The sequence below is a fragment of the Euprymna scolopes genome, chromosome 14, assembly GCF_053919585.1.
Source record: "Euprymna scolopes isolate OS-2025 chromosome 14, ASM5391958v1, whole genome shotgun sequence".
Lineage (NCBI taxonomy): Eukaryota > Metazoa > Mollusca > Cephalopoda > Sepiida > Sepiolidae > Euprymna > Euprymna scolopes.
The window spans coordinates 155,839,941-156,097,440 of NC_136495.1; the positions used below are offsets into that span (position 1 = coordinate 155,839,941).

The 257,500-nt window shown below is 33.7% G+C and overlaps 3 protein-coding genes across 5 annotated transcripts in view; all 3 read right to left on the reverse strand.

Moving 5' to 3' along the window:
- LOC145293299 (heat shock protein HSP 90-alpha-like) overlaps positions 1–1,056 on the reverse strand; it is a 65,611-nt gene extending 64,555 nt beyond the window's left edge. The window contains exon 1 of the mRNA XM_080139930.1: positions 889–1,056. The gene's annotated coding sequence lies outside the window, so the exon portion shown is untranslated. The remainder of the gene's footprint in view (positions 1–888) is intronic.
- A 47,409-nt stretch (positions 1,057–48,465) lies between these two features.
- On the reverse strand, positions 48,466–175,726 carry LOC145293300 (PGAP2-interacting protein-like). The gene is made up of 15 exons (XM_080139931.1): positions 175,259–175,726; positions 100,645–100,957; positions 90,984–91,138; positions 87,606–87,984; positions 85,911–86,047; positions 75,636–75,872; positions 71,945–72,022; positions 66,421–66,497; positions 65,525–65,627; positions 63,883–64,018; positions 60,704–60,768; positions 55,309–55,450; positions 51,702–51,851; positions 49,934–50,089; positions 48,466–49,165 (listed from the first exon to the last, which is right to left on the reverse strand). The coding sequence occupies exons 1-15, from the start codon at positions 175,311–175,313 to the stop codon at positions 49,081–49,083; spliced, it is 2,268 nt and encodes a 755-aa protein (XP_079996057.1). The 5' UTR covers positions 175,314–175,726; the 3' UTR covers positions 48,466–49,080.
- LOC145293301 (torsin-like protein) lies at positions 144,928–157,470 on the reverse strand. Of its 3 annotated transcripts, none has more exons than XM_080139933.1 (2): positions 157,333–157,470; positions 144,928–146,195 (listed from the first exon to the last, which is right to left on the reverse strand). In XM_080139933.1, the coding sequence occupies exon 2, from the start codon at positions 146,082–146,084 to the stop codon at positions 145,140–145,142; it is 945 nt and encodes a 314-aa protein (XP_079996059.1). In that variant the 5' UTR covers positions 146,085–146,195; positions 157,333–157,470; the 3' UTR covers positions 144,928–145,139. The 3 variants fall into 3 exon arrangements, with proteins under 3 accessions (XP_079996059.1, XP_079996058.1, XP_079996060.1); XM_080139932.1 differs by lacking the exon at positions 157,333–157,470 and adding an exon at positions 156,509–157,105; XM_080139934.1 differs by lacking the exon at positions 157,333–157,470 and adding an exon at positions 155,229–155,246.
- Positions 175,727–257,500: the final 81,774 nt, after the last annotated feature.

Below are 257,500 nucleotides of genomic sequence, written 5' to 3' on the forward strand. Positions count from 1 at the left end.
ACTTATTGCTAACGTTTTTTCCTCTGAGGAGAAGAGCTTATCTTTGAAACTCCATGGAATAAGGAACACTTCACATTTATTTCGTATTCCTTGTTTTAAATAAAATATTGTAAATTCAATTCTACAATATCTTGACTCTTTCTACTTATGTATACTCTATTAATATTTTTTTAACAAGAGTTTTTAATATATTAAAATTCGGTAATGTTCATACACCATTAAAATCAAAGTCAAAATTAATTGACTCAATTAATTTTGACTTCATGATTATCAGTTTTTATAATCGAGCATGCAAATAATATTTTCGCAAAAATCAAGACAAAAAATATAAAATAAGAACATCTTCTTGTGTATTTTCTTATGCATTACAATTGTTTCATAATTGTTTAGACAAATAATTTTTACTTTGATTTTATTGGTATTTAAACATTACTGAAATTTTAATAAATTAAACTTTTGGTCAAAAATATTGATAAGGCACATATATATATATATATATATATATATATATATATATATATATATATATATATATATATATATATATTTATATATATATTTATATATACATATTTGTCCATTTTGCGCTAAAAATCACCATTTCTGATCGCTTTCGACTCCCTGGGAACGCAACCAGAATTTCCTCAGAATAAAATATTATGTTTCCAAAGGTATATCCATGTGGTCTTGCTTTCGCGCATGCGCGAGTGTGTGTATAACATACATATATAAATATATATAAATACATACATGTACACACACACACACACACACACATGAAACTAAATGAGATGTATTATTGAATTTGATAATTTCAGACAAATCAAAAGAAATATGGTCGTCAAAAATGAATAAAAAAAAAAAAGAAAGTGAAAATTATTGACTTACCTTAAATTGGATTTTTCCAATAATCAATCAGGAAAACTGAATTTGCTTGTGACAAATTTCCTGATAGATTTTTTTTTTTTCGACAAGGAATGGAGTACAAAGTTCAGTAAAAGGAGAAAAGAAAATTATACCTAAACGACTTCTTGACAACAACGTGAAAGATAAAATAAGAAAGATTCTGGCCATTCGATTTTATATAAACTGAGGGAGTAGGAGGGAGGAGGTGGGAAGAAGAAGAAAAAGAAGAAGAAGAATAGAGGAGAAGTAAGGGGAGGAGAAGAGGAAAAAGAAATAAGCAAGGAGAGAAGCATAAAGCAAAGAAGACGAAAACAGAAAAAGAAAGAATAGAGAAAAGAAGTGAAGAAGAAGAAGGAAAACAATAATGAGAGATCATACTAGAAAAAGCACATTCTCGAAGTAAAGTCTAAAAAATAAATAAATAAAAGCACACACACACACACACACACACACACACACACACACACTAAAAGTGGTACAAATTTATTTTTTCCGAAAAAAAAAAAAAATCTATCATTTAAACACTAAATTTTCCAACCTCACACATTGTTACATAATGCCATCATATCGTTTGCTATTATTCCTTAATATTCAAATTAATAATATTTACATATCGGTTATTTCTTATTTCAATCACTTAAATTATTTAGAGTGAAAGAAAATTTCGGCAATACTCTCACCTAAACAACATATTTTTACTTATCTTTTTAATTTTTATTCAATTTTCACCCCAAACAAGGCACAGTAGTGCCACTTTGAAGCAGGGGGCTACTATCAGGGACTTAATTTGCAGGGGCATTATGAAGGGAGATGAGTAGAAAGATGTTTGTTCACATAAACTTTGTTTTATAAAGACGGCCTCACGTTGACGCACTCCTCTTCGTTAGATCACCGAAGTTAAGCAACGTTGAACGCGGTTAGTACTAGATGGGTGACGATTTGAGAATATCAGGCAATGTATGAAGAAGGATGTCAACACTTCCCTGCAAAACATGACATCGCCCTCTCCCCCTAATCGGGATATACAAGCGAATGAGAGTCATTTATGAATTTGATACTCCCTAGAGACATTTATTATTTTGGGGGAAGCCGGTTCCACTGTAGCCTTTGTAATATATTTACGAAGGCCACGCTTCAACTCACCTCGGGTGAATGTTGCAAGTGTGTGTGTGTGTATATATATATATATATATATATATATATATATATATATATATATATATATATATATATATATACGCGAATGAAAAGAAAAACCTAAAATAAATAAATGGTAATCAATGTTTCGCCCCTTTTTCAGGAGACATCATCAGGATTTTATTAAAAAAATGCTAAGGAAACAGGTTACAGACCACAGTGAAGAGGGAAAGCACTTTAAGTTCCTTTCTACTCTGGAAAAGAATTTTTAAATGTGCGTATAGGGAGGTTGGATTATTCTATGTATATATACATATTTAAAGATTACTTGTATACATATATACATACATATTTACTGAACCGTTAATTTTTTTTGTTTTGTTTAATAGTATTCTTATTTATATTTATTTGTTAGTTAGTTAATACGTTTGTTATGAGGCCGGACTTCCGGAGACAATCGACCCAACAACTAACAAGGTAGACACGAGCAAGCGAGGTTGCAGGCCAGAGGAGCGAGGTTGCAGGCTGGAGGAGCGAGGTGCAGGCGAGGTTGTCAGAAAGCTGCAGGAGGAGCTGGAAGGCACCAAGAGCTGGAAGGCTGCAGGAGTGAGCTGGAGGCGCTGGAGCGAGCTGGAGGCACCAAGGGCTGGAAAGGCTGTGGGAATGAGCAGGAAGCTGCTGGAGACTGGAAGTGAAGTTCGCTGCTGGTGGATCTCAGGAGGCAAGCAGTAGTGAATCATATTAGTTGAAAAACTTATTAGCCCTGATAAGGGCTGGTTTTTTAGCCCTGATAGGGGTTGTTTGAACTGCTGCTGAGACGGCTGGTGTCACTGGGAATCCTTCAGCTGGTGGGTTCGATCGGTGTGACTGGTAATGTCAGTCGTCGCTTCGGGACCCTTCTCCCGCTCCCGGCCCGGACTGGCGCCCGACCAAAACTGCCTGGTTGGGCCAAGGCTGGCTGTATTCATTTGGCCAGTGTGATGTTAGAGGCGTGTCTCCCTATAAGGCAAACAAATGACTCTAATTCCAAAACGAAATTTATGCAATCAAAGATAGCTTGGAAGTTTCTTGACTCCATTTAAATTAATTTCATCTAAAAGTAAAAAGTCAATTGCCTGAATTATTGGCGTTTTGTTTGATATATTTGAATTCCGACATGCGTAGCAAAATTGATGATGAAAAGAAAGGGAAGGTGAATGTGTTCACTGAACCCGGATATTTTTCATACGTTAGTCTATCGTGTCCTTTGTTTAAGTGAAGAGAAACAGCGAAGGTGGAGAGAGAAAGAAAAATGGAGGCGGTGATTTTGAAACTGCGACACGTTTCAATTTTGTTGAAATCATATATATATATTCCTCTCGACACTTTTATAAAAATTATTACACTTATAACTGTCATGACGTATTTCCAATTCAATAACAAAAGCAAAATGTCGGTCTTCCTATGGGTAACCATCTCAGTGGAGTATTAGGCTGCTTTTTCTTAGAATTCCTAGAATCTGGTCCGTTCAAATTTAGATTACCTCCAAACACAGAATATTTTAGATATATTGACATTTTAATTTTACTTCCTGAAAACATGCACATGGATAACATTAAAGACAAATTAGTCGAACCACGGCTACCAAGAGAGCAGGCCAATGAAAATGACAGCGTGACGTCATTACTAGATCAACATGTAGGTAAAGGCACAAAGATTTCTAAAGCTTCCGGTGTTCAACCACGTGGCCATAAAATATATTTTTCGTTGCCTTAGATTGTGGCCGCTAATATTATGTTTTTTATTCTCTTAAAGAGAAAAAACAATTCCCCATTTGGATAATTATATAATTGCAATCATAATAATTGGACATTGAGATAATTTTAATATAACAAAATATAACAGTAAATGGATTGTTTTTTTAATTTTTATATCTATCGAAGGAAATCGAATATTTAATTTTTTTTTTTTTAAACTGCAACAAACAAACGATTTTTATATGAGAATATTTTTCAGTCCGTTCTTTTAATGATAAATAAAACTTTTCATTGAGTATTTCCAAATATTTTTTAGTTAGAAGCATTTTTCAAGACAATTTTTTTGTTTTATTTTTGTTATTGTTTCCTTTTTTTTTTTTTTTTTTTTTTTTTTTAACTAAAACGATCGATGAATTCAATATTTTAGCACCAGGCGTAATTTATTTTTTTGAAATATTTTTAAAACTTAAAGGTATTTGTTTGTTTTATAACATTTTATCTGTAACTAATTAAAAAGTGGTGACTTCTTCGTAAAAACCCCCAAAAAACATGAACCACGTCGACGTAATATGAATTGAGGTACAAAGTCTTTGTTTTACAAAATAGGGAAATAAATTGATACACACACGAACACGAATTCATCTTAAAAATTCATTAACTAATCAGTTTTAATTAAGTTTTGATATGAACTAAAAGTAAAGAGTACATTAAATTTTAGTTAACATATTTTCTTGTGTTTTATCTTATAAATAAATGTTGTGCGCACGGTGTTGAAATAATAATGTTATTTCGAAAACCATTCGTAACAGGAGGTGGTGGCTTTCTAACTATTCTGCACTTTCTCCTAACAATTTAATGAAAAGAAAGATACCATAAAAATTTTATTTAGTTTGAAAATCCTATCTAAAATATAGCACGGTGCATACACTACACAAGCACCATTATTATTATTATTATAACAACAACAACAATAATAATAAAAAAAGAAAAAAAGTACTTCACGGGGGAATGTGGACTCCGCGCAAACGGGTTTTAATTTAATGGTTGCTCCCTAAAAAGCGCATACGCAAAAGGTTTTCATTGGTTTATTTAATCACAAAAACTTTTTTGAAGGTATTATTTGAGGCAAAAAAGGCCAAAAGCATTATTTTAATATGTACGAAAAAATAAATGTAACAACAAATAAAAATATTAGTGTGGGAAATATAATATAATAAAAATAAATTAAAACAAAATGAAAATAAAATAAAAACAAGCACGAAATAAAAGTATGAATCAAATTTAATTAAACAAATAAAAAAAAAATTCCAAAGTAAAATACATGCTCGATTACAAAAAAGTGTATGAGATATATACAAAGGAAGTGAAAGAAAAACTCAGGGAGCAGCCATTAAATTAAAACCCATTTTACGCAGGGTCCAACTAGTTTTGAAAGATCAGGGAGGATGAAAAGTCAGAGGTTGGAGAGTACTAACCAGACCTCCACTGGAAGTGTGCAGTGAAAATCTGATACTTTGGGAAGGCATTTTGTCACCCAAACCCCAGGAAACACCGATGCCAATGAGAAATCAATGGCAAATGGTTGTTCTCATACCATACAATCACCTGCACGAGTGGTCAAGAGGTGGAGGACATTGGAAATCTGGGGAGACTTGTTGTCACATAGTCTCCAGCGAATACCACAGGTTACTGCTAGTGAGCGATCACTGATGATGGCCTGTGAGACAACTCCTAGTGAGTGAAATAATAATAATAATAATGCCCCCTCCCAAAGTCACCACCACCCGTAGATGTTTACTATATTTTCTTAGTTTTTAACCAATGTTAACCATTATGATATGATTGTCTTTTAGTAGTTATGTGAACTTCATTTCCGTATTTATGTATTCTGCACTGATATGAAAATGAAGACTATAGCGGAGTATAGTATTCCTAACCATGTAACCGATGAAAATATGCTACGCATTTTGATGAAAAACATGGGAAAAATGAACATAGAAGACCAGAAAACCAAAACTTTAAATGTAATTCCTGTATTAAAAGTAATAGTTATTCAAATATTTCAATATTCTTGTGGGGAAAATCCAGCTCCCCAATAAGGATCACTCTGGATAGAAACAAAGATAAAAATTGTTTCGGTCATGAAGGATTTCTCCTCCACCGGCCGAGGACAGAAAAGGTGAATTGTAGCATCAGAACAGATACTACACTGTGATCTTGTCCCGAAGGCCAAGAATTGTTTGTGTTTTATGTTTCTTTAATTGTTTGTTCCCTAAATTCATAATTCAGTTTTATCATTATTAGATTGTATATTGCTTTAAAATTACGTAATTTTACATAATATTAATATTTTATATTAATAAAGTTTATTTTCCTTTCTTTTTTAATATATTTTAATGTTCTTTTAAAAAATGCCGTCATATAGTATTGACAGTAACAGTTCGACAAATCTTACCTACATTGCCTACGAACATTTTTTAGTTAACAGGCCTTCTATATCTCTGTGGCCGTGGTCGAACCCTCCATTAAGTTCAAATATGAAACAGAAAACAATCACTCATTACTTTTTCTACACATACTTATAAAATCTAATGATAAACTATCCTTCAAAGTTAACTGCAAAACTACACACAAAAATAATTACATACATTTCTACTCACAGCATCATGACAAAATAAAAACATGTTAATTAGTTTCTACCTACATGCATTCAGAATTTGCAGTCCAGAATATCTGGACGAAGAATTCAAATACCTCACAAATACTTTGAAAACCTTGAAATATCCCATATATTTTATAATAATTGCTAAGAAAAAAGCCACACAAATATTTTCCAGAATAAATAAGCAAAAATCATATACACCAGACAGTTCTCTCATAAATAGAATCTTCTTTTACTGACACACACTAATAATACAATAATTTGCAACACACTAAACAAACTAGAAATTCCAATCATACAAACCACATCACAAACTATTAGAAAAACATTAAAAACAACAAAACATCTTCAAAACAAACCAATTTCTAATGCAGGCATATATATTGTTCCTTGTCAAAATTGCCATCATATATATGTTGGTGAAACCCAACGCTGAGTAGAGAAAAGACACAATAAACATAAAAGAGATATAAGAAATAGCAATTCTCTGAATGCATTATTTTCTCATTCATTGCAGCATAATCAGACTTCAAACAAGCAAAAATAGTTAAATTTATTTAAAATAAACCACAACGGACACTTCTTGAATCACAAATTCAAACACAATTGAACAACGTGGAGGTTTTTATAATAATCACCATTAATAAGTAAAATTCTATTAAAAGAACATAATTTAATTTTAGACACAGGTTAATTCTCTCACACCATAGAAAACATGACCTAAAATAATTAATACATATAATAATTAATACAAATTAATAATTAATTTAATTTCACTTACACATCCATATTCGAAATATATCGGACATATTTGTTCCAAAAGAATATGAATTGCATCATATATTAACGACTATATGACGTTATAACAGATTCTTACTTTCTTTCAATAACGGTATGCCTCCCCACTATTTTGAATTTCCAACGACTTCCCCCCCCCCGTTTACGAAATGGAACATGGTCATACATTTCATTATATCAAAAATATGTTTTCAAATATTTGTATTGATGTTTTGTTTTTCTTAATTTCATTCATCCAGAGGAAGTCTCGAAATAAAGACGAAACGTTGATGAACACATAATTTGGTGTATTCCTTTTTTTATTTATTTCTCTCTATATATATATATAAAATAAAAATTACAATTAAATTTACCAAAATGATCCAAGATGGTAAAATTAAAGTATATTAAAGAATTAATATTTATAAAATTATCTCAGCCAGATGTAAAAGCTCGATAAAACCAAATAGGAAACAGAGCTTATAATACGATATATATATATATATTTATATATATATATATATATATATAAAGTTATGAAAATATACATGGCATCAATATATAATCAAATATCTATAGCAGGGAAGCAGAGTGGCACTAGGGCCCTCAAATGGTTGGATTTTTTTATGGGCTGCCAACATCAATATAATATTACATACTAGCTGTACCGGGCCACACGTTGCTGTGGCTCAGTTTGGTTAATGCAAATGTCAGCTTGATTTGTATCGCTCACACACACACTTTGATAATAGTCAGAAATTGATAGTTTAAAGGCTGTAAAATCACACATAAGGATATTTTGAAGCTGTCAATTTCTGGTTATGATTATAGGTTAGAGTCAAGCATTATAGTTCACTTTGAAATGTTTTGGAAATTTCCTGGAATCGGCTATAGTATCCGTGTAATCTTTTTTTTTTTGTTTCATTTAACATTGTTTCATTATCCCATTGTATTAATATTAGTTATTTAATTAACTTGTTTCCTTTGCATCATATCATATATTAACGACTATATGACGTTATAAAAAAATCTTACTCTTTCACAAATGCCTCCCCACTTTTTTGAATTTCTAACGACTTTTTCCGTTTCTGAAATGGAACAGGGTCATACATTTCATTATATCAAAAATATGTTTTCAAATATTTTTACTCGTGTATTTTTACTTATTTTCATTCATCCAGAGGAAGTCTCGAAATAAAGACAAAACGTTGATGAACACATAACTTGGTTTGTTCCTTTTTAATTTCTCTCTCTCTCCCCCCCTATATATATATATATAAGCGAGATAAGACACTGATAGAATTCAGATGAAAAATCCTGATAGATATTACTTTCAAGGAGATCCTAGCCAAAAAGGAAAAGCTCAATATTTAAGAATAGAGCAATATATAAGTTTCGTGGTTAAATTTTAAATTCTGGAAAAACAGATACATATATTCGATTTAAGAATTTATTGTTTGACAAAAGGAATATATAGAAGCTGAACATTTTGCTAACTGGATTTCATTTCCTCTGATGATATGAGCCATTGTTGAAACTCCATGGATTGGGGAAATTAAAATAACCCCTTCTATAAATTCCTTTTGCATATATTATTCGTGTAATCATTTATTCCATTTAAAAAATAGCATGGTGACCTAAGAACAAAAGAGATTTAATTAATGTATATAAAAAAAAACAGAAGTTTAGTCAATCGTACACGCATACACACACACGAAAACAAAAAACGACTGTAAGATTGTGTAAAAAACGATGCTAAAAAATAGTATGGTACCATAGGTGCATAAGAAAAAAAAAAGTTATTTAGCGTAAAAACAAAAATATGACTGTAAAACTCTGTAAATACGATGCTAAAAACAGCACATTAACAATGAGTGCATCAAAAAAGTATACATCTATGATGTATTTAAATGTGAAATAAAAAAATTTTGACTTAAGAATCAGATTTTTGAATGCGAGGATGTTCAGCGCTCAGCCAATCAGAAAGAAAAGATTTGTCAAGAGAGCTGTTATTATTTTTGAAGAGGAAATCGGGAAGATTATGGTATGTATAAGTTTATCATCCAGTTTTGAAGGGTGAACGCACCATATTTGTATAAGGTGTGTATTTCCTCCCAGCATTGACTGGTGGTGGTGGTAGGACTTGTTATTTAGAGGGAAAAATAGGAACTACTTCCTCTTAAGATGGTTTGATTGTGATGATGTTGCTCATAGAATGCAATGTAGCATTTTATTATAATGACTAAATGTGTTTCGACAGAGGCGATGGATTTTCACGAGAGCAGTATTGTTTTGAAGCTTGACTCTTCGGACGACACATATCGAATAATTCGCTAAAAACATTAATTCCTTCACCCTCAACTGGGCACTTTTCTAGAAGGAGGGGTTGCTTTTTTTTTGCCAACATTTTCGAAAGTCATTCCTCTTTTTCAATTGACTAGCCTTAATTTAAACCTTCCCTATTTTTGGTTTGGTGATGGACGTCACATTTTTTTTTTTTTTTCACTTTCTTTTCCTCCTTCACGGTATGCGTTCGAGCTTGCCTGCCTACTACCACTTCTTTTTGTGCTCAACACACATCTCCAAACACCCGGGCAATGCCGGGCACCTAGGCTAGTTAAATATCAAAGACACTGATATACACCATTAGATGATTGACACAAGAAATACAGGCATGTATATATACAAGACACATACACACACATATATACACCCAACGGCTACATAACATGTTTAGCTAAGTGTCTAGCATTGCTGTGTCGTAAAATATGGTTAAGTATATTTAAATTTATGCAAATTTTATATGAACTGGAAAAAAAAAAAAAAAAAAAAAAAAAAAAAAAAAAAAAAAAAAAGAAAAAGGGTGACATCATCTAGAATCGAAACCAAAACTCCAGCCTTAATTGTTACCATTTAAACTTGTCAGATGGATAAAGTTAAACATTAACCAATTATATGTATATTTGCACATTCATACAAAAGCATTTTAACTCAACTTATTTTTACCGACTAAAATCCCATAAAAGAACGGCCCACAAAAAATACAATCATTTGTCACACCTCGAAAAAAAATAAAAATAAAAAATAAAAATAAATAAATAAATAAATAAATAAAAAATAGATAAATGGAGAAAAAAAAATGGCGACAGACACAAAGTGTTTTATAAATTAGATTTTCAAGTTAAATTTAATTTTTATGGTATCATTTATTTAAATTTGGTGAGAGTAAAAAAAAAAAAAATAGAAAACACCCTCCCCATGTTAAGAACGGATTTCTAAATTTTTTAAAATATCTATTCTGCTTACGTACTAAAATGCTTATTTTAAATTAATCTTTCAAGTAGGTAACTTTGTAAAACGATATAGTTGGCAAGACCAGTTATTTTCTTCTTTTTATAGAAAAGTAATTATGTGATGTTACTAACAGACATAGAATTCTTGTTTTATCGTTATTTCCATGGCAGGTGCTCGTCTGAACTCCAATCTCTGGTCCCTCCCTCGCCAATCTTTCACGAAAAACACCCGTCTAGCTGAATCCACTGTGAAAAATTTCCCCCACTCTTTATCTGTGCCTAAATCAAAACGTGGATTCCATGAACAAAGCTTCTTTCTTAGAACTGCACGCCTGTGGAACTCTGTTCCGTCTGCCTGCTTCCCACCTGACTACAACTTGGATGTCTTCAAGTCCAACATTAACAAATTCTTAATGAACCGCCCCCTTAAGTAAACACTTCATCAAATCTCCACACTAACGTACTGTACTTGCAATAACCCTTATCCCTGAGTGGCTTCCGGGCCACTGACCACTGTAAAAAAAAAAAAAAAAAAAATTGCAACCAACATTTGAGTAAAAATAAAACAAAAAGAAAATTAACTTTATTTTTTTATTATTTATTCAAAAGTAAAAAAAAGTACATTTTCAGAGAAACAAATCTGAACAAAAACAATGAAACCAATTTCATTAAAAACATTTTTAACAGAAAATTCAATTTTTTAAAATCTTTGTTAATAACAATGAAAGAAAAAACATTGCAAAAGAAAAAATATTTACGAAATGGAAACATAAAATTCAGTCCTCAAGAAATAAAAAAAAGAAAAAGAAAAAAGGAACTTGAAATTCGGCAAAGATTAAGATGTTATCAGCAGATTTTCACAAATAATCGAAATAAAAATTAATAAAAAGATATAAACAGTTGAAAGTTTAAGGGGGAAAAAAATGTTGAGAAAATGTTTTTATGAGAATAAATTTTATATATAGAACGACACAACATATTAGGCATATTTGATAGTTAATCTGAAAGCAAATATGCCAAAGCTCCACAATCATTAAATAACTCCAGTTAAAGAAAATAGTTTAATTTTAGGTAAACATAACTGTTGGCGACATGTTAGAGGAAATATAATTTGAAAATTAGTCCTAAACAATTTTACTTTAGCTACTCATGTGTAACGTATTTGCACTAAAAATAATTTTTGACATTTGTGTAATACTGGACACAAATTAGCATTTATATTTTTGCCAAAATTTGTTTGGCTCGGAGTATGATCTTCAGATTCCATAAGGATGTCTGTGAGTAAGAACACATTGGATAATTGACAGAAAAATATGTCATTTGGAAGAAAAAAAAAAAAAGGAGTGAAACGGAAAGAAATAAAAACAAAAGAAAAAAAAATGGATCCGAGAGGGAGAAATAGAGAGGCAAAAAAGAACAAGAAAATGGAGAGGGAAAGTTAGATGTATAGAAAAGTTTGTGCTTACGTCTTTTAATAGATTATCTATTCTAGAAATCTCTAACGTCTGTGTGTGTTTGTATGTCCACTAAAACTTTTGTCATCCATATCATTGCAGCATTGACATGGCACCATAAGAAAGAGTGATCTCTGAGACAAATAATATCGAAAAATTTAAAAAAAATTGTCAATTATTTCATGTAGAAATGTTGTTTTATTTGAAGGGAGGGTCATGTATCTTAAAACACGTACGCGCAAATGCGAGTTTCAAACTTTTTTTTTTTTAAGTAGATAAATTTATAATGTGATAGCATAAATACAGTTTTAGTCCGAAGGATAGGGTGCTCACTTCCAGTCTTATTCTTTGTGAGTTCGCGCCCGGCACGTGTCATTTTTTTGTTCTTTTTTGCTTAGAAAATTTTACTTTTGCTTTCGCGCCCGACTGATGCCACCCCAGTCCTGTTATTTATTTACTACTTCTGCTACACTAGTTAGATGTATAGAAAAGCTTGTGGTTATGTCAATTAATAGAGTATTATACCTAAATGTGTCATTTGCATTCATAAATACAAAATTGACAGTAAATTCTTATGAGTCTTTTCTTGAAGATGTTTTTTTTCTTTCATAAAGCTTCAGTGAGCAATACTATTTAGAATGAATATACTAAATTAAACAATTTTTTACCGAGTTTGCATGTGCCCCCTCTGTCCTGTTTTTGATCCTTTAAAAAATAATCCCCAAAATGTTCGAGAATATGTGCTAGTTATCTCCCTTTGATCGATCCAGTTGATTGAACACTGATGTGGAAGTTTGACAATTTTGGTGCAACTTCAGAGTTCAACATAAGTAAACAAAGAAAAATCTTTATAATGTATTCGTCATGGAACAAAAATGTTATATTCCAAAAATCACGTAAATTGATAGTTATTTTATTTTTACAAAGAAAATCAAATTTTATGAGTAAGCGATACCATTGTGTCTTGATCCACCATATTTGATAAAGGGAGACGATTCGAACTACAGAGATCAAAATCAACCTTGTAATGGCTACAATTTATTATAAAAAAATCACTAAAAATCATAAAATATTCTTTCCTATATATATATATATTGCTGATTATATATATATATATATATATATATCAGCAATTCGTGGTTTTTGCAATATGACATTTTCTTTCTGTGACAAAGATTTTTCTGTATTTTTGTTTTAATTAGGTTGAACTTTGCACTTGCACCATGATTGTATAAATATATCCAAGCATCTGTATACAAAGCTACATCTGTTTACTAGTCTGTAACACCTAAGTTTGAAATAATTATGATGCACTAAAGAAAATGCTATTTATAATTTAAGCATAACAAACAAAATAAAGACTATGCTATCATTGAAATTTTCTAAGCAGATTATGTAAAACACTAGAAAATGGCAATTCTTTTTTTTTTTGTGTACAAACGCTGGCTATTTTTTTTTTATGAAAAATAAAAAATTTCTGTTATAAAAATAATTCAATGAAAAATTAATTGAAAAATGAAAACTATTTTTTTTTGTTAGGAAGAAAATACAATGAATTACTGGAAATTTTTTTACAAAACTAAGAATACAATTTAGATCAAGAAAAAACAAAACAAAAAACACACATAGTAAGTTTCTGAACAAATATTTATTTTTTGAATAACAAAATTTATTTATTTTTTTAAAAATAATTTCTTTTTGGTTCAAATAAAAATAAATATTTAGTATTTCTTTTTTTAAGAATAAACTAATGATAGCAAATAAATGTTTTTCTTAAATGACGGCTGTTGCATTTTCATTGGTTCAGCTTTCCATGATTTTCCAGCGTTTTACGTAAACTGCCCGGAAAATTACAATAAACAGCATGATAAAAAAGGAGAAAGAGAGGGGATAGGAGGGAGAGAAGGAGAAGGGGGGAGGGAAAGAGAAAGTGGGGAGAGATAAAAAAAACAAAACGTGTCATCTGTATTATTTGGATTATTCAGATGACTGTTCGCATCGTGTAGGTTTCGCACAACGTTTCACCCGATGTAACGTTTCATGAAGCTTCGCACTTCCTCGCCAGACCTTACAGAAATGGTTGTTAGTATTAGGAAGAAGTGTTTTAGAAGAAATACGAAAAAAAAGTGGGGGAGGGGTTGGGGTAGGAGATAATAAGTGGGAGGGAGAATTAAAGCTAAATTGTAATTGGTAAACATTAATCAGAAGGGACTTTTCCAGGGCATTCATCGTGAAACAGAACGGTCAGCAGAAACCGGGAATAACAATAAATAAATAAATAAATAAAATACTAGAGTAGCTGCAAAAATGAATAAAAATAATTTACAAAAAAAATAAATAAATAAAAGAATATAATAAAATAAACAATGCAATGATGTAAATATTGCAATAAAAAAACAAACAAAAAATAACGTGAATAAAGAAACCAGATTTTCATTTTGTGTGGTTACTTTTCAACTGTCGTAACTCGTTCCCGGATTTTATAGAAACAACGTGAACGGCCATGGGGATTGAGCTATGCACCAATTTTAGATATTATTGTTGTTGTTTCTTTTGTACTTTCAAAAACAAAACACTTCTTTGTTTGATAAAATGCATGCCCATTGGCTGGTAGGAAAGGGCGCGGTGGATACTAGAAAGCTGATTGGCCGACTAGAAATCCTCAACATATATAAAAACAAGAAGCAACGACAGAATTCGCGCATAAGCCTGACGAATCCTATAGTTTGACCGATATATTTTGTTGACCTTTGAAACCTTTCTGTCGAGCTCAGGTATCTGTATGGAATGCTTTAGCTAATCCACATTCAGTAGCATGCTCTCATTCGGTCAGCCATGATGGGATAGAAATCCAAAGTAATATCACCTGCACAGAGGATTGAACCATCAACTTCCAGAAGAGTAACTTACAATTAATTTTTATCAAATACTTTATCCACTATGCCACAGGTCCTTGCATAATTCTGTATAGATTCCCAAGTTTAACAAAATACACTTGAGGTTACATCAACCAAAACGTTGTACGAATACCACACAAAATGAAAACAGTAGTCCGAATAGACCAAAAAATCCTCATCTAAAAAACTTCTGAACATGATGTCAACTGGTAAGGATGTTTTTGAGAATTCTTAATCATAATCGAGATGAAGGCTAGTCTCCGAAGTGATACCAAATTAAATAGTTGGCAAAAATAGCAAAGGTTTTTTTTTGAAGTTGTTTTTGAGATTTTTTACTTTACTCAGAAAGGGGGGGGGGTCAAAATCAGTTTGTAGAATTTATTTACTTGCCTCCCTACAAAGGTAGAGTTAGATACAAGGTCAGTTTTGAATGTGGGAATAATTGAGTCATTCCCTCCAAAAGGGCATCCTGGATGGAGACAAAAATAAAAATTGCATCAGTCTTGAAAAATTTCTCCTTCACTGACCGAAGACAGAACACATACAACACTTTGAATTATTTATTTGTAAAAAATATAAAATTTTAAATTTAGGACAAATTAGACACAAGGCCATCAAAATTGTGGAGAAAATGGAGATCGTTGGTTGTCCTTGGTCAAAAAGTGAGGTCTAGTCAACTTAATTAAAATCGTCTGTCACCACAATACCAGCTTTACTCTAGGGGGTCATCCTAGTCAAGATATCCCCAAATTTGTTTGAAATATTTTTTTCAGAAATATATTTATATACACGGAAATCCATTGGTGTATAATTGGAAGTGCAAAGACAAAAAAAAAAGAAAAAGATTCTCCCAAATATTTCTACACTGGCTACTGTTTTCGGTTTATCAAGAACTGAACACAAGCAGGCTTAATCCTAACCAAAACATGTTTATAGTCAATCATATTCATTGACAGAGTTAACTCCAAAATCCACCCATAGACTGTGCATGTCAGGCGAAATCAGAAAATCTGAGCTTTCTAAACTGTTTCAACAACAATCTCTAGATCTACAAATTCAAGCTAAATTTGATTTTTTATGAATACTACATTAAAAAAAAAAAAAAAAATAATAATTTACCCAAAAGTAATTTCACTTTTATTAGTGGATAACTGGAGGGGTACATTATAAAAATATATGGGTGCTTGTGTAGAATACTGGATTTTAAACCAAATGCATTTCGGGTAAAAAACACCATTATCGCTGTCATTTCAAAATTGGTATAAATTAAAAAAAAAAAACAGGATCCAGTAAATACATTAGATCTAGGTTTTACAAAAAAAATCATCCACAATAACAGTTCAACATTTTATATTTTGAAATGATAAATTCAAATTGAAAGCAAGATCGATTGCAGTTACACTTTGTTGGATTTTGAGAATTTATTCTTATTTAAAATATAAAATTTTTTATTCTTGTACTTTTCTACTGAATCATTTTTCATAAATATTAGAATTTACACGCAAGTATATGATAATGTTTTCATGTGAAGTGTGATTCTTTCAAAATCCCAATTCTGCACAAGCACCCATTTTAGGTATATTGAAATAATGTAGATATAATATACAGAGTTGCATCTATTTTGTAATTCATAACATTCTTAAAAGTTCAAGCGACATAACTGTATCCCTTGGTACAATATTGGTCATCATGAAGCTATTGACCACTATTTCACAGAGTCTTTACACGAATCTTTAATAGGTAAGACCCACTTCTAAGAAAAAAAAGTGAATATTTCTTACTGCTGTTTGCAGTATCTGGACAATGATGCCGCCAGTTTCTAGAAATACAGTTTTAGTTAAATTAAAATATTTTGCAAAGTTGAGTTTTCAAATCTGCAGTTTTGTGATTTATATAATCAGCTTTAAAGTTCAAGTGACAATTTTTTCCAAGAATTTCTTCAAGAGATTAATATAAAGCTTTGTCGAAATACTTGTTTAAAAAAGAACAAAAATTCAAAGAAAAAATACAAAGAACAAAAATTCAAAGAAAAAATACAAAGAACAAAAATTCAAAGAAAAAATACAAAGAACAAAAATTCAAAGAAAAAATACAAAGAACAAAAATTCAAAGAAAAAATACAAAGAACAAAAATTCAAAGAAAAAATACAAAGAACAAAAATTCAAAGAAAAAATACAAAGAACAAAAATTCAAAGAAAAAATACAAAGAACAAAAATTCAAAGAAAAAATACAAAGAACAAAAATTAAAAAAAAAAAAAATACAAAAAAAAAAGAAAAAAGAAAGCATTATTTTATTATTGGAATTCTTTGAAATGAGTAATTTATATATTTATTTGCAGACTTATCCTCATCTTCATAATTGTTGTTTCACAACGTTTCGGCCAACTATTCCTCAAGCCATCATCAGGTTGTTAATCACAACAAGATAGGAATGCAGAGTCTTGAAACTGCATCCCCAGTAATTACTGCCTTCCATAGTTGTTGTCTCACAACGTTTTGACCAATCCTTTAGCCGACTTTGGGTAGGATTGAAACCGTTATCTTCAGACAATGCTCACATGAAACGATAAAGACTCTACTACACCATCAGTAATTTCTGAGGATACTGTTAAGAGACGCAACATTCCTATCCTGTTGCGGTTGACCACCTGACGAAGGCCAGAAGAATAGTTGACCGAAACGCCATGAAACAACAACTAAGAAAGATGAGGATAACCATCTGCAATTAAATAAATAAAAAGCAAAAGAGTTTTCTTTTTCATCAACAAATCATTTTTTTTTCATTAAGTTTTGTCAACATAAAAAAAACTGAAAAAACAAACAAACTGGGGATTATAAATATAAAAAGTAGAATTGATTCGTAGCAGTTTAAATAGTGTCTATAATATAAGAAAAAAAAAAACAATGTACAAGAGAAAAATTCAAATAAAAAATATATTTCAGGGGAAACAAAACTGTTCCTGCTAGCATTCATAAGAATTGTGGCAAAGCTCACAAATATTTCATTTCATAAAATGTTCACACATTTAATACATTCTATTTAATGGGAAGTTTTTTTTTATTTTTTATTTTTAATCTAATATATAAAGTTATCGGAATTTGGAAGTTAGACTCGGCATTTAAGCTGACAAATCACACTTCGCTTCTGATTAGCCAATTTTCATTTGCTATTGCTGGCAATAATATAATTTGCTACAATTTATTTAAAATTATTTTATTTAAATCACCTGGTTTGCTTCAGATGATTGATAATATGAAACATTTTTAAATAATCACCTAAAAATCGAAACCGGCAAGGGGAATAATTCATATTTAATTGAAAATTAAAATACTTAACCCCCCCCCCCAAAAAAAACTTACAATTAAAATTTTATTTCTTTTTATATAAATTTAACAAATCTGCAAACAAAAACCTGACTTCATTGCATCCCAGGCAATGTCAGAAAGGAACATATATGTGTGTGTATGTATATATATATTATACATACACACACAAGATAATTGTTCAAGGAAGGGTATTAATATTAAAATAAATGTAGTTAGTATCGTTATTTAATCTTCTCAATTTATGTAAAGTACATGTTACAGTTATTATATTTAAATAAAAGGATATAGTTAGTTATGGCAGATCCTGTGTATATAAACTTTCCCATTAAACAGTATATATCTAATTTAAGAACGTTTTATAAAATATGTTGGATTTATTAATTCACAACAATGTTATTTATATAATATATATATACATACATACATAAATACATACATAAATACATACATACAAGATAATTGTTCAAGTAAGGACATTAATATTAAAATAAATGTATTTAGTATTGCTATTTAATACTCTTATTTTATGTAAAGGTTTCTCCTATCCAAGGTTGCTGTAATATGTGTGTGTGAGTATATAATTATTTCATGTATCTACATAAAATGTTATAAGGTGTTTTATGTATCAATATTTTATATTTACTTCAAGAGTGCTCAATACACGAGTAGAACTAGGCAGTAATTTATGAAAATATATGGCAATTCCTCTACACAGAATCTTCCAAACTTATTGGGAAATTTATAATCAAAGGAAATTGAAAACTATCAGACTTTTCTAACTTACAACTACAATTTTATTTCTTTTTCTGTAGAAGTTTAAAAAATTTATAAAGAAATAAAAATGCCTTCACTGCATCCCAAGCAATGCTGGAAAAGCATTATATATATATATATATGTTTAAAGAAAAATAGAAAAAACCGAATGAAATTATTAAAAAATCAACGTTTCGTCCCTGTTTCAGAGGACATCTTCAGGATAATTGAAATAAAAATGTGATAAAAGAAAAAGTCATAGATCGTGTGAAAGAAAACAGTTTTTTCTAGTTTTCTTTAAACATAACGTCAACCACCGCTGGTATATGTTTTCATTCCTTATACATATATATATATATATATATATATATATATATATATATATAAAATTTTAGTCATTTAATGAATTAAAAAAAATTATGATGTGAAATGTTTGAATTTCATATCAAAAGATTTTTTATTATTCTATGTAAGACAAAGAATACATTAGAAATATTTTAACTCCTTATCCTATAGGGTTTCGATGTCTACCATCTTTTCAGAGGAGAAAATATTAGAAAATAGTTATAATGGTATACACTATTTGCTAAAGCCAGTGAAGTTATATATATATATATATATATATATATAGATATATATATATATATATATATAGATAGATAGACAGATGCATAAAAAATAGTAAGTAAATACACTGTGGTCTAAAAAAACAAGCAATATCCCAAAATGTTTTGCTCAATATTTTTCTATTTTTAAACACAGATATATGACCAGTTTCATACATACAAAAATATTAATCAGAAATGCTGACTAGCAAAAGGTGTTAGAGGTTACATTTGAAGGATAAAATAGAATTATATTGGAATCTTTGTGTACAATATAACGATGACTATAAAGATTGCAATCTTGTTGATTTTATTAAATCATTTAATAACATTAAAACGTTCCTGAAACAAACATGCTTTACATGGATTTGCATGTAAAATCAGGCTGATCAAATTGTGCTTAAAAAAAAAAAAGGAAAAAAAGAAAAAAAAAAGGAAAAGAAAAAAAAAAGGAAGCATACACAAAATACATTTCAAAAGAGAAATACTGGAGGTAGGAGGGGGGAAATTGCATTTTTATCATTAGAAAATGCATTGGACAAAGGTACATATTTTTTTTTATTTTAGAGAAAGTTTCCAAATATGACTGTATAAAGGTAAAATTTTATTAAAAAAAATAAAATTACAAATATTCACACTTGGTAATAATAAAACCTCAAATAGAATTTTGATTTTCTTTGCCTCAGTTCGTTTAGTCGTCTGAAAACAAAGTAGGGGCCATTATTTGAATTCTATACCTCCACCCCTCATTTCTATTAGATGTTGTTCTAATGTTTTTGAGAATTTTTCTATCACAATGAAAAAGATTGAATAAAGATCAGAACTCCTACGACATCAAACAAGAAGGAAGATTCAAAAATAAAGTTTTTTTTTTTAAAGAAAGAGACGACGGTCAAGGAAAAGACAGAACTGAAAAAGTGACTATAATCTGCCCCCCAAACTACAAAAAACCCCCCCAAAAAAACACCCAACCCAAAATAACCTTATTTGAAAACCTCATTTAACAAGAAAATATGGGATTAGGAAACATAACATTTATTTTCCTGAACTGAAAGAATGCAAATAGTGTTGAAATATTACACGCATCCCACCCACCTCAAATATATAAACTTCAAGATCTTATGAGACAAAAGAGAAAATATGGATTAAAAATATTTATATTTTTAATCCATATTCTTTGGGATATCAATCCCTGTTTCTAACAGAACACTTGTCCTGAATTAATGTTCAATCACTTAAGTAGATCAAATGAAAAGTTGAGATAAAGATATGAAAATAGAGTAAGAAATAAGAAAATTACACAAGAATTGAATTCTGAAATTTAGATAGCGAATGTTAAATATCTAGACCACATGTATCAAGGAATGATTTTGACAAAGACGTGCACCTGGCGACAAATATAAGAAAAACCATAAAATAATTATTGAATATACATAAATTTGATTTGAATAAACATTATGAACTGGACAAATATGAATAATTGTCAAAAAGAGAATTACAATCTTGAATGTTTGAATGGTTATTTTCAGCAAAAGGTTTACACAGGTGTAATCAAGTTGAGCCAAACTCAGATCAATCCAGTGAAACAACAATGCCAAATAAAACGTCCTTGTAGTGTGGCTACAGTAACAATGCTGTCTCACAGGGGTGTGGTCACAATGGTCAGAAATACAATAGCGAGATTCTATGACAATCAAATAGGAATTAAGAAAACAGTTTTTTATTCAATGGTAGGAATTATTCCTTAAATCAAAATCATCTATATTGGTCAATGTAAAGATATAACTGCTCCAGAATCATGGATTATATACATGGATTAGTGATCAATTCAAGTCCAAGACTTACAGACTGTGGCATGACAATCTGCTTTGTATGGCTTAGAATGTTGACCCTCAACAAAAAAAAGCAGAAGATTATTGATCACGGAAACAAAGATCTTGTATTGGACTTGTGGTCTAATCACTCTCGGCCTTGTTGTTGTTGTTGATATTTATGATCATTACACTGAGCTAATTCAAAATGAGGGGAAAATCATACAGGCATGTCCCATGCTTAACTGACAACATGTGAAAGTAGGATGCAGGATTGAGGCCGTTGGAAAAAGATAGATAGGACAGCTCAAAACAGAAGTGGTTGAATACCCTAAACCAAGATCTCAAGGCAGTTGAACGTTCAGTATTGGACAAGGAAAAGATTTGATGCATCTCAGACAATCGCCCACAACCACACCAAGTCGAGCCAGCTGATCTATCGTTCATCCACCATGCAGCGCCCTATGACTCTGGCAGATTATGGGATCAGTAACATTAACAGTAAATTTTTACCGAGTTTGGCTCTTTAGATGAAACAATTTCAACCATTATGTCACTGGATCATGAATTTCAAAATATTTATCGATTCAAAGTTTACAACCTATTTGGCACTGTCTTCGCAAATAACGTAATGGGCTATGCTGGTTAGCAATAGTATGGAACAGTTTGGTTCAAGTTCTACATTAAAATTGACTAATTTATGTTAAGTGCAGCTGTTGCTTTTGCATATTGGTATCATAAAAAAATAATCCTTTTTAGATTAGTGTGATACTATAACCACCATCCTAAGTGTTATGAATTAAAAAAAGTTTATCAGCAGAACAAAGGTTATAGGAAATAGGGTTGGTGGAAAGACAATGAGGAGGAAGTTGTTCACCAAAGGCACACAAAAGACAGCAGAGATAAGAATGTTAATCAGTGTGTGGCAGCGATAGGAACAAAAGATCGGACAATAGAGGATTAGTTTACATACAATTTTAGGAGTAGAATAAATTTTGGGACAAATTATGGACAGTCTTGAGTTTGTGACAATTGAGGGAATTTTGCAGTTTTGGACAGTTGGTAGCTCAGAGTCCCCCAAGAGAGAGCAGAGAGATTAGAATCAAAGCAGAGCGAGAGTAGATAGAGTCGAGAAAAATCACTAGGGATTGACTCAATGTGACCAGAAAGCTAGTGACGGACAACGTTTGGAGTTCCTTTTTCTATGCTTCGTGACGATAACACACACAGAACTTAACCGATTTACATCAAGTACTTGTGTTGTTTTATCATAGTACGGTCACAAAAGTGATGATCAGGTCACACTAGTAGTTGGGTTAGGTGTAATAGTGGTATCAGAATGCCTACTTTTTGAAAGGGAGTTCCAACCTCGGAGTTCTATTTAAGGTCATCTAATTTCTCTGAAAACCTTTGTTACCCCAAAACACATTTGCCCAAAGAAATAGGAATATACAATTGCAAAGCTAAAAAGAAATGTCGACAAGCAAAATAAAATTCATTTGGATGAATGGCGCTACAAATAAGTCTAATGCATTCTTTTTTTCCTAAATTTATTTAGTGCCATTTTTACAATTGCAGCTCCAATCTCTGCCCCCCCCCCCCTCGCCAATCTTTCATGAAAAACACCTGTTTAGCTGAAACCATTGGCAGCTGTCCCCACTCTTTATCTGTGCCTAAATCAAAGCGTAGATTCCATAATCCAAGCTTCTTTCTTAGAAGTGCACGCCTGTGGAACTCTTCCGTTTGCCTGTTTCCCACCTGACTACAACCTGGATGTCTTCAAGTCCAACATAAACAAATTCCTGATGAATCGCTCCCTTCAGTAAGACACTTTATTAAATCTCCAATACTAACGATTACTACAACACTATCCCATTGATTACTGTACATGCAATAATCCTTATCCTCGAGTGGCTTCTGGGCCTTGATCAGTTGGGACCTCCATGGAAAAAACTTACCTTCTTCAAACAATTCTATCCAAAGCAATTGTTTTAGAGTTACAATTGTCCCCTCCCTTTTTTTTTTTCAAGTAAGCTTGTAGGACTATGAACTACCACAGCTGGTATTTTTTTTTTTTTTTTTTTTTTTTTACACGGTGGTCACCACTTATCAAAGCCCGGAAGCCACTCAGGGATAAGGGTTATTGCAAGTACAGTACGTTTGTGTGGAGATTTGATGAAGTGTTTACTTAAGGGGGCGGTTCATTAGGAATTTGTTAACGTTGGACTTGAAGAAATCCAAGTTGTAGTCAGGTGGGAAACAGGCAAACGGAAGAGAGTTTCACAGGCGTGCAGTTCTAAGAAAGTTTTGTTCATGGAATCTACGTTTTGATTTAGGAACAGATAAAGAGTGGGGAAAAATCTTGTATTCAATCTTTCAGAATCATTTTTCTGATAAACTATACAGCAAGATTGAAAAGTTTGTAACAACATACAAATGTCTAGCTCTCTAATTTGTATCTAATATGACATGTTGTAAGTTTTTTTTTTTTAATATTCAATGAAAACTACTGAAACTTTACAAATTGTTTACCATCTATGAATATGTGGGTAGCACAGTCCAAAGATTTGAAATGATAATTAAACACATTTCCTTTGCAATATGCTACGGTCAACTAAATGATTTAAATTGTTTAGTCAAAACATCCGGATGTAGCTCAGTATTGTATAGACAAATGTGTTTTGGATCATGAGTAGATTGCATTCGTTGTTTTAGTTAAATAGAAATAATTTCTATCACATAAGTAAAGCCATCTTTGGTTTCTGAGGTTAAAAGATCAATTCCTACCCCCCCCTCCCTTATAATCAGTCATTGGACAACATTTTTACATTTTCTGCCTTTTAAGTACAAGGCATTACATTTTTTTTTTTATTCCATGTTATTTATTAAACACCGACACGTGTGGACAGAAATCAATTCACTTATTTTTTTATTTTCACAATTTTTAATTTCAAGACAAAATGTCATCTATGGCCTTATTCTTTGGTGAGATGAAGGAAAAGCTTATCAGTGCCCTGTTCTTCTCCCGAGTTAATAGAAATTGCTGAGCAACAAAACCGAGAACATTTTTGAAAAAAATCAAATGGCCTACAGCTGCTGACTGAAAAATTTTCATTCGGACATTAGCAAGATCCTAACAATGACATTGAAAGGCTCCATTGACAAATGGATGTCAAAAATAATTGTGAGATTTGCAGTTAATAATCAGGAGAGAGTCAGCATTTTGTGTGGGGCACTAACATTAGAAACGTTTAGTGCCTTTGAGTGCGCTAGAATATGGTGGATCAAAAACTAATCATCTGATCATGTCAGCGTGATGAAACCTGAAACTCTAATGATCCATGCAGAGATATAGATATCACTGACGATACCCTCCAGCATCCCACTATTAGTGTTATTGGAATTGTCCATCACACAAATAAACATTGAAAATGCACATCAGTTTCTCATTGAGAAGCTCTATTGAGTGTTTTGGCAAGACCGTAATTAGAGATGTAATATCTATTTAACAAGAGATGCAGAGTTATAGCAAATTCATTATTTTAAAAGCTGGTGAAAATCGGTTAAAAAGAAAAAAAATTTGAAAAATACATGAAAAATAGAAATAAAGTGTATTTTTATTTAAGTAGCAGACTTTTCAAAAGATAATCCCTTGTGTATCATTTCTTTTTTTTTTCAACCACACATTTCCTAGCATGCAGCAATAACATGAAAAACCTACAAAAAAAAAAACATGAAGATGAGATTCTACCCTTGAAAATTAAGAATAAAAAAAAAAAAAAAAATTCACCGTAACAACTAAGCTTCGATATTTTGCAATCCAAGCAATACTTCTAAAATGAAGAAAATATTTTTTAATCTTTTATGTTTATGATAAAGAGTAAACTCTCCCACTTTTTGTATTTTTCGTGAGGGGGGGGGAAGCTCAATAAAAACATTGAATATCACTAGCATAGAAAATCAGTACAGAATGCCTGATACTTGCATTTAGATTGTTCAAGAGCTACAACCAACCATGCATTTTCAACATTAAACACATTTGACAATATGGCAGAAGTTTATGATCTACAAGAACTTTGTTAACAGTAACAAACACATATGGATTGGTAGCACTTCCTGTTTATTTTCACCAATACATATTTTTTTTCACCAATACATATATAATGGCTACCCAGAATTCTTGATAAATGTATTAAATTTAAAATCAACCAATTTAATAAAAATATAACCTATGGCCCTTCAAAGAGTCCTGTATATGTTACGTTGCCATGGGTTGGAGAAAAATGTATCCCTCTCATTAATCAACTTAGAGACTATCAACAATTATTTCTATTTCTGTTCTAACTCAGGTAATTTTCAATACGAAACCTGCATTTTCTTCTTTCAAAAAGGACGGTTTGCCTCACACTAAACTTAGCAATATTGTATATAAATTCCAATGTCAGTGTGATGCTGTCTATGTTGAGCAAGCCAGTGTTCACTTTGAAACAAGAATTGGACATGTTCCTTCAGGTTTTTGTAAAAAAATTCTCAACCCCACCCACAATAATTTAGATTTTGCAATTGGACAACATTTATTGGATAACCCAGAATATGGGCAGACATATAAGGATGACTTCTTATCATTTTTATTTTGAGACCGATCGAGTAGTCATTTGAAAACTCAAATCCATCTTCATTGCACGACTCAAACCCTCTCTCTGCAGGCAGAAGCAGTTTGTTAATACCCTGGACATTTTAGGAGAATTATAGAGGGATACTATAGATATGATTCCCCACCCCCTTTTTCTTTGGCATCAAACTAAAAGAAAGAATCCTCTCAACAGTGCTCTATCAGAAGCTTAATATTAGTGAAATTTTGTATGCCTTCTGCACTTGGCGTCACAAGTGTTTTGTTCATGTACAGCATGCCAACTCCTGCATCAATTCAATAACACGCATGAATAGCGCAGTCATGTGAAAGACTAAGTAAAACCTGGCTTGAGTACATACCAAATAATGTGACTGCTTGTAGCATGTCTGGTATGAACCCTATAGATCAGACCGCATAGAGAGCATGTGTGAGACGTCTTATGTTTGGAGCCGGGGGACATTTGCAGCACTTTAAAAAATACCAAAACCAGATGATTATGCTGATATATAATCTGGTTTTATGAAAACAAAAAGAAATACATTTGCTATAAATAATCCAGAGTTAACTCCCCATATTTTTTTTTTTTGAAAAGACGTTCAGGAAAGAAAATAAATGACAGATGAAGTTGTCATATAAAGAGCAGTTTTCTGTATGTGACTATGTCCAGCTAAAACTCCAAAAAGAAACACCCACAATGTGGGCATTTTGTGATCGGCATTACCATGGATGCATAATATCTAAAATTCAGAAAAAAAATTCTTTCTTTGACCTTGAACAGACGTGGGTTGCATCTGTTTCCAGTCATTAACTAAAGGGGAGTATGTTTTTTTTAAGGAGGATAAAGGCAGGGGAACAAGACTGTTCCAAGAATATTTTACACTTTGCCCCAGGCTATGCTGGATACACCTACTAGTTAGTATTAAACTAGACAATATAAGTATATGTGTGTGTGTGTGTGTGTGTGGTTTAATCTTTACTGTGTTGCAATTGCTGCAACTCTTTTTGAAGTTACAAAAAAAACAAAAAACAAAAAAAAAAATGCCAATCAGAATTTTTGATTGGTGGCCACAATATAAAATTAGAGTTATTCTGATGGTATTGTGGCCATTGGAGAAAGGAGGTTTGAAAATAAACTGTGTGAAGGCCAAATGCATGATTACAGGCAGTACACACAGGTTAATGCATTTAACTACTTAGAATTCTCAAGAAGGTTAACTCCCTCTACCATGCTAGAAAATTACTCACATGTGACAGTATCCTATATCTTTACAAAGCCAACATTTGCCATGCACGGAGTATTGTTCTAAATCTACCACTAGTCTCTCGCTCTTAGAGTTCAAAAAGAATCGTCAAATCTAAAAAGTTTCGCACTATCGACCAAGCTCCAACCTCTGCCCTATCACTGTAATGTTGCATCTCTGCATATTTTACAAGAACTTTAATGGAATGTGCTCTGATGAACTCATAGAACTTGTGCCCCCTCAATGTATATACTCCTAACACAACAAGCATCAAAATCCCAGCCCTTCACTGTTGAAGTCCCTAGATGCCAGAAAGCCTTCTACTCCAATAGTTTCTTCTCTCAGACGGTTGGTTTGGAATTCCCGCTCTGCTTTCTACTTCCCTTACTGTACTAACCTGCAAAAGTTTAACTGTAATGTGACCAGACATCTCACTGCTCAACTCCCCACATTCCCCTGTTAGACATGATCCAAAATAGTAGCCTTTATTCCTAAGTGGCAATTTACTTTGGGGTGAAAAATAAAATGACTTCAATGAAGCCTTGCAACACCATACATTCTTTGGATGGACAGCTTTCAACAAAAACAGGCTAGTTCTCACTTCAAACTGCATATCAAATGAAAGCCGAGATTATCAACAACGCAAGTAGTTTTACACATTGTCTGTACATTCGATGTATTCAACAAAAACAAAATATCAAAATAAAAGCGAGAGATCAATATGTCAAGTGAACTTAATGGATCAGATCATAAGAAGCAACGAAAGTTAAACGGAAAGTGTTAGGACTGTATGGGTGCACAAACAGATCAACAAAGTTGTTCACACAAGCAGCAGCAGCATTGAACAAGTACAAAATTTTGTCGGCACAGATTCTTACCCACTAATGATGGATTAGCAGCTGTTAAACATCAAATAAACCTAGGATGGACGGCCGTGGAGAAAAATACTGACTTTGAGAAAAGTACCATATCACATTAAAGCTTGAATTTACAATATTTATATACTCCCAGTTGTACTTTCATGACCTGGAATGTATAAACTGGACAGTTTTTTAGTTGCTAAAAATAGAAACATTTCAAAATCATAAAATTCATGAATGACAGCAAACTCACAGATCATATTCCAATTCTAACAGCGGCCACTGCAGTAATCAAGAGCAAGGCACTAAAACTCTTGATATCAAAAGATCTGAAACTGAGCATCTAAAATATGCCTAGGAGTGACGATAAAAAGGTGAAAGCGAAAAAGGTCATGCAAATGCTGGCGTAAGAATGTTTAGGTGTGATCACAGTTAAGTTTAAATCAACTTATATATATATATATAACAAAAACTGACAAGTACTTTCTAAGGTCAGTGTGCAATTTGATCCGAGAAAGGATAACTAAACATAAAAAGATATCAGAAGTAATTTATTAAATCATTAGACTTGATCGGAGATATATTTTAATCATTCCCATACTCCTTCCATCTTATTTATACATATATATATATATATATATATATATATATATATATATATATATATATATATATATAAAGGTTATGAGGGTTTTTTGAAGCATGAAAAATGATGTTACTTTTTGTATTTAATATTTTTATTGTTATTTTTTATATTTCAAGCAGACCTCCACTCTTGGTCACAAAAAAGTATCGAAAAGAAAAAGAAAACCGTTGAAAGAACTGGAGATTTGTAGCGTGGGCAGCGTTCATTCCTAGCAGTCATGTTCGAAAAAGTTCACGTGAATCATTTTAGTCGTTTGTGAAAGAAGATTGTGTTTTTTTAAAATATTTTTTTTAATGTTGCAATGTAAAAGCGTTTAATTCAAACGGCAATTAAAATTTTTTTTTAAAGAACATGATTGCTAGGAATGAACGTTGTCCATGCTACAAATCTCGAGTTCTTTCAACGACTTTCTTTTTCATTTCGATACTTTTTTGTGACCAAGAGCGGAGGCCCGCTTGAAATATAAAAAATAACAATAAAAATATTAAATACAAACAGTAACATCGTTTTTCATACTTTAAAAAACCCTCATAACCTTTAAATCACTATCCTAGAAGCATACATGGACTTTTAACATGTATGTATATATATATATATATATATATATATATATTTGAGACCTGTGGTATTGAATAGCACAGAGTGTTCTTGTTTGATTATCTTTTTCTGTAGTTTTTCCATTCGACGAATGGTATTTTTGACATTACAGTCGAACCGAACCTATCGACATAATAATCAACAATATATACAACAATCCATCTCCCACCCCCCTCTGAAAATCCACCCCACAATCCTTAAAAAACTACTGTTAATTTGTACAACAGAAGTCCCATTTCACGATTATAAAAACAACATGTACACGCAGATCGACGGTATATTAATGGGTTCCGTACTTGGACCCACATTTAGCTACTTCTAAATGTCTAACCTCGAAGACAAAACATTCAATAATATAAAAAAAACGTCTATTTACGTGAGATAAGTATATATATCTTCATTCTTGCAGATAATATTAACGAAATCGAAAAACTTAAAAATCATTTTCAAACAAACTCCGTATTAACCTTTACCTATGAACTAAACAAAAATAATAGCATTCCCGACGTTCGCATAGACTCTAGTAAAGATCAATTCATTACCTATCCGTATAGAAAGCCTACTGCAATCGGTTCTTGTGTATTAAACTATATATACCGATATAAAATAGCTATCATAAACAATCTAATTAATCGAGCCTGAATGGTTTCATCAAATAAAAAAATATTTCTTAACGAATTGAAAAACATTAAACAAGTTTTAGTAAATAACCAATTCCCTAATTTCATAGCCGATTAACAAATCAAACGAACAATTAGAAATATGGACCAAATTAAGAATAGCCAACATGACAACTCCAACCCATAAATTTATTTTACCGTAATCAATTACACCATAATTATAAATTAGATGAAAGGGTCTTAAAGGACATTATCCAGATATATATCCCCAATTAATAATCATAAAATAAAATTTATAATATCCTATAAGAAAGTAACTACCGCTAACCCGATAATTAAAAACAATCCTCGGACAATTAAAACGGTTGAAAAAAAAAAAAAACAACAAAAAAAAAAACAATGTCGTTTATCAATTTCAATGCCCCTTGGGAGATTGCGTCTCCAACAATACAACTAGATATATCGGTCATACGTCTAACACATTGTCCAGAAGATTAACCCTTCATCTTTCTGATACCAGCTCCATCAGCCAGCACCCAAGACAACATGGCTGCCCCTATTCACAATATAGAACAATTTTAGTCGACAACACAAAAGTCATCTTTACAGACCACAACATAAAAACATTAAAAATATTAGAGGCTTTGTATATACGAACGAAGCAACCCACAATTAATGATATCAATTTTTATAATAGCAATAACATCCTAAAGTGCCTGGGCACTTAAAATGTATATATGTACAATGGGAGGGAAGGTATAAAAAAAAAACAAAAACAAAAAAAAACAAAAAACAAACTATAAATCATAATTCAAATAGCATTCGTACATTTATTTTAGTATCAATTTTAAAACATAAAAACAACACACCCTTTCACACACGAATCGCATCATTTTTAGAACATAAAACAACGCACACTTTTACGCACGTATCGCATCATTATTTGAATTCACATAAAAACCTGTAAATTACAATTTAAATAACACTCATCCATTTATTTTAATATCATTTAAAACGTACACAAAAACGGACCTTTTTACACACGACTCTTCTTCACCCGAATCCACCAATAAATAAAACGAAGCGTACAACAACATTCTAAATCAAAAACTGCCCGAAGACGACAGATGAAATGTCGAAAGTACTATATATATATATATATATATATATATATATATACACACACACACAAGTTCAATCAATGCGTGATTGTCTTTAATATTTGTCTCTGATGAGTTGTGGAATTGCAACATTATGTGACCAATTTGGGAATTCAGGGCGCTGTATGAAGGAGGATATTGACACCTCCTTGCAAGAGTTGCAAAAATCTAACATCGTCATCTCTCTTAATGGGGGATATACATGCGACTGGTGACCACTTGTGAATTTCATACTCCCATGGAAAAGATACAAACAATACAGTAATGCGTTTGATTTTGTGTCAGTTGAAACAGTAAAGTTAAAAATAACCTGCAAAATAAAATGATTAACACAAATAGAAAGGAAGTTAATTACATTTCAGCTTGACAATAGGGCATTGGCGAGATATAATTACCCAGAAAACTGTATTCGGATAAAGAGACTATATTTAGGGTTTGCTTAGAGGATATTTTGAACACTTCTTTATTAATATCTAACGTATCAAACAAAGTAGTTCATTAAAGATTATTTTGATAAAAGGAAGTGGCATTTGTGCAATCACCATAGGAAATAACTGAAAGTAGTATGCTCTGTTTGGTGTCAAGGCTATTAAATTAATTTTCTTAATGCTCTTTGGGAAAAAGAATAAAACTATTTTTTTTTTCATTTACAAATTACATAATAGGGTAGACTAGATTCAAGTTTTGGAAAGGCATATCATCTAGAAGGATTTTTTTTTTCAACTGAATAAAAAAACATTTAATTTCACCTTCTTTGCTAACTTAAATGATAGATTTGCCTAATAAATGTCTGTCCAGGTTAACCATAAAAACAATAAATTGCAACATTTAATTTTTTTTTTTAATTTGGATACTCGACAAACTCTTGATATTGTTCAAAACATCTTCAATATTTCTTTCTCACAGTTGTTCAAACTTGAATTAATATCAGGGTCTATGGACAAATTTATCTTTAGTTGACCTTTGACAACTAAATATTTTCGTTTACTAACCAAACCTACATGATTTTTGGAATAAGACATCTTCGTTCTGTGACAAGTTTTTTTTTTTTTTTTGTATTTTTTTAATAAGCGTAATTCTAAACATACAAATTTTATGTTGATACTTGAAGGTATAAACATTCTAATTTCTTCAGATATTTTTTTAAACAGCCTTCGTTAAAAAAAAAAAAGATTATATTGTTCTATTAAACTTTTATTGTTTAAATAATTTAACTTTGTTTTATAAAAAATAGTTGAAAAGATATTTTTCATTCAGTAGTGAGCTTTGAAAGATTGTCGGTGAAATACAATCACCGAAAGATAAACGTTTCATTATTTCTAGTCGCCACTTGGAAAAATCACTCGCAAATGCAACTGTTTCACTCGCAATGTAGAGCCATGTATACACATAAAGGGTGGCGCATAAGTCACTTCACATTTTAAAAATTCAATAACTTTTTTTCTATCAATATATTTTAATTTCTCTTTTCAGAATTATAAAATAGAATCTTTGGAAATTTTTGGTATGAATAAGTTTACAACAGAACAACGAGTAAAAATAATTGAATTTTACTTTAAAAATGGACGGTCAATTGTTGCAATGCTATGATCTTATATGCGCCATTACAATGTCGACTTCCTCCTAGTAGGCCTACAATAATGAACTTAGTGACGTGTTTTCAAGAGCAGGGCTTAGTAAAAGATAGATGTAGACGTTGGTGAGGTCGCTCAGTACGTACACCTGAAAAAACTGAAGATGTGAGGCGTAGCATTGAAGAGAACCCAACCACATCCACTCGAAGATGTTACGAAGAACTTGATATCTCACGGAATTCTCTACAGCGTATTTAAAGAGACTTGCACATGTGTCCTTACAAAGTTAAATTAGTGCAATCTTTACAACTACCAGACTTTCTGAAACAACTAAATTATACTTTCAGTTTTAGGAAACCTAAAGAAATGAGTTTATTCCCTAGCTGATCATAGGAGATAAGGCTCATTTCCATGTGAATGGGTTAGGGTTAGGTGAATGGAAATGCCAATAAGCAAAATACCAGATTCTGGAGCACCTAAAATCCATGTCAAGTTTATGCGAGTTCAGTGCACCCAGTTAAAGTCAGTGTGGTATGGAGTAACCCCAGAAAGGCTTATTAAAAATGTGAATGAAAATGCTGTGACTGTAACTGCTGAGAGACGTAGAGATTTTTTTTTTTTTTTTTTTTTTTAAAATTCAATTTTCACTCCAAACAAGGCACAGTGCCACTTTGAAGCAGGGGGCTACTATCAGGGACTTAATTAGCAGGGTCATTATGAAGGGAGATGAGTAGAAAGATGTTTGTTAACATTACACTTGAACTTCTGCATATCAGTGCAGTTGGGAAAGCAGAATCCCGGAAGTGAATTTTGTTCAACCTCAGTTAGCAAACATGCCAGGGTATTCGTGGCAACAATATGGAACAACTGCACATACAGCTAGAGCCACAATGCATTTGTTAACTGTAATGTTTCAAAATCGAAAAAATCTCTTGAAATTCTGATTTTGAATAGCCTTCACATTCACCTGATTTGACAGCAACACACTTGGCTTTTAGGAATATCTTAAAGACAGTGTATGCAAATAAGCTTCAAATCATCCAAAAACCTAAGGCAAACATACAACTGAAAATTCTTTTCCTACAACCGCCGATATTAACTGTCATGGAGAATAGCGTAGAAAGAGCTCGACTTTGCGAAGCCGAGAATGGAGGCTACTTAAGAGACATTATCTTTCGTAATTAAGTCAGAACAAATTTACACTCTAAACTGTGTAATAATAAAAAAGAATTAAAGACAGTCATTTAAGAAAAAGTTTCATTTTCACACTTAAAAGTGACTTATGGGCCACCCTATATATTCTTTATATATAGTTTGGATTTCTGCATTTCACTTAAAAGCCTGAAACATGAAGAGATATACTCTGAATTCAAATTTTGCCATCAATTCTAAGGTTAGGGATCTTAAAATAAAACTAAATGACTGGGCAATGAAATTAAATTTATTACTAAGACATGCAAATTATTTACCATTGGATGTTTTGAATAATATCTAGGGGTTGTCCATTGGTGAGCACCTTATAAATAACTGTTCCTGTCTTCCATCTAATTTCAGCGTTGACTTATTCTCCACAAGTTACACTTGACTTTTCAGCTGAGGATTCTAAATATATTAAGTCTGAGATTTTGTAAGCAAAAAGAAAATCTTCTGGAACTTAATATTGGAACCTGTGACAATATCTGTTAGTGATAAGAAAGTTAGATACATTATATTCAGTCAGGGATATATTTATATTGAATTATATAATTATATATAATTTGCAGGAATTTGAGATTTGAATCCAATGAAGACTAAGACAAGGAGTAATAATTTAGCGATGCAACATGGTTGATTTAGCAGACGGAAATCAAGAATTCTATATAAGTGGAACGGCAGCCAAGAATGTTCATCGGAGTTTACTGTGTCATTTTGATCGCGCTTTCCTGGCAAAACTGAGTGAAATGCTGCAAGTGACAGTGTTTCCCAAACAGGGAATGGGTGATTATGTAAACATACAATGCACAGCATGTTTTGATGGTGCATATGAATAGCAGATGTTGCAAGTGACAGATGATTGGCCAAAGGAAGAGGTGGGGAAGCACAAAGAATTGAAAATATCTCTAGCAGGAGTCCGACCATCCAAGAGATATTTTGTTTGAAAAAATTAATACCTAATTGAATGGGACTGGCATTTGTGAGAAAAACGATATCCAAGATTGTTTGCAGATAAACTCCCATGAATACTGGCTATTATCCTTGGTGGATATCTTGAATGGTCATCTTCTGAGTGGTCGAATAAACCACTAACAAGGACCAGAATTAGTCAGGTATGAAAAAATTCCAGATGGAATAGGGGTCAAAACCTGCCTTCCAGGATGAGGCAAAGATAATTAGCATTTTTTTTTTTTTTTTACTATTAATCAAATATTTATTGAAATAAAAATAAGCAATAGCATGAATTATAATTTGTAAAAAGCCTGTTTAGGGGTTCATTAATATTCATTTTCTTGATTCCTTTGCTAGCTCACTATGCTTACACAATGTAGTTCTGTGCATCAAATAATCATCAGAAGCACTATTGACCTCATGCCAGATTTTGTACATCTGACCCTTGCCTTATCTATATCTTTATAAAGTTAATTATCTTTATAAACATATATGTGGTTCACTCCCTTGCCTTATCTATCTTTTATAAAGTTAGGTATCTTTATATATAAAATACAAAAATAAAATTAAAAAATACAATTCTCCTACAGTCTTTGGTCCCTCCTGTCGACTTAAAAATTCCTTAGATTGAGGGTACCGGTCAGGGTTTGGGTAGACAAATCATTAAATCTGTATCAAATTGCTACCCGTCCGTTGCTCTGCGTTTGTTCTTTGGTGTAAAGTCTGCATTTCTCCTGCTTGTTAAGGATGGTTTACCTTACTTCATAAAAAGTGATGTAGTTTACGAATTCAATTGTCAGTGTGCTGCTGACTATGTGGGTCAAACCTTAAATTTGCAGACTTGAATTAACCAACATATTCCAGCAAAAATAAGATTGGGCAAACCTTGTCGCTCTCACCTCTTCTCTTCCACCTTGGAATCTGTCATTGGCCAACACTTTCATGAAAATCCAGCATGTGCCAATGTGTATAAAATGGAGTGTTTTAGAATTTTACGCCGGGCTTATTCAGAATCACTTATGGATTTGGAGTCAGTCTCCATTCTCTCATGTAGGCCCTCTCTCTGTCGACAGAGAGAATTAGTAAAGTCATTAGACTTATTTGGGGATATATTTTAACTCTCCCATTTGTTCCCACTTGTACATATATTTGACATAATTGTAAATATTTTATTTGGTTCGTATTTCCATCCGTTTCTTTTTTTTTTCTCCTGCCTCGATAAAATTTATACGTACACTCCATTAAGTCTCTGCTCTTATGCGATATTTAAAAAATATTTTTTGCACAGTCCAACGATTGACAATTGAATGCTAATGACTATGGTTGGCCAGAAAAACATGTTTTTTTAAACCAGTCACCAGTAATAGCCATTGTTCAGATACACTTAAGGTTGGAGTTCGCATCGGCTGAAATGTGAAAATAACACTCAAAATAAAACAGTAGTCTGGACATTTAAAAAAATACATATTTTAATCCGCAAATGACAAACTACATCGCATTATGTTTCGAACAGATATTTAATGCTATCCTGCCCTCCTTGTCAGTTTATTTTTTGGTCAAGTCATAATCATGTGTAACTTTCCATTAACCGATATAACACTCTAACCACTCATATATATTATATATATTTACTATAATAACTGATAAATACCTATAGACACTAGTTTTCCATCCTTTTGGGAATTATTAGGGTGTCATGATTAACACCAGTCGATAGATCCGAACCCATCTCTGGCTTCATTAGCAAGGATCAAATCTATTTGGCTACCGTTAACCGCAAGAAATGCTGTTGAATTTAAACATTCATTCTCCAAATGCCTCCCAACGTCTGCCAGAGTGATCTAATCATTAAATTATGATCTGCGCATGAAAGTTAAATTGACCGACTTTAATTCATCTGAAAGCGCTCAATGATAAGAAACGAGATATATATATATATATAATAAAAATTACAATAAGTTTACCAAGGTAATCAAAATGGTAAACTTAAAATATATTATAAATATTAAAGAGTCAATATTTACAAGTAAAATAAACTCAGCCAGATGTAAAAGCTCAATAAAACCGAAAAGGAAATAGAGCTTATAATATGAACAAATGATTAATAAAACATGTTAAAAGACATCTTGAAAAAGAGTTAAAAACATATTTAATTTTAAAAAAGGAAGCACAAGTGGATAGTCCTTAATCCGCGGAATTTCGAAGACATACTCTCCTTCTCATCAGAGGGAAGGAATTAGCAAAATGCAGGATCGGATCGAAACTCCGCGGATTAAGGACTATCTACTTATCTTGTGCTTCCTTTTTTAAAATTAAATATGTTTTTAACTCTTTTTCAAGATGTCTTTTAACATGTTTTATTAATCATTTGTTCATATATATATATATATATATATATATATATATATATATATATATTAAATGGAATTCATCTATACAAACGGTCTAAGTCAGAAAATCAAAACCTTTCTAAGCCTAAAAAAAAAAAAATAAAATAAAAAAATAAATAAAAAAATTTAATACGCTCTGTTAACTCACTGAGCACTTTTTGGTAGACATGTTTCAGTGATTATACTTCTAGCAAACGAAATCAAACTACCACTATATATATATATATATATATATTTTTTTTAAATTGGTATATTTAGGCAGCATTTTTTTCATTCAAGCAAATATTAAATGCAGTGGAGGCACTTTGCTTTATGATTCTTTTTTTAAAAAACACAATTCAATACTGATTTAAAAATTGCTGCCAAAGAACTACGTAACCATCCTAATATAGTCATGAAAAAAGCTGATAAGAATGACAAAGATGTTTGATTTAACAAATCCAATTATGATGAAAAAATTAATATTAATACAAAATTTAAAAAAATTAAAAATATTAATACAAAATTTAAAAAAATTAAAAATATTAATACAAAATTAAAAAAAATTAAAAATATTAATACAAAATTAGTAAAATCTTACAAATACACTTAAAACGAAAGACAACGAACTAATTACAGCTAATAATGCACAAATTGGTAATTATCAAATCCCTAAAATAATTGGACACTACAAACCTGGTTACTTATATGGCACAGTCAAGATACATAAACCTAATTTCTCACTCCGACCTATCATATCCGAAATTCCTACTCCCCAAAACATTAAACGAATATATTAGCCTGTGTATTCCTAGTCCACACACGAACTAATGCAAATATTAAAATCAACGCAACCAGAAAACAAAATAATTGCTTCCCTCGATGTAGAAAGTTTATTCACAAATATACCTGTAGTAGAAGCGCTAGATATAAGTATTAAGAATTAATATAATTATCCGTCACTCACCCCACTTAAAATTAATAAAAGAGTATTAAAAAATTACTATTAATCTGCACTACAGAAGTACCCTCCTATGGTCCCAACAATAACATATATACTCAAATAGACGAAGTAACAATGGGATCAGTACTTGGACCAACCCTAAGTGAATTCTACATGGCCAAACCATATTTATAAATAATATAAAGCCCCCCCCCATATATGTACGCTACGTGGGACGACATTCTTATTTTAGCTGACCATAATGAAAAGATATACCAACTACACCTTTTTCAAAAAAGGTCAATCCTTAAATTTACAATAGAGTTGAATAATAAAATTTCATTTCTTGATGTCCTTATTGACACGTCCAATAATATTTTAATACCTCTGTATATAAAACAGGCATGACCTCCAGCTTCCTGAACTTTAAAAGTGAGTGCCCACAAAGGTACAAAATAGTCATAAAAAATTTATTAAATCGTGATAAAATGATATCCACAAAAAAGCATTAATAATTGAAATAAAAAAAAAAAAACGTTAAACAAAAACTCATCAATAATCATTTTCCTAATTACATTGTTGATGAACTAATAAAACGAACGCTACAATCCCTTGAAAACCCTAATAATTATATTAGCCAACACCGCAATGCAAACTCCATTAATATATTTTAACACCTGAAGATGATTCGTGGACAAATCAAAAGCACTCATGAAAGCAACAATTATGGAACTTTTATTATTTTTGACTTTGATATAAAAAAGATTACACCGAAAATCAAAAAATTAAAAAGGATCATAAAGCAAAGTGTCTCCGTTGCATTTAATAATATTTGCTTGAGGCAGAGTTGTCCTTGGCCTGACGAAGCGATTCCCTTACTGGGTTTTCGCTGAAACATGTATGCTTATGTGTAGCCATTTGTTTGTAAACTAAATTCACTTATTTTGACTCTGTCTAAACATTGAGCACTCTTTTGGGTGACACACTTATATATTTTGTTTTAAACAAACAAATAATTACTACCAATACAATATATATATATAAATATAAACACATGTGACTTATTACTCTTCCTACCTATTTCTGCATGCATCCCCCTGCTGCATGTTTCAATCCTCCACCGTGTGTGCAGCACCTATGCTACTGAGCAAGTGAGTACGACATGCACAAAGACGAAATTAGGAACAAAATGTAGATGGCTGCACGTACGCGTAATACTGTATGTATGCTCAGGAGACTTTTTTAATGTTCAGTTTTGCTCATCAAGACCTTACCCCGCTTTTTCTTCAAATTAATTTCTTGGAAGAAAATATTTACATTTTTTAAGAAATTAATTTAATGAAGAAATATGCAGTATGGGTACAAGAACGAGAGATATTCGTCCAATGTGTTCCCTGTTTGTACCAAGAATAAAGTGGACTTGGGAAGAGATACGAGTCAGTGCCATAGCACAGAAGGATGGTGCACCAGAGCCTGATCAGTTCTGATAGGATTGGCTTCGTGAGAGCAGTATCATGTTGAAAGACTCAAAACTGCCCAAGGACATAAGACACCCTTCAGCGCAAAATTCAAGAGCATATATTTAAAGTGTCCTCAAAAAAATCAGTTTTGCAATAAAATCAATAGGATAGCTTACAAAATGTTGAAATTTAAATCCCATAAAGTTTTTTTTTCTATTAATGATAAAATAGACATGGTAGACATGTATAAATATGTAAATACATTTATTCCACCAAAACTATCAAGCAAAACAATAAAAACATCTTAAACAACATAGCAGTTAAAAAAAAACAAACTTTCAGATCCATATTCCACAAATTACCATCACCTTGAAACTTGATCACTGAGGCAGTCGTTAAAAAAATGATACAAAGAGAAAATTCTGTTGTTTCTAATTAGACACTCATAAGAATTTACTGCTTTATATATATATATATATATATATATATATATATATAGCAGAGAAGAGATTGAACGAGAGTTAAGCTAAAATTTACATATAAAATCGACTCACAAAAAGCATAAAACTGGTTGACGTCTAAAAGGCAAACAACACGTTATCTGAGTATCCACCGCGACGAATGGACTTCATTAAAGTGGTGACCCCTTCTTCAATGAACACATTATCTGCGTACAAAAAAAAAACACAATTCGACCTAACATCAGTTTAAACATTCTACTGGAATTACAAAAGAGCAACTGGTTCAAACAAAAGAAAACAGATTATTCGTTGTTAAGTCTTAACTTAAACTACATTGAATATTTTTGCTTTAATTTTGATAACATTCTTTTTCCTTCAATTAAAAAATTTAATACAAAGTCGTACTACAGACGAACAAAAGAATTTTTGTCCTCTTGTGCTAGGCTGTTGAAACTTTATTACTTTATTCAAAGAAAGTTTTGAAGAACGTCTGAAAATTTCCTTTAATTTTTATACACTCACACACACTAAAAAAGATGATTTTTCCTTTTAGTATTATTCATTGTGACATTTTATATTTTGAAAAGACGTCTGTGTGCAAATTTCTCTTGGACAGCTAGTCCGTAAAATTTTCTTTTGTTCAGTTGGTCCGTTTGTTATTTTTTGCAGTGAAAAAAGTCTTATATCTACTGCCATTTGCAGAAGATGTGAAATAATGGTTTGCACAAGTGAATGACTTTTTTGAAATTCACAATGTCCCCCACATAAGCATAAAACCGGTTGACGTCTAAAAGGAAAACAACACATGCTATCTGAGTATCCACCACCACAACGGACCTCGCTACACACATATATATACACACACACACACACACACATACATACATACATAGTAACCTGGGGCGATTCCATACCCTCTCAGCTGAAAAGCTGTTCAGTTAAAGGAAAGTAATTCAATACTTTAGAACTCAAGGAGACGACTTCCCCTAAAAGTACGGTAGCTGCCTCTGCTGTCTACAGAGAACATTAATTGAGACAGCAACAATCGAGAGCTAAGGTACACACTTTTGCACTTTTCAATCATCGTTATGCTTGCGTTTATGTCCTCTCTATTATTTACTGTGAAACATGAAAGTTAAAAAGAGCCTAGGAGTGCCTTCATCTTGAATTTATGCTTTGTGAGATGAACAGAGGTATAGAATTTCTCAAAGAATTTCAGTACACAAACTAAAAAGGTGTTTTACATGAAACAGGCTTTCCTACTACATATTTACCTTTCTTGCCATTTCCTACCAGTGAATTCGTCATAATTCTATATTTTGTCATCGTTTGGTTTGCCCAGCAGAATCTGGCCATGCCTCTCAATAAAGAACTTTTTCCAAGTCTCCTCAAGTCCTTATGGCAGTCAAACTGCTTCTCAGCAGACAACATCAAAGCAGGGTTCAAAACATGTGGGATAATGCCATGGGATGTCACACAGATGCCATCCTCCATGTATGACTTTGCAGAACTGTTTGATTGACCTGCACCACCATTAGCATCAGACTATCTGGGGCCCACATCCAGCCAGACACCAACTGCAGATGTGCTGTTTACGCTTTCAGCATCAAGTGCAGATGTGCCTTCTTCATTAGAATCTGTGCCTTCCTCATCAACAGATGACTCACCCTTGCTATATCAAATGTCTACAATGAGTCCAACAAAGAAGATTATAAAGGATTTCTCATGAGAAAGTTGACATCTATGCTGGCTAGGCCTGAACGAAAAAATGATGCCAACTAACAAAGGGCCATCAAAAGGTAATATGGAGAGAGTCTGACCTCACACGAATGTCTGCAGCAACTTCAAAAAGATAAAGAAAATGCAGCAGCAATAAAAAGGAGGATAGGGTCTCAAAGGCGAGGTTGTGGAACAGGAAAAAAAACTCAGAATATGGGTACAAGAAGGCCAAAAGTATGTGCTGAACAGCCAGATGTCACCTCAGAGCCAGACACGGACATCAGAGTTATAATAAAAAAAAGGTGATTATTCGGACAGTGACGGCAACCCTGAGAGGGTTACTTTCAAAGCAAGAAGAAACATTTTTGGAAGTTTCTCCTCTGCTATGAACTAAGGTTTGTGGAGTTTGTCAGAAAATTGTCAGTTGAACACCTTTCTCTTTTCTAATCAGACGTATCCGTATGTTGTTAAATAATAAATATAAATGCTCAGTTTATTTGTTGGCTTTATTTCAATCTTAATTTGTTGATGCTTTCCACATTATGTAATTGTCATAATAATAATCATAATTATCAAAATAATAATCATAATTATCAAAATAATAATCATAATAATAATTATGTAATTGTCATGATAATCATAATAATTATCATAATAATAATCATAATTATCAAAATAATAATCATAATAATAATTATGTAATTGTCATAATAATAATCATAATAATTATCAAAATAATAATCATAATAATAATTATGTAATTGTCATAATAATAATCATAATAATTATCAAAATAATAATCATAATAATAATTATGTAATTGTCATAATAATCATAATTATCAAAATAATAATCATAATAATAATTATGTAATTGTCAAGTAGAAGGTATGGAATTTTTTCCATTTTCGTACTCAAGGATTTTTTTTTTAAAAGTCAACTTTTTTACTTTTCTGTTTAATTCTATTTGTTCTTGGTCTGTTGTATGATAAAACTAGATTCAGTTATCTAGATCAGGTGTTGATATGCCTCAGCCAAGAACGAGGATTCAACAAAGCACATTTGGAACAAATTCAATTTGATTTTTAAATGGTAAAAAAAGCAGCTAAAGGGTCAAAATTGAATAAAATTGGAATTTGGTATTAATTGACTGAACATGTTATTTCTATGCGTGCACAAATATACATTTATATCTTTAACATATTTTTAAAGTTTTTATATGCATATGGATTTAGCTTAGATGATTGCAAAAAATGCTTGAGAGCTATAAGTTTTGGTTTCGATTCTAGCTGTTGGTATCAAGTCATATTTAAAAAAAAAACAAAAAAAACTTGAAATCACTACTATATATTGGGTACAATATAATAATAAAAAATTGGTTTTATAATAAATATGATGTTACCTTACATACAGAGTAAATACAGCATAAAATCTACCACTGACTTCATAGATCTAAAATTAAACTCCCTCCACAAATACATAGCCGTCTCCCTGGATGCCGAAAACCTCTTTGCTAACGATCCTAAATAAAAATAATCCTTAAAGTATACAACCACAACACGATACCTCCTCCAGCCATAAAACCCCAAACCCTAGAAAAATTACTACTAAAATACACCACCTAAGTTCCTTTCACCGGCCTTACTGGTATCATCTCTAGGACCCAATTTTTGTAAAATACTAAATGAACAACCTTGAAAACAAAATCCTCTCAGATCCAAACAATAAACCCAACATTTATGCCTGCTATGTAGACTACATTCATAGCAACAGAATCCATTCAAGACGTTAAAAAACTCCAACTAAACCTTGAAAATAACTCTGTCCTCAAATTTACATACGAACGAAGTAAATTTAACAATAAAAATACAAACTTCCCTTTTTTGGGTGATTACAAGTAACTAAACCATTTATTGTTTGATTTTCTTTTAGGGTAACTTTCATAGTCGGCAAACATTAAAAAAACCAAAAAAAAAACCCAATTAAAATATGTAATGGTACGAAGCTTTCCTTTAAAACGAATGCATTTGTGCACAGTCCCAATTCTGCTCGGAGTACAGACTTTAAAAACATTTTACGTCAAACTTTTTAAAAAAGTAAACATGAATATTAGTAAATGAACCAATGTAATGAACCATGGGGAAAAAAAGCGGTCCAAACTATTATAGACTTTCACCTAACAATAAAATATACATTAGTAATACACACGCATTTGTTACTGTGCAATTTTATGTCTACTTTTTTTGGGGGGGGGGGGGGCTTGGAGAAAAATGCAGTTTCTCTTCTGACACTACACTGCATCTTTTCTGTCCTAGGTCAATGGAGGAGAAATCCTTCTAGAACGAGGCAAATTTTGTTCATTTCCTAACAGTAAAAAATGGCCTTGTATCAAACCATTTCTGATTTTATTTTATTTTTTTAATAAATAACAGTACTTGAACAGATGTTAGAATCCCATTCTTAACATGGGAGGAGAGGCTGTTCTCATCAAAGGGAGCTTAGATTGACCTAGGACAGAAAATCTAATAGTAGCCCCCTACATCAAAGTGGCAAAAAAAAAAAAAATTACAGAAATTAAAGTAAAAAAACTAAACGAATGTACAATAGTTTATTCCCAAGAAACACGAAGTGTGCCTTTGATAGGAGTTAAAGAGTATATATTTATCAAAATTTAATCAATTTACTTGCACGCTCTCTCAATGAGCATGTTTTAGAGACCCATTCCAAAAAGTTAATAAAATGAAAAAATTTAAATATGAAAGTGTTAAGAACGCAGAATAAATGTTTTTTCTTTTTTTTTAAATAAATAAATATTATTTAATTACAAATTTTTGTTTTCAAAGAGATCTCATACCATCAGAGATTCGTGGCCATGAAAAACACCAAATGGGACGATGTTGAAGAAAAAGAAAAAATAAAACACTTTAAATATCCCTACTTGATAAAAAGGTTTCTTTGAAAACCGAAAATTTGTAATTATATAAACTATGTTCATTAAAAAAAAAAAAAAAAAAAAAAAAATTGTTCGGATTTATTAAGACTTTCATATGTAAAAAAAAAAAAAGGAAAAAAAAAAAAAGAAAAAAAAAAGAAAAAAAAGAAAAAAAAAGAAAAAAAAGAAAAAAAAAGAGTAATAGATGTTATGGGCTGAGTGCAAGGAGACATAAGGTTCTTCAGTTAATCTTGGCTAATATCATCTTGCTATTCATAAACTTGATGCTAAGCTAAAATCCTACTTTGTGTCGATTCAACATTTGTTGCTACGACCATTATCATTCTGTACCTACCTTCAAAGGAAAGTGGAATATTTCAAATGGCTAATAATGAACATTAAAATAATAAATTGGTGTCACTGCAAAAAACCTAACCATATTCTGATTAGATGAGAAAAACGCATGCCACCCAAGCAAAAAAAAAAAAGTCAGTTATATCATTTCAGTTGTTTCAACCACTTTTTTATATTTCTTAATGTTATCATCTAGAGAAAAAGTGAACATCTTTTTTAAGGATGACCATCTAATTTACATGCACGTGTCTACAGACCACAAACATGTCTATAAATTAGATGACAAAATACTAAGTCTCTTGGCTTCTATATAAAAATAATATTTTTAGACAATAATAATATACAAATATAAAAAAAATTATTATTGGCAATGCAAGAATGCAGAATAAAGCAATTTATATACCATTTTAACTTTGGCATCTTTTATTTAATCTTGTCTAAACATTGGTTCATTTCTATAAGCGACTGTAATTCCATTCTTGGTTCTTAATGTTTAAGTCTGGAATAACATTTTCTTATAAAACGCAAAACAAAAGAATAAGGTAATATAAAGTTATGGGCTGTATGGTAACTTCTTCAGTCTTGACAGACTATTGATAGCCACTGTAAAGATGCCTGCGCAAGGAATTTTTGTGGCAAACGTTGCGCAATCTCCAACCACGCTTCTTCTGAGTCGGCATTGTTAAATACCAGTGGAAAGTGGAGGTTCAGGATGATTGAAAACAAAACGGAGATAAGCGGAGAACACATACAGTGCATAAAATCCACAAATGGTTACCCATCTTGTACTAGCCAAGCTCAACATTGCTTAACTTCGGTGATCTGATGGGAACCAGTGGGTCAACGTGATTATGCCGTATGGGCTGGAAAAGGTTCCTTGTTCAATCTTGAGCAATGACAGGTTTTCTGGTTGGTAATATATATATATATATATATATATATATATATAAAATTTTAGTCATTCAATGAATTTAAAAATTTATGACGTGAAATGTTTGAATTTCAAATCAACAGATTTTTAATTATTCCATGTAAGACAAAGAATACATTTGAAATATTATAACTCCTTATCCTATAGGATTTCGATGTCTACCATGTCTTCAGGAGAAAATATTAGCAAATAGTAATAATGGTCTACACCTTATTTGCTAAAGTCAGTGAGACATGGAAAATAACAATTAAAAGATTTGTTAAGTATTTAAATGTCATAGAGTAAGGGAAGTTAATGAAAAGGATATAAAAATTCACATCCAAATTGCATGATAAAATCCGAAGTCAATGCCTTTGATAGCAGTGTGGTAAATATAATCACAGGTTTCCATACAAGTTGATTGATAATTTTATTCTGAAGTATATATACACATATATATATATATATATATATATATACACACACACACACACACACTAGCTGTACTCGGCTAGTAATATATATATATATATAGTGTAATACAATATAATCATTTGAAATACTGTATACATAGTAGAGCAAATTTATATGTGTAGTTTGCATAACTTAATTGGTTTAAAATAAATTAATGCTTGGTGTTGATCATTTGTAATTTTATTGTCATATATATATATATATATATATATATATATATATATATATATATATACACATACAATAGTTTTGTCAATATGAACAGTCATTTAAACAATTTAATAAAAAAAGGATAAATTACATAAACTATTCTTAAAATAGTTATTTTAATTTCAAGGGAGGTAATTTAAATGAAAACTATTAGTTTTTAGAAATTAGAATAGATTCATATTACATATTAAAGATATACATGTTACAAAGAATACTTAGAGCTATATTAAAAGATGTTGGATGGCGTGTAGGTGTGTCGTGGCTTGTGAAATCCTAAATTTGAGTTTTAATGAAATGTTAAAAAATGCAAGTGAAAAATAAGAAATCTTTAAGATATCTGTAAAATATCAAACAATTTTCAGAGATTAAAGACTAAGTAAATATGTTCTTGAAATATCAATTTTCAAAAATTTTGGATTAAGTAAATGCCTTCTTGAAATATCAAATAATTTTCAGAAATTTAGGATTAAGTAAATGCCTTCTTGAAATATCAAATAATTTTCAGAAATTTAGGATTAAGGAAATGCATTTCTGAAATATTAAATAATTTTAAGAAATTTAGGTTTAAGTAAATGTGTTCTTGAAATTTGTACAGAAAAATGTACTAAAAAAAATATGAGAGAGGGGGGGGGTGAATATTTGTGAATTTTTTCATTTTTCAAGATAATGGACGAGATTAATATCTTTCAAAAATGGCTACTTTTATGTTGTTTTAGATTTTTGGTGCTTGTTTACATTGGTGATTTTTTTAAACCAACGCATTTCAGGTGAAAACATTATGTACTTCTGTGTTATGGAGAAAATTAATATAAATTCCAAAAATTACGAAAAATGATCCAGTATAAAATGTGCTAGATGAATTAAAAAAAAACAAAAACAAAAAAAAAAAACAGTCACAATTACGTTCTGAAATGCATTGGTTTAAAAATGGCAAAGCTTTAATTTGTCAATTCAAGTCAAGGATCATCTTTGTTCATTATACTGAATTGGTCGCATAACTCTTCCACATTAAAACATACTTGATAATTCAATAAATTCTATTTTCACTTGTAATCATTTTTCTACTTCGTAATTTTTGGAATTGATACTAATTATACATAGTATGTAAATACATAATAATGTTTTCACCTGAAATGTGTTGATTAAAAAGATTACCAATTTAAACAAGCACCAGATGTTTAGTAGAAAACAATTTTTTGTAAAATTAGATACAAGAAAGAAAATAGTGGCTTGAAAATAAAATAATTTGTCTATATAAATAATATATCATTCAAATGTTTTCACATTAAGGAGGGATTATATCAGATTCAGCATTTGAATATTTGTTATTTCATTTCATATGAAGTTCACAATGTTTTATGTAATAAAAAAAAAATAGTTATATTTGTTATATTGAGAAATAAATTTTTAAAGGGAAATACAAAATAAAAATCAAATTGAGATGAAATTTTAAATTAAAAAAAAAAAAAAAAAACTTTGGCGCTTGTGCAGTATAAGTCAATTTCAAATAAATGTATTTTAAGTAAAAAAAAAAACAGTAGGTACTTGCATGTCATGTCAAAATTAGTATAAATTTCAAACATTATAAAAGAATGAAGATCTAAATCTTGTTTCAGTGAAAACATTCTATTTTGAAATAGCAGATCTTAATTGAAAGCAAGGGAGATAATTATTTTGTCAAAACCAGACTGCATTTACCTCCCTAGGATTCCAAAAACTCTTCATTACCAATTATGGTAAACTGTATAATTCAAATATTTTTTTTATATTTTTACCTGTAATTATTTTTTTCTACACATTTTTTAATTTTTGGAATTTTTACTAATTTGGACATGACACGTAAGTAAATGTTTTTTACCTAAAATTAATCTATTTGAAATGGAATTATACTGCAAAAATATCAAAACTTTCTAGTAAAAAAAAGCTGCTTTTGTAATGAAAGAGATAAGTTTCTTTCAATATTCATCCTTTTTGAAAAGGTTGATAAATGCTACAAAAAGGTTATTTAAAAAGGTGTTCATATAGAAATTATATTTAACATTTGAACAATATTTTAATACTTTTGTTTCAAATTATTTTTTTTTGTGTTAAAAGAAAAAGATTAAGAAAAAAAAACTTCTGCAACATCAACAAAATAGTTTAAACAATTTTAACTAACAACCATCAATGTGATTGTTAATTATAAATTATCTCCCTTGTTAGAGATAATCTCCCTTTAATTTACCGATAACTATAAATAGTTACCTGTAAGGAGAATAAAGTTTGATACGTCTTATCTTGTTCTTTCTAGTGATAAAAACGCAGCCAGAGTAACAACCAGTTACATTCTTTAACATATTATATAGATATACCCGTTTACTTTTGAAGTTGCTCCAGGTTTGTTTTTTAATACTTTCTTCTCTTCCAAGACTTCTCATACAAAATATTTAGGAGTTGCCATGTGGTATTTGTGTTTCTTCTGTCCAGCCGGTGCACTTCTACTGAAGAAATGACCAAACCTAAAATATAGCAAAAAAAAAAAAAATAAATAAATAAAATATACAATGGAATTCCCTGAGGCTTTTCCAAATATTTTAGAATCTAATACACTAATAATTCTTGTGTAATGGACTTTTAAAACACAAATTTACAAAGTATCCTTTACAAAATGTTCTTTTTAAACAGCCCTTTTTTTTTTTTCAAGAATGACCCTCCACCCCCACCCTCCCTTTTTTTTTAAGGTGAAAATGGTCTTAAGAATTCTTGGAGTTTGTCCAGAATTCCCTGTATATTAAAGAACAAAAATAAAATCTGTATGATGTAACTACCTATAACAGAAAGAAAATATCTTATTCCAAAAATCACGTAAATTAATCAAATAGTTTTATTTTTATAAAGGAAATCATTTTTAAGCAATTACTGAGAATTTATAGACATTGCAACAAAATTATCACAAGTTTGAATTATGTCGAGTTATCTCCCTTGTTTTTTGAGACTTTTCAAATTGATGTTGTGAAACAGCCGCTCTTCGGTTACTCATAACATTTTATTTTCTTATTTACAAATAAAACTACTTGATAAATTTACATGATTTATAGAATATGATATTTTTGTTTTGTCATGGGCACATACATTATACAGATTTTTCTTTATTTTTGTTTCAAATACCGGGTAAATTCTGGACAAGAACCAAATGCTCGGTCTGCATTATTCGGTTGATATTGGATATGGAAAAGAACATTGACAAACAAACAATTCATAAATGTAATAAAAATATAAGCACATACTTTTGCGAGAAGCGTTGGTACTCATCTGCATCTTCGTGTTTTAAAACAATTCTGTAACGATCTTTGTAATTATAAAGATTTGCAGGGATTTCAAATTTGGCCATTTGTATTTCCGTATCACTCAGTTGGCCACGTGATATCCTCGCATAAGCAAGTCTAAAAGAAAAGGGAAGGAAATTTTGAAAATTACTTCTCATGTAGAGCTCAGAAAATTTTGAGCGAGATATTGTGAAAGATAAAAGGAAAAGGTAGTTTTCTTGAAGCATTGCTGTTAAACACATAAGTTTCTAAGAAAATTGTTAACAACATAGAATAATGGGGCATTGCAGAAGGCTGATAGCAATACAGAATACCAGGATGCTGAACTGATGTAATATATGAACAAAAATTAAGACTGTATCTATCTCTATTATTATATACAATTCACTTTGTGTGTGGGAGTTTTTCCTCATAGACTCCTTGCAATATATAATAATCAATAAAGGATTGATTCAATAATAATAATAATACATACGCAATCTGTATAAATTAAAATATCATGTTTAAGCGTATTGTACAACCGGGCAACGCCAGGCTGTCAACTAGTTTAGATGACAAGTCTTTGTATAAGTATTTATATTTCAAATTCTTTCATATATATATATATATATATATATATACGGCAGTTAATACCAACTATTTAATATAACTGGGAGTTGTGTTATCCTCTTCATTGCATTATTTATCCAAGTCAGCATTTTCCCCACATAATGACTGACAAGCATCTCGAGGTCAGCATCCCTGACTGATTTCATCTAATGCAACTCATCAGTGTAAGGTAATGACAAAAAATGTACAGCGTTGCACTGTGCAACACGGGTTGATGAAACAATGCACATCTGCATATATTGTCATATAAAAATAATTGAATCAAAACGTAGATTCCATGAACACAGCTTCTTTCTTAGAACAGCACGCCAGTGGAACTCTGTTCTATATGCCTGTTTCCCACCTGACTACAACTTGGATGTCTTCAAGTCCAACGTAAACAAATTCTTGATGAACCGCCCCCTTAAGTAGACACTTTATGAAATCTCAACACTAACGTACAACGTACTGTACATGCAATAACCCTTATCCATGAGTGGCTTCCGGGCCTTTATAAGTGATGACCTCCTTGTAAAAAAAAAAAAAAATAATAATTTACAATATATTCACAAATCATGTGCTTTGCATTTTTAGTAGGTCGTAGATCATTGTGACGGTCCTGCCATAGGTAGCTCTCGTGCTGTGACGGTCCTGCCATAGGTAGCTCTCGTGCTGTGACGGTCCTGCCATAGGTAGCTCTCGTGCTGTGACGGTCCTGCCATAGGTAGCTCTCGTGCTGTGACGGTCCTGCCATAGGTAGCTCTCGTGCTGTGACGGTCCTGTCATATGTAGCTCTCGTGCTGTGACAGTCCTGCCATAGGTAGCTCTCGTGCTGTGACAGTCGTGTCATAAGTAGCCCTCGTGCTGTGACGGTCCTATCATAAGTAGCTCTCATGCTGTGACAGTCGTGTCATAAGTAGCTCTCGTGCTTCCTTGCAGTAAATCACTTGGTACAATTAACAGTAATTATATTTGCAAGGTATAAATTTTTTTCAGATATGCCCACCCCCTCCAGACTCTCTCCACAACAGAACACAGCAGGGAAAAGTTTAGTTTCTTTACGACATGACATTTTAGATTTAATGTAGAGTAAGTATTTTGAGCTCAACAAGAAAACTCAGAAGATTAAATTTTTGCTTACTTGATGAGTTTCTTATACATAATATATTGGCACCATCGGAATTCATCACCAGGATCAATGTCATCCATTTCACCATTATGAATCAGCTGAAAGTAATCTCGGCTATAAGGAGGGGACGTCACGTAACCAAGGAACACGGTAGACTTTTTACTGAAAATAAAAACAACTTGTTAATGGAGAAAATATAAAAAGCCAACAAGAACAAAAAGAAAAAAGTTAAGTTTTTGATCTGATTTTTTGGGATGAAAAGTTATTTTTGTTATATTTTCTTTTAAACTATTGATCGTTCACTTGCTGTCTTCGTCTGAATTTGGTGTTTGACTCCGGCATTTGTCACAGTGTCAATCATGTAGTGTTGTTTACTGCTGTAAGAGGAATTCTCCTGTCACACAAAACAAAATCTTTGCATTAAAACATCTTTTGAGTCTACAATGATACCTCTCCACTGAACATCAACTCTAAATCTGACTGAATCGAAACATAAGCCCAACTGAGTCCAACAGCTTAGGATACAAAACCCATTTCAGAGATTCACAAAAATCAACTGACCATGTCCACTCTGCTGGAGTATATAAATACAGGTGTCATTCAGATTATACCACACAATCAGTTCACATAAAAATACCTCTTATCTTTGGACTTAAAAATATTTACTGCATAGAACTGAGGCTACCGAAAGACAAGACCTGTTAACTGAAAAATGACGTCACGTTCTCGGTTCACATAGTGGCATGTAAGCAATAGAAGATTGCATTTTTGTTTGCACATATTTTCTTTTCTGAAAGAGAAAGAACAATTCTCCATTTGGATACATGCATTTCGGACAGATAACTTTAATCCAACAAAATATAGCAAAGTAAGTGACAGTGTTTCATATCTAGATGGAGATGAAATTTTTTTTTTTCAGAACTCAATAGGTTCACAATTACAACACGCAACCTCGGGTAAAAAAAATATATATTTCAAAGATGTCAGCTTATTTCTTACATGTTTTTTTTTTTTTTTTTATTTTTTTTTTTTAAATATGTCAGCCATTTCAGGCCTGTCATTAGTTTGAACTGCAATTATGTACATGACGACGCATGCAGCAGCGCACATGTTTACACAACGATACATCAGGTTCCGCGAAAAACCGTCACGAAAGACATGAATGGTAGAGATGTGGTAGTGTTGCGGATTCTTACCATCGTGCGTGAATAAAATTGTAAGCTCACATATCTATATTGTACTATGTTCTACCATTATTTTTATGGCAGACTGAGCTTCAATCTATGGTTACCCACTCCTACAAAACATTCGCAATAAACACTTGTCTAACTACAACAACTATCAATAATTTCCCTTACTCTCTATCTGTGCCTAAAACTAAACGAAAATTCCGTGCACAAAGTTTCTATCATTAATGCTCGTCATGGTGTTGTCTACCTCAGATTCATTAACTCTTATCGTTGAATAGCTTTTTGGGGTTTGATAAGCAGTGACCCCACTTAGTAAAAAAAAAGATTTTGTAAATGCTCACACTGTTGGCTTCCATTCCTTGCTTGTTGATCATGAACCACGAAAAATGTTTATATCGTACGTATCCGTTATGGAATGAAGTTCTCAAAAAAAATAATAAAAAATTTCACTTAATTTCAAATAGTTTTTTTTTTTTTTTTACAGCAAAAAAAAACAAAATTTGTTATGATACCAAGCAAAAGGTTTGATTTTTAAGAAAAGCTAGTATTAAAGATGGGGAGGGAGTGTTGGCACTTTAAACCGAGGTATCTCCCTGTGGCGTGGTCAAAAAATTCCAAGATAGCTATCTTTAACATGCTGTCATAAAAACATGTTTTTCCACTAAAAAAAAAAAAAAAAAAAAAAAACTCGATCAAATTAAGTGAAATTTTTTTTTCGGAAGTCTTCAGTCCAAAACGGATACGTACAATATAAACTTTTTCAATATTTTCATTTTTTAATGTCTTCATTAAACTGTACAAGTACCGTGATTCTAATGAACACTAAAAAGCAAATGGCTCTAATTGCTATTCTTTCTCTGCTTCATTTGGATTCACTTTTTTTTTTTTTTTTTTTTTTTTACACAGTGATCACCACTTATCAAGGCCCAGAAGCCACTCAGGGATAAGGGTTATTGTAAGTACATCACGTTAGTGAGGAGATTTTATGAAGTGTTTAATTAGGGGGGCGGTTCATTAGGAATTTGTTAACATTAGACTTGAAGACATCCAAGTTGTAGTCCGGAGGGAAACAGGCAGACGGAACAGAGTTCCACAGGCGTGCAGTTCTAAGAAAGAAGCTTTGCTCATGAAATCCGCGTTTTGATTTAGGCACAGATATAGAGTGGGGGAAATTTTTCACAGTGGATTCAGCTAGACGGGTGTTTTTCGTGAAAGATTGGCGAGGGGGGACCAGAGATTGGAGTTCAGACGAGCACCTGCCATGAAAATAACGATAAAACAAGGATAGGCTCGCAACGTCTCTTCTGTGGGAGAGGGGTTGCAGGGTAGAGAAAAGGGCATCCCCCACTAAACCACGAAGTCTATTTTGTACTCTGTCAAGGCATGATAGGCTGTTTTTGGCAGCTCCTGCCCAGATATGGCAACAGTATTCCATCCTTGGCCGTACTTGGCTTTTATATAGATAGAGAATTGCATCAGTAGTGAGATATCTTCTGGAGCGGTAGGAGGATCCCACCATCTTTCCTGCGACCTTGGCCACAGACTTGATGTACTTTTCTCTTGACTTCTAAAGACAAGTTTTCACAGGAACGTGTTAACTCCAAAGTATTTTCAATCAATGAAAATCATTTCAAACTCCAAAACTAACACATCTTTGTCAAAATAATAAGTCAACATAAACTTAGCAACTCCTATAAAACAATGGCTTGGTCAACTGAAACCAGAGTTCTTCCGGGTGACATTTTTGACATGCCTCGACTTTCTGCATCAATAACATCTATCCTACAAGGTTTGAATGCTTCCCGCTGAAATTCCTTTAAGCTAATGTTAAGTTGTGTGAAGATGCTAAAATGTTTTTCTGAAAATTTATAAAAATCAATGCTAAAACAACACTATATTTTATGCAATATAATCTACTCAGCATGGTCGGTAGTCATAAGAATAATGAAATATAATATCTTGTTATTGGTACATAATAACCAAAGAGTGCTCCATTTCCTAGATAGAGCAGGTGTGCTTGAATGCAGGATTGCACCGTGAAAAAAAAAAAAAAAACAAAACTTTTTTGTATTATGTTGCATAGCAAACAGAGTACATGGTGTTGTCTTTGAGCCAAAATAGGAATAATACTGTATCATCTATGATAAGTACAAATTAGTTGATCCAAAGTGCTCAATATCCTGGATAGAAGAGGTATTTTTAAAGGCAGCATTGCCCAAGAAAAACAATGCCATTTCTTTTTGTTATACTATTTTATACAAGAAAATTTATTCTGCATTGCCCGGGATAGAAAGTGATAGTCATTAAAAAGTGCTCAATAGCCTAAGACTAGTAGCTCTGTTCAAGCGCAACTTCATTTCTTCTATTTGTTTTATATCACCCTGGGCAACGCCAGGTAGCCCTGATAGTTATTTTTGAAAATCACTCACCAGTTACTCAACTCTTCGGACAAGAAGATCGCTTGCTGTCGCCTGTCTTCACTGTCTCGGTGGTTTCCCATGTGGGTTACAACAAAGTTAACCAAAGAGCCGCTTATATTAATGGTTGCCGTTATTGCAGGAGCCAGTTCACCTACATGTGTAAAAAAATTAAAATACATACAATTATTTGTATTTTTATAAATAAAAACATTTTTCTTTTTTTTCTTTTCTAAGGCTAGCACCCATGGATTTAATACAACCAACAAAATGAGAGAACAAATAGTCTTTTTCTATGATTAATGTGGATGTTACAGAAAGCCTGAGAGAAAAAAAAAATGAAAAAGAAAACATGATTTTTTTCATTGAATAAAATATACAATATTACTAGTTTTAAATTTTCAAATTTAACCTTGCAAAATATCAGGTTGACAAGAAAGTTCATGCGGTTTTAAACTTTTAAATTCAGATAAACATATCTCAGCTCAAACAAAAACTTATTGATCGAAATAAGCACCATCAGAATCAACACACTTTTACCAACACAAAATAAGTGCATTTGACGTAAAAATATTGCGTTCTGGTGGCGATATATTGCTTAGGTTTTTGAAGCATTTCTCATGCAGAAAGTTGATGAGATGCTTGAAAAAATTGTAGTTGGTAGGTGAGAGGACTGGAGAGTATGGTGGATGATGCAGATTTTTGTAGCCCAATTCATTCAACTTCTGCAGGGTCGGTTTAGCAATGTGCAGTCGAGCATTGTTGTGGAGGAGAATTTGGCCTTTTCTGTTGACTAATGCTGGATGTTGTTGTCGAAGTTTCTGATGCATTTCATCTATTTGTTGACAGTACTTTTCCGCTATAATAATTTCACCTGCATTAAAAAAAAAAAAAAAAAAAAACTAATGGATGAGACTGGCGAAGACTACCAAACAGTGAGCATGATCTTCTTTTGGTGCAACTCTGGCTTTGGAAAGTGCTGTGGAGCTTCATCGGCATCTAACCACTGACCCGAGTGTCGCCAGTTGTCATAAAGAACCCACTTTTTATCGCAAGTCACAACCCGGTCAAGAAATGGGTCGTTCTTATTGTGTAAAAGGGAAGATGACACTGCATAACAGCGTTTCTTTTGGCTGTCCTTGAATTCGTGAAACACCCATTTATCAAATTTTTGTCTTTTCAATCTCTATCAAATGGTTGGAAATCGTCTATATGTTCTGTCTAATTCAAAAGTTGTGCATGCATTGGCTTCGACTAAGGCTCTTAATTGATTGTTGTCAACCTCTGATGGCCAACCACTATGCTTATCTTCAAGACTCGTCGCCGCCACAAAATTTCTTAAACCACCAGTGTGCTGTGTGTTCAGTAGTGGTTCCTGAGCCAAATGCTTTGTTGATATCACATGCTGTTTCAGCAGCTTTTTGGCCTAGCTTGACTTGAAATAAGAAAATTGTGATTTGCTTCTTTTCATATTCAACGTTCTGAAAAGACAGTCATCTTAAAACGATTGCAGTTTTAACGATTAGATAGAGTGAAAAACGCTCTTCAAAACAATATATAAATTAAAGGTATTATAACAAAAACTTATTTGAAAATACATCATTTGAGATAAAAATTAAAACTTCTGCAAGAACTTTCTAATCAACGTAATAATGCTTTGAAAAGGTGCGACTAACTTTTGCTAATTATTATCATTTTTTTTGTTTAATGCACTTTCCAGGCTAGCATATGTTAGACGGCATTGAGAAATTGACTTCTAAATTAACCAATCTCTTTTTTTTCTTAAATCTATACTTATTTCCTCTCATGCTTTTTTTTTGCTACCTCAACTGGTCTACATCTACTAAACCAAAAACTTGTCCGTTCTTTCAATAGGACCAATCCAATGAAATTCCCTGTTCTGCGTACATCTCCCAATACTGTCCAGCTTTAATCTTCCTTCGAGTTAATTAGAATTAAGCATATCTTTAAGAATTTTACACATCCATCATATTGTTCATGTATCAGTTTTCTTCAGGCTTTTTTTTTTTTTTAAAATTTCGCTTTAATCCACCCCAGACAAGGCATATTTTATTTTTATTTATTTTTTTATTCAATTTTCACTCCAAACAAGGACAAACGGAGACATAATTTGCGAGGGCATTATAAAGGGAGATGAGTAGAAAGATGTTTGTTCACATTACACTTGAACTTCTGTATATCAGTACAGTTGGGAAAGCAGATTCCCAGAAGGGAGTTCCAAAGACTTGCAGTTCTGGGGAAAAAACTATTGGAGTAAAAGGCTTTCTTACACCTAGGGATCTCTACTGTAAAGGGGTGGGACTTAGTTGCTTGTTAGGTTTGTCGGGGGTAGTCACGTCGAAGAGGTACAAGTGCTTGCAGTTCGTCAGAGCATTCACCATTAAAGTATTTGTAGAACAGGCGGAGGGATGCAACATTTCGTCGATGGGACAGAGTCTGAAGCTTAGATAACAGTTCAGGACCTATCATGGTTGGTGACTCTTTTGAACCCTGTCCAGAAGTGGGAGACAAGCACAGAGATATAAGGGCTGCTGAGAATGACATGGCGCAATTATAGGGAGGCATCCTAAGTAAAGATTTGTGCAGGGAGAGACATTTCTTTTTGCATTACATTTAAATTTCTGCAGGTCAGTTCAGGAAAGCAGAAAGCGAGTTCAAAAAGCTGTTTGAATGCATATCTTTAACCTTCCCTGGTCAGATTTCACTTGTAGATACAATCACACACGTGTCTGCTAGACTTTTCGCTTGGTGGACAGTGCTAACACTTGATTATTCATTGAACTCATCCAATTCTTGCAATCATGACAGCTTCCACCTAAAATCCAACCCTTTCTCACTATGGTAGGGGAGAGCGACAATGTTGCAGTTTCAGAACAGCTGACTTCCAGAAGTTGGTATGCTTTGTATATTTTCATGTATCGCAACATTAATACAGTTTTCAGTAATGCGACATTAATACTATTGAATTGTTCATAATTTTCTATTATAAATAAAATATGTATCATATACGTTTGAAGCCAAAACAACACATTATTACAAAATAAACAGATGTTTGAAACTTATATTGAAATTCATAAATATATTTCGAAGGAAACCTTCATCTTCAGTAGGTCTTTCCGTTTTTTTGCTATATTGTTGTTGGAGCAGAGAATCAGCAAGTATAAGCCCGTTTGTTGTTTTTCTGGTAATTTTCTATTATGCTTCACAAAGATTTATTTACCTGAAAGTTTTGCTTTCATTTTTTAATTATATTTTTTTTTAACTTGGCCGTTTTACTTTATTTTTCTTTCAACAAATTATATATTTTATTAAAATGTTATTTTAAAATTTTGATTATGGTATCGCTTATTCATTAAATTATTAATTGAACTAAATTGTTACAAAATTAATTACTTTTCAGGTAATGTTTTAATCTTTATATATTTATAACATCAGATGTAAATAGTATTTAAAACAAGGACTACATAAGAAATTTGAAGCCAGTTTAAATGCTTCCAAATTAGATTCAATTTTGAGGAGTCACAATTTATTTATTTTCGATTGTTAAAAGATTAAAGTACAAATAAAATAGAAATATATTCCAGAGGAATTAATTTTCTAATATATTTTTTTAAAACTAAGATTTAAATTTTATTTCATTTTATATTGTTGCTGTTTGATTTCAATAAATAACTGACTAATTATAATTTTTTTTTAAAGATTCCACCTGTTATTTGATGAAACTTTTTTAAAAATTTAGATTGTAAAAAGAAGGGGTTGAACAAGTGGGGATATAATTGAGAACACAAATATCACTTAAAAGAAAACATTTAAACCGGCTTAAAAAAAAAAAAAAAGCAAAAGTTGCAGTTTGTGATTAAATTGTTATGTTAAAAACTTATGTTTTTATTTCTTTGATGAGCTTTGACGTTCAGCATACTATCCCTTGCACTGCAGAACTTGCCAACTTGAGAAGTCAGCATTTCTTGAAATATTAGTTCACGTTTTCATCATCACAGAAAGGAATACAATGGCTGTGTTAACTACGAAAATGATTTAAAGATCTAAGTTGTTGGTGGTGGGTGTTAGTAGTTTTTGTGCACAAGTAAAAGTTATGTCGACTTCTATTTTGTGAGTAATGCCAGAATGCAGGGAATTATCAAATCTGATATAAATTGCCAGATTCAATTGTACATAACGTGTTGAAATAGTTATTTGGTTTGAAAGTAGACAGGAAAGTTGAGATTACATTATTATATAGAATATATATTAAATCCTTGAAACAGTGTTTTATGGTAAACAACTGATGATCCCTTTAAGAACACTGGTATTATTGTGTGTTCATGTTAGTAAAATGATTTAGCAATGCAGGAAATTGACTTAATGATGAGATAATTTTCCAATGAAGGACATTTATATATTAGTTTTAAAGAAACTTCCAAGACTAGCACACACACACACACACATATATATATATATATTTGGTAAAACTGGTAATTAGTAAAAACCTGAAGTATTGCAGAGCAAATATGCGTTTTATCTGTTTGGTTACATATGTTTCGGATGTTGGACCGTGTTTACGATCCAACAGCCTCGTCAGAACTTACAGAAATAGTTGTTAGTAATAGGAATACCTAATTAGGAATTCCTAATACTAACAACCATTTCTGTAAGGTCTGGCAAGGCTGTTGGATCGTAAACAGGGTCCAACATCCGAAACATATGTAATCAAACAGATAAAATGGTAATAAAAAATAACACACACAATATATATATATATATATATATACACACACACACACACACACACGAGAGCCCTATCTTAATAGGAAATTGCATCCTTTTAACTTAACCATAAAGTATGAATTGTTTTTTTTTAATATAAAATCAAACGATGTTAACAGCAATCATATTTGTTCTTTTACTGCACACAACATTCACATCATTCGTAGACATTTATGCTGATGACACTACCATCTATGGTAGCACATATAAGACCATAAACGACCAAGTTCTCTCAGATTCTCTCTCCTCTGATCTTGAACACGTGGTACAATGGGGAAAGGAGTGGCTGGTTACTTTTAATGCATCTAAAATCAAACTTCTCTCTTTACATCATCAATGTTCTGATCCCCATCTGGCATCAATTGAAACACGCATATTACAAACACGCATATTACAAACACGCATATTACAAACACGCATATTACAAACACGCATATTACAAACACGCATATTACAAACACACATATTACAAACACGCACGAATCGTTTGAAATAAATAATCTCCACTCATTGTACACGAAAACAAAAAGGTAAAGTTCAGAGTCTTAGTCACAAAGATAAGTCTTAGTTATAAATAGAAAGTTCATGATAATGAAAAATAATGAACACAGAAAAATCTTACCTCGTGGGGAAGGCAGCAGGTGATGCACAGACTTCACTATTGGATGTTTGGAAAGAATTAAATTCCTGAATAAATAAAAGAAATCATTTTTGGTTTACCAAAAGTTTTAAAATTAAACTTACATTTTCAAAAACGTGGCCAAACTTCTATTTAAAATTCACACCAACCATGTATCAATTTTAGACTGGCAACCATCAATAACACCTAATGTATCCATAACTTATGACAGAGGCAACGGATTTTCATGAGATTGGTATCATTTTGAAACTCAATCCTTCGGATGACATATTGAAAAATTGGCCAAAAACATTAATTCCTTCACCCTCAACTGGGCACTTTTCTACAGGGAAAGGTCGATTTTTCCGCCGATATTTTCAAAAGTAATCACCTCTTTTCGATTGACTAGCCTTAATTTAAACATTCGTCACTTCTGGTTTGGCGATGGACGCAACAGCAAAGACGTTACATTTTTTTTTTTTAATGTTCTTTCCCTCCTTTGCAGTACGGGTTCGAGCCTGCCTACCTACTACCACTTTTTTCTTTTTTTGCTAAACACACACCTCCAGGCAACGCTGGGCACCCAGGTTAGTATAAAATAAAGCTAACATTTTCTTTTACTACATAACACTAATTTTTTAGTGCTTGTCCAGAATTCCACGAAAAAACAAAAATACAAATCTGTAATGCATAGACCTGTGATTGGTTGTTTGGTTTTTGTTTTATGGCATATCAACCCTTTTCAGGTTATTTGATGCTGGAGCAAGTGATTTTGAAGAATAATTTTTTTAATAGAATATATTTGTTTTTTTTCAAGTCCGTTTTTTCATCGTTGGGACCCAAACAGGTACTACCACTCTGAGTCAAAGTGGACCTGGGAGCAATGGCAATTAAAGGGTGGCTCCACATTCCCAAAGCCTGCAAGGTGGGGGCTTATCGGATATAGTTTAAGGTCATATTCAGGACCTCTACATGTGATGGAATGAAAATATCGTACACCAAAAATCACGTAAATTGATGAAGTAGTTTTATTTTAAAATAAGAAACTCAAATTTTATGGCTAAAAGATAAGTGACACTCTTGCGACGCCATCTTGAAAACTGTCTGAAGGAACGAAGGAAGGAACTGCAAATAATTCACATTTGTGATATTTTAGAAAGCCATTCTTAACATCGGGTAAAGGGGCATTAGAAAAACTCAACTTTGCTTAAAAATTATTTTATGAAAATAAAAATAATCGATCAATTTATATGACTTTTGGTGTACAATATTTTCTTTCAGTCACAGATTTAAAAAATTTTTTTCATGGGGGGGGGAGGCAGTTCTGGACAAGTACTTGAATTTTCAATCAAATAATAAAGCAGTTTTATTTTTTTTATAAAATAGGTGTACCTATCCAGGTATAAAAGAAAAAAAAAATAGTTCTTGTCCAGAATTACCCCATATTAAAAAAAATACAAAAATAAAGAAAAATATGTATGATGTACGTACTTGCGGTAAAACAAAAATATCATACTCCAAAAATCAAGGAAATTAGTAAAGTCATTTTATTTAAATAAAAATAAAATTTTATGAGTAACAGAAGAGCCTGTTTGATTTATTAGCTACAAATATGCCTACATTAACAAATCGAAACTTAGAGGTTAGGGTTAGGGTTGTTTTATTTACATAGGAGTCACCAGAGGCCACTCGAAGGTAAGGGTAAAAGAGTGTACCGTAGTCAATGGGATAATATCATAGTAATCGTTAGTAGTGAAAATTTGGTAAATTGGATTACTTAAGCGGAACGGCTTATCAAGAACTTGTTTACATTGGACTTGAAGATGACCATATTGTAGTCAGCTGGAAAGCAGGAAAACGGGAGACAGTACCACAGGTGTGCAGTTCTAAGAAACTGTTTATGGAATCTATGTTTAGATTTAGGCACAGATAAAGAGTGGGGGAAATTATTGATAGTGTTTTCAGCTGGACAAGTGTTTCTTGTAAAAGTTTGACGAGGGGGGACAGATTGGAGCTCAGACGAGCACTTGCTATGAAAATAACGATAAAGCAGAGACAGGCTCGCAATGTGAGAAAGAGGTTGCAGGGAAGCGAAAAGGGCACCCCCCACTAAGCTATGAAGTCTATTTTGAAGTCTGTCAAGGCAGGACAAGTCCTTTCTAGCAACTCCTGCCTAGATGTAGCAACAATACTCCATCCTTAGATGTACCTGGCTCTTATATAGGTAGAGAATTGCATCAGCAGCAAGATATCTACTGGATCGATAGAAGGATCCCATAATTTTTCCAGCAACTTTGGCAACAGATTTGATGTACGTGTTCCATTTCAGATGAGGAGTAAAGGTTAAGCCCAGAAGCTTGTCAAAACATGGAGTTTTTAACCTTTAATTATTAGATCTTATTAGAGCAGAGTTAAACCTGGAGATCTTATTCATAAGTATATAAAAACGATGATTCATTTCAGTGATGGAAAAGGATACAGGACAGAGCTTACCACTGCTGAGTAAATTGGCTTCAAAATATTTAATTAAACCACCTTCATCCATGGAGAGTGATAAGCTCTTTAGTACAGATGATAATGTGTATGAACCTACAAAGGAACAGGCTGTGTCCTGAGAATAGAAAAAGTAATGTTTCTAAATTACAACTTGAGAGTATTTATCTTTAAATATTGAAACTATAAGAGCAGAGCAAGAATAGAAATAGAGCAGCAGCTGGTGCAGAACAGAGGTAACCACAGCAGCATGCTCCAGTGGAAGCAAAACTTGAGCTTAAAATTATTCACTTGAAAACTGGAATTTGTATTTTTTTTCATCTAATTGTTTAATTATAATCATTTAAGAATTAAAATTTGTATTTTATCATTTAATAAAGCAAAAAGAAAAAAAAGAAAATAAGACAAAAAAACTATAATAGCAGCTAGATAGTTAAAAAATGTCAAGTTAAATTAGCAGTTACTATGTTAATGTGTCAAAGCTATCTGATGAGTCACTCAGCATTGATGAAATGATTTAAATAGGAAAGAGAAAAGTAATTAATCGACTGATTACCGATCAATTGGTGCATCCCTAGTACTGATTCAATGTCGCTTAACTTTGGTGATCTAACGTCAACACGACGATACCATATACCCTGTACCATCAACATTTAAAAATGACAAAAGCCGCATTAGGAACTACTTACCCCCATGTATGTTTCTTAGTTGCAGGCCCAAAATCAACATACATGCCAAGTCTCTCTCCAAACCACATACCAAGATCATTATTACCAAGGAAAGGTTTGGACGCATCACTTTCCAGTAGAGTAATGAAATCAGCACCTGGACAAAAAAAAAAAAATCCAAGCATTCATGATAAGTCGAAATGTTAATGATCCTCTTAGTGGTCTAATCCAGAATTCCACATGTGAAGAATATCAGAGTTGCCATCTTAAATTGTATAGTTATGGCTAAGATCTGTGTGGGATAATTCTGTGCGTAAGTGACCAAGTATTATGTTTCTGAATTTTTGAGAGGAGAATTGATAATTTGGATTAGGTATAAATCCAATTAAGTTAAAAAAAAAATATATATGAATAAAAGCTTCCAAAATTATACCAGAATTTTCTGCAAAGACCCGTGGGGTAGTGGATAAAGTACTTGGTAAAAATCAGTTGTGAGTTACTTTTGGGGGTTGAAGTTTCAATCCTCAGTGTGGGCGACTCAAAACACAATTGCGAATTAGTTAGGATTTCTACCCAGTCATGGCTGATGGAACGAGAACATGCTACCCAATGGATTAAATAAAAGATTCCATTCAAAATTCTGTGCATATTCCCCCAAGTTTGACAGAAAGATTGCCAGAGTTAGACGGACGTTAAACTGATCGAAATGTGTGACTCAATGTATGTTTGCTTTATTTTACAGCATAACAAATCCTTTTCAGTGCATCCATCGAGAAATGCAATCATTCTGGTAACATTTTTTGTTCAACTTCTTTAAATATTTTGTGTTTAAAAACAATTTTACAACATTTTTATGTTCCTTAGGAAGATCAAAATCAAGATATGATAAATTTATGTCTAGAATCTTTCTTCCAATTTGGATCAAAATACATATGATTTTGCTTCTGTAAAAAATGTCTAATCTTTTTTAAATCAAGGCAATGCAAATCTGAAATATTTGAATTTTCAAGTATTCTAAGGCAGTGTTTCTCATCCTTTTATGACCTGTGGCCCACTTAACGAGCATCACAACATTTTTGACATATGAAATTCTATCTATTAATCGAAATAGAAACATTATTAAATGTCCATTTTTTTTTTTTTTTTTAACTTTTCCTTTACTTGTAACCTCACCAGTGAGGGGAACCAAAATGCATAAAAAAAAAATAACTCATGAGGTTGGCCCTGAAACACTGTATTCTCTCCTGATGAACCACCATTATCTGGAAACCAAACTATAATACTCCAAATTAAAAACAATCTACAACTAATTCATGAATGGAATAACTACAATAAGGTGACAAAACGATCCATATTTCTATCCTGAATATCCGACACTAACTGGAATTTGAAAGGATATTCTTCATATTTAAAAACAATCGCTTGAATAAAATCCACTGAACAGATGAATCGTTGAGCATTTTGTTTCTTCCTTTCCATTTTAAATTCCAAATTATTATATATAAATATATATATATTCAATCCTGGGAAGCAGTAGTTGGACATGATTAAAAAAACTTGATTGGAATCTTTACGTTTAACAATTTCATTAGAGAAAAGAATGAGGGAAAGAGACTTCAAATAACAAAATAAAGATTTTTAAATTGCAAAAAGAGAATCTTACCAGTTTCTCGTAACAATTTTTCAGCCCGTTCCATACTTGGCCAACCATAGTTATCGTAGCCAAAATGAAAAGTCCAAATGGCAGCAGTAAAGATCTTTGTTGGCTGAATGAAAAAAAAAAAAAAAAAAAAAAAATTAAAATGAGAAATTTTGACAGTAAAAGAATCTAGAACAGACTTTTTAAAAATTTAAAAACAAATTTATGATTGTTTTGTAAAAGAAATTGTTTTTGTTTTAGACTCTACAGAACATGATTGAGTTTTGCAAAAGGAAAAAAAAACAAAAGCAATAACATCAATGTTTGATTTATGTTTGATTATTTAAGCCCGAGTGCAAGTGATGCACAGTTTATAAAGGCCAATAAATTTAACGTCATTTTTGGATTCCAATGTATGGGGTTTCTTATTGCCTGGTCGTAAAATACGCTTAAATATGATATTTTAATTTGTCCAGATTTTGTATATATTATTTTAGAGTCGTGATTCAAAAAAAAAAAAAAAAAAATTTTGGGGTGCCATCATTGAGAATCAAAATCTAAAGCAAAACTGTAGCATTCAAAGCTGGTGACGTTACTACTGTAGCAATGTAACACGCATTTGAACTGATTAAAAATAAACTAAGTTGAATGAATAACAACTTTTTCAATTTTGACCTCAAAACTATTTTAATCGGCTAAAGGCCCATAAAAGAATAGTTCATAAAAAATCCAATCATTTGAAACCCCTAGCGCTGCTTTACGACTTATTTTGGGAGATAGTTTGAAAATATGGAAACAGACAGATATAGCGAGTTTTATAAATTAGATTTTCGTTACAGAAGAACATTCAAACAAAAACAAAATTGTATGTTTTATTGGACAGAAGAAAAGGAAGACTATACACAAACATATATACTAACCTTTGGTGGTTCAAATTTTTGAGCTCGATACCTTGAACCAAACCCCAAAAGACCAACACAGGTAATGATGAACAATACTGTATAAAGATAAGATCAAGAAAACTTAGATAGTAAAATAAGTTTTAAAAATTCTAGCCATACTTGAGTAGATAAGAAAAAATACAAATAGAAACGAAAGGATGAAAGTTCATATAGAAACGTTGACGTTATTCTCGTGTTGCCTACGCAGTTCAAACATTTAAAAAAAAAGATACAACGCACGGCTCTTTACAAAGACTTCTTTCTCCAAATTTACAACATGGCAAGGAAGAAAAGGAAAAAAAACAATACACTGAAGATGGAGTATACCTCTGAAATATATTTGTGAAAATTTCAAACAAGTAAAATATTTGTTTATTTTCCTAATATTACGTTGTGATTTGGTTTCAAGCGCACTTGATGCGTATTTTATTTTATACAAATAGAAACAATATTTCTTAAGTAACCAAGTAATAAAAAAAATTACAAACAAAAAAAAAAACAAATAAAAATATATAAAATATTTTTGGTTCTTGCCAAAATTCCCCTATATTAAAAAACAAAAATGCAAAAAAAAAAAAAAAAAACCTGTATGCATGTATAGGTGACGAAACAATCTTATTCCAAAAATCATGTAAATTGATCAAGTAGTTTTATTTGTAAATAAGAAACTAAAATTTAATATGAGTAACATAAGAGCATGTCTTATCTGTCATTTTGAAAACAATCTTAACAAAAGGAGATAACTTCACAATAATTAAAACTTGCTACATTTATGTGGTAATATTTATAAATTCCCATGAATCACTTAATGGTTTTCTTTATAAAAATCATTGATCAATTAACATGGTTTTTGGAATATGATAATTTTTTTGTCATGCGTATGTACATCATACAGATCTTTATTTTTATGCAATTCTGAACAAGGACTATGCTTTCTTGTACATTAGTTTTGGAGATGAACATTTATAAAGATGACTGAAACCTCTCTATCATTGGACCAAGATGCCACATATAGATTAATAATTTTGTTAGACACTAAATTGACTAACATTAATACTTTAGCTGTATGCTATATTGGCTTTAGACAAGCTGTTCACAATATGAACCAACAACAAAAGTATGAGCAAATGAATTACATATGGCTTCATACTCTTATTCAAAGTTTATGAGTGACTGTTCAGTTATAGCCAAAAAAAACATTGATTTTTATTAAAATAAAATATGTATAAAATACATTTAAAAGCCAAATTATGATGCAATATTATGAAATTGTGATATACGTATATCTGTACGTGATGTTGCGAAGCTAATCAAAAACCTTGATTTGAGTAAAGCAACTGGCCCTGATGGTATTCCAATTATAGTACTCAAAAAACTTCAACCTGAACTAGCGCCCATACTTACAAAACTGTTTAAACGTTGTCTTAAGGAGAATAGTTTCCCATCTCCCTGGAAAATCTCATCAGTATGCCCTGTATTTAAGAATTCAGGTGATCGCTCATCCCCCTCTCAGTACAGGCCAATAAGTCTCCTGTGCGTCATGAGTAAGTTGCTAGAATCTGTGTTAAATACAGAAGTAATCAACCATCTCAACAAAAATAACCTTCTTAGTGACACTCAATATGGTTTCCATTCTGCTAGATCTACAGCAGATGTCCTTACAGTTATATCGCATAGGATTAGCAAATCTCTCGACGGTGGCAATCTTTCTAGGGCAATTGCTCTTGACATATCTAAAGCCTTTGATAGGGTATGGCATAAAGGTTTACTTCATAAGATCGCTAGCTATGGTATAGCTGGAAAAGTCTTCTCAATTATTAAATCATTTCTTTCTGATAGGTTCATAAGAGTAGTAGTTGAGGGGCAAAAATCAGAAGCTCACAGTATTAATGCCGGTGTCCCTCAGGGATCCATCCTGGGCCCAACTCTTTTCCTGATCTACATTAATGATCTTCCAAATCATATCCTTACATCATTTGTAGACATTTATGCTGACGACACTACCATTTATGGTACCACATCTAAGACAGTAAACGACCAAGTTCTCTCCAATTCTCTCTCCTCTGATCTTGAGCACATAGTACAATGGGGAAAGGAGTGGCTGGTTACTTTTAATGCATCTAAAACCAAGCTTCTCTCTTTACATCATCAACATTCTAATCCACATTTGTCATCAATTGAAATGAATGGCTCTCGTCTTCAGGAGGCCTCAAGTTTTGACAAGCTTCTGGGCTTGACCATTACTCCTGATCTTAAATGGAACACGTATATCAAATCTGTTGCCAAGGCCGCTGGAAAAATGGTGGGATCTTTCTATCGATCCGGTAGATATCTCACTGCTGATGCTATTCTCTATCTATATAAGAGCCAGGTACGTCCAAGGATGGAATACTGTTGCCACATCTGGGCAGGAGCTGCTAGAAAAGACTTGGCCTGCCTTGTTCAAAATAGACTTCGTAGCCTCGTAGGAAATGTCCTTTTATCCTCCTTGCAACCTCTATCTCACAGAAGAGATGTTGCGAGTTTGTCTCTGATGTATCGTTATTTTCATGGAAAGTGTTCAACTGAGCTTCAATCTATGGTCCCCCCTCGCCAAACTTTCACAAGAAACACTCGTCTAGCTGTAAACACTATCAATAATTTCCCCCACTCTTTATCTGTGCCTAAACCTAAACGTAGATTCCATGAACAAAGCTTCTTTCTTAGAACTGCACGCCTGTGGAATTGTCTTCCGTTTTCCTGCTTTCCAGCTGACTACAATATGGTTGTCTTCAAGTCTAACGTAAATAAGTTCTTGATGAGCCGTTCCATATAAGTTATCAAATTTACCAAATTTTCATTACTAATGATTAGTATATTGACCAATTTCTACTGTACACTCTTTAACCCTTATCCTTGAGTGGCCCCTGGGCCTTGATAATGTGGTGATGCCTTTGTAAAAAAAAAAAAAAAAAAAAAAAAATTAAACAAATATTTATTTAATATTAATATTTCAATGATAGACGCCATCCTCAGAATTTTATACATTTTTCTTTTTTTCATAATGTTAAATTAAAGAAAAAATAGTAGAGAGTCCATGCGAGGAAAAAGATCTATAAAATTCTAAAAATGATGTTTTTCACTGAAATATTAATTTTTAACAAATATTTGTTTAATTTCATATTGCATTGTAAATTTGGCTTATAAACATTTCATGCATAGTTTATTTTAAAAATCAAACAGTGCTTATATCATGGAAAACACAAATTTGACATTGTTTTTTATTGTTTAAGTTTTCTCATTTACTAATAAGTTACTGCTTATGAAAGCTAAAAGCTACTCAAGGATATGGATTAATGAGATGGATATATTGAAAGTTGGATGATAATATTATGAGAGGATTGAAAACGATTTATATGAATCGCATCACTGGACTTTTCCACGTCTATATTGACCACAATCTTATTTTTACAGTCATTTTTGTGCATTGTGAAATTCATTATCATTTTGGTCAGGTGTTTAGAACAAATTTGACACCTTTTGGGAATGAAGAAAAGGTCATACCTTGGCTAATAATTGATATATTGTCAAAATTTAAAGTGCATTTCTTGGATCTTTTAACAAATACAACTCAATAAGCCACCTTGAGCCTCCAACATGGCCTCTAGAACCTTCAGCCTCCAACATGGCCTCTAGAACCTTCAGCCTCCAACATGGCCTCTAGAACCTGAACTTGAAGCATAGTTTTCATGGTGTCCTTTGATGAATGCCTTAGCAATCAGTTCATCATTGGTTTTGCAGACAAAGTTGATATCTTTCTCTACACATAATAATCCATGGGGTGGCCATCCGTTGTGAGGGAGTCAGATATTAGGTCTATTAAAATCGTGGAAGTTCTCAGCCACTTCAGAGTTTACCTGAAGGTGTGACAATGGAGCAGAGTTCTGTTATCTTCCCACATGTACTTTCTTCACCGCCTGACAACAACTCAATATAACCATCTTAATTGTTTGAATCTCTTTTTAAAAGATATGGTTTGCCATAACATGGTTTTCATTGTAAACATGTCTAAAGACCACAGCTTCAGGGAACTTGGTCTTTATGATGCGCAGGATTTTCTGCGAATTGCAGGCTGCTCATATTTTCTGCCTGTTCCGAGTAAAGCCAGTGTATTCTCTGCTCAATTTCGTGCGTTAGTTTCTTGCCTTTCGTAAATTCTTGGTTCACTTGGAGTTGTTGGCCCTCGCAATGTTTGCATGTCTAGTGAAAATTCTTATTCACTGCTTTCTTCGTAGTCGTCACTTCGAGAAACATTCCACTTGCCAAGGTTTGCATTATCTTATCACATTTTTTTTTTTCAATCCTGATGAATTTCTCATGGTCTTCAAGGAACACTTGAGCTTTTTTTAATTTTTGATTCTACTGCGAATCATGATGCAGGTCACTTTTTCAAGATTTCCAACTCTCAAACCCATCAATATGAAAGAACATCAAAAAAAAAAAAATTTACAAATTTATTCCAAACACCTTGGACTGATTCTCCGTTAACATTTTCGATGTTAAATAAAAACTGTGCTACTGTCAATTTCCCGGACAATTTATGTAAAATGCAGAAAGGTGTTGAAACGCTGAGTCAATGAAACTGTAACAGCCAAAGTTATTTTAAGAAAACATTTAAGTGTCATCATTGGTCGATTATATTAGGAAAAAAAAAAAAATAGTATAAAATTTTTTGTTTATTTGCTATCAGTTATTCAAAGGATATTTATTCATGAAACTTTCCTTACAATAAGTTTTTTTTATTTTTTTTTATTTGAATTTTCTTAACGTTAGCAATAATTACTCATTGCATTTTCTTTGTACCAAAAAGAATATCGTCTTCATTTTTTTCAATTTATTTTTCATTGCATTATCTTTGTAATAACTGAAGTAATGGTCAACTAAATAAACACTTTTGTTCGACACCTTCTGGAGTCTTACGTAAAGTGCCCAGAAAATTCTGACAAGTGCATGATTCTTATTCTGATTCTATTCTTATTCTTTTCTATTCCGATTCTGATTCTATCCCCACATTTTGTCAATTCTGTTTCTTGCCAAACTATTTGTAAACAAATTTGATTGCATGTTAAACTTGTTACTTCCATATGTCTCTAAATATTTCTCTATCAATATTATCTATCCATCAATAGTCAACAAAATTATTCATAGAAAATTATCAATTACTGTTATTTAAATAAATATAAAAACTTTTGCTATTAAATTTCTTAAAAATAAAAACGTTACTAAAAACAAAATGTGTTTGTAGATTTTTTTAACATGTTCAATTTTTTAAAATTGCAAACCTTTAAGCTTTGGAATAAAAAAATAAAAAATGAAAAGCAAATGATTAATTTGTTAACCTTGGGCAGACAGATACAAAATTTATTAAAAAAAAAAAAAAAAAAAAAAAAAATACAATAGTACTTTAAAGAAGTAGTATAGTTTCAGCTTCAGACAGACAAGTATGAACTCTACAAGTGTTTACCTTTCTTTGCCAGTTTGCTGCAATCACCAGTTTTCAAGTTTATATAAGCAACGTAGGAGTTACTAAACTCTGAACCACCTGAAAGGGAAACAGAATGGTTGAGTAAAAAAAATTCAAATTAAAACAATCGAATCAGCAATTTACATGATTTTTGGTGTACGATATCTTTTCATCACAGGTACGTACTTGATCTAGAGTTTTCTATATTTTTATTTTCTCTTGGTAGTGAATTCACAACAAGCACTGCACATATTGCCATAGTAATGGATTAGATTATTTCTTTTCTATAAGTTTGAATGGCATTGTGTCAGAAAAACTGCTGATATACCATTGCATTTAATGATTACTTCATTTTCACAATGTTTGTCTGCAAAGACTCATGGCATAATGAATAAAATACTTGGTAAATGTTCAGTTGTAGGTATAAGTGTTCTGGAGGTTCAAGGTTCAATCTTCCGTATGGGCAATATTAAGAATGATTGTCAGTTATTTAAGAGTTCTACTTGGTTATGGCTGACGGAAGCAGAGTTTGATTGACAATAGCTGTGCGTTGGACAAAAGCAGATTGTGGCTTAGATTAGGTTGGAAGAGCCTTCGGAGATCAAGATGAGCATAAATTAATTAATGGACGCTGCTTCAACAGAAAAACTAAGAAATATACGTTAACGCTTAGAGGGTAGTTTCCCCCCAATGGTGTCACACATGCATCCAGAGTCCAACTAATATTTACAGAAATCTCGGAGTATTGTTTTCTTTGGAGTTGTGATTTGCATATTTTTGTATATATTTGTGATTTGCATATTTTTATATATTTATGATTTGCATATTTTTATATATATTTGTGATTTGCATATTTTTTTATATATATTTGTGATTTGCATATTTTTTTATATATATTTGTGATTTGCATATTTTTTATATATTTATGATTTGCATATTTTTATATATTTGTGATTTGCATATTTTTATATATTTATGATTTGCATATTTTTATATATATTTGTGATTTGCATATTTTTTATATATTTGTGATTTGCATATTTTTATATATTTATGATTTGCATATTTTTATATATTTATGATTTGCATATTTTTTATATATTTGTGATTTGCATATTTTTTATATATTTGTGATTTGCATATTTTTATATATTTATGATTTGCATATTTTTATATATTTATGATTTGTATATTTTTTATATATATTTGTGATTTGCATATTTTTATATATATTTGTGATTTGCATATTTTTTATATATTTGTGATTTGTATATTTTTTATATATTTGTGATTTGTATATTTTTATATATTTGTGATTTGCATATTTTTATATATTTGTGATTTGCATATTTTTATATATTTATGATTTGTATATTTTTGTATATATTTATGATTTGCATATTTTTATATATTTGTGATTTGTATATTTTTATATATTTATGATTTGTATAGTTTTATATATTTGTGATTTGTATAGTTTTATATATTTGTGATTTGTATAGTTTTATATATTTGTGATTTGTATATTTTTATATATTTGTGATTTGCATATTTTTATATATTTATGATTTGTATATTTTTGTATATATTTATGATTTGTATATTTTTATATATTTATGATTTGTATATTTTTATATATTTATGATTTGTATATTTTTATATATTTATGATTTGCATATTTTTGTATATATTTATGATTTGCATATTTTTATATATTTGTGATTTGCATATTTTTATATATATTTGTGATTTGCATATTTTTTATATATTTGTGATTTGCATATTTTTTATATATTTGTGATTTGCATATTTTTATATATTTGTGATTTGCATATTTTTATATATTTGTGATTTGCATATTTTTATATATTTGTGATTGGCATATTTTTATATATTTGTGATTTGCATATTTTTATATATTTGTGATTTGCATATTTTTATATATTTGTGATTTGCATATTTTTATATATTTGTGATTTGCATATTTTTATATATATTTGTGATTTGCATATTTTTATATATATTTGTGATTTGCATATTTTTATATATTTGTGATTTGCATATTTTTATATATTTGTGATTTGCATATTTTTATATATATTTGTGATTTGCATATTTTTATATATATTTGTGATTTGCATATTTTTTATATATTTGTGATTTGCATATTTTTATATATTTGTGATTTGCATATTTTTATATATTTGTGATTTGCATATTTTTATATATATTTGTGATTTGCATATTTTTATATATTTGTGATTTGCATATTTTTATATATATTTGTGATTTGCATATTTTTATATATTTGTGATTTGCATATTTTTATATATTTGTGATTTGCATATTTTTATATATTTGTGATTTGTATATTTTTATATATATTTGTGATTTGCATATTTTTATATATTTGTGATTTGTATATTTTTATATATATTTGTGATTTGCATATTTTTATATATATTTGTGATTTGCATATTTTTATATATTTGTGATTTGCATATTTTTATATATATTTGTGATTTGCATATTTTTATATATATTTGTGATTTGCATATTTTTATATATTTGTGATTTGCATATTTTTATATATTTGTGATTTGCATATTTTTATATATATTTGTGATTTGCATATTTTTATATATATTTGTGATTTGTATATTTTTATATATATTTGTGATTTGTATATTTTTATATATTTGTGATTTGCATATTTTTATATATATTTGTGATTTGTATATTTTTATATATTTGTGATTTGTATATTTTTATATATTTGTGATTTGCATATTTTTATATATTTGTGATTTGTATATTTTTATATATTTTTATGATTTGTATATTTTTATATATTTGTGATTTGTATATTTTTATATATTTGTGATTTGTATATTTTTATATATTTGTGATTGTATATTTTTATATATTTGTGATTTGCATATTTTTATATATTTGTGATTTGTATATTTTTATATATTTGTGATTTGTATATTTTTATATATATTTGTGATTTGCATATTTTTATATATATTTGTGATTTGTATATTTTTATATATTTGTGATTTGTATATTTTTATATATTTGTGATTTGTATATTTTTATATATATTTGTGATTTGCATATTTTTATATATATTTGTGATTTGCATATTTTTATATATATTTGTGATTTGTATATTTTTATATATTTGTGATTTGTATATTTTTATATATTTGTGATTTGTATATTTTTATATATTTGTGATTTGTATATTTTTATATATTTGTGATTTGCATATTTTTATATATTTGTGATTTGTATATTTTTATATATTTGTGATTTGTATATTTTTATATATTTGTGATTTGTATATATTTGTGATTTGTATAGGAGTTTGAAAGATGGACTCTCAGATAAAGAGTCGTTGGCCATTGCTTTGTGATTTGCATATTTTTATATATTTGTGAACTCATGACCCCTCCTCTGCCCCATGACAGCAGACAATGTTAGAGACCTCATGGGCAGAAGCGAAGATGAAAAAGAAAAAAATCCATAGAACATAATGTTGAGGTTGTTGGAGTGGGGTATCATATGGTTTTGTCACAAAGACAATACTATGTACTCTTGCTGGTATATATATATATATATATATATATATATATATAAAAAAAATAAAAATGAAAAAAAAGCATTTTTTTAAAGAATAACTTACCAACAAAATATCCAACGATTAATGTGATTGAGATGAAAGCAATAAGATAATCCGTATGCTCTCTCGTGTAAAATCCACCAGGGACAAAATTGTAGGCAATTGTCCAGACAAAGAAAAGTATTTCAGCGACCCATGTTAGCATGGACACAAACATTGTGCGGCCAGGTGGACACCTCGTGACTTGATCAACCATGTGTGGCCAAATGGTTAATGTAAAAACTGCAAGGAACAGGCCTCCTATGAAACAAAAAAGAAAATATTACTCAACAGACAAGTTCTCAGCTAATGATTCTAAAACTTTAACTGACAGGTTAAAGTTGCTAAGGTGGTTTATCACAGATTCCAGCAACTTACTCATGATGTACGAGACTGATTCGTCTGTACTGAGAGAGATGACCAATCTCTGGAAGCTTTGAATATGAGGTTGGTTGGTTGTTTTTGTTTTACAGCATATCACCTCCTTTTTGGGTTATTTAATGCCGAATTCAAAGATTTTGAAGAAAAATTTTTTAGTAGAATATATTTGTTGTTTTGAAGTCTGTTTCTATTTAACCCATAGTTGGAACCCTAACAGGTACTACCACTCCGGGTCAGAGTGGACCTGGGAGCAATGGCAATTAAAGGGTGTCTCCACACTCCCCAAAGCCCGCAAGCTGGTGCCTCACCACTGGATATAGTTTAAGGTCATATCCAGGAGCTAAATACGAGGTAGACTGATGAAGCTTTCCAGGGTGTTGGAAGCATTTCTTTTTACGGCAACGTTTAAACAACGTTTGTAAGTATGGGAGTTTCGGTTTAAGTTTTTTGAGCACTATGACTGGAATGCTGCTGGGGTCAGTTGCTTTACTGGTATCAAGGTTTTTGATAAGCTTGGCAATATGATGTACAGATATTTGTATGTTGCATAGTGTTTTCAGTCACAAGAGGAAATACGGTGGGGAAGGGGGATAGGCAGCCCTAATTGCAAAGGGTAATTGCAAAGGTCGCTGGGAAAATGGTGGGATCCTTCTACCGCTCCAGAAGATATCTCACTAATGATGCAGTTCTCTATCTATATAAGAGCCAAGTACGTCCAAGGATGGAGTACTGCTGCCACATCTGGGTGGGAGCTGCTAAAAGCAGCCTATCCTGCCTTGACAGAGTACAAAATAGACTTTGTGGCTTGGTGGGGGATGTCCTTTTCTCTACCTTGTAACCTCTTTCCCACAGAAGAGACGTAGCGAACCTGCCGTTGTTCTATCGTTATTTCCATGGCAAGTGCTCGTCTGCGCTCCATTCTCTGGTCCCCCCTCGCCAATCTTTTTAAAAAAAAAACACCCGACGAGCTGAAACCAACGTCAACAATTTTCCCCACTCCTTATCTGTGCCTAAATCAAAATGTAGATCCCATGAACAAAGCTTCTTTCTTAGAACTGCACGCCTGTGGAACTCTGTTCCGCTTGCCTGTTTCCTTCCCGACTTCAACCTGGATGTCTTCAAGTCCAACACAAACAAATCCCTGATGAACCGCCTTCCCTAAGTAATGACACCTTACCAATTCTCCAATACTATTGCTACACTAACCCTTTGATTACTGTACACACAATAACCCTTATCCCTGAGTGGCCATTGGGCCTTGATAAGTGGTGAACTCCATGTAAAAAAAAAAATAAAATAAAAAAAAATAAAGGGTAGAACTTGCAAAGTTATTGGCAAAGAGTTTTGACTTAAGACAAAAATTAAATATTCATTGCATCATTCTCATATCATTTCCATCCTTCTCCAACTTTCACTAGTTTCTTTAAAATGAGAAAAATTTACTATTTAAAGAAGTCAAGCATACGGGACCACCCCCCCTCCATTAGTGAAAAATTCACTTTTACCATGATTAATGTTTGTGCAAATTTTTTTTTAAATCCAAGGTGTTGTTATTAAGAAAAGTGTGAACAAATGAACGTGAGTGAATTACTCGATTCAATCCCTCCTTTGTCGGCGGACCAACTAGGGAAAAATATAGTTTATTTTTTCATTGTTCTTATTCTTTTCATCTTTTTATATAAATTTTTTTAGTTTTTTTTTGTTAATATTAAAAACGTTATCAAACCATTATGAATGCTATATTCAGTTTCATGTTAGTCCAATTGTTGCTTTTGACACTTTTTAGATAAAGTTAGACTATAAGAAAATTTAGTAATTTATTGAAAGATTTTGTTTGATTAGATTTACAGCGTATCAACCTTTTTTTAGTTGTTTAATACCAAAACACATCAATTCTAAAACAAGTTGCTGAAAATGAAAATTTTTTTTTATTACTGGAGAAAAGGGTTAATGTGTTTCTCCTATCTGTATTACCAAATGTAATCAGTACACTTGGATTTGAACTGTGCATAAGAATTCCATAGTCTATATTAGTATCCAATATGTCACATACAAACTTGTACTCAAGATAATTAGTATTAATTATTATGAAAGAAACACTAAATCGCAGTAAAATAATAAAATTATTAGCATATGGAATTAGTAGGTAAGCATGGAAACAAACTAGTTCAAATAATTACAGACATATCTCAAAAAGTCAGATATTTTGGTCATTAAATCTGACTATAACCCATTTAGTCCTAGGGTATCTTAATTTTTTTACTATCGAGTTGAAACTTTGTGTAATGACTAAAAATAGGTCAGAACACACAAATTGAAACAAAAAATTATTTAATTAAGAAATCAAAATATTAACTCTCCTATAAATATGACATTGAGTACATGTAATATATTTTAGAAATACAGAGGTTATACATCCAGGATAAAATTTACACATTATGGTAAGGAGCAAAGCAGTTCACACAAAGAGTTACATTGCACTTTTGGCAATAAATTATTGGCTTTCTATTGCTAGTTTAATTTATATAAGTTTATTCATCAAACAAATAGAATTTTAGCAAATTCCACAAGAATTTTTTCGGAGGGTTTCAACAATTTTTGGAGAGAAGTTTCTGAATATAGAGGAATTTTATCCTTCAGAGTAATTATGTAACAAGCAGTGCTATCATTTATTATCTTATAGATTTTAAAAAGAAACAAGTGAAGCATACAGGGTCCCCTGTAAGTGCACAGTGAACGAGGCATAAAAAAAAAAAAAATGACTAAATTCAGCATTTCCCCCCACCCATTTAGCCCCAGAAGACATCAAATCCTGGTGAAAATGAACAAATAGTGCAGTTTTAGGCCTTAACATGTAAATTTGAATTCGGTACCATGCAAAAAAATGACCAAGTCCATCCTTGCCCCCCCCCCCCCCCGCCTAGTTCCCAAAGTCCCAAGGCCTTAACATATTTAAATTTGAGTTCAACACCATGCAAAACTGCTGCATAGACATACACAGAAAATTTTGGACAAATATGGTAAAATAGTCCCAAAAATGGAGTGTTTTTATTTGCCCCAAAAGAGCCCAAACAGTTATCGCAAAATATAGACAAACAAAATTATATAGAAATCAGTTAGTTACAACTTTTCAGAAAGTTTTATAAAAATCCAAGGCATCAATTTATTTCAATAAGCATAAAAGTGGCAATTTTAGCCATTTTGACCCAAAAGGCAACCCTAGGAGGGAGCGGGGAGCATAGTTTCCCCGGAAAATCTGTTCTGTTACTTTTTTTACTCATATCATGTTTAATGTTTGTGCAAAATTTCCAAAAATTCCAAGGTATAATTATTGAGAAAAGTGCGGACGGACAAGGATGAATTTACAGTTCCACCCTCCTTTTGTTGGCGGACGAATTACTTGGTGTCCTACTTACAATGGGACCGAATAGGTTAATCCTAATACAAAAATTAATCTAAGAGCAAGGTTAAATGACCAAAACATTGGTGGCTATAAGGATGTGTCTTGCCATTATTTTAATTAGTTTGTTTGCATGCTTATCCATCCATTCCATATACTAACCAATTGTCATAAATTTTATTTTGTATTTCAAATCAAACTTCAGTAAAATAATAGAACAAAAAAAAAAAAAAGAAAAAAAAAGAAATTAGATTTTAGTTGAACAAAATTTTTTTTTTAATTAAAACATTTTTAGATGTTAGCATTTCTACACTCACACATGACATTACACTGGGTTAACTATTCTGAATAGACTCAGAGTGTAGTATCTGTACTAGCAGAAATCTCATGAAAGGTAATTTTTGATATAAAATTTATGACTAAAAAAATTTTTTAATTTCATTACTTTCTATTGTAATATCACCCTGTAATGAGGATGCTGTTTGCTTCTTGAGGCCAGGTCGGGAAGTTGACATATCCAATATTTTTAACATATTGTTGGACACTCGAAAGAGAAAGACAATGTTTCCACTTAATATATAGTTCATTTTTATATACAGGGTATCTAAAAACAAAAAATGTACTCACACTTCGAATGACGACAAAACCTTTATGAACGTGAAATGAAAAAGTTCCAAATACAAAAGACAAATGTAAAAAAAAAAAAAAAAATGTAATAAAAATTGATGTCCAGACAACAAAGATAACACGCACAAGGGCTTCACAAACATAGCAAACAAGTTGTTACATTTTTTTAGACGCCTTGTATATATTCAGCCTATCTTCAAGAGTGGTGCAAGAGATCTAAGTGTCCGTATCAATCCAGTTTTAAATGATGATCCTCTTAAGTTCTTAACTGCAGAAATTCTCACTTCAAATTTTTCATGAATCAATTAACCAATCAGCTTTCTGCTCTCACATTAGGCAATAGGTGAAGTAGGTCAAACCTCGGCATATTTAAATAACCTTAAATGCACTTGACAAATCATTTATACACTCAATTCAAAAAGCATAATACTGCTGAGCACATATGTAACACTGAGTAAATAAACAAAAATGGATACAAACATTAAATAAATCTATATATAAAGCTGTGTGTGTGTGTGTGTGTGTGTTTGTGTGGTCACGAATAGGCTCCTATATGGTTGACTATTTTAAAAAACTGATTACATATAATGATAAAAAATGTATCGAGACACAGGAATGGGTATGTTTTATCTGGCAGAATGGTGATTCATTAAAATTGTGGGGTCTACGTTCACACCTGGTCCACAAAGTATGGAAATAAAAAATTTAAAAAAAAAAAAAAAAAAACGTTTACAAGTGTTTTTGACAGTTGTACATAAGATTACTTTGAAAAGTATGTTTTAACTTAAACAGGGATGGTATAATAAAATTGTGAGGGTCTGTGTTCGCACCTGGCCTCCATAGAATGGAAATAGGCACAAACTTAAAGATTTTTCATATCTATCTGCGTAAGTATACTTTGATAATTATATTTCAGTTTGAAGAAATATGGTATAATTATGGGGTGTTCGTTCGCACCTGACCTCTATAGAATGGAAATATGTCACAAAGTTTAACAAGGTTTTTTAATATAGATCCACAGAATATTGTGATACGCGTTTCAGTGTGAACAGGTATGGTATAATAAATTATGGGGTTTATCTATTTTATTTTTACTTTCTTTATATTTTGCTTTGGTTTTGATACCCCCAAATTCGAAGCTATCTCTTTACAACCCTTCCTTTTCATAACCTATCATACTTTCATAAATCAGAGTCCATTTTCTGTAGGCTGTTTTTGAATCCCGTCAATGACTGGTACTTTTGCAAGTAAATATATATATATATATATATATATATATATGAGTTAAGAGATTCCAACAATAGAAAAATGCATATTTGAATGAGTGTGTGTGTGTGTGTGGGGGGTCACAAACAATTATGTTTTTTTATATTTATTTTATTATTTCATATTTTCAGTTTTTAAATCATGTAAATAATTTTTTGAAATAGTTTTGTTTCGGGCGTTTTCATGTAAAGCGTCCTCTTCAGAAAGTTTGTAAAATTAAAAATGTAACTCACACTCCCCAATACACGAGCACAGACACACTTATATGATCAAGCGTCAATGCACACCACACAAGTAAAAACAGGAAAATAAAGTAAAAAGTAAAGACCAACAACATTCAGTGACCGTGTACTGACCCCAATAAACAAGGGGAGGGGAGACATTCACCCATAGAAACACTTAGAAATCTCCCGACTTCTTGAGAATATCTCTTGCCATTAAAATGGTCAGTGAAAACGCTATTTAATGTACTTGCAATAACCCTTATCCTTGAGTGGCTTCCGGGCCTTGATAAATGGTGATCACTGTGTAAAAAAAAAAAAAAATTCTACTTTTTTAATATTTTACAAACTTTCTGAAGAGGATACTTTTAAAAACATAACGTCTTAAACATGTTAAAACTATTTAAAAAAATTATTTCAATGTTTTGAAAAAATTAAAAAAAAATGAAAATATGAAATAAAATAAGTATTAAAAAAAAAAAACAATTGTTGGTGACGCATTTAAATATTGTACCTACCTTTAATTACTTTTTACCATAGTATCCTATTCCTTCATTCTCATTTCTAAATGTTACTTAGCCAGTTTTTCTATATTTGCATAATTCTGACCCTTCTTTTCTGATGAAAAGCATTTAACTTTGAAATGCCATGGCCAAAATTGTTTTTTTTTCTTTACTTTTCCTTATTGTTCTGATGATATAAAAAGTTATACATAACTTTTATTCCTCATCTTTCATTTAATATATATAAAATAAAAATTACAATTAAATTTACCAAAATGATCCAAGATGGTAAAATTAAAGTAAATTATAAATATTAAAGAATTAATATTTATAAAATTATCTCAGCCAGATGTAAAAGCTTGATAAAACCAAATAGGAAATAGAGCTTATAATAGGAGCAAACAGTTAATAAAACATGTTAAAAAACACCTTGAAATGAGTTAAAAACATATTTAATCTAAAAAGGAAACACTAGATAAGTGGATAGTCCTTAATCTGTGGAGTTTCGAAGAAATACTTTCCTTCTCATCAGAGGGTAAGAATTAGCAAAATGTGGGATCGGATTTTGCATGCAAAAGTATTTGATGAGACAAGTAAGTCAAAGATCTTACTTGAAAACAAAAAAAAGTGAAGCAGAGGCAATATAGTGAAGAAAAAGGTGATTACACATGAATGGATAGTCTGGTGGAAGATCCGATCCCGCATTTTGCTAATTCCTACCCTCTGATGAGAAGGAAATTATTTCTTCGAAACTCAGCGGATTACGGACTATCCACTTATCTAGTGTCTCCTTTTCAGATTAAATGTTTTTAATTCATTTCAAAGTGTTTTTTAACATGTTTTATTAACTATTTGCTCATTATATATATATATATATATATATATATACACTTACATGGTTAGTGCATCAACTACATAAAAGATGTTAAAGAGAAGGTAATGACAAGGAGGATATACCCCCCCCTCCCAAATGAGGAGTTAATGCTTGGTACAATATAATACAATACACCCTCCATCCCACAAAAAAGGGAGAAGTTAATCTTAGGAATATGGTATCAAAAATCGTCAAGCTAAAATGCATTTTAGCCTGACAATTCCCTATGATGAAACATGGAAGTCTATGCCGACTAATTGCCATAAACATATTTTCATAACTTACTACCTAGCCTGACTCACATTAAACACAGTTGAAGTAAATGCTGAAAATAAATACAAAAACTTGTTTCTTTTTAAGATTTATAGCATTTTATGTAGGAACATGAGATAATATGTAAGGCGTTTAATTTTATGTTTGTTTGCAATATACATAAATTTATAAGGGTATGGATGTTAAACTTGTTTAAAAAGAAACAAACTGAATAATGTTAATTATATTAGCACACACACACGCACGCATATACATACACGGATAAATCTGGAACCTAAAAATAAAAAAAAATATGAAATAAAAATAAACATTTTTAGTTGCCAACAAAATCTCATAAATATGCTTAATTTATTGTGAATTTCAAATTAAACAGTTAAAATATTTAGAGGCGAACTTCATGATCAACTTTAAGATAATCATATCATTCTGAAGTTATATTATGTAGGTTTCTTACCTGTATATAACTTTCATAAATGCATATTTAATTTCGAAATATTGATATTTAATATTTCTTTAAACTATATGGAAAATTATCACAAATTAAATTTATCTTTACATCATCAACACTGATCCCCATCTGGCATCAATTGAAATGGATGGCTCTCGTCTTAGGGAGCTTCTGGGATTGACTTTTACTCCTGATCTGAAATGGAACACGTACATCAATTCTGTTGCCAAGGTTACTGGAAAAATGGTGGGACCCTTCTACCACTCCAGAAGATATCTCACTGCTGATGCAATTCTCTATCTATATAAAAGCCAAGAACGTTCAAGGATGGAGTATTGCTGCCACATCTGGGCGGGAGCTGCTAAAAACAGCCGATCCTGCCTTGACAGAGTACAGAATAGACTTTGTAGCCAAGTGGGGGATGCCCTTTTCTCTTCCCTGCAACCTTTTTCCCACAGAAGGGATGTTGCGAGCCTGCCATTTTATCGTTATTTCCAAGGGAAGTGCTCGTCCGAGCTCCAATCCCCCCCTCCTCTCTCGCCAATCTTTCACGAAAAACACTCATCTAGCTGAAACCACTGTCATTAATTTTCTTTATCTGTGCCTAAATCAAAACGTAGATTCCATGAATAAAACTTCTTTCTTAGAATTGCACGACTGTGGAACTCTCTTCCGTTTGCCTGTTTCCCACCTGACTACAACTTGGATGCCTTCAAGTCCAACCTAAACAAATTCCTGATGAACCGCCCCCTTAAGTAAGACACTTTATCAGATATCCATTACTAATGATTACTACGATATTGTCCCATTGATTACTGTACACGCAATAACCCTTATCCCCGAGTGGCCTCCGTACCTTGATAAGTGGCGACTTCCATGTAAAAAAAAAAAAAATCCTAAATTGTAAACGTGACTATATTTGTATGGAGTATTGTTGTCATATTTGGGCTGGTGCATCTGCTACTAGTCTCTCACTCCAAGACAAGGTTCAAAAGAGAGTCACCAACCTGATAAGTCCTGAACTGTCATCCAAGCTTCATCGACGAAATGTAGCATCCCTCTGCCTGTTCTACAAGTACTTTAACAGTGAATGTTCCGACAAACTGCAAGCACTTGTACCCCCTCTATGTAAATACCCCCCGACAAACAGCTAAATCCCACCCCTTCACAGTAGAGATCCCTAGATGTAAGAGAGCCTTCTACTCCAGTAGTTTCTTCCCCAGAACCACTAGACTTTGGAATTCCATTCCAGGTTCCTGCTTCCCCAACTGTACTGACATGCAGAAGTTCAAGTGTAACGTGAACCGACATCTTGCTGCCCAACTCCCTACATAGTATTCCTGTAACTTGTGTCCCTGATAGTAACCCCCTACATCAAAGTGGCAATGTGCCTTGTTTGGGGTGAAAATGTAATTAAATATATATATATATATATATATATATATATATTTCTAAGCTCTCCACCCAGACAACGGCAGGAAAATTCAGATAATTTCATAATTATACGATTGGTTTCTTAGAAACCTTATGCAACTGACATTAGGTTCAGTCATAAGTAGTTATGTGTAGCCTAAAACTATGGGATGTTTAACTTAGGCAAGTGAAAACACATAAACAGAGAGAAAAAAATTAAAATATGCTCTTTGTGTCAACAAATGGAGCTTAGGTATTTGGACAATGCTAATTCACATACCTATTTTAGCAGCAGCTGAGTAATGTAATGGTTTGGAGTGCAAACTGTTGCCAAGGCGGTCGAGTTTCTAACCTGGCTTGAGGTAGTTGCTAGTCTAGCCACACTGATGAACTGTGATACAGCGAAGCACTACTTTATGTGGAGGACTATAAATACTCCCTATCTTGGGTTGAGCATGTTGGAAAATGCCACAAGTGAATTCAGCGATGCTCTTTGTGTAAACAAACGGAGCTTAGGCATTTAGACAATGTTTGAACATTGTTAATTCACATACCCACCTTAGCAGACTGTTGCCAAGGCAGTAGAGTTTCAAACCTGACTTTAGGTAGCTGCTAGTCTAGCTGCACTGATGAGCTGTGATACAGCAAAACAGTACTCTATGTGGATGACTATTTGTAGTAGACCAATAGGCTAACATTAGTACATTGTATATTAGATATGAAAAAAAAAATATATATATATCAACGGTTAGACAAATTCAGCATCAATATTTTCAATTACAACTGAATCAATAGTCAAAACCCACTTTTCAATACATCCAACTATAATAAAAGTAATCAAAACAATAAATACTAAAAGTAATAATAAAAATTTTTTTTCAAAATATACTAACCTAGATATCCATACCAAGTCTTTTGATAATAAAGTATAAAAAAACTAGAGACACCAGCGAGCCACCACAGTTTGCTCTTTGTGAAGGCCATCTGTGATAAATAGATTCCCAAGACCAAACTAAGCAAAACTGGACATCTGTAAAGGAGAAAATAAAAATTAGGTTAGAGCGAAAAAGCTGTTATTGATAATTTTAGTCTCAAATACACACAAAGACATCCATAAGTGCTATATAAATCAAATACATTTTTTGTCGAATGTTAACCATTTTTTTATGCCTAAACTGATCATAATTAAAATAATATTCAACTCAAAAGACTTATTTGAAATTTTTTCAAATATTTTTGCACCAAATTTTTTTCCATAGCCATTAGGCACCAATAAAGTAAGATTCCGAATTTCAAATTTTTCCTAAAATCCCCTAATCTTAAGCTTAACATTTTTAGAATCCAAATTAAAAAAAAAATGAAAATACAATCATTTTATTTATATAGAAAAGGAAAATCAAATTTTATGGTTAAACAAGGAAGATAATTTCAAATAATTCAGATTTTTGAAAGCCATTCTTAATACGAGGGGGCACTGAAATACTCAAATTCATTTAAAAATTAGTTTCTTTAGAAAAATAAAACTACTTGATTTAGATGATTTTTAATGTATGATATTTTCTTCCTGTTATAGGTACATACGTCAAAGATTTTCCTTTTTTTGTTTTTTCATAAAAGGGGGAGAGACTTCTGGACAGCATCAAATATTTAAATACATTCTAGATTGTATTAAAAAGGCACACAGAAAATATCTCAACTTTTTTGTTAGAAACAAAGTGTAGTATCTGTTCTGATTTTTTTGTTAGAAACAAAGTGTAGTATCTGTTCTGATACTACACTTAATATTCAGTCCTTGGTTAGAGAAGAAATCCTTTTAAATCAACAATTTTAGGTTTTTTTTTTTGTTTTTTTTTTTTTACACGGTGGTCACCACTTATCAAGGCCTGGAAGCCACTCAGGGATAAGGGTTATTGCAAGTACAGTACGTTAGTATGGAGATTTATTGAAGTGTTTATTTGAGGTGGCGGTTCATTAGGAATTTGTTGGTATTCTAATCCAGAATGTCTCTTTATCTTTAATCTACATTGTTTATAAATCATTATTTTGTAAACCACTTATTAAAATGTTAGGTGTGTTTTGTTTTTAATTTAACCAGAAAAAAAAAAAAAAATTGTTCAATTAGGTGCTTGGAGTATAATTGATTGAGCCAGTAAAACAAAACAAGCCAAGGAAAAAAAAAAAAAAAAGGCCCAAAGAAAAAAAAAAAGGCCCAAAGAAAAAAAAAAAGACCCAAAGAAAAAAAAAAAGGCCCAAAGAAAAAAAAAAAGGCCCAAAGAAAAAAGCTAGAAAAAAAAAAAAGCTAGAAAAAAAGCTAGGAAAAAAGCTAGAAAAAAAATTACAAAAAAGACCAAAAATATGAAAAGAAAAACAGAAAATGGAAAGAAAAATAATATTAGATAAAAATGCACACCCCCAACATCTGTTTAAGAAGCCAAACAACCAATAAATTTAATGTTACAAGCAATATAATATTTATTTCATCATATATCACTTTTTTCTGTTGAAGGTAGCCAATTTTCACCAACTCCTTCCTCAAGTAATGAATTTGCCCCAACTCTTCACATTTGAAAAAAGAAAAAAAACCTTACCCCCATGGATATGGCAAAGGTCCATGGTGTGGGTAGCCCTCTACAACCCATCGACATATCAAAGACACTTCTCCAAACACCCATTCAGTAAGAAACATTAAACTGCCAAATGCAAGTCCCACAAGGACTGAGGATGCTGGTTTGGCTTTTCTGTGGGACGGTTTCTTCTTTTCCTTTAGAGTATTTCCATTTGTTATGCACTCGGATGGAACATCTTTCAAAGACTTCTCGACTGGAGGCACACTGGTGTCTGTTATGGAATGGTCATTGGAATTTACGACATTACCATTGTTTGTCGCTGTTTTGTGTTTGGAATGTTTCACACTGGTCTTCATTTCTGTAGGATCGAGTGCCTCGGTGTCAGTTATATGGTCAGACCCTGGAAACAGAGGGAGGAAAAATTTAGAAGCATATTTGAATACTAGATCAAGTCTATGTTAGAGAATTTATGTTAAAAAAAAAATTCAGAGATTAAAGTGATAAAAAAAATGGAGAAAACATTTACAGACGATGCTTTTTTTCACGTTCAGTACGATGCAAACGAGAGGCTACTAAAAGGCAATGAGGATACGGTGTAAGTTTGGTTGTTTTGTTTTATGGCATATCAACCCTTTCCAGGTAAATCTACATATTAATACGATAGCATGTTTCACGCTTACATCTTTTTTTCTGCCGAATGACTGTTTAATTGCTATGACCTTCCATTTCTTGTAATAAATAATTTCCCCAGGAATTCTTCATAAGTTTCGGTTATGATTATAGCTGATAGTATTCAAGTCATCTATTTTTTCATTCCTCAAATTATTTTTGTTTTATGTCATATTAACCATTTTTGGGTTATTTAATGCTGAATCCAGTAATTTTGTAAAAATTTTAAAATGCTTCAAGTTTTTTATATCTTTAAATATATATTCATGGTGTCTTTTTTTTTTTTTTAGAAAATTGTTTTGACTTTGAAAAACTCAATCATGTTCTGAAAGGGGAAAAGAAACAATAACATCAATATTTAGTGCATTTTAGGTTAGAGAGTCAGTATCTTCAGACAGCCTGATTTGGTAGTACCAGTTATGAAAGGGACGAAGAAAGATACAAAAAAGATGCAAGGAAAAAAGACAAAGACGAAAATCTTCTACAAATTTTATTTAAGATGATATGGCATTGGTTATTTATGCAGAATACAAACTGCACTGAAATAATGTTTGCATTTAGAAATCTTAACACAGGGAGGTGGCGGCATTTAGTAATATTTTGTGCTTTCACCTAACAATTTAATAAACAAAAGATACTGTGAAAAAAATGGAAAATGCATTTTCACATATGTGCTGAAAAATAATATTTGCCTATTTTTCAATATCTTTTAAAGGAAATCTTGACAAGCTCTTAAGGAAACTTGAAGTCTTGTGGAACCCTGATTGGGAAGACCTGATCCAGACGAACAAGTGCAGTCTTGAAAAATGAATCCAACTAGGATGATTACAACCAGGAATATGTAACACGTTAATAGCAAATCATGATAAGAAATGTAGAAAAATAGATTAGTTTGATAAATAGTTATAATCCTACTAAAAAACTGTGCTTCAATTATATGCATTTGTCTATTTATCAGTATTGAAGGAACCTTCAATAAGCTCTTATGGAACCCTGGTAGGGAAACCCTGATCTATATTAATCAAATTATCAAAAACTTCATTTGTATGTGTGCACTTTTCTTGCAGCAATGTAACTTTGATAAATACATATTAAAATATTAATCGATTATTGACTGAAATAAAAAATGCAATAGCATAAATGAAAACAAAATTGTTCAAAATCCTATCTCTTCGCTTGCAGAGAGGGTTAACAGTATGTGCTCAGTTTCCGCCTACTGCATTCATCATGCAATCAGCAGTCTTACACAGCATGTTTGTTGATCTGACACCTACCTTTGGCTATTAGCTTCCTAGCAAAGTCAGATTTTCCCTATTTCATTGACTAGTATAGCTATTTATTAAAAAACTGCAAATCTGCTTCAGTATTGATTTAGGTTAATTCTTGATGTTTTTTTTTTTATTCTATATAATAAAGTAAAGCCAGATTTCCCCATTAAACTGGCTGGTATAGCTTTCTATCTAAAATCTGCAAATACATGTTTTTGGAAACTATGTGATTGTTTCCTCCATTTTCATTAATTTTTACATTTTATCCTGCTCCCCATCTTTGATTAAGATGGACATTCAGACAGGATGTTGAGAGAATTTTCAATCTCATGGTCACATCTAACATTACTGCCAGCCACGTTCTGCTTTGATGACTTTTATATTCTAGATTGAAAGAATAACAGATTAACAGGTTTGTGTTTCGTGAACTCTAAGCAGTATTAGAAATCAATAAGACAACTATTTGTGAATAGTCACTTATATTAAATCTACACTTTTTAAATTTTATTTACTTTCAATACATTTTTTGGGGTATCATGTTTTTGCATTTTTAAAATGAGAATCTAATTTGGATTATTGTTCTCATCTTGAGTGTTAGATGGAAACCATCTATCCTTATGGGAAGAAATAAAAATTATAGACAGAAGAATGTCGGAGAATGACTCAAATCAAACCTAGTATACAATCAAACATAATAAAGGAACCAATTATTGTAAATAATAGCAATGATTAGTAAGATTGTACTTTTAAAAACAAAAATAGGTTTTAGGCTCCCAAAATCACAGAATTGTATACAAAGAAAGTACTTGGTAAAATTCAGTGGTAAGTTACACGCTTCTGGAGGTTGAGTGTTCAATCCTCAGTGTAGGCAACATTCAATTGCGAATTACTTAGGACGTCTTAGTCATGTTTGACGTAAGAAGAGCATGCTACCTCAGTGGAGCGTGCAGATTGTGAGTACGACAAGATACATTGACTGAAACATTGTAACATTCAAGATGAGAATCACAGTCTGAATAATCCAGATCCATATATCTAGAAAAGTGAACGTGTCTGTATGTACATTTCTCTATGCAATAACTCTGTCAATTTTAAGTCTACAGACTCGAAATTTAATATACAGGCTACTGTGATTTGGGAAAATCTTTGTAATCCATTTTCAGTCAAATTTTGGGTCAAAGTTAAAAAAATTTGACCGCTTTTTTTTTTGTTCAACATACACCTCCAAACACCTGGGCAACGCCGGGCTGAACTGCTAGTAACACATAAATAAATTTGACATTTAAAATATTATTCTTTAATTTTAAAACCATTTGACGTACAATGGATAATTGATTCTGCATATTGTTGGTGGCTTTGAGACTGAAAAGCATTGAGAATATTTTAAAAGAGTGACCTGCATCATGATTCATAATAACATACTATCATAACGCGATATAAAAGTAAGCCATTTTTTTTTTACCTGAAAATATATGGTCAAATGTGACAATAACAGCAACTGCGATAATTACAGAATTGGATGTCGGACTCCACCATGTTGGCACAAAAGTGAGAAACCAAATTCGACTGACTAAAAATGAAAACAATCCAAGGATGATTCCCCAGAAAGATAAACATCTGCAAATAGAAAGAAGTGAAAATGGATATAAGTAAACTATAAGACATTAAATTAGGAACACTTTTTATCATAGAAAATTAAAATGGTGACTGTCCAAATGTAACTATGTTCGACTGGGGTCATTGAATGCTGGAGAGGTAGGAGAAAAACAAAGACAATGGATTGGAAACACAAAGAAAAATAAGGGTAAGCCTGACTCTGAACTTTGATTTGTCAGTGTAAATGATATTTGAGCCCGACTTTAAAAATTTAACAAGATAACTTTATGTGAGAAAATTAAATTCTACTTTTTTATTGTGTTCGCCAAAAGCTGTCTCTTGCACTTTTGCAGTTTTCTAATTGTGCAGATTGAAAAAGATTTTAAATATATATTTGTTTTGTGTTTACAATAGCAAGATTTTAAAATTAAAATATTTTGAACTAAAAAGTAAAATGATAAACATACATTAATTGTAAGCGTCATGGTTGGCTGTTTTTGTTTTACGGCATATCAACCCTTTTCAGGTTATTTAATGCCAAATCCAGTGAGTTGAAAAAAAAAACAAATATATTCTATTAAAAAATTTTTCTTTAAAGTTGGTTTCTATTTAACCCATAGTTGGGACCCTAAGAGGTAATACCACTCCGGGTCAAAGTGGACCTGGGAGCAATAGCAATTAAAGGGTGTCTCCACACTCCCTAAAGCTGGAGCCTCACCAGCGGATATAATTTAAGATCATATCTAGGACCGTGTCACGAGTTTCAATCCGAGATGGGTGCATATATACATTATATATATATATATATATATATATATATATATAGCAATACACATGAAAAAAATTGAAATTACTTACAATATCTCAATGGTAGAGTTTGATGATTGAAGAAAGATTTTGAAAATGTAAAAAATCTGACTAAAAATAAGTTATGAATATCTTACCTACCTACTTCCCCTAAAATTTTCCCTTTGCCATTCAAACTTAGGGTTAGTGGTAGAGTTCAAAGCTTTTTATTGGGAGGGGGAGTTGTCACACAGATTTAAGGTTAATGGTACGACAGTCAAGGGAAGGCATTTTTTTTAGGGTTTGTCACTTTGGGGGGGGGGGGGGTCACGGACCTAGACTTGGTGGTAAGGTATTTTTTTTTATATACTAATTTCTCAACTTGAAGAAATATCAAAAGAATTTAGAGTGCTAACTGCGATCATTATACATTAAATATATGTGAAACTTATCCACCATCTAATCTAAATAAGTTTTTGTTTCCACAATTTTTTAAGGTATTCACATGGTATCAACTACAAAAACGTAGAATCTTATTTAACTTTTTAAATTCAAAGCTAGAAAGCCATTACTACGATTAAAGTTTGAAGTATTTCTTGAAAGAACCACTATTTTATAAAAATATTACAAATTGCATCAATTTTAAACAAAAAGTTATTTTGTTTAGAAAATAACCCTGCAAACATAGTTCAGAAAACTTGTCACTCTAAAAGTAAACAGCCGACAGCCACTGCTACTTTGGCTGCTGACGAGCATATAATTATGAGCGCTACTTGTTAACTTTCACTTAAAAAGGGGCTAAATTATTTTAATTGAATATTGCTACTACAAAAAGAGAAACTAAAATTATAATTTTAGAATTATGTTTAAAAAAAAAAAAAAAGGCTGATTTACTAAAAAAATTGTTTAGAAATATATGCGATACACGTAATGTTGAGTTTTACTTTAAACCATTATTTGTTATCATTGGTTTATTATATAATAAAATATTTATCTTTATTTAAACAAAAAGTCATTAAAAAAATCATCTATAAAAGGCAAAATAGGCGTGCGAGTTTTTATATGTCCAAGAAAGGCTTTTTTCGCCTGGCTTCTTGGGGGTGGGGGTTAGGTCTTAGAACTGTTTATATACACCCTAGATAATAATAGGATTTGCGAACACGCGTCGTATCTAGATTTATTTACGTTGACTTTTACACAATTCTTGCTATTTCGGCCTCTCTCTCGTTCGGATTCGTTTTTTTCGTATAAAAGCAAAACTGATGTGAAACCAAGGCATATTTCTTGGCCTATGGGCCGGGAACGTCCAGAAAGCAATGGACCATTTGATCAATGTCGGTGAAAACCGTCATATCAGACAATTGCTTTCATTCGGACACTCCCTAATAAAGGAGGAGCTGGTTTTCCCCAGCATGTTGGGGAAACAAAACCAGACAAAGTTGGGTAAAAAAAAACAAACCCAAAAGAACTATCCCGCAGTTAAAATTAAGCGCGGAATTTCATTACCTTTAACCTAATTAAATTCGTCTCACACCTGTCACTTGTGCGTTTAAAACGTTAAATTGAAAGTCGTTTCAGTTACTTTCCTTTTGTGGGCGAGCGGTAACTTATCAAGTTTTTTGCTTCAACGTTCCGGGTTCGATCCTACCTACCGAAACTTTTTTTTTTTTTTAAACTTTTTCTCCTTTTTACATCACGTGCACCGTTATTTTTTTTTTCTGATTTTTTAAAAGAAGTTTAACATAGGGTTTGGATCTATCCCCCCAACACACACACACCTACAAACACCCGGGTAACGCCAGATACCCCCGCTATATATATATATATATATATATATATATATCTATATATAAATAAAGGCAAAATGTGTGTGTGTGTGTGTGTGTGTGTGCGCACTTTTTGGGTATGTCCGGCAAAGGTTTTTTTTTGGGGGGGGGGGGGGGGGGCTCGGTCAGGTCACTCCTTAAAACTTTTTATATACTGTCTAAATCATAATATCTACAAGTTACGAATGGAGATCGCGTCTATCTTTAATTTGCCAGACTTCTACGTGCTACGAGGAGTGTGCAATAAGTAATGCCCCTGACCCACTTCCAGTTGTCTGATCTATTTTACAGGTGTTTGAACTAAGTCAGGTGTGAAATGGAGTCTGTTGAATGTCGAGCAGTGAGATGGTTTTTGTATTTGAAAGGACGCACACCACAGGAGACTTTTGATGAAATGAAAGAAACTTATGGTGATAATGCCCCCATCATATGACCTTGTAAAACGCTGGCATCGTGAATTCAAACATGGCCGGAAGTCTGTGGAAACAGCTCCCAGACCTGGTCGCCCCCGCCTTCTGCCATTGATTAGGCATTTGTCAGTCAAGGGTGCCATTTTGGAAGATCGGCACATTACTTTCGCCAAATAACCCAAGATGTCAAGATTAGTACAAGGTCTATGGAAACTATCATTCATGAGCATTTGCATATGAATAAGGTGTCTGCCAGATGGGTTTCCAGGTTGCTCACACCATTCCAGAAGCGAGAACGTGTAGAGTGCTCAAGGATGAATTTGGAGATGTGCCAAGAAGATGAGTCAAAGTTTTTCAAAAGACTGATTACACAGGATGAAACTTGGGTCAGTCAATACAGTGGAAGCACTTGGACTCACCACCGCCAAAGGCGGCAAGGGTGCAGCCCTCCGCTGGCAAGGTCATGCTCACAGTCTTCTGGGACCAGGACGGAGTAGTGACGACAGATTTCCTGGCAAAGGGTACCACAATTACAGGAGCCTATTATGTTTCACTTTTGAGGAAATTAATGGAAGCTATCAAAATCAAGAGGCGGCGGCAAGATCAGCAAAGGTACCCTCATCCTGCAGGACAACGCTCCAGTCCACAACTCGCATGTCACCAGATCAGAAGCACAGGCGTGTGGTTATGAAATCCTTCCCCATCCTCCCTACTCTCCTGACCTTGCACCCTCTGACTTTCACCTTTTCCCAGCCAAGAAATTGTTTTTGAAAGGAAAGCGTTTCCCAGATGATGCAGCCTTGATTTCTGAAGTCACGTCGTGGTTGAAGGACCAACCTGGGCTGTTCTACAAAAACTGTCTCCAGAGCTGCATCAAATGATGGGAGAAATGCATAACTCTGGGTGGTTGCTATGTAGAGAAAGACTAATAACTGTGCCAAGTTACGTTGTTCTACTGTTATGGGAAGTGGGTCAGGAGCATTACTTATTGCATGCCCCTCGCATTTGAGATTTTTTCGATCGCCGCGTCTTCGTTTCGCTTTTCAGTATAAAAAAAGCAAAACTGAATCAGCACCATCAATTCCCTGGCATTCGTGGCAAGGACGTCTGTAAGGAAAAAGTGTAAGGAAAAATTCAAGATGGCGCCCGACTCTCTCTTTAACACGGTAAGATATCCTCAACACGGCACAAGAAGCAACAGCCACACGATTCCCCAGCCAACTCAATCGTCACTGCCCACGTCTTTCCCCTCACCCGCTTTTATCGTCGTTCTAGGCCGGCTAAATTTGCATATTCCGAGAATTCGTGTGACTTTGCAAGACATCATACTTTACAAAAGACGGCGGTCGCCATCTTGGTCCTTCTTTTCTATTTTTGGTCGGTAACGCTGAGCTGGTCTCGAGGTAAGTCTTTTTCCCCTCATCCGTCTCTCCCACGTACCCACACAACACGCAAACACGCCGGCGCTTATCTCCTGGATGCACGTTACACTCCCCCCTGATCTGATGATCACATAGAGAGCACTGGGGGGGGGCCTTTTAATGCGTGTGCTTCTGCAAAGAGGTACATTCACTGTTTCAGATTCGGGCTCTGGATCTGGTTCCGCCTCATCAGATGAAGTATCGCTATCAGTCTCTGGAAGGGGCTCACTGAATCCGTGCATCGGCAGCTCATCGCTAGACGCTTCACTGCTTTCTTCTGTAGTTGTATGACGCACCTCGGTAGCTGGGCGAAGATCTCGCACATGTCGTGGGGTTCCATCGACCAAAACAGACTGCTGGCTAATCACTCCAGATATGTGTCCTCGCTTAAACTTGTCGGTGCACCGATTTCCTGGAGGCCGCACCCACACTGGATCTCCCACTTCATATCTGTTATATGTTCCCTTGTCGGTTGGCTGCGTAGTGTTGATTCCCTTCACTCCGACTCGACATGCGGTACGTGTAAATAGCATTCGCAGGTGCGGTTGAAGGGGACGTCCCGTCCTTTGGCGTAATGTTGTACCAATATGTTGCTTCCGCAATAGTACATCGCTTCCTGGCAGCAATTCTCTTGATGCTGCGATGGCTTCTTTCAGCAATGCCATTTCCTGACGGCACATGCGCACATCGCAACCGTAGTCGGACGCCCCACTCATCTAACAACTGCCGGACTTGCTGGCTACAAAACGCTGCATCATTGTCAGTCAGGAGCTCTTCCGGCGCACCTCGCTCAAAAAAAATGGATGATAGGTGGCGAACAACATTTGCTGAATCCTGTCTGGTCATCTGCCGCCACACCGCAAATCTCGTAGGCCCGCAATCAATGAGAGTTAGAAAGGGCTTGCCACTGTAATGGGTAATATCCATGGCCAGCCGCTGCCACACACTCAACTTCCAAGCGACCCTTCTGCCATCGCTCTGGTGCAGGATCAATAGACTGGCAAGCCTCACAATTTCTGACGATCTGTCTGACATCCATCTTGGTCACTGCTGGGTATGCACGCCTCACAAAATAAAGGGTCCTCTTGATACCCGGATGTCCGCTCTGTGCATGAATTTTTTGTATTTGACATGGGTCGATTGCAACTGCACAAGATCGAGCAGTAATCTCCATTCCCATCTTCGCGGCTTCATACCATTTGTGAGGTACACGGGTCAGTTGGTCAGCATGATTACAATGATGGCACCAGAGTGACGCTCAGTGATAGGCCATACTCAGATACCAGTTTTTTTAGCGTGTCTAGCCTTCTCCGTATTAACATTTCGCTTGCTGCCTTGGTACGGATTCGTGTCCGTCCTGAAAGTGTGTCAGACACCCAGTGGTAGACACAGAGAGAATCTGTGTACAAGGTCAACTTCTTAGACTGCCACTGCAGGGCCAGATTTACCCCCTTTACAACAGCGTCCAGCTCTGCTAGGTTGATATGCTGAGAATCTGTTACGGGCCGCAGCCAACACGCATCCTCGAACACGTTTCCTCCTTGCTCCAACGATACTCCCAACGCCAAAGAACTGGCATCAACCCACACACCTACGTTGTCTCCGTTAACACACCACCGCCCACAGGCAGGGTCCTTCTTGTTCACTCTCTCCAGTGTCTCTTTAATCATCAGAGTTAGTAGGACATCATCGGATATGTCATCCCAACCCGTGGTTGTTAAATTTGCTCTGCGTTTAATCACACCAACAGCTGCGCGGAGCCAGCCACAGACTGGTAAGTGACCAACAAGTTTTCCACACCAAGAAAAAATGGTCCGCCTTGTAACGAGGTTGGGGATGCTTGGAATTTCACTGCCACGCCTCCATTGTAGGGTGCCATCTTCTTCATAAACATCCAATCCCAATACACGTGCTCCTTCCCTTAAACGTTCGGGATTCTTGCATTCCAGACCAAACTGAGCCAACTTTTCTTTGACACACGACGCAGACTGTACATCTTCATTGACGTATATGTCATCAATGTAAGCTGACGTTGAGTCCCTCATGGGCTTTTCTTGGGACAATACTGTGTTGACAATAGTCTTCATGATCTGTGGTGCCACATTTAGGCCAAAGCCAAGGCGTGTAAGGCAGTACCTCTGCCCCTGGAACCAAACTGTCTGGAACGGCCACAACGTCTCATCAACTCGCACCTGTAAATAGGCTTTTTCGCAAATCCAATATTGAGACATTAGTGCCTTTCTGACGCCATTCCCTCAACTTACTGGCGCATACATCAGCATCGGCAGTGTAGGCTTCAATATGCTTGTTAAGCTCCCTATAGTCCAGCACGGGCCGTACTTTCGACTTGTTATGCTGGACTACTGCCATCAAGGGTATTAGACCCTTCGGAGGCCCAAGCTTGTCCTCAGGGTAGGGGATTAACCAGCCATCTTGGATCCACGCCTTTAGTTCCCTTTCGTATTCTGCTCGGGCCTCACTGGGTATAGGGTACTCTGCAACCCCATTCTTGAGTTTAGTCGGTGCCATTCCCTCGGTCCACTTCCAAGATGCAATCCAGGCCCTCTTGCGCGAGTCGTAGTCCACTGTAAAATCCGGCCGATCGATATGGAGCGCTGCACACACTGGGGCCTCTAAGAATCGCACCTTTCCATCCCGATGAATTGCGACTCCCCCCAGCGCCTTGATGGCATCGTATCCGAGCAACAGGTCAAACCCCAGGAGATTTCCTTGGGTCACGAGCACATTGATCTTAGTGGCTGCACCGGTGTCCGTGTAGATCTTGACAGTTCCAGCTCCACAGCATGTCTGGGTCTCGCCTCCTATCGTGGTGACTTTGATCTTCCTCTTAGTCCAACTTGGACACAGCCTGGTGCTCACTATAGTATGCGAACAGCCTGAGTCGAGAAGTGCTGAGCAGGGTATCCTGTTTACGTAGACGGTCATTACTGGTTGCGCCTTGTTCAAATTTTGCTCGGGGAGCAGGGCGGCGCTGACGTCCTCTCCCCCGATACGTTTCCGCAGTTTTGGGCTAGATGCCCCAAACCGCCACACTTAAAACAGCGCACACGCCCCCTGTTGGTGCAATTCCTTGCAAAATGTCCGCGTCGGCCGCAGCGAAAACATTTCCCATTGCTTGCAGGGTTCTGATTCGGAATCTCCCGAGCGCCAATCTGGCCTGTCTGTGTCGCCATCACAACTGGTTCCCCCAGGTCCTCCTCATCTTTGATGATGGCTCGAGCACGTTCCATCAAGTGTTCCATGGTCGTTGTTGAAACGCTGGTTGAGGCTCTCAGTAGCTGCTTTACCCGAGTGGGAAGGCCCGCCACAAACGCGTACGCGAGCGTCCGCTCCGACACCCCTCCACCGAACAGAACTGCGAGTTTCTTTAACTCAGCGAAGAAAACGTCCACGCTTTCCTCCGGTAGAAGTTTTCGGGAAGCAAATTTTTCATAGGCCGTACAAGGATCCATGGCAAATGCCTCGTACAGCGCAGCTTTAATTGCGGTGACATCTCCCTTTTCGGCAGCACTGAGTTGCTGATATACACTCAAGGCACCCCCAGCCAATCTCAGGGGAATTACAGTGTGTACCCTTTTCACCTCACAAAGGTCGCACGTCAGCTCGACCCTTTCAACCCAGTCGACGATGGACGTGGACCCGTCAAACTCGGGTATGAGCTTTAAGTCAAATTTCGACTCGGTCATAGTCCTAGAGGCCAAATGGCCGAAATAGCTTGTAAGGAAAAAGTGTAAGGAAAAATTCAAGATGGCGCCCGACTCTCTCTTTAACACGGTAAGATATCCTCAACACGGCACAAGAAGCAACAGCCACACGATTCCCCAGCCAACTCAATCGTCACTGCCCACGTCTTTCCCCTCACCCGCTTTTATCGTCGTTCTAGGCCGGCTAAATTTGCATATTCCGAGAATTCGTGTGACTTTGCGAGACATCATACTTTACAAAAGACGGCGGTCGCCATCTTGGTCCTTCTTTTCTATTTTTGGTCGGTAACGCTGAGCTGGTCTCGAGGTAAGTCTTTTTCCCCTCATCCGTCTCTCCCACGTACCCACACAACACGCAAACACGCGGGCGCTTATCTCCTGGATGCACGTTATAACGTCCACAAAGCAAATCGGCTTTGATCAATGCGGCAAAAAAAAAACGTCATATCAGACAATTGCTTTTCAAATGGACATTTTTTTATCTTGGGTAAATAAACAGCCAAAGTTGGGGAAAGAAAAAGAGCAGACTAGTTCCATCAAAATCATTAAGCTCCATCTTAGAGAAATCAAATTTCATATATAGCAAGTGAGCATCAACTTTTTCCGTTTGCATAAGTTTTCCAAAATTTCTTAAAAAAGGTTTCATTACTGATATATTAGCTTCATACAACATTGTAGTCTGTAGAAGCCACTTGGTGTTATTAGCAGAAGTTATGGACTTCCAGATCCATTTCTAAATATATCTCTCAAATTAGAAAATAACAGAAATAAAATGCAAAAAACTGTGATAATTTACTATATTTATTTAATATACTGTTCATAGCAGCCTAAATAATATAGAGTCAAGGATGCTCAGCTAGTCTAAATGAATAAATATGAAAGCTGCTCCATTTCTCGCAACGGTGAAGTCAGAACTGTTTCAATTCCACTTTAGATGATAAAAACTGAGGAATGATTAGATGATAGAACTATTTTTATTACAAAAAAAATAAAATAAAAAGCACTAGCAGTCCACCATTTTTAATTTTGAAATAACGAATTACATCTATTTTGTCAAAATGATAGACTGCAGTTACCTCCCCCTGATTGTAATTCTCCAACATTGATATGATAAAAGTATAATTCAATAAATTTTATTTTTACTTGCAATTATTTTCCTTTAGTCAGGATTGGGTAGAAGTCCCAAGTAATTTGCAATTGTATTTTGCGTTGCCTGCGCTGAGGATTGAATCTTCAACCTCCAGAAGAGTGTCACTTATAACTGAATTTTACCAAATATTTCATCCACTATGCCATGGGAAACAAATTTTTATATTATATCAACGTCAATATTTAACAAATTTTTAAATTTCTTTTTACCTGATTCTAGTATCTGGACTCCATAAGGTGAGAGTGAATACAAACAAGGCACAAGTTGTTCCCAGGGTCAGGACAATGAGGCGCGAGAGCGTGTTTGGGGCTTGGAAAGACGCAAGGGATGCTACGGATAGAAGACGGAGAACGGACATTGCTCGGTATGTCCGAAGAAAGTTTATCACAGCAGTAAACTCCAAAAAGACTGGAGATAGTGTCATCACAGAAAATGCCTCATAACCAGTAATTTCCAGTTCATTTAGCGGGTAGAACCAGATCATCGGTGCCAGTGCTTGAAACAAACACCAGAACACGTACCCTGCAAAGATAGAGAAAAGAAGCATGAGTAAGAGGGGAAAAAAAAAAAAAAAAATGGAAACTAAAATTATGTAAAGTAATTATATATGAAACATCCTCTAACAATGGTGTTTGCCATTTCAAAGAGATGGACCGGTATGCTAATCGTTTTTAGTTGTCGCATTTTTGTTCATTTCATGGTAACATTGAGAAATTTTGAAACATTTATCCACAAATCTGTAATACATATGATCTTGCGACATTAACATTTTTGTCAATGTCGCAAAATGATCAATGCATAGAAACGTTATTTTAAGGCATCAATAATGTAAACACGATTTTAGTATCACATTGTCATATGCTGTAGAATTGTTTTAAAAATATATTACTAGTTTATTTTAAGTTTCTTCTTTTAAATGGTGCAAAAGTTATGAATATTAAATTAGATTACAGTTACATCGTGTAGGGGGAGGTTGAATCTGTGGTGTAAATTGGAGGTCCCTAATAAGCAATGATAATAAACCAAAAAACTTAATCGACAACAGAAAAAAATGTTTCATTTATCTATTTCATGAAGTAGTTTTAAAGGTCACACAGTTATTTACATAAAGTTCTCTAACACGCAACAAAACTGGTCAACAATTTACAGCTTTCCTTTATTCTATGTTTAGTGCCAGCCATGTGTGATTCCAAGGCACTTTCACCCATTTTGCTGCAAACAAATTAAAACCTTTTTACATAAAAAACAATAAGCCTGTTGACTATCATCTTTACATTCCCTGGCTCACTTATGTTTAACCAACCAAGTGCGATTAAATGTTATTTTTCCTATTGTAGATTGGTTGGCATTATGCTCATTTTCTTTAAATTTTGAATTTCTGGTATTGTGGATACAAGAGTTATGTCCCTTTATCACAAAACTACACAAAATTATTATATGGAAAAACATCAGGTAGTTTTGTGATGAAGGGATGTAACTCTGGTATCCACAATACAATGCAATTTTAGATCAATGTATTTCAATTTTATTTTCAATAGTTTAAAAATATTTTAACGGTATTTTTATTAATACTTAAAAAATAATTTAATAGTATTTTGATTTTATTTTTAATATTTTGACAAATTTTTACTGGACATAAAGAATACGATTTTCAAGGCCCTCCATTTTAAGATATTTTCAAGACATTTTCCATATTTTCAAGAAGTTTTTAATGTAATAATAGAAACAAGAACTTTTCAAGACAAAAGTCAAAATTCAAGGACTTATGCGAACCCAGAAGTTTTGTGAGCTTTTTTTCCACCATTACTCCAAGTCAAGTTCACAACAGCTATGTCTCTAGAACTACGGTACCATGTTGCCAGTTCCATTAGTTTGTTTTTCCTGAGGATGCAAAGGAATGACATGGCTATGGTTTGGTAACTTTGTGACGTGTGCTTTGAAAACAGCATTAGTTTAGTCTCCCCTACCATCAAGGGTGCCAATGCCTAGACTGGAGTTGCAATTGCCTCTGATGATATGAACATGTTAGACAAATTAACTTAATTGGATGAACAAATTTACACAAAAAATCCCAATTGAGGTTAGACAAGATAAAGACGGACCGAGAAAAATGGCAATCTAGCTCAATCCAACCAGAATAAACACCACTGAAACATTGACAAAAATTAAATTGCTTTTAAAAAAAGAAAATTTTTTTGATGGAAAGTTGACAGACCATAACTTAAAATTTTTAATACAATCACATTTGTTAAGTATTAGTAAGCAGGTTGATAAAATCAAATAAGAAATTTAAATGAGAAGAAATAAAGTATTTTTTTAGGACTAGGATGATTTAGGATAACACTTAACTTGCTCCACGCACGACAGCACTTACAGTATCATGGCTAATTGTTTTGGGGGAGTGATTTCTTGGACCGGATATTGTGTGTTTGTTCCATTTTTATCTTCTGAATTCTACGCACATGCGTGTATATGTTACTTTTTTTTTTTTTTGGCTTTAGTTCTAGCTTCGAAGGTAGATAAAATAAATCCATGTTTGTGCTAATTTCGGAAAATTTATCCTGCCTAATGGTATTTCATCTCTAACCTTTGTACAGAGCGTGGAATTATTTAAGCTGGAAGAGAACGTGGTTGAGTTTTGCTTTGGGGGGGGGGAGAATTTAAAAAACTAAGCAAAGAAAACAAGACAAATGCATATAAATTAAAATACACATAATTACAAAATCAAATAAGAAATTTAAAAGAGAAGAAATAAAGTATTTTTTAGGACTAGGATGATTTAGGATAACACTTAACTTGCTCCACGCACGACAGCACTTACAGTATCACGGCTAACCATTTTTGGAGGAGGAGGGGAAGTGATTTCTTGCACCGGATATTGTGTGTGTTTGTACTATTTTTATCTCCCGAATTCTACGCAAATGTGTGTATATGTTAATTTAATTTTTTTTTTTCCAATTAACCATGCTCTAGTCCGGCACCTTACAGATGCTAAACTTCTGACTGACAAACAATATGGATTTAGACAAGCCCGTTCCACAGCTGACATCCTCACTGATCTCTGAACGTATATACCATTCACTGGACAAAGCGGGGGAGGGCAGAGCGGTAAGCTCTAGATATATCTAAAGGCTTTTGACAGGTTATGGCATGAGGGTCTCCTCAGGAAAATTAAATCATACGGTATCACTGGAAGAATACTTAACATAATTAAATCCTTCTTAGATAAGAGAAAAATCCAGGTTGTCCTCGTACATCTAAACAGTGTGATATAAATGCGGGAGTGCCTCAGGGGTCTATCCTTGGACCTCTATTGTTTCTAATATTTATTAATGACCTCCCCGACAAAACTACCTCTGAGATAGGTATATATGCTAATGACACCACACTATAACAGGCACGACAGAAAACAAATGAACACATAACTAAAGAAATGGCAAAAACACTAGAGGATGACCTCCAATCTGTAGTGGAATGGGGACATAAATGGATGGTCACATTCAACGCTGCCAAGACTAAACTAGTTTCCTTCAATAACTACAAGAAACCTTCTCTGCCACCAATAGCAATGGCCAGTGACTCCCTGTCCGAGAGTACATCTTTCAAACTGCTTGGCCTAATGTTCACAGGAAACATGAGTTGGAACAATTATATTGAAAACATTGCCAGGGCCACTGCGAAAAAAGGTAGGATCTCTCTACCGTGCTAGCAAACTACTGAAACCTGAAAGTATCCTGTACCTCTATAAGGCCACCATTCACCCATGTATGGAGTATTGTTGTCACATTTGGGCTGGTGCATCTGCTGCAAGTCTCTTGCTCCTAGACAAGGTTCAAAAGAGTCTCCAATCTCATAGGCCCTGAACTGGCATCTAAGCTTCAGCATCTGTCCCATCGACGAAATGTTGCATCCCTCTGCCTGTTCTACAAGTATTTTAATGGTGAATGCTCTGATGAACTGCAAGCACTTGTACTCCCTCGATGTGACTACCCCCTGAAAACCCGACAAGCAACTAAGTCCCACCCCTTCACAGTAGAGATCCCTAGGTGTAAGAAAGCCTTTTACTCCAATAGTTTTTTCCCCAGAATCGCTAGACTCTGAAATTCCATTCCAGGTCCCTGCTTCCCTAACTGTACTGACATGCAGAAGTTCAAATGTAACGTGAACCAACATCTTGCTGCCCAAATCCCAATATAGTTCCCCAGTAGTTGCTGCCCCCGATAGTAGCCCCCTGCACCAAAGTGGCAATTTGCCTTGTTTGGGGTGAAAATGTAATTAAAAAAAAAAAAAGAAAAATTGGTTATTAATGGAAAATTTGTTTGATGCGATATCAGTTACCCCTTACTCTTTATCGTAAAACTTAAGACACGTTCCATGTAGCAGCAAGATTATCTAATGAAAAAGAGACACACAGAGGGTGTAAAGATACACACACACACGCACAGAGGGTGTAAAGATACACACACACACGCACAGAGGGTGTAAAGATACACACACACACGCACAGAGGGTGTAAAGATACACACACACACGCACAGAGGGTGTAAAGATACACACACACACGCACAGAGGGTGTAAAGATACACACACACACGCACAGAGGGTGTAAAGATACACACACACACGCACAGAGGGTGTAAAGATACACACACACACACACACACACAGAGAGGGTGTAAAGATACACACACACACACACAGAGGGTTTAAAGATACACACACACACACACAGAGGGTTTAAAGATACACACACACACACACAGAGGGTTTAAAGATACACACACACACACACAGAGGGTTTAAAGATACACACACACACACACACAGAGGGTTTAAAGATACACACACACACACACACAGAGGGTGTAAAGATACACACACACACACAGAGGGTGTAAAGATACACACACACAGAGGGTGTAAAGATACACACACACAGAGGGTGTAAAGATACACACACACACACACACAGAGGGTGTAAAGATACACACACACAGAGGGTGTAAAGATACACACACACAGAGGGTGTAAAGATACACACACACAGAGGGTGTAAAGATACACACACACAGAGGGTGTAAAGATACACACACACAGAGGGTGTAAAGATACACACACACAGAGGGTGTAAAGATACACACACACAGAGGGTGTAAAGATACACACACACACAGAGGGTGTAAAGATACACACACACACACAGAGGGTGTAAAGATACACACACACACACAGAGGGTGTAAAGATACACACACACACAGAGGGTGTAAAGATACACACACACAGAGGGTGTAAAGACACACACACACACACACACACACAGAGGGTGTAAAGATACACACACACACACACAGAGGGTGTAAAGATACACACACACAGAGGGTTTAAAGATACACACACACAGAGGGTGTAAAGATACACACACACACACACACAGAGGGTGTAAAGATACACACACACACACACACACAGAGGGTAAAGAGAGACAGACACACGCACACACAGAGGGTAAAGAGAGACAGACACACGCACACACAGAGGGTAAAGAGACGCGCGCACACACAGAGGGTAAAGAGACGCGCGCACACACAGAGGGTAAAGAGACGCGCGCACACACAGAGGGTAAAGAGACACGCGCACACACACACACGCACGCACAGAGGGTAAAGAGACAGACACACGCACACACAGAGGGTAAAGAGACGCACACACACACGCACGCACAGAGGGTAGAGAGAGAGATAGAAATAGAAAGAATCATTTTCAAATAGTGTAAAAAAACAAAACAAAAAAAAACAAAACAAAAAACAAAACAAAACAAAACAAAAAACAAAACAAAACAAAAACACAGATCCGATTTCAATCCATTGAGAAAACTAATTTATGTAGGAAGCACATATTTTACTTGGAATGCTTTCGTCTAACAGGGAGTCATTTATCAAATAAACAACAAAAGTAAATTTTTTCAGTGTCTGAGGAGACAAAGTCCAATGAAGATAAAATGTTCAGAATTAGAACAATTGGAATGTAACCTTTTATCAAATGAGAAGTGTCACATCAACCATCAAAAGACCATTACTCATACTAGTTGGAGTACCAGTCTACAAAGGGTAAAATCAAACTCCTAAAAGAATGCGATTGGAGCAGTGGAACAAAGAAAAAAGAAAAGAGAAACAAATGAAGCATGCATGGTTCCCCGTGAGTGCACAGTGAACGAGGCATAAAAAATGACTAAGTTCAGCATTTGTCCCTCCCCAAAACCTTCATTTAGCCCCAAAAGTCCCCAAGGCCTTAACATATTTAAATTTGAGTTCAGCACCATGCAAAACTGCTAAATAGACATACACAGAAAATTTTGGACAAATATGGTAAAATAGTCTAAAAAAACTGGAGTGCTTTTATTAGCCTTAAAAGAGCCCCTGGGGCACACCCAAGAGTTATCGCGAAATATAGACAAACAAAATTATATAGAAATCAGTTACAACTTTTCAGAAAGTTTTATAAAAAATCCAAGGCATTAATTTTTATTTATTTATTTATTTTTTTTTAATAAACACAAAAGTGCCAATTTTAGTCATTTTAACCCGAAAGGCACCCCCTAGGGGGGAGGGGGCAATCAAGAGTTTTTCCGGAAAATCCGTTGTTACTTTTTTTACTCATGTTTAATGCTTCTGCAAAATTAAAAAAAAAATTGTTGGGGGAGACCAAAAAATGGTGGAAAAGTTCAACGATTTTACCTTTGAAAACTTTACCGAACTCCTCCAATTTTGGGTCTAAACATTTGAAATTTTAGATGTAGGTTACTTGGACATGGATCAAACTTTTTAATTTGATTTGAACCAAAAACAACAAACGTTAAAGAGTTAAAATTGGGGTCAAAGTTTAAAAAAAAATTTCACCTCTGCAAGCTACCAAATTACTCAGCCAATTTTTTAGTCTAAACATTTGAAATTTTACATACAGTGTATTCAGACATAGTGCCATCTTTTTAATCGGTTTTTGGCCGAAAATTTGGCTGCCAAGGGGGTTAGAGTTCAAAAGATTTGACCTTTGTGGTGTCTTACAAACTATTCAGCCAATTTTGGGTCTAAACATTTGAAAACTTATATAAAGAGTATTCACACATGCAAACATTTTAATCAGTTTTTGGGCGAAACTTTGGCTGCCAAGAGGTCAAAGAGTTGACCGTTTGCAGACTACCAAACTCCTTCACCAATTTTGGGTCTAAACACTTGAAATTTTAGATGTAGGTTATCTGGACACGAGTCAAACATTTTAATATATATATATTATATATATGCACATAAATTATCAACAGTACATAGGGGCCCGAGCAAAGCTGGGCTGAACTGCTAGTATATATATAAATATAATTATATCATAATATATATTTCTGTGAAAATATATTTTATTTCCTTATAGTATATACCGATCCTTATTTAAGAAGCTCAATATAATTACAGAGCAATATAGTAAATAAATGACAAAAGACTATATTCCAAAGTTCATGATGTTGGCCATCTTATAATTTAGAATTGTAAATGTCAACTGAATTAAAGGAATAAATTATAAAATGGTCAACATGAACTTTGGAATATAGTCTCTTGTCATTTATTCACTATATACACACACACTTGTATAAAAAATATAGTCTGTTCATTATACAAACATTATTGGTTACATATGTGCATATATGTTTCAGTGGAATCCCAATTCAAAGATAATCAGACCAAAAAAGAATCGATATTGAGACGGGAGTAAAAATTACATTAGTTTTATAAGATATTTGGGTGTGGTTAACGTTCTGTAAGTAAGACATGTTTTTTGTGAATGTGAGCAGTAGGTGTCTTTGGGGGGAGGTGTGGTGAAGAAAGAGTAGGGGGAAGTATGATTTTTGTGTTAAGCTGTCGCAGTGGGGAGGTGGGAGTATTCTTTTAACTTGGCGGTTATTTTCTGGCCTAAGCTTTCACTTTGAACTAAAATAATATATTCTTATTGTCACTACTTCCCTATCCTACATTTTTATGGTAATTTTTTCTTTTCTGGTGGCGACTGCATTTTCCTATTGACAAGTTTTATTTGTTTTCAAATTTTATTCCTTGCTTTTCTATTCATTCATTTGTTTCTAGTTTTCAAATTCTTTATCTGTTTGTTTATTTATAAGATATATGTCCATATGAGCAAATTAACAGTTAGTTGAACAGATGTATGGGCTTATTTATATGATTGAAATAGAGGTGGAATACCGGTAGTTATATTTTCTCCTCTATCACGGTGTCTGAGGTAGTTATTGTGGCAAAGGTTTTTATATCTATATATAAATTTAATTTCGATTGTTGTCTTTTTTATTTGGGTTGTTTATCCTTTCCGCAATACTAGAATTCATGTATATATTTGATAGGTTTATATGTTTCGTTTTAGGAAAAAGTTCTTCGGGCCATACACATGCAAACAGGTGCATAATAGTATATATTTGTGGAGCATTCCGTTCCTAGAGTTCTATAGTTAGAGTGCTTAGTTATCGTTCGGGGTCAATTACGTGGTTGGTATTCTAATGTAACGCTACTTTACGATAACAATTCTTGTAGATATATCAGCATTCCAATTACAAGCATACTAGACCCATAGATTATTTTAGTTAATCGTTTAATTATTAAGTAGGCAAAGTGCACTCACCTTTATCCAATTGGTGATGCTTGATGGGTAACAAGAGGATAGCTCCTTTCTTAATTTAGCTAATATATATATATATATATATATATATATATTTATTTCCACAGCCAGACAACGTCACAGCTCACAAGAGCCATGAAAGCCAAAAACCGAAAGTCCAAGACTCAAGTTTCGCCCTCATTTGGGCTCATCAGTTAGACACATCCAAACTCAGAATTTGAAATCCGAGTCTCTTGCATGCGAGGCAAGCACTTTACCAACTGAGAAAACGCGCCACACACAGTCTTATAGTTTTATTAACTATCACAAATCAAGTAAACTGCAATGAAATCCGATAGTGGAATAAACCTGCTTTCATCTCGAACAAGGGATGTGATCATCACGACCAGCTATAACCCAAGTCAATGTCTCAATAGTAGGAATTTATACTTGCTTAGGATGTCATCACGACAAGCTAACCTAACAAGCAATAAGCAATATAATTTTTAGAATGTGAGAGAAAATATATAATTATTTCCACAGCCAGACAACAGGAGTCATGAAAGCCAACAAACATCAAGTCCAAGACTAGAAATAATTATATATTCTCTCTCACATTCTAAAATATATTGGTGATGGAGCGATTCCAATACCCCCCCCCCGATTCCGATACAATTACTGATTCTGATTCTTTATAAATCTCTAAATATTTAACTGTTAGAGTTGTTATTTTCCCCCGATTTCTGTTAAAAAAACAAAAAAAAAAAACAGTTAAATGTGCAGATACTTTCCCACATGTCAAAAAACACTTGTGAAGGATGATTTATAGATTTTAGCTTTACTGGTATTTTAAAATTAATATTTATTATTTTATTATTATTACCAGCAATAGAAGATTTTGCTTTAAACAAAATCAAATAAGAAAAGAAAATTAAAAGAATCGTTTTGGCATCGGAAAATAGACACCAATTTTTTTCCATTCCGATATTGTTGATTTTTCCGATTCTCGATTCTGATTAATCGTTTCAACACTAATATATACACACACAATTGTATAAATATATATATATGTGTGTGTATGTATCTTTATACAATTGTGTGTGTGTGTATATATGTTATGGAATCAAAGGTGAAAGGTTGTTTGTTCCATTATTACATCCAGAGTTGCTTCAGTCTGTCAAATCCCTGCATTATTCTGCCTCCTATAAACCTAAATTTCTTTTGTATACACATTAAACAATGTTTTAAGCAAACTACATTAACCCCAATATCTATATATTCTACAGCAGGGGAAGTTCACTTGAGTTTCTGCGATAGGACCCTTGAGACCTCAGTGAATGGATTGTGTTTGGTTGGAAGATAGGTTTATCTTAAGTAGCAGGTCTATTGTTCACTTGAAGAAACTGGGTATCAGTGTAACGCCCTCAAAATAAAACATTGTTTCTCGTTTTGGGAGAGAATCAGGGCATTTTTAACAAGAACCAAAAAAAAAAAAAAAATGAGTGAAAGGAAAAATGTACAAATTTTATAAAATGCAAGTTACTCTTCCACCTACTTGGATAAGTTTTTTACATTTTGACATTTAAAAATTTTTTTTTTTTTTTAAATAAACAGTGCCTACTCTGGGCAGTTAAAAAAAAAAACAAAAACAAAAAAAAAAACAACATTACGGTCATAAGCGTTTCATGAGAACTCAATCGTCATTAAAACAAAAATCAAAAATTCACCAAAATAAATGTAGATCATTACATTTTCACATGATTGGTGACATTAGATTTTTTATTTTTTTAGTATTTTGTTGAATTATCGATTTTTAAGCAATTATCAAGAGTTCTCGTGCATTGCTTATGGTAGCCATATTTTTCCATTCTAACTTGACACTTTGTTTTGAATGAAAAAAAAAAAAAAAAAAACGTTTTAAAAGATACTCTTCTACCTACCTGGATAGGTTAACTTATCTTGCATTCAGTAACATTTATTTGTTTTACATTTGTTTTACTCGTTTTTGTTTTCTTAGTTTTTGTTAAAAATGACCCAAATAGTGACAGAGACCACGTGATTGACACTTTAATCGAAGACGACATGTGTATGAAGCTGTTTTTTGTCAACAAAGTTACTATTGTAATTTCCAGTAGCTACTCGAGAACAATTCGGTATCATTTGAAGATTTTCTCCCACAAGTTTACATTTGATGGGAGAGAGCTGGATGGCAAGAGTCTAACCCTGCAGGGTTAATATCACCAGTAAAATGCAAGAAAAAAAAAAAAAAAAAAAACTAGTCTTTTTTGAAAAAGGTGTTTAAAACCAAAATTTTCAGAAATTTTTTTTAATCATTTAAAATATTTCAAATTATCGATTTTCCAAAATTTTAAAATTAAGTTTAAAACTTAAAATTTAACAAAGCCAAAAATTATGTCTTTAAATAAACGTTTATTTACCTTAAAGATATGAAGCAAGATTTAAACAAGCAAATTTATTTTATTCATTTTTTTTGGCAGAGATTTCTTACAAAAAAGTTGGATTTTTTTTTTTTTCAAAATATGATATACACAAATCAATGGTGCCGATAACTTTTTAATTTAACGAGTCTTGAGAACCACAAACTTTATTTTAATAAGTTGCAGGAAAATTGATTCTTGCCATAAAACTAAATTGTTCAGTTATAAAGTAAACAGTGGGTACATTGGCTCAACTGATCTTATAATTAGCATGAAATAATGGGGGGGGGGGAATAACGCATAAAAGAACTCACACTACTGACAAGTTCTGAGTGCTTTGCAATGTATAAAAAATTGACTTGTGTCCATTTAGGACTCAGTTAGCAACATCTCATATACAAATTATTTCATTGAATTTTAAGTCAGATCTAAATTCATCAGACATATCGATATTGGATTTCTAATTCTACCCTATGTGACGAAGGCCATCAACTCCCCATATTTCCTCCTATAACACAGAACACGCTAGGTAACATACAAATATCTGTGCATGAGGTCGCCAAGCTAATCAAGAACATTGATTCTAGTAAAGCAACTGGCCCTGATGGCATCCCAATTATAGTGTTAAAAAAGCTTCAACCAGAACTTGCTCCCATACTTACAAAACTGTTTAAGCTTTGCCTTAAGGAGAAGTGCTTTCCAACACCCTGGAAAACCTCATCAGTATGCCCTATATTTAAGAATTCAGGTGATAAGTCATCTCCCTCTCAGTACAGACCAATAAATCTCCTGTGTGTCATGAGTAAGTTGCTGGAATCCATATTAAATAGAGAAATAGTCAACCACCTCAGCAGAAATAACTTTAGTGACATGCAATATGGTTTCCGTTCTGCAATATCTACCGCAGATGTGCTAACGGTTATATCTTATAGGATTAGTGAATCTCTTGACAAAGGCTTCCTTTCTTGGGCAATTGCTCTTGACATATCAAAGGCCTTCGACAAGGTATGGCATAAAGGCCTACTTCACAAGATTTCCAACTACGGTATAACTGGAAATGTTTTCTCTATCATTAAATCATTTCTCTCTGATAGGCTCAAGAGTAGTGGTCGATGGACAAAAATCAGAGGCCTGCAGTATTAATGCTGGAGTCCCTCAGGGGTCCATCCTGGGCCCAACTCTCTTCTGGATCTACATCAATGATCTCCCTAAACACATACTTAAAATCATTCATTGACATCTATGCTGATGACACGACCATCTACGGCAACACATCAAAGGCTGTTAATGACAAAGTTCTCTCTCCTCTGATCTCGAGCGCATGGTTCAGTGGGGGAAGGCGTGGCTGGTTACCTTTAATGCATCTAAAACCAAACTCCTATCCTTACATCAACGCTCTGATTCCCATCTGGCATCAATTGAAATGGATGGCTCTCGTCTAGGAGAAGCTCCATGTTTTGACAAGCTTCTGGGCTTGACCTTTACTCCTGATATGAAATGGCACACGTACATCAAGTCTGTTGCCAGGGTCGCTAGAAAGATGGTGGGATCCTTCTACTGCCCCAGAAGATATCTGACTACTGATGCAATTCTCTACCTATATAAAAGCCAAGTACGTCCAAGGATGGAATACTGCTGCCATATCTGGACAGGAACTGCTAAAAACAGCCTATCCTGCCTTGACAGAGTACAAAATAGACTTCATGGCTCAGTGGGGAATGCCCTTTTCTCTTCCCTGCAACTTCTCTTTCACAGAAGAGACGTTGCGAGCCTATACTTGTTTTATCGTTATTTCCATGGCAGGTGCTCGTCTGAGCTCCAATCTCTCATCCCCCCTCGCCAATCTTATACGAAAAACACCAGTCTAGCTGAAACCACTGTCAATAATTTTCCCCACTCTTTATCTGTGCCTAAATCAAAACCTAGATTCCATGAACAAAGCTTCTTTTTTAGAACTACATGCCTATGGAACTGTTCCATCTGCCTGCTTCCCACCTGACTACAACCTGGATGTCTTCAAGTCCAACGTAAATAAATTCCTGATGAACCGCCCCCTTAAGTAGACACTTTATTAAATCTCCACACTAACGTACTGTACATGCAATAACCCTTATCCCTGAGTGGCTTCCAGGCCTTGATAAGTGGTGACCACCTTGTAATAAAAAAAAAAAAAATTGTACTGGTCTATATTTTCATTTTTTTTCTTCCACGTTACTAGCATGAATGTTTTTTTTTTTTAGTCAATCTTTTAGATCAAAATGGAGGCATGTTTATTGACCTAAACTGAAAAGCGAGCTTAAGCCCTTCATAAAAATTAACATTTCCAATTATATGTGTTTAAAATAAATGCTGAACTATTTCTCTCTTGTAACAGTTTTCTAGTGCCTATTATTTTTGCTTCTTTGGATGACAGAAGGATTGTGGGTTTGGTTTGCCTGACTTTGCAAGTCATCGACATGCTTAGAGATTGGGCTCAACTAATCAAATATTGACAGGAGTCTGCATGGCCAAGAATGCCTTCCTTAACCTCATCCTTTTTGCATGGTCTTTCAGATCTGCTTGATTGAAGATCTGTTCCCAAGTTGAGTGCCAGGTTTGGGATATGCCAACAATAGAGTACTGATCCGATGCTTAGAATACATTACACCTAAATGGCAAACTTTGACATGACAAGATGGGTTGAGCCGAATCCTATTATAGAACAGACTATGCACAAGAGACAAAAATGGTGTCAGTGAACTCGCAAAATTTGGCAAAGCATAGGTTGAACATCTAACCTTTTTGAGATTTGCAGTTCTCATTAGATAGGTTTCGCTGCTGCAGAGAAGGATTGTCCAAACAACGGCTCGATAGATCTAAACTTTCGTGCTTATTGTGATTTCAGATAGAGATCATAGACGAGGTTGTAAGCATTGTTGATTTAGATGTTAAGGTCATACCTCTGAATGGTGGGGATGAACATTGAGCCAAATATTTAAAGTGATCAACCTCTTCTAGGGTTTCCCCATTGAGAAGAATTCTGCTCTTCTCGGACGTTAGGAATCTTGTAGAGAGGATTTTTGTTTTCACAGCATTTACTATCAAACCAATCTTAGATGCAAAGCGATTCATTTTATCTATGGCTGATAGGATGTTAGCAAAATTTTCTCTGAAAATGGCTATATCATCAGTGTAGTGTTATGCGTGAGCACGAGTGTTGATACCGTTAGGAGAGTCAATTAAAATGCATGATGATAAAGACCCCCCCCTTCCTTGATTAGATTTTTATTCAATCGGGGGGGGGGGGAGAGCAGCGAATTCATAACGCCCATGCATCAAGTTACTAAAGGAAATGACAGTAAAAAAAAAAAAAAAAACCTCCGCCTCCCCTCATGTCACATTTCTTTATCCCCTTACCCTCCCCACATTCGTTCTTCCTTCCAAAAGAAGGACAAGTAATTTGAAATAAATTTGGGGGACAGAAAATATTAAAGAAAGCATTCTGAAATCAAACATCGTAATAGACAGACGCAGAATGACAGAATCTGTGGTGGAGAAATTGTAAAATTCGCCACGCACCCTAATTAATTCAATTTGGAGATAACTACATGAGAAAGGACCAACATGCAACATGCCTATATATATTTATCAATACAGCAGAAAAGGGCAGACAACCCAAAGAACCATGCTCACCGCAAATTGCGGAATGGACATGTTACCACAAATATTAAAATTCCAGGGAGCTTGAAATTGGACAATGAATTCTCTTGAACATTTTATTTCCATAGATCTTTCGTCTCATTCGGATTATACCTTTTCTAAAAGACTAGCAGGGGTACCCGGCGTTGCCCGGGTGTTTGGAGGTGTGTGTGCTCTTAAATAAAAAAGAAACCGGGGGGGGGGGGGATCGAACCCAAAGCCCTGAGGCGAAGTTTGAAAATAAAATGTGAAAAAAAAACATGAACCGTTCGGCCAGACAGAATGAGTTACTGAAAGATGTTTGAATTTATTTAAGTAAGAACCAAATTGACAGGTGCCCGCATGGAAGTCGTAGAGCGTTACGACGACGTAAGCAATAACTATTCAGCAAATGAGGTCAATGACCAGGTTTTTTGTTATAAGCAAAGTAAAAAAAGAAAACAAAAACGAATGTTAAAACTTAAGCGGGGGGGGGGGGGGGGGTAATCAAAACAGCGAAAAAAAACCCCCCAAAAAAACTAACGTAAGGCAAACGAACGATGTTAAATGTAAAAATCGAAAACACAAAAAAGAAAACAGAAAAACGAACGTCAACCCCCCCCCCCCAAAAAAAAGTGAAAAATGGCTTAAATAAGCCTGTTTTGATATTAAAATTAAAATCGGTGGGTACGAAGTAAAAAAAAACAAAAAAAAAACAGAAAAACGAATGTTACGTGAAAAATGGCTTAAATAACACTGGTTCAATATTTAAATTAAAAAAAAAAAAAAATCGAAATCTCACACCACGATTCGAACCCAAAACATTTAGATAATGAATCAACGCGCTAACCAACTGAGCTAAGGCGACGTACATGAAATTTAGTTAGTTTTTCAACTATTTAAAGTAAATCAGATCATGACGCCATCTGACGCATGCATAAAACCGGTCGTCATCACGAGGGGACGGTTTTTGTTGACATCCCCCCCACCCCCCCTGTCGAAAATTGTCGATTTCGGAGTGAAAAAATTAACGTTTTTGGCCAATTTTTCGAGCGAAGGATGGGGCTTCAATATGATACTGAGTTAGTGAATTTTCATCGTGTCTGCTGAAAGTGTTTAGCAGACACACAAACACACATTTTCGCTTATATATATATATATATATATATATATATACTCTGATTATTACCCTCACCCTGTTTATATACTAATCCTGTCCACTCCCATGAATAGCTGAACTAAAATCTTCAACCATTTGTTTATCTTATCTATCTATATAAAAGGCAAAATGTGTGTGTGTTTGTACGTCTCAAAAACTTTCCACACAGGCCACGGATTTTTACTAGATAGGTATCATTTTGAAGCTTGAACCTTCGGACAATATCGAAAAATTGGCTAAACGCATTCATTCCTTCACCATCAAAGAGACACTTTTCTCCAGGGAGGGGTAGCAAAACATTGTTCCTTCATGACAAGACGGTTTCTACGCATGCGTAAACACACACAAAAGACATTGTCCCTTGAATTCGTTTAAATATTATAAAAACCAACCTACATTCACCCACGCGGTCATGGCACAATAGTGAAAGTGACTGCGTCGTTATCTTAAAATTGCAGGTTCGATCCAATGTATTAGATAATTAAAAATTTTTTTATTTTTTTAAACTTAATATTGAAACATGGTTATTTATGCCATTTTTTTTTTGGGGGGGGGTTGATTTTTAAAAAAACGTTTTACGTTCGTTCGCTGTTTTTTTTTTTTTGTTTTGGTTTTTCCAATTTTTTAAAGTTTAACATCGTTTTTTTAGATTTAAACAGGGTTATTACTTGGATTATTCTTTAGTTTACCCCCACCCCACACACCTCCAAACACCCAGGCAACGCTTTTTTTTAATTTATTTTTATTTGAAACAGGGTTATTACTTCACTCATTTTATTTTGATCTCCCCCCCCCCCCCACACACACACACCTCCAAACACCCCGGATCCCATGCTAGTCTATAATATAAAGGGCAAAAATCTGTATGTATGTCTCGCAAAAACTTTCGACAGAGGCAACAAATTTTCACGAGATCGGTATCATTTTGAAGCTCGACCCTTCAGACAATAAATATCGAGAAATTGGCCAAAAAACATTAATTCCTTTTTTTATTTTTAAAATTTAAACAGAGTTATTACGTTCACTTATTCTTTATTTTCCATTTTGTTATTCCCCCACCCAACCGCACAAAACACACCTCCAAACACTCGGGCAACGCTGGGTAGCCCTGCTAGTATAATATAAAGGAAAGAGAGACATTGGTTAACTTGTGAACTTCCATCCTTTACCCTGTTTTATTTTGACCCTTTGAGACATTGCATTCTGTTTTGTTTTGTATTTATTAAATTTTACTGCACAATAAAATAATTGATGTAAATACATATGTATAATCTTGTTATGTCTGGTCATTTTTTTTCTTGTCGAAATGTGTTCTTGGTTATTTCACGATGTTAATGATCAAAGAACCTTAGATTACCTTGCTGGGTTGTAAGATTCCACAACCGGCATATTACATTTACCAACAAAGACACCTGAAAACTCGGCAACTGTGTTGCAGTGATTCAGTCAATGATGTAGTTAAACAGTATGCGTGAAATAACACAGCCATGTCTAATTATGGAATGGATGCCAAACTGATTTCTGGACATAGCAAATTTTTGTGTACATGGACACTGCCCTCTGTAATAAAGGTTGAGGAACTAAAGTGATGCAACCTGGTGACACCGATTTTAGTCTATAAAATCTGGTCACGTGTCCAAAGAAACAACCAGAAATAGATCATTTAATACCATAACCATTTAGAAATCCAGTCAACAAGTGTCATAGTGACAAAAAAAAATGTTGTTCATTTTGGAAAAAATTGTTCGTTTTGATTTTGGAAAAAATGCCGCTGTCCGTTTTGATTTTGGAAAAAATGCTGTCCGTTTTGATTTTGGAAAAAATGCCGCTGTCCGTTTTGATTTTGGAAAAAATGCCGCTGTCCGTTTTGATTTTGGAAAAAATGCTGTTGTTCGTTTTGATGATTTTGAAAAAAATGCTGTTGTTCGTTTTGATGATTTTGAAAAAAAAATGTTCATTTTTATTAAAAAAAAGTACTTATTTAATTTTAAGTTCATTGTTTAATAATTGTTTATTATCTAAATTCATATTTCATGTTTAATTACTTTTAACACAAACACATAATTCTTCTGTATAGAATTATTTTTTTAATATTGGACAAGTTTCAGCACAAATCACCAGGTTCATTATTTTTTTCTTGTTAAAACAATTAAGAAATTTTCTAATGTATTTTTGAAAAATTTTGATTCATTACAGAGTGACTATTTGACAAATCTTACTTGCTAAGACCTCAGTGATGACATTTTTCAGCTCATGGGCCTTAATGACATATTACGGAAATCGTTGCATGGAGCTGTAATATGCTTTGATGAAGTTAAACAGCTCGGGTGGAAATCCATCTGCATAAATTATTTTCCATAATGCACCGCAGTCCACAGAATCAAATGCTGCAGCAAAGTGCACAAAGCAAATGATTGTGAGTTGTTCGCGATAGAGTGAAAATTTGATCTCTGCAAGCTGCATTGGTTAGGACGGATCCAATGTTCATGCTAGAGTTGGAATTTTCTTAACAGTATGAACGCAAAACCTTTGACGTGATATCCATGAGACTGATATTCCTGAAATTGCTGCACATGCATCGATCACCACAAAATTCTCAGAATTACTGAAAATATCTCCAACATATATACATTATATATATATATATATATATATATATATATATATATATACATACATACATACATACACACTTATTTTCATGGCAAGTGCTTGACTGAACATTCTATTAGCTCCTGTAAAAGATTCACAACAAACACTAGTTACAAAAAACTTAATTTCCCTTACTTGTGCTTAAAACTTAAAAACTAATGAGCAAAGTTTCTTTTCTAGAATTAACTATCCGTGGAACACAAAGCTGACTATAATATAGCTATTTCCAAGTCCAATGTAAACAAATTCTTATTGAGCCATCCTCTTAAATAACCAAATTCTACTCAATCTCCACTATTATCAATCATCAAAATGTTGTCTCACCAACTACCAAACACTTATCAACCTTTATCCTCAAGTGACCTTTGAGCCTTGATAAGTGGTGACTAGTTAAAACATTTTCAGTCCAAAGGTTGGAAGAAATTGACCTTTGTCATGAAGTAAGATTTTGATTTACTTTTAAAAGTGTTGATACATTAACTTGGATTCAATACTGTTGTTGATGGCTACTACATTATAATTTTTTTTTTATATACATCAAAACTATTTTCACAGATGCAATAAATTTAAAATAAAAATCAATTTACTAACAATTTACAGTCAAAATAAAATACATATGAAAAAACAAAAACAAAAAATAACACATCCCAACTGAGTAAATATTTTTCTTTCTGAAAATGACACCACGATACCATCCTGGTCTGACACATGTTATTAAATAAAGAATTTATAATCAAAACTTGAAATCTTTCGATACTGTCATTTTTTTTTTTTTTTTTTTTAAATCTTGTATCCAACAGTGTTTTTCTACAAGACTACATTGTCATAGCCTTCAAACAACTTGAAAACGATCATGCTGTAATCAGTTAAGAACCCCATCGTATAGAGTTCCATAGGCAAACAGATCTCAAAGAAATTTTGTTCATAGAGTTTGCGTTAGGCATTGTTAAAAAAGATTGACTCTGGTTGTAGCTAAATGGGTGTGCGTTGTGAATATTGTGGTGGGCTGGGAATGATAGATTGAAACTCAGTCTAGCACTTGCTATGAAAAAAAAAAAAAATGAAGTAGATAGACTTGCAATGTGTGAGAAAAGATGACCTACTAGATTTCTAAGCTGGTTTTGAATCTTGCCAAGATGAAACAAAAAAACAGCACATGAAAGTTGAAAAAAGTATATATAGCGTTCATTTCATAAGACCTGCTGTTCTTAAAATGCCATTTGCAAGCACAGTACTTTTTAAATTTTAATTTCATTTTCTATTTCATTTTCCTCATCATTACAGAATCCAGCAAATGCAAAAATCTCATGTGTGGTAAAACTTAAAATCCCAAACAAAATGAACGATTTTTTTTTTTTTTTTAAATCGTCATTGCCTCAGATGTATAATATTTAAAATTTAGAAAAAAAACAAAAAAAACATGAAAATTCCTTAGTGTAGAAATGGCAAATAACTTGTTGCGGGATGATTAAATTTCAATATAATTTCATTAATAAGTTTCATCTGCGCTTGCATTTCTTTTAAGTACTGAAAATTAATAAATTAATTTTGAACGTTTTCTAATGATTGTTGCAATTTAGCTCATGTGATAGAATGAAAAGAAGAAAACTCAAATGTTTTAATTAAAATATCTAAATAATGACATACATCGAAAAGGCTTGATCTACGGAAGAATCTTTTAAATGTTTCACATTCAAATGTAAAAAAATAAGTTATGATTTTTTTTGTTACATTTAATAGTTTGCATCCGTGTTTTGTCATTTTTTTCCCCAATAAAAATGTTATATTTTCAGTAAAACAAGTTAAACAATGAAATTTGCCATATAATATAATATATATATTATATAATATTTATGCAAAGAATCAGAATGTGCCACCGAAAATCTGCAGAAATTACTCTAAACTGGATGGTGGGCATTGATAAAAAGTATGCACACATAAATTACATGTTGCTTCACCATTGTTCAAACTTCAGAGCTTGGACTTCTGTTTCTTCAAACTCCTGGAATACTTAGCGACAGGTAGGTCTCTTCAGATTCCAACAGTAGTCAGCCATCATAACTGTTCCAGTGACCATGATACCTGGTCTCCATCTTTTTCAGGTCTTAATGGAATCTCCCACGGCTTATCCTTCATTTAACCCAGGTTTTCAGGAAATTGGTCCATATGTGAAAATAGTGCTTCATAACACTCATGCTGCAGCCCAGGTTTTCAGGAAATTGGTCCATATGTGAAAATAGTGCTTCATAACACTCATGCTACAGCCCAGGTTTTCAGGAAATTGGTCCATATGTGAAAATAGTGCTTCATAACACTCATGCTGCAACCCGGGTTCCTGACAGCAGTCAGCATGCTGTCGACAAGTTCTGTAGAGTTCCTGGCCTTATTGTTGCCAAGAAGGTTCTTCACTACCAGAACAAATACCTTCCACGCTTCCAGTTCCACTTTGTTCATTGAGTTTACAAACTCTGGATCTTTGATGAGCTGCCGGATCTGAAGACTATCAAAGATGTCAGCTTTCAATTTCTCCATGGTCAATCCTGGAAAAGCCTGTCACAAGTAAGTGAAGCAGTCACCATCTTTGTCCAGAGCCTTCATAAGCTGCCTGATTAAGCTGAGCTTGATATGCAATGGTGGGAAGAGTATCCTGTCTGTCCAGCAGAGGGTCATTGATGACATTTTTTTTTTTTTTGCAAAGCACCAATTTCTCTTGGACAGGCCAGTCTTGTATGCTGAGCACCAATTTTTTAAAAGATTTTAAGGTTTTATGACTTCAAACTGATACCTTTTGGAGATCATCATCCACAACGATTACTTCTAGTCATCAAAATAATCATTTTGAATCAAAACAAATATTCGACATGGCATTTTACCCCCCACCAACTCCTAAAATGCTCCACACATGCATACATGTGAACAAAAAAAATAAAAAAAACATGTAGGCATAGCTCAAAATCTTGACTGAATTAAGCAAAACCAATCCTAAATCAGCTGGAAAAACCAGCAAACAAATTTGTTGTTGACCAATGTCATTAACACCTTCTGCTACACCCCCCTCCCTAAAATAAAAGAGTCTACCATTTTAGGCAATTACATGTGGCCAGTCTGAAAAATTTGTCAAGAAAAAATTTTTTTTTTTTTTTTTTTTTTTAGAATTTAATGTGCAATCTCCAGTTTCAGGGCGGTTAATTTTTTTCTATGATAAATCCTGTGAGAATTTTTTTTTTTTTTTTGGGGGGGGGGGGGGGGGGGGCTTTATCTTTTTTTTTTTAAAGGCAATTAGATGTGGTTTTAAGAGTCTTTGTGGGAAGGGGGAAGTCTTGCCACTCAAGTTTTTAGGATAGTAATAGGGTAAAGATTAATTACATGCCAAAAAATTGGCAATAAACAAAAAAGAAAAATCATTTCAAAATTTAGAGTGAAGCATAAATTTCAAATTTATTGTAAAATTATTCATCATTCCTTGACCATTTAAAGCCAGCAAACCATTTTTTGTATGGGAGATAATCATGTGCGTTTTTCATTGAGGAGGACAGACTTTTTTTTATGATTGTGTGGTTTTAAGGTTTTTGTTGGGTGGGGCTTACCACAGAAACTTAGGATTAGTGGTAGATTTAATGAAGGGTTTTTGGAGGGGGGGGTTGTCACTCACATTAAGGGTTAGAAGTAGTAGTATTTTTGTGGGGAGGGGTGCTTGTTATTCAGATGTAGAGTTAATTGCATGACACATTCAAAGAAAAGCAGTTTTAGGAGATGGGCTTGCCACTCGAACCTAGGGTTAACGGTAGGGTAATTAAAAAAAACTTTTCAACCTGAAAAAAATATCAAGTATTTAGAGGGCTAACTACTAAAAAATGACCAGAAAATGAGGGATCATTTTACATTATATATATATGCGAAGCTGATCACTCACTCTAAATTTTTTTTTTGTTTTAACGTCAAAATTTTTAGGGTGTTAGTTCACAGTTTCCTGTAAAAAAAAAAAAAAAATCCTTAAACGAATTACAAATTGCATTAACTTAAGAAAAAAAAAAAAGCCAGTTGAAAGTAATGTTTCTCTTAAGTTTCTAAATTTCATACTGAAATTCCTTATAGGGAAGTGGTAACAAGCTTTGAGGGAAATGGGGTTAAAAATGGCCATTTCACTGCATTAACATTTTTATTATTCATTTTTTACTCTTCAAATATATGCATATTATTACTCACTAATGCATATAAAAGGATATTTATTTTGAAACAAAATTACGGTATCTTGAGGATTTAAAGTGCTTTTGTTTTTAAGAGCTATCTTGAAATCTGATTATCCAAAGCGTTTTGTGGTCGACGGGTATTGCTATTTTAATAGATTAAAAGTAACCAGAAACAAATTTGTCACTTGTGCGTAAGTACAACTTTTTGGTTTTCATTTAGGACATTTGGAGAATACATATTAGGGGAAGACAATGTAATTTCAGAACTTAATCGAAAAAGAATTTTTTTTTTTTTTTTTTTTTTCATAAAACCAGAATTCTGGAATTAAAAAAAATTTTTTTTTTTTTTGAGAAAGTTTTTTTCAAATAAGAAACTTAAAAAATCTTTTTTTAAATAAAAAAAAAGAAGAAAAAAAACTGACATTTTCCTTTACTTTTATTAAAACATGAACATACATTATTGAAATGTGCATTAATTTTGAGGAAATTTTTTTCAAAATGTAAAATTTCCATAAAGTCAAAACTTTGGTTTGTAATAAATGAAAGTTGTCAAAATAAATTTCTAAGCAATCGGGAGTTTTTTTACAGGGAAAAACACATTAAAAAATGTTAGAATTTTGGCTTTCCCTGCTATGCATCCTCCATTATTTAAACTGAAATTTAGACAGTTTATTGAATTTTAAGGATCATCTGTTTAAAAATGAAGTAAAAACTATTTTTTTATCTATAAATATAAAAGCGAAAATGTGTGTATGTATGTTTGTATGTGTGTTCACTAAAAACTTTCGACAGACACGACGAAAATTCACAAACTCGGTATCATATTGAAGCTCCATCCTTCGCTCGAAAAATATTGAAAAATTGGCCAAAAATGTTCATTTTTTCACCCCGACATCGACAATTTTCAACAGGGGGGGAGGTCAACAAAAACGGTCCTCCCATGACGACGACCGGTTCCACGCATGCGTCAGATGACGTCATGACCTAATTTACTTTAAATAGTTGAAAAGTGATTAAATTTCATGTACGTCGCGTTAGGTCAGTTGGTTAGGGCGTTGGTTCATTATCTAAACGTTTTGGGTTCGAATCGTGGTGTGAGATGTCTTTTTATTTTTTTTATTTTTTAAATTTAAATATTGAACCAGTGTTATTTAAGCCATTTTTCACGTAACGTTCGCTTTTCTGTTTTTTTTTTTTTACTTTGCTTATCCACCCCCGACCACACACCCAAAAACGCCCGGGTTCCGACCGATTTTTTAAATTTTAATATCGAAACAGGCTTATTTAAGCCATTTCTTTGTTTTTTCGATTTTTATATTTAATATCGTTCGTTTGCCTTACGTTAGTTTTTTTTTTTTCTCTCGATGTTTTGATTACCCCCCCCTTATCGTTTTCTTTTTTTACTTCGCTTATAACAAACAAACCTGGTCATTGACCTCATTTGCTGAATAGCTATTGCTTTACGACTTCCGTGCGCACACCTGTCAATTTGGTTCTTAAATAAATTCAAACATCTTTCAGTAACTCATTCTGGCTGGCCGATTTTATTTTCAAACTTCACCTCAGGGCTTCGGGTTTGATCCTACCAACTTTTACCCCCCCCCCCCCACCCCCGTTTCTTTTTTATTTAACACCACATACACCTCCAAACATCCGGGCAATGCCAGTTACCCCCGCTAGTCTGTCTATAAAAGACAATGATTTTATTTTAAAAAATATGAAAGATGAATTTAATTACAATTTTTTTGGAAATTAAGCATGGATCTACTTGTTCATTAATTTTTGTCAGGTAAATACTTTTTTTTTAATTTAAATTTTCAAAGTTTGAACATGACTTGAGTTTAGTGATAAATTTGTTAATTTGTTTAAATTTTGTTAAAAAATTAAAGCATATTTTTTTATTTCAAACTTTTTATTTAAAAACTTTCATCTCTGCAGGTTACATAAAAAAAAAAGGCTCAAAGTGTATTTTTCAGGTAATAATGAGCTTGAAAAAAAAAAAAAAAAATCGCTGATCCAAAAATATCAATTTCTCTTTCAGTCTGAGCTGGTTCTGCTAAAAATTTGTCGTCAAATAACCACTTCGTCGTTATAGTCAAAGTTTTGTTCACATATTTAAAATTAATTCAGTAAACCAAGATATTTTGGTACTTATGCACTTATATTACCATGCTGAAATAACATTTAGAAACCCATTCTTAACATAAAGGTGGGTGTTTTATAACTATTCTGTACTTTCACCTAAAAATTTAAAAGATATCGTAAAACGTGAATTTAACTTGAAAATACTATTAAAAAAAATAGCACAGTAACATAAGTGCATAAGCACCGATATTTTATCTTTAAATAAAATGGAAATAAAAAATTTAAAAATGTTTGAATAGAAAATGACATTAAAATACAATTTTCAAAATGTTTTAACATTTAAACTCATTGTTTAAAGTAAAAAAAAAAAAATAAAGGACTTGTAAAATATATTTTCTAAAACATTTGAATTAATATTTATTAATATTTTTATTTAAAATAAAAAAAGAAAAAAGTTATTTTGAGTAAAATATTAAAAAATATCAAAGAAAATGTAACAATTTCTAACTTTCTAAACTTGAAACCTTTTTTATTCTTTTTTTAAACATGAAAAAATATTCACTTCGTTTGTTAGCTTGTAATGTAATATAAATAAAGCCTGTTGTATTAACAGAAACAATTCAAATAATAAGGAACAAATAGTGAGTAACCAATGAAAGTTATTTATATACCTACCTTGCTCATTTTTTAGTTTTTATGTAGTTTTAAATGCTCTTTATTTCATTTTAAATATTCGTTTTTTTTACAGGTGAATGAGTGACAAAATGAACCAGGTATAAAACTAACTTTCATTGGCTTTTCATTAAAAATATTTTTAAAAAATTAGAAAATTAACCAGAAAGAGTTATACAAATACATGATTTTTCTTAAAAACAGTTAATTGATTTAAGATTAACAAAAAGATAAAAAATTTCAAACTTCAAACTGAATGGTGTTTATTTAAAACACAAAAAGTCAGTAGTCAACGAGAATTATACTTTCATATTGTTTTTCTTAAAAAAAAAAAAAAAAAAAAAAAAAGAAGAAAATAAAATGTTATAAAATCTTTATAAAAATGTTGACTGCCATGGTCGACAATGAAACGTCCCATTCACCATTTTCAGGCTCATACCTGTATATGCCGCGTATGCATATCAATGAACAGAAATTAAAGCTTCGACATTGATTTCTATTGTTTTAAATGCTAAGAAAGTGATGCAGTTGAAAATGTCTCCATATCGTTTGATGATTGTTTGATTTATAAGAAATGGCTTGAACAAGATAAGTGATAAACCGACACCACCTTGGCTATGGAGATACGAGAGATATAAGCAAAAAAAGCCATAGAGTTATGAATATAATTTAATCAAATACTCCAGTAGAGTTATTCATAAAATTTTGAATTTAATTTAAATTTTTATTGAATTTATAAATAAATCAAAACTCATTCAAGCTCTGTATCACGCCATTCTTCCTTAATGTTAGTCTTTAATATTTTCCTTATTTAATTTTCCAGATTATATTGTCTTTAAAATGAATAGTACTCCCCCAACTAAGAAAAAAAAGAAAAATGAAGAGGGCAGGTGTTTCAAGAAAAATGGGAATTACTATATTTTTGCACAGCAGGGAGTGGAAAGATATATTTGCAACAATCACCTTTTTATGCTAAAAGTCTACAAGTTGAAAAGGCATTATGAAACCAACCATACATCTTATAATAAATATGAAAAGGCATCATGAAACAAGCTATATATCATAAATATGAAGAGCCAATGCACGTTTTAAACCTTAATGAATTGAAGGCCGACTTGACACAGGAACAGACTTTCTTCACAAAAATTTAGAAACTGCCAGCTATGAACTCAGTCGATTTATTGCCATGAATGGGGAAGCCTACACTGAAAGATTTCATAAAACAATGTCTAAAAAAAAACGGCAGAAATTATGTGTCCAGAAAAGGCGCACTTGTTCAAAGATATTTCATTGACCAGAAACACTGCTGCTGAATGGATGGATGACATGTCAAGCAACAGACAAAAGCCGAATCATTAAAATTTGTACACTTTTTGCTTGCAATTAATGAAACCCTTGATATCACTAGAATAGTACAACTTGCAGTCTTGTTTGTGACAATGAATTTAACTGATTGAGCTGATCCTCATGCATGACATAACAAGTTATGACATATTTGAGAAAGGCGAACATGTTCTTCATGAGTATGCACTCGATTTGACCAAACTTGCATGCTTGTCTACTAATGGTGCAGGGAATATGGCTGCTAAACAATCGTGTTACAGCCAAATTACAAACAAATGTGCAATCTATGTCTGGATTCAACATTTACATTTTCACTGCATTATTCATCAGCACAATTTGTGTTCAAAGATTCTGAATTTCGATCATGTGCAGAGTTTAGTCACAAAGACTGAACTTTATCAGAGGTTGTTCTCTTAACCATCGCCAGTTCAGGCAGTTGTTGAAGAATCTGGATAATTAATTCACTGATGTTCCATTAAGAAGTATGCTGGTTATTATGCCACAAAATGTTGAAAAGATTTATTTGTTGAGATGAGAAATAATTACGTTTTTGGAGATGAAAGATCGAAACACTGATGAACTGGAAGATGAGAGTTGGTTGCAGGATCTGATTTTTTGTTGTGGACATTACTGCACATTTGAATGATTTCAATTTAAAATTGCAAAATTAAAACAAGCTGATCACTGATTTATATGATGTCAAATGTTTCTTTTTGAAAATGAAATTATGGAAGTCTCAAGTCGCTAGTGAAAATTTGGTCCATTTTGCTACATGCAAAAATCTACAAAACAATGCTAATACAAAATCCGCATTAAGTTCTGGCATGTATAACACTCACCTGGAATCATTAGCAAAAGAGAGAAAAGATTTGATTTTGCATCTTATGAACACCAGTTTGAATTATTTTCAGAATTTAATTTTGATGTTGCTGAAGCTGAAGAAAACTTGCAAATGGAAATATTAGAAATTCAGTCAAATTCCTCACTCAAATCAAAATATTTGGAAATGGGGATACCGGATTTCTTTTCATACCTTCTGGAAAGGTTTAGAAACTTTAGAAAGTTTACCACAAGGATCATGACAATGTTCGGTTTGACATTTGTGTGAACAGTTTTTTTTTTTTTTTCAACAAAAAAATATCAACAAAATTGACTGATCGATATTTGTCATCTCTCATCAAACTCAGCACAGCACAGAAATTTCAACGACACAAAAAAAAAAAAAAAAAAAAAAAAAAAAAAAAATTGTAAAGCCTCGGTGCAAAACAGTGAAAGCCTTTGAATTGTTGATGAATATAAAATTTAAATTTACATATAATGCATTTTTTTTTTATTGTATTGAAATAAATGAAGATCGTTAAAGTTTTTGTTAACTTGTTTTATTCATGTACACAATTATTTGAATTTGTTTTGAAATTGAAAAAAAAAAAAAAAAACATTTATCCTGTTAAACCTTTGTGGCTTCCATGACAATACAAATCAACTCCTCTCGCACTGAGAGGTCTTTGAGTTTGACATGCCTGCTCTAATTGATCCGTTTTGAAAATATATTGTTTTTATTTTATTTGCTTATTTTAGTTATCCATTTAGTTATTAGTTTGTTCAAATATATATTTGACATAAAAAAATTATAATTATATATTTTCATATCTATTAAAAATAACATCAGTAATAAATACATTTAAAATTGAAACCTAAAATATTTGAATGGGAAGTTATAATTTAAAAGAAACAAATTTTTTTTCTTTTTGAATATTTAACATGAGCTAAGTTCTAACGGTATGACATCTTCAGGCATAGAAACAGTTTGTTTTTTCTTTTTTTTATGACATGCTATCACAAAAAAAAAGTATGTCTATATGATGTTTAACCAATTTTCTTTTTTTTATGACATGCTATCACAAAAAAAAAGTATGTCTATATGATGTTTAACCAATTTTCTTTTTTTTATGACATGCTATCACAAAAAAAAAGTATGTCTATATGATGTTTAACCAATTTTCTTTTTTTTATGACATGCTATCACAAAAAAAAAGTATGTCTATATGATGTTTAACCAATTTTCTTTTTCAAGTCTCCTAATCAGAAGAATCGTACTAGCTTGCGTGAAATGAATTAGAACTCCCCCGCCTCCTCATCCACGTTGTAAGTTTTGTGTAATTTTGCAATGGAATTTGTAAGTTTAAGAGATGTTTTTTCCTCATCCAAAACATTATGCAATCCTTCACTTATTGCATCTGTGTGTGCACCAGGGAATGGAACCACTCTAAGCACAGCTCTGCACTGTCCAAACGTCTCTAGTTCATGAAATGTTAATTTCAGCAAGAAACATTTTGTTTTCTTTTTGTAAAAATATTAAAAATTATTTTGCAGTGAAGTACTTTATTGATAGAATGCTGTAATTTGAACAAAGTTTTGCAATAAGCCTTTTAAATTCAATGTCAGATGTTAGAGAATATGGTTGAATATCAACAGAAATCATTTCTATTATCAGATAACGAATCTTATGTGACCCGTGATCATTAATATCCCAAATTTTCTTTTTGGCCAACATTGATTCTATAGTAGAATTTGGTGTTCTACAAGTCTAAGCCAGGTTTAACATTTCCCGATGGTTCATTGTTCTACACAAGTCCTGGGAGGTGACTAGTTTGCAGTAGACAGAACATTTTCTGATGGTTCATTGTTCTACACAAGTCCTGAGAGGTGATTGGTTTGCAGTAGACAGAACAGTTTCCGATGGTTCATTGTTCTACACAAGTCCTGGGAGGTGACTGGTTTGTAGTAGATAGAACATTTTCCGATGGTTCGTTGTTCTACACAAGTCCTGGGAGGTGACTGGTTTGCAGTAGATAGAACATTTTCCGATGGTTCATTGTTCTACACAAGTCCTGGGAGGTGACTGGTTTGCAGTAGACAGAACAGTTTCCGATGGTTTATTGTTCTACACAAGTCCTGGGAGGTGACTGGTTTGTAGTAGATAGAACAGTTTCCGATGGTTCATTGTTCTACACAAGTCCTGGGAGGTGACTGGTTTGCAGTAGATAGAACATTTTCCGATGGTTCATTGTTCTACACAAGTCCTGGGAGGTGACTGGTTTGCAGTAGACAGAACAGTTTCCGATGGTTCATTGTTCTACACAAGTCCTGGGAGGTGACTGGTTTGTAGTAGATAGAACATTTTCCGATGGTTCGTTGTTCTACACAAGTCCTGGGAGGTGACTGGTTTGCAGTAGATAGAACATTTTCCGATGGTTCATTGTTCTACACAAGTCCTGGGAGGTGACTGGTTTGCAGTAGACAGAACAGTTTCCGATGGTTCATTGTTCTACACAAGTCCTGGGAGGTGACTGGTTTGTAGTAGATAGAACATTTTCCGATGGTTCGTTGTTCTACACAAGTCCTGGGAGGTGACTGGTTTGCAGTAGATAGAACATTTTCCGATGGTTCATTGTTCTACACAAGTCCTGGGAGGTGACTGGTTTGCAGTAGACAGAACAGTTTCCGATGGTTCATTGTTCTACACAAGTCCTGGGAGGTGACTGGTTTGTAGTAGATAGAACAGTTTCCGATGGTTCATTGTTCTACACAAGTCCTGGGAGGTGACTGGTTTGCAGTAGATAGAACATTTTCCGATGGTTCATTGTTCTACACAAGTCCTGGGAGGTGACTGGTTTGCAGTAGACAGAACAGTTTCCGATGGTTCATTGTTCTACACAAGTCCTGGGAGGTGACTGGTTTGTAGTAGATAGAACATTTTCCGATGGTTCGTTGTTCTACACAAGTCCTGGGAGGTGACTGGTTTGCAGTAGATAGAACATTTTCCGATGGTTCATTGTTCTACACAAGTCCTGGGAGGTGACTGGTTTGCAGTAGATAGAACAGTTTCCGATGGTTCATTGTTCTACACAAGTCCTGGGAGGTGACTGGTTTGTAGTAGATAGAACATTTTCCGATGGTTCGTTGTTCTACACAAGTCCTGGGAGGTGACTGGTTTGCAGTAGATAGAACATTTTCCGATGGTTCATTGTTCTACACAAGTCCTGGGAGGTGACTGGTTTGCAGTAGACAGAACAGTTTCCGATGGTTCATTGTTCTACACAAGTCCTGGGAGGTGACTGGTTTGTAGTAGATAGAACAGTTTCCGATGGTTCATTGTTCTACACAAGTCCTGGGAGGTGACTGGTTTGCAGTAGATAGAACATTTTCCGATGGTTCATTGTTCTACACAAGTCCTGGGAGGTGACTGGTTTGCAGTAGACAGAACAGTTTCCGATGGTTCATTGTTCTACACAAGTCCTGGGAGGTGACTGGTTTGCAGTAGACAGAACAGTTTCCGATGGTTCATTGTTCTACACAAGTCCTGGGAGGTGACTGGTTTGCAGTAGATAGAACATCTTCCGATGGTTCATTGTTCTACACAAGTCCTGGGAGGTGACTGGTTTGCAGTAGATAGAACAGTTTCTGATGGTTCATTGTTCTACACAAGTCCTGAGAGGTGATTGGTTTGCAGTAGATAGAAAATTTTCCGATGGTTCGTTGTTCTACACAAGTCCTGGGAGGTGACTGGTTTGCAGTAGATAGAACATTTTCCGATGGTTCATTGTTCTACACAAGTCCTGGGAGGTGACTGGTTTGCAGTAGACAGAACAGTTTCCGATGGTTCATTGTTCTACACAAGTCCCGGGAGGTGACTGGTTTGTAGTAGATAGAACAGTTTCCGATGGTTCATTGTTCTACACAAGTCCTGGGAGGTGACTGGTTTGCAGTAGATAGAACATTTTCCGATGGTTCATTGTTCTACACAAGTCCTGGGAGGTGACTGGTTTGCAGTAGACAGAACAGTTTCCGATGGTTCATTGTTCTACACAAGTCCTGGGAGGTGACTGGTTTGCAGTAGACAGAACAGTTTCCGATGGTTCATTGTTCTACACAAGTCCTGGGAGGTGACTGGTTTGCAGTAGACAGAACAGTTTCCGATGGTTCATTGTTCTACACAAGTCCTGGGAGGTGACTGGTTTGCAGTAGATAGAACAGTTTCCGATGGTTCATTGTTCTACACAAGTCCTGAGAGGTGATTGGTTTGCAGTAGATAGAAAATTTTCCGATGGTTCGTTGTTCTACACAAGTCCTGGGAGGTGACTGGTTTGCAGTAGATAGAACATTTTCCGATGGTTCATTGTTCTACACAAGTCCTGGGAGGTGACTGGTTTGCAGTAGACAGAACAGTTTCCGATGGTTCATTGTTCTACACAAGTCCTGGGAGGTGACTGGTTTGCAGTAGATAGAACATTTTCCGATGGTTCATTGTTCTACACAAGTCCTGGGAGGTGACTGGTTTGCAGTAGACAGAACAGTTTCCGATGGTTCATTGTTCTACACAAGTCCTGGGAGGTGACTGGTTTGCAGTAGACAGAACAGTTTCCGATGGTTCATTGTTCTACACAAGTCCTGGGAGGTGACTGGTTTGCAGTAGACAGAACAGTTTCCGATGGTTCATTGTTCTACACAAGTCCTGGGAGGTGACTGGTTTGTAGTAGATAGAACAGTTTCCGATGGTTCATTGTTCTACACAAGTCCTGGGAGGTGACTGGTTTGCAGTAGATAGAACATTTTCCGATGGTTCATTGTTCTACACAAGTCCTGGGAGGTGACTGGTTTGCAGTAGACAGAACAGTTTCCGATGGTTCATTGTTCTACACAAGTCCTGGGAGGTGACTGGTTTGCAGTAGACAGAACAGTTTCCGATGGTTCATTGTTCTACACAAGTCCTGGGAGGTGACTGGTTTGCAGTAGATAGAACAGTTTCCGATGGTTCATTGTTCTACACAAGTCCTGGGAGGTGACTGGTTTGCAGTAGATAGAACAGTTTCCGATGGTTCATTGTTCTACACAAGTCCTGGGAGGTGACTGGTTTGCAGTAGATAGAACATTTTCCGATGGTTCATTGTTCTACACAAGTCCTGGGAGGCGACTGGTTTGCAGTAGACAGTTCTCGAGTTGGAATCCACAGAGCAAAAGATTCTTCTGAAGTTCACAAAAAATGTTTGCAAAAAAAAGTGACTTTTTATTTTTATTTTTTTATTTCAGTAAAAGTACTAGTTATGCATTAGAAGGTTAAAGTGTTAATACAAACAAAATGGATGCAGTTTAACATCTTGCCCAGGACTAATTTTTTTTTTTTTTTTAAATATACAAATTTATATACATACAGGCCCGTGAAAAAATTATTCAGTCAAATCCCCCAACAAGTTTTGAAGAAAGACTTGGCAACTTTATTCTCGTTGCGGGTTTCGTGAATACATCAGCAATATTTTGTTCTGATGATATGTAATTCAAAATAATGGATTCCTTTTTCACTTCGGTTTTTTATGAAATGATATTTTATATCTATATGCTTAGATCTTTGGTTGATTATCATGTTCTGTGCTAAGACTATACTGGCTTGATTATCACAATTACTATGGGACTTTTAGTTAATTCTGGCTTTAAAATAGTCTTTAGGATAATTTTAAGGTAGAGTACTTTCCTGGGTCGTGGTGTGATCGCGATAAATTTCACACGTAGAGAGATAGAATCTATTGCTTTTTAGATTTCCAGGAAATAATAGGTCCATTTTCTGATAGTCTGAAACAATATCCAGATATACTTTTTCGATCTTAGTTGTTTCCCCAACCTGAAAATCCTAATTTTAGAGGATTTTTTGATTTTCTAAATACTAACTTCTGTTCTTTAGTTCCTTTTAAATAACGAAGGACTTGTTTAGCTCTGTTTAAATCCTTCATTGTTGGTCTTGATAATTTTTGTAATAGTTTTGTTACTGTATAGCATATCCTTGTTATGCAAAATGTCCCATGACTCTTACTTGAAAATACCTACAACTTCAACTTTATTCGCACCTACTGAAAACCTGCCCATATATCTATTCACCTAATTAGGCATGACTCAAAACTTGCTGTCTTATCCATACTATATTGCACTTACATCTTAACCCTCCTATCATCTAAAATAGCTCGGGCACAACTCGTAGCTCAATTCTTAATACCTACTCATACTGTAACATTATCCTAGACCTAAGCTAACATAAATAAAATAAATAAAAAGGGTAAGACTCAAACCATATTATCTCCTCCCTAACAAGCCCTCTTACAATCATAGATGCTTACACTGCATGAACTTCACTCACCCCCTTTACCCATTAACAATTAAATAGCAATGTCCCTAAATCACTTTGAGGAGTGTAACTAATCAGCAGAGATATAACCCCCACAAACTAACCCAGTAACACTAACTAACCACGCGGGGTCGCAGAAATACCTGGATTAGAACCTAGGCGCGGAGAAAACTCTCTCAGTGCTGACGGACCCAGTAGGTCTTCCCAGATCATCCGTCTAGGAGAAGGAAAACTCTGAAACTAAACCAAAGGGGAGGGAGGCCTCTTCAGTCTTGGATGACAACCTTCCTAGAGCTGGTGACTCAAACAAATTCACCGGTTTGCAAACCTAAATTGCTTAAGGAGTAGATAGGATCTGTCTATCGCCCGGCTTCCATACTCCTTCTTTGCCTATTAGTCAAGCGCAGAGACACTATCTCAGTGATTCGACAGAAACACCCAGCGGTAGATCTTGTTTCCTGGCTAGGGCAACGAACGCCGTTTTTCCCCATTCCCAGCACGCCCCACCCCTAAAACTGAACATTTGGGAGTGCTTGAGTATGAGATATGCCTGAGCAATTAGATTGGGTTGACCTTCTTCTAATGGGTTGAGGGTACCAGATTGACAGTTCCTGGCTGCTGTTCCCGACTGGTAGTACAGGAACCCTAACTCTTTGGTAGCGCTTAGAGCGGCTGCTCCATCAACAGTTGAATAATATCGGGTTGTTTGTAGTGCCATGACGCGCATGGAAAGGGACCCTGCACTCATCCCCGGTGAGCTTTCCTGAGGCCACAATCCTAATTGGAGAAAGGTCAGCTGATGGTCTACTTGTGATGCATGTCTGAAGCTCTGCACAACCTCTTGTTTAGCTCCCCCTTACCTAAACCGAAACTCTTTAAAAAAAAATATGACGACAGTACAATCTAAAAATAAGCTTAAACCAGGCTTAGGGACAAACAAATTCAACTTGCCTCCTCCCTTCAGGCTTGCATTCACAAATATCCGTGGGCTTAGAACTAACTTAGCTGATGTTGAAGCATTTCTCTTAACAAATACCCCGGATATCTTAGCACTAAGTGAGACTAACCTACACTCCTCCATCCCCTCTAACCACTTTAACATGCCTGGATATCTCCCACTCTGACAGACACATGCACGGACTTGGAGTTTACATTCGTAATACCCTCCCCCTGACTAGAGAAACAAACCTAGAAACAGATGATCAAGCCTTTATGTGCTTTAGACTAAACATGCAACACAATATTAGCTACTATTATTTTCTTTACCGCTCTCCCTCGACTCAGGACTGCACCATAATAAACAAAGTCTCTGACAGCATAGACACGGCACTGTCCCTCGACACTAGCGCACAAATACATGTATTTGGTGACTTTAATGTCCACCACAAAAACTAAGTTGGATTCTCTACTTACACAGATGCAGCGGGCAGCACAACTCATAGCTTCACTATATCTCACTCCCTATCACAAATTGTTACGTTTCCAACCCGTTTCCATGACCAGAAAGAACACGCATCACTTCTAGATCTGTTTTTGACCACAGTTCCCGATGACTGCATAACAAAGGCCCACAGCCCACTCGGGAACGCTGATCATGCAGTGATAATGGTTGAAATAGCCCTAAACTCTAGAGCCCAAACTGAAGAGCCAGTGCTCAAAACAACGAGATATTATAAAAAGGCTGACTGGGAAGCCCTCAGGGAACTAATTAGAGATGCCCCATGGAAAAATATTTTTTCTCTCCCTGCTGAACAATGTGCAAACGAGACCACTGACTGGTTCAAAACTGCAATCTAAGCGCATGTTCCCATGCAGAAATTTTATAGTAAGCCCCACTCTCCCCAATGGTTTACGTTGACTTGTGCAACTGCCATTGCTCAAAAGCAGCATGCATACCGTAGATTTAACCGACATAAGTCCAGTTCAAACAGACTGAAGTATATAGAAGCTAGAAATAACGTTAAGAAAGAAATAGCGACAGCTAAGACAGAATTTACGGAAACCACTAAAAAGCGCATCGAAGCACAAAAACTAGGAACTCGAGACTTCTGGAAAATCTACAACAGTGTAGTAAATAATGGGCAATCAACAATTCCCCCACTATCCAACAATCACAAGGTTGTCTCCTCAGCAACCGACAAGGCTAACATGCTTGCCAGTCGGTTTGCCTCAAACTCCACACTGGACCCTTCCAACCACCCCCTACCTGACTTTCCTATGCGGACAGACGCCACGCTAGACGATCTGAAAACCACCCCTGCTCAGGTGCATGCTATCATAAAAAACCTTGACACTTCAAAAGCATGTGGACCCGATCTTATCCCAGCTGTGCTATTAAAAAAGTGCTCAGCCGAAGTAGCTCCAGTTCTCTCCAAACTCTACAACAAATACCTTAATGAAGCTTGCTTTCCGGGCTGTTGGAAAACTGCTTCTGTTGTACAAGTATTCAAGAATTCTGGCGAAAGGACTGACCCATCAAATTATCGCCCCATTAGCCTCCTCCCACTTTTCGCCAAAATATTTGAGACCTTAATTAACCATGCTCTAGTCTATCATCTTACAGATGCTAAGCTTCTGACTGACCAACAATATGGATTTAGACAAGCCCGTTCCACAGCAGGCATCCTAACTGTGATCTCTGAACGTATATACCATTCACTGGACAAAGCGGGGGAGGGCAGAGCAGTAGCTCTAGATATATCTAAGGCTTTTGACAGGGTATGGCATGAGGGTCTCCTCAGGAAAATTAGATCATACGGTATCACTGGTAGAATACTAAACATAATTAAATCCTTCTTAGATAAGAGAAAAATCCAGATTGTCCTCGACGGTCGTACATCTAAACAATATGATATAAATGCAGGGGGTCCCCAGGGTTCTATCCTTGGACCTCTATTGTTCCTGATATTCATAAATGACCTCCCCGACAAAATTGCCTCTGAGATGGGTATATATGCTGATGACACTACACTCTATGGCAGGCACGACAGGAAGACGAATGAACACATTTCTAAAGAAATGATAGAAACACTAGAGGAAGACCTCCAATCTGTGGTGGAATGAGGACAAAAGTGGTTGGCCGCGTTCAATGCTGCCAAGACTAAACTAGTTTCATTCAATAATTACAAGAAACCCTCTCTACCACCTATAGCAATGGCCAACGACTCTTTATCTGAGAGTACATCTTTCAAACTCCTTGGCCTAACGTTCACAGGAAACATGAGTTGGAAAAATTACATTGAAGGCATTGCCAGGGCCGCTGCAAGAAAGGTGGGCTCTCTCTACCGTGCTAGAAAACTACTAACACCCGAAAGTATCCTGTACCTCTATAAGGCCACCATTCGCCCATGTATGGAGTATTGCTGTCACATCTGGGCTGGTGCATCTGTTGCTAGTCTCTCGCTCCTTGACAAGGTTCAAAAGACAGTCGCAAACCTGATAGGCCCTGAACTGGCATCTAAGCTTCAGCCTCTGTCCCATCGACGAAATGTTGCATCCCTCTGCCTTTTCTACAAGTATTTTAGTGGTGAATGCTCTGACGAACTGCAATCACTTGTGCCCCCACGACGTGAGCACCCTTGACAAACCAGACAGGCTGCTAAATCCCACCCCCACACTGTAGAGATCCCTAGATGTAAAAGATCTTTTTACTCCAATAGTTTCTTCCCCAGAACCGCTAGACTCTGGAATTCCATTCCAGGTCCCTGCTTCCCCAACAGTACTGACGTGCAGAAGTTAAAGTGTAACGTGAACCGACATCTTGCTGCCCAAATCCCTACATAGTACCCCAGTAGTTGTTGCCCCTGATAGTAGCCCCCTACACCAAAGTGTCAATTTGCCTTGTTTGGGGTGAAAATGTAATAAAAAAAAAAAATAAAATAAGATTCCTTTGTAATCACATGTGCCGTGGCACCACAATCGACAAGAAAATTATTGTTTGAAGCGTTAAACGTACACAAAAATAAGAATTATGTTCGCTAACGGCGCTCTCTACATTTTTAATGGAATCGCCATTTTGAGTCCTGTATCTACTTTGGAAACTCTTATGATTAGTTCGTCCACAATTATAGCAAATTTTTGTACTTTTCTTACAAGAAAAATTGTTTTTGGGAAAGTTGCGGTTTTTATGCTCGGCATGGGTATAATTTAATTTTCGTTTTTATGTGTGTATTTTTAAATTTCATGATATTGGTAGATTCGTTTATTCTGTGATCATTTTTTCAGTTTCCTCATGACTTCAGAGTGCTACCTTGAATTGGCTAAAAGTCATGGGCTTTTCTTTCTGGGTTATCACGGTGGCAAATGGCTTGAAATCACTCGGTAATCCCTTAAGGACCATGGAAATTAACAAGCTGTCACTTATAACTTCAGACATTTTTAAAGAATTTGTAATCGTTTCAGCTCTTCTAATCAGTAATGGTTTCGGCTTCCATTCGTTTTAGAAAGGTCAGTTCAGTATATAAAGAAATAATTTTGGGTTTTCCTTTCGATAAATAATGCTCTCAATATGTTCAATGCTTTGCAGCCATCGTCCAGGGCTTCTCTCATTACCAGTGATAGACTTCGATCATCTAAGCACTGTATTAATTCCGACAAAGACAGTTGCATTCTTTTCAATGAAGTTGGGGTTATTTCTGTTTTCAGGTTGTGTTTGAAGTACTTTGTGTAGCTTTTGAATTCGTAGATATCCTAGAAATTTCACTTGCCACAATTCGAATTTTGATTCGGATCCATCGAAATAAAGACGCATGCTGGGCCCATAACCTCTAGAAGTGTTAGCCATGTTTAGTTTCAGAACAGTTTCTGACGGTTCGTTGTTCTACACAAGTCCTGGGTGGTGACTGGTTTGCAGTAGACGGTTCTCGAGTTCGAATCCACAGAAGAAAAGATTCTTCCCGTGTTGACACGAAAAAAACATATGCAAAATTGCTACAGAAAGGTTTAATATTTATGGTTTCTGATTGGTTGGTAGCAGGATATGAATTAATTTGATTCATCAGTTCTTAGAAGCATTGTTTATAAATAGAATCTCCCAACTGTGCAAGATCATACCCCATTATAGTCAAAAATATTGTAACAGGTGTTTCACTGGAGGCTCGTAGTTGCTGCCACTTGTTCCTGGAGTGTTTGTCCCTGAATATTCATTATGTTTCCTTTTCTTATTTGCAACTTTCGCTTCTTTTGAACGAACCTTTCTAAGATGGTTTAACATATTAGTCGTAAAAGTTTTTGCTGATTTGCTACCTTTTGATGTGATGGTTTGACATATCTTGCAGGCAGCTGTATTCTTATTCTTGAGATTGCCATCAAAATACTTCCAGCAGAAACTCGTTGCCAAAATGGTTGAAGGTTGTTTTAATATTTTGTTGATTTTTTACGTATTTAAGTTCCTTATGTCTGATATTTAATTAGTAATTTATCTCAATAAAATATACATTATCTAAACCAGAAAAATAAAAATATATATGCAATCGTAGAAAATGAGGAACAAGAGTATGACTGATGAAGAATGCTTCATTTTCGGTTCACACATCGTTGCAATTTATTGTACAATTCCTCAACATAAATACAGGTGCAGTAATAATTTTCTTTGACAAATGATTTAAAGTAAAAAATAATTTGATAGGACGAAAAAGGAGGGAAATTTTCCATATGTTTAAATCTATTTACCTCAAATTCAGTGCAGTTGTAAAATTTTACATGTTAACAGCGCATTATGCTTGTCATTTGATAATATGGTTTAGCGATGCATTTTTCTTCGATAAATTTTCACTGGCAAGTAAAAGAGCGAGTTAACTTTTCTTTTCCAATTAATATCAGTATCATTTATGACAACAAAATTTGCTAATAAATTGGCATTAGAAAAGCTATTGATCGGCCGATTATCAAAAGCTGATTAATCGGTAATCGGCCAATTTGATAATCGGTACATCCCTGAGATATATATATATATATATATATATATATATGCATGCACACATTCTTCAGCACATTTCAATCCTTATATCTGCTAAACTATGAACGGTAGCAAGATGAAACGAGTATAATTTTAAATCTAAATTTTTATTTTTTTTTTAATAATGCTAATGATTTTTTTCATATTTCATGAATTTGCAAAAGAAAAAGAATTATGCCTTTTGCACAAAATTCTAACCCGAGGTGCCAGAAAGGAAGTCCATCTTGTGATGCTACGATAAATTCATGTTTGTGTGCCAACTAAGAGAACGGGACGCCTCCTCAACTTTAGATAATATGGTTAAACTACCTTTGAGCCGAGTTTCCGTAAATTGATCAGAAGAGCAAATAAAAAAAAACTTCAGTTTCCTACAACAACAGTTAGGAGTGTCGCAAAAAAAAAAAAATAAAAATAAATAAATAAATAAATAAATAAAAAATAAAAACAAGTGCACATAAAAAGGTACAGTTAGTCGAACAGTTGCAAGATAAAATGGATAAATGTTGAAATGGATTGTCAAAAACTTATGGAACTTTATGTATATAAAATAAAAGTTTACTTTGTATGAATAACGACTCACGGACAAACTGAGTAGATAACAATACTCAGAGTTGGAAACTCAAAATAGTCTCGCAATAAATAATTTCTAAAAGGTGGAGGATACCAAATACAAGCATCTGTACATATGCAAAAACATGCACAAGGATGGATGGCTGCAAGCAGCATACGTTTTTTTTTTTTTTTCCTACACCGGCATCCCCACATTATCAAGGCCAAGAGGCCACTCGAGGATAAAGGTTAAAGAGTGTACAGTAGAAATTGAACAATATAGTAATCATTAGTAATGAAAATTCGGTAAATTTGTTAACTTATATCGAATGGCTCATCAAGAACTTGTTTACGTTAGACTTTAAGACAACTATATTGTAGTCAGCCGGAAAGCAGAAAAACGGAAGACAGTTCAACAGGCGTGCAGTTCTAAGGAAGAAGCTTTGTTCATGGAATCTACGTTTAGGTTTAGGCACAGATAAAGAGTGGGGGGAATTATTGATAGTGTTTTCAGCTAGACGAATGTTTCTTGTGAAAGTTTGGCGAGGGGGGAGCAGAGACCGAAGCTCAGTTGAACACTTTCCATGAAAATAATGATACATCAGAGACAAACTCGCAACATCTCTTCTGTGAGATAGAAGTTGCAGGGAAGAGAAAAGGACATCTCCTACGAGGCTAGGAAGTCTATTTTGAACTCTATCAATGCAGAACAAGTCTTTTCTAGCAGCTCCTGCCCAGGTGTGGCAGCAGTATTCCATCCTTGGACGTACCTGGCTCTTATATAGATAGAGAATAGCATCAGCAGTGAGATATCTACTGCATTGATAGAAAGATCCCACCATTTTTCCAGCGGCCTTGGCAACAGATTTGACGTAAGTGTTCCATTTAAGATCAGGAGTAACGGTCAAGCCCAGAAGTTTACAGAGGGATTTCAAATGCCGTTGATATTTAGTTCTTTCCCAATGCAAGAACTTAGACACCAGGGTCGGAAGGTGGAATAGAGAAGTCAGTTACTCAGAGAAAGGGTACTCTGAACTGCAAAAAGTGCCTGAGCATCCTCGTAGATATTCCCTAATGAGGGCGCCTCAAGCGGTTAGCAATAAACTAACCTCTTCTCAAAGAGAGAAGGCAAGGCCTGGGATCATGGACCTTCTAGAACTGCACAGAATTAAACTCACCACAAAATCAACAGAGACCAGATCATTACAGGAATGGTCTAATCTTTGTTGATTTTTTTTGGGGGGGGAGGGGGGGGGCGCAGGATAATGATCCTTAGCCAAGTTTTCAAATGCTGTTATATCTTTTACATCTAAATATCTGCTGATACCAATATAAAAGTATGAACCTCAGACTTAGGTAGATACTAGCAGACCATCTGGCATTGCTCAGTCGTAAATATGCAAAAATATTATATTTTAATTCATACAGAAACTGAGACATGTGCTTGCAAGTTCACTTCTTGTAAATGAAAAAAATACTCGAGCTGAGATCGAAACCAAAACCTAAAGACAGCAAGTCAAGTATGATAACCATTAGACCAGCTTGACAATCTTTAAAAAGTGTTTTCAAACCTACTTATTCTTAACATAAGTAATCTGTCACGTGAACAATTCATGCATGCACATTAGTGAAACAGTTGATAGATAAAAATCCGATAACCCCATGTACCAATTTTTTAATTTTAACTCCTAAGCAGTCCTTGTTAACCTCCCCCCCCGCCCTGGATGAAAACCGATAAAAAAGTTTTCCACACGTCTGATTACCCTATACAGATTTTAGAGATGTTGACAACGATCAATTAAGAGCCTAAGTCAAAGCTAATCCACGCATAACTAATTGAGAACTTGCTTCTGAATTAGATGTAATGTGTACGACGATTTCTAACCACTTGAGAGATTGGAAAGACAAAATTTGATAAATGGGTGCCTTACAAATTGAACGAAAACCAAAAGAAACAACGTTATGAAGTTTCATCTTTTTACACAAGAACGACCCATAGAAAGTAAAGGTATTATAATGAAAACTTATTTGAAAATTCATTTGAAATCAAAATTTAAAATTCTGCAGGAACTTTCTATTCAACCTAATATTATTCACGGAGAAAAACTTAGGATTCTTTCCTTAATAAAATCTCAAAATCCTTCCTTTGCAAACATTCCATTCGCTCTAAATTTTCCAGACATGGGGACATAACTAAAGGTCGCTGGAAAACTCACCTATATTTTCACCAAGTTTTCTTTAATTGGTTTGCAGCCCTAATATCACAGAGTGCCTAACCAATCAGTCTTGGGTGACCCTAACAGAAACTGAAGTTCCTGATAGGATAGTTCTGACATTACCACAGCCCTGCCACATTGTGGAGAGGTTGATTTTAGGGCTGGGATGGTTAGAGAGAGGGATGGTGGTGTTTAAGCAGCTCAACTTGATCAGGATGATAGCCATTACAAGTGAGACCACAAATCTGATAGGATTTTAATTTCGTGTGGTTGATTTCATATTGAACCTGACATTGTAAGGTTGGACAAGAGGGGGGAAAAAGCAACCTTAGTAAAAGTTAGTGTCTCCAATGATGCTGCGTTAAACAGGAGTGAGAGGAAAAAGCTAAAATATTAAGATCTTATTTACAACAAAAGAAAATGAAATATTAAGATCTCCATCATTCAAGTCAAAATTTCAAAAACTACTTGGCAAATATACATAGTGAACCAAGTGCAAGAGAGATACAAACAATGGCACTTGAAGAAACAGAATCTTAAAAAGACCTTTTGATTGGAATTTATGAGATAGTAAGTGAATATCTGGCATCCGGTAGGAGGGTCCCATCCTCAGCTTAAGCAAATTAAGAAAATTAAAAACAAAAAGAGAAATCGATTATAGGCCCTCCTTTTCTTAGGGAATATGATTTCTTACAGAAAAAAATTTGAATTCCTACTAGACACTGTGAGCGTCTAAACTTTCTCTGTACACGAGTTTGTCAGGATAACCCGGCATGAGAAATTTCACCTTATAAGTAAACACTGATCAGATATTCAAAATAAAAAGATTCAATTAAAATCTCTCGGTTTGGCTAATCCACACTGGCTTATAAGAGGAATGTTACATCTTCTGCAAGTTATGTCCCCTCTAGTACCAACACTAAGCTGGGTACTCCACAAGACTAAATGAATTACCAAGAGACCATAAGCAAGATATACTATAACAGAGATAACTGGTAAATTAAATTAAAAGAAAATTAATCTTTAATTCTTTATTAACTCAAATGTTTGAGAAGTAAAGAACTCAAATATTCAAATATTTACATATCTTAAAGGATCCCTTGAGTTCTAAGAACTTTGACCTAAGTAAATTGAAACAAAAAAGTCGATTATAGCATTCCCATCTCTTCCAAGGAAAATGGCAATTTATAATTTTCTCAACATAAATAGTAAGTGAATGGGAAGGTGTTTCAACCATGTCGTCAACAATTACGATAGTTGTCCGAATGTGCATTTTGGCAGACTATCTTCAGTTTGCTGTTCATGAAAAAAAGAGCAACAACTTTTACATACGTTATAAAATTGTTTAATGTCAGTTTTACATATTGGCATGTGTTGGATGGTTTGTAGAAATTAACCTACAAACTGAACTATTTTTGACACGTCTTTAATCATTTACCTTTCGAGTTCTTCCTTATCTCTCTCACACACACACACACACACACACACAGTTAAAATGTCAGTTTTCAACATTGCTCTCAGATGACTAAAATATTTACTTTTGTTAAAGATACAACATAAGTATCACGTCTCCATGAAATGTACCAGATGCCTAGGCCAGATTTGGTAGGCAATCACTTGGAAATTATTTCTCAAAAGCACTGGTCCCTATTACCTCACTGAGTTGGTGTGAGGAAGGTTATTTGTCCTATAAAATAAATCTTAAACTAATGGAAAGAATTTCTAAAGAAAAGTCAATCAAAGTTTAGGCTGCATTTTTAAATAATTTAAATTTTTTTATTATATACATATTAAGAAACAGAATCCATTTTCTTTTCACACACGAATAGACATAGCATAAGTGTACATAAATTATTTGTTCTGTCAGGTTTTGAAAACAAAATCTCGACAATTATTAAAATAAAAATTACAAATAAAATTTTTTTTTTTTTTTTTAAATGAAAATATCACATGACTTCAAGATTAAAGTTCATCTTTGTGTTGACCAAGTGTGTAAAGCGTTTTTTCATGAACACGTTTACAACCGGACGCAACAAACTCTGCATCAGGCTTAACAATATTCGCAGCAATTTTTTCACTTACTTCCAAGTTCGATGAGGAGTTTTGTTGTGTCAGTTCCAATTGTATACACTGCATCAAGTGTGCTCTCATCAACGGTAGAAATGGAACATAAACAAGCTTATCGAAAGAGAGATACTTAAAGAATAAACCTGTAGCTTCAGCAAGTGGATGTTTAACAACGTCTAAGAGTTCGTTAACTGTTAGGTCTTCTCTTGCTCTTCCTTTTTGATGTTCTTGAAAGACATGGGCAAAAAGCGAATCGGAGGCAACATCCAGGATGAAAACAAAAACAGTTTTTTGGTAAAGTGTTTCATCCTTCAACCTCAAGGCTTCAAGAACTTTGACCCATACAGGAAAATAACCATCAAAAACAAACATGGACCGTTCACAGGTTTTCGCAATGGACCATATCTGGAAATGGACCATCTCAACAAGCTCCGTCTCCTTTATAGTGCGTGGGAAGGTGGTTCCAAAATAGAAAATTCTGACAAAACGGCTGCCAATTCCTAAACTGAAAGCGGTATTCACAAGAGTCTTTGAAACGTAGGTTTTCCCAGTTCCTGGTCCTCCGTGGAAAATAAAAACCAAAGGCTGACGTGGATTTTCATCTTTTAAATGAGACCTCAGCGATTTTACAAGAGTCGGTGAAACTAGATGCTGACCAAATAGGTCAGATTTTAAGACGCTTTCCAGTTTGGGAAGATCAAACTTGACATAGGGTTCTGCACAACACTCATATCCTGGTATATGGCAAGGCAAACGATGAAGGTCGAAACTTGTTTGGACACGTTGAAATAGGACTAGCAGGAGGAAAAGGGTCAATCTCACCAAAGGCAGCTGTGGCATGTCTTTTAGAAGCTCAAAGTTGGTCGGGTCAACAGCCAAAATGGATTCAGAATATTGGTGAATACAAGAACAGTGGCACTGGTAGGATAGAGTTCAGTGAAAAGATGTAGTCTGAAGATAAAATATATATAGTCATTTGAAAAAAAAATATATATATAAATTGGAAAAATGAAAGTTTTGCATAATTATTAGTTTATGGTTTTGATAAAGCACTACAAAGTGAAAACATTTAAAATATTGATTTTAAATACATAAGTTGATCATGTGGATGCATTGTTAGTAGGTATCCTAAAACCAAAATTTTATTTCCATTATAGCTAGAAGCTTTTAATGTTAGCACAGATTTTTGCAAAACAATGGTACCAAATTTATTTGATAATTCACTGGATGATCATTATTCAGGGTTATTTTGGAAAATAAAAAAAATTTATAGTCTTGTGTGCTATTGGTTCAAAATCTTTACAAATCTGAGGTCATCTTGTGATAAATGAAAATTAACCATAGTTATTAGATCAAACCAGCTTAAACATTGAGCAGAATCTCAATGACTCTTGGGATGGAGGGGGTGTGTGCAAAAATGATGCGAAGCACAATTCTTATAGTTCATATAAACGTTACAGCTAACACATTTGATTTTTAATGATTCATAGCACATTACGAATTAAGTTTTATAGTTTATTGATTAACAAATCAATAAAAAGAAAACCTTGAGATTTTCACAATGAACAATGATAAGTGCCAAAAAATTTTTTTAATTAAATTTTTTTACTATTTTCATGAAAACAACTTAAAACTTTATATTAACATAAAAGGCTTCTTTTCTTTAGGATTTGAATATCTTCATGTACATCTGGCACAATACTGTGCACACTAAATTAAAAAAACTTAGTCACATAAAATCACATTGCCATTAAAAAAAAAAAAAAGTGCAAAAATGATGCAGAAACAATTTTAACTGTTCATGCAAGTTTCACTTCAACAGCTAACACACTGAATCTTCTTAATATGATTAGAAATCAAGCTTTATCTTTCATTTAATAGTAAATGGAACCCCCCCCCCTCAGATTTAGATAATCTAAAAAACAAAATAACTATCAAACAATTTGATAAAAATGTAAAAATTTATTTCATTCATGAAAACTTTTTGCAAAAACATAAAACCCTTTTATTAAAACCATAATATTGATAAACGGTTCTTTTTAAAAATTTGACGATCTTCATATACATTGGACACTAAATTCAACATTTTATTCACATTAAAAAAAAAACCTAACCCCCCCCCCAAAAAAAAAAACCCCAAACAATTGTCTCATTACAAAAACTAACTTAACATTAAGACTGGGACGGGGGGGGGGGAATGACATAAGAGAAAGAATTTTATATTTATATAAAAAAGTTAAATCAAAACTTTAAGATATTGCAAGTTTAAAATAGAAGTGAATTTCACTATTTTTACCAGATTTCTCGTTCTAAACTGGTGATAACATCACTCATTAAGTCCCGGGCCTGACATAGCATCATTAACAGAATCCATGATTTTTATAAAGTACTAACCTTCAAATTGCAGGTTTCAAAATTAGGGGCCAATTGAATTATAAATTGCATTACTTAAGTGAAGCTTCTGTTTCCAATTTTCAAAACGAATAGAAAGTTTTGAATTTTCTTTATTGATAAAGCAATGCTTCCTATAAAAAAAAAAAAAAAAAAATACTGCTCAAGCAAAACAATGGCTTCATAAATATTAGATTCTCCCATTGTAAGCAGTTAAGTAGTATACTGACCATAAACAGCTGCACAGACAAATGCTGAATGTTCAGGTCACTCAAATTCGGCAGTTGCCCTGGAAAACATTGTTTTGGCTGGCTGTAAATTGAAGTCACGTTAGCCTAGCAGGGAGACCTTATGTTGTCCTGAATTGAATAAGGATCAAAAAATGTTTCACTTCCCCATACTTTATTGTCCTCGAAATCTGTGAAATTGACCATTCTTTAATCAAATCGATTGAAAATGGATGAAATCTGGATCAACCATTTCACTCAGAAACTGAAATTCTCAAACTTTCCACTAAAAAGAAAAGACTGGTAGACAAACATCTTATATCTTGCTTGTCAAAGGCACAACACTTGATTTCTGGTTCTTCTGACTTTTATCAGATACGAGACAGCAACTGGGGAATTTCGGATTGAAGCATTTATTGAATCAATGGGGACAGTCTTTCTGATGGCCATGCTTAGGAATAGTTCAAGTGGCGAGGAGGCAAGTGTTATTTAACAGATAGGAGAGATCATGAAGATCCTACACACTTGTAATGTTCTGAAAAGTATGACCTTGCCATCCTAGTTATCACGGCATGATCATGTTGACACCCCGGTCCTCGCCAGGTCACCGAAGTTAAGCAATGTTGAGCTTGGCTAGAAAGCTACCAGTTATCGAGAAAATAGCAACTTCTGTTGATTTTCATACACAATGAGTTATTTACAATAGGTATTGTGTTTTGGCGTTTGTTGGTCTCCTGTTTAAAGAAACAATGGACACCATTTGATAGGATATCTGCGCAACTAATTTATAATGAAACATCTCGGGACCCAGCAATGTCAAGATAAGCAAAACACAATTTATGTTATTTTGGAGTTTTCTTTCTCAACTTGTTGCTCTACCAAGGCTTGAGAGTCTAGACTATCCTCAAGTTTATCTCCTCGCTAGGAGGTGGGGAAGGTTTGGCTCGTTTTATGGCATATCAACACTTTTCGGGTTATTTAACACTAAATCCAGTCAAATTAAAAAAGTTTTTATGCTTCAAGTTGTTTATATCTCCAAATATTTATTCATAATGTTTGGTTTGGTTATTTTGTAAAAAGGAATTATTTTTTTTTTTTTAACTTTGCAGAAAGAGATTGAGTTTTGCAAAGAGAAAGAAAAAATGGGATTGGTGCATTTTAGTTCAGAAAGCCAGTATCTTCAGACAGCCTGATTTGGTAGCACCAGTTTTTTTTTGGAGGGGGATCTTACCTAAATTTATTAATGAAAGTAATGCAGTGGCTCCAACAATAGTTTTAGTACAAAATGTTAAATCTTCATCCGTGATTGATCCAGAAACCACAAACAAAATGTCATTTTTTACATACAAGCGTGTGTCTATACCTGTTAGTCTTTATCATCTTGTGTGATGTTTGTTTTCACTGCGTTTTAGGAGCAACCGATCATATCACCTGCTTAATGAGCTGAATAAACATTTTATGCACCAATAAAACAAAGATGTTCAGAGTTCTTCAAGGTTTTATTGGACAGAATAAAGTTGAGGAGAAAGACTAAATAACTAAAATGATTTGTTTTTTAACTTAAGAAATTGGAGATACACAGACAGGCGGACATCGAAGTGACATTCATCTTAGATTATTCTACGTTATTGGTCAGTTTCCGTTCCGCACAGCTTCCAGAGAGAGAGATTTACTGAAACTTAGTTTTCTATTGCTTGAAAACGAGACTGATATCATTTGAAGGTTTTATCTATAGAGTTTGACCATTGCCCCTACTTCTAGTCATGTCTCTTGAGTACAATTGTTTGCTGATAAGTCATTGTGACATGCACTAAAAGTGACGCACACTAGATAACTTAATACAACAAAAAGAATTGAAATGCTATGAAACAAACAAAATAATTAATAGACAAAGAAATATAAACAAACTTAAATTTTTTTTTTTTTACAATTAGCTGCAGGTACGCAAGTTTTCCTTTATTATGACAAACGTTAATCCCCCCCCCCCCCAGAAGTTTTCAACTACATTCCATATCTTGATTGCTTTGCTCTGCCTTCTTCAGCTCTTTTTTGTTGTTGGTAATTTTTCAAGAATTTCAAACTTAACCCGTAACATATCAGAAAATATTAGACACTTTTCGCCCAGCAAGAACAGCGACCAGATAAGCAAGATCCCAAAGTCTTCCACTGGGAAAAAGATCCACCAACAAGGATAACATTTATAAAAACTTGTTTTCACCAACACTAGATTTTTTTCCCTCTCCTTGAAAAAGCTTAACACCAATTCTGGAATTTTAAATGATTTGCCATTTTCCCCAGAAAAAAAAAAAAAAATCCTTACATACAAAAAAAAAAAAAAAAAATCCTTACATACAAAAAAAAAAAAAAAAATCCTTACATACAAAAAAAAAAAAAAAAAATCCTTACATACAAAAAAAAAAAAAAAAAATCCTTACATACAAAAAAAAAAAAAAAAAATCCTTACATACAAAAAAAAAAAAAAAAAAATCCTTACATACAAAAAAAAAAAAAAAAAATCCTTACATACAAAAAAAAAAAAAAAAAAATCCTTACATACAAAAAAAAAAAAAAAAAAATCCTTACATACAAAAAAAAAAAAAAAAAATCCTTACATACAAAAAAAAAAAAAAAAATCCTTACATACAAAAAAAAAAAAAAAAAAATCCTTACATACAAAAAAAAAAAAAAAAAATCCTTACATAAAAAAAAAAAAAATCCTTACATAAAAAAAAAAAAAATCCTTACATAAAAAAAAAAAAAATCCTTACATAAAAAAAAAAAAAATCCTTACATAAAAAAAAAAAAAATCCTTACATAAAAAAAAAAAAAATCCTTACATAAAAAAAAAAAAAATCCTTACATACAAAAAAAAAAAATCCTTACATACAAAAAAAAAAAATCCTTACATACAAAAAAAAAAAATCCTTACATACAAAAAAAAAAAATCCTTACATACAAAAAAAAAAAATCCTTACATACAAAAAAAAAAAATCCTTACATACAAAAAAAAAAAATCCTTACATACAAAAAAAAAAAATCCTTACATACAAAAAAAAAAAATCCTTACATACAAAAAAAAAAAATCCTTACATACAAAAAAAAAAAATCCTTACATACAAAAAAAAAAAATCCTTACATACAAAAAAAAAAAATCCTTACATACAAAAAAAAAAAATCCTTACATACAAAAAAAAAAAATCCTTACATACAAAAAAAAAAATCCTTACATACAAAAAAAAAAAATCCTTACATACAAAAAAAAAAAATCCTTACATACAAAAAAAAAAAAATCCTTACATACAAAAAAAAAAAAAAAAATCCTTACATACAAAAAAAAAAAAAAATCATACAAGCTGCCTTCAATAAGTTTCCAGATTCTTTTGCACAGGCATTTAAAATTGTCGAAAATTCAGCATGTTATTGCTATTCATTTTATGAGATAACTGACCAATTTTTATATCAGGTTCAAATGAACAGCTACAGCAGGAATTGGAATACACCCTACTAAAGCCTGATTGTCATAGCTGGTGAATTTGAAAAACGCAATCTGGATGTGAGGACATTTTAAAAGAATGATATGCAATAAAATTCCATTTTAAACTTGGAAAAAATGTCACGGAAATGTATGGAATGCTTCAGACTGCTTTTGGACCATCTTGCATGAATCAAGCATCAGTTTTTAAGTGTTATAAGAGATTCAAGGAAGGCAGGGAGTTTGTGAGGGATGATGAGGTGTGGGAAGAATAAAAAAAAAAAAATCAGAACATCAGAGTTGACTGGCCAAATAAAGAATTTCATGAATAAGGACCGTCGTGTGTATACAAGAGACAATAAGTATACAGTTTGATGTCAGTGTGGGAACTGTACACAATTATTTGTGAGGAACTGAAGATGCGGAAGATTTGTGCGAAGTTTGTCCCAAGGGTGCTCCATCCTTATCACAGACTATTTGATCAAGATGGGCATCAAGACAGTTCCTCACCCTCCCTATAGTCCAGACCTTGCTCCCTATGACTTTTGTTTATTCCCTTAGCTCAAGGAAAACTTTAGAGGCTGTCGTTATGAGACAATCGAGGAGACGAAAGAGGCTGTGAAACAAGAGTCATTGCCATGCTCACACAAGAGGACTTCCATGGGACTTCCCAGAAGTTGTTGGAACGATACAACAAGTGCATTGTAGCCGGAGGAGATTACTTCTAAGGGGACTAGAGTTGTATGTCTGTACTATCAATAAAAGTGCCCATACAAAAAGTCTGGGAATTCATTGAAGGCACCTCGTATAAATTTATGAAGACAAAGTTAGAAAGCAATGAATTTACCTTAGATGTCGGCAATAGTAAAAATTTTGACAAAAATAGAATGTACTATCCGATGAAATAAAAATGCTTATTCGGGTTTGTGAGAGTCACAAATAAACTGAACTTTTTTGTCAATAAAAACAGGTAAAAGTTATAGACAGTTGACTTAGTAGTGCTTCATGACAAACTTCTAAAGTAAATGTGGTATTGTGGTGGACAATCCCTGTTAATCTTAACTGTACATCGGATGGGTACCATAATACTTAGTTTGCTGTATTTCATCATAAGGTCCATACGAATTTTAACCAGATTGTCCCAATAGTAGAACGGATAGAAAGACTAAAAGAAATAGTATATAGAAAATAAAAGTAGAAAACTGCTGCTCAATTATGCAAAGATTGGTATTTTTTTCCCCAACATTTTTTTGTGTAGCAATTTAGTTCAAATTTTATTTGGATTGCATAAAAAAAAAAGTTATAAAATATACAGTATATATACAGGTACACACACACATTCTTACTAGTGAAAGAAGGTTTCTTAGATTGGAATCAGACCATTTAAAATTTCACAAGTTGGAGTCAAGTGTTTCAGCTAACACCTGCAGAGTTCTGTAATATGACAGATCAATATTTAATTAGTAATGCCACCGTTATTAACAACTACTACATTCTTAATTTCCAAATTGACTTTGCTGATGTCCTGTTAGTCATAGTGGAAAGTTAGTCACATATCTCATGTTAGGGCTGTGGAGTTGGTGATCTAAATGCCAGAGTTCAAGTGCTGCAATTTAAAAAAGGTTCAATTCAGACACCATCCTAAGAAATCTTTGAACATTGACATATTTTCAGGTGTTGAAAATGGATTAATCCCATTTAATTACATGAACAGCTTTATGGACATATTTGTTTTTGTTTTTTTTTAACACAGTAAGTCAACCATGCAAAAGAATTAATTTTCTGGCAGTAAGATAAGAATGTGTAAAAAGTATTTATCTAAGCTAGCAGGGATGCCCGGTGAAACCTGGTTGTAAAATATGCTTAAATATAATATTTTGATCTATGCAGATTTTGTATAAATTATTATAGAGTCAATTTTCTATCGCTTCTTATATTATAAAGTTGTAATTTCAAAAATAAAAAAATATATATCCATATGACTTGGGTGCATCAGCTTGAATTGAAACCGAAACCAAAATTCATGAAAAAAAAAAAAATCTGTATATATAACTTGAGTTCCTTCAGCTATAATCAAAACCAAAACTTTAAAAATTCGTGGTAAAATTATTTATTACAAGAAATGGAAGGTCATAACAATTAAACGACAGTCATTCGGAAGAAAAAAGATGCAAGTGACACACAAAATAACACACGCTATCGTATTAATATATAGATTGATGCAAGGTGCAACATTTCTAAAAATAGAAAAGATTTGATATTTTGAAAACAAATTCTGCAATGTATTATGCTTAAAAAAAAAAACAAAAAAGCTGAGCATGCGGGCTCCTCTCCATGAGTGAAAATTTTACTTTCACCATGACTAATATTTGTGCAAACTTTCAAAAAAATCCAAGGCGTGGTTATTAAATGTGAACAAACTAACAGAGAACAAAAGTGAATTACTATGTCCAATCCCTCGTTTGTTGGAGGGGGGGGTGTTACTGACAGATGGGCAAATTTTATTACTTATATAAAAAAATGACCAAATCTGAATTACAAGAGGATTGACTAATTCAATATGAAGATATTGTTGCGCAACCAAAATCGCAAACAACGATTTGCGGGGAAGTTCTAACAAATAAAGTGAATGTATGCTACCCGAGGTCACCTTTCTGAAAGCCATTTTGTGGAGGACTGAATGTATTCATTTTCTATGTGTTAAGAAATAAATTCGAAAGGTTTCTTGTCCAGAATTCCACCTACGTTTAAAAACAAAATTTTAGAAAGTATCATGTACCCACGATGAAATGAACATCTATTCAAAAACTTGCGTAAAATAATCAAGTATTTTTATTCTTAAGAAAATCAATTTTATTACACGAGCAATTGTCTCGCGTTGCTATCTAGAAAATAATCTCAAGAAAGATATAACTCAACAATAATTCAAACTTACAAGATTTTTGTTCTAATGCATATGAATTCTTATTATTTGCTTTAAAAAAGTTATAGCCCATTGACTTAGGATAAGTGCTTTATGCCAAATTGATGATTGAATATAATTAAATTTGTGTTCATTTTTGCATTAAATATTAATTTCTATTAATCCTGAACTGTACATTGAACGGATACCATAATTAGTTTGCTGTACCTTATAATCAACGCCCATACAAAATTTCAGCTAGATTGGCCGGTAGTTTCTGAGAAAAAGTGGAATGAACATACAGACAAATATAATATAGATACATACCTTACGTTTAAAAATATTTTGAATATAGAAAAAAAAAAAAAGTCAAAATTAGTCCTGACACATCCAGGGTTTTCAGTCTATTTGGAAACAAGATTAAATTCTTTAAAATTGATATTTCTCAAACAGACTTGTTAAGTAAATAAATACAAATAATTGGATTTTGTAAAAAAAGAAATGTACGTTGTGTTGTATACACAAAAAAATAATTATTCTCCAGTAAAGAATTTCGTATCTAGTTTTGCTATCAGTCAATTGAAAACTGATTAAAGAAAAAAAAAGTTTGAATAACAATATGTAAAATTAATCAATTCCGTCATTAAAAAATGTTTGTAGATTTGTATTATTTGGAATCATCGGACAAAGACAAATGTTTCTTGAAATTTTTTTTTTTTTTTTTTTTTTTTTTTTTTTTACAAACTTATGTTGATTTATTTAATTTTATGAATTTTTTTATTTTATTTCCGTTATGAGAGAAAAAAAAATACAATTTGGACCATACCTAATATTTAGCAATAAGTGTAGCAGAGCCTCTTTATAGAGATGTGTGGATACATACACTAAATTTAAAAAAAAAAAATATCAAAACCTGATAAATCAAAGATCAGTCAAAAATACATAAAAATGTGAGTTTGATCAATTTAAAAAAAACAAAAACAAATGATAACTTCTGATGAAGAAAAAAACCCACTAAAGCTGTTGGCAATAGTTTAAATAGTAACAGAAATATTAAGACAGATCGGTCAGCTTATTGGTGATCTTGGCAAGTAAGAAGCTTAGAAATGTTGTTAGAATTAATCCCTACAAGCCAAGAAGCAAATCTTATGTGGATGTAAAACGGTTAATCTTCCTCTCACCCAAATAAAACATTCATTATAACTAAGCAAAGTAAAGTATAAGTGTTATCATATTTTAACTTGTACATAAACAATTAATGGCACAGTCAAATATTTGAATCAAACACAAGACAATGCAGATCAATTATCTTCCTCGACTTGAAAAACTAGAACAATTTGGGCCCGCGTAATGATTGTTTAAAAAATATATTTCTTTTGCACTAACGAGTTACCATTTACTAAGGTTACCTGAAGTTAAAAATCAAAACTTTAAAATAAGATATTGCAAATTTCTCATTCTAAACTTGTGATAACATCACTCATTCAATACCGAGTATTTTTGCATTAAATAATCATCCTTATCAATCCTGAACTATACATTGAACGGATATCATAATTCCCTGTACCTTATAATTAACGTCCATACAAAATTTCAGCGAGATTGGCCCGGTAGTTTAAGAAAAAGTGTAATGGACATACAGAAATATAATATAGATACATATCTAAGTTTAATATTTTGAATATTAGAAAAAAAAAAAAAAAAAAAAGTCAAAATTAGTCAAGACACATCCAGGGTTTTCCGTCTATTTGGAATCAATTCTTTAAAATTGATATTTCTCAAACAGACTTAAGTAAATTAATAAGTACAGATAATTGGATTTTGTAAAAAATAATAAATAAATAAAATAAAATAAAATAAAAAATAAATAAAATAAAAATAAATAAATAAAATAAATATGAAATGTACGTTGTCATGTCAATTGAAAATTGATTAAAGAAAAAAGTTTGAATAACAATTATGTAATTAATAAAATCCGTCATAAAAAAATAATGTTTGTAGATTTGTATTACTTGAAATCATTGGACAAATGTTTCTTGAAATTAAAATTTTTTTTTATGAGAAAAAAAAAAAAAAAAAATGCATACAATTTGGACTATACCTAAGATTTAGCAATAAGTGTTGCAGAGCCTCTTTATAGATGTGTGGATACATACACTAAAATTAAAAAAAAATATCACCAAAACCTAATAAATCAAAGGAAGATCAGTCAAAAATACATAAAAATGTGAGTTTGATCAATTAAAAAAAATAAAATAAAATGACAACTTACTTCTGATGAAGAAAAAAAATCCACTAAAGCTGTTGGCAATGGTTTAAATAGTAACAGAAATATTAAGACAGATCGGTCAGCTTATTGGTGATCTTGGCAAGTAAGAAGCTTAGGAATGTTGTTAGAATTAATCCCTACAAGCCAAGAAGCAAATCTTATGTGGATGTAAAACGGTTAATCTTCCTCTCACCCAAATAAAACATTCATTATAACTAAGCAAAGTAAAGTATAAGTGTTATCATATTTTAACTTGTACATAAACATTAACAGTTAATGCCACAGTCAAATATTTGAATCAAACACAAGACAATGCAGATCAAATTATATTCCTTGACAGACGAAGGCCTGCGTAATGATTGTTTAAAAAAGATATTTCTTTATGTACTAATGAGTTACCATTTACTAAGGTTCAAAGGTCACATGAAGATAAAAGTTAATTTGTCAGGTGAACGATCAAACACAAGGATTAGCAATAACGGTTGAAACTGGGCAAATTTGATTATTTAAAAAGATGACTAAGAATTTGTTAACAGTGGGTTTAAAAAATGTCATAAGCTGGAAAGCAGCCCCCCCCCCCTGCAGTTTCGTGTCCCCCAAACGAGTAGTTCTAAGAAACTTTGTTTATGGAGGATGTGTTTATTTTTAGATTTACAGAGGAAGAAAGTAAAACTATTTTCAGTGGTTGTAGCAAGACGAGCCTCCCTCCCTCCTTGAAAATATTTAATAGCACCCACTATGAAAATCACAGAGTAAAGAGACTAGCGCAAACCTTTCTAGGATAAAGAAACTGTAGAAAAGAAAGAAAAGAAGTCTTTAAACCATACCTTATTTCGTGGGCGATTAAAAGTACCTATTTAGTGCCGCATCTGAAGAAAAGGTACTACACTTTGATCTTGGCCAAAAGGACAAGTAAATGAGCGTGGGTGATTAATAGTAGTGACCAGCAAAGAATCTTATTGAAATACATGTATATATTGTTTAGGTAATAAAATAAACAAGTGTAAATAAAAATAAATAAAAATGGTGGATTGGATATTTGTTTATTTTAGAAGAGGATAGGCATAAACGTTATATACCATACACAAAAATAATAGACTTTCTTTTAAGATAACAATTCAAGGAAGTTCAAAAGAAATTGAAACTTGTGATTTGAGTTCAACAAAAAACGAACCCACTCACCTTATTAAACCTGACAGTGACAAGGAGAAAGTAGCAACGCTTGTCGAAGTCACCATTCCTAATGATGTTGGCTTAAATAGAGCTGAGAGGGAAAAGATAACGGAATACCAAGGTCTTATGAACGATATGAAAAGTAAGTGGAATCTTAGGAAGATCTCCATCATTTCAATTATATGAGCAACCAAGCTCATGAAAAAAAAAAAAAAAAAAAAAAAATTAAATTAAAAACCATCTGGCGAATATACTCGATAAACCAAGTGTAAGAGATGCAAACAATTGTGCTTACAGGGATGAATAGAATATTAAGATCTTAATTGGAGTCTCTGAAATAGTGGGAGAATATCTGGCATGTAATGGGATGCCCCATAACCAAAAAAAAATAAAAAAATGATCAATAAATCCCAATTCAATATATATAACAGTGTTAATTGGAACCGAAACTTTTCGGGTATAGGAATCAGAAAAATTTTAGCTTACAAAACAATTCTTTTAATTTTTTTTTTTTTTTTTTTTTAAACAGAATTTTACATATGCTACTAGTGATGGAATGCTATTTCATGTTTTTAAAGCACCAGTAAAACTAAAATCTATATATAACAACAAAAAAAAGGTGAAGCATGAATGGTCCCCCGTGAGTGCACAGTGAATGAGGCATAAAAAAAAGGACTAAGTTCAGCATTTGACCCCCCCCTCCATTTAGCCCCCTAAGTTCCCAGGGTACGTTAAATCCTGGTGAAAATGAACAAACGGTGCAGTTTCAGGCCTTAACATATGTAAATTTGAGTTCAGCACCATGCAAACAAAATAAATAAATAAACGACCAAGTCCATCATTTGCCCCACCCCCATTTAGCCCCAAAAGTCCCCAAGGTCTTGCAAACAAAACAAATAAATAAACGACCAAGTCCATCATTTGCCCCACCCCCATTTAGCCCCAAAAGTCCCCAAGGTCTTGCAAACAAAACAAATAAATAAACGACCAAGTCCATCATTTGCCCCACCCCCATTTAGCCCCAAAAGTCCCCAAGGCCTTAACATATTTAAATTTGAGTTCAGCACTATGAAAAACTGCTAATTTTTTTAATTAATTTATTTTTTTTAAAATTATATTTTACATTTTCACCCCATACAAGGCACATTGCCACTTTGGTGTAGGGGGCTACTAACAGGGGCAACAACTACTGGGGTACTATGTAGGGATTTGGGCAGCAAGATGTTGGTTCACGTTGCACTTCTGCATGTCAGTACAGTTGGGGAAGCAGGGACCTGGAATGGAATTCCAAAGTCTGGCGGTTCTGGGGAAGAAACTACTGGAGTAGAAAGATCTTTTACATCTAGGGATTTCTACAGTGTGGGGATGGGATTTTGCAGCCTGCCGGGTCTGTCGAGGGTGTTCACGTCGTGGGGGCACAAGTGCTTGCAGTTCGTCAGAGCATTCACCATTAAAATACTTGTAGAACAGGCAGAGACATACACAGAAAATTTTGGACAAATATGGTAAAATAACCCCAAAAATGTAGTGTTTTTATTAGCCTTAAAAGAGCCTCTGGAACACACCCAAGAGTTATCGCGAAGTATAGACAAACAAAATTATATAGAAATCAGTTACAACTTTTCAGAAAGTTTTATAAAAATCCAAGGCATAAATTTTTTTTAATAAGCACAAAAGTGGCAATTTTAACCATTTTAACCTGAAAGGCATCCCTGGGGGAGGGGGCAACTAGAGTTTTCCCGGAAAATCTGTTCTGTTACTTTTTGACTCATATCATGTTTAATGTTTGTGCAAAATTTCAAAAAATTCCAAGGCATAGTTATTGAGAAAAGTGTGGACGGACGGACAAGGGTGAATTTACAGGCCCACCCTCCTTTTGTCGGGGTGGGGTGGGGTGGGGGATCAAGTAAATTAATTTTCAAGAAAAAAAAAAAAAAAAATTACTGACCAACATTGCTAAATACATTATAAAAAATTAAATCTACTTTATGTTGCTGGGCTTAATTTTTTTTTTAATTATATAATGATATCATATCCAATAAGGTTTTATCAGAACCCCATCCTCCAGCATCGACAAATCTCATACAACAAACTGAACATTTTTCAACATGAATTAAATTAGATACAAATGAATTAGTGAATTTATTGATTTTCACGGCTTTCTGTGGTCAGTTCTTTGATTTTGAGTTTCCATGCGTAAAACTGGTTGTAAAAAGAAACGTAACAACCTGAGCATGTGGGGTCCCCCCCGTCCACGAGTGAAAAATTTACTTTCACCTTGACTAATGTTTGCACTAATTACAAAGTACAAAAAAAAAAAAAAATTTTAGGGGGGACAATATGGACCCAACCTCATTTGAAAATTTTAGGGGGGTGGACAATATGGACCCAACCTCATTTGAAAATTTTAGGGGGGGGGGACAATATGGACCCAACCTCATTTGAAAATTTTAGGGGGGACAATATGGACCCAACCTCATTTGAAAATTTTAGGGGGGACAATATGGACCCAACCTCATTTGAAAATTTTAGGGGGGACAATATGGACCCAACCTCATTTGAAAATTTTAGGGGGGGGGACAATATGGACCCAACCTCATTTGAAAATTTTAGGGGGGACAATATGGACACAACCTCATTTGAAAATTTTAGGGGGGACAATATGGACACAACCTCATTTGAAAATTTTAGGGGGGACAATATGGATCCAACCTCATTTGAAAATTTTAGGGGGGACAATATGGATCCAACCTCATTTGAAAATTTTAGGGGGGACAATATGGATCCAACCTCATTTGAAAATTTTAGGGGGGACAATATGGACCCAACCTCATTTGAAAATTTTAGGGGGGACAATATGGATCCAACCTCATTTGAAAATTTTAGGGGGGACAATATGGATCCAACCTCATTTGAAAATTTTAGGGGGGACAATATGGATCCAACCTCATTTGAAAATTTTAGGGGGGACAATATGGATCCAACCTCATTTGAAAATTTTAGGGGGGACAATATGGATCCAACCTCATTTGAAAATTTTAGGGGGGACAATATGGACCCAACCTCATTTGAAAATTTTAGGGGGGACAATATGGACCCAACCTCATTTGAAAATTTTAGGGGGGACAATATGGACCCAACCTCATTTGAAAATTTTAGGGGGGACAATATGGACCCAACCTCATTTGAAAATTTTAGGGGGGACAATATGGACCCAACCTCATTTGAAAATTTTAGGGGGGACAATATGGACCCAACCTCATTTGAAAATTTTAGGGGGGACAATATGGACCCAACCTCATTTGAAAATTTTAGGGGGGACAATATGGACCCAACCTCATTTGAAAATTTTAGGGGGGACAATATGGACCCAACCTCATTTGAAAATTTTAGGGGGGACAATATGGACCCAACCTCATTTGAAAATTTTAGGGGGGACAATATGGATCCAACCTCATTTGAAAATTTTAGGGGGGACAATATGGATCCAACCTCATTTGAAAATTTTAGGGGGGACAATATGGGCCCAACCTCATTTGAAAATTTTAGGGGGGACAATATGGATCCAACCTCATTTGAAAATTTTAGGGGGGACAATATGGACCCAACCTCATTTGAAAATTTTAGGGGGGACAATATGGACCCAACCTCATTTGAAAATTTTAGGGGGGACAATATGGATCCAACCTCATTTGAAAATTTTAGGGGGGACAATATGGGCCCAACCTCATTTGAAAATTTTAGGGGGGACAATATGGACCCAACCTCATTTGAAAATTTTAGGGGGGACAATATGGACACAACCTCATTTGAAAATTTTAGGGGGGGACAATATGGACCCAACCTCATTTGAAAATTTAAATATTTCAAACTTGCATTCAATTTGACTGCCATTACGAAACCGATTAAGCAAGATTCCCTGAATTTTAATATTTTTTTTTTAAGACCTATTAAGCTTAAATCTTAGATATTTTCTCGAATCAAGATGAGATATTGGATTTTGATTAAAATTTGAACAAGTATTCTAGACACGTGTCATTATATTGTAATCTTTGTAAGAGAGACATAAAAAGGGTGTAAAACTTCTATTTGTAATTCTTGTTTTCCTTATTTTGTCTTTCAGTCTTCACATTCCATAAGTGTGATTTCTGATAAAGGAGGAAGAATTGCTGTTTTCTAGGTTGTCATTGGCTAGTTTTTTTTTTTGTTTTTTTTTTTACATTTTTTTTTCCTCAAGTGGTTTCATGCCTTATCTGAAGCGATTTGCATTAAAAAAAATTTCCCCATCCTGGAATGGGTTTTCTTCTAGTTTACTATATACATGCTACAAGAATGTGGAAGTTGGGTTTGTACATGTGTTCTTCATCAATGCGATGCACAAATAAAATTGGCTACAAATTAGTAAAATCCTGTTGAGGACGTTGCATTCATTTTTAGTTAAATGTAAAAATTCAGTACTCAAAGTTAAAATGCCCAAAGTGGACTCCATTTACCTAAATATGGAACGGAAGTCACTAAACATGAAACGAAATATAAAACCATATGGAACCACTTAAAAAACTTTTGTACACTATTTATTCACCATTTATTCATTTTAAGAAACTTTTTTTATACAATTAGTGACAACCAATCGATCGAAAATTTTTCTAAAGTCTATTAAAATCCGTTATTTCTGAACAACTTTTGGTTTTACCAGAAAGATAAAACCTTGAAGTTTATGTTAAAAGCAGAATATAATTCTGTTCTATAATTTTTAATAGAATTTTAAGTTTTAAATAAATAAATACAAAAAAAACGTGTTTGACTCAGTTTTCGCCGAATGTAAACAATTTTTTTTTTTTTTTTTAAAAAAGATTTCCGAATCAATTTAACTTTTTTTTATGTCGAAATAAAATTTACGATGATTGGCTATAAGAATATGCAAAAATATTAGAATATAAATAATTGCCTTATATTTAAATAAATTCGAAGAATTTCATTTTTTATCATAAACTCTTACCTTTTACTGCTCTCCCTTGACTCAGGACTGTACCCTAATAAACAAAGTCTCTGACAGCATAGATATAGCACTTTCCCCTCGACAATAGTGCACGTATTTGGTGACTTAAATGTTCACCACAGCAACTGGCTTGGATTTTCTACTCACACAGACGCAGCTGGTACCACAACACGTAACTTCTCTATATTTCATTCCCTATCACAGATGGTTACGTTTCCAACCCGTTTCCCAGACCAACAAGAACATGCATCACTTCTAGATCTGTTTCTAACCACAGTTCCCGATGACTAATGAATGCCCACAGCTCTCTTGGGAACGCTGATCATGCAGTGATAATGGTTGAAATCGCCCTAAACTTCTGACTGACTAACAATATGGATTTAGGCAAGCCCGTTCCACAGCAAGCATCCTAACTAATCTCAGAATGTATATACCAGTCACTGGACAAAGCGGTGGAGGGTAGAGCGGTAGCTCTAGATATATCTAAGGATTAAATAATAAGCATGAGGGTCTTCAAGAAAATCAGAATAAATTATAAGCATGAGGGTCTTCAAGAAAATCAGATCATACAGCATCACTGGAAGACTCTCTATAACAGACACAACAGGAGAACAAATGAATACACATCTAAAAAATGGCAGAAACACTAGAGAAAAACCTCCGATCCGTAGTGGAATGGGGACAAAAATGGTTGGTCACCTTCAATGCTGCCAAGACTAAACTTGTTTCCTTCAGTAATTACAAGAAACCTTCCCTACCGCCAATAGCAATGGCCAATGACTTCTCTGAAAGTACATCCTTTAAGCCACCATTCGCCCATGTATGGAGTATTGTTGTCATATTTGGGCTGGTACATCTGCTACTAGTCTCTCGCTCCTAGATAAGGTTCAAAAGAGAGTCGCCAATCTGATAGGTCCTGAACTGTCATCTAAACTTCAGCCTCTGTCCCATCGACGAAATGTTGCATCCTTCTGCCTGTTCTACAAGTACTTTAACAGTGAATGCTCTGACGAACTGCAAGCACTTGTGCCCCCTAGATGTAAAACCCCCCCGACAAACCCGACAAGCAGCTAAATCCCACCCCTTCACAGTAGAGATCCCTAGATGAAAGAGAGCCTTCTACTCCAGTAGTTTCTTCCCCAGACTTTGGAATTCCCTTCCGGGTCCCTGCTTCCCCGACTGTACTGACATGCAGAAGTTCAAGTTCAACGTGAACCAACATCTTGCTGCCCAACTTCCTACACAGTACCCCTGATGCTTATGTCCCTGATAGTAGCCCCCTACAACAAAGTGGCAATGTGCCTTGTTTGGGGTGAAAATGCAATGCAAAAAAAAAAAAAAAAAATTAAATTAAAAAGTGCTCACCGCCGACATCTAGGATTTTAGGTATGGGAGCCCAGTTACGTCTAAATATTTAAGCATTTCCATGAATTTTAACGTAACTAGACAGACAAATACATTTAAAAAAAAAAAAAATAATTGAAATAAATTATAATTACAAACGCCATTTATGGTGAAATGTTATTTTTAGCTTTATATTTTTTTCATTCATAATTGATCAACCAAGCTTTCCTAATACTTTTTAAAAGTAAAGAAAACCTGTTTTTTTTTTTTACCTATTTTTACATCAAACACATTTTTAGCGTTATATTTTTCAGTTTTAATATCACTTTTAATCAGTTTTAATTTCATGTTTAAAATCATTTTTCCTTATTTTCTAATTAATAATAACGAACGAGCCACAGTTTTTTCCATAAAAAAGATCATACTGTATTTTCCCCAACTCTTTATTGCATAAATCTAGTTAACAAAGACTTTCATTAGAATTTGGTGGCCCTTAAAAGGGCTGTTTTTTGGTAACCCTCTGGAGGGATGCAACTTGTTGGAATGTCACAACCATCATCTACGGAAATCCATGTCTTCATAGTTATAGTTAATTTTCAAAAAAGGAGATAAGTTTTTGTAAACCGTAACGAACTACCGTATCTGGAAAAAAAGAAAAAACGTAATATGCAGATATAATATAAATACTTATAATTTTCACATCCTGTTTTTTTTTTTTTTCATTTTTTTTGGTATCGACTATTTAAAGCATTCTTTATGCGCTGGTACATGGAAAGTTTACACATTCTAAAATTAAATTTTAACTATTTTTAAAAATTTAAAAGCATGCCTATTTTAGCGTTTTCGTAAAAAAAAATAAAAATTTTTTCTTATCTTCATCTGAAAGATAATTGATAACATTCAATAAATCTCACTTCAAAACGCAAAAGATAAAAAAATTAAACACATTCAAATTTCAGATTTCAATATCGAAGGCATCTTATTAATTTTGTTTTTGTTTTTCTACACTCGTTCACCCCCCCCCCCCACCACAACATGAGTATGTGCTTAGTGGATCACTTTGACTTTAAGGGGTCGAACAAGGGACAAATGAGGAAGGGGGTATGAAGCTCCAAAATATATATTTATACAACGAATATGAAAATAAGGTTGCACCCATATCAGTGAAAATTTTATATGGATTAGATAATTACCTGATTTTTGATAGTTTTTTTTTTTAGAGAGACTGTTACGAAGATAAAAAATATTGCATAAATTTGGTGGTCACTATATACAGTTGTTTAAAACAATTTTTTTTTTTTGATAACACAAGTTTTAATAATAAAACTTTCATGCATTGACAAAATTCTGTGATAAAACTTGTGAAATATATTATTTCAAAGACACGATTTATAGAAATGTAAATAAAAATTCTTACTAATTTTTTTTGGTACTTATGCACTTTTGTTACCATGCTGAAATAACATTTAAAAAGGCATTTTTAACATGGGGAGCGAAGTAATTTGTAATCATTCTGCGCTTTCACCTAACAATTTAATACAATTAGATATTTTAAAACTTGAAGATACTAAAAAAATAGCACGGTAACAAAAGTGCATAAGCACCATTTTTTTTTTGAAGTGATAACTAGGGCTATGACAACAGTATATTCTTTTCATTGTTTTTACTCTTGAGTATGTATCCGACACAGACACAAACAACCGAGAACCATATCACTCTACATAAAAACATAAGATATCAATGGATATATACCTGAGAATCAAAACAATGAAAATAATATGCTGTTGTCATAGACTTAGTTATAACACTAGTGTAAAAAAAAAAAAAATACAAATGTAAAAAAGTAGTTGATTATATTTTATTGTTTCATGATAGCACAAGAAATGTTAAAAGTAAAATAATTTTTTGAAATAAATTATTTCCATATGGTTTCATATTTCGTTTTATGTTTAGTGAATTCCATTCCGTAACTAGCTGAGTCCACTTCTGGCACCTTAACTTTGAGTACTGAATTTTTGGACTTCATCTCATTTTCTAATGCTGTTTGTATTAATCCGTCACACTAGATGAATGAAATAGACAAATAAGTCACAGGAAAAATGATTTCAGATATGAAGCCAGAGATTAAATGATCCGTTAGTTGGACAGCTGAACACCATAGCAATTAATCTTTGGACAGAAAAATCCTCTGAACAATTAGGAAGCAGCCAAGATGGATGAAGCTGGCAGCAAGTGTAACTGCGAATTCATCTTTCAACAAGAAAGAGTGTGATGTTAGTGATTATTAAGTGAGTTATTTTTGGTTGAGTATTGAAAATATGAAGAAAAAAGTGCAAGTTCAGAATTGTGAGTTTTGTAAATGTTGATTTGCATGCATGAACACCTGTTTTTGAAGATGATCTCAACAACAGTAGAAAAAAAACAAAAAAAAAACAACAACAATAGATGTGAGCAGACAAGAAAATTTTCACAAAATATATATTTATATCACAAGTGACGGCACGGTCCTGAACAAATTTGTCCATGCAATCCTAAACAATACTGCCAAATCCACATGCCACGGAACAATATTATTGAATCAACACACACATTCCAGAGCAACAGCATCGACCAACATGACACCGAACAATCTTGTCGAAACAACATGCCACCGAACAATATTGTCGAATCGATACGCCACATTTCCGAGAAACACCGAACAGTCTCGTCGAATAGACACGCCAAAATACAAAAATTGTGAGACACGTTATCAGAGCAATATTTTCCAACCACCCCCGAATAACTTATCGGCTTTTTTTTAATAGCCATTGGGCGAAACTAAATCGTCACTTTGGGGGTAAGATGGGTGTAGCTCATTAATAGACTTGATTTGCAATCGAAAAGCACCGGGTCCGCTTTTCGCCGCAGGTTGGTTTGACTCATATGCTTGTGTGCTTCTGCGTATGCTCGGCACGGCAGGTTTTTAGGAAGTTGTTCTGCCTAGCATTGAATAGATTCTCTAGCATTTATCTCTTAGAAGACCCCTTTTCTTAGAAGTTTCCTTCAGTCCCGTTCATCAGCCGAGGTTTCTGGTGCCTGTTCCCAGTCCATCGTTTTCTTTCTCTTTAAATATCGACATTGTTGGGCATCACCAGTAGAATTGCTATATATTATATTAGTATATAATTATATTAGTATATAATTATATTATAAAATTGAATAATGCATTCTTTTTAGTATTTCTTTTCTCTAAACAATCTTTTTGCAACACATGAAACCTTCCTCTAATTTCTCATAATTTGGCTGCTACTTAGCATAACCTGTATTTTTTTTTCTAGTAATTTTTATGTTCAAATGCTTTCTATTCAGCAAGCTTATCAAGTCTACAACTCTACGATTTCAGTAAACTCCTCTTCATTTACATATTTCTGAAGCAATATTTTTTTTTTTACTTTTCAGTTTTACTTTTGCCAATGATCAATAAACTTGTATTTAAAAACCTTGACTGTCGATATGGGTTTAGTTGCGTACATTTCCATAAAATACACGCATCTCAGACAGTATAAAAGTTGTTAGTATTATTCTGATATTGTCTGAACAATAGTTCCTCTCAGATTTTAGACTATTAGGAGATCTATTACCGAAGGTAATTTTTTTTTCTTTTTTTTTTTTTTACAGAGTGGAATGCTAAAATGGTTGCCATAAAAAAGACATTTCATTTTTGTTGCAGACCATCTATTAGTTGGTCAGTTTTGTACAAATTCCAAGAGCGATAGGAACCTTCTATCATGTCTGAAAGTGATACAGTATTCAACGAGCAAGATTGGAGATGTGCTGCTGTACAACTCATGCTCTCTAGTGATCCAAGTTATGATAACAGGACCATTGCCAGCACCCCCAAAATGCATCAGTGGATTGCCATGAATAACAGAGACGTGTCCAGGGTAATGAAAACAAAGTTTCCAGCCACGGTTATCGTCTTTGGTGTGGTTTCAAGTGAGGGCCACATCATGCCACCTCACATCTTTGAGGTCAACACCAAAGTGTACCTGATGTGTTGAAGAGTGTGGTGACCTCTTGGTGCAATCGGGTGGCTGCTGGCAGACCCTGGGTGTGGCAGAAGGACTCAGCGCTACCCCACGTCCCAAGTCCAGAAGGAGTGCTATGACTTTGTACCGTTCTCTCATTGGTCGCTCATCCTGAACCTACTGGACTACTTCATTTAGTCAACCGTCGAGAACATCAACATGACCTCCCACAACATCAAAGCCAGCCTGATCGCCGCCATCTGTCGAGCTCCTGCCAGCGTTTGTGAACAAGATATGCTCCCAGTTCTGGACCTGTATCAAGGTAGTAATTGAGGCTGAAGGCGGCTACATTGAATAGATGTCAGCTCTACTACATAATCAAGTTAGCTGAATTGATTTTTTTTAACAAATGTTTTAAAATAAAGCTGCAGTGTTTTCTTTAGGGCGACAAATTTAGCGTTCGACTCTGTAGTTTCTTACAGCAATGCATGGTAAAAACCAGTCTATCCAGCTTCCCATCCCAATGTAACACAAACAACTGTTTAAAGTGATCAAGCTTTTGCTTATTCCTTCTCTTCAGACCATGAGTGTGTAATGCAGTCGGGTAAAATGTGGCTTGTTACAGTTCTAAAACCCAGCCTTTTTCTCCCTTAACTACCAACACTCAGATCCCATTTTGCCCCAGCTAAAATGAGTGGCTCTCTCCTTACAAAAGTACCTTAGAACTGACTTTCATCCAAGATCTAAAATGAAAGCTATATATCAAGTCAAATTTGTTGGAAAATTGTTTGGATCATTCACCCACTCCAGAAAATACTTCCAGATGAAATCTGCTACCTATGCAAGTGTCAAATATGTCCTAAAATGGTATATTGCCGACACAGCTGGGAAAGAAACTTCAGAGAGCACATTTTCCTGCCTTGATAGAGTACAAAATAAACTTTTGGAATCTAAAAATAAATTAGTAAATTAGCCGACACACTGGCATATTTCCAAAATGGATGTCTATCAAGTTAATGGATAGAAAACTTGAAACGGGAAAATAAGTGGTCTTTTAATGAGTTATAAAAAAAATAATTTAAAATAGAATAAAGGAAAACTTGCAGAATGGTGTTCGAAGGTGTTAGAATTATATTGCAAACCAAATGTTGAGAAATATTGAGATTGTTTTAAATTATTCTTCGTTCCAATTTTTATATAGATCAGCCGTATGCGTTAATTGGGGTAAAAGTGTTGATGTGTACTAACTAAACACTTGCAAACGACAGTTTTTAAAGATATTTGAGACATATGTAAACCTAAGCCCAAAGGTGGCCGCCGTAGTGAAAAACTTATCTAATGTTTAGAGATTACAAGTGTGTATTTCCTGATATAAAAACGTGTTTTTCAATATATTTTAACTCAAAATGTAATATAAAATGAAAATTAATACCCACACAAAATTCTTTTCGCAAAATCAACTCATGCTGCAATTTAATGACTGTCCTTTATCCAATGTAATCTTTGAGTAATGGTTTTCAGTGGTCGCCATTTTGTTTTTATAAAACAGTGAACATACGCATTTTGTTTTTATTGCAGATGATACGAAATGGACCAAAACAATTTTGCTGAATATTCTTTCAGTATTTAATTCTTTTTTTTTATGTAAACATTAGTTGAAATTACAAATTATCCGGTGCTTCTATATTATAATAACGAAAAAATATTAAATTTCAAGTAAAACAAATGGCACCTACATAATTGCCATGTCACAAATAGTAAAATATCCAACAATTATGGAAAACGATAAAGTAGAAAAATAATTATTCACAGAAAACAGTTCTGATGAGGGTAAAAATGTTCGATAAGATTACATGCAAGGTCGGACATATTGAGTCACGTGACCCAATATGTCAAAGATATTCAAATGAAACGGCCATATTGGAGGACTTATTCTTTAATGCTTGCATGTTTCAAGTGTGTATTTCTCAATGGATTTTAACTCTAAATAATTCCCCCCCACCAAAAAAAAAAAACGTTTTTAATGTCTTCAGATTTTTTTTTCTTTCTTAATATCCATTCACACAGTAATTTAGTGACTTATTTATTTTTTATTTATTAAGGAGTCACCACTTATCAAGACCCAGAGGCCACTCGAGAATAAGGATTAATAAATGTACAGTGGCCAATGGGACAGTGATGTAGTAATTATTAGTAGTGGAAATTTGGTAAATTAGATTACTTAAGGGGAACGGCTCATCAAGAACTTGTTTACGTTATGCACCGTGAGATTTTGTTTGGACCTATCAGATTGATTGTTATTTACTGGCAAGTCATATTTTTGGCGCTATTTTTATGTTGCAGGTCGCCTCAGTTTTCAAAAAGACAGCAAGTCGAATGGACATGAAAACTCATCTCCTTATCTGAGGCATGGAACCTCAAACCCTTTTGTCTCTTTGAGACGTATTAATGTAGGGTGAAATGTTATCATTTGCAAACACCAATGCCTTTATGGCGGGCAAATATATTCTTCGTACACCGTTGTGCTCTAAGATTTGATTGACTTTCATCATTATTTATATAATGTCTCTCCGAGACGATTTTAAGGTCTACATTTTGACTTGTCCTTTGTCCGCCATTCGGATGGTTATTTATGGTGAACTCCATGATGACTACTGGACTTGCAGCATTCATCCTTGGAAGGCATCACTCGTTGCAACTATTCTTCAAACATCATGAAGTCTTGAATCCTGCAAGCATGAAGATAACCATGAACTACTACCCTTACGGGTGTTACCAGGTCTGTCCAGCAGAAAGTTAAAGATGGCAAATCTTTTGCAATTTGGATTTTTTTTTTTTACTTTAATAAAATTTACATTGAATTGTCTTCCATTTTCCTGCTTTCCGATTGACCACAATATGGTTGTCTTCAAGTCTAACGTAAACAAGTTCTTGATGAGCCGTTCCATATAAGTTAACAAATTTACCGAATTTTCATTACTAATGATTACTATATTTTCCAATTTCTACTGTACACTCTTTAATTATCCTTGAGTGGCCTCTTGGCCTTGATAATGTGGTGATGCCTGTGTAAAAAAAAAAGAAAAAGGTTAAAAAGGTGAGCCTGTTGTGATTTCTGATTGCTTTTTGTTCATTCTGCCAAGGGCAAAACCGAGGTGAGATAATATCTCACAGTACCCTAAATTCCAAAGAATTTCCACCATTTTATTTTAACTCGGCACTACTTGAAAAACTTTAAAAATACCTTCAAATAAATAAAAACACTAAAAACGATACATTCATATCTATGTTACCATACTGAAATAACGTTATTTAGAAAACCATACTTAACATGATAATGTTAAGTAACTATTCTGTACTTTTATCTAACAATTTAATAAATAAATATCGTAAAAATTTAATTTTACTTTAAAATACTATTAAAAAAAAAAAAAAAAAATAGCGCATTAACAGACATAAGCAACCTAAAAACTTATTCCGGTCGGGAGAAAAGTTACTTATCTTGCATCTGGCAGTGTTTATTTGTTATATTTTTGTGTGGGAGGAGGGTACAGACAGCGCCATGCTGTCCTGTTATTTGCTGTGACACCGTCGACCGAGTACCACGTGACTTAACTTTTCCCAAACTAAAAATGAGGGTCGAATTTCAGACCTCTCTGGCTCTGCGTTATTTGCCCCCAATTAATTCATAATTTCGAAAGTCTTTTCACGCAATAACGAATTAGATCGCAAGTGGTGTACGCATAGATATAACAAAGAAAAAAAAATCATTGCAACTATAAAATTAATCAATTTATGCTGTAACCAAAGCCTATCAAAAACAAAACAAAGAATAAGCGATTAATAGAGCGGAAAGATATCAAAACAATCACGAATTAAAAATGTGGGTTAACAGAAAATCACTCCATTTTCGGTAAATATCCAGATACGCTACAACAGAACACCGACCACTTAATTTAATTTTTTTTTTTTTTTTATATAGTAATTGAGGTCGCTGACAACGAATCTGATAGTCAAACTTGGGACAAATTTACCGTTTGCATGGTATTAACCCCTGAACCCACGAACTACTTTCCACCATTTTGCAGCTTGCGCTGCCGCTGCAGCATAAACGACGGCTTGCTTCACCAATCAAACTGCCTTCTCACATGGCGTATCAATAAAAAAATTACGGACTGACATTTTTTAATTATTTACTACTGAAGAAAAGTACAATAAATGGGGGGGGGGGCTTTTTTTTTTTTTTTGTCTCACGTAGTTTTTAATGCGGTTTACAGAAACATAAGCACCAAACATTGTTTTTCATTTTTTTTTTTGTTTTTTTGTTTTTGGCTTAATATGTGCTTCTGGAGTTTAGTTAACCGCTTTTTCGTGTTACTTTTTGAAAATTCTATGCTCCTGGAAAAAAAAAAAAAAACAAATTACCCCCCCCCTCTCCCCAACTTGGATGCTTTCCTTTTGTTTTATTTCTTTTTCAGCTGATTTTAACTTTTCCACCCCAAAAGTGCTATAATGTATTTTTGAAAATTAGAAAATTCTATGTTCTGGAGGGGGGGGGGGGAATTAAAAAATAAAGTTTTCACGAGCGGTTTGCAAAAACAAACACCAAACACATTTGTTTTTCGTTCTTTTTTGGTGGGGGGTATTCGATTAACAGGTGCTTCTGCAGTTTAATTAAGCATTTTTTTCGTAAGTAACGCGCCGACATTTACCATTTCACAAAAATTGTTTATTTTGGGGAGCGAGTAGCGGGGCGGTGGTGGTGCTGGGGCGCGCGAAATGGTAAATGTCGGCGTGTTACTTACGAAAAAATGGTTAATTAAACTGCAGAAGCACCTGTTAAACTACACAAGTCTTATAATTGAATACCCCCAACTCCAAAAAAGAACGAAAAATATAAAAATGTTTGGTGGTTATGTTTTTGAAAACCTCTCGTGAAAACTTTTTAGATCATTAAAAATCATTAAAACTACGTAAGACAAAATAAATAAACAACATTTAAAAAAAAAAAAAAAACTATTTGAAATGATCGCTTGAAGATTCCTGCGCCCGTTCGCACGCGAACGTATCATGTAAGAAAAACACTACCAAAGGCGGTGAAATGGCACAAAATAGTCTCAAGGTCCAGGGGCTCATACTAGCGTGGTCGGTGTTCTGTTGTAGCGTAAGGTAACATTTACCCTTTCATCTAACAATTTTAGAAAAGATATCGTGTAACTTCAACTGAACTTGAAAATACTATTTTAAAAAATAGCACGGTAACGTAAGTGCATAAGCACAAACGTTTAATTTTTGCAAAAAATTTGTATTTTTGCTCAGAAATAATGATTTTGTTTAATTTTTTTTTTTTTGGCGGACCTGTACGAGAGTGCCCACTCGCTAAAATGTGTTTTTCATCCTCCTTTTTTAAAGAGTTTTCCGACGATTATCATAGATTGCAAACTTAATCATATTAGCAAAAAAAAAAAAAAAAAAAAAAATTTAATGACTGAAGATGTTCTAATCGCGTGACACATGGATAAAAAAAAAAAAAGGACAGTAAATCAGGTAGCAATAAAGTAGAACGTTATAACGAGATAGTGAACCCCCTTAAAAGTCATTAAGTTTATTTTTTTCCAAATTTGTTAATGATAAATCGTCAAATTAAAAAAAAAAAAACATTTACGGGGTGGGTACTCGCGTACAGCCCTTTTTTTAAATAAAGTTTTACTTTCCATCTTAACACTGACATTTAAAATGACTAGGTGGGTTTGTATTACTGTACACACAGATTCGAAAAAGTTGTCAAAAACAAATATATAACAAATAAATGTTATCAAAGGCAAAATAAGTTACTTTTCTGCCTTACTGGATAATTTTCTAGTGTTTTTATTTACTGTAACATGTTTATTCGGCTCGAAAAACAGTATTTATTGGAAAATTTAAAATGGCGCCCGACTCTCTTTGACAGTAAGTTTGGGAAAAGGAGTTATAAATAAAGAACTAGACAAAATACTGTTAGAAACTCGCTCAATATATGTTACCGTAACATAGGCTGACATATATTCGGTGGGGTTTTAACAATATTTTGCATATTTTAAATTTTTAACTCATTTCCCCAAACTTACCGTGTCAAAGAGAGTCGGGCGCAATTTTTAACTTTCCAATACATCTTTTTCGAGATGAATAAACATGTTGCACGGGTTTGTATTACTGTACACAGATTCGAAAAAGTTGTCAAAAAACAAATATATAACAAATAAATGTTATCAAAGGCAAGATAAGTTACTTTTCTACCAAACTGGATATATTTTTCGTGTTTTTATTCAATGTTTATTCAGCTCGAAAACCATACAGTGTTTACCAATGTATTGGAAAATTCAAGATGGCGTCTGACTCCCTCTTTAACACGGTATGTTTGGGAAAAGGTGTTATAAATAAAAAACTGGATAAAATACTGTTAAAAACTCGCTCAATATATGTTACCGTGACATAGGTTGACATATATTCGGCGGATTTTTAATAGTATTTTTCTAGTTTTTTTTTTTTATTTATAACACCTTTTCCCAAACTTACCGTGTTAAAGAGGGAGTGATGCGCCATCTTGAATTTTCCAATACATCGGTAAACACTATGTTTTTCGAGCTGAATAAACATGTTACATGGAATAAAAACACGAAAAATATATCCAGTTTGGTAGAAAAGTAACTTATCTTGCCTTTGATAACATTTATTTGTTATATATTTGTTTTTTGACAACTTTTTCGAATCTATGCGTATAGTAATACAAACCTAATGAACTGTCAATGGAGCCGGAGGGCGGCTGATAAATTGAAATTCGGTATAGTTACGAAATATTAGAACGTAAAGAAGTTGCGGCAAACAGATGGGGGTGGCTTACAAATCTGCCAAAATAAACTGACGAAAATGAGTCGGTTTTTCCAAACATTTATCGACGCAATTTATTGTCTGTAAGTCTCAGCAAAGTCCAGAATCTTCGTTAGGACCATTCTGTATTTGTATGGAAATTTGTGAAAGTTAAGCAATAAATTTGACAGAATTTGAAACCCAAACGCCGAGCCCGTAAACATACCAATCCCCACATGGCGCATTTTTTAAAATTTTATTATACGTGTACTGAGTTTGTTTTATTTAAGCGAGAGTGAAATAAGAAAATTAGTATAAAATGATTCAATAATTTATAATCCCGAAGAAAACACTAAAAAGAAGAAAAAAGCTAACAGAACTTACCGTGGACGGTCTCTCTTAGGAGTCGCCGTATCAGACCACACGAGTACGACTCCATTTTTTTTAATTAACAGTTTTAAAAAAATGTCAGTAAGATCCGTTATTTATTTTCTTTTGCTGTTTTTTAAATAGTGAAAAATAGTTTACGTAATGAACTATCGAGGACGAATATGTTTTATTTTCAATTTTTGACGCCAACGTATATGGCGATCATGGACTGCTGTTGTGGTTGCTATTACCCTTCCTCAAGAAAAGTGTATTGCTCGTCTAGTAATAAGAAATAAGCTTTTATTTATTTATTTTTTTAAGATAAAATTAAATGTTCATGTGCAGGATGGATTATACGCTGACAGAATATGAGGCATTTTTCATCTGTAAGACGAAAACGTTTGTAAACCGAACGAGCATGGAGGGACGGCGATATTAAAAACGGTGTTGTTTAATGTTGCTTCACAGGTCACGTGATACAATACAGTTAACTCGCAATATACAGCGTGGCTTTATTATCTTTCCCTACGTCCGGTGATATCCAAAAGTCTTCTTTTTTTTCTTTTTTTTTTTTTTTTTGTAATCGAGCATGTTTATCGATCCAAGCTACTTCCGGCTTTGGATTTTGTCCGAAGTAAACGGTGTTACTCAATCTAACAACCCCACTATATGACGTTCCTTTACATTTGCCAACATCATCTACTTGTTCTCTGTCGGTGGAGGAAAAATTCTTCACGACTGAGACAATTTTTATTTTTGTTCCTTTTCTCCACGTTAAAAAACGACCCTGGTGTCTAACTCTGTTCCGTGGGGAGGCATTGTAAATAGGAACATCATCTCATCTACTGGATTCATATTTAATTGTTTACGATCTGCCCCAGGGCCCAGCGTAGTATAAACACCCTCACCCATCCCATGTTAAGAACGGCTTTCGAAATAAACACCCTCTAACCTCTTCATGTTAAGAACGGCTTTCGAGGTGTGTGCGTAAGTGTTTATTTCGAAAGCCGTTCTTAACTTGGGGAGGTTGGGGTGTTTATAATAAGTTGGGGCACGTCGTAAAAATTTACCTATAGTTTAATGAAATTTGAAAAACTGATCATTTTTTTTTCATTACATTTATTTTTTCAAAATTTATTATGCGTAAAAAAATTTGTATATTTTTTAAAACAATGTATAGCAACTGCTACAAACGGCCGGAACAAATCTGCAGTAGAGACATTTTCATAGCAATCACCGTTTCCAACACACACGTGTATGAAGAACACGCAAAGACACAATGTCGTAATTTTCCCATTCGCATACATGCGATAAAGAAACTGTTACACTCCACGTGCAGTAATACAACAGACAGACTGGAATGTTCTAAAACTCGCCTATATAAGATTTTGCCTGCGAAAATCAAATCAGTCCAAGATGTAGTAAACATCACCGCTGTCCGTCCACAGCGCATATGCCAGATTCAATCCTTTTGGAGGGTTAAAATTACCCAACATGACTTTGCATGCATCATGCACCTTAAATTCTCACCATGGAAAGTTACAATATCAAACAAGAATTATTTCTTCTTTTCAACAAACTACTGTTTTCTTAACACGCACGCACGCGCGTCACGCTTACATAGCTTAATGACTTTCTTCCTTCAGAAAATAACCATGTGTGTCCCTCTATTCATAAAAATCAGTAATCATAAACCTTATGCCTTTTCCACGAGATACTTATTAGCAAAGACTAATGAAAATTCGTTGCAAAAACCTTAACATTGAAACGATTTGAATTACTGTTTCTTAAACATGTAAATAAATGTTGTTTCATCCCAATACAACGATTTCGATTAAAAAAATTTTTTTTTTTACATTTTCACCCCAAACAAGGCATGTTACCACTTTGATATAGAGGGCTACTATCAGGGACATAAGCTACAGGTGTACTATGTAGGGAGTTGAGCAGCAAGATGTTGGTTCACGTTACACTTCTGCATGTCAGTACAGTTGGGGAAGCAGGAACCCGGAAGGGAATTCCAAAGTCTGGCGGTTCTGGGGAAGAAACTACTGGAGTAGAAGGCTCTTTTACATCTAGGGATCTCTACTGTGAAGAGGTGGGATTTAGCTGCTTGTCGGGTTGGTCGGGGGTATTTACGTTGAGAGGGTACAAGTGCTTGCAGTTCGTCAGAGCAAGCACTATTAAAGTACTTGTAGAACAGGCAGAGGGATGCTACATTTCGTCGATGGAACAGAGGCTGAAGTTTAGATTGCAGTTCAAGACCTATCATATTGGTGACTCTCTTTTGAACCTTGTCTAGGAGCGAGAGACTAGTAGCACATGCATCAGCCCAAATATGACAACAATACTCCATACATGGGCGAATGGTGGCCTTATAGATGTACAGGATACTTTCTTTGTCAGATGTCATTATTTTTCCAAAGTTATTCACATCTTTTTATTTTATATAGGTGGGGATGTGATTTGGTAGAAGCCTTCTGTAAATCAGAGATCTTGTTAAATTTACCTTTAACGGTCCTGGTGATACTCTACTACTTCGATTTCTAGAGATTCTTGCACCTGCAACCTTCATCTTAAAAATCAATAGATCCCGATTATGAATTTGTGAACACTGACTCTCACCTATCCTATAAATGTTAAGTATTTATTTATTTATATTATTTTCCATTTATTTATTTCAAATTATTATATTAAAAAATATTTTTTTTTAGTATAAATTATTTCTGTAAAAATAAATCTATAAATAAACATATTAAAAAAAAAAAATCAATTTTCAGATATTCCTATGTTTTGATCTACATTTTTGTCAGTATCTTCAGATTAAATAATACCTATTACTTCGGATAATTTCAAAACCGGAAGTTGCTTGGATCAGTAAATGTTATATAGGTGTGGAACAGAAGAAATTATCTGTTATTTATCTGTCTGTCGATTTATCTATATATCTATGTGATCTATCTCGATCTATCTAGAGATGAAATGTGATGTGAAGCTATGTTTTGATAAAAGTTGTCAAAACATATTGAGGTGTAAAATGGGCAAGTTGCTCTGGAAGCTTTAAAAAGTAGCTATCCGGAAGGACGTGTTTGTTGTCACGTGTTAAGGTTGGCTGGACATAGAAAAGTTGGAATTTGGATGTTGAGAAGAATGGATGGGGTAACTGTTATCTCCCTTCCTTTGGGAGGAAGCAGACGTATCTCAAAATTGAGACTAGAATTAACCACGCAAGCAAAGATATTCACTTTCCATTCTTCTTCGATCAACACTTGGAAAGTGAATAAAAACTATATAAAACCAACCAACGTCTTGGAGTTGAAATGCATTCGTTCAAACAGGTTCCAGCTTCCCTCCAAGAACAGACGAATTCCAGGTGGACCACAAGACCAACGACGCAGTTGAAAAGTTGATGAGGTATGTCGAAATACATGGACGTGTTTATGTTATGTCTGACACACATGCAACACATCACGGAACATAATTAGACTGCAACATGATAACTTAGGGATCAGATAATGAAGACGCCATTATAGGCATTTAGGAAAACGCAGCACAATAAAACAATGTATATATGAACGTCCACCCCATAACATAACATAAATACACTAGATGCCATAAATTGTTATAACACCAACTAATTTTCTTAAGATGCCTAGTGCAAGCATTAGTTTCATATGAAACCCAAATCCCGGTCTCATGCTCAAATTACAAATGGAGGCACCCAGGCTAAAAGTATTGTTTAGTTCAGTTCTGGGAAACTGTGGTTTAAAATATAAATGTATTAATTTGCATAAGAATGAATAAGTCACGTTTAAGAAGAACGAATTGGGGAGAAGAATCCAACTCTCTTCCTTATCTTCATCAGTGATCTCCCAAAATCACATCCTAAGCTCATCGTCAACATATATGCAGACGACAATACCATCTATGGCGACACTTCAAAGGCCAGCAACGATCAAAATCTCTCTTAGTTCCTCAACTTCTACCTTAAGTACGTGGTGCAATAGGGCAAAAGGTGGCTAGTCAATTCTAACACATCCAAAACGAAGCTTCTATCTTTTCACCATCAGCACTCTGATTCCCACTGGACACAACTGATATGAATGGCTCTCGTCTCTGAAGTACCCTACTTTGACAAGCTTCTGGGACTGACCTTATTACTGACCTGTAATGGAAGACTTACATCTAATCTGTTTCCAAGTTTGCTGGAAAAAATGGTTGCATCATTCTACTGCTCCAGAAGGTATCTCATTCCTGTATAAGCGCTAAATATTCCATAAAATGGAGTACTACTGCCACATCTGAAGAGGAGCTGCTCAGAGCCACGTATCCTGCCTTGATAGCGTTAGAAACCGGCTTGAAACCTAGTAGGTGATGCCTTTTTCTCTCCCATGCAAACTCTTTCCCACAGAAGAGACGTTGCGAGCCTGTTTCTGCTCAACTGTTATTTCCATGGCACATGAAAGTACTTTATGGGTCTGGCAGTGTTCTTAGACAGTTTTTGTATTGGAATGTCTTCAATAAATATTGATAATCGATATAATCTGCTGAAAGAAGAAACTGACAATTTTGACCAAAGTTAACACCTTACACAGCCAAACATCACAAGTGCATTCGAGAAGTTTTATTACCACACAAGCTGAAAGGCCCGACACATAAAATCGACAGTAGCTTCTTTAATATGACAGTGGCGCATTTGAAATAGATGTTTCCGTTTAAAGCACGATTTCACAATGATACTTGACTTTTTTATTTTAAACTTAAATTTAAGCCATTATCACCAGTAAAGCCAGGCATATAAAATCAACAGTAAGTTCTTTGATATGACAGGGGCGCGTCCGAAATGAATGTTTCTGAGTAGAGCACAACTGAAGCATGATACTTGATTTTTACATGTTAAACTTTAATGCAAGCCATACATATAGAAATTATATATATATATATATATATATATATATATATATATATATATATATATATATATATATATAGAATAAATGACAAAAAGTTATATTCCAAAATTAATGATGTTGACCATCTTATAATTTATTCCTTTAATTCAGTCGACATATACAATTCTTGACAGTATCTGTTTCGTAGCACAAAACCAATCATTAAATCTATTTTGCCCTTAACTTATCAGAAGAAATAGCAACAATAAATCTGTGAAAAGGAATTGAAGTGTAATTTGATATGATTAAAATCCGAAAATTGGAAGAGAAGCTGCAAATGCTTTTTTATTTTTCTAATACACCATATTGCATTTTTTTTTTTTGGGTCACCCTGTATATATATATACATATATATATATATATATATATATATATCTATATAAGTTTTTATCTTTCAAACACTACTGTGTTTGAATATATGGTTACTCTTTTCTATTTATTTAAAAAGAAAATACGATTTTTGTTATATCTTGGTTGTGGAATTGCATTCACTAGCAAACGATCTAGCTAATTTGCATATTCTTTTAAACATTCATTTTAATTAATTCCCTATTAGTTGCTTCGGTTTTTTTAATGGGATAATCATCTTTAGTTAACTATTACGTGTAATTATATTCATGCAGATATTCTACATGATTTATACTTGCATAATATTTGCGAAAATGTTTGTAGTAAACACATAATTGTTTCCATATATATTTATGTATGCGTATATATTTTTGTTAAACAAATCTATCAATCATTTTTATGTCTATAAAGTGTGTGTGTGTGTGTGTGTGTGTCTGTGTACATTTCCCTACGCAATAACTGTCAATTTTTAGTCTACAGACTCGAAATTTGATATACAGGGTACTGAGATTTGGGAAAATCGATGTGACCGGATTTCGGCCAGAAATTTATCGAGTAAGGGGTCAAAGTTTAACGATTTGACTTTTGAGAACTCTACCAAACTCCTCCGACAATTTTTGGTCTAAACACTTGAAATTTTAGATATAGGTTCTTTGGACATGGATCTAACTTAATAAGTTTATTTGATCCCACAGCAATAAATGTTAAGGGGTCATAATAGGGGTCAAATTAAAAATAAATTGACAGTTTTGTTTTCTTTTTTTTCTTCTTTTTTGCTCAGCATACACTTCCAAACACCCGGGAAACGCTGGGCACCCATGCTAGTATATATATATATATATATATATATATATATATATATATATATATATATATATATATGAACAAATGATTAATAAAACATGTTTTATTGAGCTTTTACATCTGGCTGAGTTTATTTTACTTGTAAATATTAACTCTTTAATATTTATAATATATTTTAAGTTTACCATTTTGATTACCTTGGTAAACTTATTGTAATTTTTATTTATTTATATATATATATATATATATATATATATATATATATATATATATATATATATATATATATAAGCGAGATAAGACACTGATAGAATTCAGATGAAAAATCCTGATAGATATTACTTGAAGTAATACTTTCAAGGTGATCCTAGCCAAAAAGGAAAAGCTCAGTATTTAAGAATAGAGCAATATATAAGTTTCGTGGTTAAATTTTAAATTCTGAAAAAACAACACATAGAAACATATATTCGATTTAAGAATTTATTGTTTGACAAAAGGAATATATAGAAGGGGTCATTTTAATTTCCTTAATCCATGGAGTTTCAACAATGGCTCATATCATCAGAGGAAATGAAATGCAGTTAGCAAAATGTTCAGCTGCGAATGGACGCTATTTTACTTTTCAGCACAATTATTGAAAATAGTTTTTTGAGTGGTTGTGGATAATTATATGGAGAAAATTATACGAAAAGAGAAGTTGATATGAGCCATTGTTGAAAATCCATGGATTAAGGAAATTAAAATAACCCCTTCTATATATTCCTTTTGTCAAACAATAAATTCTTAATTCGAATATATGTGCTATATGTTGTTTTTTCAGAATTTAAAATTTAACAACGAAACATGTATATATATATATATATATATATATATATATATATATATATATAAACAAAGAGAGAGAGAGAGAGAGAGAGAGAGAGAGAGAGAGAGAGAGAGAGAGAGGTCGTTTATTTGGAAGCATTGATAGGTTAGGCATAATAAAATTGAAAATGCAAGCCTTTTACAATGAAAGATATTAAATTTTTTTCCCTAAATTTGTCTGAATAAATTTACAATTTCAGATAATTTAAATAAAAACATAAATAACAAAAACAAAAAAGAAAATCCTGCATTATAAAAAGCTTCTTTTGTTAGTGTAGCACCCCACCCCCCACTATCTCTTTATTTGTTTAATCTATTCACGGAAGTAATGATGCTATGTTTGAACTTCGAACTTTGTGTCACCCCTCCTCCATGTATGTGTGTGTATGTGTGTGTGTGTGTGCGTTTGTTACAAAAAATCAGAAAAACATTCAAATCTAAAACAAAGGGGATCAATATCTGTTCACCTATTTTAGACATATTTAAGCCACACGTTGTATGGAACTCTGTGATAATTTTTTTTGTGTACGATTGTTTCTGAGATCATATGGGTTTTTATTGATATCAGATCTCATAAACAACTCAAGTTCAAAGTCCAAACAACGGATTGCAAAGATTTTCCCAAATGTCAATAGCCTGTATATCAAATTTCGAGTCTGTAGACTGAAAGTTGACAGTTATTGCGTAGGGAAATGTACACAGACAGACAGACAGACAGACACACACACACACACAGACACACAGACAAACAGACACTTTCACTTTTATATATATATATATATATATATATATATAGATATATATATCAGCAACTCAGGGAAGTGACACCAAGTTTGAAGTCTAAACATCGCATCATTACTTCTGTGAATAGATTAAATAAATAAAAAGATAGGGGTATGTGTGTGTGTGTGTGTGTGTGTGTGTGTGTGTGTGTGTGTGTGTGTGTGTGTGTGTTTCAAAAACACTTCAAATTAACTACGAAAATGCCATTTTTACATCTCCAACACATTTGAAAATAATTTCTGAGAGGACGCTTCACAGAACGTCTGAAACGAGTAAAAACGATTTCAATGATTTAAAAACATTATTACAATGATCCAAACATAATTCTCAATGAAAAACCAAGACACGGAATAATAAAATAATGTTAAAAAATACACATTGTTGGTGACCACCCCCTTATTTAAATTATATATATATATATATATATATATATATATATATATATATATATATATATATATATATATATATATAATCATCGTTTTATGCGGGGTGCAAAATTTCATTATTGCAATCATGACAGGAAGACCCATTTTGATGATTATGATTAAAAGTGGGAAAACGAAAATGTTATATCGTAGATTATATGAATAACAAGTCGTTACTGGGGTTGTACAGAAAGGGTTTATTTAGGTAAAAAGGTACACACATTTCTAAGCGTTCATTGACAGCTTAGTACTAAATTCTGTCTCCCACGTGAGGAGAGTTTGCTTGTCTTTTTATAGACGTAACAGTCCATTCATTTGAGGGGTGTTGGATCAGTCCATTATATCACCTTCCTCCCAAGCTAAATTCTTCCCTAGAATTTCGCTTCACCATTTTTTTCTTTTTTGACTTTGTCCAAAAAAATCAGTTCTTTTTCTTTTTCTTTCACTTCTCCTTAAACTTTGCGTTTGCGAATTTTTGGATTTTGGAGAGTGATTTGTATTTTCAATTACTGGTGCTTCCTTTTTTGGAGGCTCTATGTGAAAACTGTCATACAGTACTTCCATCGGTACTTCATTGTTTTTTAACTATTTCAATATATCGGGGTCTGAGTTGGTTTATATGTTTTTTTGTGGGAAAATGTCTGACCTTTTATAATGTAGACCATTCTTCCAATTCTTTTTGAGATTATGCCTTCTTCCCAAAAACTCTTCCCTGCCCGATAATTGTTGAAAAAAACTTTATCCCCGTCCTTGTATATCTTGTATCGTCCATTATCTTTTACACTTTTTTTTACTTTTTTACTCGGAATTAACCGGTCGAACACAGAGTACACTTTTCTAGCAAACATTATTTCCGCTGGGGATAAATTTGCATTTGTATTCGGATTAGGCGTTATCTTGTACACTGCTAAAAATTTCTGAAGACTTTTTTCTTCCGTGTTGATGTTATCGTTCTTTTTTAACGCTCATTTAAACATATCGGCAAATCTTTCAGCTTGTCCGTTAGATCGAGGGCTATAAGTTGGTGTTGTGACATGCTCTATGGCCAGTAACTCACAATAGATCTTAAATTCTTGACCTTTGAACATGGTGCCATTATCACTAACAATTGTTTTTGGTACGCCAAAACGCCCAAATACCTCGTCCAACGCCTTTATTGTGTTTGCCGCTGTAGGATGTTTGAATTTAAAAATTTCTGGCCATTTCGACATGCTATCTACAATTACCAGGTAATAATATCCTTTTAGAGGTCCTGCGTAATCTATATGGATCCGCGTCCATGGTATATCTGTTTTAGGCCAAGGTTGCGTCTTAATGGGCGGCGCTTTTGCTGCTAGTTGGCAACCCTTACATAATTTTATCATTTTTCTATGTCCTGATCCATTCCAGGCCAGTACGTATATGCTCTCATTAGTGCTTTCATTCTGGAGATTCCAGGATGTCCCATGTGGAATTCTTTTAAAATTCTCTTCTGTAATACTTGAGGTATTACCACTCTATCTGCGTACATTAGAGTTTCATCGCACTTTGAAAATGGAAAAACGGTTAATCCTTTTCTCTTCTTTTCTTTTTGTCCCACTTGTTTTTTTATCTTGTTAATGTATTCATCTGTTGTTGCTGCTTTCTTTATTTCCTCAAGTGTTACCGGAAGTTCCCTAACAGTATTTATTAATATATCTGTTAGTTCATTTTCTTCTTTTAGTGCAGCTATAACAGTTTCTTCAAGTAATTCAGTTTTATTTGGGATCAACCTGGACAACCCATCTGCGTGTGCAATTTTGCTGGATGCTAGGTGTTTCATTTTAAAATTGTAGTTTAACTGAATCATGCTCCATCTTTGTAACCTATTAGCCGTATGAGTAGGAACTCCTTTTTTGGAACCAAAAATCGATAACAATGGTTTGTGGTCCGTTTCCAAGATAAAAAATCTTCCATGGATGAACCTATGAAATTTCCTCATGGCGTATACAATTGCCAGACCTTCTTTTTCTATCTGACTATAATTTTTTTCTGCGGGTAGCAAAACCCTTGAGGCATGAATAATTGGTTTAGTCGATCCATCTTTGAGTCTGTGTAGTAGCACAGCACCTAAACCGTATTCGCTCGCATCTGCTGCTACAATTAATTCTTTTTTTCGGATCGTAGTGAGCTAGTGCTAAATCCGATAACAGACATTTTTTAATCTTTAGGAATGCTTCATCACATTCTTTTGTCCAGAGCCATTTTTTATTCTTTTTCAATAATTCGTTTAAAGGTGTTCTTAGTTCATGCATATTTGGGATATAAGAATTATAATAATTTGCTAGTCCCAAAAGTGACTGTAGCTGCACTATATTTTCTGGTCTAGGCATGTTTTTGATTGCTTCAGTCCTATTAGGATTAGGTTTTCTACCATTTCGATCAATCACTTGTCCCAAATATTCAATTTTGTCCATCCCAAAATTACATTTTTCGAGAGCCACTTTCAATCCATAGTTTGATATTCTCTCGAATACTTTGCCAATGTGGATTTTATGCTCTTCCACATTTTTACTTCTTATAAGGATGTCATCTAGATAAGCCATAGCAAAATCCAAACCTGCTAGCATTGTATCCATAATTTGCTGGAACAAATTTGGGGCTACTTTTAACCCAAAAGGCAAACGTTTTAGTGAAAATAGTCCTTTATGGGTATTTAATGTCAGGTACTTAGCACAATCTTCCTGGACTTTTACTTGCCAATACGCTTCAGACAAATCAATTTTTGTAAAAATTTTTCCTCCGCTTAACTTCGAAAAAATTTCCTCTGGGGTAGGAAGTGGGTAGTTATGCTCTTTGAGACAATCATTTAGACCTGTCGAAAAGTCCGCGCATACCCTGATTTTATTATTTTTCTTCTTAACGTAAACCGTGGGTGAAGCCCATTCAGAGTAGTCCACTTTTTCTATTACTCCAATATCTTGAAGTCTCTTTAATTCTTTCTCTATAGTTTCTAATGCTGAATATGGAACCTTTCTTTTGGGTTTGAAAACTGGTTTAGCCTTGTCCTTTAGTTCAAATTTCACCTCCGTTTTCGTGCAGCAACCCAAACCTTCAGAGAATACCTCTTTAAAATCTTTTTTTAATTCGTCAATAAACTTTCCTGGTAGTTTAGACTTTTCTAAACCCCCCAGACTTACTTTATTGCAAAATGAGCTCATGGGTTTTCCCCATAAATTAAAAAGAATCATTAAGTCTATACCGAACAAATTAGAATTTTTCCCCGGTACGACATATAACTTGGTTTTCACAGCATTCTCCTTTAGAGACACATTGGTAAAAAATTTACCCTTAAATTTTAGTTTATTTCCAGACACACTTCTGGCAATTTTTTTTGTATTTTGTAACTTTGGAAACCCAATTTTCTTCCAAGTTACTTCGTCAATTATACTTATGTCGCTTTCCGTATCTAGAAGACGGTTCACATTACAGCCATTAATTTTAATTTTAATATATTTTCTTTTATCACACCTAGACTCATTTTTAGAACCAATGGTCTTTATTTCTGCTTTTCGGTATTTTCCTTTCCTGCATACCGTTTATTTATGGCCTTTTTTATTACATTTGTTACATATTTTGTATTTAAAGTAACAATCTTTAGTGAAGTGGTTTTTTCCCCCACATGTCTTACAGGATTTTTCGTGTGCACATTTCATCACCCTTTCCATTTTTTTTTCCATATTTTTTTCTTCAAAATTTTTTCCTTCGATGCTTGTATTGTCCTGCTTTAAGTTTAAGTTTCTGACACTCTTCCGTAACTTTTTGTAACGTTATTTCTGTGTCTTGGTTCATAATGGATAATATCCTTGAACGAATATCCTTATCTTTAGAGGCTGTTAAACCTTGCACAAAGATTAGACTTTTAAACATATCCTCTTTGAGGTCTTTTAATTTAAAGGATTCACAATGAGCATTCACTTTCCCTGCATAAGTAATAAAATCTTCGTCCTCCTGCTTCGTGATATTTAAACATTTATAACGTGTATAGAATAGACTATCTCGTTCACTGAAAATGTTTGACAATATTTTTATTGTTTCACTAAAAGAAATCTCTTCAGGTTTCTTTGGCAGGATAAAATTCGTATACTTTGTATTTTCCTGAGATCCAAGTTTTTGAAGAAGAAGGATAATCTTCTCTTCGTCTGTCCAAGACTGACATCTCTTAGAAAAAATATTTTCGTATCTCCGAAAATATGCCGGAAAAGTTAACCCATTTGTCGGCTCGTATACAAATTCGGATAAAGAATTTGCTATTCCTTCAGGAGTGAAACGACAGTCTTTCTGCTGCGTTAAAATACTCTATAGTATTTCGCTTTGCTTCAACTGCTGTTGCTGAAGTAATTCCATTTGCTTTTGTTGCGCAAACAATGCTGATTGCATAGTTCTAGTGAATTCCGCTAACTGCTCCATGTTAAAAAAAAAAATTTTTTTTTTTTTTTTACAAAAACACACAATTAAACAAAAGATTAACTCATATGTCCTATAAATTCAATGAATTACAAGCACAATGTCCTTCCGAAGAGAAGAGAAAAAAAAAAAAAAACACTTCCAGCCGAATAAAACTTGAAATGGACACTTTTTTTTTTTTTTTTAAATTTCTTTTCAAAAAAATGTTCGCTTCAAAATGTCAATTTCTTTTTTTTGTTTTTAGGACTGTAACCGACTGAAACACTTACTTTTTAAATGTTGGCTCTGTCGAAGTTTTTCTTTTTTTTTTTTTCTTTTTCCTTCTTTGGATTTCTTTTGTTTTCTGCTCGTTAATCCTCTTGTGTGTTTATTCCTTCGCTTTGTTTTTTAGTGAGTTTCGTTCGAATTCTTCGTCGCCAGTTGTTATATCGTAGATTATATGAATAACAAGTCGTTACTGGGGTTGTACAGAAAGGGTTTATTTAGGTAAAAAGGTACACACATTTCTAAGCGTCCATTGACAGCTTAATACTAAATTCTGTCTCCCACATGAGGAGAGTTTGCTTGTCTTTTTATAGACGTAACAGTCCATTCATTTGAGGGGTGTTGGATCAGTCCATTATATCAGAAAATAAAAAGAAAAAATTAAAACAAATTAATAGGGAAGGCCAGCTAACCGGTTTCACTCTCACTCTTCATAAGATGGATCGAGGGATTTTTTTTTGTTTTATTAATAAAATCGAGTGAAATGGGAGACGATACGTTTAAAAAATAGCGATATAGCGTATTAGAAAAAAAAAAGAAAAAGAATGTGATACTCGAAAATACCAATAGATAAATAGGTATGATATCACCTAGAGACTGATCACGTTCAAACCTAAGAGACATTCCATCTGCTTGCAGAGAGAAGGCTTCTTCAAGCGAATTTTAATAGTCTCCAAGACTTTCAGACGATAGGTCGAATGAGCACGACTCAGAATAGTGAATGAATCAGTGCTAAAGTTTGTGCCGCATGCAGGGTTTTTAAGCAAATGTTCAGCTATAGAAAACCCGGAGGTGTTATTAACAACGTCTGTTGATAGGTAAGTTCCATTCTAAAACTCATAAGACAGATATCCCCTTAAGGCCCATTCTTTCTATGGTAGAGTCATCCTAACACAAGGTTGCAAAATGAATCTTTAATATTTTACAGCCAGTAGTAAAGCATTATAGTAACTACTGTTTAAAAGATTCATTTTATTTTGCAAATTTTATGCAAAATTCCAAAGTAACTAATAAATGTATGTGCTCATATCATATTAGTAACTTATTTACTTGCGTCCCTATTTTGGAAACTATTCATATCTGTACTGATCTTTTATATCATCTCCTCTCATTCCTGAAACCATATTTGTTGAGTTGATGAAATTTGCCACTACATCTGTTAAATGTAGCTTTAACGATGTTATGATTAGGCAAATAGATGAGATAGCAATGGGCTCAGTTCTAGGTTTAACAATGGCGAACATTTTTGTGGGTTTCTATGAGAAACAGTTATTATCTGAACCCATAAAACCGTTAGTCAACTTTAGATATGTAGACGACACATTTTGTCTATTTAACAATGAAATGGAGGAAAATCATTTTGTCTCCTTATTAAATAGCATACATCCCGCGTTAAAGTATACGTATGACGGAGAGTCTAACTCATCTTTAACTTTCCTTGATGCATTGGTAACAAAAACGTCCTCACGTTACCTTACATCAATATATTGTAAACCCATGTTTACAGGATTGTATACACGCTGGGATTCGTGTTGCCCTACCAAACGAAAGATTAATTTAATTTGGACCCTAACGCATCAAGCCTTATGCTTTGTTCTAAAACAAAATTGGATGAGAAACTGAAAATTATTACTGACATTTTATCGCATAATGGTTACCCCCTCGATGTGATCAGATCAAAACAAAAAGAACTGATTTTTCCCAAATAAAAATCAGTACGATGACTAAATGTCTGGTTTATATTCGTTTACCGTGGTTGGGATCAGTAAGTGAGGAGTTTGCCAATCAAATCAGCTCAACAGTAGAAAGATGTTATTTTACTTCAAATGTATGTGTTGTGTTCTTTACGAAACTGTGAATGGTATCCTGCTGCAAAGAGATTCTACCCACACCGTAATAATAATGTAATTTATAAATTTAAATGTAGTTGCAGTGCTGACTACATGGGTCAGACATCGTTAAGACTTGATAGGAGAATGCAACAGCACATACTTAGCAAAATCAGAAATGGGAGTTACCTTCCAACAGACGTTCTTATGTACACATTCGGGTCTTCTATAGCTGAACATTTGCTTAAAAACCCGGCATGTGCCACAAACTTTAGCACTGACTCATTCACTATTCTGAGTTGTGCTCATTCGACCTATCACCTGAAGATATTGTAGACTATTCACGTTCGCTTGAAGAAGCCTTCTCTCTGCAAACAGAGGGAATGTCTCTTAGGTTTGAACATGATCAATCTGCAAGTGATATCATACGTTTTGGTATTTTAGACATATAGTGTATCCTGTTTTTTTTTCTAATACACTATGCCGCTATTTTTTAACCATATCATTTCCCGTTTTATTTTAAACGTCCCGTCTTCCATTTCACTCGAGTTTATTAATAGAAAAAAGGAAATCCCTCGGTCCAGTTTATGAAAAGGTGGTCAGCTGGCCCCCCTCCCACATTAATTAAATTTTTTTTTTCCCACTTTTAATCATGATCATCAAAACAGATCTTCCTGTCATGATTGCAATATATATATATATGACAAAGTTCTATCTAATTTTCTCTCCTCTGATCTTGAGCATGTGGTACAATGGGGGAGGACATGGCTGGTCACTTTTAATTCATCCAAAACCAAGCTTCTATCTTTACATCATCAACACTCTGATCCACATCTGGCACCAATTGAAATGGATGGCTCTCGTCTAGAGGAGGCTCCATGTTTTGACAAGCTTCTGGGTTTGACCTTTACTCCTGATCTGAAATGGAACACATACATCAAATCTGTTGTCAGAGACGCTGGGAAAATGGTGGGATCCTTCTACCGCTCCAGAAGATATCTCAGTATTGATGCAATTCTCTATCTGTATAAAAGCCAAGTGCGTCCAAGGATGGAGTACTGCTGCCACATCTGGGCAGGAGCTGCTAAAAGCAGCCTATCCTGACTTGACAGAGTACAAAATAGACTTCGTGGCTTAGTGGGGGATGCCCTTTTCTCTTCCCTGCAACCTCTCTCTCACAGAAGAGACGTTGCAAGCCTGTCATTGTTTTATCGTTATTTCCATGGCAGGTGCTCGTCTGAGCTCCAAACTCTCGTCCCCCCTCGCCAATCTTTCATAAGAAACACACGTCTGGCTGAAACTACTGTCAATAATTTTCCCCACTCTTTATCTGTGCCTAAATCCAAATGTAGATTCCATGAGCAAAGCTTCTTTCTTAGAACTGCACGCCAGTAGAACTCTCTGCCGCTTGCCTGTTTCCCACCTGACTACAACTTGGATTTCTTCAAATCCAACATAAACAAACTCCTGACAAACCGCCCCCTTAAGTAAGACACTCTATCAAATATCCAATACTAATGATTACTACAATACTATCTCATTGATTACTGTACATGCAATAACCCTTATCCCTGAGTGACCTTCGTGCCTTGATAAGTGGTGACCCCCATGTATATATATATATATATATATATATATATATATATATATATATATATATATATGTATATATATATATATATATACTAGCAAGGCCACCCGACGTTGCTCGGGACCGTATAATACAATGAGAAAAATTTGGAATATGCCTGTTATTCTTAGGATAGAGGAATTTTTGATGTCTATGTATCATTTGCCATCTTGAGAAAAGGAATATTTTACCTACCCTAGAACGGGTATTATCTGTATGAAATAATTGTATTTTTCCTAGAATAGGAAATTTGCAGCACGTATATGGAAAAAAAATTCCTTATCTAGGGCGGGTAATGTACCACACATATTTTAAATAATTTATATAATAATATATAATTATATACACATAATTAAAATTCATAATGATCGGTTAATTAGTTTAGAAGTGAATCCAATACATACAAATATATAAACATATACTAAACATTCACAATGATGCTTAAATTAGTTTATGAGTGAATCCAGTAATAGAAACATATAAATATATATACACATAATTAAAATTCATAATGATCGGTTAATCAGTTTAGGAGTGAATCCAATACATACATATATATAAACATATACATACTTAAAATGCATAATGATCGGTTAATTAGTTTAGCAGTGAATCTAATACGTAGAAATATATAAGCATATACACAAAATTAAAATACATAATGATCGGTTAATTAGTTTATGAGTGCATCCAATACATACAAATATACATATACACATAATTAAAATTAATAATGATCGGTTAATTAGTTTAGGAGTTAATTCAATCCAGACAAATATATAAACATATACACACTCTTAAAATTAATAATGATCGGTTAATTAGTTTTGGAGTGGATCCAATACATACAAATATATAAAAACTAGCATTTCAGCCCGGCATTGCCCGGGTGTTTGGATGTGTATGTTGAGCAAAAAAAAAAAGTGGTAGTAGGAAGGCAGGCTTGAACCCGTACCGCAAAGGAGGAAAAGAACAGGCTAAAACCTAACATTTATGCTGTTACGACCACCGCAAAACCGGAAGCGACATTTTTTAAAATTAAGGCTAGACAATCTAAAGGAGAGGATAACTTTTAAAAATATCGGCGAAAAAAGTGACTCACCCTGTAGAAAAGGGCCTAGTTGAAGGGGAAGAGATTAATGTTTTTAGCCAATTTTTCGATATTTGTCGTATAAAAGATCGAACTTTAAAATGATACTGATCTTGGTAAAATCCGTTGCCTCTATTGAAAGTTTAAGGCAGACATGCAAGCATACACACATACATGCATTTATATATTAGCAACTAAAAATTTTCGACCCAAACTGATGAAAAAGTTTGCCCTATCTCTGAATACACTTTATGTATTGGATCCACTTTATAAAAAAAAAAGTAGAACTTTAAAAGAAAAAAAAAAAAAAAAAAATGTAAATTAAATATTTTCACACATCGGACCGTAACGACTTTTATACTATAAATAGATAGGCACTCAACCAAGTTATCCGGAAGTAGAAATCTTCTTACACTCTAGAAAGACATGCCAGCTACGAGTTGACAGACGGAGAACGGAATATCTAGCGCAACAACGTTAAGTATTTTTTTTATCTTATTTTTTTATTTTATTTTATTTATTTATTTTTTTTTTTTTAAACTAATCCTAAATGTTTCTTTCTGTTACCTTGTTTATAAACGTGTTTTTTCGTGTTTTATTTATGTATTTTGTTTGTATTCTCCTGTATTATTCGCCCCCCTTATTCTACAAAGCTAAATAATAAAAACAAACAAAATGCCGGCAACTAACGATAAAAGAAAAAATGCCGGGAATTATTCTAATAGAATAGATAATGTTAGGACTTTATAAAAAAAAGTAGAACTTTAAAAAAAAAAAAAAAAAAATGTAAATTAAATATTTTCACACATCGGACCGTAACGAATTTTATACTATAAATAGATAGGCACTCAACCAAGTTATCCGGAAGTAGAAATCTTCTTACACTCTAGAAAGACATGCCAGCTACGAGTTGACAGACGGAGAACGGAATATCTAGCGCAACAACGTTAAGTATATTTTTTTATCTTATTTTTTTATTTTATTTTATTTTATTTTATTTATTTATTTATTTATTTATTTTTTTAAAACTAATCCTAAATGTTTCTTTCTGTTACCTTGTTTATAAACGTGTTTTTTCGTGTTTTATTTATGTATTTTGTTTGTATTCTCCTGTATTATTCGCCCCCCTTATTCTACAAAGCTAAACAATAAAAACAAACAAAATGCCGGCAACTAACGATAAAAGAAAAAATGCCGGGAATTATTCTAATAGAATAGATAATGTTAGGACTTTATTTAAGTAGTATACTTAATATATACTTTTACTGCAAGCTTGCATCTATTGTAAATGCCTTCTTGCTGAAAATCAAACCATCTAATATAGTTAGCCTTATGTTCTAGTATATTCAAAATATAATACAGTGCAAAGAAACAGTTACTCATGTAAACGAATCACCTAAAGTAAAACCTTGAATAATTATCTAAACTCGAATGTAAATTAATATCAAGCCGACTTTACAAACTGATAATAGTTAATTATTGGATTTTAATTAATTATAAGATGAAACTCTAATAATTTAAACTCGATAGATAACGACAAACTTACACCTATTTATATGGGAGGGGAGATTATCATCAAAAGTGTCCTGAATTTTTAACTTAGCACCGGACTTACTACTTAGATATTAAGTAAGTCACTTTTCCCCATCCCCCCCTTTTTTTTTTTTTTTTTTTTTTTTTTTTTAATGGAGAGTAGATAATACAGTGGATGTGTTATCGGCAGCTCCAGTAACTCTCGTTTCTCCTATTTTGTCATCCAGTCCTCATTCAATGGGTGATTTTTCTGACAAAGGGTGAAGAAAAAGCTGCTTAAAGGTCGGTAGTACTTGGTGACCAGTAGTCTGAGATGTCGGAAATTCTTCTGTCTCTATCTGTCCTTGTGGCCATGTCACTAGTAAGGGTGCTGGAGGTAAACGTTTGTCTGGGCTGACGTTATCCGCCTGATAGTCAGGGACCCGAACCTTGGATTAACCACTAAGGAGGCTGTCCTATCAGCAGGCGCAAAGTACTGGGACTGCTGTATTGCCATTTGGTGAGTGGATCTGGACCATGCAGTAGTCTCTGGTGGGGCCTCTCGATGCCATACTAGTGGGTAATTGTTACGGCTTTACCTTTTCGTGTGCTACAAAAAATAAATTTCCTGTCTTTTTCTCTCTTACTTTCCCTCTCTGTACTGCTCTAACCAAGTATGCCGACCTATTCCACAAATCCCCAAACTCAACATGAAATATCTCCAGAATAAAAACTCGATTAAACCTAGAACCCCATCTTCCAACGTAGACCCCTACTACCAGGTCTCCTTCTCCAACATCAGGGGTCTACGTTCCAACCTTCCAGAGGTTGAAACCCAATTACAGGAGACGAAACCGGACATATTCTTTCTAAGTGAAACTGGAATAGGGCCCACCACTTCCCTAGATGTTCAAATTTAACAGCTAAATCTGACCCCCAAGATCGCCATGGGCATGGAATATGTGCCTACATTAAGGATGGCTTCCCGTGTGGCAGGGATATCTCTAGAGAAGATCCTAATTTACCCTATATGTGCTTCAGGGTTGCACTTGCTAACACCACTGCATTTATATTTGCCCTCTATAGGCCCCACAACAGCGGAGTTACTATCTTTAAGAGCATATCTGAGAAAATAGACCACATACTGTCTTCACATCCCTCGGCTAACATCCACATATGTGGTGACTTCAACGTCCATAACGTGGAATGGCTGACCCATTCAAATAAGACAGACGATGAGGGGAGGTTTTGTCATGATTTTGCCATTGCTTATGATCTCACTCAGATTGTTCGCGAACCCACCCGTGTGCCCGATACACCCGGTCAATATGCAAGCCTCTTAGACCTTTTTCTCTCAACTTCCCCTGAGCTATGTTCATGTACCGTTCATTCTCCTTTAGGATCCTCCGACCACTCTGTCGTATCAGTTAAGATAAAAACAAAATGTAAGAAGCCATCAGACGTACCCCTCCACCGTACTGTATACCGATACTCTATGGCTGACTGGGATAGTTTCCGTACATTCATATCTGATTTACCTCTGCACTCCATGTTTAAAAAGGATGTGTCCTCTATAGTATCAGATCTGACCGAATGGTTAATTGTAGGCATAGACCAATTCATACCATCTAAAAAATTCCAACAAAAACCTAACAGCCAGCCATGGTTCTCCCCAGAATGTGCTGCTGCTATCGCGCACAGAAATCACCTTTTCCATAGCTACCAACGTAATAGATGCACTGAGACTAAAGCTGCTTTTAGGTCTGCCAGCAACCACTGTAAAAGAGTAATAAAAAATGCAAGAGAGCTATATGCCCAGTCTGTTAAATCCAAGGTAGCTGATCAGCGGCTTGGATCCCACCAGTTTTGGCAAATAACAAATAGGATCCTGAACAGAAGTGTGCGTTCTATCCCAACCATTATCAATGGACCAGAGGTCATCTCATCAGCGTCAGACAAGGCCAAACTATTTGCAAAGAACTTTGCAGCTAATTCTACCCTATGCGACGAAGGCCATCAACTCCCCATATTTCCTCCTATAACACAGAACAAGCTAGGTAACATACAAATATCCGTGCATGAGGTCGCCAAGCTAATAAAGAACATAGATTCCAGTAAAGCAACTGGCCCTGATGGCATCCCAATTACAGTGTTAAAAAAGCTTCAACCAGAACTTGCTCCCATACTTACGAAACTATTTAAGCGCTGCCTTAAGGAGAAGTGCTTTCCGACTCCCTGGAAGACCTCATCAGTTTGCCCTGTATTTAAGAATTCAGGTGATAAGTCATCTCCCTCTCAATACAGACCAATAAGTCTCCTGTGTGTTATGAGTAAGTTGCTGGAATCCATATTAAATAGAGAAATAGTCAACCACCTCAGCAGGAATAACCTTCTTAGTGACACACAATATGATTTCCGCTCTGCAAGATCTCCCGCAGATGTGCTGACGGTTATATCCCACAGGATTAGTGAATCTCTTGACAAAGGCTTCCTTTCTAGGGCAATTGCTCTCGACATATCAAAGGCCTTCGACAGGGTATGGCATAAGGGTCTACTTCACAAGATTTCCAGCTACGGTATAACTGGAAATGTTTTCTCAATCATTAAATCATTTCTCTCCGATAGGCTCATAAGAGTAGTGGTAGATGGACAAAAATCGGAGGCCTGCAATATAAATGCTGGAGTCCCTCAGGGGTCAATCCTGGGCCCAACTCTCTTCCTGATCTACATCAATGACCTCCCTAAACACATACTTAAATCATTCGTTGACATCTATGCTGATGACACGACCATCTATGGCAACACATCAAAGGCTGTAAATGACAAAGTTCTCTCTGATTCTCTCTCCTCTGATCTCGAGCGCGTGGTTCAATGGGGGAAGAGGTGGCTGGTTACCTTTAATGCATCCAAAACCAAACTGCTATCCTTACATCATCAACGCTCTAATCCCCATCTGGCATCAATTGTGATGGATGGCACTCGTCTGGGTGAGGCCCCGTGTTTTGACAAGCTTCTGGGTTTGACCTTTACTCCTGATCTGAAATGGAACACGTACATCAAGTCTGTTGCCATGGTCGCTGGAAAGATGGTGGGGTCCTTCTACCGCTCCAGAAGATATCTCACTACGGATGCAATTCTCTATCTATATAAAAGCCAAGTACGTCCAAGGATGGAATACTGTTGCCATATCTGGGCAGGAGCTGCTAAAAACAGCCTATCCTGCCTTGACAGAGTACAAAATAGACTTCGTGGCTTAGTGGGGGATGCCCTTTTCTCTACCCTGCAACCTCTTTCCCACAGAAGAGACGTTGCGAGCCTGTCCTTGTTTTATCGTTATTTCCATGGCAGATGCTCGTCTGAACTCCAATCTCTGGTCCCCCCTCGCCAATCTTTCACGAAAAACACCCGTCTAGCTGAATCCACTGTGAAAAATTTCCCCCACTCTATATCTGTGCCTAAATCAAAACGCAGATTCCATGAACAAAGCTTCTTTCTTAGAACTGCACGCCTGTGGAACTCTGTTCCGACTGCCTGCTTCCCTCCGGACTACAACTTGGATGTCTTCAAGTCCAACGTTAACAAATTCCTAATGAACCGCCCCCTTAAGTAAACATTTCAGCAAATCTCCTCACTAACGTAATGTACTTGCAATAACCCTTATCCCTGAGTGGCTTCCGGGCCTTGATAAGTGGTGATCACTGTGTAAAAAAAAAAAAAAAATGTAAAATTTCAAATATTTAGACCAGAAATTGTCTGAGTAAATTGGAAGAGACCGCAGAGGTCAATTTTTTTTAACTTTGACCTCTATTATGACCTCTTAAAATTTATTGTTTTGGGTTCAAATCAAGTTATTAAGTTAGATCCATGTCCAAGGAACCTATATCTAAAATTTCAAGTGCGTAGACCCAAAATTGTCGGAGGAGTTTGGTAGAGTTCTCAAAGGTCAAATCGCTGAACTTTGACCCCTTAATCGCCAAATTTCTGGCCAAAAACCGATCACATCGATTTTCCCAAATCTCAGTAACCTGTATATCAAATTTCAAGTCTGTAGACTAAAAATTGACAGAGTTATATAAATTTTAAGGAGTCATAATAGGAGTAAAAGTTTAAAAAATTGACCTATTTTTGTTTTGCTTTTTTTGCTCAACATACACCTCTGAACACCGAGTACCCCTCGCTAGTATATCTATAAAAGTGAACGTGTCTGTGTGTCTGTGTACATTTCCCTACGCAATAACTCTGTCAATTTTTAGTCTACAAACTCAAAATTTGATATACAGGGTACTGAGATTTGGGAAAATCGATGTGATCAGGTTTCGGTCAGAAATTTCGCTGTTAAGGAGTCAAAGTTCAACGATTCGACCTTTGAGAATTTTACCAAACTCCTCCGACAATTTTCAGTCTAAACACTTGAAATTTTAGATATAGATTCCTTGGACATGGATCTAACTTAATAACTTAATTTAAACCCCAAAAAACAAATTTTAAGGGGTCATAATAGAGGTCAAATTAAAAAATATTGACCGCTTTTTTTTTTTTGCTCAACATACACCTCTAAATACCCGGGCAACGCCGGGCAACACCGGGCACCCATTCTAGTATATATATATATATATATATATATATATATATATATATATATATAGAGAGAGAGAGAGAGAGAGAGAGAGAGAAACAGAGAGAGGGAGAGCGAGAGAAATAAAAAAGGATCACAAAATTATATGTCCGTCAATGTTTCATCTTTTTTGTAAGACTTCTTCTGGATGAATGAATTGGAGAAAATAAAATACCAGTACAATATTTGAAAATATATTTTTGATGTCATACACTTCGTTACAACAAACATATTTTCTGTACTTGTATTTTATTTTCTTAATTCCATTCATTCAGAAGTCTTACAATAAAGATGAAACGTTGATGGACATATAACTTAGTTTTTTTGTTTTTTTTTACATAGGCATCACCACATTATCAAGGCCAAGAGGCCACTCAAGGATAAGGGTTAAAGAGTGTACAGTAGAAATTGGACAATATAGTAATCATTAGTAATGAAAATTTGGTAAATTTGATAACTTATATGGAACGGCTCATCAAGAACTTATTTACGTTAGACTTGAAGACAACCATATTGTAGTCAGCCGGAAAGCAGGAAAACGGAAGACAATTCCACAGGCGTGCAGTTCTAAGAAAGAAGCTTTGTTCATGGAATCTACGTTTAGGTTTAGGCACAGATAAAGAGTGGGGGGAATTATTGATAGTGTTTACAGCTAGACGAGTGTTTCTTGTGAAAGTTTGGCGAGGGGGGACCATAGATTGAAGCTCAGTTGAACACTTTCCATGAAAATAACGATACATCAGAGACAAACTCGCAACATCTCTTCTGTGGGATAGAGGTTGCAGCGAAGAGAAAAGGACATCTCCTACGAGGCTACGAAGTCTATTTTGAACTCTATCAATGCAGGACAAGTCCTTTCTAGCAGATCCTGCCCAGATGTGGCAACAGTATTCCATCCTTGGACGTACCTGGCTCTTATATAGATAGAGAATTGCATCAGCAGTTTGTTCCTTTATTTATTTCTCTATTTATTTCTCTATCTCGTCAATATACTAATTTCATTATTCTCATCATATATATATATATATATATATATATATATATATATATATATATATATATATATATATATATATATTACTGAACAAAGTTTATAATATTAATAATACCAATATTTAAACTACGATGTATTTTATCGGAACAATGTTTTGTATGAAAATTTTGCGGTGAAAACGAGAAATTGGTCAAATATTCCCAAGAATTTGATACGTGCAAAATGAATGCTGATGCTCAAAATGAATAAACATTTCCCTTTACTTTAAAATTCACAAAAAATCAGGAAATTAACCAATTTTAATGAAATTTTCAGTATTTATAAAATAATGATCATGGAATATACTGAACTAATTATGTTTATTTAAATCTTAGTGGAAATGTATTATTTTATTTAAATAAAAAATACATTTATTAAAGTTATGGCTTTCTGTAGTAATAAGTGAATGAATTTAATTTCGCTTTTTTTATGAAAATAAAGCATCGTAAATTATAACAATTTTTTAAAAATTATTTAATTTTTAAGGAACATTACTAAAAAAGCCCCTAAAGTTCGTATTAATGAATTCGATATAACTCGAAGAAAAAATAATTTCTCGAACTACCGATATTACCATTTAATTAAGTATTGTTTATTTAATATTTTTACACAAAAAAAATATAATAGCAAAAATATTTCTACTTTTTTTTTTAAATTATAGATTTCACATAATTTTTATATGCAAGATTTTAATAATTTCCTTGCATGAATGTGAAACTTTCGGTGTAACATACTTTTTATATAATGCTGAACAATAATTTGTCGCGGTTTCAAATTTTTCTTTCTTTCTCACCCCGTTGCTTCTCTTCGCCTTCTCTTTCCTTAAACAAAGGACGCGATTGGCTAACACGAGCTAACGTATGAACTATATCCTCGGTTCAGTGAATACATTCACCTTCCCTTCCTTTTTATCATTGACTTTGCTATGCACGTTGGAATTCAAATATATCAAACAAAACAGGCAATTTTTTTTTACTTTTTAGATGAAATGAATTTAAATGGAATCATCAAACTCCCAAGCTACGTTTGATTGCATAAATTTCGTTCTAGAATTAATTAGAGTCATTTGTTTGTCTTATTGGGAGCGACGCCACTAACATCATGCTGGCCAAATGAATACAGCCAACCTCGGCTCAACCAGGCAGTTTTAGCTGGGTGCCAGACTTGGCCGGGGAGAGTAGGAGGAGGCTCCCGGAGCGACGACTGACACTACCAGTCACGTTAACCGAACTCACCAGCCGAAGGATTCCAAGAGACACCAGCCGTCTCAGCAGCAGTTTTTTTTTTTTTTATTACATTTTCACCCCAAACAAGGCACATTGCCATTTTGGTGTAGGGAGCTACTATCAGGGGCAACAACTACTGGGGTACTATGTAAGGATTTGGGCAGCAAGATGTTGGTTCACGTTGCACTTGAACTTCTGCATGTCAGTACAATTGGGGAAGCAGTGACCTGGAATGGAATTCCAAAGTCTAGCGGTTCTGGGGAAGAAACTACTGGAGTAGAAAGATCTTTTATATCTAGGGATCTCTACAGTGTGGGGGTGGGTGTCGAGGGTGTTCACATCGTGGGGGCACAAGTGCTTGCAGTTCATCAGCGCATTCACCATTAAAATACTTGTAGAACAGGCAGAGAGATGCAACGTTTCGTCGATGGGACAGAGGCTGAAGCTTAAATGCCAGTTTAGGGCCTATCAGATTTGCGACTCTCTTTTGAACCTTGTCAAGGAGCGAGAGACTAGTAGCCGATGCACCAGCCCAAATATGATAGCAATACTCTATACATGGGCGAATGGTGGCCTTATAGAGGTACAGGATACTTTCGGGTGTTAGTAGTTTTCTAGCACGGTAGAGAGAGCCCTCCTTCCTTGCAGCGGCCCTGGCAATGCCCTCGATGTAATTGTTCCAACTCATGTTTCCTGTGAACGTTAGGCCAAGGAGCTTGAAAGACGTACTCTCAGATAAAGAGTCGTTGGCCATTGCTATACGTGTTAGAGAAGGTTTCTTGTAATTATTGAATGAAACTAGTTTAGTCTTGGCGGCATTGAACGTGACCATCCATTTTTGTCCCCATTCCACTACTGATTGGAGGTCATCCTCTAGTGTTTTTGCCATTTCTTTAGATATATGTTCATTTGTATTCCTGTCGTGCCTGTTATAGAGTGTGGTGTCATCAGCATATATACCCATCTCAGAGGCAATTTTGTCGGGGAGGTCATTTATGAATATCACGAACAGTAAGAGGTCCAAGGATAGACCCCTGGAGCACTCCCGCATTTATATCATATTGTTTAGATGTACGACCGTCGAGGACAACCTGGATTTTTCTCTTATCTAAGAAGGATTTAATTATGTTAAGTATTCTACCAGTGATACCGTAAGATCTAATCTTCCTGAGGAGACTCTCATGCCATACCCTGTCAAAAGCCTTAGATATATCTAGAGCTACCGCCCTCTCCCGCTTTGTTCAGTGAATAGTTCAAACAGCTCTTATCAGGGCTAAACAACCAACTCTTATAAGTTTTTTCACTAATGCGATTCACTACTATTTGCCTCCTGAGATCCAAAAGCAGCGAACTTTACTTCCAGTCTCCACCGCTTCCAGCTCACTCCAGCAGCTTCCCTGCAACCCCGCTCCTCCAGCCTGCAACCTTTCTTACACCTTGCACCTCTGGTCTGCAACCTAGCTTGCACCTTGCTCCTCCGGCCTGCGACCTCGCCCGCACCTCACTCCTCCGATCTGCTACCCTGCTCGCACCTTGTTCCTTCAGTCTGCAATCTCACCTGCACCTGGCTCCCTACCAACCGTCCGTTCCTTTACACTGACCCCTACATTCTCAGTGTCGTCTGTTCCTTAACACTGACCTCCACATTCTCAGTGTCCACCGTCCGTTGTCTTTTTGCTGATTACTTTTTGCTCGTGTCTACCTTGTTAGTTGTTGGGCCGATTGTCCCCGGACGACGCAACAAATTAAAAAAAAATATCAATTTGAAAACAGGAACATAAAAAATAATTAAATAAAAAAATGATAAAAATGATACAACATTCAGGATAGGAATGTACGGATGTACGTTTTTTTTTTGGGGGGGGGACACCACCCCCCCAAAAAAAAACTGGCACCCCACCGTCCTTTTAATATGATTTCATTTTAAATCAGCGTTTCGATTGGCTGTAATTTTGGCTTCTGTATAATCGCGTTTACAAAAATTTATTTGTCGCGTTTGGGCGAACAGCAGAATTACTTGTTTTTTGAGGGCTAATTAAGCTATTTTTTTGTAAAAACAAGTTGTTTTTTTAAAAAAATTTTTTTTTAAATTCAATATATTAGGACTTTACTTTACTAATTATAATTGAAATAGACCCAGAAAACTAATATTTATCTCTTAAAGAATTCTTACAAGGATTTATTTAACTTCAAAATTTAGCGGAATTGGTTAGCTCGTCGTGAAAACATTTTCATAACTTTTTTTTTTTCACGTGTGCAAATATTTTTTTCCTTTAGGAAATTAACTTTAGTCTCTAATCTTTCAAATGCAATCAAAAAGTAGTCGGAAAAAAAAAAAAAATTGATAAATCAGCTTTCAAAACTAGGTCCCCCTATATTTATTTGTCCATTTTTGCCCGTACCTACCAAGAATATTAATTTGTATCAGGGCGCAATATCTTGTTTAAATTTTTCGTGTAAAAAAAAATTTCATATAAAAGGAATCGCATTTTCTCTTTTTTTTTTAATTACGATTCCTCTACGACTATCGTCGCATTTTCCTTTTTTGTAATGTTAAAAACTAGATTATTTTTTGTAATGTTAAAAACTAGATTATTTTTTGTCATGTTAAAAACTAAATTATTATAGTGGTGGAGCTCGAAGTTATTGAGTCAGGTCCACATCGGACTGTCGGTGCTGGGCGAGGAGGAGAGGAAGGTGTGTCTTCGCTCGCGGCTCTGTGCTGACTGTTGGATGTCCCCTGCACTATTTTTGGGGACAGCAGGATCAATGCGCCCTGCCTGTCGATTGGCCAGTCTATGACCGAAGAACTTACAGGGAAGCATTGATCTGTCAGAGAGTATAGTTCATTAGGGGGGGTTGCTACATCACCCCCTGCTTAGGCGGAAAGCCGATAAAGAAGAAATGTAGCAGTTGTTAAGAGAGAAAAAAAATGTTCACAAAAGTTTTTTTTTATGAGAAAATGTTCTTGCTTTTCAGTGAAAAGCTGGGTTTTCATGCTGAGGATGAAGAAAAAGGATTTTATTTTATTTTTTTATAAAAGAAGAAAATGTCTTTGTGCAAAAAAGATTTTGTGTGAGGAAAAAAAATTTTTTTTTTTTTTTTATATATATACAGTCTTGCACAACTTCTTTGGCCAATGCACTCTACGACCACTACGCGTGGTAGTAACGTAGTTTTCTGCATTGGGAGTACTTGCTTTAGGTGTATGTTGATGATGCATGTATGTAGGGGGAATGTGTGGCTCTTGCGTTTTCGTGTCCAGAAAGGCTTTTTTTATTCTGTCAATAAAGACAGTTTCTTTTTTACCACTGATGTCTATGGTGAAAAGTTTGTTAGTACATGAGAGCACGCGATAAAGACCGGTATAAGGTGGAGTAAGAGGGGCTTTCACAGAGTCCTTCCGAAGGAAAACGTGAGTCCAAAACGAAATGTCCTTTGGGACCGAAGATTTTATGGTCTGTTCCGTAGTATGCATAGGTGGGAGCTTATTGAAATAAGCTCGCAGTCTGTCAACGTACAGAGCTGAATCCATTTGTGCAGACTCTGTCGGGCTCAGCATTTGACCTGGCAACGATAGAGGTGAACCATAAACTAGTTCGGCTGGAGATTATCCCAGGTCCTCTTTAATGGCAGCACGACAGCCTAAGAGAACAACAGGTACGTATTCGTTCCATCTCTGTTGGTCGGGATAAGCACGTAGTGCAGCTTTTAATTGGCGATGGAAGCGCTCTATCATCCCGTTCGAAGCTGGGTGATAGCTTGTCGTGCGAATACGTTGGATCCCTAGAATTCTGGAAAGTTCCTGGAATAGGTGGGATTCAAACTGTGCACCACGATCCGTGGTTACAGTGGTGGGAACTCCGTAACGCGATATCCAGCCTGATATAAGGGCTCGCGCTACGGACTCAGCCGAAATGTCTGTGAGGGGAATGGCCTCAGGCCACTGTGTGAAACGGTCTATGCAGGTCAGGAGATAAGTAAATCCCTGACTGACCGGCCATGGTTCAACCAGATCTATGTGAACATGGCTGAACCGAGCGTCTGGGGTGCTGAATGTTCCTATGGGTGCACGGATATGCTTGTGCACCTTTGACTTTTGGCTGGATACACAGGAACGTGTCCAGGCAGTGATATCACGCCTCATATTTGGCCAGAAAAATCTAGCTGTAATCAGCTTCACTGTGGCTTTGCATCCGGGGTGTGCCAGATTGTGTAGGGTATCAAAAACAACTCTATGATGAGTCATTGGAACTAGTGGTCGAGGTGAATCCGTTGCGGTGTCAAAAATGATCTGTGTGTCTGAAGTGGGCACAGGCAGGTATGCGAATTTGCAAGTTGCAAATTCAGGTGACGACGGATCCAAAGTGTCCAGACTTGGCTGGTCTAGGGCCATTTGCTGTAAGTCGATATCCGATGATGAGGACAGAGAATTAATGGGAAGGCGAGACAAAGCATCTGCCGCAGCATTCTGTTTTTTGTAATGTTAAAAACTAGATTATTTTTTGTAATGTTAAAAACTAGATTATTTTTTTGTAATGTTAAAAACTGGATTATTTTTTGTAATGTTAAAAACTAGATTATTTTTTGTAATGTTAAAAACTAGATTATTTTTTGTGATGTTAAAAACTAGATTATTTTTTTGTAATGTTAAAAACTGGATTATTTTTTGTAATGTTAAAAACTGGATTATTTTTTGTAATGTTAAAAACGAGATTATTTTTTGTAATGTTAAAAACTAGATTATTTTTTTTTAATGTTAAAAACTGGATTGTTTTTTGTAATGTTAAAAACTGGATTATTATTGTAATGTTAAAAACTAGATTATTTTTTGTAATGTTAAAAACTAGATTATTTTTTGTGATGTTAAAAACTAGATTATTTTTTTGTAATGTTAAAAACTGGATTATTTTTTGTGATGTTAAAAACTAGATTATTTTTTGTAATGTTAAAAACTGGATTATTTTTTGTAATGTTAAAAACTTGATTATTTTTTGTAATGTTAAAACTAGATTATTTTTTGTAATGTTAAAAACTTGATTATTTTTTGTAATGTTAAAACTAGATTATTTTTTGTAATGTTAAAAACTTGATTATTTTTTGTAATGTTAAAACTAGATTATTTTTTGTAATGTTAAAAACTAGATTATTTTTTGTAATGTTAAAACTAGATTATTTTTTGTAATGTTAAAACTAGATTATTTTTTGTAATGTTAAAACTAGATTATTTTTTGTAATGTTAAAACTAGATTATTTTTTGTAATGTTAAAAACTGGATTATTTTTTGTAATGTTAAAAACTAGATTATTTTTTGTAATGTTAAAACTAGATTATTTTTTGTAATGTTAAAAACTTGATTATTTTTTGTAATGTTAAAACTAGATTATAGTGTCATTACGATTATAAGCTGTGTTTCACTGAAACACTGTTTCAGTAACACTGAACAAAAGGAAAAAAAAGTCGCCGCAGCTTTAAAAGTCACAACGTTGTTTTATTGCAGTTTCATTCTTTGTATTTTTAAGATTAAAGACTATTTAAAAAAAAAACAAACCCTTACGATAACATTTATTTTTTAATTAAAAAAGTTCCCGCAGCTTCTTCTTCTTCTTTTTTCTTTTCTTTTTTTTAAAACGTTTTCCTCTAACTAAAATATCGTTGGTTCGTTCTTAGTCGCGTAAAGATTACATTTTGTATTTAATGTTATCAACTTGTTTTCATTAAAAAAAAATTCGTCGCAGCTTTCTTTCTTTTTTTAAATGTTTGAATTCATAAAAAAGTATTGCTGCATTGAGCGTTCTAAATTATGAGATGAAAAAATGAACGAATCTCTTTCTGCACAGTGAACGATTGTAAAATTGCGCCTTATATCTGAAATATGAAAATTCTCACAACACAGATAATATATTTTTAGATTTTTTTACAGACACACGAGTAACCTCCCTTACATAATTACAGCAAAAGTCGCCTCCCCTTGACCTAATCTAAAGTGAAATTGTCTGTGTATCTCTGCGTGTGTGCACATTTCCCTACCAAATAACTCTGCTAATTTTCAGTCTACAGACTTGAGATTTGACAAAATGGGTATTGAGATTTGGGAAAATCTTTTTAATAGATTTTCGGCCAGAAATTTATCTGTCAAGGGATGAAAGTTGAACGATTTGACTTTTAAAAACTCTACCCAACTCCTTCACCAATTTTGGGTTTAAACACTTGAAATTTTAGATGTAGATTCCTTGGACATAGATCAAACTTTTTAATTTAATTTGATCCCAAAACAATAAATATTAAGGAGTCAAAATTGGGGTCAAAGTTTAAAAAAATATTGATCTCTCAGACAATTTTTGGTCTAAACATTTGAAATTTTACATAAAGTGTATTCAGGCATAGGACAAGCTTTTAAATCGGTTTTTGGCCGAAAATTTGACTACCAAGGGTCAAAGTAAAAAAAATTTGACGATTGCGGTCTCTAGCAAACTATTCAGCAAATTTTGGGTATAAACATTTGAAATTTTACATAATGGGTATTCAGACATGCAGCAAGCTTTTTAATTTAATTTTTTGCAGACTCTACCAAACTCCTCCGCTAATTTCGGGTTCAAACACTTGAAATTTTAGATGTAGGTTACCTGGGCATGAGTCAAACTTTTTAATATATATATATATATATATATATATATATTTATTTATTTAATTAATTAAATAAAAAGATCAAAGAAACAAAAAAAAAAACGGCAGGTGGAATTGTTAAAATTTTCCTTAAGGCCTTATCGTCTGACCCTCTAAGAGGAAACGTCAGAATGATAAATAGTTTCTTTGATCTTTTTATTTAATTAATTAAATTATGTTTCCTCTGAAATTTCTCCTTCCATTTTGCTGTACCAAGAATTTACTTATATATATATATATATATATATATATATATATATATATATATATATATATATATATATATGAACATAAAGTTATGAACAGTACATTGGGCCCAAGCAAAGCTGGGCTGAACTGCTAGTCTTATACTAATGCAATCTCCTAAATGCCGGTTGAACTTTGTGCTTCTGTGTTAGAGTTCGGCAGTTTGTCTCCCGTCTTAACATATATCGTTGAAATGATATCATTTTCGGATGTGAGGCCGGCATATGTTAATTACTTCAGTTTGTGCTAAATAAGAAATTCCTTATGTTGTGTGAAAATTACAGTGGCCTTTCGTAATTGCCATGAATTATGGGCGTGACCATCACTGGCTTTTTTTGTTCTCTATGATTTTAAAGCCAGGGCCATTTTTAATCTATAAAAGGTACAATCTATCGGCCTGTGTCGCTGTAAGATGTAATACAGGCATGCTCAGTCATCTGCATGCACGCACATGAATACAAACGTAAATTTGTGCTGAAATAAATGGTATTTATGCAGAATAAGGACCGTGCTATCATCGAAAGTTTCCAGATTGTTTATGTAAAACGGCAAAAGGTACCGAAACACTGAACCAATGAAATCGCAGCAACCATCACCATTTAAGAAAACATTTACAATAGAACCTCGGGATACAACATTAATTCATTCCAGGGTTGGGATCGTAAGATGAAATTGCTGTATGGCAAAATTTTATGCAGTACATATTAAACATTAGTAATACAAGTTCAAAGTGTAGTATCTGTTCTTCAGATTTACACTTCAATTTCTTGTTCTCTGTCAGTGGAGGAGAAATCCTTCACGACTGGACAATTGTTATTTTTGTTCCTTTTCTCCACATTATAAAACGACCCTGGTGTCTAACTCTGTCCCGTGGGGAGGCATTGTAAATAAGAATACAGTACAGTATATAATACACATGTATATAATACACATGTATATAGTACACATGTATATAGTACACATGTATATAATACACATGTATATAATACACATGTATATAGTACACATGTATATAGTACACATGTATATAATACACATGTATATAATACACATGTATATAGTACACATGTATATAGTACACATGTATATAATACACATGTATATAATACACATGTATATAGTACACATGTATATAATACACATGTATATAATACACATGTATATAGTACGCATGTATATAGTACACATGTATATAGTACACATGTATATAATACACATGTATATAGTACACATGTATATAGTACACATGTATATAATACACATGTATATAATACACATGTATATAGCACACATGTATATAATACACATGTATATAATACACATGTATATAGTACACATGTATATAGTACACATGTATATAATACACATGTATATAATACACATGTATATAGCACACATGTATATAATACACATGTATATAATACACATGTATATAGTACGCATGTATATAGTACACATGTATATAATACACATGTATATAATACACATGTATATAGTACACATGTATATAATACACATGTATATAATACACATGTATATAATACACATGTATATAGTACACATGTATATAATACACATGTATATAATACACATGTATATAATACACATGTATATAGTACACATGTATATAGTACACATGTATATAATACACATGTATATAGTACACATGTATATAATACACATGTATATAATACACATGTATATAGTACACATGTATACGGCACAATCGCGTTGACACACCGGTTCTCATCAGATCACCAAAGTTTAGCAATGATGAGCCTGGTTAGTACCAGATGGGTGACCATTTGGGAATTCTAGGTGCTTATCTCGGCATTTGTTTCCAATCGTCCTGTACATGCATTTCACTTGCCACTGGTATGCAACAATGTCAACTCAGGAGAGGTGTGGTTGGAGATTGTGCACCTCCTGCCACAAAAATTTCATGTGAGGGCACCTCTATATGGGTATCCATAGTCTGTAAAAGACTGAAGGAGCCTGTTGTTATCAATAATCAAATAACATTATAAATAACACCGTAAGGCGGGGCAAATACTGTAACCAGGGTCAGGAAAAACATTGTATTCTACATCGTAACCTTAAAAAAACGTATCCTAGTGCCACCATATATGGGCGTTCTACTGTATTTGCTATCATTGGTTTATTATAAGAAAAACAAAAATATTATTTTGTTTTGAATTAAATAAAAAGTCATAAAAAGAAAAAAAATCACAAAAAATAAAAAATAAATTGTTTGTTGTCAGTTTTTTGTTTTCATGAAACTTACCTTACAATGACTGTTTTTTCTTGACTTGAATTTTAATTTTTTAAAAGTTTCGTACAAAATTGTGCAATAATTAATTATTGTATTTTCTTTGTAACAATAAAAAGAATATTTTCATTTTTTTCAAATAATTTTTCATTGAATTATCTTTGTAATAATGCCCAGCGTTTGCGTAAAAAAAACAAACAATTAAAAACAAGACAAATACAAACAACCAGAAAAAAAAAACAACCACAGCAAAAAATAAACAAAAACAAAAAACAAACAAATCACAAAACTTTTGTGGGGCACCTTCCAGCATTTTATGTAAACTGCCCAGATAATTCTGATGATAGCACGGCTCTTATTTTTTATCTTTATTTTATTTATTTATTTTTGTTTGGAAAAACCATGGAAGACCAGACAAAAAATGGATTTATAAGATCATAAAATGTAACCTTAATTGCCCTTTGGGGCCTATGGCGCAGTGGATGGACGTGTTGAGACGCTTATGGTTCCTGGTGAGCATTGTCTGAAGATAGCAGTTTCAATCCTACCCAAGCAGGCCAGGGGATTAGTTGGCCAAAACGTTGTGATGTAACAACTATGGAAGGCAGTAATTACTGGGGATAAGTCACAAGACTCAGAATTCCTATTCCATCAAGGGTAATCATCTGAAGAAGGCCAGAGGATGAGTTGGCCGAAATGTGGTGAAGTAGCAACAATTATAAAGATGAGGATAACAGTCTGCAACAAGAATGAATGCAGCACAGTTCTATATTTAAATTAAATACTAAATAAATTGAACTTAAAATCGCAAACAGATTAAAAATTTTATTACAAGCTTTGATTCAATCAATGAATATGAACAATACATATTTTTAAGCATTAGGTTGGTGCAAAAATAATGTCGTTCAAGTGAACGTCAAAAAAAGGCATTGATCAAAACCTGTATTAAAAATATGCTGAATATATTGAAATGAGTGAATGGTATATGATTTATGTGTTGACTTAATAAAAAAGCCAAATGTGTTAATTGTTAAAATGGATGTAAAATCACTATTTATAATAAGGTATATCTCCCATCCATGCTTCTGTTCAGTCTCAAAAGACAAAGGATACCCTCTGCAGGGACAGTAGCGCGTGTAATTGTGAGGTAAGAGTTGTGCAATCTCCAACCACACCTCTCCTGACTCGGCATTGTTTGAGTCCAGTAGCAAGGAGAAGGCCAAGACGACTGGAAACAATGCCGGGATAAGCGGAGAACACATACAGCACCTGAAAGTCCCAAATGGTCAGCTATTTAGTACTGACCAGGTTCAACGTTGCTATATATATGAAATATCTATATATATGAAATATTGGTATATATATGAAATATCTCTATATATGAAATATTGGTATATCTATGAAATAAATTAAACATTAATTAGAGTAAACACATTTTTAAAAATATATATGACATTTACTAAACGTTTATAATTTTATTTCGGAATTATAGGTTAAAATTTAAAAAAAGGAAGGAAAAGGGTAGGAGGAAGAGGGGGTAAATCAAGAAGAAAGCAGAATAAAAACTCTCAAATGAAAACTGGGTGTAAAGATGGAAATGTTCCAAACGTTATTATAATTACAGTACTTAAACATATTAAGTATGAGTTTAAATTAATTTTAAATATAGAAAAGGTAAATGTGGGGTACATTGAATATATGATATTATGTCAAAATTGTTATATACATCAAGTAACACGAGTTATCTCCCTTTGATTGGGATTACTCCTACCATCACCATTACCTGCAACCCCCCACTACACAATCACGTGGTACATCGTAGTAGCAAAAACTACTACTCTTTCTTTAGTGTTAATAAAGCTTTTGTATCGATCACACGCGTCTCTCTCTCTTTTCTCCATGTTATCGTTAACCCTTTGACACAGTCCACATAATACAAAAAAATGACATAAATAATCCTTAAATAATAAAAAGTAAGATAAAAATTAAATTTTATTTAAATATTCATTTAATTAACTAAAATAACATACTATTATGTGATTAGGGTACTTTTAAATCTAATTATAAGGGGAATTAAGATTTATTCAATGTTAAATAAATCATACTTAACTACTTAAGTAGTTCGAGAAATGTTTATTAATACTTGATTGAAGAATGTTAGCGTAGTAAAAATACGTGAAATGTGAATTTTAAAGTATTACATTCAAAATAATAATAATAATAATAATAATAATAATAATAATAATAATAATAATAATAATAAATTATAGATAAATAAATATAAGTGTAATAACTAAATAATTTATAATTCGATATTAAGAGGAAATGATTTATAATATGTTTAACAAATAGAAATTATAATTAACCATTAATCTGATTACTATAATTTAAACTATCGACAAATCAAACTCATAAATATATACTTATACTAATTATATAAATATATATATATATATATATATATATATATATATATATATATATATATATATATATATATATATATATATATATATATATCTTTTTTTTTCATTTTTCTTAAACTTTTTCTTCTAGGGGATGGGACATCCAACCAGATGTCTGACATTTACCCTTATTTTAGTGAGTCCAACCAAGAGATCTTTTCAGGATTCTAGCCGTCCCTTTCAGTGCAATCGTTTGTATTTCACTTGCACTTGGTTCACCGGGTATGCTTGCTATGTACTTTTTAAAGTTCTTTTTCATAAGCCCAGTTGCACCTATGATGACTGGTATAATTGAAACGTCTTTTAATTTCCAATTTCGTTTCATTATATATATATACTTACTCGTATGTATATTGAAATGGTTTCAATACTAACAGTTTATATTCAATGTATAAGTTACTTAATTTATAGTATACATTGAATTAATTAATGAACAATATAAAATGAATGACATTGGAACTGTATAAATATTATTTATTAGGAAAAAAGAAAGTGTCTGGGATAAGGGAAGATAAAAGAAAGAAGAATAAAGATAGAATAAAAAAATCGGGAGAAGATATAGTGGATAGTAATTGTCTGTATTTTTGTGGATATAGTGGATGTCTGGATCAAAGGGCAACAACTCTGTTAAGCTTAAAGTTAAAAATTGAATTATTAATATTTTCGTTTAAGACAAATGTTAACGGATTATATTTTTGAATTCATAAATTTCAACTAAATAAAATTATAGCTTTAGAATTAAGGAATATAAAGAATTATAATTTATGTAATAATAAATTGAATTATAACAGTAATAAGAATTTAATTATGTATAGTTTGCGCGAGCCTTTCCTAGTCTCACACAAAAACACGTTCACATTTCAAGCTATATTACTTGTCATATACATACGCGCACACAAACATCGTACATACACTCAAATTCACGTGTATATACACACACACGCTAACGTACACACATTTACTCACACACGCGCACACGTACGCACACAGATGGACGACGTCACTTCCTTTCAATGGAAATCCACACATGCGCAAAAGACCAGCGGAAACACCTATAAAAGAAAGAGCAATAAGCGGCTTCTTCCTTTTTTAGGACCAGCTTTCGAGCTGGTCGGTTTACAGACCGACCGCATGTACCTCACACCACTTGCTACTATGTGGGGCAAAAAGCTAACAGACCGTACGTACACATTCTCACTCTTTCTCTCTCTATCTACTACGTGTCCCTGAGAACACCATCGCGTAGCTGACTTCTAACATGGCGCGCAGTTTAACCGATGTCAACTCTCTATCCTCTTCTTTGTCTACACGATGGACTGCCATTTCTCGTTCTATTACATTACTCACTTCTTTTCCCACGCGCGAACAAACGATAGTGAGATGAACACACATTTCCTTTTTCTTTCTACACCACCAGTCCCGCAACGAACGATGGTTACACCCGCGCGGACATGAACACATGTTATATCTAAAACATTCATTCTTTCAACAGTAAATAAACGACACATTTATCTTATCCATCAATTGAGTTTTTGTTTCCTTCAATTTCATTCGTTTCATTATTTTCTTGTGGCGAGTTAGGGTATTATTATATCCTGGTTCCCAACAAGTTTTAAATATAGATTAATAAGTAATTTAATATAACGGGAAATTGAAAATATTTTTTTTCTGAAGTCTCGTACGTGTAAACATGTACAATAGATCATAATCATTGCTGTTATTTGGGTAAATATGGATATTTAAATTATTAATAATAAATTTAATAATTAATAAATAGAACATTTCTGGCAGAATATACCTAAATTAATGTAATTTGTTAATACGAACATGTGGGGTTTAGTGATTTTATTCATAAATTCAAAATGGCATGATGTAAACAAACTATAAGGTATTTGCAGCTTCTCTTCCAATTTTCGAGTTTTAATCATGTTCAAACGCATTTTATTTCCTTTTAATGGATTGATTGTTGCTATTTCTTTTGATGAGTTAAGGGCAAAATAGATTCACTGATTGACATAATAATTAAGTGATTGATTTTGTGATATGAAACAGATACTGTCAAGAATTGTAAGTGTCAACTGAATTAATAGAATGAATTGTAAGATGGTCAATATCATGAAATTTGGAATATAGATTTTGTTATTTATTCATTATATATATATATATATATATATATATATATATATATATATATATATATATATATATATAATATAATATAAAGCTGAATGTGTGTGTGTGTGTCTGGTCACGAATAGGCTCCTATATGGTTGACTACTTTAAAAATCTGATTACATATAATGATAGAAGATGTATCGAGACACAGGAATAGGTATATTTGATCTGGCAGAACGGTGGTTCATTAAAATTGTGGGGTCTGCGTTTGCGCCTGGTCCACAAAGTATGGAAATAAACAATTTAAAAATTAAAAAAAAACGTTTACAAGTGTTTTTGATATAGATGTACATAATAATAATTTGATAAGTATGTTTTAACTTAAATAGGGATGATATAATAAAATTGTGGGGTCTGCGTTTGCGCCTGGCCTCCACAGAATAGAAATAGGCACAAACTTTAATAAAGACTTTTCATATCTGTCTGCGTAAGTATACTTTGATAATTATGTTTCAGTTTGAAGAAATATGGTATAATAAAATTATGGGGTGTTCGTTCGTGCCTGACCTCCATAGAATGGAAATATGTCACAAAGTTTAACAAGGTTTTTTAATATAGATCTACAGAATATTGTGATAAGTGTTTCAGTGTGAACAGGTATGGTATAATAAATTATGGGGTTTATCTATTTTATTTTTTCTTTCATCATATTTTGCTTTGGTTTTGATACCCCCAAATTCGAAGCTATCTCTTTACAACCCTTCCTTTTCATAACCTATCATACTTTCATAAATCAGAGTCCATTTTCTGTAGGCTGTTTTTGAACACGGTCAATGACGGGTACTTTTGCTAGTGTGTATATATATACACATTATATATTGTTGCGGGCCAGGATATAAATATCCTAACTCGCTACAAAAGAAAATAATGAAACGAATGGAAAGAAGGAAACAAAACTCAATTGCTGGATAAAATAAAGATGTCGTTTATTTTCTTTTGAAAAATGAATGTTTTAGGTGTAACTCGTGTTCATGTCCGCGCGTGGAAAGAGGAGTGAGTAATGTAGTGGAACGAGAAATGGCAGTCCAGCGTGTAGACAAAGAAAAAGATAGAGGGTTGACATCAGTAAAGCTGCGTGCACATGTTGGTACTTGTCCACGTGGAAATGTATTCAGGCCACTAGCTGTGGACGTGAACTTGTCTGGTTGATGGAGCAAAGCAAAAGGGAAAAAAATAGTGAGAAAGTCAATCCAGTTCATGGAGAGAGGAAGCGTATAAAGTGTACGTACTATATGTTGACTCTTGCCCCTATACAGTAGCAGGGGACGTGATGTGCGTGGGCGCATGTGCCTCGAAAAGGGGGTGGCTGGTCCGTCGACCGCTTAGGTCGAAAGACGACTCGAAAAAAGGAAGGAAACAGCTTGTCTCTTGCTTTTATAGGTGTTTCCGGTGGTCTTTTGTGCATGTGTGGATTTCCTTTAAAGGGGAAGTGACATTGCCCATGTGTGTGTACATGTGCGTATATATGAGTACATGTATGTACGTTAGCGTGTGTGTGTATGCACGTGAATGTGAGTGTATGTACGTGAACGTGAATATAATTATGTGTGTGTACATGTGCGTGTATGTGTATGACAAGAAAAATGGCTTGAGATGTGAACGCATGTTTTTGTGCGAGATTAGAAAAGGCTCGCACAATAAATATATATGCATATACATATGCCTGTTTTACAAATATTTTAATGAAATGTGCTCTGATGAACTCATTGCACTTGTGTCTGCTCGGCGTACATATCCCTGACAAACCCGCTTAGCAACAAAATCACACCCCTTCACTGTTGAGGTCTCTAAATGCCAGAAAGCTTTCTACCCTAATAGTTTCTTCCCTCGAACAGCTAGACTTTGGAATTCCCTTCCTGTCACCTGCTTCCCTGACTATGCAGAAGTTTAAATGTAATGTAAACTAACATCAATAAGAACATGATTCCAAATAGTTTAAATGTATTTAAATTAATATCTTGTTAATCTTTCCCAGACATGATTCCACATAGTAGCCCCTTACGTCCAAGTGGTGATATACCTTGTTTGGGGTGAAGGTTGTAAAAAAAAAGAAAAGAATATAAAAGTTATTTTCAGTCATTTATGTATTCATGTGTTCGATGAAGAAGGTTGGGTTAGTAGTCTCAATTCAAAATGTTTGTAGTGGGAATATATTTGTATGCAAGCAATATATATTTGTGAGTATTTGGCAGCGTGGCATTGTGTATGTGTGTGCGTTGGTTTACCTTGTTCTTATTTTTACATAGGAGTCATCACTTATCAAGGCCTTGAGGCTACTCGAGGATAAGGGTTATTGCATGTACAGTAATCAATGGGATAGTATCGTAGTAATCGTTAGTAATGGAGATTTGATAAATTAGATTACTTAAGGGGGGGGGCTGTTTATCAGGAATTTGTTTATGTTGGACTTGAAGACATCCAAGTTGTAGTCAGCTGGGAAACAGACAAACGGAAGAGAGTTCCACAGGCATGCACTTCTAAGAAAGAAGCTTTGTTCATGGAATCTACGTTTTGATTTAGGCACAGATAAAGAATGGGGAAAATTATTGACAGTGGTTGCAGCTAAACAAAAAAACAAAAAAAAATGCTGGTTGTACTAAGTTTTAAATAAAAAGATTATCGTCAACATTGTCTGCTCTTTTTGTTTTCTGGGTTCTGCGCCGGAGATGAAACGACGGTGACAAGCGAGATATAATTCTTTCTGATAAATAGTGGGGTCCTTCTACCGCTCCAGTAGATATCTAATGCAATTCTCTATCTATATTAGAGCCAAGTACGTCCAATGATGGAGTACTGTTGCCATATTTGGGCAGGAGCTGCTCGAAGCAGCTTATCCTGCCTTGTCAGAGTTCAAAATAGACTTCGTAGCTTAGTGGGGGATGACCTTTTCTTTTCCCTGCAACCAACAAAGAGACGTCGTGAGCCTGTCTCTGCTTTATCGTTATTTCCATGGTAAGTGCTCATCTGAACTCCAATCTATGGTCCTCCCCTTGCCAATCTTTCACGAAAAACACCCGTCTATCTGAAACCACTGTCAATAATTTCCCCCACTCTTTATCTGTGCCTAAACGTAAACGTAGATTCCATGAACAAAACTTTCTTAGAACTGCACGCCTGTGGAACTCTCTTTCGTTAGTCTGTTTTTCATCTAACTACAATTTAATTATCTTCAAGTCCAACGTAAATAAATTCTTGATAAACCGTCCCATTAAATAATCCAATTTACCAAATTTCTACTACTAACGATTACTAAGAAATTATCCCATTGACTACTGTACAGGCAATAACCCTTATCCTCGAGTGGCCTCCGGGCCTTGATAACTGGTGACCCCTTTGTAAAAAAAAAAAAAAAATCTTCCTCTCAGATAAACTGCAAGCTCTCCCGCCTCCAATTAATAAATGGCTTTCTTGTCCGCTTGATCATGTTCAATTATCCAGCCAAATGGACACCAAAAACCGGAAGTAAAAAAGAGCGGACAATCTTGACTATTGCAATAAAGATTTATACTGATGTCCTTGCTAATGTAATGGACTTAAAAAGAAAATGTCGCCTGACAAAGAATGCGGCTGGGCGTTTTATTACGTTTTTATTTGTCCAAGTTTTAAATACCGCAGTTGCCGAGTACAACTTACCAAGAAAAAGGTGAGATGTACCCTAGTTATTATTTCACACAAACCGGAAGTGTCTACTTGAATATTCAATTTCCTTTTTTTTTTTCTTTTCATGATGACAGAATCCATTTTGTTTTTTATGCTTTCACATTTCCTATTTATTTATGTTATTGTTCTGGTTTACTTTTTTTTTTGACATATTTAAAAAAATTTATATTTTATATCCTTTTTATCCCATTCTTTTTTTCATGAAACTCATTTGTATTTTTTCTTTATGTTTTTCGTTGTTTTTTTTGTTGTAATTTCCGCTTTGCTCAATATTTTTTTTTTTTTAAACATATTGTGTAATTTTATTTGATTTATTCTTTAATTTTTATTTAATTGTTATTTTTCACTCCTTTTTATTTTTTATTATTTTCCTTATCTTTTAACATTTCAGCCATCTATCTATCTACCTACCCTACCCAAGCCCGTTTCTTTCTAAAATAAAATATATCTAAGCTTTCCCTCATCTCTACCAAAACTTAAGGGTGAAGGAATGAATGTTTTTGGCCAATTTCGATATTTGTCGTCTGAAAGCGTGAAAATGATATCTATCTCATAAGAATCCGTCGCGTGTGTGGAAAGCTTTTGTGACACACACACACACACACACACACACACACACACACACACACACACACACACACACACACACACACACACACATTTTGTCTTTTATATATATAGACTAGCCTGGGTGCCCGGCGTTGCCCAGTGTTACCTGGTGTTGTCCGGTGTTTGGAAGTGTGTGTTGAGCAAAAAAAAAAAAAAAAAAGTGGTAGCAGGCAGGCAGGTTTGAACTCGTACCGCAAAGGAGGAAAAGAACATGAAAAAAAATAAAGAATTGTGACGTCTTTGCCATAGTGTCCATCGCTAAACTGGAAGTGGCGAAGGTTTAAATTAAGGCTAGTCAATCAAAAAGAGGGGATGACTTTCGAAAATATGGGCAAAAAAAGCGACCTCATCCTGTAGAAAAGTGCCCAGTTGAGGGTTAAGGAATTAATGTTTTTAGCCAATTTTCCGATGTTTGTTGTCCGAAGGGTCGAGCTTCAAAACAATACCAATCAATGAAAGTCCGTCGCCTCTGTGGAAAGTTTTCGGCATACATACATACATACATACATACATACATACATACATACATTTAAACAGACAGGTGAGATTTATATTATAGATTATTATATAGTGAACGCGAAGAGTATTTTCGTTTCATTTTATTTTTTAAATGCTGTTTTTTGCATAAGACAATTAAATTATTGCATAAGGGTTCTATGAGTCAGTGGAATGTTTCCATGGGGTTCTGATCCAGTAAAAAGTTTAAAAAGCAGTGCGTGAGTGTGCAAGAATGTCTGCGTGAGATAAAAACGTGCATGCGAATTATTAAAGATTCCTTTGCAACTTCCCCCCCTCCCGCCCGGCCAAATCACCGAAGAGGTTGTAGAGCATACATTCTTGGAATCTTCCGTGCAACCGTAAAGTCTCTTTCCTCTTTGGCTGTTTGTTTCCTTGGTTATAAAATTTTCTAAGTTGGCATCGGTTTATTACTTTGACATAAACTTGTTACTTTTGGAGTTGGAAACTATTTTCATTGGGTGAAAATACTTTGAGTTAACACGTTCCTACGAAAACTAACTTGTTTTAGAAAGGGAAGAGGAAAGCCTATCCAAACGAAATGGAGAACGGAAAGGGTGTAACAATTACAATCATTTGCTTTTTATCGTTCATTTAATCTACAGTAGTATCCTTACCTTTTCTCTGACCCTTCCCCTCCCCTCCCCCTCTCTTTCTCTCTCTCTCTCTCTATATATATATATATATATATATATATAGATAGATATATATATATATGAGTAAATAGTAGTTTGCTTTAAGCCTTGGTGGTAAAGGAATATATGGAAGTTTTAATAGCCAAAAGCAATGCGGAAAGGACCGGAATCATGAGAGTAAAGAAAAGAAAAACAAACAAATAGACATTTCTCTGCTCAAACATACCCGTCTGTTTGTTTGTTTTTCTTTTCTTTACTCTCATGATTCCGGTCCTTTCCGCATTGCTTTTGGCTTTTAAAACTTCCATATATATATATATATATATATATATATATATATATATATATATATATATATATATATATATATATATATATATATATATAATGTGTGTATGTGTGTGTTCATGGAAAAATATGCTTATTCAATTATATTTCACCCTTTATTTATACGAATCCTTTTATTTATGAAGGTCGATGCATGTTACGTATGATTACAGAGCATATACAAATAAATGACAAAATGTCTATATTCCAAATTCCAAGATGTTGTTAATCTTACGGTTTATTTCTTTCATCATATCAAAATGTTCAATTCTTGACAGCACCTGTTTCGTAGCGCAGAAATAATCATATAATTATTACGTTAGTTTTTGAATATTTTCCGCCTTGACTTCATCAGAAGAATAAAAATGCATTAACTTAATAATATGGACATGATTGCATAAATCAAAAAAATCCGAAGAGTAATTGCAATCTTGTTTAATGATATTTACGCCATCTCGTGTAAATATCATATAATACTTGTATTTATATCTGTAATTAGGTTTCTACAATATAGTTTAGTTTCGACAAGTTTTCTTGTCTTTATACATTCCTTTCCAATTTTCTCTTTCGTTTCTGTTGCTTTGATGGTGTCTGCTTCGAGAACTCCAAAATATTTGTAGCTATCATGTTTACCTAGTGCTCTCATCTCCATTTAATTGAGTAGTTCCATACCTTCTGTTATTTCCAGTTTTCCCCATCTCGTGATCAGCAGTACACACTTTTCCATTCTGAATTCCATTCGGATATTCTGAAGATTCTGGTTAGTTTATTACCGTCTCTAGTTTCTTTCTGGTTTTTGCAAACAGTTTCAGGTTTTCTGTGTATATTAGGTGGTCCATACTTTCATTTGTATGATTGAATTTGTATCCGGCTTTGCATTTTCTTAGTATATTGTTCAGGGACATCATTGCTATGATGAACAGTAGTGGTTATAGAGAGTCGCCTTGGAAGATCCCTCTTTATATTTTAATCTCAGTTATGTGTTGTCCATCAGCTGTCAGTTCAAGTCTCATTGCATTTTCTATTAAGTTCATCATCTTGCCTGGTATTTTGTACATTTTTAGGCATTCTGTTATCCATGCTTGTGGGATCCTGTCATATGCTTTCTTGTAGTCGATCCATGCCATGGCTATGCTCCTTTTCTACTTGTCTATCTCCTTTAGGATCTTTTGGTCTATGTATAATAGGTTATGTGTTCCTCCTTTTCTTTTTGGCATATGAAAGGAATGATCAATTTGTTCCCTCAGTTGTGCTGTTAGTATTTTCCACATTGTGTTAAGGAATAGAGAAAGGGAGAGAGAAAGAGAGAGAGAGAGAGAGAGAGAGAGAGAGGGGGGGAGAGGTGAGTTATAGTGTAGACACGTTGGCCAGAGGTAAAAGATCAGCTGATTTGATTGCGTGTGAGTCATGTGATCAGGTTAGCTGAATCATTGAGATTTGATTTGGACACAGAAGACAACGGACGGCTTCCTGTTGTCTCCTCCTCTTCACTGGGGGGGGGGGACGAACGCTGACGTGTGTAGAAGAAGAACCCACACAGGCCGATTTCACTTTCCACCTTCTGCAGGACATCTAGAGAAAGTGAAATAAAAACTATAGAACTAATTCCTTGTCTTGGAGTGATTGAATCTTTATCCAAAAACAGGTATCAAGTCTCCCCCCAGGACGAGAAATTTCCAGATGGTCCAACATCGAAGAAGCAGAGGTAGGTTCTGGAAATACATGTCACGCACACACGATTCCCTTTATGATACAACAATAATATATAATATAACACGTCATCTATTCTAATCCATTATTAGAGATGACGCAACAAACACACTCAACCCTTTATTATAGAGCAACAACGTAACAATTGTAGGTAAACGTGTTATTGGCCTGTAGTTGCTAAGGATGGTTCCTTTTTCTATGTCTTTTTGCACCAGTGTAGTTCTCCCTTTGGTAATCCATTCTTGCACGTCTTCTTCCTGGATACATCTTTTTACATTCTGACTTAGCCTTTCATGTAATGTTATGAATTTTTTGAACCAGTATACATGTATTCCGTCATGACCTGGTGCTTTCCAATTTGCCAATTTTCATAGGGTTGTCTTAGTTTGCTTGTTGATTTCATTCTTTGTCCCTTAGATTTGCTGATGACTCGTCTTCCATGTTCTGCAGCCATTCGGTATTTCTATCCTGTCGTTCTTCCCATATATTGCTCCAGAAGAGTTTTGTTTCTGTTAGATCGGGTTGTTCTGTTTTTGTTTTTTCCCCCTTTACATTTAGTAGAATTGGCGTTCATTGTTTTTAAAGATCCTCTTCTACTTCAGTGTTTCGATTTGTATCTGTATCGTCTTAATCTCCTTTCTTTTGCTTCTATTTTTTGCTTCAATTCTTCCTGTTTCTTGTTTAGCCTCTCCCTGCTAGTCCCATTTCTATTCTTCCATCATTTTCTAGTCACTTTCATCTTGTTTATCACTTTGCCTTTCTCTTTTAAGTTTGTTGATCTGAGTTTTGTTCATTTTCTTTCCCTGACATTTTTCTACTTTGAACTGTCTTGTCACCTGTGTAAATTAAATTGTTGAAGTCTGTAATAGTATCTGTTGGGATGTGTGGTTGTTCACCTCACTTTCTGTTTTTAATTTCTCGCACTTTTGGTTTCTTTAAGGATGGAAGTTTTGTTTTCTCTTCTTTCATAACTTGTATGATGTTTTCGACTTCAGCGGTTTCATTCTCGTTTAGTTCTGTAGTTAAATATGGATTCATTTGCATGTAAACGAATCGACAAGCCTAAAAAGACATTATAAAGAGACGTGGTTAGTACGAAACAGAAGACATGTGGCTAGCATAAAAGGGACAAGACGTGGTAAAAAAACGCGTGCATGACGGCAATATTTTTTTAATATATTTTTTATAATCCTAATTTGACTACAAACTATTTAAACATTCTCAGAACTATAGCGTTAAGGCAATTCGACATTCGGCTAATTCTTGAATTAAATGGAACAGCAACGGACACTTCAATGATGGAATCGTTCGAAGATATAGAGTTGACTTGTGAGATGAGTGAAATAAAGAAGGTGGAGCGCGTACTGCCACTAGGATTGAAAAGTGCGGCTCGGGAAACATCGGCAGCTTTCGGAAGAATAATGAAACGATATTCAGAAATACCATCGGCAGGTTATGGAGAAGAGTAAAATAAATCCGAGTCGGAGGTTTTAAGAAATACCATCAAGTTATGGAGAGTTCTGAGAAATACCATCAAGTTATGGAGACTTCTGAGAAATACCATCAAGTTATGGAGAGTTCTGAGAAATACCATTAAGTTATGGAGAGTTCTGAGAAATACCATCAAGTTATGGAGAGTTCTGAGAAATACCATCAAGTTATGGAGAGTTCTGAGAAATACCATTAAGTTATGGAGAGTTCTGAGAAATACCATCAAGTTATGGAGAGTTCTGAGAAATACCATTAAGTTATGGAGAGTTCTGAGAAATACCATCAAGTTATGGAGAGTTCTGAGAAATACCATCAAGTTATGGAGACTTCTGAGACATACCATCAAGTTATGGAGAGTTCTGAGAAATACCATCAAGTTATGGAGAGTTCTGAGAAATACCATCAAGTTATGGAGAGTTCTGAGAAATACCATCAAGTTATGGAGAGTTCTGAGAAATACCATCAAGTTATGGAGAGTTCTGAGAAATACCATCAAGTTATGGAGAGTTTTGAGAAATACCATCAAGTTATGGAGAGTTCTGAGAAATACCATCAAGTTATGGAGAGTTCTGAGAAATACCATCAAGTTATGGAGAGTTCTGAGAAATACCATCAAGTTATGGAGAGTTCTGAGAAATACCATCAGGTTATGGAGAGTTCTGAGAAATACCATTAAGTTATGGAGAGTTCTGAGAAATACCATTAATTTACGGAGACTTCTGAGAAATACTATCAGGTTATGGAGAGTTCTGAGAAATACCATCAAGTTATGGAGAGTTCTGAGAAATACCATCAAGTTATGGAGAGTTCTGAGAAATACCATCAAGTTATGGAGAGTTCTGAGAAATACCATCAAGTTATGGAGAGTTCTGAGAAATACCATCAGTTTATGGAGACTTCTGAGAAATACCATCAAGTTATGGAGAGTTCTGAGAAATACCATCAAGTTATGGAGAGTTCTGAGAAATACCATCAGGTTATGGAGAGTTCTGAGAAATACCATCAAGTTATGGAGAGTTCTGAGAAATACCATCAGGTTATGGAGACTTCTGAGAAATACCATCAAGTTATGGAGAGTTCTGAGAAATACCATCAAGTTATGGAGAGTTCTGAGAAATACCATCAAGTTATGGAGAGTTCTGAGAAATACCATCAAGTTATGGAGAGTTTTGAGAAATACCATCAAGTTATGGAGAGTTCTGAGACATACCATCAAGTTATGGAGAGTTCTGAGAAATACCATCAAGTTATGAAGAGTTCTGTGAAATACCATCAAGTTATGGAGAGTTCTGAGAAATACCATCAAGTTATGGAGACTTCTGAGAAATACCATCAAGTTATGGAGACTTCTGAGACATACCATCAAGTTATGGAGAGTTCTGAGAAATACCATCAAGTTATGGAGAGTTCTGAGAAATACCATCAAGTTATGGAGAGTTCTGAGAAATACCATCAAGTTATGGAGAGTTCTGAGAAATACCATCAAGTTATGGAGAGTTCTGAGAAATACCATCAAGTTATGGAGAGTTCTGAGACATACCATCAAGTTATGGAGAGTTCTGAGAAATACCATCAAGTTATGGAGAGTTCTGTGAAATACCATCAAGTTATGAAGAGTTCTGTGAAATACCATCAAGTTATGGAGACTTCTGAGAAATACCATCAAGTTATGGAGACTTCTGAGACATACCATCAAGTTATGGAGAGTTCTGAGAAATACCATCAAGTTATGGAGAGTTCTGAGAAATACCATCAAGTTATGAAGAGTTCTGTGAAATACCATCAAGTTATGGAGAGTTCTGAGACATACCATCAAGTTATGAAGAGTTCTGTGAAATACCATCAAGTTATGGAGACTTCTGAGAAATACCATCAAGTTATGGAGACTTCTGAGACATACCATCAAGTTATGGAGAGTTCTGAGAAATACCATCAAGTTATGGAGAGTTCTGAGACATACCATCAAGTTATGAAGAGTTCTGTGAAATACCATCAAGTTATGGAGACTTCTGAGAAATACCATCAAGTTATGGAGACTTCTGAGACATACCATCAAGTTATGGAGAGTTCTGAGAAATACCATCAAGTTATGGAGAGTTCTGAGAAATACCATCAAGTTATGGAGAGTTCTGAGAAATACCATCAAGTTATGGAGAGTTCTGAGAAATACCATCAAGTTATGGAGAGTTCTGAGAAATACCATCAAGTTATGGAGAGTTCTGAGACATACCATCAAGTTATGGAGAGTTCTGAGAAATACCATCAAGTTATGAAGAGTTCTGTGAAATACCATCAAGTTATGGAGACTTCTGAGAAATACCATCAAGTTATGGAGACTTCTGAGACATACCATCAAGTTATGGAGAGTTCTGAGAAATACCATCAAGTTATGGAGAGTTCTGAGAAATACCATCAAGTTATGGAGAGTTCTGAGAAATACCATCAAGTTATGGAGAGTTCTGAGAAATACCATCAAGTTATGGAGAGTTCTGAGACATACCATCAAGTTATGGAGAGTTCTGAGAAATACCATCAAGTTATGAAGAGTTCTGTGAAATACCATCAAGTTATGGAGACTTCTGAGAAATACCATCAAGTTATGGAGACTTCTGAGACATACCATCAAGTTATGGAGAGTTCTGAGAAATTCCATCAAGTTATGGAGACTTCTGAGAAATACCATCAAGTTATGGAGACTTCTGAGACATACCATCAAGTTATGGAGAGTTCTGAGAAATACCATCAAGTTATGGAGAGTTCTGAGAAATACCATCAAGTTATGGAGACTTCTGAGAAATACCATCAAGTTATGGAGAGTTCTGAGAAATACCATCAAGTTATGGAGACTTCTGAGAAATACCATCAAGTTATGGAGAGTTCTGAGACATACCATCAAGTTATGGAGAGTTCTGAGAAATACCATCAAGTTATGAAGAGTTCTGTGAAATACCATCAAGTTATGGAGACTTCTGAGAAATACCATCAAGTTATGGAGACTTCTGAGACATACCATCAAGTTATGGAGAGTTCTGAGAAATACCATCAAGTTATGGAGAGTTCTGAGAAATACCATCAAGTTATGGAGAGTTCTGAGAAATACCATCAAGTTATGGAGAGTTCTGAGAAATACCATCAAGTTATGGAGAGTTCTGAGAAATACCATCAAGTTATGGAGAGTTCTGAGACATACCATCAAGTTATGGAGAGTTCTGAGAAATACCATCAAGTTATGAAGAGTTCTGTGAAATACCATCAAGTTATGGAGACTTCTGAGAAATACCATCAAGTTATGAAGAGTTCTGTGAAATACCATCAAGTTATGGAGACTTCTGAGAAATACCATCAAGTTATGGAGACTTCTGAGACATACCATCAAGTTATGGAGAGTTCTGAGAAATACCATCAAGTTATGGAGAGTTCTGAGAAATACCATCAAGTTATGGAGAGTTCTGAGAAATACCATCAAGTTATGGAGACTTCTGAGAAATACCATCAAGTTATGGAGAGTTCTGAGACATACCATCAAGTTATGGAGAGTTCTGAGAAATACCATCAAGTTATGAAGAGTTCTGTGAAATACCATCAAGTTATGGAGACTTCTGAGAAATACCATCAAGTTATGGAGACTTCTGAGACATACCATCAAGTTATGGAGAGTTCTGAGAAATTCCATCAAGTTATGGAGACTTCTGAGAAATACCATCAAGTTATGGAGACTTCTGAGACATACCATCAAGTTATGGAGAGTTCTGAGAAATACCATCAAGTTATGGAGAGTTCTGAGAAATACCATCAAGTTATGGAGAGTTCTGAGAAATACCATCAAGTTATGGAGAGTTCTGAGAAATACCATCAAGTTATGGAGAGTTCTGAGAAATACCATCAAGTTATGGAGAGTTCTGAGACATACCATCAAGTTATGGAGAGTTCTGAGAAATACCATCAAGTTATGAAGAGTTCTGTGAAATACCATCAAGTTATGGAGACTTCTGAGAAATACCATCAAGTTATGAAGAGTTCTGTGAAATACCATCAAGTTATGGAGACTTCTGAGAAATACCATCAAGTTATGGAGACTTCTGAGACATACCATCAAGTTATGGAGAGTTCTGAGAAATACCATCAAGTTATGGAGAGTTCTGAGAAATACCATCAAGTTATGGAGAGTTCTGAGAAATACCATCAAGTTATGGAGACTTCTGAGAAATACCATCAAGTTATGGAGAGTTCTGAGACATACCATCAAGTTATGGAGAGTTCTGAGAAATACCATCAAGTTATGAAGAGTTCTGTGAAATACCATCAAGTTATGGAGACTTCTGAGAAATACCATCAAGTTATGGAGACTTCTGAGACATACCATCAAGTTATGGAGAGTTCTGAGAAATTCCATCAAGTTATGGAGACTTCTGAGAAATACCATCAAGTTATGGAGACTTCTGAGACATACCATCAAGTTATGGAGAGTTCTGAGAAATACCATCAAGTTATGGAGAGTTCTGAGAAATACCATCAAGTTATGGAGACTTCTGAGAAATACCATCAAGTTATGGAGAGTTCTGAGAAATACCATCAAGTTATGGAGACTTCTGAGAAATACCATCAAGTTATGGAGAGTTCTGAGACATACCATCAAGTTATGGAGAGTTCTGAGAAATACCATCAAGTTATGAAGAGTTCTGTGAAATACCATCAAGTTATGGAGACTTCTGAGAAATACCATCAAGTTATGGAGACTTCTGAGACATACCATCAAGTTATGGAGAGTTCTGAGAAATACCATCAAGTTATGGAGAGTTCTGAGAAATACCATCAAGTTATGGAGAGTTCTGAGAAATACCATCAAGTTATGGAGAGTTCTGAGAAATACCATCAAGTTATGGAGAGTTCTGAGAAATACCATCAAGTTATGGAGAGTTCTGAGACATACCATCAAGTTATGGAGAGTTCTGAGAAATACCATCAAGTTATGAAGAGTTCTGTGAAATACCATCAAGTTATGGAGACTTCTGAGAAATACCATCAAGTTATGAAGAGTTCTGTGAAATACCATCAAGTTATGGAGACTTCTGAGAAATACCATCAAGTTATGGAGACTTCTGAGACATACCATCAAGTTATGGAGAGTTCTGAGAAATACCATCAAGTTATGGAGAGTTCTGAGAAATACCATCAAGTTATGGAGAGTTCTGAGAAATACCATCAAGTTATGGAGAGTTCTGAGAAATACCATCAAGTTATGGAGAGTTCTGAGAAATACCATCAAGTTATGGAGACTTCTGAGAAATACCATCAAGTTATGGAGAGTTCTGAGACATACCATCAAGTTATGGAGAGTTCTGAGAAATACCATCAAGTTATGAAGAGTTCTGTGAAATACCATCAAGTTATGGAGACTTCTGAGAAATACCATCAAGTTATGGAGACTTCTGAGACATACCATCAAGTTATGGAGAGTTCTGAGAAATACCATCAAGTTATGGAGAGTTCTGAGAAATACCATCAAGTTATGGAGAGTTCTGAGAAATACCATCAAGTTATGGAGAGTTCTGAGAAATACCATCAAGTTATGGAGAGTTCTGAGAAATACCATCAAGTTATGGAGAGTTCTGAGACATACCATCAAGTTATGGAGAGTTCTGAGAAATACCATCAAGTTATGAAGAGTTCTGTGAAATACCATCAAGTTATGGAGACTTCTGAGAAATACCATCAAGTTATGGAGACTTCTGAGACATACCATCAAGTTATGGAGAGTTCTGAGAAATACCATCAAGTTATGGAGAGTTCTGAGAAATACCATCAAGTTATGGAGAGTTCTGAGAAATACCATCAAGTTATGGAGAGTTCTGAGAAATACCATCAAGTTATGGAGAGTTCTGAGAAATACCATCAAGTTATGGAGAGTTCTGAGAAATACCATAAAGTTATGGAGAGTTCTGAGAAATACCATCAAGTTATGGAGAGTTCTGAGAAATACCATCAAGTTATGGAGAGTTCTGAGACATACCATCAAGTTATGGAGAGTTCTGAGAAATACCATCAAGTTATGGAGAGTTCTGAGAAATACCATCAAGTTATGGAGAGTTCTGAGAAATACCATCAAGTTATGGAGAGTTCTGAGAAATACCATCAAGTTATGGAGAGTTCTGAGAAATACCATCAAGTTATGGAGAGTTCTGAGAAATACCATCAAGTTATGGAGAGTTCTGAGAAATACCATCAAGTTATGGAGAGTTCTGAGAAATACCATAAAGTTATGGAGAGTTCTGAGAAATACCATCAAGTTATGGAGAGTTCTGAGAAATACCATCAAGTTATGGAGAGTTCTGAGAAATACCATCAAGTTATGGAGAGTTCTGAGAAATACCATCAAGTTATGGAGAGTTCTGAGAAATACCATCAAGTTATGGAGAGTTCTGAGAAATACCATCAAGTTATGGAGAGTTCTGAGAAATACCATCAAGTTATGGAGAGTTCTGAGAAATACCATCAAGTTATGGAGAGTTCTGAGAAATACCATCAAGTTATGGAGAGTTCTGAGAAATACCATCAAGTTATGGAGAGTTCTGAGACATACCATCAAGTTATGGAGAGTTCTGAGAAATACCATCAAGTTATGAAGAGTTCTGTGAAATACCATCAAGTTATGGAGACTTCTGAGAAATACCATCAAGTTATGGAGACTTCTGAGACATACCATCAAGTTATGGAGAGTTCTGAGAAATACCATCAAGTTATGGAGAGTTCTGAGAAATACCATCAAGTTATGGAGAGTTCTGAGAAATACCATCAAGTTATGGAGAGTTCTGAGAAATACCATCAAGTTATGGAGAGTTCTGAGAAATACCATCAAGTTATGGAGAGTTCTGAGAAATACCATCAAGTTATGAAGAGTTCTGTGAAATACCATCAAGTTATGGAGACTTCTGAGAAATACCATCAAGTTATGGAGACTTCTGAGACATACCATCAAGTTATGGAGAGTTCTGAGAAATACCATCAAGTTATGGAGAGTTCTGAGAAATACCATCAAGTTATGGAGAGTTCTGAGAAATACCATCAAGTTATGGAGAGTTCTGAGAAATACCATCAAGTTATGGAGAGTTCTGAGAAATACCATCAAGTTATGGAGACTTCTGAGAAATACCATCAAGTTATGGAGAGTTCTGAGACATACCATCAAGTTATGGAGAGTTCTGAGAAATACCATCAAGTTATGAAGAGTTCTGTGAAATACCATCAAGTTATGGAGACTTCTGAGAAATACCATCAAGTTATGGAGACTTCTGAGACATACCATCAAGTTATGGAGAGTTCTGAGAAATACCATCAAGTTATGGAGAGTTCTGAGAAATACCATCAAGTTATGGAGAGTTCTGAGAAATACCATCAAGTTATGGAGAGTTCTGAGAAATACCATCAAGTTATGGAGAGTTCTGAGAAATACCATCAAGTTATGGAGAGTTCTGAGACATACCATCAAGTTATGGAGAGTTCTGAGAAATACCATCAAGTTATGAAGAGTTCTGTGAAATACCATCAAGTTATGGAGACTTCTGAGAAATACCATCAAGTTATGGAGACTTCTGAGACATACCATCAAGTTATGGAGAGTTCTGAGAAATACCATCAAGTTATGGAGAGTTCTGAGAAATACCATCAAGTTATGGAGAGTTCTGAGAAATACCATCAAGTTATGGAGAGTTCTGAGAAATACCATCAAGTTATGGAGAGTTCTGAGAAATACCATCAAGTTATGGAGAGTTCTGAGAAATACCATAAAGTTATGGAGAGTTCTGAGAAATACCATCAAGTTATGGAGAGTTCTGAGAAATACCATCAAGTTATGGAGAGTTCTGAGAAATACCATCAAGTTATGGAGAGTTCTGAGAAATACCATCAAGTTATGGAGAGTTCTGAGAAATACCATAAAGTTATGGAGAGTTCTGAGAAATACCATCAAGTTATGGAGAGTTCTGAGAAATACCATCAAGTTATGGAGAGTTCTGAGAAATACCATCAAGTTATGGAGAGTTCTGAGAAATACCATCAAGTTATGGAGACTTCTGAGAAATCGTTCACAGGAAACATGAGTTGGAACAATTACATCGAGGGCATTGCCAGGGCCGCTGCAAGGAAGGTGGGCTCTCTCCACCGTGCTAGATAACTTTTAACACCCGAAAGTATCCTGTACCTCTATAAGGCCACTATTCGCCCATGTATGGAGTATTGCTGTCATATTTGGGCCGGTGCATCGGCTACTAGTCTCTCGCTCCTTGACAGGGTTCAAAAGAGAGTCGCAAATCTGATAGGCCCTAAACTGGCATCTAAACTACAGCCTCTGTCCCATCGTCGAAACGTTGCATCCCTATGCCTGTTCTACAAGTATTATAATGGTGAATGCTCTGAATAACTGCAACCACTTGTGCCCCCACGACGTGAACACCCTCGACAGACCCGACAATCTGAAAAATCCCACCCCCACACTGTAGAGATCCCTAGATGTAAAAGATCTTTCTACTCCAGTAGTTTCTTCCCCAGAACTGCTAGACTTTGGAATTCCATTCCAGGTCACTGCTTCCCCAACTGTACTGACATGCATAAGTTCAAGTGCAATGTGAACCAACATCTCGCTGCCTTAATCCCTACATAGTACCCCAGTAGATGTTTCCCCTGATAGTAGCCCCCTACACCAAAGTGGCAATGTGCCTTGTTTGGGGTGAAAATGTAATAAAAAAAAAATACCATCAAGTTATGGAGAGTTCTGAGAAATACCATCAGGTTATGGAGACTTCTGAGAAATACCATCAAGTTATGGAGAGTTCTGAGAAATACCATCAAGTTATGGAGAGTTCTGAGAAATACCATCAAGTTATGGAGAGTTCTGAGAAATACCATCAAGTTATGGAGACTTCTGAGAATACCATCAAGTTATGGAGAGTTCTGAGAAATACCATCAAGTTATGGAGAGTTCTGAGAAATACCATCAAGTTATGGAGAGTTCTGAGAAATACCATACAAATTATGGAGACTTCTGAGAAATACCATCAAGTTATGAAGACTTCTGAGAAATACCATCAAGTTATGGAGAGTTCTGAGAAATACCATCAAGTTATGGAGAGTTCTGAGAAGTACCATCAAGTTATGGAGAGTTATGAGAAATACCATCAGGTTTTAGAGAGTTCTGAGAAATACCATCAAGTTATGGAGAGTTCTGAGAAATACCATCAAGTTATGGAGAGTTCTGAGAAATACCATCAAGTTATGGAGAGTTCTGAGAAATACCATCAAGTTATGGAGACTTCTGAGAAATACCATCAAGTTATGGAGAGTTCTGAGAAATACCATCAAGTTATGGAGAGTTCTGAGAAATACCATCAAGTTATGGAGACTTCTGAGAAATACCATCAGGTTATGGAGACTTCTGAGAAATACCATCAAGTTATGGAGAGTTCTGAGAAATACCATCAAGTTATGGAGACTTCTGAGAAATACCATCAAGTTATGGAGAGTTCTGAGAAATACCATCAAGTTATGGAGAGTTCTGAGAAATACCATCAAGTTATGGAGACTTCTGAGAAATACCATCAAGTTATGGAGAGTTCTGAGAAATACCATCAAGTTATGGAGAGTTCTGAGAAATACCATCAAGTTATGGAGAGTTCTGAGAAATACCATCAAGTTATGGAGAGTTCTGAGAAATACTATCAAGTTATGGAGAGTTCTGAGAAATACCATCAAGTTATGGAGACTTCTGAGAAATACCATCAAGTTATGGAGACTTCTGAGAAATACCATCATGCTATGAAGAGTTCTGAGAAATACCATCAAGTAATGGAGAGTTCTGAGAAATACCATAAAGTTATGGAGAGTTCTGAGAAATACCATCAAGTTATGGAGAGTTCTGAGAAATACCATCAGGTTATGGAGACTTCTGAGAAATACCATCAGGTTATGGAGACTTCTGAGAAATACCATCAAGTTATGGAGAGTTCTGAGAAATACCATAAAGTTATGGAGAGTTCTGAGAAATACTATCAAGTTATGGAGAGTTCTGAGAAATACCATCAAGTTATGGAGAGTTCTGAGAAATACCATCAAGTTATGGAGACTTCTGAGAATACCATCAAGTTATGGAGAGTTCTGAGAAATATCATCAAGTTATGGAGAGTTCTGAGAAATACCATCAGGTTATGAGGACTTCTGAGAAATACCATTAAGTTATGGAGAGTTCTGAGAAATACCATCAGGTTATGAGGACTTCTGAGAAATACCATTAAGTTATGGAGAGTTCTGAGAAATACCATCAGGTTATGAGGACTTCTGAGAAATACCATTAAGTTATGGAGAGTTCTGAGAAATACCATCAGGTTATGAGGACTTCTGAGAATACCATCAAGTTATGGAGAGTTCTGAGAAATACCATCAGGTTATGAGGACTTCTGAGAAATACCATTAAGTTATGGAGTGTTCTGAGAAATACCATCAAGTTATGGAGAGTTCTGAGGAATACCATCAAGTTATGGAGAGTTCTGAGAAATACCATCAAGTTTTGGAGAGTTCTGAAAAATACCATCAAGTTATGGAGAGTTCTGAGAAATACCATCAAGTTATGGAGAGTTCTGAGAAATACCATCAGGTTATGGAGAGTTCTGAGAAATACCATCAAGTTATGGAGAGTTCTGAGAAATACCATCAAGTTATGGAGAGTTCTGAGAAATACCATCAAGTTATGGAGAGTTCTGAGAATACCATCAAGTTATGGAGAGTTCTGAGAAATACCATCAAGTTATGGAGAGTTCTGAGAAATACCATCAAGTTATGGAGAGTTCTGAGAAATACCATCAAGTTATGGAGAGTTCTGAGAAATACCATCAGGTTATGGAGAGTTCTGAGAAATACCATCAAGTTATGGAGAGTTCTGAGAAATACCATCAAGTTATGGAGAGTTCTGAGAAATACCATCAAGTTATGGAGACTTCTGAGAAATACCATCAAGTTATGGAGAGTTCTGACAAATACCATCAAGTTATGGAGAGTTCTGAGAAATACCATCAAGTTATGGAGACTTCTGAGAAATACCATCAAGTTATGGAGAGTTCTGAGAAATACCATCAAGTTATGGAGAGTTCTGAGAAATACCATCAGGTTTTGGAGAGTTCTGAGAAATACCATCAAGTTATGGAGAGTTCTGAGAAATACCATCAAGTTATGGAGAGTTCTGAGAAATACCATCAAGTTATGGAGAGTTCTGAGAATACCATCAAGTTATGGAGAGTTCTGAGAAATACCATCAAGTTATGGAGAGTTCTGAGAAATACCATCAGGTTATGGAGACTTCTGAGAAATACTATCAAGTTATGGAGAGTTCTGAGAAATACTATCAAGTTATGGAGAGTTCTGAGAAATACCATCAAGTTATGGAGACTTCTGAGAATACCATCAAGTTATGGAGAGTTCTGAGAAATACCATCAAGTTATGGAGAGTTCTGAGAAATACCATCAAGTTATGGAGACTTCTGAGAAATACCATCAAGTTATGGAGACTTCTGAGAATACCATCAAGTTATGGAGAGTTCTGAGAAATACCATCAAGTTATGGAGAGTTCTGAGAAATACCATTAAGTTATGGAGAGTTCTGAGAAATACCATCAGGTTATGGAGACTTCTGAGAAATACCATTAAGTTATGGAGAGTTCTGAGAAATACCATCAAGTTATGGAGAGTTCTGAGGAATACCATCAAGTTATGGAGAGTTCTGGGAAATACCATCAAGTTATGGAGAGTTCTGAGAAATACCATTAAGTTATGGAGAGTTCTGAGAAATACCATCAAGTTATGGAGACTTCTGAGAATACCATCAAGTTATGGAGAGTTCTGAGAAATACCATCAAGTTATGGAGAGTTCTGAGAAATACCATCAAGTTATGGAGAGTTCTGAGAAATACCATCAAGTTATGGAGAGTTCTGAGAAATACTATCAAGTTATGGAGAGTTCTGTGAAATACCATCAAATTATGGAGACTTCTGAGAATACCATCAAGTTATGGAGAGTTCTGAGAAATACCATCAAGTTATGGAGAGTTCTGAGAAATACCATCAAGTTATGGAGAGTTCTGAGAAATACCATCAAGTTATGGAGAGTTCTGAGAAATACCATCAAGTTATGGAGACTTCTGAGAATACCATCAAGTTATGGAGAGTTCTGAGAAATACCATCAAGTTATGGAGAGTTCTGAGAAATACCATCAAGTTATGGAGACTTCTGAGAAATACCATCAAGTTACGGAGAGTTCTGAGAAATACCATCAGGTTATGGAGAGTTCTGAGAAATACCATCAGGTTATGGAGAGTTCTGAGAAATACCATCAAGTTATGGAGAGTTTTGAGAAATACCATCAAGTTATGGAGAGTTCTTAGAAATACCATCAAGTTATGGAGAGTTCTGAGAAATACCATCAAGTTATGGAGACTTCTGAGAAATACCATCAAGTTATGGAGAGTTCTGAGAAATACCATCAAGTTATGGAGAGTTCTGAGAAATACCATCAAGTTTTGGAGACTTCTGAGAAATACCATCGGGTTATGGAGAGTTCTGAGAAATACCATCAGGTTATGGAGAGTTCTGAGAAATACCATCAAGTTATGGAGAGTTCTGAGAAATACCATCAAGTTATGGAGAGTTCTGAGAAATACCATCAAGTTATGGAGAGTTCTGAGAAATGCCATCAAGTTATGGAGAGTTCTGAGAAATACCATCAAGTTAAAATACGATGCAGTTGGTTTTATGAAAAGTCGTCGCTTTTAAATGAAGAACTTAAAATGCAAGTCAGTTGAATTTTTCAAAAATAAAAGTCGTCACTTTTGAATGAATAATTTAAAATGTAATTCAGTTGGATTTTCTAGAAAAAAGTCGCCGTTTTTAAATAAAGAACTTAAAATGCAATTCAGTCGTATTTGCTGAAAGATTCTTCGCTTTTAAATGAAATAATTTGCGATTTGGTTGAATTAAAAGAACAAGTCGCTTTTAAATAAGATACTTAAAATACAATTAACGCTGGATTTTTATATTTCGTATTGTAGTGAGTGCGAGTTGTGCGCTTAGCCGTATAGTGTGGACTAGCTTAGTGCTTAGCCGTGTAATGTAGGCTAGCTCTGTAATTAGCCGTGTAGTATGGGCTAGCTGTGTCTGAAAGCCCTGAGTATTGGTTTATGCGAGATGATCCCTGAGAATCATAGTGAAGTATAGTCCTCATATTTATTTTGGGCTAGATTGCTGCACTCATTTATGATGGTGTTTATTATTATTATTATTATTATTATTATTATTATTATTATTATTATTATTATTATTATTATTATTTTCATTATTATTATTATTATTATTTTTATTATTATTATTATTATTTTTAGTATTATTATTATTATTATTATTTTTATTATTATTATCATTATTATTATTATTATTATTTACTTTTGTTTACCTCAGGTAATGCATATTGTCACTAAAGAGTATAGTGCTACTGTGACAGGTGTCAGATTTATAGGAAGCAACCTGGATGGGGAGTTGGAAAGAAAGATATTATTTCACATTACATTTAAATTTCTGCATGATGGTATTGTCTTGGAAAAAAAGAAGCAGGGAAGAAGCTCCAAAAGTAAGTGGCCTGAGGAAAGAAACTATTGGAGTAAGAAAACGTCCGGCATCGAAGAACCTCTAAAGTGAAGGGGCGAGATTTTGCTGCTAGTCGGGTGATTTGGCATTATTTACGTTGAAAGGTACAAGTTTGGTAGTTTTATTGCGCATATTCTCTGAATGGAGCTGTAAAGTATGCATAATGATGCAATACTGCAGCGATGGGACAAGAGTTGGAGCTTGGTAGACATTTCAGGACTTACTAGATTAAAGATTCTTTTTGTTTTGCATCATATGTCTAAGATGGAGAAACTATTGATCGGTGCACTAGATATGACAATAACATTTGGACAAATTGCAGCATGGAAAGCTCAGTTATTGATGAACTTACACATGTGGCACCACGGAAAAGGTGCCACATGTTAGGATGAACTGTTTGGAACACTATAGACGTCATTTTTTCATATGTACGACTTTATTATGTAATCCAATGTATTCTTACAGCTGAATGGTTTAATAAAATCATTCAAAGTGTCTTAAATGTAGATAGAGTATAAGCCTAAGGGGAAAAATACCTATTGCATTGCAATGTAAAATAATTGCCGACCATCTGCATATTACCAAATGAGGCTTTAAAGAAGCAGTTAATCCCGGAAAGGTTCAAGTACTTCAGTGTAACGCGATATCTGTTGTTGCTAGATTTATAATGTCTTGTTTTGTGTGGCGAAGTTTCACATTTCAGCTTTCAGGCGTTCGTTTGCACGACATCCTTCAAGTTGTATGAGACAGATGACATGACTGGATGGCTATTTTCTTTTTTTTTTTTCATGAATGTTAATTCCCTTTTTTTTTTTCCTTTTTTTCTTATTATTTCGTTTTTCATAGAGATGGGGCATCTTTCATAGTCACCCGCTATCTGAAACATTCCAACTGAAATATGTTTTTAAGTTTCTAACCGTCTTTTTAAGTGTGGCTGTTTGCATTTTTCTTGTACTTTTTTCATTCCCCAGGTAGTTTTGAATTTTTTTCATGAGTTCGGGTGCTTCTGTAATTATAGGAATGATGGAGATCTTCCCAAGATTCCAATTTCTTTTAATATACACATGACTTTGGGGTGTCGTTATCTTTTTCCTCTCAGATCTGCTTAACCTAGCAGATTGGGAAAGCTAACTTCTACTAGGGTTGTTTGTTTCGCCTCCTTGTTCCATATACCATGTCATGTTCAACATGTTTTCTAGATGAGCAGCTCTAAGAATTGCATAGTGTATGGATTATTTTCAGCAGTTCTTGGTAATACATGTTCTTTGTAATACATGTTCTTTGTAATACATGTTCCTGGAATTTGCTGCTACATTCATTATGCAAATTTTTCAACATTTTAATTATAAGTAACTCGTGTCTTATATTTATTTGTGGACTGTTATCCTTATTTTCATATAAGTCGTTGTTTTTACCCATGTTTCGGCCAACTCATCCTCTGGCCTTCTTCAGGTGATTAACTGCGACGGGATAGGGATTTTGAATCTTGTAATTGTATACCCAGTATGCAATACAAAATAATTTCTAGTAAGATTTTGTACGGACTCGTATCTTCCTAATATAATGAATCAATTGTATTTAATTATAATACATCAGCGTCTTTTAATTTTTATATACATGTGGTTAGTAATTATAATAATACCGTGCATTTAGTTATAATGAACACGTGCTTTTTAAAGGTAGATCTCTATCTTCACTTATAATTAAGTCTTGTCATTTAATTCTAGTGAACAATTTTAATTTAATTATAATGAACCATTTTCATTTAATTGTAATGAACAATTGTCTTTTAATTATCATAATCAATTTTCATTTAATAAGAATGAACAATTATGATTTAATTATATTAAACCATTACAATTGAGTTATAATGGAACGGGGTAATTGAATCATAATGAACACATGTCATTTGATTTTAATAACCCATTTTCATTTAATTATAATAAATAAATGTTATTTAATCAAAATGAATCATTATCTTTTAATTATAATAAACAATTATAGTATAATTTTTATGAATTATTGTCATTTAATTATAATGAACCATGAATTAATGAATTTTAATTATAATATATCATTATCTTTAAATTCAAATAAACAATTACCATTTAATTATAATAAAAAATTGCATAAATTATAATTAAGAATTGTCATTTAACTATACTGAACCATTGTCATTTAATCATAAAAAATGGTATTTAATTATAAAAAACATTGTCACTAAAATATAATATACCATTGTCAGTTAATTACAATGAAGAATTGTCATTTAATAATAATGAACCATTGTAACTTTACTATAATAGACTATTGCCATTTAAGTAGTATGAACCATTTTTAAAAATATACCGAACCACTTTTCTTAATTAAAATGTACCATTTTATTATATTTATAACGAATCATTTAATTATTATGAACCATTTTTATTTAATTATAATGAACCGTTGTCCTTTTATTATAATGACTCTTTATCATTTAATTACAATCAACCGTTGCCATTAAATTACAATGAACCATTTTTATTTAATTATAATGAACGGTTTTTATTTAATTATAATAAACCATTTTCATTGATTTATAATGAATGATTTTTATTTAATTATAATGAACCATTGTCATTTTATAATAATTGACCACTTTCATTTAATTATATGGAACTATTATATTTTAATTTCAATGAACCATTGTCATTTAATTACAACAAACAAATTTAATTTGAATATAATGCACCATGGCCATTTAATTATAATGAACTATTGCCATTTTAATTTCAATGAATCATTGTCATTTAATTACAATGGTTACAATGAACTACTATCTCTATCTATCTATTCTTTCTTCTATATAAATAAAATGAACTCATTTCTCCCCCCCCCTGAGTTTGACCTTAATAGTATTAAAAATCAAGACATTTCATGCGAATGTATGATGCACAATATATCTGGTGTGTTATAGGCCTATTACCTATCCACTTCCTCGATAATCTTAGATCCCTATATTTTTTCTGCTGAGAGTTCACGGCCAAAATCAATGGAAGTGGTAAAATCTTTTCTCTCTATTACATTCATACTCCCCGCGCGATCACTTAACACCGTTGCGGATATGCCCACAGGGGAATTTATGCGAAAATTACGGTTTGAGTTCTTAGTTGCTTAAAAAAACTGGATTGGCATTTTGCCGTCGGGTGAAACGCAACTTTCGATTACAGCTATTCTATCGCTTACTTATTCCATTTTTTATATTTCTTTTTCTTTTTTTTTCGTTTCGAGTCGAAGGGTTACTTAAATGAAACGAAGTAACTTTGGATTCCAGGTTTTAAAACAAACTCTAACAGTCAGCTGCGAGCGTTCTTCAAATGTTGAAACGATTACTCGATTTAATATTTTATTTAATGTATTTTTCCTTCTATTATGTTTACAGTGATTTTTTACGTGATAGTAGGGGGGAGAGCTGACTTCTTATTTTCGGATTACTTACTTATTCATTTTTTATTTCTATACAGTGAATTTCTGGGAGTTTCATTCACTACTACGCTATCGATATGGAATCAGACGACATTCCAATTAGTAAAAAGCGACAACAAAGAAAACAATACAAAAAAGAAAACATAAACCGTCGTACTTACGCCTAACAACTATATGGTTAAGAAATACTTTTTCGCAGAAAACAAACCAACAATAAAAAAAAAAACTAAAATTTAATAAACATATTTTCATTATACACGGTCAGTTTTCTGGTTTTATTTATTTATTTTTTTACATTTGTATTTTTTCCAGTTTGTTTTGTTTCTTTGATTTTATTGCACAAAACAAACCAACATTAAAACAAAAAAAATAAAAAACTAATAAGCATCATTTTTTTCTTTTCGCACCTGTAATCTTTCCATTTCGTTTTGTTTGTTTGTTTGTTTGTTTTGTTTTTTTCCGGTAGTTGCGGCTGACACCGATGATTGCCGGTCTCGCACGGGAATTCACGCGAATTCGGGTCAAATTATGCAGGACTACCTTCATTTTTTTTCGTTTTTTTCCCCTTTTCTTGTGCCCTAAACACCTACAAATGATCTTTTAACACCCTTTCTTACATTTATTCCCCAGTTTTTGCCATTAATTCTTTCAATTTTACGCGCATAAAACAGACAGATAAAAATAACATTATACATATTTGGGCCTTTTTGCTTGCCAGGTGGGGGGGGGGCAAATAAAGTTTAATTTCTTCGCGAGATTGGACACTAACAGAACAAATTCAACATAAATAATTACCGGTTTATTTCGTTTACAAAATAAAGTCCGCTGTTTGCATTTACAGAAAATTTACTCCCATCATATATTAGCTAAACCAGGGGGGCATCTATGAATATTAAAGCGAAAATGTGTGTGTGTGTGTGTGTGTGTGTGTGTGTGTGCGCATGTGTGTGTGTGTTCCCTTCTTCTTGTTATTTAATAAAAATGAACCATTTTCATTTTATTATAATGAACCATTGTTATTTAATTATAATGAACCATTATCATTTACTTATAATGACCCATTTTCATTAAATTATAATGAATTATTTTTAGTTAATAAGAAAGCAGAATGGTTATTAAATTAAAATAAACCATTTTATGTTAAATATAATGAACGCTTTTATATAATCATAATGAACCATTTTTATTTAATTGTAACGAACCATTGTTATTATATTATAATTAACCACTGCCATTTAATTATAATGAACCATTATCATTCAATTATAATGAATCATTATCATTTAATTATAATGGACGATTGTTGTTATTACAAGAAACATTTTTATTTAATCACAATGAATCATTGTCATTAAATTATAACGAACCATTGTCATTTAATTAAAATAAACCATTTTTCTTGAATCATAATTTACTATTGTCATTTGATGATAAAAAACTATTGTCATTTAATTATAATGAACCTTTGTCATTTAATTATAATGAACTATAGTCATTTACTTAAATTGAGACATTGTCATTTAATCATAATTAATCATTGTCATTTAATTAAAAGAAGCCATTATCATTTTGTTATAATGAACCATTGCCATTTAATTATAATGAACCATTGTCATTTAATTATAATGAACCATTGTCATTTAATTATAATGAACCATTGTCATTTAATTATAATGAACCATTGTTATTTAATTATAATGAACCATTGCCATTTAATTATAATGAACCATTGTTATTTAATTATAATGAACCATTGTTATTTAATTATAATGAACCATTGTCATTTAATTATAATGAACCATTGTCATTTAATTATAATGAACCATTGTCATTTAATTATAATGAACCATTGTCATTTAATTATAATGAACCATTGCCATTTAATTATAATGAACCATTGCCATTTAATTATAATGAACCATTGCCATTTAATTATAATGAACCATTGTCATTTAATTATAATGAACCATTGTCATTTAATTATAATGAACCATTGTCATTTAATTATAATGAACCATTGTCATTTAATTATAATGAACCATTGCCATTTAATTATAATGAACCATTGCCATTTAATTATAATGAACCATTGTCATTTAATTATAATGAACCATTGTCATTTAATTATAATGAACCATTGTCATTTAATTATAATGAACCATTGTCATTTAATTATAATGAACCATTGTCATTTAATTATAATGAACCATTGTCATTTAATTATAATGAACCATTGTCATTTAATTATAATGAACCATTGTCATTTAATTATAATGAACCATTGTCATTTAATTATAATGAACCATTGCCATTTAATTATAATGAACCATTGCCATTTAATTATAATGAACCATTGTCATTTAATTATAATGAACCATTGTCATTTAATTATAATGAACCATTGCCATTTAATTATAATGAACCATTGTCATTTAATTATAATGAACCATTGTCATTTAATTATAATGAACCATTGTCATTTAATTATAATGAACCATTGCCATTTAATTATAATGAACCATTGCCATTTAATTATAATGAACCATTGCCATTTAATTATAATGAACCATTGTCATTTAATTATAATGAACCATTGTCATTTAATTATAATGAACCATTGCCATTTAATTATAATGAACCATTGTCATTTAATTATAATGAACCATTGTCATTTAATTATAATGAACCATTGTCATTTAATTATAATGAACCATTGCCATTTAATTATAATGAACCATTGCCATTTAATTATAATGAACCATTGCCATTTAATTATAATGAACCATTGTCATTTAATTATAATGAACCATTGTCATTTAATTATAATGAACCATTGCCATTTAATTATAATGAACCATTGCCATTTAATTATAATGAACCATTGTCAGCTAATAAAAATGAAAAATCTTAACTTTTTCGTACCTCTATGGATTGTAAAACACACGCAAACGATCTCTAGACAGATGGCGCAAAAGCGATTGGTGTCGTAAAAACGAACAAACAAACAAACAAACGAAAACGTACGCGCGCGCACACACACACACACACACACACACACACACACACACACACACACACACACACAAAACAAAAACAAACAAACAAACAAACAAAAAACAGGTTGACATTACTGTGATGTATTTTAAGTCAATCTTTATTTTCCAATCCCTTTTCCGGTTTCAGGTTCAGCCGTTTTTAAGGTTACGTACACACGAGTCAGATAACTCGTAAGAGGTTGGGTGGGAACGTTATAATCACTTACATAATAAGTACCGGATGTGACGTGTACATGATAGGAAAGCAAATGCTCCCCCACTCCACCTCCAGAATGAAGCCTGACTTTAGAAAAATGCAACAGATACCGGAAGAAAGCCATAGAGTAAGTCTGCCGATACACAATACGCTTAATTATTATTATAGTGCAGTTGATCAACGTTTGTCTTACACTCTTTGAATATTTATTGCCAATCGCCTAAGGATCCCCTACCGGAGAATGTCGACAAGCTACTCACGCATTTTCTTGCAGACCAGAGTTCTTTTCCTCTAGGGCGCTGGGTCTTCAAACGTCACTCGCCGACTCTTGTGTCAAATCGTCCCGTCATGTTAGGGGGATAAATAGCTACATAGAATACGTGTTAAAATATTCTTTGCTGTTGGAATTGAGTTGTGTTTGTAAATAAAAGTTTTTTTTAAAAACAAAACAAACAAAAAAAAAACAAGCAAACAAAAAAACAAACAAACAAATAAACAAAAAAAATTAGGTTGACAAGAAAGTTCTTGCGGAATTTTTAATTTTTATTTCAAATGATGTATTTTCAAATAAGTTTTCGTTATAATACCTTTACTTTATATATTATTTTAAAGAGAGTTTTTCGCGCTATTTAATCGTTTAAATTACAATCGTTTTAAAACGATTACGTTTTTTTTCGGAATGTTGAATACAAGATGGGAAAAAAGCCATTTCGCATAATTTTCTTATTTCAATTCAAGCTAGGCCGAAAAGCTATTGAAACAACAACTGGCGACGTTCAGTTCAGTGATTAGATGCAGACGAAGCTCCACAACACTTCTCGAAGCCAGAGTTGCACGCATAAAGTTGTCGAGATTCTTGAAATAGTGGTAGTCGGTGGGCGAGAGGCCTGGAGAATATGGCGGATGAAACAGAATTTCATAGTCCAATTTGTTAAACTTCTGAAAGTTTCGTTTAACAGCATGCGATCGGGCATTGTCGTGGAGAAAAATTGGGCCTTTTCGTTGACTAATACTGGGTGTTGTTATAAAAGTTTCTGATGCATTTCATCCATTTCTTGAGAGTACTTTACCGCCGTAACGGTTTTGTCTGGATTAAAAAAAACTCTAATGTGTTTAAATTGTGATTTTTTTATTTGCTCACGAAGCCATACATCTTTTATTAGGAGAGCAAAAAATAGACCATGGGTTTTCTTTTGGCTGGCTCGTTATTCTCGCTTTTTTGGCAGAAGAAATACAATTAATTGCATATAAAACATTAGAAGAAAAATTTTAAATCGTGAGAAAAATCTAACATCATTAAATTATCAAAAAATGTTATCGTCATGAAAATATGATTATTAGAGTAATTTTTATTTGCAAAAAAAAAAAAAAAAAAAAAATGGCTAAAAAACCCCAAATCATCCAATCATCAATATTATGTTTTATTTTAATAATTATAATGAGAAAATTTTTTTTATTTCATTAAAATTAAAAAGTATACATAAATTATGTCGAATGTACATGAATAAATTTTTATAATAATAAAATTTATAGATAATTGGATGATTTTGGATTTTATAGTTTTTTTTCTTTTGCAAATTAAAATGAATTTAATTATCCTTTTTATAATGACAAAATGTATTGATAATTTATTGATTTAAAATTTTTAAATCCATGTTTTTTCTTTTAAAATAGAATAAATTTCAGATCAATTTACTAAATAATTATTTTTTTACAAAATATGTTTACATATTTTGCCAACTGTATTGATATAATTTATTGATTTAAAATTTTTAAATCCATGTTTTTTTTAAATAAAATAAATTCCAGATCAATTTGCTAAATAATCATTTTTTACAAAATATCTTTACATAAGTTGCCAAACTATATTAATATAATTGGATAATTTTGCACCTTTCTTCTGTTTTATATGCAATTAATTTTATTTCTTCTGCCAAAAAATTATAATCAATATATTAATCGTTTTTTATAATGAGAAAATTTATAAATATTTAAAATCTTAAAAAGTGCTACAAAATGGCAATTACATCTTTTTTGTGCATAAGGCACATCTGATTGAGTGTAAATAAAATTGTTGTAAATAATTTTTTTTTAATTCTAGTATCTTCCTTTTTAAAGTTTAATATTGATAGTTTTCGGTAAAATAATTTTCCGGGTAAAGATTTTGTTGAATATTTTTCTGTTAGGCAGAAATCTTTTTTCAAGAAATGATATTAATATTAGTTAAGTTAATCTATATGTGGAACGAGAGAGAGAGAGAGAGAGAGAGAGAGAGAGAGAGAGAGAGAGAGAGAGAGAGAGAGAGAGAAAGAGAGAGAGAAAGAGAGAGAGAGAGAGAGAGGTTTTTATCAAAAATAATCATTTTTACTCTCATATACATACCAACTACCACACCACCATATGACACCATGAAGCCTTATTTATTCTAAAACTATTGCTCACTAGAAAGTAGTTTTACCGATCAAAATGAGTTCCATTTTTGAAAGGCATCAGAAGTAAACTGTGTAACTTTATTTGAAAACCCCCTCCAAAAATGTAACCCAAAACATAAACTGATTTTTAAAAATAGATATATTTATTTATATAAATTTTAAATATGTCTAATTTCCAAAACATTTTTTACAGAAATAATTAATATTTAATTTTAAAATATAATAAAGTAAAATAAATTAAATTAATGGGTACGAAACTGAATGAATATCTAAAAAAATGGAAAGGAAAATTAATTAATGTTAACTTAATTTTTCACATATTATACATTAAATAATTAAAAAAAAATGTGAATTTGCCCAAATATAATTAAATTACTACGAAGCAAAGGGGCGTAATTCGGCGGTGTCTCCATATTAAGTAACACTGTTTATTTACTAAAACTTTACAAACTGAAACTACCACCACTGCCACCATCTAACTCCGTGACTCTGTATTCGTTTCCAAATTATTATCCATCAATTTTATAAACTTAAGTGATTAGCAAATTTTTTTAATTGAATTTTTTCTAAAAAATATTTTTCGAGTGCTGTTTTACATTAATACTGTGGAGTCTGTGTTTGATTCGGACAGCCATAGTTCAAAGTCGAAACCAGTAATTTCTTGCCCGGGCAATACTGGGACACGGGTCATATAGTAACCTAGATTACTAAAAAACAATTCGTAATATTCTCATTTGAAAAAAATAAGTCAGTAAAACTACAAGGATCCAAAAACGAAAATCAACTGTAAAGTACGAAACTGACACACTAAAAGGTGTGAGATTAGGCAGCTGGCTCTGTTGTTGTATTTTGTGGTACTTAATTTACATTGCTTTTATAGATAAATGTGGTCATAAATGCATTCATAAAAATGTCATAAAAATGAATATATTTGTGATTTTGGATAGGAGAATCAGTTAAGTGTAAATCAACGCTGCCATTTTCCATCATCAAGCAGGCATCTAATTACACCCGCTCTTCCTAAGAAAGAAAGAAAAAAAAAACCCCGCAAGAATGGTATGTAGAAGAACACATACTTCCATACTATTAATAGAAGTAATAGGATAGTTTCAGCTTCAGACAGTCAGATACAAAATCTCTATAAGTAATAGAAATAATAGTATAGTTTCGTTATCAGACTGACAAAGCAAACTCCTCTTGACATACCCGACCAGCAGTAAAATCCCACCCCATTTACTGAAGTGGACTTTAGACGCCGAAAAATTATCTGCATTGATAACTTCTTTCATCGGACATACTCGAACATGTTTTTCTGCACATATACGCACCCACATGTACGCACGCACATACGCACACACACACCTACGCACGCATACACACATCCTCATACACACATGTACGCACACATACGCGCACAAGTACGCACACATGCGAAACGTCACTTCCCCTGAAAGGAATTCCAGACATGCGCAGTCAGAACACTCACCCGATATAAAAGTCCTCAACACTATTCAACTTCCTCTTTCTTCCCTTTTGCCTGGTTTTGTCAACTAGACAAGTTCGGCGTCCATAGCTCTTGGTTTGAAGACTTTTCCACGTAGAGGACTGCTATCATGAACGCACGGTTTTGCTGAGGCAAACACTCCCTTTCTATTTTTCTTTCTACGTGCGAGACGGCCATTTCTCGTCCTCGACTTCATTCCTTTCTTTTTACACGCATGTAGTCGTCAACGCCTGAATGAACACGTGTTTTACCTAAACCATTTTATTTTCGACATAAAATAAACGACATGTTTATTTTATCCAGCAATTGAGTTTTTTTGTTTCCTTCATTCCATTCGTTTCATTATTTTCTTTTGTAGCGAGTTAGGGTATTTATATCCTGGTCCGCAACAGACAGCTTGTCTTTAGAATTCCGTCCCTGTTCCCTGTTTTCCCGAGTTACAAAGATGCGGAAATATAATGTGAACAATAATCTTTCTGCCCAGCTCCATATCATGGTTGCTCCCCCAAATCTGACTCTTATTGTAACAGAGGCCGTATGTGCGCGTGGAACATATAAGCAGAAACTGTAAGATAGCTGGCTTGCGCACATAGCAGTAGCAGCTGAAAAAATCGCAAAGGAGGAAAAAAGAAACAAAACAGCACACTGAAGATGGAGTATACCTCTGAAATATAGTTGTGATAAATTTCAAACAAGTAAAATATTTGCTTATTTTCCTAATATTACGTTGTGATTTGGTTTTCAAGCGCACTGGATGCGTATTTTATTTCATTCACATTGAAACTAACCATTTTATTAAAAAAACAGCAACATCATCAGCTTCAACATTTCCAAAGCAAAGGCTTTATACGCACAGATATGTTTGCATGATGTAGACAAATGGACGAGTTAGCTGTTATAAGTTAACGAATGATATGTGGATACAGACTAAGCAATCGGCTCAAGAACAACTTTTCGTAATATTTAGAGATGGATGAGTTAACTAATATAAATATATGAGTATTGAATAAGCAGTCGGCTCAAGGAAAGATCTGCACAATATATACAGGTGGGTCAGTTAGCTCGTATCAATTACCGCATATGTGGGTACAGGCTATGAAGTCGGTCCAAGTACAAAATTGCTTAATGTTAAGAGATGTGTAAGTTTATTGGTTTACATTAACGGATGATATGTGGGTACAATCTAAGTAGTTAGCGTTAGGACGAATTTGCGTAATATATAAATATGGGTAAGTTAGCTGTTGTAAGTCAACGGATGATATGTCTCTACAGGCTAAGCAGTCGGTCTAAGGACAAATTTGCGTAGTATATACAGATGTGTGAGTTAGCTATTGTAAATTAACAAGTCATGTGTGAGTAAAGATTAAGCAGTCGGACCAAGGAAAATGTGGGGCCGAGCGAGGTCCAAGGTTAGATGATTCGGAAAGGAAATAAAGATATGAGAAAGGGGAAAGGTACTTTATAGGAAAAAGAAGGGTTTTTTATAGAAACCAAAAAGCAGTATCGGATAAGCAAGCGACAAGATCAGACATCTCTCTTACGGCATTTTTCTCACAGAAAAGAGGTTGCTAGTCTTTCTCTGCTCTATCGTTATTTTCATGAAATGTTTTTGATTGGACCTTAACCCCAGCTTTAAAACAGCTTAGTCGTTTTCAAGTCCAATGTAAACAAATCCCCGCTTTTAAACAGCCACAACAAAAGCTCTTCTAGCTACACTCACTGTAAATAATTTTCATTTTTCCCCCTGTATTCTTTAAGATAAATGCTATAACTTCCATGAGTAAATTTTTTTTCCAAGAACTACACATCGTCCGTAGAATGCAATATCGCGGGGCTGTTTCTCAGCTAACTACAACTTAGTCGTTTTAAAGTTTAATGTAAACAAATTCTCGTTGAACCATAATTTTAAATAATCAAATTCTATCCTGTTTGAACAATCGTTACCAAACCTCAAGTTTTCTCACCGTTCACGATTATTACCTTATCCTCAAATGGTCTTCGGGCCTTGATAAGCCATGATTTATTCGAACATAAAAAGCGATAAGAATTATTATACATTTACCTTCTCCCTTTTTTTCATTATCTTAGTCATAACCCTCTCTTTCAACAAATTAGGCTGTTTTAACATAAAAAAACGAATTGGCCTCCTTATGTTCTTTTATTTACTGCAAGGAGACAAATCCCGGCATTTCAACCCGACCGTACTACGACATGAGCAACAGCCTTGCCATAACTTGGATCTCCGTATTTATGTCCTTACAAATTTATGGTGATGTGGCGCAAGGCCGAAGAGAGGAGAGAATAAACTAGCGCCACAGAGGTTTGGTAATCTAACGATTTAAAAATTGCCTGGACATCGGTATTCCTCAGCATGCTCCTCAGGCAGTTACTAATTAATTATTTTCTTCTCAAAGAGGTAAGGCTCAGTCTATCGAATTGATTGACAAAGACCGACTCTGGATTAATATATACCGTGTTAGCAAGTAGTGTTTGGTACTTGGGGGCGGGGGTCAATTAGACACAATGTGAACTAACAAAGATGACCACAAAGAAAAAAAAAGGTTGAAAAGAGATAAACGAAGAGACGAATTATAACAATTCACTTGCTCTTTAGCCTGACGCACTCGTACGCTTTTTTCCAAATATTGTTTATGTTATTGATTTGTTGGTTGATAATCTTTCAAGGACAGATTCTGTTTAACCTATTGTGTGGTGGGAACTACTTCTCAGGGTCAGAATCGACCTGGGAGTAAATGACAACTATGGTTTGAATCCAATCCCACAGCTTTAAAATCAGGGCCCTACCATTGGATGTAATTTTATGCCATACACACAAGTGTTTGAACGCAGTGCGTGCGTACGTGTGTGTGTGTGTGTGTGTGTGTGTGTGCGTGCGCGCGCGCGCGCGTGTGTGTTTGAGAGAGAGAGAGAGAGAGAGAGAGAGAGAGAGAGAGAGAGAGAGTGTGTGTGTAGATGACATCGTTTGGAGATATCATAAGCAAATAAATTGTAGAAAGAGTGAAAAAGATTTAAAGGAGATAGACTCAGGTAAAGTCGACACCTTTCGTACGTATTTCTGAGGACACTTTTTTGTATTGACGAGCCACCGCTTATCAAGACCCGAAATCCACTCGAGTATAACAGGTTGGTGACGAGACAAACACCTTGACAATTTGAGATGATGGTTTGATTATCTGAGGACTGCTCCAGAAGACTACGTACGTTTGAAAATCATTTCATTAATTCCGAGGAAACTGCTACTTTCAAATACGTAGTCTCAAACAGAAGGTAGCAAGGAATTTCCCTTCCTATTCATTAATTCCTCTCACTCTTCTCATGACACCGTGTTAAATGGTAGACGGGTAGTTCTTTGAAATGCATTTGCCCATGCTAGTTCTGTTTAGCTGCAGGTACACACAGGCAGAAAAATTATAGTGGTTTCAACTAAACAAGTTTTGCTGTAAATGTCTTACACAGGGAAACATAGATTGTAACTCAGTCAAGCAACTACTATAAAAATAATGATAGGGTAGGGAAATAGTTGTAACGATTCTTCTGTGAGAAAAAGGTTGTAGAAAAGAGACAAGGACATTCCCTATTAGATTTTCGAAGTCGATTTTGTACTCTGCCATGGCAGGAAATAGTGCTTTGATCCGTACCTCTTCAGATGTGGCATATCCTATTTAACTTAGTGAGAGAACCATGACTGGTATTACCACTCCGGGTCAAAGTAGACCCGGGAATAATGGTAACTAATGGATGACTCTACATTTCCCCATATTCACAAAATTGGGCTTCAAAACCAGATGCTCTAATTAATCTTGAAATATATTCTTATAAATGCCCCAAGGAAAATCTTCAGTGATGCCCTGTCCTCATTGCTGGTTTCAGGTTTCGCATTACATCGGCTCAGACAGCAATCCTGACCTGATTCCGGATGCGCCAGATCGTCTCCTTGAAAACTGTGAGCTACTTGTGCCGACGTTGCAAAATAAATAAATAAATAAATAAATAAATCGTGTTCTAACAAGCTTCGATCTTTCTTTTTAAGGACATGTCAGTGAGCAGCAGCCAATAAACTTAGGTCATTGTGTAGTCGTGAAGTATACTATCCCTAAATAAACAGGATCAGCTTTTTGACATAATGAATATAATGATAATAGCCCTCGTCATTTTCCACCTATACCGGTAGGCAGACGCCCACAGATACTCACATTACGGATGAATATACATTTTTTTGTTAATGTAAATGTATTTAATTGCTTTTAAGGAGTTTTGAACGTAAGAGCATATTTCAAGGATTTTCTTGTACTTTTTGACAATTTTCAATTGTTTCTTGCTATTCAAGAATACCGTATACTTTTTGAATATATATATATATATATATATATATATATATATATATATATATATATATATATATATATATATATATATATATATACTAGCATTTCAGCCCGGCGTTGCCCGAGTGTTTGGAGGTGTATGCTGAGCAAAAAAAAAAAAAAGAGTAAATTTTTTTTTAATTTGACCCCTATTATGACATCTTAAAATTTATAGTTTCGGGCTCAAATCACTTTATTAAGTTAGATCCAGGTTCAAGGAACCTATATCTAAAATTTCAAGTGTCTAGACCCAAAATTGTCGGAGGAGTTTGGTAGAGTTCTTAAAGGTCAAATCGTTGAAATTTGACCCCTTAACAGCCAAATTTCTGGCTGACACCCGTCACATCGATTTTCCCAAATCTCAGTACCCGGTATTTCAAATTTCGAGTCTATAGACTAAAAATTGACAGAGTTATTGCGTAGGGAAATGTACACAGACAGACAGACAGACACGTTCACTTTTATATATATATATATATATATATATATATATATATATATATATATATATATATATATATATAGTCTAAAGAAGCTTTGAATAAAAAAATGCAAAAATAAAAATGAAGAATGCAGTTTAAATTCCCGGATGGAAAAAAAATATTTTAACTTTAACCTATCGCAGACTTAGCACCTACATAATCCGACTTTTAAAATGTTTATAATGACCAAAGAGAGTTCATTTATATAAGGATGAAGAAGAAAAAAAAAGCCTTAACTAAAATTGTTAAATAGAAATAGACATAGCATTTGCATAAGCCGATTTCGCAAAAGTCTTCAATTTTAAAACAGAATTTAACTACATAAGGATGAAAAGAGAAAACCTTAACTAAAATTTTGTAAATAGAAAACGGGGATCATATATATATATATATATATATATATATATATATATATATATATATATATATATATATTTGTAGTCATCAACTTACAGTCTGTTTCGATGTATCACAACTCATCAGTACCGCTAGACTAGCACCTCTCCCAAGCCGAGGATTACACCTAGAACCATCGCGTTGACAGTCAACAGTTCTACCGATCGACCCACGGGAGCGGCGCCCGTAATTTATCCCGCCAAATGTCTATTTAAACAAACATTTGTCCACCACTTTTACAGTTTTTATTATTTGCTATATAGATGTTTCGGAGATTAAAAAACAGAACAGCCGTTAAATTCATGGCTCTCCAGTGAAAAATACCACTTTCCCAATAATAAAATGTTGATACAAAACAGTTACCATTCCACTAATATATAAATAAAAACATAATAATATACAATTATTTTTCCAATCTACAATTTACTTGCGCGTTTCGCCTTACATTGAAATTCTGACTATGTGTCTAAAAAAACAAAAAAAAAAAAACAATCCACGCTTCTTGGATTTACCATCGAGTGAGTCTTCATGTATTCTGGACCTTCTATATTCGGTTTGTTGTTTCCCCCCCCCCCCCATTTTTCACATGTTTTAACCGACATGAATTTTTTTTTTCATTTTTTGACTATCATCAAGTGCTGTTTCATATATTTGCCATAACCAGCAAATTTTTAGGTCGGCTATATTAAAAATTTGCTAATATTTATCTTTCCTCTGAAGAGAAAAATAGCATTCTTTGAAACTTCGCGGAATAATGATGTTTAAAAATTGATTTTGGCGTATTCTGTCGAACAATAAATTTCCTTGTAACTTTTAACGAACTTGATTTCTTTTCATTATGACATGCTCCTTTTCCTATTGTGTTTGTAGGGAACTTTTTTATTTGGTTTGGATAATATATAAATATTAACATTTGTAGTTTAAAGTTTACACTTGATTTTATTGGTTAAGCTTTTCATTCTTATTGCATTGATTATTATTATTATTATTATTATTATTATTATTATTATTATTATTATTATTATTAGTATTAATAATAATAATAATAATAATAATGATAATATATATATATATATATATATATAATTACTGTAATCTTTTTTATTTTTTATTATTTTAAAATTGATTTTTATTTATTTTTTATTCATTTTATTTTTAAAATTATTTTTTAATTTTTTAATCAAAAATTACAAAAATATTTTTATGTTTTAATTTAATTTAGTTTATTTATTTTTATTACTTTCATTTTTTATTTTGGAAATTATTTATTTATTTGTTTATTTTTTAATAATATATATGTGTGTGCGCATGTAAATACACTGTGTAAATAAATACAATTCTTCTTCATCATACAAAACAACTGAAGACGGGTGATATCCAGAAACACTTGTTCATGAATAATTTTGTGCACGAAAATATTTAATAAATATTCGAATAAATTAATCAAATGTTTAATTAATAAAATCAATAATTAATTTTACAATTCATTAACAACAAGAACGAATATTCTTAAGCTGTCGTCCATCTAATCTGATCTAATAGAAATGATCGATTGATCGACCCAAGAACTCCTCTAAAACAGAAAACAAAAATCCCTATTGAATACGAGAGAAACCTTGATTTTCACGATATGTAAGTGAGTCGTGGGCACCATCGTTGGGAAATTGATATCTAATTCATTCTTAACCGTCCGTATACGCACATTCCGCTATTGCGAAAACGCCCCTCCCACCACCGGTTCCCTTTTCTTCTTCCCCTCACCTTCCAGGTTATTTTAACACCTGGCCTTTGTCTGACAGAGAGGAGAACCTGGTGACTATTTTTGTCATTGGTTTTGACGTAATGCAATTCAAGTACAACAGAAATAAAAGGCCCCTGAATCCTCTTTCTTCATTTTTTTTTGGTAGGAGGGTGGGGGTTTAAGGCGTTGGCGCCGTGGCCGCCGTCGCCTTTATTACTCTATTCCTCCACCCCCTCCACTGCCTGAAGTTCCCGAATAATCTGCCCACGACTACCAACGGTCTCACTTATCTGCCATATCCCACTTATCTGGTTTAGCACGTAATTTAAACGAATAACGACTTCGTAGAACGAGAAACAACGCAGAAAACTGCACCCTCTTCATTAAAATAAATAAGGAAACAAAAACAAAAAAACAAAACAAAACAAAACAGAAACCAATGAAACAACAAACAAAATTAAAACAATATGGCGATATTTATTTTTACACACGATTTTAATTATTCGGTATTCTAAAGCCCCCGCTTTCTCCCTCTATACGTGGTCGACTTGTAACTTCAGAAGAATTACAGAAAAGACCGATTGCAGAAAAATAATAAAAACAAAGAATGAAAGTTATACGATAATTCCAAGATTCTAAAGTTTTAAAATATTTTATTGGTACTTGTACATTTCAGATTTGGACGACACTTTTTTTTGTTTATCATTTTTGAAGAATTACACTCGGTAAAAGGGGAGATAATAAAAAACGTTAAAGTTGCGCGTAACGTATTATTGAAAAAACAAAACAAAACACACACACACTAGATAAGCAATAACATTTTTTTAAAAATCAATTACCAAATAAAAATTTCGAATAATAAAAATCAGTTAATCTTTATTTGATTTTGCTACTTATGCCGAATACGGACCATGCTAAAATAATAACTCTGTTCCGTCTGCCTGCTTCCCACCGGACTACAACTTGGATGTTTTCGTCCAATGTTAACAAATTCCTAATGAACCGCCCCCTTAAGTAAACACTTCATCAAATCTCCATACTAACGTAATGTACTTGCAATAACCCTTATCCCTGAGTGGCTTCTGGGCCTTGATAAGTGGTGATCACTGTGTAAAAAAAAATAAATAAAAATAACGTTATTATTTATAAAACCATTCTTAACACGAGGAAAGGAGTACTCTGTAACTATTATGTAATTTTACCTATCATGAGGCGCATCTTCCGTTTGGTGCGGATGACGAACCCACGTGGCTTATTTTTCTCACTTCCTACTGATCCAGGGCAAGTTGGTTAATGGACGCCAAACTGTTGAGAGATGTCAAATCAAAAATATTTTCTCTCTACCTTCTCCTTTGCTTTCCTCTGCATTTTTTGCCTTTCACCTAACAATTTAATAAACAAAAAATACCATAAAAATTAAATTTCATCAATTTTCGGAGAAATTAATACAAAAAAAAAAAAAAAAAAAAAAAAGAAGGAACTTGCCCTTTTGCTCCGAGTGGAATTCTTAAAGAAAAAAAAATGTTGTCCTTCAAACCTGAAATGCAAAATTTTATTTTACTTTTCGGAATTTTAAAATGGAGATTACATATTTTATTATTTGTATTATTATTATGATTTTTTTTTGTTATTTTCACAACATTTCGCTCAATAATTTATTTTATATTCTAATTAATAAATAAAACATTTTATGACAACAAATGCTCTTCAATATAATTCGGATTACTAATATTGAGCTTTATTTGAACAACGTTTCGCTCGATGTAACATCCGACCGATAGTTATCCGAATAAAAAAAAAAATACACACAAAAACATAAAATGATCTATATATAAAAGAAGCAAATAGAATTGCACTTCTATGAATAAAGAATTGTTGCAAGAGAAGATGATGATGATGATGATGATGATGATGATCATGATGATGATCATGATGGTGGTGATACAGATGATAATGATGATGGTTGTGGTGGTGATTATGATGATGATGGCGGTGGTGCTGGTGGTGGTGCTGCTGCTGATAATGATGATGTGGTAATGATCGTAGTGATGCTGCTGCTGATGGTGGCCATGGTGGTGAAAGTGATGATGATGATGATGATGATGATGATGATGATTTGTGACAAAAACGAAAGCGAAAGTTTTGCTTTTGTTTTTAATCATATTCTTCTCACACTATTATTTGTTATTCATCCGGGTTATTGCTACGTATCCGGGTTACTGCCAGTGAAAGGTGAAAAGTTTGAGGGAACGAAAATTCAAGCTCGTTGGAAATCTCAGTATCATTATTTTTTTTGTTGGGGGTACTCATTTTAACCACAAACAAGGCAAATTGTGACTTGAACGCAAGG

Coding starts and splice junctions, on each gene's coding strand:
- LOC145293301 (XM_080139933.1), bottom strand. CDS start 146,084: ATGCCACAGCTGCCTTTGGTGAGATTGACCCTTTTCCTCCTGCTAGTC.
- LOC145293300 (XM_080139931.1), bottom strand. CDS start 175,313: ATGGAGTCGTACTCGTGTGGTCTGATACGGCGACTCCTAAGAGAGACC. Junction 86,048..87,605: donor CCTTTGCCATATCCATGGGG/GTAAGGTTTTTT, acceptor TCTCCTTTACAG/ATGTCCAGTTTTGCTTAGTT. Junction 66,498..71,944: donor CAGCAAACTGGCAAAGAAAG/GTAAACACTTGT, acceptor ATCTTTATACAG/TATTGTTCATCATTACCTGT.